The 242,240-nt window shown below is 39.6% G+C and overlaps 1 protein-coding gene across 3 annotated transcripts; it reads right to left on the bottom strand.

The window, feature by feature from the left end:
• Positions 1-41,969: 41,969 nt before the first annotated feature.
• Positions 41,970-241,128, bottom strand: DGKH (diacylglycerol kinase eta). Of its 3 annotated transcripts, XM_036249840.1 has the most exons (30): positions 240,922-241,113; positions 154,297-154,407; positions 152,148-152,228; positions 120,677-120,781; positions 120,280-120,412; positions 113,531-113,637; positions 112,533-112,658; positions 109,127-109,229; positions 107,448-107,607; positions 105,663-105,771; positions 105,408-105,547; positions 100,270-100,354; positions 92,731-92,816; positions 86,110-86,209; positions 84,420-84,678; positions 83,462-83,584; positions 80,685-80,810; positions 74,208-74,325; positions 73,120-73,230; positions 72,884-72,980; positions 64,637-64,744; positions 62,306-62,419; positions 61,925-62,059; positions 60,930-61,093; positions 56,950-57,055; positions 54,814-54,906; positions 51,927-52,046; positions 51,483-51,591; positions 49,765-49,895; positions 42,902-42,991 (listed from the first exon to the last, which is right to left on the bottom strand). In XM_036249840.1, the coding sequence occupies exons 1-30, from the start codon at positions 241,111-241,113 to the stop codon at positions 42,902-42,904; spliced, it is 3,642 nt and encodes a 1,213-aa protein (XP_036105733.1). The 3 variants fall into 3 exon arrangements, with proteins under 3 accessions (XP_036105731.1, XP_036105733.1, XP_036105732.1); XM_036249838.1 differs by lacking the exon at positions 49,765-49,895 and having other exon boundaries at positions 41,970-42,991; positions 240,922-241,128; XM_036249839.1 differs by lacking the exons at positions 42,902-42,991; positions 49,765-49,895; positions 51,483-51,591; positions 51,927-52,046; positions 240,922-241,113 and adding an exon at positions 160,822-160,940 and having other exon boundaries at positions 54,866-54,906; positions 56,936-57,055.
• Positions 241,129-242,240: the final 1,112 nt, after the last annotated feature.

Raw genomic sequence — 242,240 nt, 5'->3', positions numbered from 1 at the left:
TTCTCAGCATCTCTAGGGAGGACCACTCACCCGCACAGGGCCGGCAGCCCCATCCGAACCTCAGCAATTAGCATCCAGGAATGCCCGGGCCCTAGCGCTCACGCTGCCGCCTTCGCGCGGTCCGGAATCGGGAAGTAGAAGCACCGGTCACGGAGAAAGCAAGCCCGAAAAGCTAGTGGAGGATTATTTCCACTTAGACTCCGAAGGGCTAGTCCAGTCAAGTTGCAGTCTCCCTAAGGGCATCTGTCCCTCAAGGGTGGAAATACCAGATCGATGAGAAAGACATTTATAAGAGCTCATTAGGAGTTTCGTGCCCTGTTTGGGAGACAGAAATGAAAGAGTGCATTCATATGTGCATTTCTTCAACAAATGTTTGTTGAGCTGCAGGTGTTAGGCATTACTCCGGGCTGTCGGCTGTCGAATGAGCGCGATGAAGACAAGAAAGGCTCGAGTCTAGGGAGCTTACAGGGGAAGGAGAGAGGAAGAAATGAGAAAACAGTGTCTGTTGGTGTTAAGCTCTATACAAAGAGAATACCATAAATGATGTGATAGTGATTCAGGGGTGACCCTTTTGAGGAGGAGACACTTAAATAGTGATTTGTGTAACAAATACCAGAGGAAAGAATATTCCAGGCAAAGTAAACCACTAATTCAAAGGCCCTAAAGTGGGTTTGAGGAGAAAGTAAGAAGAAATAAACTTGGCGAAGTAAACAAACATGGACCAGATCCTGTAGCTTCTGTAAGCCAAGAAAGGAATGGGAAGTTATTCTAAGTACAGAGGAAAGCATTAGAGAATTTTAAATAAGGGAGAGACACTTGTGGTTTACTTCATTATTTTTTGTTATTAATCCTCACCCAAGGATATTTTTTCCATTGATTTTTAGAGAAAGTAGAGGGAAGGAAGGAAGGAAGGAAGGAAGGAAGGAAGGAAGGAAGGAAGGAAGGAAGGAGAGAGCGAGGGAGAGAGAAACATCAAATGTGTCCTTTGGATGCCTCCCGCAATGCCCAGGACAGGAGCTGGGGACTGAACCTGCCATCTAGGTACACTGGGAATCCAAATGAGACCCTTCAGCACACAGGCCAATTCTCTAACTGCTGAGCCACACGGGCCAGGCCCCTATGGTTTACTTTAAAAGAAAGAAAAAAAAATGGTGTTGCTCAGCACTTAGAGTGTTGGCTCCTGAACTGAAGGCTCATGGGTTTAATTCCCAGCCAAGAACACGTATCTGGGTTGCAGGTTCAATCCTGGTCCCAGTCGGGGTCCTGGAGGAAGCAACCAATCTATGTGTCTCTCTTTCCCTCCTTCCCTCCCTTCCACCCTATATTTAAAAATCAATGGCAAAAGATCCTTGGGTGAGGATTAACAGCAACAAAATAATAATAATAAGATTTTCCCGCAGAAAATGGATCTTAAGAAGGCCACAGAGAAAGCAAGGAGATTAGGTGATTTGTAGTCCATATGAGACACAATCCTGAAAGACTTAATGTCCTAGACATTCCTCTTCTAAAATCCATTAAGTCAAAGCCCTAGCCGTTTGCTGCCTTTTGTTAAAAACATCTGGACAAATTTTCAGTTACTGTTATTTAATTATAATAGGAGAAATAAATGGGATTTTGCTGTTATTATTTGGGAAAGCGAATGGCCCGAAAGAAAAGTCACTTTCGATTTCTTTTCACCTCTATTTGCACCACAGGTATAAGCACCTCTTCTATTCAGTGCTAAGAAAAAGCAATATAAAGTGATGTTCAATGAAGATATTTATTCTGAAGTATAAGACTTGAAAAGATAGAGGTTGAAGGCTGGAAAATGAGGATGTTTTACTAAAACAAATCAGGAGAGTTGAGTTCCAACTGGAAAACTTCTCAGTACCTGGTGAGGCATCCAAATCAAGGTACCTTATCATCCTTGAGTCTCAGCTTCCTCATACATAAAACAAGATGCAATTTAACCAGCCCACACCCAATTGGTTAAGCCTGAATTACACTTCAGCATACAGTCAGATGAAAGCCGGAAGGGGAAATGAAATGAATTTTTATAAAAACCTAAGAGTCAACAGCACAAGTCAAATGAAATTGAACACACACACCAGCTGAGAACTGTGAGACTGATTAATACAGATACCAGGAATGCTTCCCTAAGAAACCTTGGCCTCCTCAGAATGTGAAAGCAGAAGCATTGCCACCTGCTGAACCTCATATTCCATTTCCCTATAACTATTTTGAACCTATGATGTATTTAATAAATAATGATTCACATGTTCCTAATCAAGATAGAAAAAACAGAAAATAAATGTTTAAAAGGCAATATCTTAAAGGTTAGTGAGCAATTTTAATGAAAATAAGATTTTAATCCGAAGGGCATGGCTCAGTGGTTGAGCATCTACCCATGCACCCAGAGGTCACTGGTTCAGTTCCCGGTCAGGGCACATGCCCAGGTTGTGGGCCCAATCCCCAGTGGGGGGCATGCAGGAGGCAGACAATCGATGTTCTCTCTCATCGATGTTTGTATCTCTCTCCTCCGCTCTCTAAAATCAATAAAGAAAAATTAAAAATAAAATAAGATTTTAAGAAACCTTATAGGGTTAGTTTTTAAAAGGAAAGTGCTGAAAAAAGAAAGAAAAGATCTTATTTTAACAAATTAAGAGCATTCTTGTAAAATGCTTAAAGAATTGAGCACTCTGGTACCTTTTGCAGTCTTCATAATGATGAACTGGAACAGCTGCTTGGTACTGCTAATTTAGATGAACAATAGGCTCAACTCTACGATTCTAACATGTATTAATAGAGCCACAAATCCTCCCAAATCACCCTAGCAAGACAGTCATTGTGGTCTGGTCAATTATTTGGAGTACAACAAATATAAAGAGAGGAAATTTAGGATTGAGATCCATTTCTACATATATCCTTAGTTCTGATTCTTTTTTAAATTTTCTTTTTAAACAGCTTCATTAAAATATAATCAGATATGCAATTCATCCATTTAACGTATACTATTTATTTATCTAATTTTAGGACAGTTTTGCCCCTCCCCAAAAGAAATCCCATACCCGTTAGCAGCCCATCCCCTACCTAATCTCCAACCCTGAGCAACCACTAATCTATTTTATGTCTCTATAAATCTGCCTATACTGGACATTTCCAATAAGTGGAATTATACAATTTGTCATTGTCTGTATCTCACTTCATTCATTTAGTATAATGTTTTCAAGGGTTATCCATGGTGTAGCATGTATCAGTACTTCATTTCCTTTTATTACCAAATAATGTCGATGTATGGATGTATTACATTTTATTTATCAATTTATCAATTAATAGACATTTGGGTTGTATCCACTTTTTGGCTATTATAAATAATGCTCCTTGGAACATGTGTATACAATTTAGTATGGATGTTGCTTACTTTTTAATACTTTTAAAATAAAATGTATTGTCCAGCCGGTGTGGCTCAGTGGTTCAGCATTGACGCATGCACCAAGAGGTCGTGGGTTCAATTCCCAGTCAGGGCACATGCCCAGATTGTGGGCCAAATCCACAGCGGGGGACATGCAGGAGGTGGCCAATGGATGTTCTCTCTCATTGATGTTTCTATCTCTCTCTCCTCCCTTCCTCTCTCTCTAAAATCAATAAAAAGAAAAAAAAAATTTAAAAATAAAGTAAAACGTATCCAGTTTACAAAGTCCACATTTCTTTTCCTAGCACAGTTGCTTTGCTCCCAGCTTTGTCATTTTTGCCTGCTGTGTAAAGTATATGCACTCTATCCCCACAGGGTTGGCATTTCACATCTGACCATGCCACTCCCATTCAAAACCCTTCAGTGGCTTCTTATGGTTCTACCCATGATCTACCTAACTTTCTCCTCTGTTCTCTTATCATTCTTTCTCTCAGACAGTTCTCCTTTCAGTTCCTCAAAATAGGGCCAGGCCCTCCCAAAAAGCTATTCAGAGCCTTCCCAAAAGCTATTCCTGCAGTATCAAATGTTCTTTCTCTGTCCATCTTCCTTAGTCTCTGAAGGCCCATGAATTCCGTCAGCATTTAGCTCTACTCTCATTTCCTCAAGAACTCTTGTCCTAACTCCCCACAGTACGCTCCTCCTTATCTATGACTCTGTACTTTTACTTCAAAGATTTTTTTTATGATGATGATTTTAATAATGATTTTTATTTGAGCGATTATGTATGTCTGTCTCCTCTTCTAGACTGTAGTATCCATGAGCAGGAACCACATCTGTTTTTACTTATACATGTCTGACACATAGTGGGTATTATTAGTTATTCAATAACCATTGGAAGGAAGGAAGGAAGGAAGGAAGGAAGGAAGGAAGGAAGGAAGGAAGGAAGGAAGGAAGGAAGGGAAGGAATCTTTCTGTGTTTATTTTTCCCTCCCTTGCTCGTGTTGAAATAAATTTCTAGGCTCAAGAGGGAGCCACTCCTCCACAGGCATGTCAACAAATCAAAACTTGGATAACTTCTATGTCCCTCTGAATGTTCTGCTAGACCAGAAACGCAGTATGTCATCAGCTAATCCCCAAACAGTAAGCCAACTCTGGGTTCTATACTTATTTTCTTGTTCCTTTTCATCCCAAACAAGGTTGACCAGCCCTGGTCGGTTTGGCTCAGCAGTTAGAGCATCAGCCTGCGGTCCAGAGAGACCCGGGTTTGGTTCCCGCTAAGAGCACGCACCTCGGTTGCAGTTTGTTCCTGGCCCTGGTTGGTTGTGTGGGTGGCAGCCACTCGATGTGTCCCTTTCACGTCGATGGTTCTCTCTCTCTCTCTCTCCCCCACTCTATCTGAACAAAATATCGAAAAAAAAAACCAGGGTTGACCATGTGACTCCAGCCACTCAGCTATTTTCTATTTCTTTCTTCCTTTATCCAATAAAAGCTTCACAGTTCTTCGAATGGTGACTGTCCGCTTCATGAAGTGTTAAATAAAGTTTATTTGTATAACCTAAATTGTTTTTTTTTAATCATTTTTAACACTAGGAATCTTCAGTAAAGTCTTAATAAATGTTAGAAGCTCAATCTGTACTTTGGTAAGGGGAATTATGCAAGTTGATAAGGTATAGTAGGGGTTAACAAGTTTCCCCTGCCCACACTCCCCACAGAGCGGAGTGTGGCGAAGGGAAGGCCAGCCTTGTACTGAAGAACCATGTCAGTAGTGTGACAAGTCTGAAAACACAGGTTGTGTCTGAGCATACCTAAGATTGTGCCAAGGAAAGCCTCGCGTGTCCCCAGAGGACATTTCAGTTGTCTAGTTTCTATCAATGAAGTTAGTGGTGTCTTCTCCAAGAGAACTTTGCCATTTCATGGAAATGTTATTTTTATTTGTTTACATAGTCCAATGAAGCCACGCAAGACATTTGTAGTATATGTACATGAAAGAATTATGACCCAGCAAGGCTGAATGATTTGCTCTAGATCATGTGAGGGACTAAATGTCTTAGTTCAGACTAAAATTAGCTGGTTCCGGTCTACCTTTCAGTAAGCATTCTGCACAAAGCTAGCCTCTCAGCTTAATCCTCCTAATGAGCTCCTGACTACAAAGGCAGGCATCATCTTGCCCCAGGAGCTTTACACAGCAACCTCTGGCAGCCGAAGCAGATTCCAGGTCGCTTCCTGTTTGAAATCTTGAGTCTCCCTTTGGCCCACTTGCTGAATTCCTGTTTCCTGCCTGAGTGATGGCCCCAGCTGGCAGTTCACTTGTAAAAGAGAAACGCCAAGTCCTTTTCCATATTGCTCCATTTGGGGATTTTGTTTTTTGATGATGATGACTTAGTACACACTCATTATGTAAAATATTGGAAAACACAGGAAAAGATTATGGTGGCCACTTTACATGCATTTACTCTAATAATACTTAATAAACCAATGTAAAATATTCTGAAAGTGGAAAAATATGGACAGTACAATTTCATCAGTCACTTAAATATGTAAAAATGCTTTTTAAATTTAAAAGATGAAGTATCTTCTGCATGCCTTTGTTTTAAAAGCATGTATATTATACCATAGTCTGTTATACAATTTATAACTTATACACTTTCCTTTTTTGTAGTGATCTCTTGAAGGACAGAAACATGTCTCTACTATTCTTATAACATGATACCTATTAATGTGTTTATAAACCATAGGTATTCATTAAATGCTCAAAGACTTCTAAAATCATGACTATCATTAGTACAGACGATAGTTCATAAGTGCCACTCCAAATTAAAGACCTCTTGAATTAGCAGAATAAATTTTAATGCTAGTATATATCATACTCAAATATAATAATTCTTCTGATTTAAATCATCATAGTTAATTACTCACTTAATTTCTAATATGTGAAATACAGATGTACCATCTTTTAAGGAAATGTAATATATAAATGTCTGCAATTCAAAAACAAATAATCATGCCTAAATGTAAATACTTCATAACAGGTTTTTAAAATATCATTGCCTTCCTGATTTGAAATGGTTGGTATAGAGTCAATTATAAAAGATAAATCACAAAGTTTGTAAAAAGCTTATTACAAACATTTCTCATTCAAAGAAGCACAAATGTAATCAAGCATTTCAAAAGCATTTAGTATAAGTAAATGGAAAAACATTTTAATTTAAAAAATATATATTTATACAAAACTTTTCAAAAATGTCTTTTGTCAAAGGTGGAACTGTCTTCCTCTTCTGTGAGGCAATAGCGTACATGCTTCCTACTTTAAAACTATGTTAGATAACTGCCCTGGCCAGTTTGGCTCAGTGGTTAGAGTGTCAGTTCGTGGACCAGAGAGTCATAGTTTTGGATGTAGTCAAGGGCATGTACCTGAGCTGCGATTCAATCCCCAACCCTGATTGGGGTCGTGCAGGAGGCAACCAATCGATGTGTCTCTTTCACATCAATCTTTCTCTCTTTCTCTCTCTCTCTCTCTCCCACTCTGTCTGAGATTAAATAGAAAAATATCCTCCAATGAGAATTTTAGAAAATAAATAAATAACTATATTAGATAGCATCCCCTGGATTAGGTATCTAAAGGTCAATGGAAGTCTTTTGAATATTGTCATTACTTTATGACAAGATAAAACAGATCCTAGAACAATATTACTGGTCTATCATTCCTTATTGATCAGCTGCTTTGCTTTTCAAATGAAATGTGTTTTTTTAACACGGAGATAACTAATTATTCATTAGTTTATTCACATGAAATTCAACAGAAATATCCTTCTGTGATTAAATCTTTAAAAGTAGGTAATACTCTGGCCAGTTTGGCTCTGGTTAGAGAGTCAGCTTCTGAACCAAAGGGTCTTGGGTTTTATTCCTGGTCAAGGGCATGTACCTGCGTTGCAGGTTTGATCCCCGGCCATGGTAAGGGTCACGTGGGAAGCAACCAATTGATGTGTCTCTCATACATCAATGTTTCTCTCTCTCCCTCCCTCCCTTCCACTCTATCTAAAAAAATCAATGGAAAAATATCCTTGAATGAGAATTAACAGGTAAAAAAGTAGGTAATACTCATGCAAAGAATGGATATTGCATGCCTACTTCTGGCCCAGGAACCATTAAACACTGTGGTAAAAATCTAGGTTGAAAAGTAGCTGAATGTTTAAGCTACCTTGAATGATTCCTAGGCTTTAGGAAATCCCTATTCTAGTTGGAGTATCAAACTATTGAATTGTACCAGATATTTATTTGTTTTGGATTCCCTGAAGTCATCCTTGAATAGAATTGTTCCCTTCCCCATAAAGTAACTAATTAAATCAGCCAACATTCTGAAGAATAGATGAGGATTCCTTATAGCCAAATCCTCATAAAATCCCAAAGCAGCCTACCATATCTGGTTTGTTGGTTTACTGGCCTACATTGCTTCATGGTCAACAGAATCTTCTTCCTCTGAAGGATATGGCTACCAAAACACAGCAAATGCAACCTTACACCACATGAGTCTACTAGTATGATGCTCAGAAGAAAAGAGATGGGGTGGCCCTGTTCTAAGCTAGCCAGTCCACACCTGCATTAACCGAGTGAGATCTGACCAGATGTGAAGGGACTAGAAAATATGTCATATGTAAAATTTAGTCTGTCGGTATTTCACCTGAAGAAGTAAAGACTCACAGGGATATAATAAATTGAAATTGAAAATCTTAGACATCTATTATTCCAGAGGGAAAGAAGTGAATTTGGGTTCAAATAAAAGGGAAAAAAATAATTATCATTATCTTAAAATGGAATAGGTTACCTTTATAAACAACAAATGTCAACTTTCTTAGCATATATGCAATTTCTTTTTTTTTTTAATTAATTTTTGTTTTATTGATTTTTTAGAGAGAGAGGAAGGGAGAGGGGAGAAAGAGAGAGAGAGACATCTATGAGACAGAACATCAATTGGCCACCTCCTGTGGGGCCCACAACCTGGGCGTGTGTCCTGACTAGGAATCAAATCGGTGACCTCCTGGTGCATGGGGTCAATGCTCAACCACTGAGCCACACCGGCTGGGCTGTATGCAATTTCTTTAAAAAAATTTTTTTTTCTGCCTGGCTGGTGTGGCTCAGTGGTTGAGCATTTACCCATGCACCAAGAGGTCGCTGGATGTATTCCCGATCAGGACGCATGCCCAGATTGTGGGCCCAATCCCCAGTGGGGGGCGTGCAGGAGGCAGCCCATCGATGTTCTCTCTCATCAATGTTTCCTTCTCTCTGTCTCTCTCCCTACTTCTCTCTCTAAAATCAATAAAGAAAAAATTTAAAAAAAATTTTTTTTTTTTTTAATTTAGAGAGGGAGGAAAAGAGAGAAACATCAATGTGAAAGAGACATCAGTCAGGTGCCTCCCATATGTCCCCCGTTGAACCTGCAACCTAGGTATGTACTCTGACCAGGAATCGAATCGGTGACCTTCCAGTACACAAGAAAATGCTCTCACCAATTGCGCCACACCAGCCCGGGCTGCAATTTCTTTTTAAGATAGTCTTTTTAGGGCCCAAATTTATAAGGTCCTAATTACTTTCTTTGTCATATTCTGCTCTTATCTGTAAATTGATTTAAAACTCTTTTTAAAGTGTGTCTTCATTTCACATTTGATTATACAGGTTGCTGTACTTATCAGTTGCTGTAATAAGATTCTTACAAAGATCTTGTTATCTTGAAACATCATGCCTGTACACAGGGTATAATGAGTGTAACAAGATTCCTATGGAGCTCCTGTTTAACGGTTTAATGGCTTGTAATGTTCCTTCTCCTTCTCAGATGGTCAGTGGCTATTCTGAAGTTGCCAAATACATTTCTGATGAAAACAAGATGTTCTGTAAACCGAAGTCTAATTAAATACCACACTAATTTTTGTGTGTGCTTGAGGAAATGACATTCTTTTATGGGAAAGAGAAATCGACATTTTGCAAGATGCTGCTTGGGCTTTAGTGTCAAACCTAGTGTCCTTCAAATTTTAATATTAGTCGGTATTTTTTATAACTTAAAAAAATTATCATGAGCATAACTTGGTGGCTTTATTCTTTTAAAAAATATATGTTTTTACTGATTTTTGAGAGAGAAACATCGGCTGGCTGCCTCCTGCACGGCCCCTACTGGGAAGATTGAAACCCAGACATGTGACCTGACCAGGAATAGAACCGGGACCTGTCAGTCCATAGGATGATGCTCAATACACTGAGTCACACCGGCCAGGCACTGACTTTATTCTTTTTTTTAATTTTTTAATTTTTTTTTTACTGATTTTAGAGAGAGAGAAAGTGAGAGGGAGAGAGAGATAGAAACATCGATGAGAGAGAACATCGATTGGCTGCCTCCTGCATGCCCCCCACTGGAGATTGGGCCCAGAACCAGGGCATGTGCCCTGACCGGGAATCAAACCGCGACCTCTTGGTGCATGGGTCGACGCTCAACCACTGAGCCACATCGGTCAGGCACTGACTTTATTCTTAATGAAATTCTAAGAATTCTCAAATAAGTTCCAGGAGGAACTACAGTCCTCAATTGAAGTCTGTGGAAATGTACATTATTCTATTCAATTCCTGATCATTACCTCTCCATACCAGCATCTACTAAAGTGCATGCATTTCTACATATTCTCTACATGTAAGGTCAACACTGCTTTCTGCATCAGCATCCTTTATTAAAATATGGCCAGACAATGCCATTTTACAAACAGCTTTTTCTGCACAAATAACACTTGATTCTTATATAGCTTACAGATCTGTAGAGCCATCCTTTTTGTCAGGACATGGCAAAAACTTCCTCTCATTGTTTTTAATGATCTGATTTACCACCTCCCCTGGGGACAGGATTTAGTGACACCCCAGTGTTCCATCCTCTGACCAGGCTGTATGGACCTCTTGGCCTTCAACCTGAAATGGCAAAAATATGTGAGGAGACTTCTGTTTGCCCTCAGGGAATCCTCTCTCAAATCACCTGCATGGCATAGAAGATTGTCATGAATCCTGCCCTCTTTTTGTTCATTTTGGCCAACTTAAGGTTCTACTTTCTTTGACTCATTACTTGTGATAACCGAAGGTCAAAAGGTGAAAGTAATGGAATGGAATGATGGACAAGACCTACAAACACCTGCTGAGAGAAGCCAGTGCCCCCTGCCAAGCATTCCGTTTCCCTGGGCCACCTTCATAATGGATTTCCGCACTGGGTTCTGCCTCTCAGTAACATAACACCAACTTCATGGCTGTTCCAATAACAAGCTGCTCATTCCCACCTGTGCCAGGAGCCACCGGGATATTCATATTGGTCATCTTTTACCTCCACAAAACATCAACAAGATTGATCTGCTCTAAGGAACTCCCAGCATTTCTATTCGGGGTGACTTTACATCCTGTTTTTGCCTGGGACAACCATGTACAATCCTAGTACAATCACAGTTTTGCCTGTGGTTAGCACCTCTTTTCTTTTTAAAAAATATCTCCGTTTGGAATGTAAATCATAATGATATCCTATTTATATCCTGCTTTAAACAGAACTCCCTTTTTTTTACTTGTCAGGTCAAAATGGAACAGTCCCAGGTTACCACCTCAGACTGCTAGCCAGACAGAAATAACCAGACAAATCCTAAAGCTATATCTTCATCATTCTTCCCACTACCAAGATAACTAATTGGTCATTTTTCCCTTCTTCCCATCTCACTTGTTTATTTAAATGCCACCCACCCTTACCCCAGAATACCAAATGCGCATAAACTACCTTTTCTAACAAAAGTGCTTCTGGGACTTAATCCTTTTTGTCAGTGTTTGTAGGTGTAATACATGTTGAGAAATTCTAAGGTGCAAAGGATAACTAACAGGCGTTCTTTTTTAAAAAGATATTTTTCTTTATTGATTTTAGAGAGAGAGAGAGAGAGAAACATCAATGAGAGAAGATATCGATTGGCTGCCTCCTGCATGTCCCCCACTGGGGATTTGGCCCACAGCCTGGGCATGTGCCCTGACCAGGAATCAAACCAGCAACCTCCTGGTGCAGGGGTTGATGCGCAGTCACTGAGCCACACCGGCCGGGCCTAACAGGCGTTCTTAAGGAAACCAAAGTGACATTAAAATAATATATTAGCTGTGGGACAACCCCACCAAGCATGTTCCTTGTCTCCATAGCATTTTGGAAACTTCTGCCCCTACAACTTTCCACAAAGCTGCATGGCACCCTTCTCAGCTCCTCAGCATTATGGGCATCTTCATATTGTGACTTATAGTTACAGCTCCTGACTGCTCTCAAATTCTACAGCTCCCAAATTTATTAGCCTCCCCTTCATCCTGCCCAACTCAACTCCCGTGCTTCATACTGATAAAGTATGTTTAGGAATATGTAGTTCATGTCATACCAGAGCCTTAGATCTACTGGGGAAAAGTCCAGTACTTCCACAAGTGGGATACAAGCAGAAGGCCAGTGCTGAGAGCCTGCCATCTCATCTCTGCTGGTCATTTGTGGTCCTTGGCCATTACCCCGCAGGGATGATGTAGAGACCCATAATGCTGGGAATTCTACTGTCACCTGATCCCTAGAAAACTCTAGAGTCCACTTGGAGGAGGAGGAATCACTTTGTATCCCCAAGGATCTCACCTCCCTGAGAATTCCTGAAAACACAGTTGGCAGGAAGTCTCTATGGAATAAATGTCCCTAGCCTCTAACTCTGCCTTCACCCATTATCTTAGATTCTATACAACCAATTTGACTTCTGTGCCATTTCAAGGAAGGCAGGGACTGTGTCTTATTGGTCATTGATTCCCAAGGGTCTGTCATGGATTTAGGCCACGGGCATCAATTGGACAACAAATACATCTCTGCTCCTCTATAACTTTTAACTCTCTCTTCATATGTTTGCCTTAAGTGTTGGCCTATGCATGAGGACAAAATAGAAGTAGTCTGGGATCAGAGTCAGTAGCCTAGAAGATGATGAGTCCAGTTGCTAAAGAGGCTAAATCAAGCATGAGCTGTTGTCTCTAAAAGGGTGATAACAGAGGAGTCTTGGAGAAAAGCAAGAAACAAACCTAGTTTGGAGCCAGAGAGATATCTTCAGATAGTAAAGGTCCATGCTGTTTAAATGTAGACCTATTCAGGAAACCCAGGGCAAAGGGGTTGCTAACAGAGTTGCATTTCACAAAACAATTAGCTAGGGAGCTTGCCTGCCTTCCTGGGCATACACTTAAAGGACTCACAATGTTACAGTCATCTCTTAGACAGAGGGTTCTATTTCCAAGTACTTTATCTCTGGGACTGAGGAGAGAGGGAAGGTAAAGAGAGACAGCTGTGTCCTAATAAATGGGTTTCTATTTTGAGGCCCTGGATATCAAGAGTGTTTAATCTGATCAGTCTGACACAGGTTAGGAAGGAAGTCTGAAAGCTTAGCAAGTGCTGAGAGCTGTAAATTTTCATCAGTCTTAGCCGGAGCTATCTATTACATTCATCCAACTAGTGGGGACAGGTTTTAGGCAACAGAGCTAGGTGGAAATCCAGTCTGGAGTTCAGTTCTATATCCCAAAGATAGTTCATGAACACAGCGGGTGTCAAAGGATCTAACACCAATTGTAAGAGGCAATCCAAAAAGCAGACAAAATATAGCATAAAGGACTCTAGGTTTAAGACATATTTAGAAATCCAGACTGACAACTGGTAGGCGCTAAGAAAGTATATGAACAAGTAAAATGGCCTCAATCCGTATGGTGCAGGAGTGAGACACGAGTTGGGGAAAAGGCATGGTCAAAGCCAGGGAAGCTGCCCGTCCTCAATCAACTCCTCCAGGACCTCAGGCTTAACGAAGAACGAGGAATCAAGTTATTAGATGGCTGCCCGGCCAGTGTGGCTCAGTAGTTGAGCTTTGATCCATGCACCAAGAGGTCACTGGTTCAATTCCAGATTCCCCAGTGGGGGGCACGCAGGAGATGGCCAATCGATGTTCTCTCTCCTGAATGTTTCTATCTCTCTCCCTCTCCTTCCTCTCTCTCTAAAATCAATAAAGAAAAATAAAATTTTAAATATTTCTTCCAGTCTGTGGTCTGTCTTGTAACTTTTATATGTTGTTTATTACTAAACAGAACCTTAAAATTTTTATTTACTCAAATTTATTAATCTTTTCTTAAAATGGGCTACATTTTTGTACTTAATTTAAAATAATTCTTACTTACCTCAATGACATAAAAATATTCTCGTGTTTTATTCTAAGAAGTTTGATTCTTGCTTTTAACATGTATGTCTTTTATTTATTACAAATTTATTTTGAGTATGTTATGAGAGAGGCATCTAATATATTTTTACGTTCCCTTATGAATATCTAAATACATTACCTGGACAACTTTTTTCTCCTCCTTCATTTTTAAATATCAACTTTCCTTCTTAAAGTCTAGGAAACATGCCTGATACTGCCTAGATTTTTCTACCTTCATATTTTGTCTTCTAGAATAACATCACAGTTACAAGCCCACATCTTGTCATTTCTGAGAGAGAACATTGATAACAAATAAAGTGTTTATTATATGCTCTCTTTTAGAAGAAATCTCCTGGAAAATAACTAGAACTCAAAGTCTCCCCTCCAAGTTACTTTAAAAAATTATTATCCAGCCCTGGCCGGTTTGGTTCATCGGTTGGAGCATCGCCTGCGTTCCCGAGAGACCTGGGTTTGGTTCCCGCTAAGGGCACATACCTCGGTTGCAGTTTGTCCCCGGCCCTGGTTGGTCGTGTGGGTGGCAGCCACTCGGTGTGTCCCTTCACATCGATGTTTCTCTCTCTCTCTCTCTCCCTCCCACTCTACCTGGACAAAAAAATGGAAAAAATGTCCTCGGGTGAGGATAAAAAAAAATAAAAATAATAATAATTATTACCCAGTTAAATAAAATCTTCATGCTTTAAATACATAAACAAATGAATAAGTATTCTTTTTAAAATTTTTTCTTTATTGATTTTTAGATAGAGAAGGTAGAGGGAGAGAGAGATAGAAACATCAATGAGAATAAACATTGATTGGCCACCTCCTACATTTCCCCCACAGGGGTTCAGGCCCACAACCTGGGCATGTGCCCTGACCGGGAATTGAACCAGCGACCTCTTGGTGCATAGGTTGACGCTCAACCACTAAGCCACATTGGCCAGGCAAGTAGTCCACTAATATATATTGAGCATTCAAAATGTACAAAAAAACTAACCTAGTACTGTGATTAAAAACAGAAACATTTCCTAAATAATATTGCAGACTAGAATATTTAAACCAACAGAGTCTAAAACAAATTTAATCTAAGTTATGTATATTATTTTAAATTTCCTGGTAGCCACGTATAGAAAGTAAAGAGAAAAATGCAAAATTAATTCAATAATACATTTTTAACTCAATATATTCAAAATATTATCATTTCAATATTTAACCTATATAAAAATTATTATGGAGGCACTTTACATTCTTTTTTTCATACTAAGTTGCAAAATCTGATATGTATTCCTAAATTCAGACTAGCCTCATTTCAAGTGCTCAATACCCACATGTAGCTAGTGTCTACCATACTGGACAGTGCAAGAATGAGAAAAAAAGACAAAGATGAGAAAAAACAGCAATTCAAAGGAAAATTTGGAAGCTTTCCTTTTCTTTAGACTCAAAATACAGGGGAAAGAAATGACTTCAGTTATTACCTAAAAGACTCTGTAATTAAAGTTACTAGAAACTGCAGAACAAATATGAACAGATATAAAATAAATAAAAATTAACATTTAAGTTCATAGAGGTTTACAATTGAATTCACTAATTTTCATCTTCAATTTTTGCTTGTGCCTATTTTCACTCATTTTAATTGTTTCAATATATTGAAGTCCAGACATTAAGTCTGTACCAAGATCATTTCTGTCTTGACAAAAATAAAGACCAAATTTTACTTTTAAATTTAAAAACTAGTTCAGGGCAGAGAGGAAAATGGCGGTGGAGTGAATAGAAGCTACACAGACGATCTCCCAGGACCAAATAGGAATTACAACTAAAATAAAGACAAATCTTTGGGAAAAAGCAAGAGAAAAGTAGCAGGACAGGACCATATAACCAGGGATACTGGTAAGATCTTGCAGAGGCACAAGAGGGTGGCAGGCTGGGAGCCCACAGATAGCAGTGGTCCTAGCTGTGAGCAGTGCCCATGAGGATAAAATACTAAGCTTGCTCCACAGTGCAGAGTGCCGGAAAAGAGCACTGGATTGGCTACAGCCACTCACTCACCTGGGCTCCGGCAGAGAGAGAGCAGACTAGACTGGAACTCTGCAGGGACACCCGAGATTTGGAGGGCGCTCAGAGTTTCTGCTGAGTGGTGGCCACAAAGGACAGTTGCCAGCTTGCTCCTTCCCAGAGCTGTGGGGAAAAGCAGCAGCCTCTCCCTTGGAGATTCAGCCTTTTCCAGGTGAGGCAAAGAAATGCAAATTGAGGCTTATTACCAACAAGCATCTGTCCCACCCTCTGCAACTCCTCTTATGCAGAACACCAGGGCTACATTCCAAAGCACTACTAGCCTCCAGGCAAAAAGCTAGAGAATAACTGAACTTTTCCTGGGCTTGGAAATCTACCCAGGAAAGTAAGACTTGACAGTGGTGTTTAACATGGGTTCACCCAGGCTCATCCAAACCCAGTAGAGGGAGCCACAAACAACAGAATACCAATACCCACAAGGAAAACTTGGCAGGCTCCAAAACCCACTGAGATAACCAAAATGGTGGGGGGAAAAATCCCAAATAAAAGAACAAGAGAACTCTATCGAAGATGAGATAAATGAAATGCAGTTAAGCAAATTATCAGAGGTAGAGTCCAGAGCCATGATCTTCAGGAAGCTCAACAGCATGAGTAAGGACATCAGTGCCATGAGTAAAGATATAAAAACACTGAAAAACAACCAAGCGAAAATGAAGAGTGACATAGCAGAAATTAAGAACACATTGCAAGGACTAACCAGCAGAGTAGAGGAAGCTGAGGACCGGAACAGTGAATTTGAAGACAGGGTAGAAAAAAATCAACCAATCAGAACCAAAAAGAACAAACAATTAAAAAACAGGAAGATAGCTTAAGAGAACTGCGGGACAACTGGAAATGTAATAACATTTGCATCATAGGAGTCCCCGAAAAAGAAAAAATTGGCAAGGGTTAGAGATATATTAGAAGAAATACTGTAGTGACAGAAAACTTTCCTAACTTGGTGAAGGAAGAAGGCATTCAAGTTCAAGAAGCACAGAGAGCCCCAAGTAAGAAGAATCCAAACAGGCCCACACCAAGACACATAGTAATTAAAATGCCAAAAATTGATTTTATTAATAGAGGACTTCCGGTCAAGATGGCGGCGTAGGTAAACGGGTATCACGTCCTCCCACAACCACATCAAAGTTACAACTAAACTACAGAACAACCATCATTCAAAACCTCCTGAAATCAAGCTGAATGGAAGTCCTACAACTACGGAATTTAAAAAAGCAGCTACATCCAGACTGGTAGGAGGGGAGGCGGCGCGAGGGGCGGCGGCGCTGTGGCAGCGCGACGGGCTGGTCCCACACCCACGTGTGGCGGATAAAAATCAGGAGGCTCCTGCGGCTGGGAAGGTCCTTCCTGAGGACTGAGGGGTCCCCGTCCCACACCAGGTGCCCCGCTCAGGGATCCAGTGCCAGGAAGAGAATCCCCATTACTTCTGGCTGGAAAAACCAGCGGAAACTGAGGCTCAGGGAAGCTGAGGCGGCTGGAGCCCCAGGCAGCTCCCTAAAGGGCCCGCGCACGGACATATCGGACTCTCTCCCTCTAAGCTCGGAGGGGAGGCAGCTCGAGGGGCACCAGAGACAAACAGGGAAGAACTGAGCTGTTTGGCACTGGGGCGAGGGCTGGAGAGGGGGCTTTCTCGGGGACAAACGTGCTGTAAGAGGCCTTTGTTCCTTTGGTGAGCCCTTCCCTGGGGCGGCAGACAGTCTCCATATCTGGGACTCCAGCAACCTGGCTCACACTGGTAGCCCCGCCCTGTTGTCTCCCTGAGGCCCCGCCCCACCCAACTTTCAGGCCCACCCAAGCTGTTGCCACTTGCTTAACCATAGGATTGGCCTGTCTTGGATCCTGCTTCAGGTTTTTCCTAAATTCTTTCAAACGAGCAGCATCGGGTCTCAGCGAGCCCCATAACTCTCATTAAGTAATACACTGAAACAAACACAGGGAGGCAGCCAAAATGAGGAGACAAAGAAACAGGTCCCAAATGAAAAAACAGAACAAAACCCCAATAAAAGAACTAAGCGAAATGGAGATAAGCAACCTAACAGATACTGAGTTCAAAATACTGCTTATAAGGATGCTCAATGAACTTAGTGAGAACCTCAGTGAACTTAGGGAGGGCCTCAAGAACATAAGAAAGGACCAGTTAGAAATCATGGATACACAGTTAGAATTGAAGGAGGCATTAACTGAAATAAAGAATAATTTACACAGCTTCAATAATAGAGTACGTAAATCCAAGGAGCAAACCAGCGATTTGGAATATAAGGAAGCAAAAAATCCCCAATCAGAGCAGCAAAAAGAAAAAAGAATCCAAAACAATGAGGATAGTGTAAGGAGCCTCTGGGACAACTTCAAGCATACCAACATTCGCATCTTGGGGGTGCCGGAAGGAGAAGAGAGAGAACAAGAAATCGAAAACCTGTTTGAAACAATAATGGCAGAAAACTTCCCTAACTGGGTGAAGGAAACAGACATACAAGTCCAGGAAGCACAGAGAGTCTCAAACAAGATGAACCCCAAGAGGCCCACACCAAGACACATCATCATCAAAATGCAAAAGGTTCACGACAAAGAGAGAATCTTAAAAGCAACAAGAGAAAGGCAGCTAGTTACCTACAATGGAGTTCCCATTAGGCTGTCAGCTGATTTCTCAAAAGAAACTTTGCAGGCCAGAAGGGAGTGGCAAGAAATAGTCAGAGTGATGAAAACAAGAACCTACAACCAAAATTACTCTATCCTGCAAAGCTGTCACTTAGAATCGATGGACATATAAAAACTTTCCCAGACAAGAAAAAGTTAAAGGAGTTCATCACTACCAAACTGTTATTATATGAAATGATGAAGGGTCTTTTTGAAGAAAAAGATAAAAGGTATGAACAAACAAAATGGCAATGAATACATATCTATCAACAATGGAATCTACAAACAAACTGAATATGTAGAACAGAAACATTCTCATAGATACAGAGAACATTTTGTTGGTTGCCAGTTGGAAGCGGGGTTGGGGGAATGGGTGAAAAAGGTGAAGGGATTAAGAAGCACAAATTCATTGCTAGACTGACAAACCTCAAAGGGAAAGGAGCTGGGGGGGGGGGAGAAATAAACCAAAGAACTTATATGCATAACCAATGGACACAGACAAAAGTGTGGGAAAAAGTGGGAGGGGGGCGTGAGTGGGGAGGAGGGGGTCAATGGGGGAAAAATGTGGAACATATGTAATACATTTTACATCCAACAATAAAGATTTGAAATAAATAAATAAATAAAATGCCAAAAATTAAAGACAAAGAGAGAATCCTAAAGGCAGCAAGAGATAAACAACAGGTTATCTACAAAGGAACCCCCATAAGGCTCTCAGCTGACTTCTCAACAGAAACACTACAGGCCAGAAGGGAATGGCATGAAGTAATCAAGGTCATGAAAAACAAGGATCTGAATCCAAGACTACTCTACCCAGCAAGGCTGTCATTCAAAATAGAAGGTCAAATAAACAGCTTCCCAGACAAAAAAAAGGCTAAAGGAATATATAGCAACAAACCAGCACTGCATGATTACTAAAAAGACTGCTGTAATTAGTGGAAGAAATAGGAAAAAAAATATAACCACAGTAAACAAAAATGGCAATAAATAAGTATATATCAATAATCACCTTAAATGGAAATGGTTTGAGTGCTCTGATAAAAAGACACAAAGTAACTGACTGGATAAGAAAGCATGACTCATCTATATGTTGTTTACAAGAGACCCACTTCACAACAATAGACTCACATAGGTTGAAAGTGAAGGGATGGAAAAAAATCTTTCCAGCAAATTGAAAGAAAAAAAAAAGCTGGGGTAGCAATACTCATATCTGATCAAATAAATTTCAAAATGAACACCATAACTAGAGACAAAGAAGGCCACTACATAATGTCAAAAGGATCTATCCAAAAGGAAGATATAACCTTGATAAACATGTATGCACCCAATTTAGGAGCACCAACATATATTAAAAATCTTCTGAAGGACTCCAAAGGATAAATCAACAGCAATACAATCATAGCAGGGGACTTCAACACCCCACTGACATCACTGGATAGATCCTCTAGACAAAAAATTAATAAGGAAAAACAGACTCTAAATGAAGTGCTAGATCAAATGGATTTCATATATATCTACAGAGAATTACACCCCAAAACTGAAAAATTCACATTCTTCTTAATTGCACGTGGGACATTCTCAAAGATAGACCACATGTTAGGGCACAAACTAAGTCTCTACATGTTCAAGAAGATTGAAATCATATCTTGCATCTTCTCAGATCACAATGACTTGCAACTAGAAATGAATTGCAAGAAGAACATGCAAAGACATTTGAAAACATGGAGGCTAAATAGCATGTTATTGAACAATGAATGGGTTACCGAGGAGATCAAGGAAGAAATTTAAAACTTCCTGCAAACCAATGAAAATGAATACACAACAAAACAAAATCTATGGGACGCAGCGAAAGCAATTCTGAGAGGAAAGTTCATAGCACTACAGGCCTACCTCAAGAAGCAAGAAAAATTCCTAATAGACTACCTAACCTCACAATTTAAAGAACTAGAAAGCAAACAAAAGGAAAACCACAGAGCAAGTAGAAGGAAGTAAATAGTAGAGATCAGAGCAGAAATAAATGACATAGAAACAAACAAACAAACAAAAACAATTCAAAGGATCAATGAAACAAAGAGCTGGTTCTTTGAAAAGATAAACAACATTGATGCACCATTAGCTAGACTCACCAAGAAACAGAGAGAACCCAAATACACAAAATCAGAAATGAAAGATGAGAAATATAATTGACACCACAGAAATACAAAGAATTGTTAACAGATATTATGAACAATTATATGGCAACAAATTTGACAATCTAAGCAAAATGGACCAATTTCTAGAAACACATAGTCTCCCAAAACTGAACCGGGAAGAGATAGGAAACTTGAACAAACCAATAACAACAAAAGAAATTGAAGATATAATCAAGACTCTCCAGCAAACAAAAGCCCAGGCCTGGACGGCTTCACAGGGGAATTTTACTGAACATTCAAAGAAGAACTAATACCCATTCTCCTCAAACTATTTCAAAAAATTCAAGAAGAAGGAAGACTTCCAAACTCATTTCATAAGGCCAGCATAATTCTAATTCCAAAACCAGAAAAAGACACTACAAAAAAAGGAAACAACAGGTCAATATCCCTGATGAACATAGATGCCAAAATCCTGAACAAAATACTAGCAAATCGAATCTACCAATACATCAAGAAAATTATTCACCACGACCAAGTGGGATTCATCCCAGGGATGCAAGGCTGGTACAATATTTGCAAGTCAATAAATGTGATACACCACATAAACAAAATGAAAGATAAAAATCATGTGATCATATCAATAGACGCTGAAAAAGCATTCAACAAAATTCAGACAAATTTCTGATAAAAATGCTCAGCAATGTGAGAATAGAGAGATCATATCTTGACATAATAAAAGCCATATGTGAAAGACCTACAGCCAACATCATACTCAATGGGCAGAAACTAAAAGCATTTTCCTTAAGAACAGGAACAAGACAGGGATGCCCACTTTCGCCACTCTTATTTAATATAGTACTGGAATTCTTAGCCACAGCAATCAGACAGGAAGAAAAAATAAAAGGGATCCAAATTGGAAAGGAGGAAGTGAAACTGTCATTATTCGCAGATGACATGATACTATACGTAGAAAACCCCAAAGACTCCATCAAAAATTTACTAGACTTAAATAAATGAATTTGGAAAAGTACCAGGATACAAAATTAACGTCAAGAAATCGACGGCATTTTTATACACTAATGATGAACTCACAGAAAGAGAAACTAAAAGAAAATCCCATTTACCATCTCAGCAAAAAAATTAAGATACCTAGATATAAACTTAACCAAAGAAATAAAGGACCTATTCACAGAAAACTAAAGGACATTGAAAAAAGAAATAAAGGTAGATATAAAAAAGTAGAAGCACATACCTTGTTCATGGATTGGAAGAATTCACATAATTAAAATGTCCATACTACCCAAAGCAATCTGTAGATTCAATGCAATCCCCATCAAAATACCAACAACATTCCTCACAGAAGTAGAATAAATACTTCAAAACTTTATATGGAACCAAAAAAAAGACCCCAAATAACCACAGCAATCTTGAAAAAGAAGGACAAAGTAGGTAGGATCACAATACCGGATATCAAATTATACTATAAAGCTACTGTAATCAAAACGGCCTGGTACTGGCACAAGAACAGGCACATCGATCAATGAAACAGAATAGAGAGCCTAGAAATGGACCCCAAACATTATGCTCAATTAATATTTGACAGAGGTGGCAAGAGCATACAATGGTGTAAAGACAGCCTCTTTAATAAATGGTGTTGGGAAAATTGGACAGCTACAAGCAAAAAAAAATGAAACTAGACCATACACAAGAATAAACTCAAAATGAATAAAAAACTTAAATGTGACTCATGAATCCATAAAAATCTTAGAAGAAAATGTAGGCAACAAAATTTCAGACATCATACGCAGCAGAATTTTCACTGATACATCACCTAAGGCAACAGAAACAAAGGAAAAAAATGAACACATGGGACTACATCAAACTCAAAAGCTTCTGCACAGCAAATGAAACAACCACCAAAATGGAAAGGTAACCCACTGTATGGGAGAGCATAACTGCCAATGATACATCAGATAAGGGGTTAATTTTCAATATATATAGAGTGCTCATATAGCTCAACAAGAGGAAGACAAAGAACCCAAGTAAAAAAGGGGCAGAGGAACTAAATAGACACTTCTCCAAAAAGGACATACAAATGGCTAAGAGATATAGGAAGAAATGCTCAACATCACTAATCATCGGAGAGATGCAAATTAAAACAACAATGAGGTATCACCTCACACCTGTCAGAATGGCCACCATCAACAAATCATCAAACAACAAGTGTTGGCGAGGCTGTGGAGAAAAGGGGACTCTAGTACACTGCTGGTGGGAATGCAGACTGGTGCAGCCACTATGGAAAACAATATGGTGTTACCTCAAAAAATTACAAATTGAACTTCCATTTGACCCAGTCATCCCACTTCTAGGAATATACCTAAGAAGCCTGAAACACAAATCAGAAAGAATATATGTATCTCCCATGTTCATAGCAGCACTATTTACAATAGCTAAGATGTGGAAACAGCGCGAATGTCCATCAGTAGATAAAAGCTGTGGTACATGTACACAATGGAGTACTATGCAGCGGTAAGAAAGAAAGATCTCTAATCCTTTGAGACGACATGGAGGGACCTGGAAAGTGTCATCCTAAGCGAAACAAGCCAAACAGAGAAAGACAAGTATCATATGATCTCACTTATTTGTGGAATATAATGAACATAACAGTCTGAGGAATGGGGTAGTCCCAGGGACGTGGAAGTGGGGTACAGACTGAGAATCCCCATAAGAAGGGGTTGTGGGGGAAAAACCACAGAACTTATATGCATGTATGCATGGACAATGGACATGAACAACAAAGCTGGGGACAGAAAGGGGAGGGAGGAGGACGAGGGTGTCAATGGGCGAAAAAGGAGAAACATCTGTAACAGAAATAAATCAGAAATAAATAAATAACAATTAAAATAAAATGCCTTGGCCGGTTTGGCTCAGTTGTTAGAGCATCAGCCTGCTGTCCAGAGAGACCCGGGTTCGGTTCCCGCTAAGGGCACGTACCTCGGTTGCAGTTTGTCCCCGGCCCTGGTTGGGTCGTGCAGGTGGCAACCACTCGATGTGTCTCTTTCACGTCGGTGTTTCTCTCTCTCTCTCTCTCTCTCTCTCTCCTCCCCCCCCCTCTGTCTCCCTCCCACTCTACCTGAACAAAAAATGGAAAAATATCCTTGGGTGAGGATAAAAATAAAAAAACTAGTTCAGGGCAAAAAAGTAAAACATACTGCCAGCATGCTATAATCACTTTGAAATCAGCTGAAATGCTTTAATAATTTGATTTCCAGTTGAAATTGCATAGTTCACCAAATCATTAGCTAATTAGTGTTACACATTAGTGTTTCTTGTTGGTTGAAAAATTGTCATCATGGTGTAATGAGCTCTTAGACATTTATGCCTTTGGGCTAAACAGCCTGTTATAATAGCCTTGAGGTATTGAATGTTCTTACTGTCAGTTTAATGGGCTTTGGCTTCTGTCCTTTAATTGGTTATTATTTTTGCTGAATTTCTTCAGGGATATGTATTGAACAAATTATATGAGCTAAGTTTTATGTTCTGCTTCATAATTTTATTAATTTCCAATGTAGCCACTGTGGCAAGAGTCCTAGTTTGCATGACACAGGTTCTTTAAATTTGTTGACAGTTGGTTGGAGCCCAGAATTTAGCCTTTCAAGCTTCAGTTTATTTTCTTTAAAACGGGCTGGGATGAGTGATGTTGGATCAGATCAGTGATTCCTAATCCTGCTTGCAGCTAAGAACTGCCCCCCCCCGCCCCCCCGGCCCTGGCCGGTTGGCTCAGCGGTTAGAGCGTCCGCCTGTGGACAGGAGAGTCCTGGGTCTGGTTCCTGCAGGGGGCGCGTGCCTTGGTTGTGGTTTGTCCCCTGCCTGGGTCATGTGGGTGGCGGCCAGTTGATATCTCTCTCACAAGGAGGTTTCTCTCTCTTCCCCCCTCTCTCCCTCCCGCTAAAAATAAAAAAAGAATTGCCCACGGAGGGTGATCAGTGTGGCGGCCTTCAGCCCTCTGACAGACATTCTGGTTCTATAGGTCTTTTTTTTTAACATGCTTTCCAGAGGATTCTTGGGCTGTCTGCTGAGCATGAGAAACTGTTAAACTAGTGTTGCATTTTTAAAACTGTAAAACTGTGGGCTGTGACCTATTAGTGCAGAGGTCGGGCTGCTGTTTGTTTTTGTAAATAACATTTCGTTGGAACACAGCCATGCTCAGACCACATCTTGCAAAGCCAAAAATATTTACTATCTGGCTCTTGAGGGAAAAAAAAGTTTGCTGGGCCCTTTCATTAGTGGGTTATAAAATAATTTTAATATGTTGCAATCAGTATTTTAAAAAACAAAATAGAAAAAAAAATACTAAAGCACATTTCATGTATATAAGTGCAGTTTTATTACAACATGTTGCTATTTAAACATATTTATGTGTAGATGTATATATACATATTTCTGCATACTGGAGAAATGTATTTCTCACTGTGGGTAGCAGTCAAAAAAGCTTGGAAAAAGTAAACACTATTATTGGAGGTCCCTTTAATTTGTGGACTTTTTCTTATTGTTGGGTGCTGTGCAGCATGGATTTGGGTGGGAGGGAGGCCGGGGTGGGGGGAGATAGTGCAGAGAACTTACCTGACTCACACTGGTTCTTGGGGCTGCTTTGCACTTGGTGAGTAGTGTTACTCTTATGAGAAAGGGCAGTGCTCGATGTCCACATTTATCCAAAGTGTCGTTGCCAGGAGCGGAGCCAACTGGGGGTGTGCAGAAGGTGTGAAGATGTTTCAAATGGGGAAGACTAAACCTACGGGGTCGTTATGAGGATTAAATGTACATTCGGAGCCTCAACCTAAGAAGTACTATACAAAAAAAAAAAAAAAAGATAAGAAAAAGAAGTACAATGCTAAGATGCTACTGTTGTGGTGGTAGCTACCTCCCAGCCTTGCTTCGGGACAAGCTCCAGAATGTTACCACCTGCCTGTCACTGGCTGCACCACTGCTGGCACAGGGACCAGCAGACAAACACCAGGCCACAGCTAAGGAAGGAAGATGGGATTCAGATCCTTGCACTGTGGGGACGATTCTTATTTCCAAAATAATAACAATAAAAAAATAATAAACAGAAATATCTACTGTATTTTTTTAAAAGAATAACTTTATTTTATTGATTTTTAGAGAGAGAAGAAGGGAGAGAGAGAGATAGAAACATCGATGAGAGAGAACATCGATGGGCCGCCTCCTGCATGCCCCCCACTGGAGGTTTGGCCCACAACTTGGGCATGTGTCCTGACCGGAATCGAACTGGCAACCTCTTGGTGCATGGGTTGATGCTCAACCACTGAGCCACACCGGCCAGGCAAAAATCTACTGTATTTAGATGTCCTAAATGAAAATTAATTTTCTAGCACTATTATTTATAGTCTGAATGTTTGTGTTTCCCCCAAAATTCATGTTGAAAACCTAACCCCAGTGGTAGGAGGTTAGGCCTGTGAAGATGATTAAACCATGAGAGCAGGGTCCTCATGAATGGAATTAGTGTCCTTACAACAGAGACTCCAGAGAGCTCCCAAGTCCCTCCTACCATGTGAGGACACAGGGAGAAGGTGGCTGTCTGTGAACTAGGAAGTGGACTCGCCAGACACTGATTTTCAAGTACCTTGATCTTAGACTTCCCAGCCTCCGAAACTTAGGAAATAAGTGTATGTTCTTTGAGACCCACCCGGTCCATTGTATTCTGTAATAGTTGCCCAAAAGCACTGAGAGAGACTATAAGTTGTTAGTTGTCCGTGCTGCCATCGTTAGCTAGTTATAGAGAGAGAGCAAAGAGAAGTCAGAAATGGTTGGGCGTGGTCAGCTGGGAAGCTGAGGCCTGTCTGCTTCGCCATGAAGACCGAGTGGGCTCGGAGGGAATACGGAGCACACTGGACACTGGCCTTTGCCTTGGCTCTGCGGACGACATGGTTGGGTTTCTTCCATGGTGGGACGAAGTAAGATGGGACACTGGGAACCCAGAAGAGACATGCCTTTGATTTTACATCATGAATAAACCACCTTGCCACCTTACAACCTCCCGATCCCGTGGAAAAACCTGTTACCCACCGACAGCACCCAGATTGGGCACTTGTCCTTCTGATTAATCAAGAATGATCACTATGTAAACAAACTACTACTTTAAAAATATTAGTGTATAGCCCTGGCCTGTGTGGCTCAGTTGATTGAGCATCATCCTGTGCACTAAAAGGTGATTGGATCAATTCCCAGTCAAGGCACATACTCAGATTGTGGGTTTGATCCCCAGTAAGGGTGCGTATGGGCGGAGGCAACCAATCAGTGGGTCTATCACATCCATATCTGTCTCTCTCTAAAATCAATAAAAACATTAAAAAATATATTAGTATATAATAAAATATAATTTGCATTTAAAAGTAAAACAAGTCAATATGATGATACAGAAAGCCCTTCAGAATCAGGGAGTGTTTCAGAATGGACATGCATAAAAAGTTTAGTTGATAGTGACCAACTTTCATTATATTTATTTTAAATATTTATTTATTTTTGTTACAGATGTTCCTCCTTTTTTCCCCATTGACCCTTTCCTCCCAATACTGCCAACCGCCCCCCGCCCCCCCCCATTATTGTCTATGTTCTTGTTACACATACATGCACATAAATTCTGTGGTTTCTCTCTCCCCCTCGCCCACATCCACCTCTTCTGAGGTTTGTCCATCTGCACCCCACTTCCATGTCTCTGAGTCTATTTTGTTTCTCAGCTTGTTTTGTTCATTATATTCCACAAATAAATGAGATCATGTGGTATTTGTCTTTCTCTGATTGGCTTGTTTCACTTAGGATAATACTCCCCGGGTCCTTCCATGTCGTCTCAAAGGATAAGAGATCTTTCTTTTCTTTCTTTCTTACAGCTGCATAGTATTCCATTGTGTATATGTACCACAGCTTTTTTTTTTAACCTCCTTTATTGATTTTCGAGAGAGAAGAAGAGGGAGAGAGAGAGAGAAACACTGATGAGAGAGAACAAGGATCGGCCACCTCCTGCACACCTCCCACTGGGGATCGGGCCCATAACCTGGGTATGTGTCCTGACTGGGAATCTGGGGCATGGGTTGACGCTCAACCACTGAGCCACACTGTCCGGACATACCCAGCTTTTTTATCCATTCATCTACTGATGGACACTTGGGCTCTTTCCAGATCTTAGCAATTGTACATAGTGCTGTGATGAACATGGGGTGCATATATTCTTTCTGATGGGTGTTTCAGGCTTCTTAGGGTATATTCCTAGAAGTGGGATCACTCGATCAATGGCAGTTCCATGTTTACGTTTTTGAGGAAACACCAGTTGGATGACACAGAAAGCCCTTCAGAATCAGGCAGTTATCAGAATTATGGACATGCATGAAAAGTTTGCTTGATAGTCACCAACTTTTGAAAAGAAATGCTGACTTACAAGATTTTTGGAGTTTAAACTTGGGTTCATTTGTTTCCTAATTTAGTTAGGAGTCTGCATATTTTTCCTTTATAGATAATCAACTGCAGGATTGAAAGGGAGCCCAACGTGCTATGGTCTTCTGATCTGATGCCTGAGTTACTTCTGACTTAGCTAACAAATAGATATTGCGCACATACCATGTGCCCAGCACTGTCCCATACACTGGAATACTCTTGTGAAAAATTGTTCTTCCCACATGGAGTCCACATTCTCTCGGCCTCTGCTTGAACCCCTCTCAAAGGGGAACTCATTCTATGAGACAGCCCAGTGCATCTGTAGACGTGACTGGTTTTCTTGTCAATTCCCCTCCTTTATCTCATTTAGAACTAATGCAGGCCCAGTTCCTCAAGACAGCCCCTCGGATATTGGAAGACAGTTCCTAAGGTCCGATCTCACCTCTGCCTTTACCGCCACTCCTCACTCCTGGTTTTTCCTCTTCTCAAGCTAAAAGTCCTCTATTCCCTCAACTATCCCTCCTGGGGCAGCTTCCTGCCCTTCTCCGCTGCATGATAACAATCTTATGTTCTTAAAGAAGAGTGCTTTGTTAGACTTAATGGCCACTTACTGGAATGTTACCTCTCAGCTCCAAATACACCCTTGGATACTCTGCTTTGCGAAGCTGCGTGGGGCTCTGCTAATCTGCCTGCTGGTTTCGGGCCCTTTCTGCCACCGGGGCACCAGAGGGCAACTGGAAGGCAGGAGAAGGGCTTACTCTTCCTGTTTGCTCACTGCTGCTGCTGGTGTTGCCTGGACGCCAGTTCTCACACCGGCAGAGGCCGTTGGCAGCTTCTTCCTCTGCCCTTCCAGAACCAGCTTCACTGCACCCATTCCCAGACGCACCATCTGGACAGCACCCTTTACTCCAGGCCTGAGTCTCAGCTCTGTGGGGCCCTCTTTTCTGAGGGTAGATCTCTCAGTAAAACATTATCTTCTCTAATGGCCTGAAGCCACCTGATGAGATCTCCCCGATCTGTGTGTGCTTCCATGCCCCTCTCCAACATTGTCATGTATCCTACAGACGTTCTACAGTGACCTCAGACCCATGATGCCCGAATCTGAGTCTGACCTTGGTACTTCCCTTTCCAGTTGGTAGAAACCTGGAATTCTCCTCTGCCCCTCCATCTACAGCAAGTCTCCATGCGCAGGCCATTCACACCTCAGTCTCTCTCAGATGTTTCCTCTTTTCCATCTCCACGAAAACTGCCCTAGAGAGATCCCCCACCATCTCTTGCTTAGACCTTTTCAACAACCTCAAGCTGACCTCCCTGTCCCCAGCCCTCTGCAAGTCACTCCTAAAGCAGAGGTTACTGATCGGTCCAGGGCTCAAATCTGACTGCACTGAGCTGCCTTCACTGCTCACATTACATCCTGTCTCTGGCTGGACTCCCCTTGTTTGAGCAGCACCCAGCTGCACCCACCACGCTGTTCTGTAATCCTCCCTCTTCCCTTGCACGGTCACCTCTGCATCTCACACGCATACTGTGCCTGACAAACTGCTTTGAAACTCATTCAATGTTGCCTATTCAGGAAGGTGCCCCTAAACCTCCTCGACACCTGCCCTTCCTTGGTGTTCCCATGTCCCGATGTACCTGGTGGCATGTTTATCAATACACACAACACTCTGCACTACTTCAAGGACTCATTACTATTAGAATAAACTAAGTTATGTTTTACCAGCAAGAATTCCCCAGAACATTACTCAGCAATAAACAGAACTGAATTCTTGATACATGCAACTTTGTAATTTTGTTAATACTCACTGGAGGGTATCTTTTCCATTGATTTTTAGAGAGCGTGGAAGTGGGGGTGGCGAGAAGGGACAGAGAGACATCAATGTGAGACAGACACATTAATTGGTTGTCTCCATACGCACTCCGATCGGGGTCAGGAATCATTCCTGCAACCCAGGTGTGTGCCCTTGACTGGGAATCAAACTTGCAACCTTTGGTGTGAGGACAGATGCTCTAACCACTGAGCAATACTGGCCGGGGCTACATGCAACATTTTAGATGAAATCTTCCAGGGAGTTAAGATAAGTGAAAAGAAAAAGTCACAAACATAATAAACGTTAATAAAATATTCTTAAAAATGCAAACTTTACGAAAGTGAAGCTCCCCTGGTGGGAGGGAAGTAGGTGCGGCTGTAGGACGGGACGAGAGATCCTTGCTGGGGGTCCTTGTGGCGAGAGAACTGGTCAGTATCCCAACGGTGTCAACGTCAATATCCTGCTTGTGAAAAATGGGTGAAGGGCACACAAGATCTCTCTCTGTATTATTTCTTACAACTGTATGCGACTCTGCAGGGATCTCAACATAAAAAGTTTAATACAAAAAGATTTCTCACCAGAAAGAATGTAGGCTTCACACATTGTCCAAATGCATTATTTTTATTTGAGAAGAACAATCTCAAGGCAGTGCCCTTTGGGAAAGGTATCTCTCATCATGTACATGGAGATCAACCGTTACTCTCATCCAAGTACAAAAATACATGTATCAGTGACTCCCGTACAATAAATACATAATCATGCATCCCACAATCAAAGGCACGGAAATCTGGTCACTTAGTAGTCATAAAAATTGCTAGCTACATTATTAACAAAGCCACCCAAATTATCTGTATAAGGAACTGTAACAATATATTCCAAAGGTGAAAACACATAAAACATCTTTAAAATAGTATGCAATAAATATCTCAATTGTCGTATATATTTAAAAATTATGCCATTGTAAACAGCATGTAAACAAACAAAACTCACGTTTTCTTACCATTATTAAAAGTAATTAGAGCCAAAGTTATAACCTCTGCTCCATCAGGTATATTTCACCAGCAAGTGTGCTAAGCAGTTAAAAGTTCTACTCCTTTCTGCAGCAAACAGAGCCCATTGTGTAATAAATAGATATGACCTGCATCTTTCAGATCCAGTGCAATTTCAAAACGGACTACCAAAATGTAGTAAACTCTTAACTATAAATAATTAGCAAAGACTAAATTAAGACTATCTTTTCCAATGGAAGGGTCAAAAGAACTCTACTGTTGTTTTTTCAATATAAGCAGAAGGCAAACAGTTACTGAGTATCTTTATCAAACCAATATGCTGAAGGGTAAAGTGTCATCTACCTAGCCTTCTGAGTGTCCTTTTGTGGACCTTTTATAACGTCCAACAAAGAGTCAAGTTGTATCAAACTAAGAGTTTTCTTTTGCTAGCAAACATTGAAATGAGTGATACTTAATGCTGATGGGAGAGAGTGACTTCAAAATATGCCTATCAAAATGAAAATATACATACAAGTAAGGTTTTTTCATACTTACTGACAATAAAGAGAAGGACAGCTCTTACCCTCTCACAAAGGAACCCTGTTGCCTAACCATCAATAAATATTTAGAGAAGCTCATTGCTGTAATTCAAAAATGTTTGTTTTGTTTCATCTATACATCAGTGCATTGTGGCACACAAGTACACTTAGCATATTTACTCTATGCTTAGATAAGTATGCTACTTGTTAAATATTACTCCCTACTCTCTAATAAAAATAATTGAGGTGGAAACATCAACCCCTACGTTCAAGTGGAGCCTTTTATACCAGGAAGCACTGCTGTATGTTTCCCTCTACTGTGGGCTCACAGTGCACACTGCGTCTACTCAGTGTATGTGTCATTATCAGGGACGTGTGCCTTTCTAAAATGAACTTGAAGTTTAACTCATGTTCAACACATCTATTAGTCTCCTGGATCACACACAGCACCTACGATTGTGGAAATGGGGTCTACAGGTTTGATGAAAGATGTTCTTGACAAGCAATGGGCAAAATTATTTCTGGCTGACCTGAAAATACAAAAAACAAAACAAACAAACAAACAAAAAACCCAACCACTGTAGGCATAAAAATGAGATTACTTCTTTATGACACAATTTGGTGTGGAAGAAGACCACTTCTCTGAAATACCCTGAGAAATACGTGGCTAAAAAAAAAAATGTCTTCCCAATTTCTCAAATGGACTCTAGGAAAATAATTATGAAAACAAACAAACTCTACCAGATAAGAGCTAAGTTATTTTATTTGTACCCCCAGGATCTAATCAGATGCCAAGAACAGAGCATGTAGAAAAATGTCTATTAAATGGGCGAAGGAAAGGGCATTTAATTTCATTACACTCATTGTGGACTACTATTTAATTTTAGAAATTATTAACTTTACAGAGCTTTTCTGTTAACCGTCACCATGATTTGGAGACATGGTCGTGAGGCTTTATAGAATCACAAAGAACAGACCAGTGGTTGTTTGGAGTCAGTGTAGAAAAAATACTACTAAATCTTTGAAGATTTTAGAAGTGAGTTTTTAGTCTCTCCTAAAATGAATGTGAACCTGTAGTACACAGGTAATAGTTTTTAGTCTTTATGTTCTATAAGGGGTGAAACTCCCAAACAAGCCTTCTTACATTTGCAGCAGAAAAAGTGAAATAGACATTCGCTATAAATGAGCTGAAATCATACAAATTCAGTCAACATCTCTGAGTGAACATTATATTAAAGAAAAATTCACCTTTATTACTGTATCTTATTATTTCTGAAGTCTCATTATTTTGTGTAGGCAATCAGTGTATGTGTTTATATAGACTGTATACATCAAATGTCTACAAAAGACAAAGAATCTTTATTGCATATTTATGAATTACAAATAAGAATTGTCAGTTATGTGAAATTTGATAAGCCTCATGTTTAGAAGAAAGAACTCAGAGTTGATAAACATTTCTGATGAACAGCTAACAAAGGACTGTCCTTCACAAAGCGAGTGCTCTTCTCGCTGTTCATCTTGCACTGGTTGCCCAGGGGAGCATGCGTGCTCATGAGTACTCACATCTCATGTGGACTCGGTGCAGTCTGTTTTCATTTGTGAAAGTATAAAACTATAGAAAAGTTTGGGTTCTATATTTCCTTCATTCATCCAAAAACTTATTAAGAGACTACAAAGAGAGAGAGAGAAATTTGGGGGTGAGGGAGGCAGGCATATAATATATAAAATTGTTGAAATGTGATGTTATTTTAACAGAAAAAGTTTCAAGATTCTTTTCTGTAATCTTGGATGAAACGTGTAATCTAGTTAGAGGGATCTGAATGGAGCCTTGAATGAATTGCATGGCATGTGATTATGCCGAGGCACTGAATTGTGGGTAGTTCCAGATTCCGGGATTACAAAACTTCTCTAGAGGGAATGGTGGGTGAACATGCTTAAAAAAAAAAAAAAGAAAAAAGAAACGAACAAACAAAAAAACCCCCAAAAGGTGGAAAGTGGTAGGTGGGATGCTAAAACCTCAAGGTCATAGAAATCCTTACTCATCATGCTGAAGTGTTAGGTTGCTATGCTGTAAAGAAAAGAGAGCATATTTAAGAACTTTTAGCAAAGAGATGCAAAGCAAATTTGTAATTTAGAAAGACCACGCCGTCGACCATGCAGAAGATGGACTAGAGGTGAGAGGATGAGAGTAGGAAAATGGGTTACTGGAAAACAGAAAAAACACAGGAAAATGGTGAAAGACGATATTGACAAAAGCAATGGAATTATTGCCTTACTGCAACTAATTAGAAATAGAACATAAAATGCTAATTTAATTTTTGAGATGGACAAAAAGTGACATATGCAACTGCATAAATACTGAAAACACTTTGATATATAAAATGCTTTTTTTTTTTTTACACAATCCCAAAACAAGATTAGGATTAAGCATTTGTTTTGTTCCATATTTTAGTTAATGAGTTTCCTGGAAGAACATAATCACATAAAGTCAACGATCAGATAGTGACTGAATTCAAATATCAGGCAAAAATAAAAGCAATATATTCATTTCCCCTCATCTATATTTAATGATTTTAACTAGGTTATTTCAATTTATTTAACTTAATTGTACTCAGATTTCCATTGTGGTAGTAATTATGGCAACCTCTAGTTTCGTCTCTTTATAGGAAATTTGAAGGTAATTTGCATTAGGAAGTTACATTCCACAGCCAGAGAATGTAGCCAGTGATCTGTGCTTGGGACCAAACACCAAGGAAACCATTCAGCATTCACATAGTATAGGGAGTAAGCGATGTCCCAAGGTAAGGAAGTCCTGTATTCCATGTTTTTTTCTTTTTTTTAATCCTCACGCAAGGATATTTTTCCACTGCTTTTTAGATAGAGTTGAAGGGAGACTGGGAGAGAGAGAGAAACATCAGTGTGAGAGACACATCAACTGGTTGCCTCCCTCATGACCCTCACCAGGGCCAGGGATCAAACCTGCAACACAGGTACATGCCCTTGACCCGGAGTTGAACCCGAGACCCTTTGGTCTGCAGGCCGACGCTCTAACCACTTAGCCAAACCGGCCAGGACATGTTCCATGTTTTTTTAAAACATAGATTTAAAGTAACATTTTCTAAAAAAAGAAGGAAGGGAGGGAGGGAAAGAGGGAAGAAGAAAGAAACATTTTTCTCTTTGGGGAGTTGTTAATATAAGAAAAAATGCAAAGGTCTTAATTAAAAAATATTCACTGCTTTAAAATGGTTGTTTGCTGTAGGTGTAGGAAAAAAAGACTAAATTTTAGAAGTGAGTTTTTAGTCTATCCTAAAATGAATAATATGAACCTGTAGTACATAGATGAAAATACCCATAACCTACTCTGGTACAGATAGTACTAATGTAATTTCACTCTCATTTCTAAACTACACATCAAGGGATATTAATTTGGAATTTTCATTTTCAAGCTATAGTCTTGGAAGCTTTTCTTTGTATCTCAGATGACAGTGGGAAAGAAATGGTAAATTTAGGTATGATTCATGCTTATGTTAATTCCTTTTGCAGGAGAAAAATTCCCAAGTACTTTTAATTGATAATATTGTATGCCAACATCTCTAATTGGGGAAACGGGGGCACCAAACCACATGGTTTGTAGGAAGGACACAGCGAGCCAGTGCCAAAGTCAGTTATGGAACCCAGTACACCAAAACCATGTTCACTTCTCAAGAATCACAGAAGTCGCCCTGGCTGGTTTGGCTCAGCGGTTAGAGCGTCGGCCTGCGGTCCGGAAAGACCCGGGTTCGGTTCCCGCTAAGGGCACGTACTTCTTCGGTTGCAGTTTGTCCCCGGCCCTGGTTGGTCGTGCAGGTGGCAGCCACTCGATGTGTCCCTTCACGTCGATGTCTCTCTCTCTCTCTCCCTCTCTCTCCCTCCCACTCTGCCTGTACAAAAAATGGAAAAATATCCTCGGGTGAGGATTAAAAAAAAAAAAAAAAAAAAAAAAGAATCACAGAAGTCAGCTATGTGTAATGTCAGAAATTTCAGTAACTTTTTTGTTGTCTCAAATGAAAGAAAAATCTATCATGGGCAAAAATCTGAAGGCTGAGCAAGTTCGTGGAAATGTCCTTAGTCCGAATGCTGTGGTCTGACCTGACTGACCAGCGCTCTTGACAGGAGCCTGCCGGGCCCTGCAGGCTCCTTCCCCCTGGACTGATCACCAGGTTGAGAAATGTCAGTGCATTTGCCTCGCGGAGGAAATACAGATGGTTAGCTCATCCAACCTGCTCTACTGGCTTCTAAATCGCAACAGAACGGCCCCTGAATTCACTGCTTATTTTGATAAGACACAGGCATAGTCTCACAGACTTCCCCAGGGTAACATCTTTTTGTTGTTTTTTTTGTGGTACTGTGCTTACCACACATGTCACATATGTTTTGTGCTTCTATAATATAAGGTAAAAGATATCTAAAGTCAAACTATTTCCAAATAGTTCCCAAAGAACTCAAGCTTCTTTTTCTTTTAATATCTGTATGACGTTTCTCATATATTTTCTTTTTTTCCTGCCTTCAGTAACTGCTTGTACAACAGTAAAATTCATATAAAACTCTGTCTTTAAAATGATAGTAAATTAATTCTTGATCTCCTATTACCATTCTTAAATAGTTTACAATTTATCTACTGCTTACACTAGAAAACAGTCGAATTTTAGGTCTTGTTACAGTGATTTCTTTGGTATATAACACTGACTCACATTAAGTCAGAACAGTTTTTTTTCTTTTTTGAAAATGTGATTTTATTCTGTGTGGTATGTTGTGCCATTATGTTTTCGATTTTTAGTTTTTTAAATAGTTGAATAGAGAATATTTTTAAACAAAAATAATTCGGAACTCAATTAAAATCCCATTGACTTAATTGACAAAAACAAACATTATCCACCGTGGTCACTATTTGTAAAGTAGCCCAGATTCAAATGCAATCATGTTAAAAATATACACCCTGGAGCCTAGAGCTGGCCGCTGGAGGTATGTGATATTTTTTGGGTTCAAGTTTCTTAATGTGCATTTGAATGTCAGACTGGCAGTATAATCACTGAGATTTCTTTTACAAAAAAGAAATCAAAGAAAAAAGTTCTGACTTGAAGATAAATTATACACATATTGGCAAAAAATAGCAGAATAAATCCCTTGGCTACATTAAATCCTTAATAGTGGTGATTCCGTTTTGGCTTGATGCCTTTTTCCATATTTAAACATGAAAAGTATTTTTTAACAAAGTCCTTATTACTATTCAGTTATCTATGATAGAGAATAACTTTTTTTTTACAAGGAAAAAAATTGGGCATCTGTTTGACAGAAATGAGTACTTCAAGTATGCAAGTAAATCATTAACAGAGCTATTACATTTTAAGCAACAGCAGTAAGAAGAAGAGCTAGAATATGCATTTTGTATAAAGATTAAATTTCACAACATAATAAATAAAATGCATTGATTTATACAACCTGTGAAAATCTTCTGATGATGACAAGTAATACTATCTATATAGTTGACTTTGCTGATAACAGCACGCCTCAGAGATTCAAAGGTAAAGTTCCTGCCCCCAAAGCCACAAAATATACAAAGCTGGCTTGTTATTAAATATTTTGTCTGCTAAAAGTCCAGCAAACTAAAATACATCTTGGCAATTTGAATAACCAGCATGATAATTATTTTGGTACAAAAAGATAAGAAAAATTTTAATATGAAAATTAATAAAACCATTAAAAGAAGAAACCTTTTGTTGTATAAATAGACATTTTAACAAAAGTAAGACTTTTATCTCATTTAAGAGGAAGAAAAGAATTTATACAACTCACTTAAAGATTTGAAAATAATTACCATATTTCCCAGCTCTAGTCAAATATATTACTTCAATTTTAGTCATCTTCAATATACAATCTGTAACTCACAAAGCTGGGAATGTGACAATACCAAACCTTTCACAGCACTAGTTACCAGTTACCAGAACTGTTACGAAATCTTTAGTTACATGTCAGCTTAATACTTAGAATATAGAAATAGACATGGCTAAGCTGTGGTAAACAATAGTGCAATCAAACAGTAAGGACCACAAAATAGATTCTCTTTCCTTTTCAGCTTGTGTATCTAACTGCATTATCTACTTCAATGGCATCACTGAGTATAAAACTTATTTTAATACATTTTAAAGTAACTCTATATTCCTTTAAGTTTAGCTATTTTACTCTTGAAATGCAGTTCCTATGAAATACCCAGACTATTAATAAATTCCTATACAATGAATAACTTGTAGCTAAAATGAAATATTTAATGTAAAGTTTTCAGAACTTTTAAGTAGTGGCTTGATTTCTATTTTTCCAACTAAAACTTGGAAGTGCATAAAAAATTAAGAGAGGATATAAATAAATGTAAATAGAATATCTTAGGTACATAAAGGCAATTAATTTGTTCACCTATATTAGTAATAGGATTTTTAAAAACTTCATTTCTGAGTTTACTGCAGTCTCAGTTACTCTGTTAAACTTCTTTTCCTGAAAATAAAAGAAAGTATACAAATAGGTACAGTCCAGCTGTGTCTTATCTCACTGTTCTTCGTAATAATAAACCTTTACAGTTTTTTATTCTAACAGAAATATGTCAACAACACTTAGAGAAAATAGTAGAGAGAAAACAACAATGAAGATTAAAATTTAGTGCTTTGCTTATTATAAAACCAATAATCATTGCCTTTTTAAAGTTTTGGTTGTTTCTTTAGGAAGGCATCCTATCGTAAAGGCAGCATGTTACCCCTGTGACACAGAGATGCTGTACAGAAGTCACAGGGGGATGCCACCGTAGACAGACAAGTCCCAGGCCCCACTGCACTTGGCACTGGGTGGGGAGCGGAGAGGGAGAGGCACGGCCCCAGGCACGCGGGGCCCGCTGGGAAGCTAACAGTATCGGAGGGATCTTCACTGTTTCAGCTGCTTTGCAGAACTTGGTATTTTAAAACTGCCACTTGTGTCACCAGTCTCGAAACCCACTGTCTCATCCACATTTCATCTGAAAAATGCAGGGTGAGTTTATTTTGGGGGTGGAGAGAAGGTCAGGAGAAATCCTAGGTATCAGGGTTGAGAGAAGTTATGCTTTTATAGCTTAATGAAAAGCTACACCCTTAAAGAATTCACATCTGTAAAACACAGAAGTGCGATATGTTGTCAGCCCAGTTGGAGACAATAGATGTTTTACTTCAGAAAGATGTGTAGAAGTTCCCACTATAATTTTCTAAGTCGTGGCTTTGCATGAATATTTCCTTCCTCAATTCCTATTAAAAATTACTTTCGTGAAGATTAAAATAGTGCCCTCTTTATTCATGAAAGATAGATAAAGAATCTCTAGGCAGTAATGTTTTGGTAAATTATATCAATATGTAAACATTAAGTGAAGGATTATTAGCAATAGGTCACCCAGAAAGATCTTATCGTAGAATTAAATAATATGTATTTTGAGGGTCAAGAATATGATATAATATTTTTGAGGTACTATTTTTAAAAAATTACTAGCTATCTGAAAATCAAGGTAAGTTAGCATAATAAGAAAAACAGATTTAGTGTAGCAAACTTTATTTGCCTTCTTTTGGGGTTTCATACCTAATGATTCATTTAATGTGCGTGTGCTGCTGTGTCCCCAACCATGAACTATGTCAACAGGATAATCTACTGATAAGGAAAAGTGAAACTGAACAGGTTGTAAGAGACTGGCCCAGTCTTGACTTATCTCAGTACATATTCTTCTGAAAGATTTCCTGTGCCTTAAGTTGTGAACAAATGAAAATGCCACATGAGCAACACACTGAGTGAATGTACAATGTCAGGGACCAAAATATAATCACTGGGTGGGTAGGGCTCATCTGGAACCAGAATTAGGACTGTGGGTTGAGAAGAAAACTCGGGTAGGGTGATAAACGAGTTTCAAAGGATTGCTAGGATTAGCTGGAGAAGCAATATGAAACAGTGTGTTGGAAAGCGAGCTGTTCTGAGGGCCTTTTGAAGACCTCAGATCCCTAACAGCCAGGAGGGAGAAAACATATTTAGGTCAGTGCTAACTACCTGATGAATCCTGTTAAAAGGTTCTGATACAGTAGGTCTGGAATAAACCTAAGAATTTGCATTTCTATAAGTTCCCAGGTATGAGGGATGCTGCTGGCCATGGACCACATGTGGGTAGCAATGCTGCAGACCACTGTTATCCAGGACAGTTGTTCAACATCTGTACTGTCTTGCGCACTTGAAATGTGCTAGTGCCAATGAGAAACTCCATTTCTACATAAATTAATTTAGATTTAAACCGCCAGATGTGGCTAGTGGCTATGACATCAAACAGCACAGATTTAGACATTCACAGGTCACCTCTCCTGTCACAACAATGTACATCACGATCCCCAAATTATCTAATCCATCAATTCACTTAGATTGGCAAATTTCCTTTTATAAAATACAAACTGTAAAATTAGTTTTTTAAAATTGTCTTCTTCCTCAAACTCTGCTGGATGACCCACAGTGAGTGCCAAGGTGGGGAGAGATGACAGGAGCCACTGTGAGCAGGCCGCCGATGAGGAAAGGGTATACACAGCATGAGAACCGGAGCCACCGTCCCTGTACTGGGCACCGGGAACGTGAAGCCAGAAGGAGGAAAAGCCGAAATTTTCCTTAGGCCTGACTCTGTCCCTCTCCTTCTTGAAAAGCCAGTTCTTCCTCAGGAAAATGAGACTTAAGGGAAGCAGATGTTGGCTGTGATTCCTCTCTACCCCTCCCCAATTCCCTGCACGTGCAAGAGCCCAGCAGGAGGACAAGTGGCAATCAGAGTCCTGGGCTGCTCACTCAGTTTATGGGCCAAGACACAGAGGCCTCACCACGCCCCCCGAGTGGTGATCAGTAGAGAAGCTCTTCCTACTCTTTTCTTTGTAACTCCACCTATTATAGGAAACTGGGTCCTTGTGATCCTGACAGGGGCCTAAGGAGGCTCTGAGGGCACCGCCCTGATAAACAGGTGTGAGTGAAGTCACTCGGGTCCTACACAGCCACACATGACAAAGTGTACAGGAAAATTTGCTCTCATTTAATAAAAAGTGTCATTTTAAAGGATTGCCCTCATCCAAGAGCCACTTGCAGGAAAATTCTACCTAACTCAAGACTCTACTAACTGAGCTTTTACAGTAAATGTAAGAGATGGTATCTAAGAGTGAAAGATCAACATCAAACAAAAAAATCCAGTCAATTACATGTTCCTCTTACATTCTGAAAAGTAACAGCTTGAGAATCTTTCTGGTGGCAAAGGGTATATTGGGGGAGTGAAAATCAATGAAGATTTTTATGTTAATTCATTCTTTTCTAGAGTTCCACACCTCCTTACCCCTATCTTTCCTTTCTGGTACAGCTGGGCAGGGATCTGGGAACTCAGAGGAGCTCTGAGAGCCTGGCATCTCCTGGGCAGGGATCTGTGACCTCAGCAGGGCTGTGAGAGCCTGGCATCTCCTGGGCAGGGATCTGGGAACTCAGAGGAGCTCTGAGAGCCTGGCATCTCCTGGGCAGGGATGTGTGACTTCAGCAGGGCTGTGAGAGCCTGGCATCTCCTGGGCAGGGATCTGTGATCTCAGCAGGGCTGTGAGAGCCTGGCATCTCCTGGGCAGGGATTTGTGACTTCAGCAGGGCTGTGAGAGCCTGGCATCTCCTGCTTTGATTTCAGAGGGAAGTGCCTGGAAGAGCAGGACACCTGCAGGGTGAGGGGACTACAGAAGGGACTGGAAAAGAAGACCTGTGACTCCTTAGGTGTGGATGCCCTTAACATTTTAAGTGAATAGCTTTTTACTCCGTTAAGCTACATGATATGCTCTCGGGAAAATTTCCATTTATTCACAACTTAAGTAAAAAATATATATGCCAGACAGACTTGGGCAGGAACCCATCAGCTTCATTTCTTTTTAAGATAACCAATTTTTAAAAAGTTCTACTTGTAATTAAATTCTCAAGTTATAAATAAGAATAAAGTATAAAATATTTAAACTCCTTTGATATAATTAAATTGTCTGATAATAGCTCATTTTAATGCTTTCCCATCAATATTTCTCTTTAAGCATTCAGCAAATAGTTGTCTAAAAAATATCAATGAGTACATTTTGTGATTATGTGTGAATATACATATATATGTGTATATGTATATATGGGTGTGTATGCATTGCTATTGAGCATCTATCTAGAAGGCTACTTTATGAAAACTGTCACTACTGGGTCAGTACAGTACCCTGCTTGCTTCTTATATATAGAAGATTTTTAAGTATTATAATTGATTTTTGGCATATATCTAAAAAAGCTTATTTGGAGATATTTGTGTGACTTTTTGATATGCATGCCTTTGGCTTTCAAAGATTTGGTCATTGTAATGTTGACTCCTCCTACTGAGCTACACTATAGTATGGTGGTTTAGGAAAAGGAAAATAACATCTGCCAGATAAGATATAAGAATTGCATGAGATAATAATAGTAATAATGTAAAGGCCTTTTAAAAAATGTAAATTTCTTTTGTTGGGAGGAAGTTCATGTCAGGAGTAACTTTAGTTAGTGGGTGGGTCTGGGTGACTGATCTGTATATAAATCGCAGTTGAGACGTTGAAGAAATTCCTGGATGTCAACAGTCTACTACTGTAGTATAAATGCAAACACAGTGGTAAAGAACTATTAAATTGACATGGAAAAATAAGAACAAATGTGGAAATTCTGGTTTGGAAAGCATAGTGTTGTTAGACAACAAAACATGTAATTTTGCGAAAACGTCCAGAGAATTTTCTTAATGTGCACACCTAGTGTTTATGACAGGTTGACAAAATTGGCTTGCCTAAGATGTATATCATTTGTTGACTATGGCACAGACACATGTTCACAAATTCTCAGATACAGAGTATATATGCAAAGTCTACATCAAAGAACAGAAAAGTGCCCTTAGCTAACAAAATGGTACTCAGGTAGTAATAAATTAATTCCATTAAAACTGACATTAACACTGAGTGTTACAATATTAGATGTGACATGCAAGAAAAAGACAATTCAGGCAGCAACCTCGTGCATTAAGTTTTGCATTCAGTCATAGTATTTGAGGGATTTTAACCATATTCTTTGACCACAGAGCAAGAGGAATCTGAAGTGATACGAATCTGACATTCCAAACACACCTTAATACATCTTAGTCCTCTAACCAGTGATTTTAAGGAAGAAGCCAATGCTGCCAATAACTCGACCTAAGAAGTTTTAGCCATAAACCGTCGACGCGGTTGCACAGTGAGAACATTCCACCCGACCAAGTTTAAGGAAAGCAAACATTTTGCAATTTCATCTTTACGACAATGCAGTTGTTTCAGATTCTTCCTTTCTTTTTTTTACTATTATGAGCAAATATGAACATGTCAGGTTTGCACAATAAGAAAATGGCTTTGTGGAATGTATTTTTTGGCACAAAAATATTTTCGGATACCTCAAATCAAAATGTTCACCAATGGCAAAATATCAAGCCACAGAGGTGCTTCAGTGGTGCTTACTTATCTTGGCAGAAAACTACAAGAACAGTTGACTGCTTCCAAAGACTTTGTATTAAGTAGCAATTACTTCCCTTCCAAGGAATAGCACCAATATGATTACACCTCAGACTGGGGAGTGCTCCTTCCAAGCTCTTTAATTCCCTGGAGAATTCGCTTCATATGACCCACTTTCGATATCCCCAGATCCTAAAAAAAAAGAAAAAAGGTAGAAAGAAAGAAGGAAGGAAGGGAAAGAAGTTTATTGACAAGAGAAAATTGGGGATTAAATATTTAACTTATCATTAGCATTCACTTCATTTATTTTAGTTTATATTCAATGATGCAGGGAGTGAAAGCTAGAAAATAAGTTTATAAAACAAAAATAACCTGACACTGAAAAATTACCAACCTGTAAAATAATCACATCCTACACAACTCTAAAATGTAACATTCTCATAAGTTATATATGATGGTAGTTTTTCAAGAGTTTAAATTCATTTGCCTTTTTCCTTCTTTTTTTAAAGAAACAATCTTGATAAGAGAAACTTAAAAGGGAGCCTAACCCCCCAGGAAGATACCAGTGCCCACTGCCTACATTGGGAACACAATACATTTGCAGTTGCATTCAGTTTTTGATTTCAGAGGAATATTTAAATCTTTTTTTGCACTTTGTAATGTGTAAGTGTAAAAAACTTCTTGAACATAGGTATCTGTGGGTTGAAGCTTTTCCTCAACCTCTTTTGGCTCCTTTCCCTCTGAACTCTTCTTGTTTTTTAAAGAACTATTTTCTATAAAGAACCAGGAATTCCAGTTAACTTTCAGAAACAGATGCCTGCAGGGTATGCAGCACAGAGAAGGCAGTGGGCAAACAAATACCTGTTGCAGGAGTGAATGAACCATCCAAGGTAGCCACAAAATTCACTATCTGAAAAACTAAATGAAAGGGTGGGTGATGGTCTCCAAACAGGACAGCCTTCTTTTGGTGTAAGAGGCATAATATGTGAAGTGGAATAACTTGACCATACAAAACAAAGTTTTAAAATATTTGAAAATTAGTGAAACAATTACTTCCAAAGCAGCCTAGAAAAATAGAATTATAGCCCTGGTAGATGTTGCTCAGTGGTTACAGCATCAACCTGTGCACCAAAGGGTCTTGGATTCAATTCCTGGTCAAGGGCACATACCTGGGTTGCAGGTTCGATCCCTGGCCCAATTGGGGCTCGTGTGGGAGGCAACTAATGGAAGTGTCTCCCTCACATCGATGTCTATTTCACTCTCTCCCTCCCTCCTCCCCTTTCACTCTCTAAAACTCAAGGGGGGAAAATATCCTCAGTTGAAGATTAACACAAAAAGAAAAAGGAAAGAAGAAAATAGAATTATAAGATACCATAAGATTCTTTCAGAGAAAATAAAAATTTCAAATATCCACTCTGTTTTGTACACTAAGAGCATCATTTATTTTTAAACTTTTAAATGAAGCAGATCAAACTGTTTTTACACACACACACACACACACACACACGTGCAGTTTCTCTCTCGCATATCAGTTTATGAGTAATTTGAATTCAGACTCTGAATCCTTCTGGAAATACACTTCTGATAGCCAGTGCTCTCTTCAAGCTTGAGATAATTTCAGGGTAAATTTTTTACAACATTAACTGACCCTGAAAAATATTTTCTTACATGACACTAGGTCATCCATAATTAGTTTGAAGGCAACTATACATTTCCCGAGTGTGGGCTAAAATAACAAAATCAAGGCCAAATCCTAGAGGAAGACTCAATACCAGTTCCTGCTGCCTACATTTGAAACATAAATGCATTTACAGTTGTATTCAGATTCTTTGATTTGAGCGGAATGTTAAATATTCTTTATACTTTGTGATAACATAGTTATCTGGGGAAGCAACCCAAGTGTCCATCAATAGATGAGTGGGTAAAAAAGCTGTGGTACATAAATACAAGGAAGTATTACTCAGCCATAAAAATAATGAAATCTTACCATATGCAAAAGCATAGATGGACCTAGAGAGTATTGCGCTGAGTGAAATAAGTCAGAAGAGCAAGACAAATGCCATATGATTTCATTTATATGTGGAATCTGAAGAACAAAATTAATGAACAAACAAAACTGAAACAGACTCAGAGATGTAGAGAACAGACTGATGGTTGCCAGATGGCAGGGGGTTAAGATATGGGAGAAAAAGGTGAAGAGATTAAGATGTGCAAATTGGTAGTTACAAACTAGTCACAGTGATGTAAAGTACAGCACAGGGAATATAGTCAGTAACACTGTAATAACTATGTATACTGCCAGGTGGGTCCTGGAAATAACAGGGGTGCACTCTGTGAAGTGTAATTGTCTGATCACCACACTGTACACCTAAAACTAATACAAAATAATATTGAATGTAAACTGTAATAAAAATTTTTTAAATACTACATTTTGAAAAATATATATATTTAACACCAAATATTTTATTTTAGGCCATAAGTACATTGTATTCTCGAGAATAAAAACGTCTTTGGGAGGGATAGATTTGATTCAAAATGACTACTGAAGTATAATGGAATGAATGTTTTCCATAGACTACATTAACTTGTTAGCTATATTTTCTTTAGTTTGAGTTAGTACTTTCATGTCTTCTACGACTTAGGCTGTGATAAAGTTATGCTGATATTAGTTATATGCTTTTTTTTTTTTCTTTATTAATTTGTTTTTGTTACAGATATTTCTCATTTTTCCCCCACTGACACCCTCCTCCCCTTCCCCACCCACCCCGTCCTCAGTTTTGTTGTCTATGTTCATTGGTCATGCATACATGCATGTAAGTTCTGTGGTTTATCTCTTCCACCCCGCCACACCCCCCTCCTCTGAGGCTTGTCAGTCTGTACCCCACCTCTATGTCTCTGAGTTAATTTTGTTCATCACTTTGTTTAGTTCATTATATTCCACAAATAAGTGAGATCATATGATATTTGTCTTTCTCTGCTTGGCTTGTTTCGCTTAGCATAATACTGTCCAGGTCCTTCCAAGCCATCTTAAAGGAAAAATGCTCAATGTCACTAATCATCAGAGAGATGCAAATTAAAACAACAATGAGGTATCACCTCACACCTGTCAGAATGGCCACCATCAACAAATCAAACAAGTGCTGGTGAGGGTGTGGAGTAAAGGGAACTCTAGTACACTGCTGGTGGGAATGCAGACTGGTGCAGCCACTATGGAAAACAATATGGTGTTACCTCAAAAAGTTAAAAATTGAACTGCCATTTGACCCAGTGGTCCCACTTCTAGGAATATACCCTAAGAAACATGAAACACTAATCAGAAAGAATATATGTACCCCTATGTTCATAACAGCACTATTTACAATAGCTAAGATCTGGAAACAACCCACGTGTCCATCAGTAGATGAGTGGATAAAAAAGCTGTGGTACATGTACACAATGGAATACTATGCAGCTGTAAGAAAGTTACATGTTTCTTCATTTATTTTTCATATTCTTTATCATTGGCTTTTGCTTTCTTTGGATGAATAGGCCTAATTTTTCAGAAGCATGCTTTGTAGTTACTCAGCTATCCTTCTAGACACACACACACACACACACACACACACACACATACACACAACTTACCAAATGAACCCCCCCGCCCCCGAAAAAAAAACCCAACCAAACAAAAACTACTGTGTCTTTATCACTTTTTGGGGGTGTCCATCAGTTTTTCCTACTGTCTGCTAAGGAGAAAAATAATGCAATCAGTTTATTTGTCCACTAGAGCACAATAGAATATTCTCCCTTTGTCACTTTTATAAATTTATTTATTGATTGATTGATTTTAGAGACAGAGGAAGGGAGAGGGAGAGAGAGATAGAAACATCGATGAGAGAGAACATTGATTGGCCACCTCCTGCATGTCCCCCACTGGGAATCAGTCCCACAACCTGGGCATGTGCCCTGACCGGAAATTGAACCGGTGACCTCTTGGTGCTTGGGCCACTGAGCCACACCGGCTGGGCCACCTTTGTCACTTTTAGACTGTCACATCGCTATCTCTAGTTGTTTTGGTGACAAGGAAGTAATACCTGAGCCAAGATCCGAGCAGGAATTAGCCAGGTGAGGGGTGGGGGAGAATCCAACTACCAGAGGGTACACTCCTAAGGTGAGAAAGAGTTTATTATTTTTAAGCAAATGAAATAAGGCCAAGGTAGATAAGGTTATAGCCCAGCAAGGGGCCAGTGACTCCAGAGCAGGTTGAATAAATAGGCAGAACCTATTGGCCTCACCAAGATGTCAGTCTCTATTCTAACAGAGACAAGAAACCGCTGGAAGGTTTTAAGCTGAAAAGTGACATGCCTGATGTTGGAATTATCACTCTGGTGGCAATGCGGACAGTGGGCTGGAGAGAGCAAGCGCCGCAGGAGAGGGCCAGTCAGCAAGCCACTAGCCTCACACAGGCAGAGGTCACAGTCCCATGGAGATGGACAAGGAAAGGAGAAAGCAACCTGACTTTGTGAAGGGCTTAGGGTAAGGGGCACAACGATAAGGAAGAGGAAGGTGCCAAGTATGACCCTGGTTTCCCTGGCTCAAGCACCTGAAGGAAGAGAGGGGTGATTTTCTAAGATGTAGACCACTGGACAGGGGCAGAATGGGAATGGGAGAGGAGATCAAAAGTTTGGTTTTGGCCCTGGCCAGTGTGGTTCAGTGGTTAGATCATTGGCCCGTGACCTGAAGGGTGTTGGGTTCGATTCATGGTCAAGGGCACCTACCTGGGTTGCAGGTTCATCCCCAGCCCCGGTCGGGATGAGTGCAGGAGGCAACCAATCAATGTGTCTCTCTCACATCGATGTTTTCCTCTCTCTCTCTCCCCCCCTATTCCCTCACTCCCCTCCACTATCTTTAAAAAAGTCAATTCAAAAAAAGATTCTCAGGCAAGGATTAACAACAACAACAAAATGCTTTGTTTTACACATGTTAAGATTGGCATCCCTTGATATCTGCTTGATAGCCAGGTATCAAGTAGAACCGGTGACATACTCCTAAAATTCACAAATGAGGTCAGGGCTGGCAGCAGACTCGGGAACCACCGACTGGTGCACTCACAGACAGTGCAGGCCATCCTTCACGTTCGGAGACGTGATTCACGTGCCTCCTTCTGGAGCCACGGCCACAGAGACCAGGGCAACGCCCTCTCTGCCTTGACGTTTTGTTCTACAGAAGGCTCTTCCCAAAAATTATTTTTCTCTTTCCATTTCCCCATACTCTGTTTTAGAACCAAAAGCATTAAAAAAGACTATCAATACAAATTTCTAGAAGAAAAATGTTAAGAAAGAATGTTATTTGTATCAAAAATAAAAACAAAACAGAAACAAAAGTCCTATGAAAGGTAAAGAGAAAGTTTATTAAAATAATTCTTTACCATCTACTTTTTACTCTCTTTTTTTCCAGCCAGGTCCTTCCACTCTGACTTAGTATATACTATTTTTTTCATTCTGCAAATATTTGCTTCATTCATTGTGTGTAAATTTGCATGTTTATGTTTGTATGTATGCACAAGTTACACACACACACACAGTCTTTCTCTTGAGAGTGTGCTTATTCATGGCAAATGAGATGCAATCTTCTGGAGGCACATACCACCTAGGGAAGCTGGCATAATACGTTACTCAGTAGCTGTTCAAGAAACATTGCTGCCTGCTGAGGATATCAGAAGCTACATATACACAATGGAAATAATGACCCCTCACGTCTGTTTTAGTGTGTGCATTCATTTCAAGTTTTGAAGTCAACTTTTACCTTATGAACTCGAACACTGAAACTTTTGCTGTGTTCTAGATCTGGGACTCTCAACAAAGGTAATTAATTAATCTATTATTTTATTATTATTCTGGGCTAAAAATGTTCTAGTATAAATGTTTAGCACTTTTGATGTGCTAAAACTGTATGACTCTGCATGCTAAATATCTATACATTAACCCTTATCTGTTAAGAAATGTTTGCTAACACACTTAGAGAGGAAAGACACAGACAGTTCATGAATTTGTTAGGAATGCACTGGATCAAGCATTTTAGCACTTGGTCTACAGGAAAGGGATCACTCCAATAAATATCAAAGGCTTTGCCACTTGTTTGGTAAGCACCTTGGAGTTTAAAAATGGCAGCATGTGCTAAAAATATAACATGACAAATCCTACTCCTAACTCTGGGCTTAAAGAGGCTACTTTGGCCTTTTCTACAATTGAGTCTCCACTGAAAGAATGAAAGGGAATGCAGACCATGAAGTCATAATTTTCCTTCTCTGTCATAATTGACAAAAAGGCTCGGAGCTGCTTTCTAGCAACAGCAAGGCATAATTTTTACTTCATTTACCAAAGAAAATAATAAATTTATTTTTGAAAATAACACAATGTTAACAATAAGTCATGGAAAGGAATTTGAATTTACTGGCCTAGTTGTTACTCTGACATCTTTCTGAAAGGTCAATTTGGAAACAAAATCACAGGACCGCTCTCAATTTCCTCAATGCCACCCCAACTACACAGTATATAGTAAGTCTCTCACCTACTTCCATATATTAGAAAGATTTGGCTATTGGTATTTCGAATTAATTTTTAGTTGTTAGCCTTATATTAGATTTTTAAAGTCAATTTCAGCAACAATCACCTTTCATGCTAATCCAATAGAATGAGCAGATGGAAACATCATCCATTAAAAAAATATTAGCACACAGAGACAGCCATACCGATGAATGCAGAGATTACTCAAGTCATGCTGAGCTTTAGCTACAACAGCCAGAGGATGATTTTGACATTTTTGTTTAAAAAGCATACAAGGAATTCAGACCACATGTCTGTTAGATTACTGCATGTTGCATCACATAAGCCAAGCTATAAGCACAAAACAGAAAAGGGACAGGAGAAGGAGTCTCTTTTGCAAGAAAAAAATGTCAAGAGCAAAGAGTAGCACAAAGGAAATACCTTAAGATCTCGCCTTTCCAGATGCAAAAGTTCAGCCCCTCTGATGTCATGACGGATGAAGATTTCTTTGTACTCTCCCAAATTGATCAGATCCAGCCAAGCAGCAACTTCCTCTGTGCCCCATCTCTGAACTACCAAAGTTAAGAGCAAAACCCCCTTAATTTCTACATGCTCAGTGCATTACAAAGCAAAGGTTGGCCAAAGAAGATGCAAACAGAGTACAGCGGCAGTGCTAGCAAAGGGAAAGGTTAAAGGTGTTTCAACAAAACTCCAGTTCCATTTTTTTCCATGCAGGTCAACACAAGGAACACAAAGACATTCACTGCAGTACACCTGTGCCCTTAGCTTTAGTTCAATTTCCTCCTCAATGCCACCCCAATTACACAGTGTATATAAAAAATGTATTTCTCTGTCCGGCTGGTGTAGCTCAGTGGTTGAGCATCGACCCATGCACCAAGAGGTTGCTGGTTTGATTCCTGGTCACGGCACATGCCCAGGATGTGGGCCAAATCCCCAGTGGGGGGGGGGGGCATGCAGGAGGTGGCCAATCGATGTTTCTATCTCTCTCTCCCTCTCTTTCTAAAATCAATAAAGAAAAAATAAAGATGTATTTCTCATGATTAGGATCAGTAGTACAAGGTCTAAATAAGTTCTAATGATTTCCTTAAAACTACATATAAAACCAGTTATAGTTTAATTAGCTACAAATGCTAACTAAAATTTAAAATCTAACACAGGGTACTCGGTTTTACACAAATTTCTGCTTTAGGTCTTGCTGACTTCAAGTGCTGCCTTTGTTGATTCTATTACTACTGATAATTATGAAAATAAATGTCCTGTTAAATTGATTTAACATCCTCTAAAAATGGCCAACTCTACTCTCTGAGATAAATTGGATTATTTTTCATTCTTTTATACCTTTTATTCAGTGTTGATTAGTTGAGAAAAAGCCTACGTATTTGCCACATTTGGTTTTAAAATGCCCTTCAACAGCGCTCTATGATTGTCAAAGATCAGGTTATATGTCACTTTTGGAAAGGTGACAGCTAACCCAGAGAAGTCAGAATCTGATCTGATTGTGAAAGGCACCTACCATCACATTTCACAGAACCTGACGGTGCTCCAGCCCCTGGTACAGCACTAAATGGAAGCTCTAGGGAAAGGTGGGAGGGAACTGGGAAGACAACTCTCTGCTCGAGAGCGCGAATGTCACAGCAGACTGCCATGCTGAGGGGCTGGAAGGGGGCCGTGAGTCCTTACAACAGGAGAAAGTATAGAACTTTAGGCAGGAAATACATTTAGCCACCAAAAGTAATATATAAATGTTTCTAGGTTCCATTTATCGAATTTTGAACTCTGAAGAGGAGAAACAAGTTAGATGCCAATGCCTAGAACTGCTGTTGAGCGAGACAAAGAACCACCTACACAGATGCTTCGACAGCCGCCAAACCAAGGAAGTCAGCAGCCCCCTCGTTTTCTTGTGTTTCATAACTACTGATTCCTACTGACATTCGGACATATTTAGGTAAGATATAATTTTTTATTATGGTAAAATGAGCATTAAATAAAACTCACCATTTTATAGTGGCAGTTGGTACATTCGTCAAGTTGAACAATGACTGCCACCGTCTAGAACATTTCCATCGCCTCAGGGCTATCACTTTAATAAGTTATTTTTCCGTAATGCTACACTTTCCCTCCTCCTGGGGACCACCTACCGTGCTGTGAACTGGTCTTCTGCTTCTGAGCCTTTTCCTTTTTAAATTTTGGCACTATACGGAACACGGTGCTTCTGCTGTTTCTCTTGGCACAATCCATCGGAGGCTCCTGCTCCAGTGAAGCAAGAAGAGAATTTTCTCAGGATGGTAAGAGAAGAAAACCATTCTCATACTAGAGATAACACAGGACTAGCTTATAAACACAAAAGACATCGAAGTGATCACGTCTCCAAAAATGGTCACGATGTCATATACTTGAAAATGTACTGATTCCCATATTTCCTTGGTTCACACAAAAGCCTTTTCTTGTTTGTTTATGAACAGTACATGTGAAAGTAATATTCAACATTTAGTTTCCCCTGAATGTCCTTTTACAAAGGATGAGTTCAAGTTCTATCATCATAAAGTCTACATGTATATAGAAACAGGCTGAACTCTACATACCTCATCCTCATTCGGGTGGAGGATGTAATAAAGCCAGGGGATCTCGGTTAGTTTCTGTAGCTCCACCTCCACGGAGTGTAAGGCATTGGATACCCGCTCCTCGTGTGGAGACTCCAGCTGCTAGTTCCCAGCAGATTAAAAACAAACCAAACAAGGCTCAGTGCCCAACCTCAAACAGAGTTTATTTGATTATGAACACTATCATCACTTATTAGGCTAGGCTGGGTTGTTGTTATTGTTGTAGTTGTTTTTAATATAAAGGAGTATTAGAAAATAACAAATTATCTTATATGAGATTCACCGAAAAAAATCTGGAAAGATTTATCCTTACTTCCTATGATATAAGTAGCTAGTGTGACTTTTGCTCTAGTGAGTAATCTCATTACTTTACTTACTTGTGGCAAAATCCTTCTGATTTACATAGGGCACTATGTGAACAAACAGTAATATTTTTTTAATTGGTCAAAAATATATCATATAAAAAGAACCACTTGGCACAAAAACCTCCTCCTGGAGAATGAAAATAGTAAGTTAAGGGGAAAAAAAATACCCCACAAATCTCACAAAAAATTGTGATGAAAAGCTGCTGTAAAAATCAGGGCAAAGCAAAAAGCTAAATGGCTTAATTCTGGAAGAAGGTTTGGAAACTTCAAAAAGAATTTAACCAGTCCCCAATTATCCACCTATTTGAAGCAGTTATTATTAGAAAACACTTATAAATTCAATAAATGAATAAAGGTGAAATAAACACTGTTATGTGTAGAACTGGAAGGGAGGTGACTGATTTCTAGTCCTGGACTTGTTACTAACTTTGCAACCAAGGGAAGGTTAATTGCCTTCAGGAGTCTTAGTTGCCTTCTCAATAAACAGTAGAATATGACTAGATTATTTCTAAGATCTCTTCCAGCTAATCAGTACTTTTATAAATTACTTTAAAATTGTAGAGTACTACATATAGGTTCACCAAATTTTAATCTGGAAGTTCAGAAAGAATGCTACTGTTATTTATTACGAACATTATTGTCCCCCCTCCGTTATTTAAGGTCTATCGTTTCTAGTAATTAATAAAAAGATGGAGGGCCCTGGCTAGGTAGCTCAGTTGGTTAGAGTATCGTCCTGATATACCAAGGTTTTAGGTTCAATCCCCTGTGAGGGCACATACAAGAATCAATCAATGAATACATAAATAAGTGGAATAACAAATCAATGTTTCTCTCTCAAAAAATAAAATAAAATAAAAATATGGAGATTCTCCATCCTGTCACATAAAATTTACCACTTTCCTTTTAGTCTAAGAATGTATCTTTTATAAAATTGATAATATAGTGATTGTACATTCATTGAAGAATCAAAATAGAGAGTAAGCCTTAGTTGCTCTCACATATGACAGAATCTTCATTGTGATATCAACATTGTCTAAGGTAAATTTGATAAAATTTAGTGCTATACATTTTAAACCAAACATCCATTTTTGACAATGATAGAAGAATTGAAAGTGAGGGGCATCCTTCTATATTAAAGTGATATAATTGATAAATATTAACCAAATAACACTCAATGAATACATTCGGTGTAGAGAACTAAAATACAGAATAAGTTATGCTTCTGATTCTTATCAATTAGAAATTACCTTAACTGTACTTCAAATAACATAAAAAATACATGTCCTCCATCCATATATTGGGACCAAAGTTGCAGCTCACTGGATTTCCTATAGACTAATTTTAGAAGAGCAGCAAGAAGATTCTGGTTAATAATAGAAGCACTAAAAATAGCCAAGAAGATTCCCACTGGTTTTAGCAAAAGATATAACCAATGTTTCTTCCTAAAAGTTCTCCTTCATGGCCATAGCAGAGGCAGCCAACTCTTGCCTTGAGGAAGCTACATTCGTTTGTCTCCTCTGGAAGTAGGCGAGAGCAATGGACTACTGCAGCCTTTTAGCTTCTCTTCTCAGAGTAAAGGGTGCTCTGTGGGCATCACTCTTCTGGACCCCAGTCAAACAGGAATTCCAACTACAGTCACGTGTCAGTTAGCTAGGCTATGTGACACACCTCCCGTTTTCCCACCGTGCCAGACACTATGACTTTTACTTGCACTTTTAATTAAGTGTATATTTTCCAAGACAAGAGAGAACATTACAGTCAGGAGAAATATTTTAAGATCATCACCTATCAATTACTCAGAATTAGGCTTTCTACACAGTTAGAACAGCATGTGTGAATGACCCACAATCGAACACTAGGTGGTGAAAAGACCCAACATGCTAGAACATTTTTAAATGGTGAGGAAACAAAGGCTGACAAGGCAAGGATTCTGGGCGAACCAGACAGGACACCTAAGGTCTTCCAGCACTTATGCTTGAGGTCAGTGAACTGTCGTCAGATTCAGATTTGGCCTAACGTGATGTCCAGCACCAGTGTGGGTTACTCTAGGAATATGTCTAGTTCTTGAGATTTAGCTTTTGAAACACTGGGTCTAGAAAATGCTGTCATTTAAGTGAATCTAGAAAACTATACTAATTATATTTTAATATTAATTTTGAGAACAAATCTATGATTTCCTCTACTTTTCTGCAACAATGAGTTCATGACACCTGGGGAACGACGGACTGCCCACTTTAATACTTGTCTCTCATGACTGATCGGGAGAGCAGGACGGCACAGAAGCACGCTGGCATATGTGAGGGCGAATCTCGTGAGCCGGATTCCTAACTCCCAGGTTTAGCCCTGTATCCTCTGGAAGGCAAAAGCTAGGTAAAAAGGAAATTCTAAGGATGGAGGCCAGAAGGCTGCTTTTGCATTAGAATCTGATAAATGCATGCTCCCTAGTGAAGGTAAGACCCACACATTTATCATCATTCTTGTGATCAGTCATTCCTCTTCCTTACCAAAGGAACTCTGCCAACCAGTAAAGATTCCGTTTCATTATACAGCGCCTTCACATTCATGGCTATTTCAGTGGCAGTGTCTCTCGTAAGACCCTGGTGGGGAAATCAAACACAAGCAGTTCTGTATTAAATTGGAATTTAATTATCGGCAAATACTTTCAATTTTATTCTCCCAATTTAAATTTACATCACAAGTATTTTTTAAAAGCTACCAAAATTCTATTATAATCATACAATGTCACAGCCATGTTTATTAGCATAATTATTCTTCTAATTCTTGTATGTACCTACTTTAATGAATACGCTTGGGACCACGTCTCCTATGTAAAAATATGTATATGCTGGCAACAATGTATATATATTTCCTTAAAAAAGTTAAGTCAGAGAAAATCATGTTTTAAAGGGGTATTATCTCCCTGGCCGGTTTTGCTCAGTGGTTAGAGCATCAGCCTGCGGTCCAGAGAGACCCGGGTTCGATTCCCGCTAAGGGCGCGTACCTCAGTTGCAGTTTGTCCCCAGCCCTGGTTGGTCGTGCAGGTGGCAGACACTCGATGTGTCCCTTTAACGTCGATGTTTCTCTCTCTCTCTTCCCCTCTCTCCCTCCCACTATATCTGAACAACAACAAAAAAAATGGAAGAATGTCCTCAGGTGAGGATTAAAAAAAAGGGGTATTATCTACCCTGGCCAGTTTGGCTTAGCAGTTGGAGCATCGGCTTGAGGACCAGAGAGTCCTGGGTTCGTTTCCCGCTAGGGGCACGTACCAAAAAAATAAATAAATAAAAATAAAAAGTCGTTGCTTTTAAATTACATGGAATAATTTTCTTTTCTTTTTTTTTTTTTTATGAATTTTTATTTATTTTTTTGTTACAGATATTTTACCTTTTTACCCCATTGGCACCCCCCACCCCACCCCCCTTCCACCCTGTCCCCAGCTTATTTGTCCATGTCCATTGGTCATGCATACATGCATATAAGTTCTGTGGTTTATCTCTTCCCACCCCCCCACCCCCCATCCCCTCTTCTGAGGGATGTCAGTCTGTGCCTTACTTCCATGTGTCTGGGTCTACTGTATTCCTCAGACTGTTATGTTCATTATATTCCGTATATAAGTGATGGAATAATTTTCAAAAAAATAAAAATAAAGGGGTATCATCTGATCATAATTAGTTCCACCCATGACATTCACTCTCAGTAGTTCCAATCAGATTGCTTTCTAGACTTCAACCTGAAGGACTAGCACTTATTTTTATATTAACTTCAAATGAATAACTGAATAATTTAAATAATAAAATAATGCTATCCATTCTCTATACACTATAGTCTTTTATAATACATCACACTTCAAGGGAATTATATCCATTCTATTATTAATATCTACATTTAAAAACTGGAAAAAAAAACAACAGAAGTTAAAATATTTTAATTTCTACATTAAAAATTTACTAATTTAGTAAAACAAAATAAAGTAAACATAATTTCAGTGCACAACTTCTAAAATGAATGAACATCTTTAATAAAATACACGATATCTAGGTTTGCTCTCTATCTAGGTGCAGGGGACTAGGTGAAGAGGAACTAAGCCCTGACCAGTGTGGCTCACTTGGTTGGGCATCATCCTGTGCACCGAAAGGTTGCTGGCCGGATTCCCAGTCAGGGCACATGCCCAGTTTCGGGTTTGATCCCTGGTAGGGGGTGTGTAGAAGGCAGCCGATCGATGTTTCTCTCTTGAATCGATGTTTCTCTCTCTCTCTCTCTCTTTCTCTCTCTCCCTCCCCCCTTCTCTTGTTCTATGAATCAATAAAAACATATTAAAATTTAAAATTAAAATAAAAAAGAAAGTAAGGAGGAATGGTAATAGCTAAAGGGACAAAGAGCAGCAGGAAGACTGCAAGGTGACAAGTGATGGGAAGTGAAATAGAAACTATGAAAAGAATGTAAGAACTGGAATGGGAAAATGGCAGGAATAAGAAAATAAAGAAAATTTGGCCACAAATTTACCACAAGCTTCGGCAAAGATTCATACAAACTACATAATGTTCTTTCAAAGGGCATGACACATTTTATAGTATAAAAATATATATGTATCACCAAAAAAAAAAATTCTGTGGAATGAGAATTTACCATTAGCTCCTCACCTCTGGGAAGCGAGGGTTGGCTTTATTCAGGGCATGGGAGCAAGCATTCACAGCGTGGGCCAGTTCTTGCTCCAAAAGACAGTGGATCGTGGCTGCATCACAAATCCTGAAAGCAAAAATAAAACAAATGAACAAAAAACATTTTTGAGCATTGCTGATTTTTCTGAAGCATGGAAGTGGCATATTAAAACAAGGTTAAAAAAAAAAAAAAAAACTAATGAAGGTTATTAAGGAAATTAGAAGAAGAAAAAAGACTATTCAATTATGAATGGCACAGAGTAGATTTACAAAATCCAAACCCCTTTGCCACAAAGAATACTAAAACCAAAAATTTTTACATAAAAGTTAGGCTCAGAATCAGAGACAACTATATTGAAGTATCATTGTACAGTATTTCTGCACAATCTACTACATCATTGGCAAGTGAGAGAGGTCCCTAATGTAGAGAGTAGAAACTTATCTTTTATTCATTGAAACTTCAACCGGGAACAAAAACAACAGATTAGGGGAAGATAATTGCCATATTTATTATCTATATGCTATGTGCTTTAATGATTTCATTTAATATTCACAAGTGAAAAGGTAGCTGTGATTAATTTTCTCCACTTTATGAAAACACTGAGGGTCAGAGAGATTTAGTATGAATACAAAGCTAATAAGTGATAGAATCGGGACTTGAATCTATGTCTGTCCAATTCCAAAGACTGTTGTACCACCATTCTCTGGAATTGAAACCTTCAAGAATAGTCCTAGAAAGATAAAATCTCGGAGGGCACCAAGGCCAAAGAACAGACTAGAAGAAAAGTTCCAACTGCTAAAAAGTGGTGCAATGTTTGCAGATGAGCAAGAAAGCAAGACTATTCAAACCCTTTTTGCTTCTTACATCTTCAAGGAGAATGATCCTCAATCTGTAAAGAGTAGAACAAAGAAAGAGACAGAAGTCCTACACAGTTGAATCAAGAGTAAAGGGAAAGAGTTTAATCCTTAGGATCATACAATCGATACTCAAGGCCTAAAGAAACTTGCAAATGTCACCTCAGCATTCTTACCAATAACCTTGAGAAATCATGAACAACAGGTTGTTTATTAGAATAGAGATGGGTAAATGTTACTCTGATTTTCAAAGAGAAAGAGGTAACTTCAGATCAACTTTCCCAACTGCTAACTGAATCTCCTCCTAGATATTCCTAATGTAGTTGAAATTCTCAGTGTCTAACATGGAACCCACCTATCAAAATCGGCTCCTCTTCCTGAATACTATGGCTTTATCAAAGGCAACACAATCCATCCACTCTTTCCCTAGAAACCTTAGAGTCATTCTGTCTCCTAATTCACACTCATATATCACTTTTAGATCCTAACCTATCTTAAATCTCTCTATGCCTGTCCATCTCCCCTGCCTCAATCCCTCGTTTCCTAAGCAAGGACCATTCTGACAGCGTTCACCCTGCCTCAGTTTTGCTATCCTGCAGACAAAAATGCTCCATGTTGCTTCCAGAAATGCCCTGAAAAAGATCTGACCCCTTCTCAGCTCCCCAAACTCCCTGAGGTTTCCTGAAAGCACCAGGCACTCATACCTCTCTGGGACTTTGCCCAGGCTGGCTCCCGGCTTAGCTTACTCTTCTCTTCCTCTTCTGTGGAGACCCGGGTGAGTGGTCACTTCCTTCAGGCAGCCTCCCTCAGGGCCTCCTCTGTGTGACCAGTGTGACACTTCAGCACACTTCCCCTTCTACTGCTCTGCCAGCAAATTAAGAGGGACTGCGACAGTCACCTGGGCATTCCCAGTGACTAACCTGGTGACCACCCAGAAGAGGCTCAAAATATTTGTTGACTATTGAATGAATAAATTCTGAAAACAGATGAGTGAGCCTGATTTTCACTTTTTGCAAAATTTTAAAAAACAGATGGGAAACCAAATTAAGTTGATCAAAAACACGCCTGGCCAACCTATACTTCCTTTTTTTGTTTAATCCTCATCCAAGGATATTTTTCTATTTATCTTCGGATAGAAGGGAGAGAGAGAGAGAGAGAGACATTGACGTGTTGCCTCCCACAAGGACCCCGGTGGGCCGGGGATGAACCGCAACTGAGGTACATGCCCTTGACTGGAATCGAACCTGCAACTCATTGGTCCGTGGGCTGACACTCTAATCGCTGAGCCAAACCAGCCAGGGCTGTACTTCCTTTTTTAGTAAGGTTATTTGGTTAGTTGACAGGATGATAATATAGGAAGTATATTTTGGTTTCAAGGGAGCATATTTTGGTTTTAAGAAAATGATGTAGTTCTATTTTTAATTTTTTTAGGAACCTCCATCCTGTTTTCCATAATGTATTAATTAGCTTGATTGTGGTAACCATTTCACAGTGTATTACATATATCAAATTATCACATTGTATACCTTAAATATATATAATGGTTTTGGAAGAGATAATCAATAGTCACAGACAATAGTGTGGGGAAGGCAGGGGCAGGGTGGGGGAGGAGGAGGTCAGTGGGGGGAAAAAGGGGAACATCTGTAATACTTCAACAATAAAGATACATGTTAAAAAAGGTGAAAAGGAAAAAATAATAAGAAATATATATTTAATTTTTATGTTAATTATACCTCAATAAATTGGGAGTGGGCTGTAAACTGGAGTCCACAGACATTGTCTATAGAATCTAAAAAGAGAAGTATTTACTCTAAAATAAATATGTTTGTGGCTAGGAAGCTAAGATGTACAACAATGTAGTTATGTGAGTTTAGCTGACTAAATATTCATTTTCCCTATATTTTTTCTAAACTACTCAGTATCTGGCAGTTACCATACTTTATTCTAATTTTGAACGTTGGTCTCCAGCAACAGGGAGTATGTATCTATTTTTAGCATCTCTAACATCTAGTACACTCTAGGCATCTAACTAATATTTAAAGAGGAGAATGAGGAATGAGGGGGGAACAGACAGGGGGTGGGAGGGAGGGAAAGGGAGCCCCTAGTACCGAACTTTGTTTTCCTTCTTTTCTTTTTCAACATTTTAATCAATGACCAGAGGAAGGTGTGGGAAGGCTATAACAGCTACCATTCAGAGAACACAAAATGTGCCAGAAATGATGTGTTAATAAGCCCTGTACATAGTGGGTCTCATTAACAATCACAGTGACCTGGGAAAGAGACTTTTAATTATCCCCACTGTCCATGGTCCCTCCTCCTTCTGAAGGTTACTGCTGGTCATAGTGATTTTTATCTGTTTTACACTCATAGAACTTGTTATTTTTATCTCTTCCCTTTCTGTCTACTAAAATTAATTTCTGTGTGGTCTCCCAATTTCAGGGTATGTCTGTTTGAAACGGATTCTTGGACTCTTCCTATCTCTTCCACCCTCCGACTCTCCTTGGGAGCAATATTTGTATTTCCTTCTACACCGGCAGTTCTCAACCTGTGGGTCACGGCCCCTTTGGGGGTCAAACGACCCTTTCACAGGGGTCGCCTAAGACCATGGGAAAACACATATTTCCCATGGTCTTAGGAACTGAGACACCGCTCCTCTATCCGTCTCCAGGCGGGTCTGCCCACGTGCAGATACGCCCACATACAACATGAGGAACGGTATTAAAGGGTCACGGCATTAGGAAGGTTGAGAACCACTGTTCTACATTCTATCAACATTTAATTAATAATCGATTATAAGGCAATAAATACGTCAGTAGAGACTGCATATAAACTGGGGAAATCCACAGTGGCAGAAAAATACCATGTGGCGGGGCACACCAGGCAAGCTCTCCACGTGCTGCCAGAGTCCAGATGCGTCCTGGAGCGCACACAGGTGCGAGCGCAGGTGCTGGAGGGATCTGCTGAAGGACAGCAGCAAGCGCTGAGGCAGCAGATGAGAGTTAATGCATCTCCTTTAGGTGCCCCAAACATATGATGCATTAAAATTAATAAAACAAAATTTGCCAAGACCAGTTTTCATAGCCCAAAAGCCAGCAGGACCCCCACACCTCGTAATGAGCTCCTCCGCAGCCTGGGAGCACAGCTGCATCTGCGACACCTCCTCCGTTGCCAAGTCAACAGCATGTTGGATGTACAAGTGGGTTCGAAGAACTGGTTTACCGGAATCACACTTCTGTTTATCTTCCCAAGATTTTAGAGTGCTTTCGAAGGCCTATTTAAAATCAATATTACAATGAACTGTTGGTTTAGAACTCTGAGGCCCAAATAAATGTGTATGTAGATATATGAACAACTTTGAAACTTCTGTTGCTTTTTTCCCTAATCTAACACATTAAATAATTCATAAGTACAAAAAACACACTTTGTTTTCTAGCATATCACAATAAATAAAAAGGTAATGTAATCAATAGTGACGAATTACATAGTGCTAAAATGTGAAAAGGAGACAGCTTCAGTCTTTGCTATCATATGTATAATAGGATAAACACTGGCAGTCTTATTTGTTATGTGTGTGATATTAATTAAACACGCATATTCTGGAAAAGGCAAAACTACAGATAGAGTGTAAAGATAGGTGGCTGCCAGGGCTGGGACAGAGGGGGAGGCAGGGCTAGGTGGAGAGCAAGGAGGTAGTGACTGCACATTGGTCAAAGCCCTCGGAATGAACAGCAAACAGTAGTGTAAACTATGGATTGAGTTAATCATCAGGTATCAGTATTGGCACAACAACTGTAATAAGTGTGCTAATACAAGATGCTACTAATTGGGGAATTTATGTGCTTGTCAAAGTGATGAGGTATGTGAACAGAATTAGATTTCTCTACACTTTCTGTTCAATTTTTCTGTGCACCTAAAAAAATAAACTCTATTCATTTTTCTTTAAAAACTAAAACATTTGTTCATATTTAAAACCACAATGACTTAAATATCAGATTTAAAAGACAATTTATATATTTTCCCTTGATTTCTAATTTTTTATGAAAATTTAAGATTTTTTTAGAAGGCTTCATAAAATTCTAGAAGAATGTTGTTGGTTACATACCCGGTCCCTTGTGAGCATCTGAGCTCTGTTTTTGTGCACAATTTTGATGATCCCTGGAGGCTGAACCCATGCTTCGCCATCCACCTGCACGGGGACTCCCTCATCACCGAATATAGTGATTTTTACTGTGCGGCACTGAAATAAAACAAATCATTTTAGAATAGAAAGCATCCTGAGAAACTGACACAGTCTGCATTCAAGCTTGGCCCTTCAGTCCATACTATGGAACTGATGTTACGCTTTCCACTTATGATGACATAGTAATAACTAACATAACAAGAAAGTCAGTATTTTATAGATGAATATACAGGGTAGGAGTCATCTGAAATAGCTTCCCCAGTGTCCCAGGTAGTGAAGCCAGGTTAGACGAGAAAAACAAACCTGGGCTATTCGATGATGCTGTAGTTTAATGACCCTTGAAACTGCCATTTGCACGCTGTCAAATATTGCAACAACTTCCAGGATCTTGTCATCAAATGATGGTGCAGCAAATATCTGAAAGGAAAGAGTACATTACACTTCCACCCATAAAATTGAGGTTTAAGTGAAGTGGCACAGCAAGCAAAGCAGACTCTGTAATACACAGCGTTTTTAAAAATCATAAAAATACTAGGCAGATAAGTAAGTAAATATTAGCAGGAAGTGATAACCCAAGGACAAAAATATCACTGAAGATGGCTTAAAACAAACATAATACAGTTTTAAGACCCACATGACATAAAAATACTCATCCCTCTCATAATTCATCTTGGTAAAAAACGTATTAAACATCTGTTCATACGTAACTCAGATGTCTTGACAAAATGATGCATACAATTTTAAGAAACATAAAAAATCCTGAAAGGTGATATAGATTTCACAAGGTTGAAGCAAATGAACATGCAGATTATGATCTAGCTCAGTTGGTATGCTTAAAGGCAGATCTTTCAAGATGTTACAAACATGTATGCCATATATGAGCTTTATATCTATATACAACCATTTTTTTAGGGCATTTGAGAATATGGACATAGAAAATTCAGGGGATAAAAATCATGGAGCTTACTTTGCTTTGATGTTAACTGTATTTTCACAAAATCAATTTAACTTAAAAATTTCAATTTCACCTGAATTACTATGTCCCTTTTACTCTTTCTTTTACTATATCATAATTATGCCTCTGAAAAAAATGTTCAGTATAAAACAGTATCCTAATGAAAACTTTCACTGAAACTATCAGGACACAAATTTGCAAACACTGATATCATCATTTTTGTAATCAGACTGTCAAGTTTTAAACCCTGTCTCTGATGCTTATTAACTGTGTAAACTTAGTGTTAGTTTCTTCACTGACAAAATTTAGATGAAAATTGTAGGTATTAAATAATAAATGTGTAGCATTCAGAACACTGTCTACTTGGAAGGTGTTAAAAAAATGTTAGTTTTATCCACCTTAATCTCACTGATCTCTTCCCTTTCAAACATTTTTTTTTCTTTCTTTATTTTTTTAGAGAGAGCAAGTGAGGGGGAGAGAAAGAGAAACATCGATGAGAGAGAACATCGATTGGCTGCCTCCTATAATGCCTCCCACTGGGGACCTGGCCCACAACCTGGGCATGTGCCCTGACTGGTAATCGAACTGGTGACCTCTTGGTGCATGGGTCGACGCTCAGCCACTGAGTCACACCAGCTGGGCTTCTCTTTCAATCATTTAAGAGGAGTGACAGGCTAACGATAAACTGACTAATGTTAGTTTGTATACTTCAATAGGATGGGAATATATTCCTATCATAAAAATTACAAATACTTTCCAATTTATTGCATACTTTAATTCCCGCCTGCTTATTTAACAGCTCTGAGAAAACAGGTCAGGGAATGTTGTATCATACGCCTCAAAGCAGAGGGCCTATCACTGAATATACATGACTCTTCAAACCAAGATCGCGATAACACTTCTTATTTTTATGTTAAATATACTTTAATAATTGTACCCTCTCTTTTTTAAAGTTATTTTTAGTACAATTATCGTTGTTAGGTTGTATCTTTTTTCTTTTTTCAATATAGAAAACTATGAAAAAAAGAAAACAAAAATAGCACTCAACCTCAATAACCAAATGAACCCTGTTGACATTTCTAAAAACAAAAAAGATAGTATCACATAAATTTAGAAAACTAAAAGTACAGAAAGGTATTTTGGTAGGTAGAATAATGCCACCTCCTCCTACCCCAAAAATGTCTTAAATCCTGGAACATGTGAAAGGTACATCACATGGCAAAAGAGACTATGCAGATTATCCTGGATGACATGGGTGAGCCCATTGTAATTACAAAGGTCATTGAAAGTAGAAGAGGATGCCCTGGCTGGTCTGACTCAGCAGTTGCGTCATCCCATGGACCAATGAGTCTCGGGTTCGATTCCGGCCAAGGGCACATACCTCCGTTGTGGTTCATCCTTGGCCCTGGTCAGGGTCATGCGGGAGGAAACCAGTCAATGCGTCCCTCTAATGTCGATGTCTCTCTCTCTCTCCCACTCTACCTGAAGATAAATAGAAAAATATCTTCTGGTGAGGATTAAAAAAAAAAAAAAAAAACTAGAAGAGGGAGACAGATGAGGAGATCAGAAAGATGCAGCATGAGAAAGACTTAAGTTGCTGTTGTCTCTGAAGATAGGAAGAAGCCGCAAGCCAAGGAATGTGGGCAGCTCTAGACTCTGGAAAGCAAGGAAATACTTACATCGTCCTCTTTAGTTCCACCCCAAAAGTTAGTGCCTCCGGCATAGCTGGGAATGTTCAATACAGCTATTCCTTGCAGACTGGGGAGAGGAATATACTGTCCATCACACTGCAAGGTAAAAAACTTAGAAGTTAGATAAAAAAGCAAAATCACTAGTTTGGAAGACACTAGCTTACCAAAGACAAAGGAAGATGACGCAAAGTGTGTTGGTAATGTTTGTTTTCCTGTAAATATATCCCTAACATTACTTTTGTATTATTTGATATTCTTATTAATTAATTAATTTTTATTACAGATGTTTCTCCTTTTCCCCCCATTGACACGCTCTTCCCGGCTCCCGTCCCCGAACCTTAACAGTATTGTTGTCTATGTTCACTGATTATGCATATATGCATAAAAGTTCTTTGGTCGATCTCTTCCTGCCCTTCTCCCCTTTCTCTGAGGATTGTCAGTCTGATCCCTACTTCTATGTCTCTGGGTCTATTTTGTTCATCAGCTTATTTTGTTCATTATATTTCGCAAATAAGTGAGATCATGTGATATTTGTCTTTCTCTGATTTGGCTTATTTCACTTAGCATAATACTCTCCAAAAATTTTAAAGTGTAAATAACTAAATCAGAAGGTTTTACAGAAAACCAAACTAAACAAAAAAAGGTTTTACCTGTTCTTTCAACCAAAATCATGCAGTACGTTTCTTGAGTTTTTTTGTTCAGGTCAGTTATGATATTCTCAATTATGATCATCACTGTATTAATTTTAAGCATTGCTTTGAAAGTGGCTGCTATGAGGGTGGGCCTTGGATCCTAACCAGCTCACCTAGCACCTCTCACAACTCCTGTTATTTTGCCGGTGCTCTGTAACTAACTCGTGACTGGTTAAACTCAAAACTAAGTTTTTAGGTAGTCAGAACCAAAACAAACAAACAAGAAATATATATATATATATGTCAAGAAGTGTCATACTCCATGCTTTCTAAGTAATTACTAACATGAAAATTAAATTACCACTTAAATAAGAAAAAAATTTCAATTATACATGCCATAAACAAATTCTTACTGAATAGAAGGCTTAAGCTTTTGTTTAAAAAGGGAAGAGCTCGGTCCTGGCCAGTCTACCTCTGTGGTTAGAGCATCAGCCCAAGCAACGAAGAATTGCAGGTTCAGTTCCCAGTCAAGGGCACATACTGGGGTTGCAGGTTCAAGCCCTACTCCCATCGGGGTTGTGCGGGAAGCAACCAATCAATGTGTCTCTCTCATATCAAAATTTATCTCCTCCCCCCTGACCTTCCACTCTATCTAAAAAAATCAATGGAAAAATATCCTTGGGTGAGGATTAACAAAAATAATAAATGAATAAAATAAAAATAGCAAAAAGAGAAGAGTTTGCAATGTCATACATAATATACATGCTATATTTTCATTATATAATTATGTTAACAGTAAAAATAATTAACATAAGTTGACAAAAAATGCATTTTAAAGTACAATCAAAATTATCCGTGCTCGCTACAACAAATGAGAATCCAGTGAACCCATATTAACCATTGTAAATAACTGAGAATATGTTATAATTGATTTACCCCCACAGGCATTTTTTACAATTCCTTTCTTGACTTCTGCATGAAACATTCAAAGGCCCAGCGCCTAGGGCCATTTCTGGCACCACAGCTGATGCTCAGTGTGCATTTGTTAAACGAAGGAACATTAAATAATTAGCAGAATAATAACTTTCTCTGAACCCAACATTCTGAACCAGGTATCTTTGCGTACTTTATTTTATTTTTAATTATTTTTTCTTTATTGATTTTTAGAGCGAGAGGAAAGGAGAGAAGAGATAGAAACATCGATGAGAGAGAACATTGATTGGCCGCCTCCTGCACGCCCCTGACTGGGGATTTGGCCCACAACCTGGGCATGTGACCTGACCAAGAATAAAACTTGTGACCTCCTGGTGCAACCACTGAGCCACACTGGCTGGTTCCTTGCATTCTTTAGAAAGTTATTTAAATTACATAAAACTCCAAGGAGATGAAAAACCTAACACTGTAAATACAAAAGAAGTATTTAAAAAAACAATTCAGAGAAATCTTAAAGATTTTATAATAAAGGCCATATATTACAAACCCACAGCTCAAATTACACTCCATAGTAAAAAGCTTTCCCTCTAAGATCAGGAACAAGACAAGGGTGTCCACTCTTACACGCTTTTATTCAACACAGTATTAGCTGTTCTAGCCAGAGAAATGAGGCAAGAGAAAGAAATAAAGGGCAACCAAATTGGAAAGGAAGAGATAAAACTGTCCCTCTTTGAAGATTAAATGATATTATGTATAGAAAATTCTGAAGACTCTATCAAAAAACTGTTGGAACTAATAAACAATTTTGATAAAGTTACAGGATACAAAATGAATATACAAAATCTGTTGCATTTTTTACATACTAATAATGAACTATAAGAAAGAGAAATTAAGAAAAATTTCCACTTATGATAGCATCAAAATGAATAAAATACTTCAAAGTGAATTTAACCAAGGAGGTGAGAGTCCTGTATATTGAAAACTAGAAGACTTTAACGAAGGAAGCTGAAGAAGACACAAACAGATGGAACATATCAAATACTCATGAGTTAAAAGAATTAATATTGTTAAAATGTCCACACTACCCAAAACAATCTACAATTCAAATGCAATCTCTATCAAAATTCCAAAGTATTTTTCACAGAACTAGAACAAATAATCCTAAAATCTATATGTAACCTTGGAAGACCCCAAATAGCCAAAGCAATCTTGGGAAAGAAGAAGGCTAGAGACATCACACTCCCTGTAATTAACAGTATGGTATCGGCATAAAGAAACACATAGATCAATGGAACAGAATAAAGAACCCAGAAATAAACCCATAAATATATGGTCAATTAATTCACAAAAAAGGAGCCAAGAATTCAATGGGAAAAGAACAGTCTCTTCAATAAATGGTGTTGGGAAAATTGGACAGCCACATGCAAAAGAATGAAACTATTTTACACCACACACAAAAACTAACTCAAGATAAATTAAAGATTTGAACATAAGACCTGAAACCATAAAACTCCTAGAAGAAAACATAGGTGGTAAGCTCCTAGACATAGGTATTATTGATAATTTTTTATTATTGATGATTTTTAAAATCTGACACCAAACGGCAAAGCAATAAAAGCAAAAAAAAAGATTAAAATAAAACAATAAAAACAAACAAGTAGTACTATATCAAACTGAAAAGTTCTGCACAGAAAAAGAAATCATCAACAAAATGAAAAGGCAAACTACTAAATGGGAGAAAATAATGCAAATCATAGGTTTGATAAGAGACTAATATCCAAAATATATCAAGAACTCACACAACTCAATAGCAAAACAATCTGATTTAAAAATGAGCAGAAGCCCTGGCCAGTTTGGCTCAGTGGTTTGAGCGTCGGCCTGCGGTCCAGAGAGACCTGGGTTCGGTTCCCGCTAAGAGCGTGTACCTCAGTTGCAGTTTGTCCCTGGACCTGTTTGGGTTGTGTGGGTGGCAGCCACTGAATGTGTCCCTTTCACGTCGATGTTTCTCTCTCCCTCCCACTCCATCTGAACAAAAAATGGAAAAATGTCCTCAGGTAAGGATTAAAAAAAAAAAAAAAATGAGCAGAAGAGCCTGGCCGGTGGGTACCAGTGGTTGAGCATGGACCCATGCACCAAAAGGTCGCTGGTTCAATTCCTGGTCAGGGCACATGCCCAGGTTGTGGGCCAGGTCCCCAGGCGGTGGGCATGCTGGAGGCAGCCAATCGATGTTCTCTCTCTTCAATGTTTCTCTCTCTCTCTCTCTCTCCCTCTCCCTTCCTCTCTCTCTAAAGATCAATAAAAGAAAATGGGCAGAAGATCTGAATAGACATTTTTCCTAAAAGACATAAAGGTGGCCAACAGGTACATAAAAAGATTTCTACATCATTAATCATCAGGGAAATGCAAATCAAAACCACAATGAGATATCATCTCACACCTGTTAGAATGGCTATTATCAAAAAATCAGAAACAATGTTGGAAAGAATGTGGAGAAAAGGGAACCCTTGTGCACTGCTAGTGGAAATGTAAATTGGTACAGCCAATATAATAAACAGTATAGAGGTTCCTAAAAAAATGAAACATAAAACAATCATATGACCCAGCAATTCCACTTCTGGGCACTTATCTGAAGAAAATTAAAAGACTCTTTTGAAAACATATATGCATGTTCACCATAGCATTATTCACAATAGCCAAGATATGAAACAAACCAAGTGTCCATCCATGAATAAATGGATAAAGACAATGCAGTGTGCCTGGCTCGTGTGGCTCAGTGGATTAAGCGCCATCCCATGGACTGAGAGATCCCGGTTTGATTCCCGGTCAGGGCACATGCCCAGATTTCAGGCTCGACACCCAGTAGGAGGCATGCAGGAGGCAGCTGATCTGTGTTTCTCTTTCACACTGATGTTTCTATCTCTCTCTACAAAAAATTCAATAAAAAAATATTTTTTTAAAAAGAAGAAAATGTGGTATTTCTATAACATGGACTATCACTCAGCTATTGACAACAAATTCCTTGAGGGCATTTTGCTAGGTAAATAAGTCAGAGTAAGACAATTACCATATAATTTCTCTTAGATATGGAATCTAAAAAAATAAAAAAGTAAAAATCAAAGGGGATAGAAGATATGGGTGAACTGGGTTGGTTTTTTGTTGTTGTTGTTTAAATAAATTAAATTAAATTTAAATAAAAATTTAAAGTTTAAAAACTCAGAGCAGTCTTAAAGATCTATAAACAGATGCACTTTACTTGAAAGCAAGGTATGAAAAAAGAGAACATCTTTAGAAGGACGTTCTATCTAAATCACTTAACAGTCTCTAATAGTTTAAAAATATTTTGTAAATTTATTTCAATATTACTGGTTTCTCTTTTAAGTCTATTTTATATAATGCATTTAAAAACAATATTCTGAGAGGAGGTCCATGGTTTCAACAGCATGCTACAGCTCAAAAAAAAAGGGTTAAAACCCATGTTAAATGGGGAGTTAAATACAGCTATGTAAGTTAGTCTTGTCCTAAATTTGGACCATCAGTATAAAAGGTTAGAAACACTACTTCTGAAGAGCAAAAGGAATTAAGACAATCCAGCCATTCTGATTCCAGGTAGTCCACAGTACTTACCAAATCATGGTACAATGATTATTTACCTCCGTTTCTTGCTCAAGACAGAGCCAGGAATTGTGCAAACAGTGGGGATAACAAAGATGACTACAACTTCCTACCTGTCCTTAAAGAGTGTGTGGCCAACTAGAGGACTTGGATAAGAAAACAAATGACCCCAGTACAATGCTGAGAGAGATGACCCAGGGATGGGCTGTCAGGGACAGCGTTAACTAGTGTGAGCCTTACAGATTAAGCACCATTTCAGCAAGTAACATCTATCTTAACGTAAACAAGCAGTGACGTTAGCTGATCAAATAGTCAGTGCTCTAGAGTGGAAAGTGTAAGATACTTATCTTTACTATAACATTTAGTCAATAAGAATTGAGCCAGGCACCTCGTTAGTCCACATTCCAATGTTAAGATATCACCTACATGTATTAATTATTTTCCCTTTGTTTCTGTTGCCTTAGGCGTTGTATCAGTGAAAATTCTGCCATATGTGATGTCTAAAATTTTGTTGCCTACATTTTCTTCTAGGATTTTTATGGATTCGTGAGTCACATTTAAGTCTTTTATCCATTTTGAGTTTATTCTTGTGTATGGTGTAAGGTGGTGGTCTAGTTTCATTTTTTTGCATGTAGCTGTCCAATTCTCCCAGTACCATTTATTAAAGAGGCTGTTTTACTCCATTGTATGCACTTGCCACCTTTATCAAATATTAATTGAGCATAATGTCTTGGGTCAATTTCTGGGCTCTCTGTTCTGTTTATTGATTTATCTGCCTGTTCTTGTGCCAGTATCAAGCTGTTTTGATTACAATGGTTTTGTAGTATAAATTGATATCTGGTATGGTGATCCCTCCTACTTTGTTCTTCTTTTTCAAGATTGCTGTGGCTATTCGGGCTCTTTTCTGGTTCCCTATAAACTTTTGAAGTATTTGTTCTAGATCTGTTCAATGTCCTATAGTTTTCTGTGAACAGGTCCTTTACTTCTTTGGTTAAGTTTATTCCTAGGTATCTAATTTTTTTGTTGCAATTGTAAAAGGAATGTTTTTTAAGTTTCTCTGTGTGTTCATTATTGGTTTATAAAAATGTCAATGATTCCTGGATGTTGATTTTGTATCCTGCTACTTTTCCAAATTCAATTATTAAATCTAGTAGTTTTTTGATGGAATCTTTAGGGTTTTCTATGTACAATATCATGTCATCTGTGAATAATGACAGTTTCACTTTTTCCTTTCCAGTTTGGATCCCTTTTATTTTTTCTTGTCTGATTACTGTGGCTAAGACTACCAACACTATGTTAAATAAGAGCAGTGAAAATGGACATCCCTGTCTTGTTCCTGTTCTTACGGGAAATGCTTTTAATTTTTGCCCATTGAGTATGTTGTTGGCTATAGGTTTGTCATAAATGGCCTTTATTATGCTGAGATATGATCCTTCTATTCCCACCCTGCTGAGAGTTTTTATGAAAAATGAATGCTGGATTTTGTTAAATGCTTTTTCAGCATCTACTGATATGATCACATGATTTTTATCTTTCATTTTGTTTATGTGATGTATCACATTTATTGATTTGTGAATACTGCACTATCCTTGCATCCCTGGGATAAATCCTACTTGATCGTGGTGTATAATCTACATCAAGCTAAAAATCTTCTGCACAGCAAAAGAAACAACCAACAAAATGGAAAGGAAACTCACTATATGGAAGAGTATAACTGTCAACTACAGATATGGGGTTAATATTCAAATATATAGAGTACTCATACAACTCAACAAAAGGAAGGCAAAACACTCAACTAAAAAATGGGCAGAGGAACCAGACACCTCTCCAAACAGACATACAAATGGCCCAGAGACATGAAAAACGCTCAACATTACTAATCATCAGAGAGATGAAAATTAACACAACAATGAGGTATCACTTCACACCTGCCAGAATGGTTGCCATCAACAAATTATCAAACAAGTGTTGGTGAGGGTGTGGAGAAAAGGGGACTCTAGTACACTGCTGGTGGGAATGCAGACTGGTGCAGCCACTATAGAAAACAATATGGTGTTTCAAAAAATGTAAAAAAGGAACTGCCATTTGACCCAGTGATCCCACTTATAGAAATATATCCTAAGAAGCCAGAAACACCAATTAGAAAGAATATATGTACCCCTATGTTCATAGCAGCAGTATTTACAATGGCTAAGATCTGGAAACAGCCCAAGTGTCCATCAATATAGATGAGTGGATAAAAAAGCTGTAGTACATATATACAATGGAACACTAATCAGTTATAAGAAAGAAAGACCTCTTATTCTTTGAGATGACATGAAGGGACCTGGAGAGTATTATGCTAAGTGAAATAAGCTAGTCAGAGAAAGACAAGTATCACATTATCTCACTTAGTTGTGGAATATAATGAACAAAATAAGGTGATGAACAAAACAGACCCAGAGACATAGAAGTAGGGTTCAGACCAAAAAACTTCATAGGAGGGGGTGGAGGGAGGAAAGAGATAAACAACAGAACTTATGCACATAAGCATAACCAACAGAAATTAGACTTTTCAGAGCCATGACCCCAACCTTCTTTTTCCTGTTATTGGAGGAGATTAAATAACTTTTGCTGTTCTTACTTTCCTATTCAAATTACTAAAAAATACTAATAGACTTAAATGCTTAAAATCTCTTTTCTTTTACTAAACTTGTTAGACATAATTGGAACAAAAATACATTTACATTAAAATATTCTATTTATGATATATGTTGTTTTCAGAGATCTGTGAAACTTCAGGCATTTTAGAATTGTGTTAGAATTTGGAAATTTAAATGAGAAAACACACATAAAATGCTATCCTAAAAATATACTCCCATGTCTCCAGCTTCTCATACAAATGTCAGGAGCTAATGATTATGATAATTCAGTGTGTCACTCATATTATTCAGTGTCTATACCTTCTTTAGTAGAAAGTAGGTAACTGCTTCCACATTTTTCCCCTTGAGGGTTCAATAACCAAGAGGACTCTAGGCCAAATGCACTCTACAAATAAGATAACCTGAAATGTCTTTACCTCAAGTTGAACCCTCTGTTCTAAATTCTTGTATGATCTCTGTAGTAACTCCCGGGTTCCAAGGACTCCATACCACATCAAGTTTTTAGTTCGGCTCCTGAAAATAAATGTTGGCAGGCAATTTCAATAACTATTATTTATTTAGTCTTTAAGGCAGAGCAAGCAAAGGAGATCATAAATGAAATTAAAGTAAAATTGCCTTCATGTAAAAACATTATTACCATTATCAAAATTACCTGCATTTTTCAGGGTGCTCCTCTCTCTTATTATTAAATTCTAATGAAATTTTTGCATCTAATCCAATCCCAAAGTAATTGTTCATGACACATTTTTCTGAATATCCATCTCTATGATAATAAGGAAAAGTACATGAAAGTCAATTTCAGGTTCATAACAATTACAATTTATACACATCATTTAAAATTATTAAATCTTCCATTCCTGAGAGTAAAGCTAAGCAGAAACCACCCCCTGTTCACATGTAATATGCATGACTCCAGTACGTGTGTAAATGTTGGTAACATAAAGGGATGGTGGGAAGACAAAGTGAAGAAAGAGTCATGGAAATGCTTTTCTATCTGTAACCAAATCTTAGCTCTCTCCAACTTGAGCCACCACTACACACAGATGGGAGGGCCCTGCAGTCAGGGGCTAATACTCCTCTCTTTCATCATTAGAAAGTCTCCTCCACTTCTACTCTTATCAACGGACAAATACTGAGCAAAAAACTACTAGATCTATTCCATTCTTCTAGGTGTTTTGGAAAGTACAAAGTTTAAAATATGGTACTGTCGTTGAGGGCTGTTATCAGAGAAATGAGACATAATAAAGGCAAAATTAAATATGGACGTAAAAGGAAGTATATATTGAACTGCCAAAAAATGTTTTAAGAATTTAAGAAGGGAAGAGATCAATGTCGGCCAAAAACTTCCTAAAATGTTAACCCAGAAGCTGGATGTGGAAAGATGGTGACAGATTTGGCAAGACCAAGAAGAAAGGAGGCAAAGGGAATAGCACGAATATGGATACGCAGGAGTCAACGCAGAAAGCACTCCCAGGAAAAGTGAGTAGGGTGGTGTCTCGATTCACCAGAGACTTGTTACCTGAGACAAAAGGCGGGAAGGACCTACCTCAGGAATAGGTTATAACAACCACTGTATTTCACATGGGTCAATGTGCCCATCATTACCAACTTGTGAAACTTTCTGATCATTCTTTTTGTACATGGAACCATATTTATTGTAATACACTTACAATGTCCCGATTAATATAAAACAGCAATAAGAAAAGCCAAAACCAAATATCTGTGAAAGTATTTGCTTACAGTGAATCTGGATCTGGGTCAATAAATGGTGTTGCACCGAAAGGATCAATATTTGCTAGTAACATTTTGTTGATAATAGAACTCCCAGCAATTGAGGCAGCTAATCCTGCTCTTAAGCCTGGACAGGGAAAAATAAATATATACAGAGTCACAACTTAAGAAAGAAAAAAACAACCCAGAAAAATCCAGTCCGCTGTTTTCAGGCCTAATCTCAAGTATCTTGCTCCCTAAGCACGGTTTTTAGTGCCTGCTTTTCTCATTATTAAAAATTAAGAATTATGACCTTGGCAGGGACAAGGCTTTTCATGCTTCTTAGGACCAATACGTTGCTATAAAAAAAAGAAATAAAGAAGATGAGTACCTAAATAGGAGTCTCTTGGTGACAGTTTCTCATTTACCATCCCAATGTTTCTCTAACTCCAACAAATATTACTTTCTGTTACAGCAAATAAAATATTAAGACTATAAGAAATTGACAATAAAGCCTGAATTACCCAAAATGCCATGGAGTTAGCAATTCCATACTCACACAACATAGATAATAATACTCAATTTAAAATGTTAACAGACGGCCTTGCCGGTTTGGCTTTGCGGCTGGAGCGTTAGCCTGCGGTCTGGAGAGACCCGGGTTCGGTTTCTGCTAAGGGCGTGTACCTCAGTTGCAGTTTGTCCCCGGCCCTGGTTGGTAATGCGGGTGGCAGCCACTCGATTTGTCCCTTTCACATTGATGTTTCTCTCTCTCTCTCTCCCTCCCACTCTATATGAACAAAATATTGAAAAAATGTCCTCGGGTGAGGATAAAAAAAAAAAGAAAAAGTTAACAGACAAACTAAGATGTAAACACGTTGGTGTCAACAATAAGTAGTAAAATATTAAATGTACGTATTAGTAAATTTGAGACAAATACAGTATTGAACATAAAAAATTGAAACATTTATTTTATCTCAAAATATGCAAAACTTCAAATTTATTTCAATATGCTTTCTAATAACTAGTTATGTGCAGGGGTGGGGAACATCCAGCTCGTGGGTCATATACGACCCAAGAAATCAATACCCCACCTCTCATCACATGTGTCACCAAAGTAGCAGGACCAACTATAGCAGGCTAATTTAATCATTTGGCCATTTCTGCCAAATGGCCCTTGGAAGAAAAAAAGTTCCCCACCCCTGACTGTTATGGTATTTCAAAGCTAATGAATTTTATTATCTACTCAATCCAATATTAAGGTTAGAAGCACTAAAGTCTTGGAGAGAAGACAATGTAATAAGGGCTTAAGGGAACAAACAAACAAAAAGGAAAACTAATGAAGAAAAATATGTCACACAATTGAGAAATATTAGGAAATTAGGACAAAAAGTCCTTTCTTAAGCAAGCATTTCTATCCCAATAGGTACCCTTCTTAGATTATTATTCATTGTTTTAGCTAGTAAAATTGAGCTGATTATCAAATAATCAAGACGAATTTCATTTCATAGTTTGAATATGCTATAGCATATTTTACTATGCCAATTTCCTTTATGTCTAAGTATATAAACGAACAAAACAATTGTTCTGATGAGAGGACAGACCAGTTTAGAGGTAAAGAGCCATACTTCAACTGCCCCACAGGAAAGTATAATATTTTCTAAAATGTTTTGAGGTTAGCCAGATTTACAGCTTCAACCCAGAAAGGTCCTCCAGGTTTGAATAGAGATATGACCTTTAGACATGAAGGCCATTCTAGAATCAAGTAAGTTCTGGATTTATCTTTTATTATTTTAATATTTTCATTGAGTTATAATTCATATACCATAAATTTCACACTTTAAAAATATTTCATTCAGTTGTTTATAGCATACACACCAAGTTGTGTAATGATCATCATCTAATTCTAGAACTTTTTTTTTATTACCCCCAAAAGAATCCTACCTCATAGCTATGAGCGGTTGTTTTCCATTCCTCTCTGCCCCCAGATCCTGAAAACCACTAAACCACTTTCAGACTCTATGGACTGACTATTCTGGACATTTCATATGAATGGAATCAAGTAATATGTGGCTTTTTGGGTAAAGCTTCTTTTACTTGGCATAATGTTTTCAAGGGTAGACATGTCATACAATGTATCTGTGTTTCATTCTTTTTAAATAGTTGAATAATATTCCATTGTAGATACTTTTCAATTCTCGTGGGTATGTCTATATTTGAATTTCTGGGTTGTATGTTAATTCTATCATTAACTTTTTGAGGAACTGCAAAACTCTTTCAAAATGGCTCCACCATTTTACATTCTAATCACTGATGTATGACAGTTCCAATTTCTCTCTGCCCTTGCCAATATTTGTTATTATCTATCTTTTTTGATCATAGCCATCCTGGGGGTGGTGTGTGTGGGGGTAGTATCTCACTGCAGTTTTGAATTGCATTTCTCTGATGACTAATAACATGAGCATCTTTTCATATGCTTATTGGCCGTCTCTATATCATTTTGGGAAAATGACTACCAAAAGATCCTTTGCCCATTTTTAAACTGGGATATTTTTCTTTTTATTTTTGAATTTTGAGTTCTTTATATATTCTGGATACTAGTCCTTTATCAGATAGCTTATTTGTAAATGTCTTCTCCTATCCTGTGTACTATCATCTCACTTTCTTGGTAGTGTACTTTGGATCAAACTATCTACTTAATTCGTTGTGTATATCTAGTTGTCCCAGTGCCAGTGAGTGAAAAAACTATTTTTCCCCCATTGAATAACTGTCTTAGCACATTCTCAGATTCCATAGATCTATAAGACTACTATTATGCCAGTCCCATGCAGTCTTGAACACTGGAGCTTTGTAGTAAGGGCAGAAATCAGGAAGTAATGTCCTTCAACTTTCTTCTTCCTTCACAATATTGTTTTAACTCTTCTGGGTCCTTTGTATTTCCATGTGAAATTTAAGATCCGCTTATCAATTTCTGCATAACAGACAGTTGGGATTTTGGTAGGGATTGTGTGGAGTCTGTAATCAATTTGAGATGAGCTGCCCTCATCTTAATAATATGCCTTCCAATCCATGAACACAGATGATGTCTTTACATTTAGTTAGATCTTCTTTAATTGCTTTCAGCAATGTTTTATAGTTTTCAGTATTCAAATCTTTCACCATCTTAGTTAAATTTATTCCTAAGTTTCTGTTATTTTTGATGCCATTGTAAATAAAATTATTTTAATTTCCTGTTAAGATTGTTCATGACTAGTGTAGAGAAATACAATTACTTTTTGTATATTGACCTTGTATCCTGCAACCCTGTTGTACTTATTTATTATCTATTTATTTTTATAAATATATTTATATTATAATTATATTACATTATATTTATATTATAATTTATATTATAAATATATTTATATTTATAAAAATATTATATATTTATATGTTTATTAAAAATTATATATTTATTATTATTTATAGTGTGTATGTGTACTGCTTAGGATTTTCTATGTGTAACATAAAATCATGAAGACATACAGTTTTATTTCCTCTTTCCAATTTGGATGCCTTTAATTCTTTTAATTTTTCCTAATTTCCCAAGCTAAAACCTCCATTACAATGTTGACTAGAAGTAGTAAGCGTGAACATCCTTGTCTTGTTCCTGATCTTAGAGAGAAACTGTCAACCTTTCACCATTAAGCATGGTGTCAGCTGCAGCTTTATCAGGTTGAAGAAGTTCCTTTCTATTCCTGTTGTGTGTTTTTACCATCAGAGAGTGTTGAATTTTTTTAAATGCTCTTTCTGTATCTACTGAGATGATTATGTAATTTTTGTCCTTTATTTCATTCATATAGTATACCACATTGATTGGTTTTCATTATGTTGAATCAACCTTACATCTCTGGGATAATACTGGTAATGCTGTATAATTGTTAACAAGTTGTTGGATTCAATTAGCTAGTATTTTGTTGAGGATTTTTATGTTGCTATTCATAAAGAATATTGATGTGTAGTTTTCTTGTGATGTCTTTGACTAGTTTTGGTATCAGGGCAATACTGACCTCAAAGTGTTTTTTCTTCTCACAGTTTTTAAAAGAGTGTGTGAAGGATTTGTGCTAAGTCTTCTTTAAACTTCACCAGTGAAGCAATTTGGGCCTGGGCTTTTTTTTTTATTGAAAGTTTTTGATTATTAATTCATTCTCTTTACTTGTTTAAGGTCTAATCAAATTTTCTATATTTCTTGAAGCAGTTTTGGTAGTTTGTGTGTTTCTAAAAGTTTGTCCATTTCATCTAGGTTAATTTGTTGACACGCAATATTTTATAGTTTCCCCCCTTACAATCCTTTCTATTTCTGTAAGGTCCATAGTGATGTCTCATCTTTAATTCCTGGAAACAGTCATTTGAATCTTCTTTCTTATTTTCTTGGTCCATGTAAAGTTTGTCTGTTTTGTTAATCTGTTCACAGAACAACTTTTGGTTTCATTGTTTTCTATACTCAGTTTCATTTATTGCCACTCTAATTTTTATTGATTTCTTTCCTATTGTTGCTTTGAATTTAGTTTGCTGTCTTTTTTTTAGTTTTTTAAGTTGGAGAATTAGGTTTTTGAGATTTTTCTACCTTTTTTTAAAATCCTCACCCAAGGACACTTTTTTCCATTTATTTTCAGATACAGTGGGAGGGATGGAGGGAGGGAGGGAGAGAGAGAGAGAAACATCGATGCGAGAGAGACACATTGATTGATTGCCTCCTGCACGGCCCCAACCCCAACCAGGGCCAGGGACCAAACTGCAACCAAAGTATGTGCCCCTGACCGGACTTGAACCCTAGACTCTCTGGTCTGCGGGCTGATGCTCTAACTGCTGAGTCAAACTGGCCAGTGCTACTTTTTTAATACAGTCATTTAAAGCTACAAATTTCACTCTAAGCACTTCTTTAGTAGCATCAAATGAGTTCTGGTATATAATATATTGTGTTTTTATTCACATCAAAGTGTATTTTAATTACTCTTGTGATATTCTTTGATCCACATATTTGTACACTTCCCAAATTTTCTTATGGCACTGGTTTCTAATGTCATTCCAATTGTGGTCAGAGAATGTACTTTTTATTATTTCAATCCTTATAAATTGTTTTATGGCCTAATATATGGTATATCCTGAAGAATGTTCCATATATAGAACAATATATAGAAGAATGCATACTGTTGTTGGGTAGAGTATTCTGTAAACATCTGTTATGTCTACTTGTTTTATGTGTTTTTCAAGTCTCCCATTTCCTTGTTGATCTCTATCTAGTTGTTCTATCCACTCCTGAAAGAGGAGTACTAAAGTTTCCAACTATTATTATTGAATTGTGATTCACCTTTAAAAATAACTTGTAGAAGAGACAAATGTGTGTTATATTTCAGGGTGTAATTTGGATTCCTATCTATTCTGGAATGAATCTGGAGAGTTTTCACTAATTCAATAGTTGGTACTTAAGAAGGCCTCTGAGATGTCTATATTTTCCTACCTCCTCTGCTACACAAGTTCTTTGGTTTCCACTAGTACAAACCTAATTCTAAGATTAATTCATCTTGTCATCTGAAATAGATTTCTCAGAAGTTCCAAAATGAAACAATATTTTAGTGTAAAAATAACTGCAGAAAGACTGTGGCTTAAAACTAAAAGGAAAGCTGTGAAGATATGTAAAGGGTAGTAGACTATAAGATTGGATTTACCTTGGGAACTTAATAAATGCAGATTCCTGGGTTCCACTCTAGAACTACTCATACCAAATTTCTCAGGGCAGAGACCATAAACATATATTTTAATACTTTCTCTGCAATTCTTACACAAAAGTTTAAGGATCTAGATTATGGTTGATAAGTATACCAAGCACATTCTCCTGATGGGATATTTATCTTTAAGAATACATTAGAATACTTTTCAGCCCTGGCCGGTTTGGCTCAGCGGTTAGAGCGTTGGCCTGTGGTCCGGAGAGACCCGGGTTCGGTTCCCGCTAAGGGCATGTACCTCGGTTGCAGTTTGTCCCCGGCCCTGGTTGGTCGTGCGGGTGGCAGCCACTCGATGTGTCCCTTTCACGTCAATGTTTCTCTCTCTCTCTCTTCCTTTCTCTCCCTCCCACTCTATCTGTGCAAAAAATGGAAAAAAAAAAAAAAAGAATACATTAGAATACTTTTCAGCCCTGGCCAGTTTGGCTCAGCAGTTAGAGCACTGGCCTGCGGACCAAAGAGTTGCAGGTTTGATTCTGGTCAAGGGCACATACCTTGGTTACAGTTTGGTCCCTAGACCTGGTTGGGGTCGTGCAGGAGGCAGCCAATCAATATGTCTCTCTCACATCGATGTTTCTTTCTCTCCCTCCCTACCTCCCTCCCACTACATCTGAAGATAAATGGAAAAATATCCTCGGGTGAGGGAAAAAAAAAAAAAAGAATACAGTTCAATAGTTCATAGAAATGAGTAACTATAAATTTTCACAGAAATACTTAAAAATATACCATGTTTCAGAATATGTACTACCTGGGCAGATTATTCGGGTATTGAGCACAGGGAGGTTTTCTTTGCTGGCTGCCACAGTTGAACCAGGGCCCAGGTCAGTCTGGGAACGACTTGCCCGACCATCTGGAGACCGAGGTGCAGTTTTAACTGTTGGCAAAAGGTCCAGATTAAAACGAGGAAATGATAAAGTTACAGTAATAAGTGAGCCCCTATAAATTCAAGACATAAAATAATTTATACATGTTTAAATCAATCTGTGGAAATAAAGATGTTATACTGTGCTTACCTAGTTTACCATTTGTTTTCATTGTCTTGAGAGTTACTATATGGAGAAACTCTGCCACAGCTACAAATCTTGATCTCTCATTTCAAATAGATGGAGATCATTAGAAAAGAGATGCCTACCATAATTAAAGGTCAGTAATACTCCTAATTTGAATGTAATCACCTCAAATGTAAAGATAAAAAGAACTTTTGAAACCTGATAATTAAAAAAAATAAAACATATGTGTTATGATATTATCAATGTAATCCTTTTTTATAAATGTTCGGTGAATGATTAAATTTAATTAATGGATTTCTCAGAGCTATTATATTAACCACGAGTTAACATTTTCTTCTATAAATGAAAGGAAAAATAGTATATTTTTTCAAATGTAAGCAATATACTTTTCCTGCACTTCTCAATTAGTTACTTATTCAAAACAAAGATTTGCTCCAAACAGTCCTATCATGTTTTGTAAAAGTGCAATACATTTAAAAATTGTTCCAAAAGAGAATTACTTTCAAAGTCCACAACAAAAAGAGAGATTTAATTCTACCTAAACTAGAGCATTTTAATGGAGAGCAAATATATCTTTAACTAATTTAGGAGCTTTTAGAAGGTGTTTAAAAAAACAGTAATCCTAAAACTCAATTTAATACTCTAAAATGTAATTACCTTTACTCTTCCTAAGACTAATTACAAACTAACTATATTAATCTTACACTAAAGAAAACTAACAGAACACTAGTTTTTTTTTTTTTTGGACAGATGAAAGCCCTGAGGCTAATTTCTAGTGAAAACAACCTTTTGATATTCATCTCTGATAACAAGCAGAAAGCATCCTAATGGCTAAGATTGATGATCCATTGCAGGTAAATAAATTAATGTTTCATGGCTCTTAAATGTCTCATTTATCATATTAATATATTGTATTTTGTACATCTCACAGACATATGAATTGTTACACAAAATAATGATAATGCAATGAGTGTGTTTAAAAAAAAGTGATTGCCTAATACTAAAACCCTTTTATTGATGATTCTGACTAAACTGGATTACTCACCAAGTAATAAGATCAAATACTGCATCGTTGAAGACACATACCTGTCTATTTCGATATCAGTATCTACTGTATCTGTATTTTTTAGTTTCCTTTGCCAACTACAGTGGAAATGTTAGGTTCATGTGTGCGGGAATAGGTATATGGGAAGTCTGAAAGGACTGAGATTGTAGAATATGCAAGCATTGCTACATGCCAGACATATAAGGTCTATAAGGTCTAATTTTGAAGTCTCTTAGGTGTTTTAAATACAATTAAGGAATATTATCTCAAAGTTAATGTAATTAGTAGCAGTGGCAATAGTAGCAATAATAATGATAGTGTCAGCAAACACTCTTAAACAGACAGCACTATGTATGAGTCACTATTCTAGGCACTTTATATATATTAACTTATTTAACCTTCACAACAAGTAGCTATGGTATAAAACAGGTACATTATTATCCCCATTTTACAGATGAGGAAGCCAGAGTAGTAATCTGCTCAACTTTATATGTAATGAAAGTAAAAATGTAATGACTGCAAACAGCTCTAATATAAGTATTGATTTTATATTAGTACTATGTAATTATTTTCATATTATCCTCTCAGTTTTATTAACATTTTAATTTCTGCTTTGTCCTATTCTAGTACATTAATTTTTCCCTTATACAATATGATATATTATAAGTATAAATCCATCCTCATTTTTAACTTAAAAGGTAGAGAAATAATTAACATTCTTTAAGCAACTATATATTCATTTATTGGCAAAATTAATTTCAGTAGTGAAAAGATTATAAATAGATATCCTATTATTATTAAAGCTTAATTTAGCAATAAAGATTATCAACCATCTACACGCTGATCAATGGAACTCAAGGAACTGATGAGTTATTTAAATGCCAAATTTTATGCATGTGGGGCCTTCAGCTTTCATATACTTCTCAAAGGAATAAGTTAAAATCTGGTGACTTAGGTGTTTTGTCTCTTCTCTATTTCTTCAGGAAAACTGACATATGTAGGCATGTTTGGTCCTATAATCCTTAATTTACTATGATAACCTGTACATTATATGATTAAAAGGAGATGTGCGAGAACTTAATAGTCTAAATAATGTCACCTCTATTATTTTAGTATTCATGAACAGCTAAGTTTTAAATTTTGAAAAGCCTTGTTGAAAATAAAAATACAGCCCGGCTGATGTGGCTCAGTGGTTGAGAATCGATCCATGCACCAGAGGTTGTGGGTTCAATTCCCAGTCAAGGCACATGCCCAAACTGTGGCCTGATCCCCAGGAGGCAGCCGATCAATGTTCTCTCTCAGTGATGTTCCTATCCCTCCCTCTCCCTTCCTCTCTCTCTAAAATCAACAAAGAAAAAATATTCTTAAGAAAAGAAAAACAGTTTATTTCAAACTGATAAGCCTCTTGAAAACTAAAAGCACAATTGTCTTTTATTTAATTTCAAAATAATTTCATCTTAGTTTTCTTACCAGTTAATGACTCTTTTGCATCGTCATCTTTAGATTCTTCTTTAGATTCATCTGTTTCTGTACTATCATAATCGAAGGACTGATTGACTGCCTCACAAGGGTGAACTGTCTGTTCATCGATAGCTTTAAGTAATAAGAAGATAAACATGTTTAAACAAGAAAAAATAAAATCTATGAATATCAATATATGCTTAGGGAAAAAAAAACTGAAACGTAAGCCAAAAGGAAGTTTCTAGTCATACACAAACACTGCCTGGCAATAAACTTCGGGGTAATGTTTATAAGTGCTAGAGATTATAAAGTTAAATTGCCAAAATTATATTTTTATTAGAAGAAAAAATAAAATATAAGAATTTAAGAGAATAAAATATAAGTCCAATTACAAGTTACAACCTGTAAAGGATTGGGGATATTTATTATCTAGATTAAAATCAACTTTTAGTCTACTACAAAAGTTCTATGATCATATACATTACAGTAACATAAAAATTAAAATATAGGCAGAACTTTTAGAAACTCTTACAAAAGCAATGTAAACATTTAGGAAATACATATTAAGGGAATATTTTCAAAATAGTATATAGGTTTGACTTTCGTTTAGAATTCAAAGATTCTAATTAAGTAAAAAATATTTTAAATCTTCGAATATTATTTAAAGTACTATAATTTTCAATTTTATTTTAATGTTTCCAGTGTACTTTGTTTCTGAGATTTTAAGTATCATTACTATGCTGATCCATACTACTGAAACAATAACTAGGACTATTTACTAGTACAAATTTCACTTTAATGGATTTATCTTTTATTTTGTCTTGCAAACAAAACCAAAACACACACACACACACACACACACACACACACACTCTAAGTGTGTCCAGCCTGACCAATATGAAAACTTCCCCGTGCTTGCAACGAGAATGTTGCTAACCCTTCCAAGGCCCACTTCGTTCCTGTGTACCTTTTCCGGCTTCTTCGATGACTTGCCTCACTGCTTTCTTTAAACTATTAGCCCGCAACATGATTTCATTTGGCTTGACTGCTTTCTGGGAGGAAGATCTGGCAGAGTCCCCCAAGAGCTGCTCCTTGCTTTCACACAAGGACTCTTCGCTGGAAGATTCCACGGTGTCTTCTTCGACGAGGGGGAGCACCGGGGCGGCCGGGGAGTCCGTGTGCAGAGCCTGGAGCAGCTGCTCCAGCTTCTCGTTGAGGACCGAACACTGAGGAGACAAGAGTGCCGAGGGAGGCCTCATTTAGCGGAGATAAAAAATGATAATTTACATGAATGATTTCTGATTTTACAGGAAACATATATACTGATGTTTATTGGTAATTGGCTATTATACATTATACTTTAGACAGCCTGTGGACTAAATAATTTATAATTTTAAAAACAGCACAATTCTTATGTAAATTTATTTATACTTCCAGGACCATTCAGACTCCATTTCATGGGTGAAAATATTTACAATCGTCGTATACTATTTTTCACTCAAACAACAATAACAACAACAAACGCTTTACAATAAAATGACACATTACACAAAAAATGTAAACATTTTACAAAATTTGCTGCTCAGTATATAAAACACCACATTAACACTGTTTAAAGGACATGAACTTATGGCAGCATTCTGAGCATTTCAAACTGCAGGTCTGGCTACGTCTTGATAAGCTGACCTTCTAAGGTTTGGTTTGCAAAGGAGTGAACAGTGCCTTAAGGAATTACTGGCTCAGAGAAAGAGAAAAAAAAAAAACCATAGGCACTCAATCCTTGTTTCTTTCTGCTTTTCTTGAATTACTAGGGGGAAAGAAACATTTCGGACTGAATTTCCAATTCTTTCCTTCTCCACTTATTTGTCTTTGTTAACATGCCAAGACAGTTACAGCAGAAAGAGTTAAAAGAAAGAAGTGTCGGTAGAAAGGGTTTCTGTTTCCTGCAGCTCTCCAGAGTAGAAAAACAAGAGAAAAAGACGGAAAACTTCAACGTATCTTTATTTATATTTTCTTTTCCTTCTACTCAAATAAACCACCATCTACATCATGAAGCTGGGAGAGATCATTTCTTTGCAAACCCAAGAGAGCCAAGCCTTTTGTGAACATGCCTTGCCATGAACACATGAAAGCAGACAGTGGCTCTTAAGGTTCAGTAGACTACTCTTACTTTAGCCTCCAAAGCTCTCAAAGTGGTAACAATCTATAAAGAAAAAGGCAAGAAAGAGAACCTGAAAGGTACAGAGGACTGTAAGTCTAGGGAATCTGAGGAGCGGTGCTGGGAGGCACCTGACTGGCCAAAGTGTGCCTGGAAATGGAGAGCCATCCCCCCTGCACCGGAACCCTGGCCCCCAGCTTTCTCCCCGGGGACCTGACTGTCATGCAGTTCTCCCTCGAGATGCTGATCAGTGGGAACAGGTAGTTGCATTATAAAATTCGGTGTGTTGGATGGTCTTCAGCAATGCAGTTTTCCTACATCTTAAGGGGTAACCATAAAAGAGAATGTTTTTAAACAGTCATATATGATTCAAAAGTAACTTTTCTCTTGACTTAGGATGTTTTGGCAGGAAAAACACTTAATCACTTTAGCTGTAAAACAAGCTGAATGTTAACATTGTCAGTAAAAAATCTTTCTTGCCCTCATTGTGTGTTCTTACTTTATTCGCCACAGCATCGGCTACAACAGCATTTTCCAATGTTTTCTCATTTGCCTTCTCGACTTTGGCAACGAAGTCCTTTACAGTTTCACATAGTATCCTTTGAAGAAATGAAATTGTGCAATTTAGTAAACTAAGTAGGCTGATTTTTCCCCATTTATAAATATATTAAAAATAAGCACAACTAAGCAACCTCTCAAAATATTGGGGTCATTTGTATATAAATGCATAATTTTATCTGCTGTTTGACACGTCCTAGATAAGCGCAAGACATTCTAAGTGATGAACAGACACATTAATAAACCGTGCTCTACATAATTTAAATAAAAGTGATTGTAAGGTAATAACAAGCTTTTGTCAAGTATTCAAATTATATCTTGATAAAAGTAGTTTTAGATTCTATTTTAAAAAGCATTATCTCCTAAAAATTATATAATTTCATAATAACAGGGCTTGTAGCGTTGATCAAACAAGGATAAATTGTCACTGTCACTGGACTATTCATTCTGGTGGGATCTTGATAATACATTGTTCCTGAAGAGAGAAGAGGTTGTGTATTATGCTAGAAACCAGCCCGTCACTTGAATTGAGTTATAGTTTCTGTAAATTCATTCATTTTTTTTCACCTTAAGATAACAGGCAAGGTTTATTTAATTTAGGTCTTGTTAGTGTCAGAAGTATATGGTTTACTTGTTTGTTTCTTTAAATTACATTTGGCTTCTTTGTAACAGAAATAGCCTAAAAGAAAAAATGATCTGAAATACTAACCAAATCTGTTTTTCAAAAGTCTTTGGAGCTGGTGTTGAATTAAAAACAACAACCAACAGAAAGTTGCTATATAACCAGCTTTTTGTAGCAAAGGCTAATTAGTAATTCTGAAAACAGAATCAGCCTATTTAAAAATAATATTTCTCTTTATCTATCTATGGTATAGACTGAGGAATTTGAAGAAGGGAGAAAAAACAGGTTCTAGCAGTTACATTTTCTGTTCTACCCACATTTTGTCCAGGATGTGGGAGACATAATGGTTAAGTTTCAGATGCTTAAGTTTATGAAACTGAATCATTGAATAGCTGACATGCTCGCTCGCTCTCTAAACCTTCACTTTTATCATCAAGGAAATCAATGCATCGCTCCTAACAATTTTTGTTTTGTTCATTGTTTTTTGGTCAACCATTTCTAGATTTCACTTGGACAAAATGTAGTATTTCCTAACCCTCAACATTTCTGATCGGCCTTTTAAACTGAAATTTCTACAGAGAATTTAGTTTACTATTTTATTAGAGATGCATTCATATGCTTCTATCGAGTTGTGTCTTCTTTGTTCATGTATAACACTTTTATTATGACTTTCTTAAAATAATAAGGCAGGCTATCAAGGAATTTCTTCTATGGGCCTAATAGTTTCTCTAAGTTGTCCCACCTCCAGGGCGAGGAGACAAGACATTCCCTTCTCTTTCTTTATGTAACTCCAAAATTGAGGTTTTTTTCTGGCCATGATTACAATACTGCGGTGACGTAATTTTCTCTTGGATTTGTGAAATTGCATGTGCTATAACATGATGATAGCTACATTTGCTGGTAGTTTACTGTTCCTAGGGGCAGAACCTGTTGATTCATCCACTAGGAATGAAAGGGGCATCAGAGGTGCCCTTCCTCAGTTGTGCCATGCTGCTGAGGCAGATGAAGGCTAGAGGACAGAGGACGATTCTGTGTTAGGAGAATGCTTGCCACATGCATTGTGGGAAGAGTCACAAGAAATGGTCTATCTTATGGTCCATTAAGTTCCGTATTCCAGAAGACATAATATATTTACATTCTGAACATATGAATTAACTTTTTATTATACCTATGTAGTAAATGTAGAATTTTTAAAATAGAAATAAATATATTTTAAAATAGCACAATTTCTAAGTCACACCAACTGGAAACTTACAGATTGGAGGAAAGAAAATGTTAAGATGTATTTGCTATAGAAACACAAAAGACATTCTCCAACTGATACATAGTTTCCTACTTTAATACATAAACACTTACAGAAAATATGTGCAAAAATCAAATAAATAAAAGTGGAACATGGATTTTCCCAAACGCTAAAGAAACCTAAATCCCTAATTACATCTTTAAGTAACGTTAAGACATCATTTTGACAAGCTAGTTCCAGTATTTCGTCTTTGCATACTCCGTGGAGGCAGATAGTCAATGGTGTGCACCAGTACACGGCTGAAGCTGACGCAGTCCACATACAGCCTGCTCGATGACTTTCACCACCATCTCAACTACATGTGATCTATACTTGCCACTCCTAGCAGTGCCTTCGTTTATCAGTTTGTCTGTTTTTCAATCGGGGCAGATGACAATAAAACATGCAAACACTACTCTAAGATAAACTCAGAGTGGCAGGCATCCTATGAGAACCTATAAATTTCATTTTTCATGTAATATAAAAAGTGTAAGCCAGAAATTAAAGGTGATGTAAGAGTATCCATGCCTACCATATAAACAAACTCTAGCTTTCGGTGAGCTCTATGGAAAGATTTAACAGCTACATACCTTCCCTCGTCTACTCAATGAGAGGGTTGCTGAAATTCTCTCTAAGGTAGATTCCAAAACTAAAATTCTCTGGTTCTATGACAATAGTTCCAATGCTATTTTTTTTCCCGCCAATGATCCCATTTTGAAAAGTTCTATCCATAGAACAAACTGCATTTATTTGATAACTTTGCTTTTCATTTTTATTCATGACCCCCGATTGCTAATAAGCACTTTTGAGTCTTAGCGCTTCTAATTCTCAGAAGATAACTCACGTTACCACACTGAACTGACACAATTCCTGCAAAAAAAATGTTGGCATTATATTGGTTAACCTATATTAACGACATTAGGTTACCTACATATTACCTATGCTAATAAAATGCAACTTTCCATTATCATTTTCAACATCTTAAAAATAGTTAAAAGCAGCCCTGGACTGTTTGGCTTGGTGGTTGGAACTTCAGCCATGGCCCAGAGAGACCGGGGTTCAGTTCCCGCTAAGGGCACGTACCTCGGTTGCAGTGTGTTGCCGGCCCTGATTGGGTCGGGTGGGAGGCAGCCACTCGATGTGTCCCTTTCACATCGATGTTTCTCTCTCTCCCTCCCACTCTACCTGAACAAAAAATGGAAGAATGTCCTCAGGTGAGAAAAAAAAAAAAGTTTAAAACAGGTTAGGCTACTGGGAATCATGGTAAATAAAAGCATGTTTTAAGAGCATTAAAACAGTCTGCCTTAATATTTTATCATTCAAATGGCAATGATAAAATAAGGGAGTTCTATACTGGTGGAGTTCTACAAGGATGTGAATGTGTGTGGGTTACTTTTCTAATTACTAAGTTGTATCCTTATGATTTGGGCACTTACTGTATATGACACCTTAATAACAAAAGCTTTTTTGTTTATTGATTTTAGAGAGAGAGGAAGGGAGAGGAAGAGAGAGATAGAAACATTGAGAGAACATCAATTGGCTGCCTCCTGCATGCCCTCCACTGGGGATCAGGCCCACAACCTGGGCATGTGCCCTGACGAAGAATTGAACCAGTGACCTCTTGGAGCATGGGTCGATGCTCAACCATTGAACACCAGCTGGGTACAAAACTGTTTTAAAGCAGTGGAAAACTATTATAGATTTTACAGGTCTTAAAGAGACATGTCACCCAAATGCAATATGTGAACCTTGTTTGGATTTTGATTTCAACAAATCTACTGGGGAGAAATGGACTGATTAATATAGAATTATTTTTTTTAAAGATTATTAGATATGTGTACTACAAGTGGAATAAAACAATTTCTGAGATTTGCTTAGAGATACTGTAGCAAAATAAAGTGGGAGTATATGACTAAACATCGATAAATACTACAGCAGAATGGCAAGTACAGTGTGAAATCATTACAGCCGTCTTTCTACTTATGTTTGAAAATGGCCAAAAAAAAAAAAACTAAATTAAAAATAAACTGTACTATGGGTACAAAGTTATGACATGTTATCCTCTCTTTTCCATCTTGAATCTCTTTAAAATTTTAATCTGGGATTGTAAGGACAAGGCAGCCAGGCAAGCCTAGGAGTGCAGATGAGTGATGAGAGGAACCACGGTTGGAATAAAATCTGCTTAAAGGCAAATGAGCTCGTCAGGGAGAAATCCAAAGCTAATGCTGAGAGCACAGCCTAGCCTAGACAAGGAGCTAGGTCAAAGTGAAAAAAAAAAATTCTAAATATAATTGGGGAAAACATGAGGTGATGATTTAATGATTGAACACAGCACTCTAGTTTATAAGCTCTATTTACTTTATTACTAAACTTAGTTCTCCTGACCGTTCCATGAGGGAGGAAGGATAGGCATTCTTTCCATTCTTGAACCTGATAAACAGACATAGGTCACAAGGCCAGCAAATGGCTGAGTCTCAACGAGGACCTCAGATTTACTCCTACAGTACTTAGCAAAACTGTGACTTACTCCAGTGATTTCAGGCTGTTTTGCAAAACTATTTCAAAGATTCCACAAATGCTTGATTTAAATTTATTTGAAAATATAGAATATAAGTTTTTAATGCTCAAATAACCACTAGAGATATTAGAGACAAATATGTTAACTTTTACTTTAGAGTTCACTAGATTTGTGCAAAACTTGGACTAAAGCATCTTCTATTTTTACTTAATTGAAGGTAATTTCTTTATACCTAAACAAAACAAAACACAGAAATGACTTGAAACTGCAATAAACATAAAATTCTGTTATCTAGAACTATATTGCTTAATGTTTTCTCATAAATGTCCAATAATTTAATCCTATCCAATTTATTAATGGTAACAAAATATAATTTTAACTTAATATTGGGATTCTACATAAGTTTTTATTTGAAAAAAAATTCCCTCTGCTAAAAATGTTATACTTCACAGGTATTAAGTTTAAGAAAAATAGGGAGAAAAAGGGTTTGTTGCAGTAATGATCCCATTGCCATCTGTCAAAATTTCCTAACATTAATTCCATTTAATTAAAAATATGAAATCTTGGAAGTTCACATCACAAGAAAAAAAAAATGTAACTACATGAGGTGATGAATGTTAATTCATTGTGGTGATAGTTTCACAATGTATATTATAATGTACAGCTAAAACTAATGTTATGTCAATTATATCTCAATTAAGAAATTTAAAATATATATACAGAATGTGTAGGAGTCAGTAATCAAACACATCACAAATGAAGGCCAACAGTAAGGCTTTGCTAACCTCCAAGCTATGAAATGTGACCAGATAAAATATTCACTTAAATGTATTAAAGGATACTTCTTTTATGACTTGATATACCCTAAGAAAGGTTCCATTTCAACTTTCCATCTCTTCTATCAATGTCCTCTAAAATGCCCTAAAAAGATGCATTTGATTCATAGGGCAAGCAAGGGTGGCAAACATTACATGTCTTCCTTGAGGAAGTAATTTAGGAAGTAACTAAGGAAGTAACTTAAGTATATGAATTTGGTCCAAGATGAGAAAGACAATAGGGAATGCTGGGGCCTGGGACAAACTAAAGATTTGCACATTTCACCATAAAGCTATATAATTCACTAAAAAAGACCCAACAAAACAACAACATGAAAACCACTAGCAGCACCACCCATCAAAGAGCGTCTGTAGCCCACCTGTTTGGACAACCATTGTGTTTCCCTTGAGAGTCATTCAACTCTCTTCCTATTGCTCAGTCCTGTTTCCTATTCGTGGGGGGTTACAGCATCGAAACCAATTGTCACTACATTTGTACTTTTGTCACAAGCAAATTTATTTATACTGATTTGTCTTACCTGGGTTTTTGCAAATTAAATATATACTATACTAAAGTTTGTGTATTTTTTTCCTTCTACCACTTCCCCACTCCCTTTCTTTCCTCCTTCCCCTTCTCACTGAATAATAGTAATGTACCCTTGCTAAGCCAGAGTCCTAAGGCATTCTTTTACTTTTGCTTATCAGTGAAAATTTCAGTTCATTTCATCCTTTCTTCTAGTTGACTTTCCAGTCTTTATAGCTTCAGTTAAGGACACCTTAAAACGGAATTCTAAATTCCAGCCAGCCAACATTTGGAATCAAGTAACTTTGCTTCCAAGTACAGAATCAACTTAACTAAAATCTGGTAACTTTAAATTAAACTACAATTATGCAATTTAAACTTGCTAAGAAAAGTCATTTTGAAAAATATCTCATCACTGTTTTCCTTTCCCAATATAAACAGTTCCTAAATAGCAGTGTTTATGGAAATAATAAATTATAATGATCTGTGTTTTCTATAACAATCATAAATACTTCTTTGAACAGGAACTTTGTGTAAACTCTAAACACAAATTTCGCCATTTTCACACACAAAAAAATCTTTCAAATTAAGCATTAAAAAATACCCTCTAAATATTCTCCACTGCAAATAAGATGCTACACTGATTTTTTTTTAAATGGAAATTTAGTTTATCTAATTCTATAAGCTACTACAAAGATATTTTTGGGAAAATAAGTCACAAGGAAATCAAGTAAATGGTAGGAACCAGCTTTCCTTTCATTCCCACCAGATAACTATTTCATGACTTCACTCTGTAACTCACTTGGCAGATGATATGACCACTGCATGTTCATCAGAATTAAGGATTTTTGAAAGATGAGCAGCAACTGAGTCTTCGTAGATTGTCATCTGAAACAAAACAAAACAACTGCCTTTTTTGTTACTGTTGCTAGCAATTAGACAACTCTGTTATTACTGCTTCAAAGATGGGACCATCTGTGACACAAGGCAATGGCTACAATGAATATGTAATAGTCATTATATAAAATATATCAATATATCCTTTCTGTGAAAGGCTTTTAGTTTATGGAATTTAATGTATATACTCTTAGAAAAATCCATAAGAACCCTTAACAAATTTCTAAATGTCAAAAGGCTGAAAATATAAAGTCTTCAAAAATGCCAGACAATCTAATAAGCAAGGGCCAAAGACTAAAAATTTAACAAGGAAGATATCCAAATGGTCCATAAATAGATGAAAAGGTGTTCAACCTTATAAGCCATCAGGCAAACGTAAAATAAAGCTGCAATGTGATACCACTATATATCTGTCAGAATAGCTAAAATGAAAACCACCACCACCAGGAAATGTCAAGTATTGGCAAGAGCAATAGAACTCTCATACACTGCTGGTGGGAGAGCAAACTGATGCACACACTCTACAAAACTGTTGGGTAGTATCTGTTCACGTTGAACATATGCATAATACTGTAGGACCCAGCAATTCATCATCCAGGTATATGCCCAAAAGAAATGAAGGTGTATGTTCAGCAAAAAACATGTACTACAATGTTCACAACAGCATTCACTCCATGGTAGAATGGGTAACAAACTGTAGTATATTTGTGCAATGGAAAACTATAGGGCAATTAGAATACATGATTTACAACTGAGCCGCAATATAGGTGAATCTCACAGACCAAATGTTGCATGAAAGAAACAAAAGAGCACATACAGCCCGGTTGGTGTGGCTCAGCGGTTGAGTGTCGACCCATGCACCAAGAAGTCGCTGGTTCGATTCCTGGTCAGGACACATACCCAGGTTGTGGGCCAGATCCCCAGTGGGGGGCACGCAGGAGGCGGCCAATCAATGTTCTCTCAAATCGATGTTTTTCTATCTCTCTCTCCCTCTCCCTTCCTCTCTCTCTAAAATCAATAAAGAAAAAATATTTTAAAAAGAGCACATACAAATGATTCTACTTCATAAAGTACAAAAACAGACAAAACTAATCTATGCTGTCAGAAGTAAGGAGACTTGTCTTGGGGTGGGAGATGGGGTGGTGAATAAAGGGGGCATAAGGGGCCTCTGGTGGTGCTGTTAACATTGCCGTGTGATCTGGGCATTGATTACGTGGGTTCACTTAGCTTGTGGAAACTTACCAACATGTACATTTACGATATGTGCACTTTTCTGTATGCATAATCCAATACAGTTTTTAAAAAAATGCTGACGCAGCCCTGGCCAGTTTGGCTCAGTGGTTAGAGTGTCGGCCTGTGGTCCTGAGAGACCCACAGTTCCCGCTAAGGGCACGAACCTTGGTTGCAGTTTGTCCCCGGCTCTGGTTGGGTCATGCGGGTGGCAACCACTCAACGTGTCCCTTTCACGTCGATGTTTCTCTCTCTCTCTCTCTCTTCCTCTCTCTCCCTCCCACTCTATCTGAATAAAATAAATGGAAAAATGGCCTTGGGTGAGGATTAAATAAATAAATAAATAAATAAATAAATAAAAAATGCTGATGCACTGTCATACAAGCATGTAAATAATTATTTCTCTCAAATAATGAAATAATCAAATGCTAAAGGATTCCTATGTCTGTTTCTATTTGACTCAAATTTGAACATTCTATTGAAAGAACACACTTTTCTAATATATGAAAATGTGCACAATATTCAGTTTCATATTAAGAGCCTTCCATCAGATTTTTGCTTCAAATATAGTCTATGTCACATGGCTCAAAACATTCCATTATGAACCATCCGTTCTGTTCAGGCCGCCTCCTATGCCCTGCTGCCTGACTCAGATATCCCTTCGCTGCCTCTTAACCCTCAGCTTCAGATTATTCAGACTTAAAGGAAGATTCAATTACCCACTCCCCCCATCAAGCCTTCCTGGCTAGCCTCTTCCCAAAGGGACCTCATCAATTCATGATTAACATCCAGTTCCACCAGTGGCTAATCAGTATGTTGTGACATTTAAATTTCTATCTTACTTTTTTCAAAGGCAGACCATATATAGAAAAAAAAAAAAAATACATGAAAGAAAGTTGAGGAAAAGTTTGACACAGTATTTTATTGACTTACAAATCCACTTTATTGAGCTCCTGGTCTAAACATTTACAAATGCATCTTTACAGTTACGATCAGGAAAATGAAAGAACATCTACTAAAAAGTGAAGGAAGAAAATATTTTGTCAAAAATATTAGTTTTATTTCTTTTCCCTACAGGGTAGATTGTCATTAAGCCTAAGAAGGTAGAAAGAGGTATTAAAAACTACCATTGATTCCATTTGACTTAACATTTAAAAACCCAAGTTTCTGTCCATTAACTATAAACAAAGGCAAAGAAATACAATCTCTTCTAGGGAAAAATGAAATAAACCCTCTATGTTCAAGGATAAAATTATTGATATCACTTATTAACCTATTACGTAGTAATTTAGCAGAATCACAAAGGTAAGATAATAATAATACTTAACACTTTTATTGTGCACCAGGCACTGTGAAGCACTTTGCATGTATCTGTCCCATTAGGTGTCCTGTTTCACCGTCAAGGCATGTGAGGCTCAGGTGAACTGAGTGGTTTGCCCAAGACCCACAGCTGATGAGGGGCAGACGAGCTAGGGGTCAGGCCTGAGGAAGTTGGGGTTTTTCCACCACACTGTCCTCCCCACCCCACCCCAGCACCCCAGCAAGTCCTGGTCTTTGCTCAATAATATTTGTTAAATACAAATTTTATTGTTTCTCACGTGTATTATAACAGCCTCCTTGTTGGAATTCCTGCCTCTCTCCTGCTCCTTTGTAAACCATTCTCTACTTTACAACACAGTGTTTAAAAAAACACAAATGTGGCCCTGGCCAGTGTGCTCAGTTGGTTGGAGCATCATCCATACACTGACAACTCTCACGTTCAATTCCCAGTTAGGGAACATACCCAGGTTGCCGTTGGATCCCCATTCTAGGCGGGTGTGGGAGGTAACCAACAGATGTTTCACACTGATGTTTTTCTCTCTCTCAAATCAATAAAATCATGTCCTCGGATAAAGATTAAAGGGGAAAAAAAAAAAAGAAAACCCACAAATCTGATCATACCACCCTGCTTAACCATGTCTGAGTGGATCCCTCCCACTTGCCGGATAATGTCAAAACCCTTCAGCTAACAAGGAAGACCTGTCATAATTCCCAAGACCCTGCATAATCTGACCCTCCTTTCCTTTTCTGTCCTGTCTTTTTTAAAAATATATGTTTTTATTGATTTTTTTAGAGCGAGAAGGGAAAGAGAGAAACATCGATCAGCTGACTCCTGCATGCCCCCTCCTGGGGATCAACCCCACAACCCCGGTACGTGTCCTGACTGGGAATCAAACCAGGACCTCTCAGTCAGTCCATGGGATGACACTCAATTTACCAAGCCACACCAACTGGCTGTCCTGTCTTTTGATGCTCTTTCCTTACACTGCATATTCTAACTCTACAGATGTAATTCCCCACATTTACCATCATACTTATTATCATGCTCTATGTAATGCTTTTTTAAAAAAACATTTTTAATGATTTTAGAGAGAGGAGGGGGAGATGGAGAGAGAGAGAGAAACATTGAGAGGCTGCCTCCTGTTCGCCCCTACTGGGGATCAAGCCGGCAACGTAGGCATGTGCCGATTGGGAATGGTACTGGCAACCTCGATGCATGAAACGATGCTCATGTAATGCTCTTTTTCTTTCTTTTTTATCCTCACCTGAGGACATTTTTCCATTTTTTGTAGAGTGGGAGGGAGAGAGAAAAACGTCGATGTGAAAGGGACACATCGAGTGGCTACCACCCGCATGACCAACCAGGGCCAGGGACAAACTGCAACCGAGGTACATGCCCTTAGCGGGAACTGAACCCGGTCTCTCTGGACCGCAGGCCGACGCTCTTACCGCTGAGCCAAACCGGCCAGGGCTGTGATGCTCTTTTTCAACTGGCTGATCCCTACGTCTCTTCTTTTGTCCTAAAACCAAGTTGAGGCCTAACTACCTCTGTAAAGACTTCACTGAACTTGCCAGGCCAAGAACCCTCTCTTCTGTGCAACCATTACTCCCTGGAAATAACCTACACATTACTAATCATTTCCTTGTCTGTCCCTCCCACTAGAACAGAGATTTCCAAAATTCCTGACTTCAAGGCATCCTTAACGTCTTAACAATTTTGCCATAATGCCCTGAGGCCAAAACAAGTACCTAACATTAGTAAACGCTAAACAACTTAATGAATATTTATGTTCTAACAACTTAATAACCATATGAAAAAATAATGTACTTTAAAAGAAAAAAAATCGTATTTCATTCTTAAATCGCTAGTTGTAAGCCTCTTGGCTTCATATACACGTGACTCCCTGGACTCAGACTGGACAGTGACACCCTCACTTGCTACCACACAAAGAGCTTTGTGTGGTGTTCGCTTCGTACCCCAGCAACTAATGGAAACCAGCTTCACAAAACATGACGTCATCCAAAGGACTGCAGTGCAGCCTATACACTGTGCACTACCTCCAGCTATCAGTTTGCACAACGTCCAACAGATGTTGAGTTTTCTTCTAACTTAAAAATACCTCACGGTAGCCCTCTGAGGTCACCACGGTGCCCTGAGGTGCCCTGGCACACAGCATGGGAACCACTACTTTCGGCTGAAGCTAGAGGGTCAGTTTTTATTTCCAGGTGTGGGTGCCAACAGACACTAAATGGATGAGAAGGAGTATAAAGTTACATTCTTAGCGTGCTATTACCAAGTATCTAGAAAACCCACAGAATTGAGGGGAGAGATCCCTTAGTATTCTATCAGAGTACATTTGAAAAGAAGCTACTAGGAAGGAATTTGTTTCCAGAGATTGCAGGCCACTCTTCCCCGTTCTCAGGGAGGGGACGGAGGCAGGGCACTGCTCCCTTTCCCTGGTTACCTCGGCATCAGCGAACAGGCGTCTGGTGACTTAGTAGACTTAAGTGATTGGGACACAAGGCAGAAGAGACCAAAACCAGGATTCCTGCATCAATAAGCTCTTAATCAAACTGGAAAGCAGTAGGGACCTGGCTCCTAAGAAACAGGCAAGGACAGAGGGCTTGGATGCCAAGATGCCCGTTGTTCCAAAAGGGTTTGGTCTTTAGATCAAAATTTAACAAGAAGAATTTGTTAATCTGCTAGTCATAGTGCCAGATGACAATATAATGGTGAGTGAATAATAACACACACTGCCTGATCTTTACAGTGCGATAATCCAAGGTAACGCAAGGGGAAGGGCTATGGAACTCCTGAGGAATAACGGTGCCAGGACTTGAGAGAGAGGGGTGGCTGCTTGGAGCAAGTGACACCTAAGCTGAGACCCACCGTGGTAACAGGAGTGAACTAATAAGTTGATGCTAATGGAGAGATACAAATTTGTTTGCAGAGTTAGAGGAAATAGATGGTGGGTATGGGGATTGTACGTTAAGTGTAAACAGTAAATTTTCTAACAGTGAGTATTAAATAACAGAATCACTATTACTGAAGGAAATCATGAAACCACTATTTTTATACTGTTTAACAGCAAACAGAATTACTTAGTTGTGGCCATAAGGAATTAATCAATGGAACTGTCACAAGCCCTTTAGCTCTGTGATTCTACGAGGCCAGCAGAATGCTGTAAGATAATTGGGAAGCTCAACCACCTTTTGCGTCCTTTAGGAAAATTAAAACAAGTTCACAATCATGCATAAAAAAAAAATCCAAAATGAATGTTTTCTTTTTTAAAAAATTTAAGCTGAAAAACTAGGTCAAGCCTACAAAGAAAGGTTCAGCTTACTTTTATTGCAGTTTTCAAGGCAAAAAAGTCAGAGTGACGCCGAACTTGACTTGTAATCTTCAGGCATTCTGCTGCCTTGCTGTGAGATGTTTTCATCCAAAACCAAAGCAAACAAAAGTCCATTCAAAACCCTTCTAATTTTGTTTTAAAAGAGGTTTCTTCCATGCAGCTACAATTGTACCTCATATTTAGTGACCATAATATGCGACAAAAGTAAACTATCTCTTTTCTTCTTCCACTTTTTTTATTGTTGAAAGTATTACAGATGTCCCCTCTTTCCCCATTGACCCCCTCCTTCCCAAACTATCTTATTTTTAATGCTAAGGAAATAGACATCTCTGAAGTAAGCAGAGCAAAAAAGTTCCCCACTTTGTCTCTTTGGTGAAAAAATAACATTTACAAAAATACTATTAAGAAAAGAGACTGGTTCCTATAGAACATGTATTATGTTTTCAGTTGGATAAAAAACATTGTAAATAAAAATGCTGCTAGAAATAAAATAGTAAATATTAATCTGTAATAGTAATTATCTCTGGGTGGCAGGACTATTCGTTTTTTATTATCTTTTGAATATATTTTCATATTATCAAGATTTTTAGAAGCAATTTTTGCTACCTTTATATCAAAAAAATTTCAAAATCCAATCACCTTCTTTAAGGAAGAGTCCTATGTTTCTGGTTCTTTCCTTAGTTTTGACAAGATCATAATTTTCTTAATGACAAAACAAAGATTTCAACTGTAAAATAAGCAGATAAATTTTCCTCGAGGGAATAATAAGCTATTATAGAGCAAGTGGTCTTGGTGAGTCAGAGAATAATCCTTTGAAAATTTGGTTCTGTTTTAAATCTCTAGTGCTTTGAGGTTTAATCAGAATGCGGAATCGTGAAGAACGTCTAAAATCCGTTGTTATTAATGATCTATGGCAGGGATGGAATAAAGTGCATGTTTTTTTCTTCGTTTTATCTTGATCAACAGGCTTAACCTGTAGACCTGTTCTGATGCACCCTCACCAAAGCAGGCACAGCAGGAAGAGAGAAATTATATGGTATTTAGCCATGAGTACAGGCGTGTTTGGAGATTGTTTAAGGGAGCCGGGGTATAATCTTCTGCTCATGGCTGAAGGAGAAGAGTAAGCACTAAGAGAAACTGGTCATCAGCGGCCTTTCCTGGGACCCTGCTGGTAAGAGGAAGCAGGCAGGTGGAATGTTCAGGGAGAAGTGATTGAAGGGGAATTTGCACACACACACTCATCACCTCATTTAATCCTCACAACATGGTAGTCTCACGCTAAAGAGAAGTCAGAGCAGGTGAAGGTAAGTGATGTGGCTGAATCCACACTCCCGGTGTGGGTGTTCACAGAAGGACTCCATCTAGATCGGCAGGGTATCTTCCTCTAGCGAGAGGGCTGTAAGCAGTCAATGAGGCCATGCCCAAAACAATGAAACATAAAATAAAGTAAACATGCTACCGTATCTCATAAGCTTTCTTATTTGTTTAAGATATTCACCCTCATTTTCAAATAATAAGTAGGTAAAGGGTTCAAGTCTTACATAAATGTCTTCAGGTGCCCCTGGAGGTTCTGGAAGTAGAGAAGCCTTTGGTGGCAATTTGAGTTCATAGGTCATTATACTCCACCTGCAGGGAGAAAAATCTTTGGTCTAAAGTTCCTTTAAAATTTAATAAACTGTGTTCTTAACCTCATAAACAAAAACATGCACATGTATTTATGGACTACAGTTTATTGTATCTAAAATAACTAAATACAATTGAATGTAAACTGTACCTGAAAAATTTAAAAAGTAAAACAAGCAAATATGGGAAAAGAAATGAAATTTTGGTAATTTCATAAAATGCTCAATTCATAAATCATGATTTCCATATCTTATCAATTTTCTGTGTATTAGTAACTTCCAAACTTTTTTTTTTTTTTATCCTCACCCGAGGACATTTTTTTCATTTTTTGTTCAGATAAAGTGGGAGGGAGAGAGAGGAAGAGACAGAGAGAGAAACATCGACGCGAAAGGGACACATCGAATGGTTGCCACCACACGACCCAACCAGGGCCAGGGACAAACTGCAACCGAGGTATGTGCCCTTAGCAGGAACTGAACCTGGGTCTCTCCAGACCACAGGCCAATGCTCTAACTGCTGAGCCAAACCGGCCAGGGCGTAACTTCCAAACTTGTTAAGACCATCACCCAAAGGAAGAAATGTGCATATCTAACACTTTCCCTTCTTCCCCAGATGTAATGCTTTGACTCTTCTATTGTTGTCTGTTTCACTTTTAAATTGATGCTGGCTGTAATTTACTAACTAGATTATGCAAGTTACTAAAGAATCACAACCCAGAGTTCTACAACAATGTCTATAATAAATAAATGCATACTACCTATAAAAAATAAACCATTCTCCATGTCATAATCAGTCATGCCAAGTCAGCTTATACATACATGAAATGAAAATCAGCTCTTATCCCTTCTTTTATTTATTTATTTATTTATTTATTTATTTATTTATTTATTTATTTTTTCCTCACCCGAGGACATTTTTCCATTTTTTGTTCAGGTAGAGTGGGGGGCGGGGAGAGGAACAGAGAGAGAGAGAAACATCGATGTGAAAGGGACACATCGAGTGGCTGCCACCCGCATGACCAACCAGGGCCGGGGACAAACTGCAACCGAGGCACGTGCCCTTAGCGGGAACCGAACCCGGGTCTCTCAGGACCGCAGGCCAACGCTCTAACCGCTGAGCCAAACCGGCCAGGGCCCTTCTTAAAAATATTAATAGAAATAATCAAAGTAAATTTATTTTAGTTAGTTGTAAATATTCATTTCAAATCAAACACTGAATCATTTGGTGTTAAAGATCAACTCCAGATAAATCAAGTCATGTATCTAAAATAATAATTTCAAAATTTGGAAAGAACGATTAGGTATATTATCAATAACAAGATGTAAAATAAAGATTTTAGAAAGACACAAAGTGTAATAAAAGCAGTACTGTAATACATAAATTTTAAGAAAAGCAATTCACAGCTGAAGTCAGTGACAGAACCTACAGGAAAATTCCAGGAATAGCATCAGTATTTAAACAGAGCCTAGCCCTGGCTGGTTTGGCTCAACAGAGTGTCGGCCTGTGGTCCAGAGAGACCCGGGTTCAGTTCCCGCTAAGGGCACGTACCTCAGTTGCAGTTTGTCCCCGGCCCTGGTTGGGTCGTACAGGAGGCAGCCACTCGATGTGTCCCTTTCATGTCGATGTTTCTCTCTCTCTCTCTCTCTCTCTCTCTCTCTCTCTCTCTCTTTCTCCTTCCCACTCTATCTGAACAAAAAATGGAAAAATGTCCTCAGATGAGGATTAAAAAATAAATAAATAAATAAATACACAGAGCCTAGTGCATCATCCAAACTAATAAGTCTTTGCATAAAAAATCCAAATTCCCAGAAAATATCCTAAAAGACATGTGTTATATGTTAAGATGTATAAACTGAATAGTTACTTATAGGTACTATTCAACTCTTGATATGAATATACTGTAAAGAAACATATTTGAGCACAAAAAGCCATTCATTCATTCGTTAATTCGTTCATCCATCTATCCATTCATCCATCTATCCATTCATCCATCTATCCGTCCATCCATGCAAGAGATACTCAACATTTCAAAATGACAGACAGTATTCAGGATCTGGAAATAAAACAGTGAGTAACACTTCCCTAATGAAGCTTATATTCTAGTGCAGAAAGCAAATATAACACAAGCAACCCATAAAATAATTAAACTGTGTAAACATCCAAATAGAGAGAACCACAGCTTTCATGGAAACATGAAAGTCAAGTTCCTCATAGCTGGAAATACTTCTCTGGTCAAAGGACAGTTAAAGAAAGGGGAAATAAATTCACCCAAATGTCTTAAATTCCTTGGACCTTCCATGCTGCACCTCCTCCCTCGACAGGAAATGACGGGCCGAAGAAACAGGAGACAGTGGCGGCAGGAATCAGGAAAGGGTGCTGGTGCCAGCCAAGCAGTCAGAGGCCAGCAGGCAGGACCCCTCTGGTTCACGCGTGCGTCAGGGAGGACAGAGTGCATGCTGAGGACAGACTGGGGAGCTGGGTCTGGATTTTGGTTTAGAATGCCAGTTGTACCACTTAGTTATGTGACAATGATCAAACACCTCCTGAGTTTTGTTTACCTGTAAGATGGACAGTATAACAGTAGCTATCCTGAGGTGTACAGCCATGATTAATGAGACGATACTCTGTCTAGTAAAGCAACTAGAAGTGGCAGGCAGACAGAAATACGTGTCTTTCTTACTCTTAGTGTCTCCACACACCTCAGTTTTCATTTTTGCAAGAAGGTTATAATAATGCTTTTATTAGCCATTCCACAGTGTTATTTAGAGGATCAAGTCAACTGATACACATAAAAAAGTTTACATAATTTGGAATATTATTAAACAGCGATACTTTTCGTACTTTTTTATTCCTCACCCAAGGATACTTTTCTACTTACATTCAGATAGAGTAGGAGGGAGAGAGGGAAGGAGAGACAGAGAGAAACACTGACATGACAGAGTTACATCGACTGGTTGCCTCCCTCACGACCAGAATAGGACTGGGCACAAACTGCAACCGAGGTACGTGCCCTTGACCAGAATTGAACCCGCAACTCATTGGTCCTCGGGCCGACGCTATAACCACTGAGCCAAACCGGCCAGGGCTGGTCTTTTCATTCTTAAGTTAGTAATGAAAAGCCAGGAACATCTTCTGTCCCCATATATTTGACCCCCTTTACCCTTACGGTGACGGAAGATGATCTGACTTCAGGTGGTGGGCACACAATGCAATATACAGATCATGTATCATAGAAATGTACATTTGAAACATATACAATCTTATTAACCAACGTCACCTCAATAAACTTAAAAAAAAATCAAATCAGTTACAAAATATATTTTTTTAAAAGCTAGAAACAAAAGAGTCTTATGTTTCTAACAATGGCCTTTTTTTAGGTTAAAAAAAAATCTAATAGGTTTTTTTAACCCACTTTTATTTATTTATTTTTTCTTATTTTTTTGCAGGTCTGCATCAAGGAATTTCACCATGGAGGCACTATTTCTCTGCTAACCACCTGGAGAAGTTACTATTTCTAACACCAAGAAGAAAGCACACAGGGTAGAGGAAATGCCTAGCAGCATTTCCCGGGATAAACTGAGAGTGCGGTATTTAAATTTGCAACAAAAAGCCCTTTAAAATACCCTGTGTGGTTTGGTGAGCACAGGATTGGGCAGCTGTCTGAGAAATCACCTCCAGGTTGAAGACTGAAGGCTGAATCTACTTTATGCACCCAAACGACAAGCAAGGGTAATCCTCTCACTTCTTAAGTTATATAAATGTCTAACCACTATGCGGTACACTTGAAACTAATATAATACTGAAAGGTCAACCACAAATTTAATGTAAAACATTTTTTAAAAAGAGTATTTGGGATAAACACAGATAAATGTTTCACAGCCTAAGCTCTCTTTTTAAATATTCTGTTGGCAAAAGAATCAACCATTTCAACATTACCTTATGACAGGCAAGGTTACAATTAATTAGGTTATAGCTCATTTGAGAGTAATTACATTTTAGATTGGTGGCTCCCTGATGTGATTTTGTTATTTTCGGGAAGAGTTCCACAGATGGCTAATCCTATCAGAGTTGCTTTAATTCATGCTAACTGAAGTTTATAACGATATGTGACATTTGTCTTCTACTTATGGGGGTGGTAAGGTGGAGATGGGGAGGTTACCACTTATTGAGTCCTTTAGCTCCCTATGCCCAAATTCTAAACACCTCCTCCACGATGCTCAGGGCACACGCACTGCAACTGCTTGCCCACAGGCGGAGCGTGGAGAGAGAACACAGGGCAGAGACGTGCTCAAGGGGACTAGAGACGCAGTGACAGTGCCTTCAGACAGCTGTCCTCCTTATACCTCCCTGTCTCTGGGAAAGGATTCTATTTTTTAATATTTAGTTCTTTGTTGGTTTAATTCATTGGTATAATTAAGAAGAGATGTTCTAACAAATCTAAAGTTTATAGGTCTCTTTCCGCTTTAATGAAACCACAAGATACTGAACAAAAACTCCCCTTCCCCAAATTAACTAGTTAAAGCTTTCTTCTGACCTGAACAGCAATGAAAAGGAATTCCTATCAATATAGCCCTCTATCTTTAAAATAATTGGTTCAGCCTTGGCTGGACCAGCAGTTAGAGTGTCAGCCTACAGTCCAGAGAGACCCGGGTTCGGTTCCCGCGAGGGACACATACCTCAGTTGCAGTTTGTCCCCGGCCCTGATTGGGGTTGTGCAGGAGGCAGCCACTCGATGTGTCCTTTTCACGTCGATGTTTCTCTCTCTCTCTCTCCCCTTCCCTCCCTCTCTATCTGAACAAAAATGGAAAAATGTCTTTGGGTGAGGATAAAAAAAAAAAATTTTTTTTAAATAAATAAATAAAATAATGGGTTCATTAGACTAGTTTTCTCAGTTTTTGCTATAACTCACTCCCTGCTGGGCACTGTTCTAGACCTCAGGGGTAAGAGTAGACAGCCTCTGTCCTCCAGGGGCTTATAGCCAGAACAATTTTAGCTGTCAGAAAACGATTTCGGGATGCCCTTTTCAAACTAGGTTTAGAGGAGAAGTCACTTTTACCTGTCCAGCATTTTGGTACTGGCTCGTTCCAGCTTCTCTAGTATCTGGGGAAGTTGGGTGTCATCATCGTATGAACCTCCCCAGCCAAGAACCCGGGCAAGGTCATTTCCAGTCCCCAGAGGCAACACTCCCAGCTGACACTAGAAGAGAGCAAACAAGGCGACCTCAGAGGAGGTGAGCAACGGGCCCTACAGCCCTCGTCAGCCAGCCAGCATCCGTTCACGACAGCCAGCAATGAAAGGGATGAGGACTTGCCTGTTTATTCAAGTTGAGCTTATCAATTTCTGACAAAACCCAACCTACACTTCCATCTCCTCCGCAAACAAGAATCCGGAAATTGTCAAACTTCTGGAACAATCTTAAACTGAAAGTAAAAAAAAGTGTTTTGTTTTAATATAAATAAATGAAATTCTTTGTCATTCTGCATTTATTAGTATTCATGTTCAAATTAAATATAAGGACTCTTACATATTAATTATATTATCAAGTTCATTTAGGTACAATGTTAACTCAAGAAAACCTCTTAACCATAAAGAGGAAGGGGTTTATAAGTAGAAATGGAGGTAAAATTAGAAAGAAGGGGAAGGAAGAAATGAGAAAACACGGGAGAAGCAGAACCCAGGAAAGTGAATGACAGGTAAGTGATACGAGGTGGTAAAAGTAGCGATTTTTCTCTTCCCATTACAGGGCTATGTTATTTCCTTAAACGTAGCAGATTACAAGCCAGGGGTGGGAATCTAGGGCACTGTTGCTGGTGAGAGAGCCCAATCCTTGTCCGTGGGTCACTTCTGTACTCCCTGTCTGCTTGCTCTCCTCCTCGTCTCCTGTCTCAGCTGTGTCTTTTTACTTATCTTCTTTCCTGTCAACTTCCGACACACCCCACCTCCTGAAGGTACCCCTGTATACCTCAAGTACAGGGGAACTCCAAAAAGTATGTTATAGAGACAATCTCAAGAAGTTTTAAAGAAAGGGAGTTCCCTGAGTGGGAAAAATGAATGTCAAGAATATATGGGAGTCGGAGGACTACGAAACAACGTACTAGAAAAGGAGACAAAGCTAACCAGCAGGGGGAGACCAAGGGGAGAAGAGCGGCCAGAGGAGGAAATGCCAGGACCCACACAAGGGAAGCAAGGGATGTCCAAGTGGTAAGAAAGGACATGGGTAACATAAAAAAGACCAATACCACGTGATCAGAAGCGCCTGAACTTAGCAAGAAAAAGGCAATGGAAATAAGAAGGAAGACTCTGAAGGGACACACATGAAAAGAGGCACAAAAGGAGACTGAGGAGAGAAATTCAGAAGCCAGGACAGTCTGAAAACTTTCCTGTTCGTGTGTTAAGGTGATGGTGGAGCTCCAGAGAGAAGCGGACTGGGCGTAAGTGAATCACATAGAGACTGCTGGGCGCTGGTTCCCATGACACAACGCCGACACAACGCCAACTCAACAGAAGTCCTACACACACTAAAAATGTCCTGGGAGCACCTCAGGGCAGATTATTTATTTGAAAATATGATTTCCTTTTTTCAGATTTTATATTAAATGACATTTCAGAAAGCAGATACAATCAAGAAAAGTATTTCTTTGCTATTTGCATGAAGTGAATCTGAAATCCTTGAGGAAATGACCTAGGGACCCACGAGAGTGTCTGTGCTTTAATTTATATGTAATACAATAATTGACTGTACTACATATAAATTAATACTAGCCTTCCATGAAAATCATTATTTAACATTGCATTGCTATATTTACACGTTTATCTTTCTTAGAGCTAAGCACAATGTGAATGGCTTGTTTGATGTAAGATATAGTCTAAAACATGTTCTAAACAAATTTTGGAATTTTTAGCACATAAAGAGGTTATATAAATATCAAAAAGGTTGTGTTAAATTTATAATTAAATTTAACTTTTAAAAAAGGGAGGAGTGGGAAGATCAACACAGATGTCTAGATGAATCTACAATTTTCATGAACTGAAAAGTGAGACATATTTCATGCTCAGTACTACATTTCATTTAAAAGAGACATCAATAATCAATTACCCTAAATAAGGACCTCCATTCATTAAATCAAACACCTGAGCCGGATTTAGTAACTGCTTAAACCGTCGAAGGAACTTTACTCCCTGATTATCTCCACTCTTAGAGTTGACAAAAACCAGAAGAGGACTAACACAAAATGAAAATGTTGCTCTACAGAAACCTGTAAAAAAACACAGGACAAGATCAATATGTACAGTTTCCTATCTTAAACTGTTAACAAAAATTCAGAGAAAATAGAAATTCATAAAAGTAAAGAACCAGGATCATTAGTTTAACAACAAGTTATAAATTAGCCACCAAAATGGAGATAAGTTTATTATTTACATACTAAGAATATAGAAGTTATCTTTCAAAATATGCTCTATAATGAATAATCATAACAGAGATGGTTGAAAGTATTAATCAGAGATAATTTGAGACATATGACCTGCCTTAACAATAATAATAAAAATAAAAATAAAACAATGGAACTGCCATTTGATACAGTGATCCCACTGCTAGGAAATATAGCCTAAGAATCCTGAAACACCAATCAGAAAGAATATATGCACCCTTATGTTCATGGCAGTGCTATTTACAATAGCTAAGATCTGGAAACTGCTCAAGTGTTCATCAGTAGATGAGTAGATAAAAAACTGTGGTACATCTACACAATAATTTGAGAAACAAAATAGATCCAGAGACATGGAAGCGGGGAACAGAATGATAAACCTCAAAGGGAAGGGGGTGGTGGGAAGAGATAAACTAAAGAACTTATATGCATAACCAATGGACACAGACAATGGTGTGGTGAAGGTGGAGGTGGGGGTGGGAGTGGGGAGGAGGGTGTCAATGGGGGAATGAAGGGAGGACATCTATAATACTTTCAATCATAAAGATAAATTTTAAAAACATTTTATATATACATATCAAATCACAGCCTAGGTATTTGTATTCAGTATTATAAAATATTTTAACTGCTACTTGATGAGGCCTGAGCAAATACTTCAACATTTATAATAAACAACAGAACCTTGATATATCAGGGTTTGAGGAGGGAAGGCTTTAATAGCACAGGGTTTTTTTTGTTTGTTTATTTTTAATCACATCTTTTGATGCTTATACCCTTATATCTATAAGATCTATTGGCATAATTTATATAAAAAGTTTGGAAATCATAATGAACTTTATCAATGCAAAATATTAATGGTATGTGGTAAAAGCCTTTCACAAGATGGTCTGCTTAGCAGAAAGTTATTCATATGCTATTCCAAAACCAGCACTGCAAACAGGCTCCTCAGCACTTACAAAGTTGTAAGATTCTGGAAAAGGTAAATAAACTTATAAATAATAAGTTCCTGCAATGAAATTATAAAAAAAAAAAAAAAATTCTAAATAAGAGATATGCTAATGGGCAGTTTCAATGAATGGAAATTAACCTTGTCAGATTATATTTGGGTACAGAATAATGATCTTATTTTATTTACTAAAATATAAAATCTAAAAGCCTTAAACGCAGAAATTTCACCAATATGTTAATAGCTATGTTAAACTTTAAATTTTAAAATGTTCAATTTAAATAGAATTATCATATAAAAACTGGTAAGAATAACCAGTTACAATTCTACTTATTCTAGGAAAATAAATGTACATATCAACTTTCAATATACCAGGAACATACATACACTGCGGCTACATACCATCAGAATCAGTGCTGTTTAGTGCAATTGGAGGTATGATAGACACTTTACATTGGCCAAGTGGACATACAGAATGGTATACGTCTTTGCAGGCAGTGTGTACCTAAAAACAAACAAACAAACTTTTGAGAATCATAAAAGCAAATCAATATTCAGTTATATTATAACTTACATCGAAGAAACTGATCATTTGAACATCAATTACATCACAAAATGTTCAGTAATTCATAAATTACTAATGGCACAATATTTATGCTTCTAAGGAAGGTGCTAATTATTTTAGAGATGGGAATTTGATTTCATCTCCATAGCTTATTTTCATGATTGTCTCGGGCAGTAGTATATGGTAATATAGTAAGTGCCTGTGAAGGCAAGGAGAGGGGAAGAGAAGAGAAAGGAATGCAGAGGAATGGAAGGAAAGAGAGACGCTAACAAGTCTGCATTAGTATCATTGTCCATTTAAAAAACTGATGACATCCTACCTTATAAAATGTAATCAAAGTAAATGAAATCTGTTATATGTCCACTCTTTCTGTAATGATTCTACAACTTTTAAAAAACAATGTTTTCTTAATTGATTTTAGAGACAAAGAAAGGGAAACAGAGATAGAGAGAGAAAAACATCGATCAGCTGCCTCCTGCGCCCCCCACCCCCCCCAATGGGGACCAAGCCTGCGACCTGGGCACGTGCCCTGAGAAACCAATGGAACTGATTTCATTGGGAATCAAACCGGTGACAAGACAATGTTCAACCAACCGAACCCCACAGGCCAAGGTTAATCCTATAACTTTCTATTCACACCTATTTTATAACATTTTCGTGTTATTATAGTTACAGGTATATCCACGACTATTTTCTCAGCTACACTTCTGGGCTTGCAAGGAAAAGAAAAGGCTCCTATTATTATACACTCATCTTGAAAAGTGATGTACATCAGACACTCTCAATAAATGTAGAAACAAAGTTTCAAGGTCACTCAAGATACTAATAAGAACAAAAAACACAGAGCTAACTTATTAAGCAGGACCTAGGCAACTCAGAATACTTTATATACTCCGCTCCAGAGCCTTTAAATGTTTTAACCAGTAAAAGCAGACACTTCATAAAACACTTACTTAATGTGGCATTATTTCATCAATCCTTTTGGAAAACTACTATATTAATTCAACATGTATTTACCCTAACTTTGGGGAAAATAACTGAAATTTAATAGTAATTCTTGTTCTGCTGATGACCTAATTTTGGAGTTTCCCAATATGATTTAAAATAATTAACAATCCAAGTCGATTTTAGAAAAACAAGCATACATAGTTTTAAAAGGAATAAAAAATATATAAAAATAGAGCAAAACTGAAAAAAATATAACAATGTTAAATGAGAAAAGTTACCTTGATTATTTTTACAGGAAATGTAAAATTGTGTCCAGAGACTGGACAACAGGTGGAAAAATTAAGAGCTGACTCATTAGGGTTATGGAACTATGGCTTGGTTTTCAACTAGACAATTTTGTTTAGACACTAAATACTCTGCTTTTATAAACTCATATTTTACAGGCAAAGTGATACATAAACAGATAATGAGAGTGTTTAGACAGGGCAGACTGAGGGGCGCAACCACGGCGAACTCAGAAGCCAGCAGGTCTAACTCACAGAGCGGGGCAGGAATGACTTCACGATACAGTGGTGTTTAAATTTGCCAGGAAAAAGCAGAGGGAAAAGACACTGCAGAATGCCCCCTTCTATAATAATCTGCAACAATACAATTCGTGAAATCTCTCAAAGGTGGGAGTGCACAGAGCGAGCCAACAGAAACCCTAATTCGCTCCTACTGTCAGTCAAGTTTAAAAACTCCTGACTCAATACAAATAGAAACCTACAGACTGCAGGTAAAGACAATTTACATAATACTTTTAAAAAGATACTTCATCACATGTGGTCTTTCTTCTTAAAACGTTAGGAAAAAACAGTCGATGTTCTTGAAGTAGAGAATTAGACCACAAGTGTACGTGTTACAGGTCCTCCCCCCCTAGAAAGAGATCTGAGGTGAAATGAAAATTGTACACCTTGTTTAGGGAGCACTCCTTTAAAATAAGGAATGGCAAAAGGGGTTCGGGGTTGGGGTGGAATGACAACTACAGAGAGAGAGAATCTGCATTTAGTCTATATTATATTAAGTGGGATAAGAGAAATAGAAAGTAACACCTATGGCTAACAAAAGAGGCACCTGGGTCCAGCCGGGTGGCTCAGTTGGTTGGAGCATCATCCTGGACACCAAATTGGCCGTGGGTTTGATTCCTGGTCAGGGCACATGCCTAGGTTGCAAGTTTGCTGCCGGGCTGGGGCACATACGGGAGGCAACTGATCAATGTTCCTGTCTCACGTCAATGCCCCCCCTTCCTCTCTCACTAAAATAATGAACACATCCTCTGGTGAGAATTTTTTTAAAAAGAGGCCACTGATGAAGAATAACAAAAACATGAGGACAAAGAGAATCATGTTTGATTTAAAAATAAAACAGGTTACCTATTAGGCTTGACTAAAATATTATAGGAATTATTTTCCTCTGTGGCCTATGGAACTGATTTCATGATGAAATCAACATGTCACACTCACACCTGTAACATCTGCTGATCTACCCCATACTTGTTCAAAGCAACGGTTTTTCCACCATTTCAGGGGGTGTGGGGGAGCTGACTTCCAAGACTCAAAACAAGACGAACACATCAGCCCCGATGCAAGGCGGTCACTGTCATGGTTGGACGGCACGCCCAGTCCTGAGATAAGCACTCACCGCGGTTGGCACCGCCCTGTCACCTTTTAGCCCCCTTCGCCCCCCCACCCCCCATGGCCGGTCCCAAGCGCCTGCTGACGCCACATGCAGTGTGCAGGCCCAGTCACGCAGCCCAGCACGGAGGACCCTCCCAGTGGCTCCACGTCACGCTGGCTGCGCTTCCTTCCTTGTTCTTGCACGTTCAAGAAAAATTTTAAATATTTAATTAAATGCCGAGTTCAACACATGGCCTCAGCATTATGTCAGAGAACATTCACAGGACTGTAGCAAAATTACATTTTGTATATCAGGCAACATTTGGTGGCTTTCTGTATGCAACACATAGTAAAACAGGCCTGAAAATAGCACACCACTGAGTACGACTAAAGCATAATGAAAAGCAATAAAACTGGGGAAAGAGGTCTTCAGACAAAGCAAACAAATATGTAACAAGAATGAGTATTACAAAAAGGATATTTGAAAAAGCAACCAGCCTGGAATGAATATGCCTTGAAGAACATGAACATCACAGTGGGTATATGTGCGCTACCAGGCTCTGCTGTGCCAGACATTCTTCGCCTATAATCACACACACGTAAAAGTCATGAAAAGAAGTGAATTAAAAAGGACTCTCACCATGGTTTTACACCAAAGGCATTTCCAATCTTGCAGACGAAGCACACTGCCACACGTTTTGTCACAGACCGCACATTTGGCACTCACAGGCAAGTTACCCTCTAGCCACTGGTGAGGCATCGCGACCTGTGCAGCAGGAATAAAGGACAGTCAAAGACTGCGGAGGACACCATTCTCACCCCAGGAGGATACGCAATGAACTCCCACTCTGTGAAGTCAACACTGTAACACGCATCATCCATGGCGTACATTCATCTACCTCACATGTATTGAGCATGTACTGTGCCCCAAGCACTACAGAGGTACAAAGATAATTAAGACCAAATCCCTGGACTTCAGGATTTATAGTCTAGTTAAGGGAAAGGCATGTAAAAGGCATTATCATAGTGGTCACAAAGTGCTAGCAGATATTTGTATGCGAGGTACAATGGAGGCAAGATTCTGAAGGTGGGGGCACTGTTGAGAGGTGGTCCCAAAGTCTGAGGAGTCAAGATCCGAGTCAACAGCTGAGCTAAGCCTTACACAGTCTCTGAATCGGTCAGGTGAGGGTCGACACCACCAGCCCAGCACAACCACCACTCCTGAGCCCTCTTCACATTTCCCTCAAAACTTAAGAGCGGAAGGAACCGATGAAGGCAGGCTCTAATTGAAAATAAACACTCATGCCCAGCCCGTGTGGCTCAGTGGTTGAGCACCAAGAGGCCACCGGTTCGATTCCCGATCAGGGCACATGTCCAGGTTGTGGGCCAAATCCCCAGTGGGAGGCATGCAGGAGGCAGCCAATCGATGTTCCTACGTCTCCCTCTCCCTTCCTCTCTCTCTAAATAAAAAAAATCAATAAAGGAAAAAATTTTTTTTAAATAAACACTCATAATTAACCAAATTCTTCCACTTAATAATAATAGTAAACACTCCCACTTAACTCTGTTATTTCCCACTGGGCAGCAAATAAAAGAGAAGAGGAACTGGGAAGGGAGCAGAGACACAGCAGGGCTTACTCCGTCCTCGTCCTCGATGATGTCCTTCCCGACGGAGGCCAGGGTCGTCCATTTGCAGTTATTTGTTGCCCTCACTGCACACCTTTTGTGAGCCTTGAATTTACATACTAAGAAAACAAAGAAAACCACTTCTAAATGAGTGTGTACTTTTGAGCCAATGATTAAAGGAAATCACAGCATGAAATTTTAAAGGGGTGAGGAGATAGAAGGAAACTGGTATTTTAAAAAGTTTAAATGACTCTTCAAGCACAGTAATAGTATTCTACAAAGCAAATACGGCCACGTATATATGAAGCACTTTGAGCAAGCTATGAATTGCTACTTAGATTCCATTTAGCAATAAAAGAAAAAGAGAGAGGAAATAAATAAAAAGAATTAGCTCTTAAGGAGAAAGGAAACACCATACACACATACACAGAACTAAAAAATTCAGTAGTACATGGGTACTAGTAACATCCCATTTCTTATTCTGAGTGTTAATTACAGAAGTGTGTTCAGTTTGTGCAAAATCCACCAGCTGTACACTTCTGATACTTAAAACAAAAAGTGTGAAAATATCATTAAGACAAATAACAAGATAATTCAAAGGAGTTTTAAATTGCAAGTATGTCAAGAAACTATCCAGGCATCATGGGAAACAGGCTGATAAGGGTCACAAAGATGGCGTGTCTTTGAAAGTATTGCTGGAATGACTACATTATAATGTAGAGAAAAGAAATGATGAGTGACGTTCCCACCACATGCATCGCTAATTCCCCCAGCCAAATTACTAAAAAGGAGCCTCTAAAAAAACTAAGCGACACTGAATACTACACAACATGGATGAAGAAACTGAAGAAAACACAAATAAATGAAGATATTCTGTGCTCATGGATCGCAAGATTTAATATTGTTAAAAATGTCCATGCTACCCATACCAAAGCAATCTATAGATTCAGTGCAATCCCTATGAAAATTCTAAGGGCATTTGTCACAAAACTAGAACAAACAATTCTAACATTTATATGAAGCCACAAAGACCCCGAACAGCCAGAGCAATCTGGAGGGAAAAAAGGAGAAAGCTGGAGGCATCACGCTCCCTGATTTCAAACTACAAGGTGGGCAAAATTAGGTTTCTAGTTGTTCGTATGGAAAATAATATAATAATTAATAAATAATAATACAAGAATAAACTCTGTGTTTCACGTACTCACATCTGTAAACCTACTTTTACCCCATCCTGTCTATTACAGAGCTGTAGTAGTCAAAACAGTATTGTATTGGCATAGAAATAGACACATAGATCAATGGAACAGAATAGAGACCCCAGAAATAAACCCACACATATATGGCCAAATAATTTATGACAAAGGAGCCAAGAATATACACTACGGAAGAGACAGTCTCTTCAATAAATCGTGTTTAAACAGCCACATGCAAAATAATAAAACATGTACAAAAATTAACTCGAAACTGCCAGAAGAAAGTACAGGGTGTAAGCTCCAAGAGGGACTACATCAAACCATAAAGTTTCTACACAGCAAAGGAAACCATCAACAAAACGAAAATGGCAACCTACTGAATGGAGAAAGTAAATGCAATATATTTGGTAAACGTTTAATATACAATATATATAAAGAACTCATATAACACAATAGCAAAACTACAAATAATCCAATTTTAAAATGGGCGGAGGAATTCTTCAGTGACATTTTTCCAGGTATGACACATAGATGGCCAAGAGGTACATGAAAAGTTTCTCAGCATCACTAATCATCAGGAAAATGCAAAATAAAAACCACAATAAAATATCACCTCACTTGCTAGAATGGCAAAAAGACAAAAAATTACAAGTGTTAGCAAGGATGTGGAGAAAAGAAATCCCTTGTGCACTATTCACAGGAATGTAAATTGGTGCAGTCACTATGAAAAAACAGTAGGCAGGTTCCTCAAATTTTAAAAAATAGAACTACCATATGATACAGCAATTCCACTTCTTGTATTTATGTGAAGAAAATGAAAATACTAACTCGAAAAAATGCCTGCACTTCCATGTTCACTGCATTATTTACAATATCCAAGATAATGAAAATAACTTCAGTTTCCGCTGATGTATGAATAGATAAAAAAAAAAAGTGTGAGATATACATATATATGGAATATTATTCAGTCATAAAAAAGAATAAAATCTTGCCATATGAGACAATAAGCTAAGTAAAATAACTCAGACAGAAAAAGACAAATACCATATCATCTCACTTATATGTGGAATCTAAAAAAAAAACAATAAGGTGGGAGATAGGCAATATGGGTGAAGGGAGTAAAAATGTACAAATTTCCAGTTATAAAATAAATAAGTCGTGCGATCTAATGTACAGCATGGTGACTATAGTTAATAATACTGCATTGCATATATGAAAGTTGCTAAGAGAATAAATCTTAAAAGTTCTCTCAACAGGCAAAGCAATTTCTGTAACTATGTTGGTGATGTAGTTACTGTAACTAGACTTATTCTGGTAATCATTTTGCAATATGTACAAATACTGAATAAAGAGAGAGAGAGAGAGAGAGAGAGAGAGAGAGAGAGAGAGAGAGAAACAACCAGGAAAGAAGCAGTATAAATATGAAAAACAAGTAAACCACAGATTCTTTGAAAAATAATCTGCTTATGAAAATCAGTACATGACTACTATTAAATTTATCCTTCTAAGGACACAAACTGTCTGTTAGGGGATACTGATGTTATATAAGTTTCTGACTTTTCAGATAAATATTTAAAAGTAGAGATTACTTCAGTGAAAATATAATACGGTAACTATTGCTAAATTCTAAATGCAAGGTGTCTCCTTTTCACATGATTTTGAATTTCTAACAATAAGCTATTAATAAACTAGAAATGATGGGTTATATACCATTTTTAAAAACAATCCTAACTTAATGTAACATGAAAACAAACAGATCAGATAAAATAACTAAGATGTCTATAGTCAAGTGTTCGAATGCTTTAGGTATCATAAATAGCCAACATATAAATGGTCACTTACACTAAGCTGGTTTCTCCTAGTCTATAGACACTGGACATGTTTCATTTACATGCTCTTTTGTGTACGACAAAATCTTTCCTGGAAATCATACTATTTTTGTGAAAAATTACTTTGTGGCTACAGCACAGACTTCATGTAGAATACAACAGTTATTCAATTGAATTGTATTGCTGATAAACAGTAGTGTGAAAAAGAACACTATAGCCAGTGGATTGAGCATCATCCCATGGACAGAGAGGTCCTGGTTCGAGTCCCGGTCAGGGCACATGACCCAGTTGTGGGCTCGACCCCCAGCAGGGGTGTGCAGGAGGCAGCCAATTGATATTTCTCTCTCATCGATGTTTCTCTCTCTCCCTCCCTTCCCCTCTCTATGAAAAACCAATAAAAACATTTAAAATTTAAAAAAAAGAACACTATAAAAAGTAAGCTTAGTTTGAAAATTAATTCCAGCATTTTGCTCCAATACAAGTGACTGTTTGAAAACTAAGTTCGTATCTCTAGGCCTTTTCATCTGTTATGGTATTGCTCAAAAGTGTGGTCCTGGTTTTAGTTTTATCTACAACATAATCCCAGCCTGCCTTTTAAGTACAAGCAAGTACTTGACATTAATGGTCATTAATGTTTTCTAAGAGTCAAAGAAGGAAGTAAAAGAGGGCAACAGGGTATACTTTCATGACTTTTGATAATTTTGCTATTAAAACTTAAACAGCAGATTAAAAATAAAAATCACAAGGTAGGGGGTGTGGGAGGGGGTCAGTGGAGGGATAAAAGGGGACACATCTGTAATACTTTCAACAACACAGATACATTTTTAAAAAGGAGTGAAAACTCTAACTGAAAAAAAAGGTGCATCATAAAATGATTATCAAGAATCACAAAGTTGCTTAACAAATAATAATAATAGTACAAACCAGACTGTAATTATGGTCACTAAGAAATGGAAATGATTAATAGGCACCTTAATTTTGTTAGGTAACAATTAAATTTCTCCAAACAAGTTATTCTGAAATAAAGAACTTTTCCCTGACCTGTAAAGGCATTATTTTAAAACTCCAAGACTTATAAAATATACTAATATGTAACAAAATTATGATTTTAATTGACATATTTACTCAGTCTTTACTACACTTTACCTTTATGTGTTCAACCATGGTTAAGATAAAAAATCATAAGTTGATAGATTTGATACTATTGATTTAAAAAATCACCACTTAATTTTCTTGGTTAAATTCCTATAAAATAATTATGTTTTTAAATTATAATTAACATTCCCAATTGATTTAGGGGATTATTTATCAAAAGTCTTTTGTCTCCTATTTTTCACATGTTTTATATATGCAAGACTTTAAAATAATAATTTTAGCTATTATTCAACACAAACCTAGAAGAAAAACCAGCACAGCCTTGTGTTATTGAGAAAAGCGAGAACAGAAAGATTAGGTAAATGTAGTATAGCTTTGCACACCGGAACCAGGAGTCCATCCTAACACAATGTCATTCATTATCACTGCTGAACACATTTTCTTGTATTTGCATCTCTGTTCTAACTTTTAAAGCTTATTGTATCCTGTGACTTTAGTTTTACTAAGCAGGTAGTTATTCAGATTGGGGGGTGGGGGGGGGGTTCTTAAGTTTAACTTTGATTACAGTAAAAATATCCTAAATAATCACCTTCTCATAAAATAAAAAGGCAACTTTTTTATAAGTTCATAAAACACTTGGGATTTTTAAAACCTCTGCGACAGTTCTGAAAATACTAATGGGCAAAATGCTGTAGATTTAAAATTTTTATAAGCAGAGAAAATAAATACTAACATATATGCCTCTAAAAATATAATTTAAAAATACAATAATTGATACTTTTAAAAAAGACTTTGTTATTAACAAAATAATGTAACAACAAATTTATTTAAAAATTAAAGTTTCTCACCAGCTGATGTAATTTTTATTTTTCTTTAAAAATGCTTAGAAAAATATTGTCATACCACTGTCAATCTCAATTTCTTTTTTTTTTTTTTATCCTCACCCGAGGACATTTTTCCATTTTTCGTTCAGATAGAGCAGGAGGGAGAGAGAGGAACAGAGAGAGAGAGAGAAACATCGATGTGAAAGGAACACATCGAGTGGCTGCCACCCGCATGACCAACCAGGGCCGGGGACAAACTGCAACCGAGGTACGTGCCCTTAGCGGGAACCGAACCCAGGACTCTCTGTACCGTAGGTCAACGCTCTAACCGCTGAGCCAAACCGGCCAGGGCTAATCTCAATTTCTAAACAAATATATTTAATAATGTCTAACTCCCAAATCAGAAGGGTACCACAGAGTAGCTCAGATCTCAAATCATTTTTAGCATTTTCTGGGTAAGAAACCAGAAGGCAATAAAAACACCCTGCAAAGTAATGCCACATAGTATCACAGACCTGGCAGGAGTTGTTCAGAGCTACAGGGATCCTTTCAGATTATTACAGGCAAAAGAGCCAATTATATTTTTGTTTGCAAACATTCTTTAAATCTAAAAAAAAAAAAGTTCAATGCCTCTTCCAAATGTTCATTTTTATGAATTTTAATGCTTCAGGCCACAATGCAATCTGTATTTTTTTTACTTGATAAATTTCTTATGGAGCACAGTTAGAATGTCTATAATTTACTTGACTGGAAAAGTAGTTTTATTACATGTATTCTCTCTCACTGAATTTCCATAATGTTTTATGAGCTATAAATGACTATTACCCCCATTTTACAAATGAGGAAATATAAGTCTGAAAGAGTCCAGCTATTTCTTTCCACTGGTCACAATTTGAAATGTTGAAGTGAAACTGGTACCCAGAGGGTCTAAGTGCCGTGCTCTATTCTCAACCACTCTGCTGTATCATATTAAATAGCTGAATTAATGACCTATTGCAGATCTTACTTAAAATTATTTAAAATGGTGATTCTATTTATGTTTCATTATTTAATTATAATAAAGTTATAATCAAAATCACTTCATAATTTTTTGTATTAGAGAAAAAAGTTAGTATTATAGATAGTTCAAAAAGTGGTACATAATGATGTGATCACTGAGATAAAAAATTGAATCTAAAAAAGTTATGAGTTTTCTCTTGGTGATTATTAATGTATTTCCTTTAAGTGGTCACTGCTCTTAAATTTAAAAATAATCCACCAATCCTGTAATGAAAACAACATAGACCTTATTTTTAGAAAACTTGAAGGAAATTAGAAAGATGGCATCAACTTAAATTGAACATACATGAAACAAATCAAAACAGCATTTAAAACAATGCAATATAAGTAACAATCAGAAATTCTGCCAAAGAGTTTATATTGTCCTCACTGAAAGTTTGGTTCTCCATAATCAATCAGAACAGAAAAAGGATACTGGAAAACTGGAATGACACACACAGTCTAAAAAATTTGTTTTAAATCAGTAGTTACTAGTTCCTCAGGAGTGAAATGCTACATTTTGATCTATACTTCCTTTCAAATAATTTTATGTTACCCTTTCCTGAGCCAAACATTTCCCAAGACAGTCCTATGTGTGCAGAGCTCTCCTGTAAGCCGCCGTAAACCTTAAACACTGTTCCTGCGGAGCTGCTCCCAGCTACTGCTCAGGGGAAAAGTATTCCCGTGGTGACTCTTCTCCGTTCACACCTCAGAAGTCGCAATGGCAGTATGGTCAGTGCATGGTCAGCGCTGAGGGACAACACATGCTGGATGTACAGTACCTTCGCAGGACAGGCCGTGGGAGGTGACTCCAGAAAGACTCTCTCGGCACACGTTGCAGAAGGTGGGTCGGGCGTGGGAACAGGCGTACCAGTTATGCATCCCTGAGAAATGTTCCACGTTAAACTGGGCCACCTAGAAATGAGACGTTAACACAGATTTGCCGAACAAGAGAACAAGACTACAGATACGTCACAATTGGAATGTGTATAGTTACGATTAAAATTTCAAATCCCTGTTTTAAAAATTAAACACTTTGCTTTAAGTAAAAATAATGCAATATCAGGTTTAAACAAGTTGCTGAGCGAATATCCACGTACTTATTTTTGCAGAACATACGTTAGCTCTTCAGTGAACGTTCTCTAAGCACACGAGATGCCAGAGGAGCTGCTACTCTACCTCGTAAGGTTCCCTGGTCTGTACAGACTTCAGTGAGCTGATCCAATCCTCCATCTCCTTTCTGTTCTCAGCACACAGCATTAGTCTTCTGAATGGAGTGATAATCTGAAAGGAATAATTCAATCTAGTGACTGTTCATAACCAATAAGAGGGATAACTGCAGAACCTAACATCTTACAAGGTATTTCCAGTTCTAATTGAGTCCTTCCTTCCTTGATGAAAGTAAAGTAAATGAGTTTAGTTCTCCCAGCAAGATGCAACCTGGTCTAGGAAAGAAAAATTAGAAGGAACATTTTCTTGACTTTGATCTCATCGCTAGGTCTTTATCTGGGTTTTTAGCCCCTTACCAAAGGCAATGAACCCAAATAAACAATGCATTCTCATTTCATAAAATATATTTTGAAAATTAATTTTAAATATACTTCAAAATAATTCACGGTAAGCTTAGAATTAATGTATAGTTACTAATTTTTTTAATTGAAAATCAAAGAAATTAAATGGTTTTATAATTGGCTTACAATAGTATCAAGAATATCCTGTTATGATGTGGGTTTACAAATTCCGATTGCCTATTCTAATATGATTTACATGAAGGATTTTTTCCCCAATTTGTAGAACTCCACTGTACTACTTTTTCATGGGGGGGGGGGGGAGTTAGCATAAAAGTATTTTAGATGGTTTTAAAGAAAAATAATAATTGTGACTTCCATCTTTTTTTCTGCATGTCACTAAAGAAGGCACATTCATTATATTAAGAATCTTAAAGCAAGCAAAATGAAAACTTCATGCTGTTATAGCACCAAAAGTGATTCAAAGTAGGATTCTGAAATGACTTGAAAGAGACCCTAGTTGTGGGTGAAAACAATATTTAATCTCCAAGTTGCTAAACCCTAAGCATTTACTGCAAATAAGGGAGCATTTATTTACTCATGGAACAGGAGCAAATTGTTACATTCCTACCCAGAAACCATTTCCAAATAATAAATTATCTACTTCTTTATATAGCAAATACATTTTCTCAGGTTAAAAGCCATTTGATCAGGTGATAATCTATCTACATATGGCATTATAGAGCAGATTTCTCGAGTCAAAAGCAATAATCATCTTTAAAAACAAAAGGAAACCTTCCCAAAAGGAATAAACTAACAAGCCTCAATCACTACTGTTCATCTTAGAAAATAAGTCCATTATTTAAAACCATGAAGGTCAGCCCAGTCTTATCTACTCACCAGTCATTGCTTCCTCTCATCTGCCATTAGTTCAGGCGACACAATCCTTCCTTAAACCACGAGGCCTTGAGTGCATCTGACAGGCACTCCCACTCACATACAGCTGGCCGGACTCACAGGAAGAGCAGCACCAACTGTAGCTTTGGGTACTGGGGAATTGCATATGAAATGAACAGAACCTCCCCTTTGCATTTTCTTCCGTTTTCCACTACCCTCTCTGGATAAAGCTTATTAGAGGTTGGTCACTTCTCTTCTTGAATAAATAGTTAATGCAAAGAGCAATGCCTCCCTCATTACTTAGGAGCCAAATGGATGCTTTATTGCTTCAAATGCTTTTCTGGGCCAGCTCATCAAAAGCAGCAGAGCGTTAGCATTAAATCATAACACCCTCCTGGCTCTGACGGCTGGCACAGTACTCTTGAAATCTCAGAGCGTCGCTGGACTGAACACATCTGACATTTACCTGAACATATCACCTCTAGCATTTTATTTATTTAGCTATACTATATAATGTAACCACAAAGATTTCCCTGTCTTTCATTATGATGTTACAGGGAGATAACCATCATTCAGATAAATAAACCAGGTTTGCTATTTAATTCTTTAAATTTGTTTTTGTTTAATTCTAAGTCAAGCAGGATGTCTGAGTTTAACTATCTTTAATGCCTTTCTATTCTCTAGGAGTCACTGTGAGTTCAACACAAAAGGAGAATAAGAAAGAAATAGCTTCTCATTTTTCCTGTCACTTTGGGAACCACACAATGACTCAATTCTAAAAGATTTCAGCAATATAAATTATGCATGTATCTTATACTGATGACCTAAAGTGTCAGTAAAATCTCCTTTTTAATAAAAATGTGTTTAAAATGGACAATCATAAGCAAGGAAAGGTTATAACACATTTTTAAAATAATAATTACATTTTTAAGAACCAAAAAATTGTAAATAATTGTGACTTAAGAAATCTACCGATTATAAAGTTCCACTAAAAGAAGTGGGCAGGAAACAGAAAACCTTTCATAAATGATGCGAGGCAGAGGTGCCTGGTTTTTGCGGCTGCACCACCAAAAGTAGGCACCTCAGCAAACAGCCCAGAGTTGTCTGGGTCCACCTGAAGACACAGCTGCCAGCAAACCTGTAACAGGGACCCCTTCCTCTAGAGGGTCAGCCCTCATTAGCCTTAAGTGCTCTGAGACCCTCCACCCCAACCTCTTATTTAAAGGGAATGACAGTTGTTAACTGGCAGGCTCTGGTGTATCCTAACTGAACCCCATTACACTGCAGTGGTTTCTCATCCAAATCTTCAATAGGACAGTATTTGGGGAGCAGGAAACTCCAAACATTTTTTGGTAGTTACTCTGAAAGTATATCTGAATCAGTCTTTTGATTCTGACAAATTAGTAGGGTGATGAAATGGAAGGGTAGAGGAGATGGGGGGAGGAGGTTATTCCCAGGGAAGACTGAGTGAGCCTTTTGGGGGCCAAGGCCAGGATATTTCTGGATCTACAGGACTTTCCACATTTCTTGAAGAATCTGCGGCTTACCTATCCTAAAGGGTCCCTTAGCCACTTCCTCATCTCAACCCTATTCTTATCCTCTTCCTACTATTCCACCATTCCCAAATAGTTTTTTTCAGGCACATCTGAACTTACTTGAGTAATTAGTTTTTTCAAGCTATAGCCACCACTCACACCTCAGATCCCGGAACACACCTGTGTGCCTGTTCACACACCCCAGCGCTCACTGGGTGTGAATGCATGCCACAGCCCGGGGGTTCGAACCACCTGGGCTTTGCCTTAGAAAGGCAGGCACGGAAGCAAACCGAGGTTACTTTTCTGAAGAAGTGCTGTATAAGCCAGGGTACAACAGAGAGACATCCAACTGGTTCATCTCATTAACACCGCCTCAAATAACATACAAATTCTCCATGAATAGAGACATTACTCCACTTCGAGAGTTACTGGCCTATATGAGTTAATCAACAATACTACTATATGTGCATAAGAATCAAGAATTTCTCAGTCTGGCAAAGCATGTGACTATATAAGAGAGATAGAAGGCAGTATGGCCTTAAGTATATAAAATTCTACAGAAGAGTAACAATACAGTTAAGGCTTTAAATACACAAACATCCACAAAATAAAAAAGTACATAGTCAAATCCTATGCTGGTTATTGTTCAGTGACTGAATCACAAATAATTTTCATTGGTTTGTCTGTAGTGTCTAAAGTAAATATATAGTACTTCTATAATAAAAATATTATTATTATTATCTTTTTACTGACTAATAGAAATTTAGAATTTAACATTCTGCATTGTTCCAGAGCAGGAGTTCTCAAACTCCACTGCACATTAGAATCATCTGGGAGATATTTAAAGATCCCAATGTCCAGGTCACACTCCATACAAATGAACTCAGAACATGGGAGGGTGGGACAGAGCTATCAGGTTTTATTTGTGTTATTTTTTTAACTTCCAAGTAACTTTAAAATGTAGCCAAGTTCGATAGCAAGTGCTCTAAAGATATCTTATGGTTCCCAAAACACTGCTAGAGCTTTGGAAATGAGGGAAGTTTCTGTAGAAGGGAATTACAGAGAATCGCTAATCTGCAAATTCCCAGCTGGAAACCACTGATGTCACAGCAGTGAGTCAGCGCCTGGACTCCGGAGTCAGACTGACCCAGACTGAATGCCAGCAGCATCCTTTCCTATCTGTGTGGCTGTGGACCCGTTTCCGGGGCTCTCTGAGCCTCTCACCTCTGCTCAGTGGGGACAGAGCAGTAACTCTCCACTCTGCAGACTGGTGGGACTTAGTGAAGCAACTCAAGAAGTCAGCAGTGGCTGTTTCAAAGCCAAACAGTAAATGTTAGCATCACAACTCTTCTTAGTGCTGACAAATTAAGTACAGGGGTTGGGAAAAGTAGGTTTACAGTTGTGAGTACATGAGTTTATTCTTGTATTATTAATTGTTGTATGATTTATTGGCATTACAACTATGAACCTACTTTTGCCCACCTCTGTATAAGTTTATAGATTTCTTCTGTAATAAACGTATTTTTGTGTCTAAGTGTGACCCACAGACAGAAGTAACATAGGTTAAGTCAGAAATGGAGGCATTTTGCCAACAAGACAGTCACTGACTTAGCAAACCACCAAAATAGGAATAATGATAATGACCTCCTTCTTACAAGATACTAGGAAAATATGAACAAATTAGGGAGGAAATGTCCCCCCTTAATTGCACTGTGCCTAGCCTCACCCAAAGCAGGAATGTAAGATGATAAAAAGGCTTACCAGAGTTAAAAGCATCAGATCCCAGTAGGTATCATGCCTAACTATTCAAGACAAATGGTTCCTCATTTAACTCAGATTTTTGATTCTGCAATGAAGGAAACTCTGCAGCCTTCTCTGGTCATTTTAAATGTCCAACAACTTGTTCTGTTAGGCAATTCTTCTTTCTAATCTAAAATTCTTTACAACAAACTGGCCACATGGGCCCTACTACAGCAATCACTGTATCGTAGTGATTAATCCTGAACTGCCACAAATGAAATAAAAATTCATATGCAGTGAGCAGCCTTTCTTGGAAAGCAGGACAAACGGAAAGTTTAGTTGTGCTATAACAATTTTTCACTGTCTGTATTTATTATAACCTAAGGATATATCTTGTCTTTTGTTAAAAGCTGAATCAGGTATAATTACATGTCTCTTTAATACTGGGTTTGCTGTAACTAGTTGCCAACTGCTCTGTCTTAATATAACCTCTTCCATCCTTCCTCGTAAAACCTATATCCAACTCTTAAATTATGTATGTTGCTTTTTTTCATTCTTCCTTTATGGAATGAAATAAATCACTTTGACAACTAAAATGTGCCAAACTGCAATACAGTCATGCATCTTAAGGGACTATTTTGAGAGCAGAGATAACCTCCACGCATATTTCAGAGAGTAAACTGGGGACCTCTCTATCCAAGAGCACAGGTCCTCAACTATGCACTGCACGTGAATGGGCCAAGTTTTTGTTTTTAAAACATACTCAACCATGCTCCATACCAGATGAGGTGAATCAAAATCTCATTTCGGAGGCAGGGGTAAATCATTTCAGATGTCATCTGTAGTTTGGCAGAGCTACACAGGTGACTCTGATACACACCCCTGTTTATCAACCATGGAAGGTAGAAGCATCCAACTTTCCCATTAGTAAAGGCAGGATCTCCTCTGAATAATGTAAAGAAAATGCTCTTATCTTTATGTCTCCCTATCTCCCTTGTCTGCACCCTCTGCTCTCAAACTTCCAGTGTCCACACCTGCTTCTAATAGTATTCCTTTGTTTTGTGTGGGACCAGTCTGAACTAGCTCACCACCTACAGCACCCCACATGATGTAAGAGGTCCCAAAATGATGAACCTGAAATGTTGTGTTATAAAACAACAAAAGTAAAATCTATCATATTAGACAGGTAACTGCTCACTGGCAGTACAAGCAGTTTAAACCACTTCATACCCGTGGGCCCTGGAGGCATTTGAAATCACAAGTCCTATATTTACTGACTCCTTCACCTTCTGGGGTCAGTACTCCCTTATTTCATTATCCAGTTGTCTCAAGTTCCATGTGTTTCCTAAGATCACAACTACTGACTTAAAAGGTCTTTTTTTTCCCTGAGGAGTTAATAGATGACAATAGTTTAATGCATCTTTTCTCCCAAAGGTGTTTGAATTTTAACAGATAATACAACTATACAAAAAATGTATTTCTGGTACCAAAATCAAAGAAAGTAACATAGGTATCTTCTACACAGTATAATTTAAAGGTTTCTTAAAAATATTTTTTATTGATTTTTAGAGAGAGAGGAAGGGAGAATGAGAAAAAGATGGAAACATCGATGAGAGAACATGGATTGGCCTTCTCCTGCACGCCCCCCACTGGGGATCAGGTCCACAACCTGGGCATGTGCCCTGACCAGGAAACTGAACCAGCAACCTCTTGGTGCATGGGACGGAGGATGCTCAACCCACAAGCCACACTGGCCAGGGCTCAACATAGTATAATTTAAATCAGCAACACCACAAACATTCATTTTATAGCTGTAAACGCTGTGGAATCATTAAGTGCTCACGAAGAAAGAATAGTTCCATAAAATCCTGAAACACAATTTCACAATATTTAAAATAACGTAAAGAAATCTTATAAAGATGTAATGGACTGGACTTTGGGTCAAGATGGCGGCGTAGGTAAACACGGTATCGTGTCCTCCCATAACCACATCAAAGTTACAACTAAACTACAGAACAACCATCATTCAAAACCACCTGAAATCAAGCTGAATGGAAGTCCTACAACTACGGAATTAAAGCAGCAGCCACATCCAGACTGGTAGGAGGGGCCGAGGCTGGTCCCACACCCACGTGTGGCGGATAAAAATCAGGAGGACACCTGGGCTGGGAAGGTCCTTCTTGAGGACTGAAGGGTCCCTGTCCCACACCAGGCACCCCACTCAGGGTTCCAGTGCCAGGAAGAGAAGTCCCCATAACTTCTGGCTGGAAAAACCAGCGGGAACTGAGGCTCAGGGAGGCTGATGCAGCTGGAGCCCCAGGCAGCTCCTTAAAGGGCCCGCGCACGGACTTATCGGACTCTCTCCCTCTAAACTTGGAGGGGAGGCAGCTCGAGGGGCGCCAGAGACAAACAGGAAGAACTGAGCTGTTTGGCATTGGAGTAAAGCCTGGAAAGAAGGCTCTCTCCAGGACAAACGTCCTGTCAGAGGCCTTTGTTCCTTTGGTGAGCCCTTCCCTGGGGCGGCAGACAGCAGCCATATCTGGGACTCCAGCAACATGGCTCACACTGGTAGCCCCGCCCTGCTGACTCCCTGAGGCCCCGCCCCACCCAACTTTCAGGCCCACCCAAGCTGTTGCCAGTTGCTTTACCATAGGATTGGCCTGTCTTAGATCCTGCTTCAGGTTTTCCTAAATTCTTTCAAACAAGCAGCATCTGGTCTCAGCTAGCCTCATACCTCTCGTTAAGTAATACATAGAAACTAACACAGGGAGGCAGCCAAAATGAGGAGACAAAGAAACAGGTCTCAAATGAAAGAACGGAACAAAACCCCAGGAAAAGAACTAAGCGAAATGGAGATAAGCAACCTAACAGATTCTGAGTTCAAAATACTGCTTATAAGGATGCTCAATAACTTAGTGAGAACTTCAGTGAACTTAGTGAGGGCCTCAAGAGCATAAAATAGGACCAGTCAGAAATGATGGATGCACAATCAGAAATGAAGGAGGCACTAATTGAAATAAAGAATAATTTACACAGATTCAATAGTACAGTAGGTAAAGCCAAGAAGCAACCCATCGATTTGGAATATAAGGAATGAAAAACACCCAATCAGAACAGCAAAAAAGAATCCAAAAAAATGAGGATAGTGTAAGGAGCCTCTGGAACAACTTTAAGCATGCCAACATTCGCATCTTGGGGGTGCCAGAAGGAGAAGAGCAAGAACAAGAAATTGAAAACCTGTTTGAAACAATAATGGCACAAAACTTCCCTAACTTGGTGAAGGAAACAGACATACAAGTCCAGCAAGCACAGAGAGTCCCAAACAAGATGAACCCCAAGAGGCCCACACCAAGACACATCATCATCAAAATGCAAAAGGTTCAAGACAAAGAGAGAATCTTAAAAGCAGCAAAAGAAAGGCAGCTAATTACCTACAAGGGAGTTCCCGTGAGGCTGTCAGCTGATTTCTCAAAAGAAACTTTGCAGGCCAGAAGGGAGTGGCAAGAAATATTCAGAGTGATGAAAAGCAAGAACCTACAACCAAGATTACTCTATCCTGCAAAGCTGTCATTTAGAATCGATGGCCATATAAAGAGTTTTTCAGACAAGAAAAAGTTAAAGGAGTTCATCACCACCCAACCGTTATTATATGAAATGTTGAAGGGTCTTTTTGAAGAAAAAGATAAAATATATGAACAAACAAAACGGCAATGAATACATATCTATCAACAATGGAATCTACAAACAAAATGAACAGGTAGAACAGAAACATTCTCATAGATACAGAGAACATTTTGTTGGTTGCCAGATGGGAGGGGAGTTGGGGGTATGGGTGAAAAAGGTGAAGGAATTAAGAAGTACAAATTGGTTGCTAGACTGACAAACCTCAAAGGGAAGGGGATTGGGCGGGGGGGATAAACCAAACAACTTATATGCATATGTGCATAACCAATGGACACAGACAATAGTGTGGGAAAAGGCAGGAGGGGGGCGGGAATGGGGAGGAGGGGGTCAATGGGGGAAAAATGAGGAACATCCATAATACATTCAACAATAAAGTTTAAAAAAAAATGGAAAAAAAATTAATTAAAAAATAAAAAAAGGTGTAATGGACTAATGATAAGACTGAAGTTGACAGGTAATTCACACACATGCAAGAACCTCATTATTAACCCACAGGTTAAATTTACAAAGAAATTCTGCTATTCAGACAGTGTACTATGTAAATAGGATCTTAAGTCATTTTGCTTGGTAGCATTTCCTTTTGGAATAATCTAAAAATCTCCTCAGATGTCTTTCTAGAACCATAATTAGATTTATACACAAACACAAGAGGATCTTTGAAAGTCATTCCCCACTTTTGGTTTTGGCTGACTGATCATCCTTCTAACTGATGAGTCATTTTAGCTGAATAACAACTTACTGATCTTAGTGGGCATTCCCGTAACGTAGACTAGGAAGTATCAAACATCCCCATAGGCTCTCAAAATGAAGAGAGAGGCTTCATTCACAAATATGAGGAAGTCTGCCCCAGTGCTGTTTATTTTCCTATGTAAGGAGAAGTATCATTTGCATATGGTTTTACTTCCAAAATAAAAATCAAGTAATTGCCTATATATTGACATAAAGAATTGATTGAGAATTGTGTAGCATAAATATGCAACATTACTCACTTGGGACAAGATTCTACAACAGTGCAATAACTGAAAGAATTTCTAGTGGAAACTTTGTAAATATGTAACAGAATTATTCTGAGAAATCAACCAATTATAGAAAGAAGAAAAGACCTCCGGATGAGGGCAGAAGATCTCTGCCAACAGTATGTCTGTTTTATCTACAGGAAGACTTTACTACAAACTTATGGCAAAAAGGCAGTATTTTACTGATTCTCCAGTCATCTCTTTAAGTATGAAGTAAATTCTGTTACAACATATTGAAGAGAAAAAATAAATGTAGAAGCTAAATGAGTTGTCCACAGTTAATAAATATAATCCTTATACGAAGAGTATATGTGCATAACCGATGGACACAGACAATAGTTTGGGGAAAATGGGAAGACGGTGGGAGCGGGGAGGAGGGGTCAGTGGGGAAAAAAGGGATGGACATGGGTAATACTTGTGACAAAGATTTTTTTAAAAGTGATAGCGACTTCCGGTCAAGATGGCGGCGTAGGTAAACGCGGTATCGCGTCCTCCCACAACCACATCAAAGTTACAACTAAACTACAGAACAACCATCATTCAAAACCACCTGAAATCAAGCTGAATGGAAGTCCTACAACTACGGAATTAAAGCAGCAGCCACATCCAGACTGGTAGGAGGGGCGGCGGCGCTGCGGTAGCGCGACGGGCCGGTCCCACACCCACGTGTGGCGGATAAAAATCAGGAGGCTCCCACAGCTGGGAAGGTCCTTCCTGAGGACTGAGGGGTCCCAGTCCCACACCAGGTGCCCCGCTCAGGGTTCCAGTACCAGGAAGAAAAGTCCCCATAACTTCTGGCTGGAAAAACCAGCGGGAACTGAGGCTCAGGGAGGCTGAAGCGGCTGGAGCCCCAGGCAGCTCCTTAAAGGGCCCGCGCACGGACTTATCGGACTCTCCCTCTAAGCTCGGAGGGGAGGCAGCTCGAGGGGCGCCAGGGAAACACAGGGAAGAACTGAGCTGTTTGGCACTGGAGCGAGGGCTGGAGAGGGGGCTTTCTCAGGGATAAACGTGCTGTAAGAGGCCTTTGTTCCTTTGGTGAGCCCTTCCCTGGGGCGGCAGACAGTCTCCATATCTAGGACTCCAGCAACCTGGCTCACACTGGTAGCCCCGCCCTGGTGACTCCTTGAGGCCCGGCCCCTCCCCACCCAACTTTCAGGCCCACCCAAGCTGTTGCCACTTGCTTAACCATAGGATTGGCCGGTCTTGGATCCTGCTTCAGGTTTTTCCTAAATTCTTTCAAACGAGCAGCATCTGGTCTCAGCGAGCCCTATACCTCTCGTTAAGTAATACACTGAAACAAACACAGGGAGGCAGCCAAAATGAGGAGACAAAGAAACAGGTCCCAAATGAAAGAACAGACAAAACCCCAAGAAAAAACTAAGTGAAATGGAGATAAGCAACCTAACAGATACTGAGTTCAAAATACTGCTTCTAAGGATGCTCAATGAACTTAGTGAGAACCTCAGTGAACTTAGGGAGGGCCTCAAGAGCATTAAAAAGGACCAGTTAGAAATCATGGATACACAGTTAGAATTGAAGGAGGCATTAACTGAAATAAAGAATAATTTACACAGCTTCAATAGTAGAGTATGTAAATCCAAGGAGCAAACCATCGATTTGGAATATAAGGAAGCAAAAAATGCCCAATCAGAACAGCAAAAAGAAAAAAGAATCCAAAAAATGAGGACAGTGTAAGGAGCTTCTGGGAAAACTTCAAGCGTGCCAACATTCGCATCTTGGGGTGCCAGAAGGAGAAGAGAGAGAACAAGAAATCGAAAACCTGTTTGAAACAATAATGGCACAAAACTTCCCTAACTTGGTGAAGGAAACAGACATACAAGTCCAGCAAGCATAGAGAGTCTCAAACAAGATGAACCCCAAGAGGCCCACACCAAGACACATCATCATCAAAATGCAAAAGGTTCAAGACAAAGAGAGAATTTTAAAAGCAGCAAGAGAAAGGCAGCTAGTTACCTACAAGGGAGTTCCCATTAGGCTGTCAGCTGATTTCTCAAAAGAAACTTTGCATGCCAGAAGGGAGTGGCAAGAAATAGTCAGAGGGATGAAAACCAAGAACCTACAACCACAATTACTCTATCCTGCAAAGCTGTCATTTAGAATCGATAGACATATAAAGAGTTTCTCAGACAAGAAAAAGTTAAAGGAGTTCATCACCACCAAACCGTTATTATATGAAATGATGAAGGGTCTTTTTGAAGAAAAAGATAAAAGGTATGAACAAACAAAATGGCAATGAATACATATCTATCAACAATGGAATCTACAAACAAAATGAACAGGTAGAACAGAAACATTCTCATAGATACAGAGAACATTTTGTTGGTTGCCAGTTGGGAGGGGGGTTGGGGGAATGGGTGAAAAAGGTGAAGGGATTAAGAAGCACAAATTCATTGCTAGACTGACAAACTTCAATGGGAAAGGGGTTGGGGGGGTGGGAAGAAATAAACCAAAGAACTTATATGCATAACCAATGGACACAGACAATAGTGTGGGAAAAGGTGGGAGGGGGGCGGGAGTGGGGAGGAGGGAGTCAATGGGGGAAAAATGTGTAACATCTGTAATACATTTTACATCCAACAATAAAGATTTGAGAAAAAAAAAAAGTGATAGCATTGTCATAATAAGTTAACAAAAAAAGATGATTTCTTCACTGTAAAATTGAATTGAGTTACTAAGGTCAACCCAGTAAATGTTTTTCCTTCAAGCTTCTGTATACCCAGGCTGTGTTTGAGAAGAAAGGTAGAAAAGAGGCAGAGTTACAATTAGACAACCATATTTTTAGGAGTGTATACTGAAGAATGTGGGGTCAGGTAAGAGGATAGCAAAGATTTGCTTTAAAACACTTAAGACAGTCCGGCCGGTGTGACTCATTGGTAGTGCATCAACCCATGCACCAAGCAGTCGCCGGTTCGATTCCTGATTAGGACACATGCCCAGGTTGTGGGCCCGATCCCCAGTGTGGGGCATGCAGGAGGCGGCCAATCGATGTTCTCTCCCATTGATGTTTCTATCTCTCCCCCCCTCTCTAAAATCAATAAAGGAAAAAATTATTTTTTAAAACACTTAAGATAAAATAGGAAGAAGGGAGAATCGATGATGCAAGTGTGGCAACATCTAAATAACAGGAGCTGGGCACTGAGGAAGTGGAGGTTCATCACTGTTATCCTGAGGTTGGGTTTATTTGAAAATTTTAATAATTAAATTAAAATGTACTCAAGCATTTGAGAACCCCAAGCAAAGTTCTTCAAGGATCTAAAAATGCGAGGAACCTGGATGTCTTAGTCTTATATGCGTATCAACGCTATTCAACTGTTGGCCCTGAAATTAGCTTGCAGATCCAAGTCTCTCACCTCTTACCTCCTTCCCAACATATTCAAATTAAATGAGTAATTTGGTTCCCTTGCTCAAGTGATCTAAAATTCCCACAGAAACTAATGAATTAAGAATTCTGATCACTGGTGCCGATGGGGTGGGATGGACTGAACTGAGGAGAGCTATGCTAATCTTACTTCCAAAATTCTTGAGCCTCAATGACTCTACTTAAGGTTTGGTCAGCAGATCACAGACCCTTTTTGGCAAAGGAATCATGACCTCAGAACAGGTCATTTTCTATGTTAATGTCATTTCTCTATATAACCTAATGTTGTGATCTTATAGTATCAAATATAAATAAAATATGAATTCTGATACCTGTTTCCATGAAACTCCCTCACATATTTTAGATGTATTAGTACCAACATTTTTATTATATACACAGTATTTCCAAAGGATCTCACATTCTAAAAAGCAAATTTTTCCTTTATATAAATTTTAAAATCCAAAATAATCTAAAATCACAATTTTATTGAATAGCATTTGATAAAATATTATTAAATATCAATATTAATAAGGGTGTTTATTAATATAAAATAAAGGCATATAAGAAAGAAGACTCCAGTCTGGCTGGTGTAGCTCAGTGGTTGAGCATCAACCCGTGCACTAGGAGGTCACAGGTTCAATTCCCGGTCAGGACACACACCCAGGTTGTGGGCCAGATCCCCAGTGGGGGGAATGCAGGAGGCGGCCAATCGATGTTCTCTCTCATCGATGTTTCTATCTCTCCTTCTCACTTCCTCTCTCTCTAAAATCAGTAAAGAAAAAGGAAGGGAGGAAGGAAGGAAGGAAGGAAGGCAGGCTCCAAACACGTTTCTTTTTTTGGTACGTGCCCCTAGCGGGAACCGAACCCGGGACTCTCTGGTCCACAGGCCGATGCTGCAACCGCTGAGCCAAACTGGCCAGGGCCCAAACGCTTTCCAAATCAGCAACTAATTTAACATTATGTAATTTATATAGTCTTAGAAGCTATTAAAAATGTAAAAGCAGTCTATTCAACATCTTCCTGGGACTACCTAGTCTTACAGCTTTGCTTCAGAGCACCAGTCCTAATTGTCATTTCCCAGGAGCCTCCAATTCCACAGAGACAAAGGTAAACACACAGTGAGACGTGGGGGTGGAGACGTCCCTCTCTGCATGTTGTGCCCCTTGCCCTGCGCTCCCTGGAAACTCAGCAAAGGCCTCAGGAAAACTACCTGGAAAGGCTTCGTGTCACCTGTTGGAGATTTCTGTCATATATATATATATATACACACACACATATATATGTGTTACATATATAATAATAAATCACAGTTTCTTTGAAGATGAATCAAGTTTGGATTCCAGTCAGTATTAAAAGTATTAAAGCCCCTGAATAGAGTATTAAACATCTCTGAGAATTCAAACAAACTAGTCAATAATGTTTAGTTATTCCTCATTGTATTAGTTTCTATTGCTGCTATAGCAAATCATGCTACTACAGTGGTGATGGTGAGAAGTTAAAAATCGAGGTGTCTGGAGGGCTGTATGCCTTCTGGAGGTTTCAGGGGAGAGTCCCCTCCCTGCCTTTCCAGCTTCTAGGGGCCACAGGTATTACTTGGCCCACGGCCCCTTCTAACCTTCCACAGTCACACCTTCTCTGACTCTAATGTATCTCTCTCTTATAGGGACTCCTGAGATTACCCTGGGCCCACTGCAGATATTCTAAGATAATTTCATCTCAATATCCTCAATGTGATCACAGCAATAAAGTTCTTTTGCCATATAAAATGACATTCACAGGTTACAGGGATTAGGACATGAACATCTTTGGGGTGTTCAGCCTACCACACCCAGAAAAAAAAATAATACATAATTAAAACTTTTGATATTATAATAATGAACTGGTAAATCAATGACATTTGTAATCTATTTTCTTATTATATCATAATTTCGATGAACATGCATGGACACAATTTTCTTCAAAGGAACGAATACTTAAGTTCACTAAACACAGGATACTTACGGGGCTCCACAGTTCATAAACAGAATGAGTATGTCCTATGCACCTTACATTTCCAAAGTGCTTTGCTGTCAATAGGGCCACATACATTAGCTCATTTAATCTTTCATGTAACTGGCCTGCCTGATAGGTAAAAAGAAATTAACTGGTTTAAAATTGCAAACTCAGGTCCAGACGGCGTGGCTCAGTGGTTGAGCATCGACACATGCACCAAGAGGTTGCCGGTTCAATCCCCGGTCAGGGCTCATGCCCAGGTTGTCGGCCAAATTCCTAGTCGGGGGCACGCAGGAGGCAGCCAGTTGATGTTCTCTCATCGATGTTTTTGTCTCTCTCTCCCTCTCTCTATAAAATCGATAAAGAAAAAAAAATTTCTATAAAACTACAAATTCGGTAAGTAGGGGAATCAGAGGGTACATTAAATCTTCCAGCTTCAAATCCCAGCCTCTCTTCCCTGCTATCCCAGACAAGTGGGGCCTGGTTTGCAGCTGCCTTTCCATAGGACCACAGACCCGGCCCAAAGTACATCCATTGTGTTTAACTGTGTGTATGTAGCTCTAAGAAATCAGCTGTTATCAAAACAATTGTTAACAGAAAACAGAAGAATTAAGATCTGGAAAGTTTCAATTAGCAATAACAAAATAGTATTTCCTGTACAATTTTTCAAAATAATTAACCTATAACTTCATTTACTATATAATAATAGCTGAAACGGTATCTTATTGCTTAAAATAGACTTGGTTCACAAAAATTGTTTTAAAAAATCTAAAAATAACTGATCAGCACCCTAAGATCAGACCAAACTCAATGAACGTTTAGACTGACAATACAAAGCAAGCATATTTCACAACAACAAAGATAAATAAATAAATAAAATTCAAAACTGAAAGGCAGGCCATACAAATGAGCTGCATAACTCCATATAGTTTGCTTAATGTTTACAAACTGACATCCTCCTAGAGAACAGGTGGGAAAACGTTGCACGTACTGCTTTCTCTCTCCTTGAAAGTAATCAGGGCTACTGCAGTTATGTCTCAATCCTATACATACTTGCACACTCTTTAAAGATAAGCGAGGTAGGAAATACAGAGGAGCTGCTAAAATTAGTAATAGTAATAATCATAATAATTTAACTTACTAATTTAGACCAGTCTCTGCAAACCAGGCACCTTTAGATAACAAAATATTGACCAATGTTGTAATCACATATAGCATTGTATTTGAAGTATTACACTGTACATGGGTAACAGCGGTTTTTTTAGTATTAATTGTAATAACAAGAATCAGTGATTTCAGAAATTATTTATGGAGGCTGTCACATACACTTCCACTGTAAATTAGCAGTGAGTATTAGTTAATGGACGCATTTAAAAATTCTATTCAGTTCGTAGTTTCAGACTGTACCAGATTGGGAACAATGCATTAGCCTCATTCCCCTGGCACAAGCTCTTTTGTTTTATAACAGTAAATTGATTTGTACAGGGCATATATGAAATGGGGCATTTCAAAACAAAATAATTATCTTGTTTGTACTAAAGCATTGCTAAAACCTGATTTTTCCATTACACCATACTCATACTAGGGAATAGAGAGGATATCTGAGTATGCTGAAACTTTGAAAGAACCATGAAAATGATACTAAAAAAGTACTTTAGGCCCTTTAATAGTTTTTAAAGCATCTCTCTCAATTGCCTGCAGACATCACCAGGACACTTTATCATCATTTCAAATTCACAATGTCTTCATTTCAGTCCCTACAAACCTACTATTTTTTTTTGTTTTGTTTTCTACCCTTAATTAAGAGCATCATTTATATACCAATCCTTCCAATTTCAACGACTCTATGTTAGTTTCCTCCCTGCTCCCTTCCCTTTGACTACAGCTCTGCATTATTCCCCACAGATCTATCATCCATCCTACCCCCACCCCCTACAGACCTGATCTGCATGTGCCCTTGTCACGGTTTCCTTGGACATTGAAGCAGGTCCAAGGTGGGCAAATCTGCTCCTGTCAAATGCATCTGATAGGAAGCTGCTGGAAAGAGCTCCTACAAAGCATTAAATATCTTCTGAATAGGTGATACATATTTGTAATATCAGATCCTAAACGTATTTATGATGAAAAGTATGTCTCTCTTCTAAGCCTGTCCACAGCTACTGAGTTCCCTTTCTGAGGCAAATAAGTATTTGTCAGCTTCTGTGTATCTCCCCAGATATTTTGTAGCTCTCTGCATATACAACAAATATATGGTATTTTAGATTAAAACACACAGAGAGAGTAACATTTTATACAAACATACTGTTCAACATCTGGCTTTTCCCACTGATTTGGAGTTCACTGCATGTTGTTATCTAGAGAGCTGATGCATTCTTTTTCGTGGCTGCATAATATTCCACTGGGTGACAAATTTCACAATTCATTTCAACCAGTCCCTAAATTATACATTTGGGCTGTTTCCATCTTTTGTTATTACAATGCACACTAAATATCCTTATACATATGTCTTTGTACACATACAGAGTACATTTCACTAGCCTTCCTAATTCCGGATGATGTAGGCAGTAAAGTCATTGATAAATCTAAAGACCCAAAAGAATTTTCTTTACAAACCTATCCTGAAAAGTGTATATCTTAATTATATTGTGTTAAACCTCAGGTTAAAATCTTTTAGAAGTTTTTCAACAATCATTTTGAGGATGGTCATGTCAGTCCTTGCTGGTGGGCATACTTCTCCCTATCCTGAAAAGAAATACAATCTAAAATATATTCACATGAACAACACTCTCCCATACACAAACATATACACACACTCACACACACACACAGACACAGACACACACCTCCAAATTCTTAGAAAGGTACTCAAAGGGACAGAGTTTGGCTGCTTTATCCAGACTGTTTTGCTAACATTATGAGCCTAACAATTAGAGCAGCTCTAACAATACTGTTGAGCAACTATGAGAAATTAATTATTATCAATATCCTTTATGGATGGAATTCTGAAAATGCACCTGGCCAAGGTTTGTGCAGAAATCAGGTCATAGAGGCGAATCCAATGAACATAAGATAACATAGAGCATGCATACATACAACACATAGAATACTGACCCTCTTCCCGCTCGAAGACTAGTGGCAGGCCTGTGTGACCATGTGACTTCTGGTTATGACCCCAGCAATTCCCACTGGCTGATGTTCATACTAAATAGTGTTGTGCTAAATTATAACAAAGCACTAGTGAAGTGTGTAAAAGCAACCCATTTGCAGAGATAAGAAATCCCACCAACTGATCCGGACAGACTCATCACTAGGCCATACCTAGTGTCTAACTCAATGGAAGATATCACTCAACCTTGCTGGAAGGGGCCTAATGAAGTTCTGATGCTAAAGGCCATGATTTCATGTAGCCACACCTTCTACTCTAAGATGTCGGCTCTGTTTAACAGCTTCTTGCTACTAATCTGGTTTTCTCCAAGATTTAAAGACCATTCTCTGCCTTGAGTTCCATACCAATGGGTGCAGCTCACCAGAAGGCCCTGAAATCATCTTAAGACAGCTGTCTGACCCTTCATAGACCCTGATGAGCTAACACAATTTGAGTGCCAATACTGTGCAGAAGCCTACGGATCTGCTCAGCAAGTCCTGCGACAATGAACAACACAAAAAAGAAAGAAAACTCCAACTGGATAGCATTCAACCTACCTGTTATCAATAAAACGAGCTTGCTTCTGACTTCACCTGTCTGTTGCTAACTAGACAGTGAATTGTTTCCCATAACCACAAACCTACCTTTGCCTTTATGTACTAAGATTTGGTCTTGACAAAGTTTAAACAGGGTCCAGAGACCACAGAAATGTTTAAGGCAGAAACCACAAAACTGAAAATCTCCTTTTAAACCACTTTCTTGCCAGAAATTAAATTCTCATCTGAGACTTGTCACAGTGCAGGTGGCGATCAACTCTGTATCCTGTCTCTGCCATTAGACATAATTAGCCTGATGACTACCACAGAACTGACACTGTGTGACAAGTCAGTGCTCCAGTCATTGCAAGCTGGTACACTGTCCCACATAAACTTTCTTCTCCCTTGTAACGTAATGAGGATTCACTAGGAATGGCCCAATTGAACTACATCCTCTTAAAAATGGTATTATTGTACTAATAATTATAGGGGCCTGAAAAGTCCAACATGCTATGCGTTCTCGTGGAATGAGCGCAGGCTTTATATATTAATTATGCTACTTGTTAACTATATAAATTTACAAAATTATGTTCTCTGAACCCTACTTCTTCATCTGTTGAAGAGAAGGAAGAATAATTATTTCATGGGCTTCATGAGATAATGAAGTGAAATAAAAATTAAAAGGCCCAGCCGATGTGGCTCAGTGGATGGAGCATTGTCCCATGAACAGAGGGCCCCGTTCGACTCCCGGTCAGGGCACATGCCCAGGTTGCAGCTCGGTCCCCAGTAGGGGGCGTGCAGGAGGCAGCAGATGGATGTTTCTCTCACATCAATGTTTCTATCTCTCCCTTCCTCTCTCTCTAAAAAAAAAGATAAAAAGGTTTTAAAAAATAAATAATCATTTATTTTCCTCATCTATATTACAAACAACTTAAATTTTTAAAATCTAGTAGAATAGGTTTTCCTTAGTACTGTTTTAATATTTTATTAACATTCAAAGCAAACAAAATTAATTTGATTTTTTGTAATTAAGAGGTTTTAAATTGTCCAGTGAAGCCAAAATCTGAGAGGTGTAACGTGTTCTCGTTTTTAGAGCATTTCCTGCTGGTGGCAGGCCTCATTGGGAGCCACCAGCAACTCCAGGTGTGAAGGACAGGTGCCTGTCTGCGAGAACTCGACACCTGGGCTCTGTCACGGTGGTCCCAGAGGCCAGCAAACTCAGACGACTCGTACCGCACCGGGCTCACACATCTCGAGACTCCCTGGACAGCCTGAGCACCGCGGCTCTCCACCGTTCCCAACGCCGCACAGGGCGCCACCGAGTCTGCCCCGAGAGACCCGGACCATCAACCTTCTTAGCAAACAAGACTCCACCCAGCTCGCCCGGCGCAGAACTCCCAAGATACTAAAACTCTTCAGGGTTCTGGTGCTCCAACCAATGTCCATGGGCTAAGAGGCTCTCTTGAGCTGACATACAGATATTTATAGTGTGTGTTTTTTTAATTTTAATGCCAGTAGTTTATTTTCCCATGTAGGCTCCAATTCCAGGTAGTGTCAATGAGAGAGAATGTCATCTTTGGCAGGTTTTGAGGCTTCATTCTGTACCACAAATGGGTATCAGATGTCAGTGTACATAAATAAGTGTGTGACTAAAGAACTAAGCACTTCAGCCCTGTGAAGACCACAATGAAACCCAAGAATCTCGCAAGCCCTTCTTCAGAAAGGGCACCAGTGGAGCAGCGGGGCTGGCAGGGGAGAAGCAACCGTCTGCGGAAGTCCACACAGCTCAGAAGCCTCTGCGTAGCTGAGTCACTCGTCGGTGGGACTGGGGCTGCTAGTTCAAAACGAGAGTCCTTGCAAGTTTTCATGAAGAATCTCGCAGGAGAGAAGACGGGATCTAGGAGCCCAGTTCCACGTAGCTACAGCTCCTGCCTCCAGGATCAGAGACAGTGACCGCATCAGCTCAAGGCCATCTCACTGGACCTACGGAAGGCCTAGTAATACACGGAGCATAAGAGTGGAATTTAGATTTATAATGACAACAGAGGCTGTGCAGCATGTGGCCAGTCACTGGGGGCTACAGTACAGAAGGGACACTATGAAAGTCACTTCTCCAAGACACAAGGTTAAAATGGGCCAGACTGTACATCTGGATGTACAAGGCACCTGTGTCAAGTCCTCCTAGGGAACCAGTTTCAAAAAATACTGGTGTCTAGAGTCAGGGAGAAGCAATCCTCCACAGCAGCTGGCGGATGTTGGCCTCAGAAAGGCCGGCGTAAGGGGCAGGTTGGATGAAGCAGTCCCGGAGGATTTTGTCTGTGGAATCCTGAATGGTGTGGGCCTCAAGCTCTAAGGGGATATGCAATCCCCTCTCTTTCCTATAACCTGTGATGGGACGGTTTCCAACATCTATTAGGAGTCAGTGCCTTATATTTTGTATCCCAATAATCCTATTCCAGGGCCACATACTTTAAAGACAGGGAGCTATCCACAGAGGCTTTAAAACTTTTTAAAAATTTAGCCCTGGCCAGTTTGGCTCGGCAGTTGGAGTGTCAGCCTGTGGACCAGAGAGTCCTGGGTTCGGTTCCCGCTAGGGGCATGTACCAAAAAAATAAATAAATAAATAAAACTTTTTTAAAATTTGGTACCTAATGGCCAATTCTTTTTATTGCCACTGCATATCCAGAATCTAGCAGAGACTGATACATATAGCAAGCTCTCAATAAACATCTGCTGAATGAATGAATGAATGAATGAATGAATGAATGAATGAATATCTAAGGGCAGTCCCAAGAGGAAGGATGGGGTAGGAAGTGGGCTGCTGCATAACAGCTTGCAGGAAACAAAAAGTACTAGCGGCAGCAGGCTGAAGGTTACTGACCTGGAGAACCACATTCTCCCTGAGTCATGGATCTTCAGCAAGACCAGGACAGGAAAGGGGAACATGCTCATGCAAAGCATAGCAACCTTACATGGCACCCTGCCTGAACCTCCAGGGACACAGTTCTTTAGACGATAAATCCTCTTTCTGAAACTAGTGACAGTGTCCTTTCACACCCTGACAGACACTTTGATGAAACTGGCCCATGTGCTAGGATTCCCAAGGTCTGATTATGCAAACAAGCCCAGGTTCCCAGAGCTCAAGTGGCCAGAATACTCAAGGACACTGGTTCTTGACTACTTTAGAAAGTCCATTTTAAAGATTTATGGAAGACCACTAGTGAAGGCGGAAACAAAGGCACAGTTCCTCCATCCATACCTTATGTCCACACCACGCTGTGAGTCTAGCTAAAAACGACCAATGGTTTCTTACCTGTTAGGATTTGATCTGAGAAATTTCATAAGAGCTTCAAAAGGTATTTCTTTGGGTTATACTCTTAGAAAAGATAATATATTACTAAATGAAAAGATAAGTATGGTACACCCACAGAAACAATGATCATATATTTCATTTCCAAAACTGATGTCTAAATTATACAAAAAGGAATACAAATTTCAAACTTAACATCAACTATCAGCTTTCATAGTATAAAACCATCCCAACTATATACGTCAATTTTAAAAAGAAATAAAAAAGCCACCCTAATTGCCTTAATGTGGTATCATTTTAGAGTGCTATAAAGTATTTTAAAACAACTTGGATTGTAAAAAATATTAGCTTCTCTGCCTGGCCAGCGTAGCTCAGTGGAATGAGTGTTATCCCATGGACTGAGAGGTCCCGGTTCAATTTCCAGTCAGGGCATATGCCTGGGTTGCAGGCTCAATCCCCAGCAGGGGCATGTGGGAGGCAGCCGATCGATGTTTCTCTCTCATATCGATATTTCTAACTCTCTCTCCCTCTTTCTCTAATAAAATCAACACAAACATAGTTTTTAAAAAATTAGTTTTTCCACCGTGAGACATCTAATAGTTATGTGGACCACTGAAGTAATTAATAATAGGCAAGAATCATGTCTATAAGACTTGTTTTTGTTTTTTTAAAATAATTTTATTGGATTTTTAGAAAGACAGAAAGGGAGAGAGATGGGGTAGAAACATCCATGTGAGAGAGAATCATCAATCGGCTGCCTCCTGCACACCCCCCACTGGAGATCAAGCCTGCAACCTGGGCAACTGCCCTGACCGGGAATTGAACCAGGACCTCTCAGACCATGGGACAACACTCAATCTACTGAGCCACACCAGCTGGGCAGACTTCTTTTTGATATGAAAACAGTCTGGGTCATGATATAAGGATTGTAACAAGGATGCCAGTATTTATAGGTATGTTACAATCCAACAATATGGGGGGATTAGAAAACTGTTCTCTAAACTAAACGCTTGAAATTACATTTTTCTCTCAAAGAAAAACTAGAGTTTACAAATATTATTCATTCATTCATTTATTCATTCAAGAAGACACATTCTTCCTTCATTCATTCAATATTTATTGTCTTTCCCTCTATGCCAGGCTCTGTGTGAGCACTGGGGATTCAGTGGTGAAGAAGACAGTTTTTGTACCTGCAAGGAAACTTCGGTCCCCACCATGTCCCCTCACACCCTCCCCCAAACGCACACCATGCGAAGATCTCTCCAGGGACACTCTTCAAGGACGGGCACTTAGCTTGCTGTCTGCTGTATTGAGACAGTGTGTTTAAAGGGTCCAGCACAGTGCCCAGTCATCTCTGAGTCCACTCCTCCGTGCCCATCCCCAGCAAACCTCAAAGAGCGGGAAGCCTCAAATTCTGAGCTGTGCACAGCTATAGGCCACCCGGCCTCGAATCTGAACTTGAATCCGCTGTGAGAACTCTCTTCTGGAAGGCCCCTTTCCGTTCACAGGGAATGAGGTGGCTGGGTTCTAATACTGGGCAGAGCCATTACCTCACAAGGGACGTGTTCCATCAGATGACTCAAGTCAGAAAGTTCTTTTTGCCTAGAGCTGAAATTGACCCTCGGTAAATTCAATCACAGGTCTCTGTCCTACACAATGCAGTCACATAAAACCTGTCTACTGCCTCTTTTACATGATAATCCGTCAAATAGTAAAAAGACATGTCAAATGTTCCCAGATTTTTTTTAATTTTTAAAATATGTTTTTATTGAATTTTTAGGGAGAGAGATAGAAACATCAACGTGAGAAACTTTGATAGGCTGCCTCCTGCACACCCCCTACTGGGGACCAAACCCGATACCCGGGCATGTGCCCTGACTGGGAATCGAATTGGGACCTCTCCATCCATAGGATGATGCTCAATCCACTGATCCACACCAGCCGGGACTGTTCCCAAATCTTTAAAATAAAAAGTACCCTTTAGCCCTGGCCAATTTGGCTCAGCGATCAGAGCCATCAACCGGTGGACTGAACGGCCTCGGGTTCAATTACCAGTTAAGGGCACATACTTTGGTTGCAGATTCCATCCCTGTCCCCTATTGGGGTTGTGTGGGAGCCAAACAATTGATGTGTCTCTCTCACACTGATGTTTCTCTCGCCCCCCACCCCCTTTCCCTCCCTTCCACTCTATCTAAAAATTAATAGAAAAATATCCTTGGGTGAGGATCAACAACAACAGCAAAAGTGGCCTTTCCTGCCAGTCAATCCCATGATTCCCAGATCTTTCTTAATATTATTACCTTCTTCTGTGAGCTTCTAGCCAACACGTCTATTTCAAAATATAATGTAATATCCTAGGTTTGTAGTATGACCAGCAAGTGTAAAAGACTCTGGTGATGCAACATGAGACTCCATGATTGAATTGGAGTAGATAAGACAACTGAACATGTGAAAACCAATTAGACAAACGCTACCTGAACCACATTCATTTAAAACTCCACAAGAGGCAGGACAGCAGAGTGGTCGAGAGCACACACTGTTGCCAGATGACCGAGGTGGGTTCAGAGTCTAGCTATTTCCATGTGTTAGATGTTAACTCGCTTTCAGGGCCCTATATGTGGAGCATAATAGTTGCTACTTTATAGGATTGATATAAAGAATTAAATGAGTTACTAGACATAAAGCATTTAGAAGACGCACACAGTAGTTATAGTAAATAGTATCAAATAAAGGAGGCAACTGTTTTACCCAGTGATTACTGGTTTAGGGGACTGTCTAATAACCATTGTGAGATGCACAGTCACAAATGATATGAAAAAAAATACCTTTTAGTTACTGCATTTGCAACAAAATATAGGTACTAATAGACAAAGGTAAACTGACACTTCTTAGGTTCAAAGGATGTGATATATCTCTTAAAAGAAGTGGAATAAACTATATTCATGGAGGGGAAGTGAAGGCCAAAACAAAAAGTAAACATTAAAACCCAAAACAAAAAGTAAACATTAAAACACAGCCTGCTCATTTGAATTATACTATAAAACTATAATTTTCAGCATTTTCTATGCTGTAAGAAGATGCTCTCTTTGTTTATTGGTTTGTTTTATGCGTACTTTTAAAGACCTCATCAGGGTGTTACCTCAAAAAATTAAAAATTGAATTGCCATTTGACCCAGTGATTCCACTTCTAGGAATATACCCTAAGAAGCCTGAAACACCAATCAGGAAGAACATATGTACCCCTATGTTCATAGCAGCACTATTTACAGTAGCTAAGATCTGGAAACAGCCCAAGTGTCCATCAGTAGACGAATGGATAAAAAAGCTGTGGTACATATACACAATGGAGTACTATGCAGCTGTAAGAAAGAAAGAGCTCTTATCCTTTGAGACAACATGGAGGGGCCTGGAAAGTATTATCCTAAGCGAAACAAGCCAAGCAGAGAAAGACAAATATCACATGATCTCACTTATTTGTGGAATATAATGAACATAACAGTCTGAGAAACAGGGTAGACCCAGAGATGTGGAAGTAGGGTACAGACTGACAATCCTCAGAGGAGGGGGTTAGGGGGGAGGGAAGAGATAAACTACAGAACTTAAGTGCATGTACGTATAACCGATGGACATGGACAACAAAGCTGGGGATGGGGTGGGAGGGATGGGGAGGAGGGTGTCAATGGGGAAAAAAAGAAGAAACATCTGTAACAAGAAAGAAAGAAAGAAAGAAAGAAAGAAAGAAAGAAAGGAGGGAGGGAGGGAGGGAGGGAGGGAGGGAGGGAGGGAGGGAGGGAGGGAGGGAGGGAGGGAGGGAGGGAATAAAGACCTCATCAGAAAAATAATAACCTACTACTAATCAACTTCCAGTCATATCTGCTGTGGCAAGTGACCCCTGAACTAAAACAACTCTTTGTTTCAGCGCTCATCAATTTCCCAAAACAACTGCTACCACACGGTATCCGTGTTTCACACAACTGAGTGTACTAGCATGGATGTGCAATGAGCGTGGGATTCCACACATGCTGCACATAGCTCAGCTTACCAGAAACGTTAAGGGTGATTAAATAAACCAAATAAATTGCCTCTGTATTTCTTCCTAGTTAAAAAAAATTTGCTACTTTCTTTACAAACCTTCATTGGGAATTTTATCAATCAGTATAATAATTTCTTTTTTTTTAAAGAGAGAGGGAGAAGGAGAGAGAGAGAGATAAAAACATTGATGTGAGAAACATCGATTGGCTGCCTCCTGCACGCCCCCTACTGCGGATCTAGCCCGCAACCCGGGCATGTGCCCTGACCGGGAATCAAACCCAGGACCTCTCAGTCCATGGGACAATGCTCAATGCACTGAGCCACACCAGCCGGATGGTACAATAATTTCATTAAAATAATGACACATTTGTTTGATGACACATACAGCATGTGATTGTGATGACACTCAAATCATTTTTTTTAATTTTTTTTCTTTATTGGTATATTAGAGACAGAGGAAGGGAGAGGGAGAGAGAGATAGAAACATCAATGACAGAGAACATTGACTGGCCAACTCCTGCATGTCCCCACCTGGGGATTGGGCTCACAACCTGGGTATGTGACCTGACCGGGAATCGAACCAGCGACCTCTTAGTGCATGGGTCGATGCTCAACCACTTAGCCACACCGACAGGGTGACTCTCAAATCATTAAAAACCTCTTCTTTGGCAAATAACTTTTACCTGAGAAGGAAAGTTTGTAATTCATTTATTACAGAATGGCTGCTTTTCCTAATGACACTTATTAATATGCGTTAAAATGGAAATAAATGTTCACTACACCTCTGAAAGATAGACATGATGAAATATTTTCTTAAGACAAAGCTCGCCCACATTCTCCTTGAAAATCTCCAAACTTTGAGGACTTTATAACATACTGTCAACAGAATACCATGTGACAGGCAAGAGTCCTGGGTCAAACATCAGGAGGGCCCAGAGTGACCAAGGAGAAGTTCACTGTTTCCTGCACTCTAATACAAGAACACACTCACCTACAGCACAGAGGTATGTCAACGATAAAAATGTTAAGTGAAAATAAAACTAAAAACACCATGCAGATATCAATAAAATGAAACAGAAAATGAATAACTAAAAGATGAACAAAAAGCCCTGGCCAGTTTGGCTCAGCGGTTAGAGTGTTGGCCTGTGGTTGGGAGAGACCCAGGTTCGGTTCCCGCTGAGGGCACGTACCTCGGTTGCAGTTTGTCCCCGGCCCTGGTTGGGTTGTGTGGGTGGCAGCCACTCCATGTGTCCCTTTCAAATCGATGTTTCTCTCTCTCTGTCTCTTCCTCTCTCTCCCTCCCACTCTATCTAAACAAAAAATGGAAAAATGTCCTCAGGTGAGGATTAAAAAAAAAAAAGATGAACAAAAAAATTAAGAAATTATTCTATATTTCACAATCATAGAAAATGCATGGCAGAAATTAAACTACAAACAAATGAATGATGACCATTAACCTAAAAGTTTATAAAATGCCAATAAGACTGTCCGGGACGGTCCTTTTCCACTGCTATTACATCACTGTCCCCTCATATCCGGAGGGGACAGTGATGTGATAGTTGTTGTCATGGCTGTTGCCTATTGCAGAAGACACTTGCAAAATCATAAACTCCAATCGTGGTCAAAATCAGCCCAATTTATATTTCAACATTGTGAGACCTGGAACAGAGGAACCTCACTGTTCTGTGTGACCCACAGAAACTGTAAGACAGCCCTGGCCAGGCAACTCAGTTGGTTGGAGCGTCCTCCTGCACACGAAAAGGTTTCCGATTCAATTCCCAGCCAAGGCACATACCTAGGTTGCAGGTTCGATCCCCATTCGGGGAGGCAACCGAGCAATGTTTCCTTCTCACATCATTCTCTCTCTCTCTCTCTCTCTCTCTCTGTCTCTTCCTCCCTCCCTCTCTCTTAAAAAAAAAAAAAAAAAAAAAAATCAATAAAGACATATCCTTGGTGAGGATTTAAAAAAGGAAAATGGTAAGATAATAAATGGGCAGTGGTTTAAGCCATGAAGTTTGTGGTCATTTAATACAAAGCAACAGAAAACTAATACAATACTTGAGGTGATTTAGACAACCAAAGTAAAAAACAAGACAGCTATTAACTCCAGGGAGGGAGCATTGGACTGTGCAAGGAAGGAAAAGTAATGACCATGGAGGCAGGTTTTCACCACGTCAGCAAATCCTTTGACAGGACGCTCGTGTGTGTAATGTCCCCCGCCCCGGGGAGCTAGCCACGGTGACTCGCTCATGACCTACAGAATGCAGCGGAAACAACGCTGAGTGATTTCCCAGGGTAAGTCCGTTTCTGTCTGGCTCCCTACAACTCCGGCTCTAGAACACATTTTACTGGAGTGTTGGTATTGGGTTTTCAGGGGAAGCACAGCCTTTCCACTTTTTATTTACTAATTACAGGTTTTCCATTGACTACTGCCCCTTGTTACGATATCATCCTCGGGGACCTCGAAGAGAAGAGACACAGCGTGTGTCCATTCCTAGATTCCGCAGCCATCACTCCACCAAACTTCACCATTAACCTCTGACATGAACCAGCCAAAATAACAGCCTCAACGCAGTCTCTGTAACCCAGTAAAGTGGAATATTTAAATATCTAAAGATAGGCAGGCTTGTCAATTACTGATGGAAAACACATCTCTTGTTCCTTTTTATACCCTGGAAAATTCTACCAAATTGATTTGCTGTAAAACTCTAAGCAATCTAACATTTTAGTTTTCACATTTCTAATCCAAACCAACTTCAGAAATAATGTCTGAGTGAAGAACTTTCTGGAAAACATTTTAACAAAAAGTCTCCTCGTGTCTAAAAGATACTTTCATCTTCTTAATTAAATCAACAAATACTATGAATCAGATAGTACGAGGTAAAAAAGATATGACACAGTCCCTGGTCTCAGGGAGGTTATAATAGACATAGTGAGTATGTAACTAAATACAAGGCAGTATACAGTAAGCTCTGTAAGAGAAGTACAACAGGAGAGGCTGCATGCAGCTGGAGGCCCAAGAAAGAGCTGAAAAAGGATTTGAATAACCTCTCCCAAGCCCAAGCTTCTCAGTCCCCTTTACCCTTATCTCCTCAATGCCCTACACCTTGTCTTCACCTGAAATTACTCTAACCTTCAAAACTTAAATGGTGGAACCCTCTTTCAGACTAAACTCTAGATCCCTGTTTGGAGGAAACCCTTATCCCCCCTCCCCCAAGAGTCTCCATGGGGGGGGGGGGGAGAGGACTACTATTCACTCCCCAGGCAAGTCAAGTGGCTAATCTGATTGGTTGATCACCCTACCCCACCTTCACTTGGGAGAAAAGAAGAATAAGCAACATCTTGGCCTTAGGTTTCCAATAATTTCTCAGAATCTCTGTATTCAGTGGTCACTGGAACCTGTTCAGCCATTCCTAAGTTGTCCCTTACCCCTTGTATTTCATTCTCAAAATCTGAGAACTCAGAGAGGGCGGATAAATGAGCTATTCATCCCCAAATATCCAACAATCCTTTTCTCGTTCTGTCTGGCATTCCCTACAACCCATCAACCCTAGATCAATTTAGCTATCCTCTAGCCCATCTTAAAGCAAATGCCATAGGCCTAAGACTTAAGAACACCTCTAAATTTGATCTTCAACCTTTCGCAGCCACTATTTACTACCTATTAAATATTCTACAGGTCCCTATTTAGTTTCAATTCTCGTTTTCTACAAACTCTCCTAAACCCTCACAGATGACCTTGTCTTCAATTTCACTGAGAAAATAGTATTTGGATTTATAATATATGAACTTTCTGCCAACACCTACTTTCATACACTTTCTGTTTCCTGTTCAAGGCTAAGCTCTCACCCTCTGTCCTGGTCCCCTTGCTCTTGGGCTTACGCAGTAATCAGGCTCCATCAGTTATTTCCTCTCTCCTGAAGCTTCAACTTTTCATTCGAACAATTCTTTCCTCTCTTCATACATACACACTCAAAACCCATTTGAAAACAAGGCAAAAGAACAACGAAACCCAAACTCTCTCTGCAAGGCTGACGGTTAGTCTGGCTATCCTCGTTCGCCTTTAAGAGCCGAGTTTTCAGGAAATGCAACCTACCCTGGCTCCCTCTGCCTTTCCACTCTGCATTCTCAGGGAGCCTGCTGCCTGCCAGCCTCCAGTGACGCTATCCACATCAATGACCAATGACCTCCAAGCCAACAAATTCAACAAACGGTTTTCATTTCTTCTTGACTTGACCTCTCGACAGTATTTGATGTTTAGCAACTTCTGCCATGAAAACTCTCTTCCACTGGCTTTTTATAACATCACTGCCTCCTGACGCTTCTTCTATACTTCCGAATGCTCTCTCTTTGTCTTTATTGGTCAAACCTTAAATTTTAACATTTTTCCCAGGATTCTATTCTTGGCTTTCCTCTTCTCAAACTACGCTCTCTCTAGGGATGGGGGGTTGGGGAAAGGGAAGGAATATTTACACCATTAGTTATTCCACATACCCATAAATCAATAAGACTAAATCTGAACTCATTTGCTTCCTCCCCCACCCCCATCCCCACCCTTCCAGTGCTTACCCCTGTCATGGCCCTGCTGCATTTGTTTATCTGTCTGTCCCCCTGCCCTGGCAGGCCTGGAGGATGGACATGACACACGGCTGTCCACAGTGCTGGCTCCCTAGAGCGAGGCTGGGAGTGTGGGCGGGGCCACTACGCAGCAAGGGCAGTGCATCTTGGAGGACCTAAGGGGTATGTCGTTACAAAAAGAACCCCAGCCCTGGCCGGTTTGGCTCAGCGGTTAGAGCGTCCGCCTGCGGTCCGGAGAGACCTGGGTTCGGTTCCCGCTAAGGGCATGTACCTCGGTTGCAGTTTGTCCCCGGCCCTGGTTGGTCGTGCGGGTGGCAGCCACTCGATGTGTCCCTTTCACATCGATGTTTCCCTCTCTCTCTCTTCCTCTCTCTCCCTCCCACTCTATCTGTACAAAAAATGGAAAAATGTCCTCGGGTGAGGATAAAAAAAAAAAAAACAACAACAAAAAAAACAAAACAAAAAGAACCCCAGATAAACTCCGCTGCACTATATCGTGAGTATCTTAAAGGAAAATGGTATTTATTTATTTATTTATCCATCCATCCATCTCGGAATCTCTTATGCTTGTTAGCACAAGAGCCTGGCACATAGTACTCAATCCATATTTTTTTGAATCAAAGAAGTAGAAAAAGAATGAATGGGATAGCTGAGATTAGCTTTGAAGGACTGGTGGTATTTCCAGAGGCATAGATGGAGGAGGAACCACTGAAGTCAGAGGGAACAGGACAATAACGCATGGACAATAACGCTGGACGGGGAGGGCGCACACTAATTACCACTCACATGAGAGGCCGAGGCAGGACTGGACAGTTCGGGAGGGAGCTGGAGATGCAGCCTCACAGGCAACGGCAGGCCAGTGAAGTGTTTTAAGCAATGGGAAGTGAGACCGGAAAGAAAAAGAATTACATGGACAGAGGACACGTCCTAACTAGCTGCCAAATGAACCACCTAAGTGAGAAGAAATGAAGGCCTGAACCACATACAGCAATTAGAGTAGAAGAAAAGGGGAAAACATTATTATTGAAATTGAAGGTAAAAACCAAATTTTTTGAATATTCACGAAGGATGGAATTAGTTGAAGTATTACATTTAAAGGAGGTAGAAAATGTAAACATCACAATCATGAACGGTGTTGGGTGCTAGAGTACACGATGTGCTCCTGAAGTTTCCTGTGCTGGGGAAGAGCTCCACCTGGCACAGGCCGACTCGGAGCTGGTCACTGAAGAGGGCGCTCTCTGCGTGTGAGGGACGGGCACTCTACGACCCGAGGAGGGAGTCGGTGACTATAACCGTACCGTGAAGCTGTTGTTAGCGTTTTTTGTGCTGGCTTCAGCTACGCTGGCATCCGAGAGGTCAACTTCATCAAATATCAGAGACTGTTAATGAAAAAGAACACAAACATATTAAATGAAACCCTAACTCAATGCCCCTCAATAAGCTTTTTACTATCAGGTCATGACTATGAGGCTACATCAGGAATTAGGAATAGAAAACAAGGAAAAATTTAAGTTAGCGATACTTTGTGAGTAAAACCACAAAGTACAACTCACACATAAATCCCAAACTGAAAAGGACTTTAAAAAACTCCAGAACACTCTCTGTACACTCTGGGAGCACAGTTCACAGGGAGTCTACTAAGTGCGACACACCGCCAAGGCGAAGGCAACACCGTTTCCACATCTGCTGAGAGAAATGGAAAGGACTAGACCTGGCTCAGATCATGGTGAGTTATTAACTTCCTGAACCTTATTTTCTTCATCTATAAATGTGTTGAAATGAAATGATGAATCTTCTCTGCAAATATAAGATGATGTTTCTTTTATATGCCTAAAAGCGGTTTTAAGTTTTAAAGTTTCAGTGACAAAAACTCCCTAGAAGCGAAATCTTTAAAAATTTACAATTTAGCCCAGGTTGGGTGGCTCAGTTGGCTGGAGCGTCGTCCCATACATTGGAAGGTCACAGGTTTGATTCCCCATCAGGGCACATACCTAGGTTTTGGGTTCAATCTCTGGTTGGGCACATGCCTAGGTTGTGGGTTCGATATCTGGTCAGGGTGTGTATAGGAGGTAACCAATTGATGTTTTCTCTCATATTGATGGTTTTTTCCTCTCTCCCTCCCTTCCCTCTTTCTCCAATCCATAAAAACATATCTTTAAGTGAGGAATTTTAAAAATGTACAATTTAGAAATTCAGAAATTACAGGAAATAAATGTATCCTTCCCACTTTTAGTCATTTGCTCACTGTTCATACTCATTCCATTAAAATAAAATAAGATTGTTTTATTTGGTTATTACTTCTACAGCTGCATAAACTAAGATTTAGGTTTTGTTTGTTTATTTGTTTTTACTCCCTGGTATAAAAGTCTACTAATTACATCAGGAACATACATCCATTAATATAAAAATTACCAATTATTCAGTTAGCACAGTAGTAAGAGATCTTAATGTTTATTAATTTATTTTTTTCTTCATTGATTTCAGAGAGAGAGGAAGGGAGAGGGAGACAGAGATAGAAGCATTGATGAAAGAGAACACTGATTGGCCGCCTCCTGCATGCTACCCACTGGGGATCTGGCCCACAGCCTGGGCATGTGCCCTGGCCAGGAATCCAAATGGCAACCTCTTGGTGCATGGGTCGATGCTCAATCACTGAGTGTGTGCACACTGGCCAGGCTTAATGTTTATTTTTTAAAGAATCCTAAAATATCAGATTTAAATGGAAACTAATCATTACAATTTTTCTTCCAAAACGATATCATTCTTGTTTTATTCAACCGTTATATAAAAATTATTTAAAGCCTTAACTTTATTTCACTATATTTTTATTCTTAACCACTAGCTTAACAAGTGATTATTCTGTGTGGCAGGCACTTTGTAAGTACCTCATGTCTATTCTCTCATTTCAGCCTCCTCCCGTGGTCACAGGCGTCCACAGCCTGGCACTGGAGTGTGCTGGACCTGGGACAGCGACTGGTCTGAACCCAGAGCACTGATTCCTAACAAGTACAGCAATTCTCTCACGCAGGGTCAGGAAAATATTTATAATGTAAAAAAGTAGCAAGAAAGGGGAGAAAACCCCAAATTTTTAGTTTATTATATTTGATAAGGTTACATTTAATATTTCATTTTAATGGGAAGGAAGGAAGGAAGGAAGGGAGGGAGGGAGGGAGGGAGGGAGGGAGGAAGGAAGGAAGGAAGGAAGGAAGGAAGGAAGGAAGGAAGGAAGGGAGGAAGGAAGGAAGGAAACTTCCTATTCTATTGTCCTTAGGGGGCAGGCCATGAGACTGACTCAGGCTCCCTTGGGATTTGGTCCAAGGTGGATCACATTTATATTGAATTCATATAGGAGCAGAAAGGCTGTAGTGAGCCCCAAGACAAAATCAGTTTAGAGAACCAAACGTTTAAATCCATCCAGTGCTTGCATCTGGCATTCTCTCCAATTACCTTCGAGTCCTTTGCATAGTAAAGTGTACGGCCTCTGAGCTTGAAGTATCGCTTTTTCCACCTTTGAAAAGAACTGGTTTGCTTCAACAGCTGGCCCTCTTTAATACTGGTCTGTGGAGAAGGAGAAACACAACGACATGATTTAAATGAAATTCAAAACCAAACAAAATTCAGAATTAATGACACACCATCATTAATATTTTGAGTACTGTTTCCCATGTCCTACAAATTACATGAGAGAATATTTTCTTCTTCCTTGTGTTCAACCAAGGAAGTACATGTACAAAGTCCCAAAGAGCAAAGGTAAACTTAACACGGTGCCCTGACCTTCAAGTCGTCACAAAGAGTATGAAAGGTACATCCACTGAAACTCACACTCACAACACAGAGTGACGCCCACGATGACTTGTACACAGTGAGTATCTAATAAATGGTGAAATGCTATCATTTAAAAGGTTTGGGCTTTACATCCCTATGACTGTTTTAAAAACTGACAGTTTGTACTTCCTTCACCTTCCCACCCATCCCTCTCCCCACCTCCCATCTGGCAACCACCATGAACATAGTCAGTAATATTGCAATAACTACTACGGTGTCTTATGGGTACTGGACTGATCAGAGTGATCACCTCGTAAGGAACAGAACTGTCTGATCACGGTGTTGCACACCTGAAGCTAATACAATGTTGCAGGCCAACTGTAACTGAAAAATAAATTTAAAAAAGTAAAGCATGGGCTCTGAAGCCATAAACCTTGCATTCAACTCCTGGGTCCACCACTTGGTAGCAGGATGATCTTAAACAAATTACTGAACTTCCTTATGCCTTCATTATTCATCTGTAAATGGGATCACAACTTAGAGGGTTGTTGTGAGGAGTAAATAAAAACACAGAATCATGCTGCGACTCCTGGTCAAGATGGCAGCGTAGGTAAACACAGTGTCGCCTCCTCCCACACCCACATCAAAATGACAACTAAACTACAGCACAACCATTCTTCAGAACCGCCTGACCTCGAGCTGGATGGAAGTCCTACAACTACGGAATTAAAGCAGCAGCCACACTGAGACTGGTAGGAGGGGCGGAGGCGGACGGGCTGGTCCCACAACCACGTGTGGCGGATAAAAATCAGGAGGACACCTCGGCTGGGAAGGTCCTCCCTGAGGAGGGAGGGGTCCGCGTCACACACCAGGCGCCCAGCTGAGGGTTCCAGTGCCAGGAAGAGAATCCCCATCACTTCTGGCTGTAAAACCAGCGGGAACTGAGGCTCAGAGAGGCTGAGGCTGCGGGAACCACAAGCAGCTCCTCTTAAAGGGCCCGCGCACGGACTTACTCGGACCCACTCCCTCTGAGCTCCAGCCAAGAGGGGAAGCAGCTTGAAAGGCACCAGAGACATACAGGGAAGAACTGAGTTGTTTGGCATTGAGGCGAGGGCTGGAGAGGCAGCTTTCTCCTGGACAGATGTGCTGGTGGAGACCACTGTTCCTTTGGTGAGCCCCTCCCCACAGGGTAATCAGAGGTGTACCATATCTGGGACTCCAGCAACCTGGCTCACATTGGTTGCCCCACCCTAGTGATTCCCTGAGGCCCCACTTCACCCAAATTTCAGGCCCACCCAAGCTGTTTCCAGTGGCTTTACCATAGGATTGGCCTGTCTTAGATCCTGCTTCAGATTTTCCTAAATTCTCTCAAACAAGAGCATCTGGCCACAGCGAGCCCCATACCTCTCGCTAAGTGGCCCCAGGCCTGGCACTAGAAGCAGCCAGCCTTGGTTCACAGCTTGGCTTCGCCTGGGCACCTCCAAGCCCAGCACAAGAAGCAGCCATCTGCAGATCACTTTGTAGCTTATGTCGGGTGACCCCAGGTAGAACACAAGCAGTGGCTAACCTTGCCCCAGAGCCAGCACACCCAGTGGACAGCTTCAGACCACATCAAAGCACCACCACCCAACCACCCTCACAAGTGACACACTAAAAGAATGGACTCAGAGGGTAACAGAACACTGCTGAAGTAAGTCTTGCTCTGTGTGGTGGGCCCCTGCACAGCTGATCCTCCAAGGTAGTCAGAGGTCAGTGGTCAGTGGGCACAGCTAGTCCTTGCAACTGATCAGCCTGAGTAAAACCCTCCCATTGACGTGTCAACAGCAATCAAGAATCAATTACAACAGAAGGGTGTAAAGTCTACACAAGGGGTGCACCTCGAGGGCCCAGCTGGGGTGATCAGGGAGGCTGTGCCACTGGACCCTACAGGACACCTACTACAACAGGTCACCTTGGGAAGTAAAGGGGACATGGCAACTCTACCTAATACATAGAAACAAACACAGGGAGGCAGCCAAAATGAGGAGACAAAGAAACATGTCCCAAATGAAAGAACAGAACAAAACTGCAGGAAAAAATGTAAATAAGCAATCTAACAGATGCGGAGTTCAAACCATTGCTTATAAGGACTCTCAATGAACTTAGTGAGGGCCTCAAGAGCATAACAAAGGACCAGTCAGAAATGAAGGATGCACTAACTGACATAAAGAAAAATTTACAGGGAATCAATAGTAGAGTAGGTGAAGCCAAGAAGCAAACCATTGATTTGGAATATAAGAAACAAAAAACACCCAATCGGAAAAGCAAAAAGAAAAAAGATTACAAAAAAAAAAAAAATGAGGATAGTATAAGGAGCCTGTGGGACAACTTCAAGCATACCAACATTCACATCATGGAGGTGCCAGAAGGAGAAGAGAGAGGTCAAGAAATAGAAAACGTATTTGAAAAAGTAATGACACAAAACTTCCCTAACTTGGTGAAGGAAACAGACATACAAGTCCCGGAAGCACAGAGAGTCCCAAACAAGATGAACCCGAAGAGGTCCACACCAACACATATCATCATCAAAATGCAAAAGGTTAAAGATAAAGAGAGAAACTTAAAAGCAGCAAGAGAAAAGCAGTTAGTTACCTACAAGGAGCTCCCATAAGGCCAGGAGGGAGTGGCAAGAGATATTTAAAGTGATAAAAAAGCAAGGACCTACAACTAAAATTACTCTATCCTGCAAAGCTGTCATTTAGAATCAATGGACATATAAAGAGTTGCCCAGACAAGAAAAAGCTAAAGGAGCTCATCACCACCAAACCAGTATTATATGAAATGTTGTTGAGTCTTCTTAAAGAAGAAGATAAAAAAATATGAACAATAAAATGGCAATAAATACATATCTATCAACAATCGAATCTACAAACAAAATGAGCAAGCAGAACAGAAACAGTCTCAAAGATACAGAGAACTTTTTGTTGATTGCCAGATGGGAAGGGAGTTGAGTGAAAAAGATGAAGGGATTAAGAAGTACGGATTGGTTGTTGGACTGATGAACCTCAAAGGGAAGTGGGGGAGGGGTGGGAAGAGAGAAACCGAAGAACTTCTATGCGTATATGCATAACCAATAGGCACAGACAATCGTGTGGGGAAGGGTGGAGTGGGGGCGAGATTGAGAGGAGGGGGTCAAGAGGGAGAAAAAAGAGGGACAACTGTAATACATTCAACAATAAAGATACGTTTTAAAAACAAAAAACACATAAAGAACTTTCTGCAGGGCCACAGTAAGTGGTCATTAACTAACACAGGGCTAGTGACGCCTGTTATTGTAACACACATCTTCGAAGCACTGGGCATGGCAGAAGGAAGCTCCAGCTCTGCTCCAGAGGGATCAAAAAAGTCCCCCCAGGGGAGAGCCCAGGTGGGTCTTGAAGGAGCTTATCAGCATGACAATGGGTGAGGAAGGGTATTTTCTTCTTCAGTAGGAAGATGGAAAACAGCATGGCTACTTGGGGAATCTTCAAAAGCTTTCATTACCGATGCAGGACAGGGTTTGCAAGGGGAAGCAGGAGGTGTGGCTGGAAGAGGTGGGCAGGGGCGCTATGACCCGGGCCAGACCCTGTGCTAGGGCTGTATGTATTCCAGTTCACTTCATCTTCATCGACAGAATCCTCGGCCCCCTCCGACCTCATCTAGTATCTCTCCCGCACTTGGTCCCTCTGTCCATAAAGGTGCTTTGCTTGGAGGTGGGCACGCATTCTCCTCCCCTAGGTCTTGATAGCACCTGGTCCCTCTCCCTGGACTGCCTTCCCTCAGCTATCCATCTGCCGGCTCCTTCACCTTCGAGTCTCTGGCCGTCCCATGAGACCCGCCTCACTGACCACCTACTTAGCACAGCAACTGTGCTGTCTGTATCTCCCCCATCTTGGTCTTACTCCCCCACACAAAGTCCTCTCTATCTTCTAATGTAGAATGTAATTTACATATTTATTATGTTTATTGTGCTATCCCTATTAGAATACAAGGTCCTTGAGTTTATGATATATCATAAAATTAAATTTAATGTTACATTTTAATTGGAAGTAAAGAAGAAACTACACTTATAGCAAAATAAATTTACAGCCTTGCTATGAGATTATCCTTAGGAGATGCTACAGGACCGACTCAACTAGATCCCCTTGGGATGGGGTCTGAGATGGATCACATTAACACTTAATTCACAGAAAAGCAGTAAGGATATAATGAGCTTCTAAGACAAAAACAACTTATAGAACCAAAATCTTAAATCCACCTCACTGGACTGCACACTGACATATCTCAAGTGCCAAGAGCATTCCCAGCAGATACAATACTGAGATCTACATGAATTTATGGCAGGTGCCAATATTAAACCCCTATCTATTTGAGTGCAGAGCTTATTCTCAACATTTACACTACACTGTCTTTTATCATCAACAAGACTTAAAATACTGAGAACAGTTTGTCGTCACCAATGAGGCAGTTAAGTTACATTAACGTTTACTTTCGATTTCAATGAGAGATTTCTCTAGAGCTTGCTCTAAGACGGTCCTGCCGGGCATTGCTGAGAGATCACTAAAATTCAATGATAACAAAAGACTTTCGAAACTTTAGTAACTAGGAGCTTGATTTGGAGGCAGACAAACTTCAAGACAGGCTCTGCCACACACTACAATATAAACCTGGGCAAGTTACACCAGCTCTCTGTGCCCCGGCTTCCGCTCCTAAAATATGGGAATAATAATACCAACTTCACAAGCTTGTTGCATCTTATTTAATGACAAGATAGTGCCCAGAGAACTCTGTCTGAGTTACAAAAAAACATTCAATAAACGGCAGAAAGTGTTATTATTGTGATATCATTATGCTATCAACTTCAGAGAGCATCTGTCAGGCACCAAATAATAAGAGCTTCTGGAAGAAGAGAACAGTGTTCAAAGGCCACTGTAAGGGCAAAGAACAGCTGGAGGAGGAGGAGAGTGTCAAGAGATGAAGCTTGGGGAGACAAGAGCCGGGAGCTGCTGAGATTCTAAGTGCAAAAAGCTAGTGAAATGTTCGCAGCAGGAGAGTGCGAACGGGGAAATGGTGAGAAAGGCAGAGTGGGCCGGTGAGGAGGCTGCTGCAGTGGTCCAAGGGAGAGATCCCAGAACCAAGTTCGAGCGTCGCTGACATGCAGAGAGGTAGAGCAATCCCAGATGTTATTTGGAGGCAGAATCTCCTGCCGTTACTGATAGGCACGAAGGACAAGAGAGAAAGAAACAAGGAAACTCAGCATCTGGCTTGGGCAAGTATGCAAAAGACCGAGAGCCAGGAACTGGGGTTTCTGTGTGGGCATCACCGCTGCACGGCCGTAGCACCGAACGCCACGTCACCCTGGGCAAGAGGGTCTGCGATCCGAAATCCAAACACAACCCACTGAAACGCTGTAAAAATATAACTCACCCAAAGATCAAATCATCTGATGATTTGAATTACAGCCCTGGTCTGTTGGGCTCAGTCGTTAGAACATCGGCCCAAGGACCAAAGAGCTGCAGGTTGGATTCCGGCCAAGGGCACGTACCTTGGTTGTGGTTCAGTCCCTGGCCCTGGTCGGGGTTCTGCGGGAGGCAAACAACGGACGTGTCTCTCTCACATCGATGTTTCTCTCTCTCTCTCTCTATTTCCCTTCTTCCCTCCCATTCTACCTGAAGATAAATGAAAAAGTATCTTCAGGTTAGGATTTAAAAAGAAAAAATATTTGAATTTCAGAAGCAAGTGCATTGTGCTTTTTATAAAATTCTGTTTAAGGCAATGAGGAAGAAAATTTAATGTTGGGTCTAGCTGTGTTCTATAAACACTGTTTTAAGAAAGCATAAATAACCTACTTCATTCTCTACATGGTTATTAGAGTGATTTTCTAAAATGAAAACCCGATTATTATACCACAGCATAAAGTCCAAACTTCTGTATGTACCACGGAAGAGCCCAGCGTGAGGCGCTCCAGCCTCATCTCGGGTCCCTTCCCAAGCTCCTCCCTCTGCCCGAAACCTTCTCTCCTCAATCTGCCTGTCTTGAAAGTTCCCATTCATTTTAACTCGGACCCAGTGCCACTGCCCCTGTGAAGGCTTCTTTGACCCCTAGGAAGAAGTGACCACACCCACCTGTCTCTCTAAGGTGCCCTCACCCTATCCGTGCAGCACCACCTCTGACACGCGATGACATTACCTGTTTGCCGTCCCACCACGCAGTGACAATCATCCCAGCCAAGGCTGCATCCTAGGCATCTTAACAACGTCACCCTCTAACACATCAGCTGACTCCTTCGGGCCTCCATAAATGTTGAAATGAACAACTTTCTGTTACAGTGTAAAATGGCATGTAAGGTAACTTCGTATTTCGAAAGAATGAAAGAATTGGCAAACAGGAAGCAGTGGCTGGAAACTTATGTTATGGTCTCTAGCATTCAGCAGGTCTGAGCCGACAGAGGCACAGAGACGTATGTGACTCTGGGTGAGGGGCAGAGACGGAGGCAGTGACAGGAAATATCTATCCTGATTTTAAGAATATTGCTAAGTTTGAGATGATCCTTATATAATCACTTTCAAAGCAGATTATTTATTTGTTTTATATATAACTTCACGGTCTTTCAATCTTGCATAAGTATGGCGAAATCTGCAATGTGCGAGGCTGTAAGGAATACAAAGATATGTAAGATAAAGTCTTTCTCTTCATGAATTTACAAACGTCTTTATGTTGTAATATACAAAGAGCTCATTTTAAATTCTCAAAGAAAAAAAATACTCTGAGGCTGGCTTGTTTTCCTCTAAGTAATTTAAAAGATTTAAAAAGGAGGCAGTTACTTGAAGGAAAGTTAATCCTCAAAATAAACTTCTGTTTATATATGGCTATTTAAACAAACACTTCTTATAAAAGAAGGGCCATAACAAAAAATGATCACTTTGCGACAGCTTCAGCAAATATAATAAGTGTGATTCACAGAAAAACATGTGGCTCCCAAAAATTCTCAAAATCACGAGTATACTAAGTGACAAGACAAAGAATCATTCTCTAAAATCATAGCATTTATTACATTCACTATTAATGTTCAATTAGAATAACAAATTGAAGTTAGTAACATATAAGAAAGTCATTATCAGAGTTATAATTATAAATCTATTAAAATTAAATATTAGATTTATAGATTTATTAATTCTATTTTGTTCACAAGCTCTGGGCTTAGAAACATTTACATTTAACTGTCACTTGGTCATGTAACGTGGCTAGCTGGCTCTTAGGGAAATCAGTTAAGCCATATAGACTTCAATGGAACCTGATAACCCAGTTTCCAAATAGTAAAAACAAAAACTTAAATGAACTTGGCTTTGAAAAAGTGATTTCAATAAAATACGGTTTCAGCCAAAAGATTACTTATGCAGCTGGCTTTCTGGGACTGTTTTCAGTCCAATGTCTTAGACTTAAAGCCATGGAGTTGCCCATTTCACACCCTTGCTTAGAATAAACAAAAGTAATTTCTCTTCTACATTAAACACACATGGATGCTCTGGGATTTCACTTAAAATTTCAGAAACACTTCTCTGTCACAGGTTAAAGTCACTTGGATGGAATACTATACTGTCCTGAGGACAGCGCACCTTTACCAACAACAGCCAGTCACTGAGGCTTTCTGTAAAGCTAAGAATCTGAAAAATCAGTAACTGCCTGATTTACCTGATAAATGTGCATTTTTATATGTTGGCTATTTTTGGCCATCAAATAGGTATGGTAAGAAGCTTGATACGATGATGTGGAAATGTCAGTGATGACTCATCTTTTACAAGTGCCTTTGAAACTTCCAGAAGAATCTCTCATTTGCCCTCGTATTGTCCCGGCGTGACCCTTACCTTCTCGTCCAGGGAACAGAGACAGAATCTGTTGTGATGGGAGAAATGAGAGCTGCGGACTGACTGTGTGTGTTCACTCACAACTGAAAACCTAGCCCTGGCCAGGAGGCTCAGTTGAACAGAGCGTTATCCCATACACCAAAAGGTTGCGGGTTCGGACCAAGTCAGGGCGCAGAGGAAAGGCAACAGATCAATGTTTTGCTCTCCATTCCCCTCTTCCCCAAATCAATAAACCTATCCTCAGGTGAGAATTTTAAAAGAAAGAAAGAAAGCCTAAACCCCAGTTTGATGATTCGAGGAGGCAGGGCCTTTGGGAGGTGATTGGGTCATGAGGAGGAGCCCTCCTGCCCTCCTGCACAGAACTACTGCCCTGATAGGAGAGACCCAGAGAATGTCCCTGCCCCTTCCATCACCTGAGAACACAGCGAGAGGACGGCTCTCTATGAACCAGGAAGCGAGTCCTCACCAGACACCAAGCCTGCCTTGATCTTGGACTTCACAGCCTCCCAAACTATGAGAAATAAACGTTTGTTGTCTCAGCCACCCAGTTTAGGGCATTTTTGTCAGAGCCGCCTGCACAGACTAAGACATGGGCCAGGGGTTTTCACCACTCTCTATTTCGTGTGTAATCACTTCTTTCCGGTCTCTTTTAACTACTGTCTGCTCCATCCGATCAAACAGAATTTCTCTTTGCCACAAACATTTCATAATCCATCTTGTCATATACGCTCCAGTACAGCTGTCTATGCCTCCCTGGGTATCTATAACAAAAACTATAACATCCTGAGTCTACTTCACGTTCTTGAATGGTAAGCCTCTTATGTTTTACAGACTCAAATGAACCTGTATTATCGCTATGTTAAGATGTATGAGACACAGATATAAAAAAAAAAAATACATAATATTTTCAAAATGTGGGATGACAAGGTATTATCATCAACATTCATTCCATAATAAGCATTATTTATTATTTAGAGGGTTCTAGCCCGGCCAGTGTGGCTCAGTGGTTGAGTGTCGACCCACGCACAAGAGGTCCCAGTTAGATTCCCCGTCAGGGCACATGCCCAGGTTGTGGGCCCCATCCCCAGTGGGGGGCATGCAGGAGGCAGCCAATCAATGTTCTCTCTCGTCATTGTTTCTATCTCTCTCTTCTTCTCCCTTCCTCTCTCTCTCTAAAAATCAATAAAGAAAAAACATTTTTTGAAAGAACAAAATTGAGCTTAACTCCAGAAGCAATGGGTTTATCGTGCCCACCCTCTGCAGCCACTAACCAGGACTGATGTAGATCAATCTGCCTTCAATTTAAAAAATAAATAAATAAAACAAACGGTTTTATCTCTACAATCCATCTCTTTCCACTCCTCCTGAAGCTGCCTTAGTTCAAGTTCCTCTAACTCCCTTGAACTCAAGAGTTCCCTGAACTTTCTCCACGCTGTCAATTTTTCCCACCACTAGTCCATTCTTCCCACTATGGACAGAATTTTCCTGAGAAACAGAGCTGATCCCCCCAGATTCTGGTTTAATGTGCTCAGTGGTCTACCGTCACCCACAGTGTAATTCCAGACTCGTTAGTTGGCTCACAGGCTCTTCCTTCCCTCCACCTTCTGTAACAGCTTCATCTTCAGTGGTCCTCCTAAATTCACCCAACAGCAGAGTAAAAAAGAAGTACTTGCTGATCCCCAAGTCCTCCAGGCTTCCTTCCCTATGTCCAAGCTTTTCATGAGCTCGTCCTTCTACTCACAATACTGCCCTCTGCTTCTTCTTGTAACTCCCCCTTCCCGTCCCAACCTGCTTCAAGGGTCAGGCCACCAACACATGTTTCATGCACACACGGCACTATGCTCACACATGACTTATAGCATGAATCATGTTGTATAGGAATTCTTAAAAATTTGTATCTCTCTCTCCTGTGTTTTATTTTCACAAGCTAAAGATGGTGAGGTACCTGACACTAAAAAATAATAAATACATGCTAATTGATTTGTTGAATAGTCAAAACAAAAAGAATTAAAACATTTGTTTTTTCTTTGACTGGGAAGAATTTGAAGAATTTAATGGAGAAAGATATTCCAATGTTTCTTTCCAGCAAGTCACAATAGCGGCAGAAAGTGTAAAAGAATTAGACCAGACTCATACAAAGAGCCGGGTTGGGTTCTATAGTTGCCTCCACAACTTACCAGCTTTGTGACTTCAAACAAATTAAAATGGCCCTGGCCGGTTTTGCTCAGTGGTTAGAGCATCAGCCTGCGGTCCCGAGAGACCCGGGTTCGGTTCCCGCTAAGGGCATGTACCTCGGTTGCAGTTTGTCCCCGGCCCTGGTTGGGTTGTGCGGGTGGCAGCCACTCGATGTGTCCCTTTCACGTCGATGTTTCTCTCTCTCTCCCTCCCACTCTATCTGAACAAAATATCAAGAAAAGAAAAGTGTCCTCGGGTGAGGATAAAAAAAAACAAAAAACAAATTAAAACGTATATAAACCTTAGTTTTCCCACCTGTAAGGTGAGGATAAGTATCACCTGCCCTGTATTCCTCAGAGTCATTAGTATGAAACAAAATATGTGTAAATATCTTTCACAAACTCCCCAATGCCATGTAAATAGGAAGGACCATAAGTAAGAGACTCTTTTAGCAGGTCATACTTTGGAGAGAAGGTTTAAATGGGATAGACACAAGTTAAAAAAAGAGACAACATTCCCGAACAATGGCCTAATGTTTACATTTAGAGAAACTGACCGTGCATAACCACATAACGTATACAGTCCCAAAATGTGTCAAGCAGGTTTTCTAAACATTAAACACAGAAGAGAAATCAATCATAAAATTGTATTTGATATAATAATGGAGCAGAGTTTGCAACTGCTATATATTATTATTTTACTCCTTAGACTATCATCTTGTTTAGCAGTGGGAATTAGAAAATAATAACACCACTGGGAGGCCACTGGCACTTCAAAACTCAATCTGCCCAAAACTGATTGACCTATTCCCCAGCTGGTCTGCACACTCAGTGGGAACATGGCCAAGCCCACCTTCTTCATCACGCAGCCCCGGCACTTATCACAGTTCCTAGCTCACAGACTAGCTCTTAGTAACTATCCACTGCACAAATGAATGAATGACGTGAAGACTGACATTCCAATACAGCAGTTAAAATGTCTTGGGGGGAATCTTGAACTGTACGTGAACGACCTTAAGGGCCCGGGCGGGAAACACAACAGCATTCACAGAACTGGGCTCAGAGCAGCTTATTTGCAAATGCCCCTGCATAAAACACAAGCATTTCGTTGTTGACCATTCTGCTTTTTTTCTCTAAATGGAAAGCCATTCTGCTTTTATCCACTAGCATTTCATCATTATTAAGGGAGGCTGTCTATCTCGTCAGCATTAATATTGTATTGGGGCAGTATATAAGGCAGATATATCTATAAAATGTGTAAATCAACTACTATATATAACAGATTTTTTTTTATTTTTCCATATTTTACCCAATAGTTGAACTCGCATAATGTGCTTGAAAGGCGGTCAAACACAAACCCCTGAGATCCATATTCAACCTATCTTCATCACTAGTTTGCACTTTAATGTACTGTCTCCCTGTTACAACAGTGCTTTTTTAAAAACTTAACTTTTCTATATATTTTTTGTGTCATTATAAAATAAAAACCATTTCTCTCCACAAACACACCAGCATTTGTAGGAATAATCATTGCCCTTCATCTTATGGCTTTGAACGGATAGGACATTTGATCTCATTCTGATTCAGTCTATCAACCTCTTTTTTTTCATATGTTTTTACTGATATACATACACACACACACACACACACACACACACATATATGTATATATACATATATACATATATATATTTTAGAGAGAGAGAGAGAGGGGAAGGGCAAGAGAGACAAAAACATCAATGTGAGAGAGAGACATCGATGGGCTGCCTCCTGCATGCCCCCTACTGGGAATCCAGCCTGCAGCCCAGGCATGTGCCCTGACTGGGAGTCGAACCGGGACCCCTCAGTCCATGGGACACTCCATCCACTGAGCCACAATGAACCAGCAGTCTATCAACTTCTTTTATCAACCTGACTTTTATTTATCAAATGACTTCAAACCTGGCTTTTCTTTCAGCCTCCAAAATTTCCCATCAGTTCCTCCTGATTCCAGGCCCTTTGGCTTTTTGTGCCTTGTATCCTTCTTTCCCTCTGAATTTCGTCCCACCATACGTTTCTTAAAATCAAATTTGAGTTCTTCATTGAAATGAATACATATATCACATTAAGCCTTATTAAACACACCAGTTGTTCTATATTTGGCTAGTCATCCGAACCACATGGAAAACTTTATGGACATTAACAGTCTCAGGTTATCGTGGGAGTTTTGATTCAACACATCTAGTGTAGGGCACAGGACCTGCACATACTAACATCTCTTTTAGTGATTGTAACTGTCATTCAAGCTTAATAAACACTCTCATAAACAACAGTAAGTATAATCATTTGTATAAATCCTCTAAAAACATAATTAAGGCCTTGGACAGTTTGGCTCAGCAGTTAGAGCATTGGCCCGTGTATCAAAGGGTCTTGGGTTCGATTCTGGTCAAGGGGTCATACTTGGGTTGCAGGTTCGACCCCTGGCCCTATCGGGGTCGTGTGGGATCAGTGTGTCTCACATCGATGTGTCTCTCTCTCTCCCTTCCACTCTCTAAAGAGCAATGGAAAAATATCTTTGGGTGAGGATCAGCCAAAAAAATAGAAGACGATTCAGCACTATTGTGTTTTTTTTCCTTCCATTCACCTTTAATTGGTATAAATCAGCCTAGCCATTTGCTCTTATCTTTGAGTATTAAAAAAATTTGTACGATCTTCCTAAAACACATCTTTAGGGAGGCACTGTATCACTACAAACTCAAAACATTTCTCCCTGTATGTGGAACCCCACTAATCCACCACTCTCACCCTCTTTGCACGCCCACTGGCTCTTCGGGGAGGGGCAGCAATCCAGGTGCCCACAGGAAACCAGGCTATTCTCAACTATCACTCAGACAGAAAACATGTGATTTGCAGAAGACTAGAATAAGACTTGTGAATGAGGGAAGGAAGACCTAGGGTTTGTACCAAACACTACCGCGTACCAGAAAATTCGAAGAGGGGGTTAGATAAAAAGCCGTGGCCCTAGCCATTGCTTCTTCCCCTCCCTTAGCATGTCTCCAGGCCGAATCACTACGCAAAGCCTGAGGGGGACCGGCCTGACCCAGCCAAGACAGGGAATGCTGGCGGAGGAGATCTCCTCGGGCGACGGAGGGTGATGAGGGTGATGCAGGCAGGAGCCAGAGCACGGGCATGTCCCAGCTGACTGCGGAATGCAGATCGGATGTTTCTGGAGTCAGTTTTAATAGCAATGCAGTGAAGTGATCCAGGTGCTTTGTCATTCACAACACCACAAAACATTTCCCCTTTCGCAAACTGCCCCTATGAAGAAGCTCTGCGTCAGAATAATCAGAGGCCACAGGTCAAGGCACTTTCAAAATGTGATCCGGGACCTGGCCAGCGGAGCCTCCCATTCCGAGTACCCCTAAGGAATTCCTCAGCTGCATGAAATACTGTCCGAGAACTATACAGCAATATTCTAGATGTTTGTGAAATAGTTCTGTTTTTATTCATATAAAACCACTATTGTTTTGTCAAAAAAAATTCTTCGGAAATAATTGTTTACTTTTACATGCAATACACACACACACACACACACACACTACTCAGGTTGGCGGCAGCGATGCACATGCTGCGAGGAAAAAGCAGTCTGGTCTTCTCTTCTGCCCAAGAGCACACACCCTCTGGTGCTGTGCACACCGTGGTGCTACCAAGTCAAGTGCAGCATAATACTCTGAAAATGGGTCTGTGATTCTGCCATCCTGCCATGTTCCACCCAATGACAAAAGGCTTTCCACAACTCCTAGGTCCTTTCCCCTGTCCAAAGAGGAAAAGATTCAACCTGCTGAACAACCCCCAACTATGCTGCAGGAGCACGCACAACCCTCAGCCGATCAGGGCTGCCCTCAAGAAACCCAGGGAAGACAGGCGTCAGGTGACAATGAAGAAGCTGTGCTTTCCCAGGCCCAGTGAAGTACTCTGAAACCTCTGAATATGTTCAAAATAATCTCAGCAGCCCAACTGCTGTGGTTCAGTGGTTGAGCATAGACCCATGCACCAAGAAGTCGCTGGTTCGATTCCCGGTCAGAGCACATGACCAGGTTGTGGGCCAAATCCCCAGGGGGAGGCATGCAGGAGGCCAATCGATGTTCTCTCTCATTGATGTTTCTATCTCTCTCTCCCTCTCCATTCTTCTCTCTCTAAAATCAATAAAGAAAAAAAATTTAAGAATCAAAATAACTTCATCATTTTGTTTGCAATACCGTAGACTCTGATATTTGGAACACATATTTAAATACAAATTAATGCATTCTAAAGCAAAATCATGGAGATTATCTTATTCTAATTGTCCTCTAAATCAATAAGCAATCTAATGATTGCTAAAGGACTTGTTCCCTTATACTGGTTTGTAATTCTCTTGAGAAAAGCTATAGATTTAATTGCTTTCCTGAGACTGTAATTGTTTTGTGAAATTTTAATTTGTTAATTCTTAAAATTAAGCTCTCTCTCCATGTTTCCTTTTTTCCACCCTCACCTAAAGGATATGCTTTTTACTGATTTGAGAGAGAGGAATATTGATGTGAGAAACATCAACTGGTTACCTCCCATACTCACTCCGACCAGAGATTGAACCTGAAACCTAGGCATGTGCCCTGACCAGGAATCAAACCCACCACCTTTCAGTGCACAGGACCGCGCTCTAACCAACAGAGCCACTCAGCCAGGGCTCTCTCCATTTTTAATATGTTCCTTCTTTAGGAGTTTCTAAATGTATTTTTCTAATAGGTAAATTAAAGAGATAAAAACTTAATTACAATTTTATAACATGCTATTTACTCTTAAAGGAGAAGATACAAAGTGTGCATGCTGTACACACATCAGACATACTATTTTTTTCCATAGACTACAATGAACTACAACAAATTACCACAGGGTGGCAGTGGTGGCATGCCCAATGCTCAGGGTCCTCTTTCAGAGCCAGGAACTCAGGTGGGCCTTGAGTGAGTTAGAGGAACCCTGGCTGATCCTGCTGAGGCTCCCAGTAACTCCATTGGAAAGGGGTAAAAAACCCTATCTGTCTAATTGTGAACTTACTTCTTGTATTAAACACCCTCACGCACTTCCAAGAATAATCCCTTTGCCCACACAGCCACAATGACACAATTATTTTGACGAAGGGGCATTTTTAAGTGGCCTAAAATAAGCCACTAAGCATTACATTTACTTTTTTAAACTAGAAACTAATGTGCAAAACAGACAACCCCTGCCATGCCTAAGTCTCACACTACTGCTGCTTTCAAGCCCAGGCTGTGGTCTGGGCTGAGGGAGGAGCTGGGCATTACAGGGAGGTGTGGCCAAGGCCAAGGGGATGGATGAGCTCAGGACTTGCAGACAAACCACATATAACCGGGAGTCATATACTTACCACATATTTATCTCAGAAGGGCTCTTAACCATTCTATGCAACATATCTGCTTATTTTCTGGAATTTAAATTGTACGCTCAGTAATCTGCCTCTCAAATTATCTGGTCCCCCCCCCCCCGAGATTGATTATCTGGGTCCTAAATGCACAGGACATTCTTGGTGAGATTTCTGCCAATTCATAGGTAGACCCTGATGTTGTTATATTTAATATCACAAACTGCACTCCAATGATGGTTTTGATGGGCAGGACTGGTACCCCTAAAAGGATAACCCATTTCTAGCAGATTTTTTTTCTCATCTTAATTGTTCACATGTGTAAATGAGTACAATCAAATGTGAGTATCCTCTGTGATTAGGACAGGGCAGAGAAAAGGTCAGAGAGGAAGGCTGTGCCAATTACTAAGTGAAACAGTAATGCATACACGCACACCTTGTACCAATGCAGGTTCTACACTTCGGTCACGATGGTACGTTCCTTCAACTGGGTCCACCCATCATCTTCTTAGTCCTGAGGTCCCTTGCCCTACGCTCTCTCTCCCCTGCCCGAACAGCAGAACCCCTCCCTCCTTCATGCTACTGCTGTACATTCTTCACACTTCTCTTTGCACGGTAGTCCAGTCACCTGCGGTAGTCCAGTCACCTGCTTACGTGATGTGGAGGTGTAGAGGTGCGGAGCTGCAGCCCAGGGGCAAGCTGCGGCTCACGGTGACCCGTGTTGAAGGCCTTGGGCAAGTTACTTAACCTCTCTTGCATGTGGATAACAATGATGATAACTAACTCGTGGGGTGTTGTGAGGACTAAATGAGTCAACGCATGTGAAGTACTAACAGTTCCCAACGTGAAATGCTCAGTATGTGTTAGCTGTTTCTGTGTTCCTCTTGTCCCTGCCCATTATCAGGCAGTGAACTCCCCACAGGCAGGACCAGGGTGACTTCATCTCCGTATCCCTGCTACGTGGCGCCACGCCCACCACCTCAGTGCGACTCATCATTTGTTTGTTAAACTAAACTGAACTTTTCCCTCTGTCTTCACCTCCAATTGTTCCCTCTCTGCCCAGTCTTTCCTCTGGGCATGTCTGATCCTAAAAAGGAAACACTTTTTTCACTTCTTGATGAAGTCCCAGGTCATCATCTATGCCTTCTTCTCCATGACTATACGACTCCTTTAAAGAAATTAGAATATTCTTGCTGTCTCCTCTGCAGCCTCACTGCTCCACTTTCTCTTTTTCTTCAAAAAACAGCCCCTTGGCTATTTCCAATTATATCTCCGCGTCAAATTGCTCTGGGGGAACTTATCCTTCACATTGCTCCAATTACGTCCTCTAAATATACACATAGCTCCTTTAAAAACTCTATTATTATTCTCAATTTTTTTCACTCCGGCCCCATTTACAACTGCTTATTTGACATCTCCACATCCACCTGAAACTCAGCAAGTACATTTTATTTCATGTAATAAATGTCTTAGTATACTACAAAAAAAACATTGATTGGGTTCAGGAAACTCAGATTCAAGTTCTGACACTTCGGGTAAAGAACTACCCAACACTGAGCAGAAGTCAGTCTATATGAAATCGGCATGTGCTCGGCACCCTCCTGCTGCTACACTGACCCTTTTCCTGGGCCCGCTCTGCTACCAGCAGCTTCGTGTTCCAAGGCACACAATACACAAACTTCCAAACTATTTTTTATTCTTCTTTGCCGCTAAATCCTTTAGTCTTCCATTAGAATGTTTTCAAAACCTCATCTTCCTTTCTGCTTCTACTGCCAGTGCCCCAATTCTAGTAACTTCGTTATTTCTCACCTGAACTTCGCTAATTACCTCCCATGAGAGAAATGAAGCCGAGCCCTGGAGGAGGAACCCCGCTGCAGACAGGAGCCGGGGCAGCTGGCCCGACTGCCACCAGGGTTCACTGCATTGGAAAGTTACCGCTTCCTCCTTAACTTTGGCCCAAGGAGGAAACCTGCTCTTACAATTCCACAATAAAGTAGGAGCAAACAGAACACTCAAACAAGTCTTTACCAAAAGTCAGCAAGCACAAAAGGGATGAAACACAGAGGACCATACTGGACATGTGAACAAAATACCTCTTGTCTTCCAGGCCCACGGCCCAAAGAGGGGCCACAGGACGTTTCTTCCTGGCTCCCCAGCAGTGCACCAGGTGTTCTGCGACCACCAAGCAGCACAAGCTCAGAGAAACGCCACACTCCGGGTCTCCAACCCAACAACACAAACCAAGAAGCCAGACCCTCCTGTTAGCCTGTGTGAGGTCTGTCCTCACAGCTGTTCCCCTGTGCACAGGGATGAGGGCCTGGGGGGGCAGGCCTCGCCTGTACCTCGTTCCCTGCGCTTCATAAAAGAAAATCATGTGGTCCGTCCAGCGTGGCTCAGTGGTTGAGCATCAGCCCATGCACCAAGAGGTCACTGGTTTGATTCCCGGTCAGGGCACACGCCCAAGGCTCTGGGCCCCATCCCCAGTGGGGGGCATGCAGGAGGCAGCCAGTCGATGTTCTCTCTCATCTACCCAACACTATCTCTCTCCCTCTCACATCCTCTCTCTTTAAAATCAATAAAGGGGAAAAAAAATACTTATGTTAAAAGAAAAATCACATGGACCTAAGCATGAAAGACACGTACACCCAACTGATGAATTCTCTACACTCTCTCCTTCCCGAAGTATTTCCTTCCAGTACAGATCTCATCCTATCATTTCCCTGTTCAAAATCTTTGTTCTTTCTTCTTTTAATCAATCAGAGAACTGAACAAAGTAACTGCCTGTCTGGCCCTTGACTGTCAACACCTTTCCTGCTGCTTCAGCCCCTCTGGGGATGCGGCTTTGCCCCCACACTGCCCACAGCTTTGCTCCCGGCATACTGGTCTACCTGTCAGTCACGGCGAACAAAACACACATCCTCCTATCTTTTGGCCTTTGTGTCAGTGGCTTTCCACAGGCCCAGAGGCTCTCCCCGGGACCTTCCCCCCAGACACCCTCCTCTCCAAAGGCATCACCCCGAGGAGAGCTCACTCCTCTGCAATTCCACATGCTGTCTTCCCAGAGCCCTGTTTGTACAGGTGATGGATCGAGAAGACGGCAACGAGCTGAGATGATGTTTACTCTAAAGAGCTTGTCGCTCTCCTTTTCAGTCCTGTCAGTGGTATACGGATTCTGAAAACTTTATTACAGGATAAGGGTAAAATAAATCATAAACAGGTCAAGTTACCCACTCAGTCTTTAGAAGATTGTTTAATCCTTTCTTCCTAACCCCTGAAAATCAAAGTATTTTCTTTCTTCCTTGTCCTACTCAAACTCCAATCCACTTGAAAAAAGCTGTCTTCAAGAAAGTGGATGTGCCCTGGCTGGTTTGGCTCAGCGGTTAGAGCATCGGCCGGCGGTCCAGAGAGACCCAGGTTCGGTTCCTGCTGGGGGCATGTACTTCGGTTACGGTTTGTCCCCAGCACTGGTTGGGTCGTGTGGGTGGCAACCGCTCAATGTGTCCCTTTCACGTCGATGTTTCTCTCTCTCCCTCCCACGCTATCTGAATAAAAAATGGAAAAATGTCCTCGGGTGAGGATTAAAAAAAAAAAAAGAAAGAAAGTGGATGTTTGTGTTGGTGCTGGGATGAATGGAACACTTCCCGTCCCTCTCTCCAGTTCACACATCCCTGCACCGGGGACCCCTATATTAGCCCCATCATGTATGTGGGCCCTTATTCCACCTGATCCCCTGCGTGCACACACATGCGACTGCTGGGGTTACAGAGCCACGAAAGACTCCTGCTTGCTGCACTTTCTCCAGGAAGGTGAGGCAAATCCTGACTCCTGCACTCAGGTGCCTAAGAAATAAAAGTTCCTTAAGTGAAGAGGTAAAAATGATGCCCTGGCTGGTTCAGCTCAGTGGTTAGAATGTCAACCTACAGCTCAAAGGGTCGTGGGTTCAATTCCTGGTGAAGGGCATGTACCTGGGTTGCAGGTTTGATCCTCAGCCCCAGTCAGGGTCATGCAGGAGGCAACCAATCGATGTGTCTCTCTCACATCGATGTCTCTCTCTTTCCTTCCTCTCTCCCTCCCACTCTATCTAAAAATCAATGAAAAAATATCCCGAGTGAGGATTAACCAAAGAGAAAAAAAGGTAAAAATGAGGTTCGGTAATTCACATGTAAAATAGATCGTATTTTACACCTTTTCATTCATTTAACACATATTTATTGAGTGTTTACATGTCACAAACTATTCTAAGCAATGGAGAGAAAGCAGTAAATAAAAACAGATAAAAATGCGTACCTCTATGGAGCTAATAAGATCAGACTTAAGGTTCTAGAAGGATTTTTAACAATATCCAATTTCATTTTAATTTACCCACATATAAAAGGTGTGCAAACGCTATTCAGCTACTTATAAACCCTAAAAACCAGTCTGTATGACCCAAGGATATCTGAAAGTAGCACGTAAAACCGTTAAGCATAAGTTTGGGACAATGTCCTGTGATCACTCCAAGAGCAGAGAAAGCCAGCGGCCACGGTAGTGCAGCAGAATCAAAGTCCACTCAGCTTTGGGAAGAGAACTGACCGCTCCCTTCCCAAAAGATGCCCATTGTTTGCTTTTATCAAATGCATAACCGTAGGTTACAAAACTTTAAAACTACACACACACACACACACACACACACACACAACTACACAAATGGTTTTAGAAGGCCACGATTATGTATATCTTTTATAAACAGCATCTTGGGTAGTTTATAAACTTTAATATTGAATTTTTTTTATCACTTTAATACTGCTTTACTACTAATATCAGAAGTAACCAAAGTCAGAAGTGTTATGAGTGACTCTTGGCCTTAGGCATTAAATAGAACTTCACTTAATGAATAAGTGGACTCCAGACAGAGAGATCCTATGCAGAGCAGAAAAAACAAAACAAACAAACCAAAAAAAGCCAGCTAACAGTCTACCATAATCCATTTGTCCCTTCTCCCAATACTTGGCCTTCCAGCTACAAATTCCATTTCCGGGCCTGCCGGGCATGTGGCCCTGTGAGTAAGTGCAGGCGAACAGGACGTGAGTGGAGTGATGGGTATAACCTAAGCACCATCTCCTTATAGACATGTGGCCGGGGTTTGTACGCTTTCTTTCCCACTTTCTGCTGGCTGGTGATGGTGATGACTTGAGTGACCATAGAAGCTGCCCAGTGACACTATATTGTCCAGGTATGATAGCCAGTACTTGTGTCTCCCCAAAATTCTTATGTTGCAGCCTAACCTCCAGTGTGGTGGTTTGGGAGGGGATTAGGTCATAAGGGCAGAGCCCTCATGAATGGAAGTAGTGCCCTTAAAAGAGACTTGAGAGAGCTCCCTCGCCCCCTCTACATGTGGGGACACAGCAAGAAGACGGCCACCTGTGAGCCAGGGAGACGGCCCTCACCCGACAGTAACTGTGCCGGTGCCTTGATCTTGGACTTCCCAGCTTCCAGAACTGAGAGGAATAAATGTTTGCTGTGGATAAGCTGCCCTGTCTATGTTGGTCAGAGCAGCCTGAACAGACACGGCACGAGGCTTTTTGCAGTTGGGTGTCCCCCTGTGGCCAAGGCCTTGCCAATAGAATGTGAGCAGAGGTAACATGTCACTTTGGTCGAGGCCTTTATACAGGGCCCACCTACTCCGTGTTCTCCAGCACTGTCCGCGTGGAGCCTGGAGATGGTGACGTAGCTTTGACCACACAGGTAGCGACAATCTGCTGGGGCGGCAGCAAAGAAACACCGAGGGAGGAACCGGGCCCCTGAAGGGCCCCTGGCCGGCCCCACGCAGCAGAGACACTCTCTCATCTCAGAAGCTTTCCTGGACTCTGATGTACGAGAAAGGCTTCTTTGTTCTCAAAGTCTCTGAATTAGGGGGATTTCTTAGTTATTATAACTTGGCAACATTAATATTCAAGTTAGGTTGAAACCACCCCACCCGCTCTGGACCGCATGCCTCTAAACTGTTAGTGGGAGAGAAACAGACGTGCACATTATTTAAACTACTCTATTTTGGGTTTTGTCACAGCAGGTTCATCAGCATACACTATGTTCCTACCATTTGGTCTGTAATGACTCAGTCCAGGAACAGGTGAAGGAACCTACTCAACATCCACTTCCCTTCTCCTCCTTCCCCCCAGAACCCAGCTCTGGTCAGATGTCCACTCCTGCTCGGCAAGTCTGCGCTTAGGAGATGCTGGCTGACTCTGGTCCTAGTCTGAGCAAGTGCACAGTAACTAGTTTAATACACTGCTATGAGGATTCCTTTCCCCTTGCCATCAGTAATTAGTTCGGAGGTTGGACATGACCCATTTACGGCCAATGAGATGTGAAGGAGGTCTCGGCGGGGGGGGGGGGAACGACACACACTCTGGATGTGATACCTGGAACTGATTCAGGCCCTTTGCTAGGGACACAGCTAGCACAGTGAGGAGGGCTGAGCCTCGAAAATCACGGAGAAGTGAGTCTGAGCCTCACTTCTCCAGGTGCTTAAGCCAATATGATTGGTGGCATTTGTTACCAGCAGCTGATGGCATCCTAGCTGACAACGTGTAGGAGTCCCCGTGGAGTACACGTAATAAAGACCAATCCTGGAAATGAAACAGAAGTATATACCACCCCACCCAATCACGAACTGAAAGAGACACACCAGTGCCATCACCAGTGGCATCAAAGGGCACCTGAAACCACCACCAACAGGAGAAAACGCAGCTGTGTTAAACAGGTTCTTTACTGACTCTCACTTCAAAATGACAACCCACAACACTTTAAGGCTTAAAATTACCAAAACTATAAACCGAATGAAATGTCAGTCTCCCTGTGATGCAGACTACGTACGAGTGGGCCCAGAAAGAGAGGCCAAACCTCACCTGCCTGAGCCCTTGGCTCCTGCTGTTTCTCTGCCACCTGGCAGATGAAGGTTTTCTTTTTTTTTTTTTTTTTTTTATGAATTTTTATTTATTTTTTTGTTACAGATATTTTACCTTTTTACCCCATTGGCACCCCCCACCCTACCCCCCCCCCACCCTGTCCCCGGCTTAGTTGTCCATGTCCATTGGTCATGCATACCTGCATATAAGTTCTGTGGTTTACCTCTTCCCACCCCCCCACCCCCCATCCCCTCTTCTGAGGGATGTCAGTCTGTGCCCTACTTCCATGTGTCTGGGTCTACTGTATTCCGGATGAAGGTTTTCTTTTCGCTGACGTATTACTAATTCTCCACACAATCTTTTTGAGGCTTTTCTAAACATTCTGTATTCTTATCAAACTCCAAATCACTATAGCCATTGCCCCAAATAAAGCTCCAAAGGGTACAACCAGCAGAAGCTGTATTGTTTCTCCGCTGCCCTTTCATCCATTCAGAAGCCTGTTCATTCCCTGTCGTGGATCAAATCTGTTCCGATGCTTTTCCAGTCATTCATAAGAATTTAAAGTCCTTTGGTCACAAAACCAACTTTATTTCAGGAGGTAAAATGTCCAGCCCAAACTCCAAACTCTCTCCAAGGTTAAAGTTTCTCCCCTCTGCCAGGCACAGTAGGATCTGTCAGCTCCTTCCTTCAAGTCTGACTCCTCGTGGGTTCTGCAGAGATTTTCCCCCTGGAAACATCCTTCTGCATCTCCCAGGGCTCAAGCAAAGCCTCTCCTGCAGGCGACCACTCAGAATGCCCACACCTCTCCCCACCAGCCTCTGTCTAAGGGGCACACCTCCAGCCGCTACTGCACAGGTCACACTGTCTCGCAGGGAAGGCTGTCGGGTGGGGCCACTCATGAAAAAACCACCAGGTCTTCTCCCGGTTGTCCGGGTCGACAGAAAGTAGATCCCACTGCCTTGTTATTAGTGAAAACACAGCTGCCTCCCAGGGCAGCCACCTCTGCCTGTCCTGCAGCCAGCCAGGCAGGTATAGCTCCAACATCTGACCTCTAAACGTTTCTAGTCCGGGTTCAGTGTCCCACAGCCTCCCGACGACACAGATCATGTCCTAAGAACCAGGCACTCTCTTTCCCGCCCCCACCCAGCTCGAGGTGAGAGGAGGCATCGCTGTCCTTCCTGCCCTCCCAGCCCGCCTGGGCTTCTCCACGCTGCATGACACCTTCCAGGTGGCGGGCTGAGGGAACAACCTGACTTAGGAATGTGGATGTCATCGCCACCAATTGTTCTGCTTGCAACCTTTTGGGGCCTCGGCCAAAACTGAAACAGAACAAAACCCCTGTCAACATCCTGTTTTGCTTGTTTTTCCCAGTATCCAATACGTCTACCTCTTCCTACTGACTCTTCCTCCTGCATCTCGAACAGACTCGGTCCTTCCGTTTTCACAAACGTTTTTCCCTATGTCTCTCCCTCTTGCCACTACCACGCCTCTAAAATCACCTGTCTAACTAAACTCATCACCTCTGTCCTCCATCAAACACTTCCTCTGGCCATCTGCAAAGCTGTTTCTCCCCTGGCAACCCCTGACACGGACTGTCGCGGGCCATGAGCGCGCGTTGTCCCTCAGGTCCTTCTGCAGTGGTGGACGTGCTCTGCATCCGCGCTGACCAGAGTGGGCACCAGCCACCTGTGCCTGTTGAGCACTTGAACTGTCCATGTGAGACTGAAAAACTAAATTTTAACTGGGCTTTAATTAACTTTATTTTAAGTAGCCACACACGGCAAGAGGCTCCCGTACTGGACAGCACAGTTCTCGACAAATCAAATGGCTTGTGTCCAGTTCTCAATCTACCTTAGCACTCCACCGTCTGGTACGGCCAGCGTTCTTCCAGGAACTCTCCTTTATCCATTAGTTCCAGGAGGCGACTTTTAAAGAAGGCGCAGAATTTAAATCAATGGGCTAAAGACAGAGGACAGTCTGGGCTGGGGAAATAGCATGAATATATGCAGAAATTAATTAGTCAGCAAATGGTGTGTGCACGGAGGAAGGGAGGCAGGAGCGAGGAGAAGGAGCAGACAAGAGCAGAGGACAACGGTAGGGACTCGTGGGAGGGAAAGAAGTGGGTGGGTAAGCTAGAGATGGACCTAGAGACAGCTGACAGCTGGGGAATAAATCATGAAGTAAAGTTTAGAGCAGAGAAGATACAGATGAGAACACACAGATTTGCTTAAGGTCCCAGGGCATTTTGTGGCACAGCCCCAGCTAATATCTAGGTTTACTTTCCCCCACAGTAGGGTTTGAGTTTAAAGCATTTAATTAAAAGTGTAATTAACTCTGGTAATGGTTCGCGAGACAGATTAGAGAGAGAGAGTCTGAAGGTGCTGAAGGCAGCTATAATAATTCAAGAGTGAGGCACATTGAATTCTACAAGGTGGTTTTCAAATAATTTTAGCAGTGAATTCTCAACATATAAAATATACAAGTGATACGTTTTATTAAAGTAAAGTCAAGTTTAGGTTTAAGTGGGTAAAACTGTGTACAGTCATAACTCAGATCCTGTGGGTTCAGGTCCAGAGCACTGCAATGAAGTGTATCAGTAGAGTGAGCCACACATTTTTTGCCTTCCCAGTTCATAGAAAAGTTATGTTTACACTACACTATAGTCTATTAAGAATACAGCAGCATTATGTCTAAGAAAACTAAGTACATACCCCAATTTAAAAGTAGTTTATTGCTGCCATGGAGTGTCATCGTGTGCACCAAAGGGTCAGAGGTTCGATTCCTGGCCAGAGCACATGCCAGGTTGTGGGCTCCATCCCCAGTCAGGGCACATATGGGAGGCACCTGATTGATGTCTCTCTCTCACATCGATATTTCTCTCTCTTTGTCTCTCCCTTTCTCTCTCTCTAAAATCAATGAAAAAAACATATCCTCAGGTAAGGATTAAAGAAAAAAGTACTTTATTGCTAAAAATTCTAGCCATCATCTGAGCCTTCACAAGTTGTAATCCTTTTGCTGGTGGAGGGTCTTGACTAGATGTTGATGGCTACTGACTGATCAGGGTGATGCGTGTTGAAGGCTTGGGGTGGCTGTGGCAATTTCTTAAAGTAAGATAACAATAAAGTGTGCTGAAGCAGTTGACTCTTCCTTTCATGGGTGATTTCTCTGTCGTGTGCTACGCTGTTCGAAAGCATTTTACCCACAGAACGTCTTTCAAAATTGGAGCCAATCCTCTCAAACCCTGCTGCGGCTTTATCAACTAAGTTTATGTGATGGTCTAAATCTTTGTTGTCCTTTCAACAATCTTCACAGCATCCTCTCCAGGACCATATTACATCGCAAAAAAAACTGTAAGAAGCAAGTTCTCATCTGTCAAGTTTGATCACGAGATTGCAGCAATTCACTCACATCTGCAGGCTCTACTGATGAGTCTAGCTCTCTTATTGTTTCCACATCTGCCGTCACTTTTCCCACTGAAGTCTTTTTATTTTCCTTTATTGATTTTAGAGAGAGAGGAAGTGAGAGGGAGAAAGAGAGAGAAACATCGATGAGAGAGAACATCAACTGGCCGCCTCCTGCATGCCCCGCACTGGGGATTTGGCCCACAACCTGGGCATTTGCCCCGATCAGGAATCAAACCAGCAACCTCTTGGTGCATGGGTCAATGCTCATCCACTGAGCCACACTGGCCAGACAAATTAGCATAGTTCTTAAGGGCCCCAGGATTTTCAGATGGAAAATGAGCACTGGCTTCAACTTAAAATGACAGTTGCATTAGCCCTTTACAGAGAGTCAACCTGTCCTTTGAAACCAGGTACAGATTTCTCCTTTCTATCTATGAAAGTCCTAGATGGCATCTTCTTCCAGTAGAAGGCTGTTTCATCTACACTGAAAAACTGTTGTTTAGCATAGCCACCTTCATGAAATATCTTATTTGCTCTTCTGGAAAATTTGCTGCCACTTCTACATCAGCACTTGCTGCTACACCTCGAACATTCATGTTATGAAGATGCTTTCTGTCCTTCAACCTAATGAACCATTCTCTGCTAGCTTCAAACTTTTCTTCTGCAGCTTCCTCACCTCTCAGTCTTCATAGATTGAAGAGAGTTGGGGCCTTGCTCTGGATTAGGCTTTGGCTCAAGAGAATGTTGTGGCTGGTTTGATCTATCCAGACCAGGAAATCTTTCTCCGGATCAGCCATAAGGCTGTTTTGCTGTCTTGTCATTTGTGCATTCACTGGAGTAACACTTTTAATTTCCTTCAGGAACTTTTCCTTTGCATTCACAACTTGGCTAACTCTCTGATGCAAGAAGTCTAGCTTTCGGCCTATTTCAGCTTGCCTTTCTCACCAAGCTTAATAATTTCTAGCTTTTGATTTGAAGTGAGAGACATGCGATTCTTCCTTTCACTTGAACACTTACAGATGACTGTAGGGTTATTAACTGTCTTAATTTCAATACTGGTGTGTCTCAGGGAGAAGAGAGGCCCGAGGGGAAGGAGAGAGAGGGGGGAAAAGCCTGGTCAGTGGAGCAGTCAGAACACAAACATTAATCGATTAAATTCACCATCTTACATAAACATGGTTCAAAACATCAAACATCACTGATCACAGATCACCACAGCAAATATAATAATGAAAATATTTCAAATATTGTGAAAATTACCAAAATGTGATACGGAGATACAAAGTGAGCACAAGCTGTTGGGAAATGGAGCCAGCAGCCTTGGGAAGGCAGGGCCGTCCCAAGCTCCAATCTGTAAGAAAGGCGTCATCTGTGAAGCGCAACAAAGCAAAGTCCAGTAAAAAAATGTAGCAGGTGTTATAAAGTCAATTAATATGAACCAAACTGTCATGAAATCCAGGCCTTTTTCCAACATGAGCACCAGTTAATGCTTTGGTGGTATCTACTGCATAAAGCTTTGTACATAATGTATTTGTTTGCCTGTGCTGTTTCTCGTTGCTGTTTCTGCAGTGTTTTAAAAATATTAAAAAACAGCCTAGCTGGTGTGTCTCCGTGGTTGAATGTTGACCCATGCACCAAGAGGTCACCAGTTTGATTCCCAGTCAGGGCACATGCCCAGGTTGTGGGCCAGATGCCCAGTGGGGGGTGTGCAGGAGGCGGCCAATCGATGTTCTCTCTCATCGATGTTTCTATCTTTTTCTCCCTCTCCCTTCCTCTCCCTCTAAAATCAATAAAGGAAAAAAAGTTTTTTTTTATCCTCACTCGAGGACTTTTTTCCATTTTTTGTTCAGATAGAGTGGGAGGGAGAGAGAAGGAGCGAGAGAGAGAGAGACATCGATGTGAAAGGGACACATCGAGTGGCTGCCTCCTGCACAACCCAACCAGGGCCGGGGACAAACTGCAACCGAGGTACGTGCCCTTAGCAGGAACCAAACCCAGGTCTCTCTGGACCACAGGCTGAGGCTCTAACCACTGAGCCAAACCCGCCAGGGCAAAAAAAATTTCTTAAAGTATAAAACATATTAAAAAATAAAATTCAGAACAAATGCTTCCTGAGCCCGTGAAGCACTCTGCATCCTTAGGTTTCCGTGAGCCCGCGAGATTCGTGCAGCCACAGGTCCACAGTCCCCATCTCCCTCACCCTGCTCTACTGCTTTCCCTCGAGTTATCACCTTCAAATACCCTGCATAGTCTACTTACTTGTTACACTTAAGCTTTGAAAAAATTTTTTTCTTTATTAAATTTTTAGAGAAAGAGGAAGGGAGAGGAGAGAGAGAGAGAGAGAAACATCGATGAGAGAGAACATTGATTGGCTGCCTCCTGCACACCCCCCACTGGGGATTTGGCCCACAACCTGGGCATGTGCCCTGACTGGGAATCGAACCAGTGACCTCTTGGTGCAGGGTCGACACTCAACCACTGAGCCACACTGGCCAGGCCACTTAGGCTTTTTATATGATTCTATGGCATTTACGATTCTCTGACACTGTTTGTTCTGTTCACTGCTGCATTCGGTTGTAAAACAGTTGCCTGGCACACAGTTGGCACTCAATAAACATAGAGTGTCCCAAAAAATGTATACACACTTTGAATAATTATAAAGACAGTGTTTATTTAAACACATTTCATTTTCAAAGTGAATCTATAGACACCCTGTGTTTGTTAAACAACAAAGTATCTCTCAAGCCGTCACCCTTGGTTACAGTGCTCCTCACCTGCAGGGAGAACAGCCTCAGCACCTTTTACTCCCAACAGCCAACTATGTCCAAGTATCCTCCTGTCTCAGGCCTTCTCCCCCAGCAGATTTAGCATCATCCCTCCATGCCATCAGTAGGACCCTATGCAACACACTCTCCTAACACACCCCACGTTTTCCCTAAAATTTTCAATGTCCATGTCTGCTGCACCCATGAAGGGGTATCGGCTTTTTGGAGGCCCTGATTCAGGTCCAACAATTTGCATACTTCCTGGCACATATCCGGTGCTTAAATAAATATGCTGAGATGCTATGACTGAACGGGCAAACTGGAGACACACTGCAAAGGAAGAAGTAACAAGACTTGACAATGTGGGACAGAGCGGGTGAAGAAGAGAGACAGGGATGGACAAATCGTACTGCCACTGCCAGAAGGAGACACTCAAAGGGCTGCCCAAGCAATGCGATGTCCACGCAGAGGCAGGACGAGCACCTAGTGGGGAGGCTGTGGGCTGTAGTGACCAGGAAAGAGGCGGTGAACTGGCTAGCTTTACGGTTACTCACAAACCTTCCGTGACTCTATGAGTCAGTGTGGATGAGGAGCTCACTCTCAAACACGTATGCGTGAGAAGGACATCCAAGCCGAGAGGAAGCATCCTTATGTTACTCGGGCCCATGCCGATCTCTCCATTGCGACCTTCTCTAACACTTAACTGTAATATTAAATTTGGCATTTAATCATGTTTCCTGTGAATTTGTAACTTCCCAACAAGAAAACTTTTTGCTTATTCCTTATGTTCTTAGATATACTCCTGGAATGCGTCCTTTCATATTAAAAAGTGTTCTCGAGTAACAGTAACTCTGAAGCGTTGACTTTAGCTTAAGCGTACATCTCACATAGCACTACGCAAGTATACACTCAAATATTTACTTAATGGGTTTTTTAAATGTAATTCACTTGACAAATATAGGGTGTCCCCCCAAAATGTACACACATTTTGAATGATTATACAGTCAGTGTTTATTAACACACAGTTCATTTTCAAAAGTTAAAAGAATCTACAGAAAGGAGTAATTTTTTTGTCAATGCCTGTTTTCAAACTGATGCCTGTCTGGTCCAGGCACTGCTGGTAACGGGAAGCAATGGAACAGCGAACATCAGGAATCATTTTGATCAAGAGCTGTGTGCCCTCAATTCGCCAACTGTTGCCGGCTTTGTGCGGGAAACGCTGTCTTTTATGTATCCCCATACAGAAAGTCTAGTGGCAATTTAGGATACAGTTTCTTGTTCAAAGCTTAGCCTGTCTTCACCCATTATTTCAAATAAGTTAATCCTGAAAAGGAGTGAAAAGTAAGTTACCTGTGTCCTATCCACACTTTGAATAATGATAGAGGCAGTGTACTTCCACTGCGTTTTAAACCTCCACTAGCATTTTAGGATGAATTTCCTCTGTTCAGAGCTTAATCTGGCTGAAAAGAAAGAAACATCAATTGAGCTATCAAGCTGTTAAAGTGTGTACACATTTGGGGGGGAGGGGACACCCTGTATATACTACTAGAAAATCTAAGAGTAAATTATTTATACTTCTGAAGTATTCTTTGCATCATTAGGTCACAAAGAGAATAACATTACACTAAAAATGTAAAGAAAATGAAGACATGAGGAATCATATACTAAAGAGTCTTCTGATTTCTTCTGGGATTGTTATTAAAAGGGATAGCTCTTAAAATACGGTCCAACTGCCACTACACACCATCATGCCTTTCGATATTACTTTTTAAATTACAACATTAATTCATTTACCACCTGTATGAAGTTTTAATTTCCCAAATTCCCAATTAAAATGGGCTAATTGGTCGTGTGCTTTTGGTTCTACTCATTCCCAATACTTCAAAATTCCAGTAAAGAGATTTCTTAAAAGGCAGAAAACTGCAAGGATAAACAAAATGGGAGTGAAGATAAGAGCTGAAAATGTTGTAAGTTATAAAGCAGATGGATGAGTGTGAATGGACTTAGCACAACCATAAGACAGCGATGGGGAAAAGTTGAGAGCCAACCCACTTGGACAAACAATCCCCAAATGACCAAATAAGTGGCAGCATCCAGGACCTTTATGTCAGGATAAAGGTGAAACGAAAAGGAATTGGTTAAAAATGCATTCTCGAACCCCTAAGCACCCCTTCTTTTCCTTTCCCTGCCAACTCTACCCTCAATTTCTTCAACTCCATATAGCCTAGCAACCGCCCATCCCCGCCCTGGGACAGACTGCGCTTTCTCCCGGAGAGAGTCACAGAGGAGGTCTGGAACAGAAGGCCCAGATATAACTGACAGGGGGACTATAATATCAGAAACAGGAGAATTACAAAACTGTACATGCTGAATACTGAGAGCTCCCCAGACTCTCTTCCCAACAGGATTTCCAGATCCTGCAGCCAGACTCCCACAGTGCACTGGCAGTCTTCTCTGGGGGATCTAACAATGCGGAAAGAAAAAACAAAGACAGTGATACCAAGGGCTACCAACCAAATGGCCAGCCCGGCCACACAGTGAAGTCCACAGCGACAAGCCCCCACTGCACACACACCGCGTCCAGTCAGCTTCATGGGCGCCCTTGTTCCCTATCTATCTATACCCCCCCACACACACAAAAACACTTACATACATATATACATGTATGTGTATATATATCTAAAGAAATGAAAATTTAATAGAAGAATTGGAAAATAAAGTTGAGAAAACCTTCCGGAAAACAGAATGAAAAGACAAAAAAGATGTAAAATGGGAGAGGTGAGGAGAACAGAAAAATGAATGATGAGCGGTGAAAGTCCAAATCCACATAATAACGATTCCAAAAAAGAACAGAGAAAACAGAAGAGATCATCCAAGCCAATTACCCAGAACTGAAGACTGAAAAGGCATACAAAAGCCCACACAATGGAAGAAAATAAACCTACGCGAATATCACAGCAACACTGCAAATCACCAAAGAAAACAGAAGATCCTGCAAGCTTACAAAGAAAAGGGGGAAGGGTATAAAAAGCATCAAAGGTCCAGATTACAAAGGATTTCTCATTTCTGGAAATTCAAAGACAGGAACACCATGTCTCCAATGTCCTGAAGGAAAAATGCTTTCCAAACTATTCTAAACCCAGCCAAACCATAAATCTTGTGTGGTAGAAAAAACAATCAACTTCAAACATGGAAACTCAACTGTGCAGGACTCTCTGCTCCTATATGCTCAACTCATCATTAGACCTTGAATAATCCTTACACATTTTTCTTTGTCATGTGGTTTCCTCCACTCCACCTAAGTGACACCTGCCCCTTGAAACAATCCTAGGTCAGGTAACAGGAACATCCTCTCCCAGTAGGACAGCAATTTCATTCATTTTCGCAAATCCCACTAAGCACAGCCGAATGTGCCATGCATTACATGACTGACTAGAAATAACAGAAATTCATCGATGGGATAGAATAGGCAAGACTGGAATGATTGTGATGCGCTTACCACATAAATGGGATCTGAACTGAATTTGAAGTCTCTGAAAAACTACTTGTCTTTGACCTAAAACCAGTGAATTTACCCAAGTTAATACAGAATTATTCATAAAATTAAAACATTTTAAAACTCTATCAAAAAATAACAAACAACAACATAGAAATGAAACAATGTTTAAATAAACAAATATTTACAAGTACTCTGTTCTCCAAACTTAAGGGATTTGGGCAAATCAAACAATGTTTTTAAACCAGAATACCAACAATGCATAGTTACTTGTCAATTAGTGAAATAAATCAGGTCATAACATTAAACTGTGTTAATTATGACAATATTAAGCTAATAGTTATTCATGGGTAATAAAGAAAATTCTGTTTTATAGTAGTTGGATATATGATAAATATATATTCATATGTAGATACTCAGAGACATCATAAAATTTTAAAATTATTATAAGTAAAACAGAATTGGCTTCTTCAACTTTCCTCTGAAGATGAAAGAATATAGAAGAAAATTGGAGGATATAAAAAGTTACTAATCATCAATGTCTAACAATTCAAGTTAAACAGTGGGTGAACACTGTGAAAAACACAATTCTTTTTTTTTTAAATATTTTTAAATGATTTTTTAGAGAGAAAGGGAGAAACAGAAACATTGATGTGAGAGAGAAATCTTGATCAGCTGCCTCCTTCACGCCCCCTACTGGGGATCTAGCCTGCAACCAGGGCATGTGCCCTGACCGAGAGTCGAACCAGGACCTCTCAGTCCATGGCGCAAGACTCAATCCACTGAGCCACACCAGCTGGGCTAAAAACACTATTCTTAAGTCCCAACATTAAATTTGTTCTTCCTCCAGGTATTACACACATTAAAAGTAGTCAACATTTATTGAGCAGCTGCTATATGTAAGAGAGTACTGTAGCAATATTTTCCACAGTCAAAATAGAACAAAATTGTGAAGTAGGAAAAATGTCGTAGGACAACCGACTTGTACTTCCATGCCCCCTTTCTACCTTTCAATAATCTCTTGCTCTCCAGCTCCCCGTCCTCTTCCTACTTTATCAAGTTTATTGCTTTTCTAATCAGGAAACTAGCTGACACGTTTCATACTTCCCATTTGTTTTCTGCTACCTTGCTATGGGTTCTCTTTGAAATCAAAATCACTAAAATCCTGGAAGGAAATATATGAGATACATACCAGGGCAAATCCAAATTTTATTTCCCCAAACCCAACTCAATTTATGGCTAGAAAAAGATATATTTAAAGGTAAATATTGTACTACAAATTTGCATCAAAGTCTGCTTCTTAAAGCTGCTTGAAATCTAGAAGTATAACCAAATCAGATAAATTTTTTTTCTACCACTATTTTAACAATCCCCTTCATATAGTTTTCTGTAAGCTTTTTTTAAAAAAATTGTGGTAAAATACGCAGAGCACAAAATTTACCATCTTAACCATTTTTAAGTATGTAGTTCAATAATGTTAATTATACTCACATCATTGTGCAACCAATCTCCAGAACTCTTTCTTCTTGCAAAACTGAAACTATATCCATTGAATAAAACTCCCCAGTCTCTTCTACCCACAATCCCCAGTAACTACTACTCCACTTTCTGACTCTATGACTTTACTTTAGATACTTTATATAAGTGGAATCATATGATATTTGTCCTTTTGCAACTGGCTTATTTCAGTTAGCATAATGTCCTCAAAGTTATCCACGTTTGTAACATGGGTCAGAATTTCCTTCCTTTTTATGTCTAAATTATATATATGTATACACACACACACACACACATCTAAAAAAAAATTTTTCTTTATTGGTTTTAGAGAGAGAGGAAGAAAGAGGGAGAGACAGAAACATCGATGAGAGAGATGATGCCTCCTGAATGCCTCTCTCCCTGGGGATCAGGCCCACAACCTGGGTATGCACCCTGACTGGGAATCGGACCGGCGACCTCTTGATGCATTGGTCCATGTTGAACCACTGAGCCGCACTGGCTGGGCTATAGCATTTTTTTCCTTATCCATTCATTCATTGACTGACAGTTGGAAAGGTTCTACCATTTGACTATTGTGAATAACACTGTTATAAACATGGGTGTACAAACATCTTTTTTAGACCCTGCTTTCAATTCTTGTGGGTATATACCACAAAATGGAATTACTGGATCATATAGTAATTGTTTTTAACTTTCTGAGGAATCACAATACTGTTTTCCATAGTGGTTAGACCCCTTTTACATTCTCACCATCAGTGAACAAGGATTTTAATTTCTTTACATCATCACCAACACTTGTTATCTCTTGCCTTGTTGATAACAGCCATTCTAACAGGTGTGAGGTAATATCTCATTATGGTTTCAATTTGCATTTACATGATAATTAGTGATGTTGAGCACCTATTCATGTACCAGTTGGACATCTTTATGCTTTCTTTGGGAAAATCTCTACTCAGTTCCTCTACCCATTTTGTAATCAAATTGTTTGGGGTTTTTCCACTGAGTTGTATGAGTTTGTTATATATTTTGGATTTTTTTTTTTTAATCCTCACCCGAGGACATTTCTGCCTCTATCCTCAGATAGGGTGGAAGGGAGAGGGAGAGAGAAACATTGATGTGAGAGAGAGTGGTTGCTGCCCACACAACCTCAACCAGGGCCAGGGACAAACTGCAACTGAGGTACGTGCCCTTAGCGGGAACAGAACCAGGGACACCCCAGTCTGTGGTGATGCTCCAACTGCTGAGCCAAACCATCCAGGGCTATATTTTGGATATTAAGCCCTTATCACATATATAATCTGTAAATATTTTCCCCCATTCAGTAGGATGCCTTTTCCTTTTGTTGATATTTTCCTTTGCTGTGCAGAACTTGTTTAGTTTGATGTAGTCTTACTTGTTTCTTTTTGCTTTTGTTGCCTTTGCTATTGGTTTCAAATCCAAAATATTATAGCCAAGGCTGATATCAAGGAGCTTACCACCTGTTTCCTTCTAGGAGTTTTATGGTTTCAAGTCTTACATTCGAGTTTTTAATTCATTTTGAGTTTATTTTTGTGTATAAAACTACTTTTTAAATAATTTATAATAATTGAAGTTTACAGAATGCTTTCTGCATTTACCTTTAACACTTAAACTTTATGAGGTAGTTATTCTCATTCTTCTTTTTTTGTTTTATAAATATTTTTTTGACTTCAGAGAGAGGAAGGGAGAGGGAGATAGAAACATTAATGAGAGAGAAACATCTATTGGCTGCCTCCTGCACACCCCCTTCTGGGAATTGAACTGGCAATCCCCTCGTGCATAGGACAATGCTCAACCAACTGAGCCACACCAGCCAGGCAATTATTATCATTCTTTATGAGGCAGGAATTACCATTCAGTTCAAAGGAGTGAAGTCAATAGTCCAAGATCAAACAATTGACACCTGAAAAAGCCAAAATTTCAACTCTAGTGCTTTCTTACCATAAAACATTAAATATGTAAATTATGATGGAAGAAATTTACTGATGTCCAACTATGTCTTAGGTCAGCGGTTCTCAACCTATGGGTCGCAACCCCTTTGCGGGTCAAATGACCCTTTCACAGGGGTCACCTGAGACCATTGGACAACATATATTTCCAATGGTCTTAGGAACTGAGACACCACTCCTGTATCTGTCTCCAGGCAGGTCCATCCACATGCAGATATGCCCACATACAGATACCAGCATGGTGAGTAACCAGCATGGTGACATCATCGTGCCAACCAGCATGGTGACATATGAGTAACCAGCATGGTGACATCATCGTGCCAACCCCATCACATACACCCCATATAAATACAGGTGTATGTGACAGGGGTGGAGCCATAATGTATTTATGCAGACCAGTCACACATATGTAAAGAGCAGCTACCGTGTAGAAAGCAGCTACTCTGTTAAAAGTAGCTACTGTGTTGAAAGCAGCAGTATTGGAGGTAAAACAACACTTCATGAATTATAATTACTGGGTAAATGTAAAATCATGTACTGTAAAATCATCAACTACTGCAAAAATATATATATATCTGTACTATAGGAACTTAATCTGGATGCTGAAGGATCTTCTTATATTCAACTGTGATGTGAATACTGCCCCCTTGTGATAGTAACAGGTATGTAAATAAAACAACACAGAATAGTAAATCATAGGAAACTTTAATGAACTGTATTGACTAAACTATGCCATCTATCATCTTTTGTATTATTAAAGCTATTGTTATATATTACTTTCATTAGCAAACCATCCCATGACAATGGGCCGTGTAGGGAAAAATGTTAAGAAAAGAAAATATAGTGAGGATTTTTTACAGTCTGGTTTTACCTCAATAATTACAGCAGGAATTAAGAAACCGCAATGTGTTATTTGTTGTGAAGTTCTATCAGCTGAATCTATGAAGACGAACAAACTAAAATGCCATTTTGATGGCAAGCACCCAAGCTTTGCCAGCAAGGATACCAACTATTTTAGAAGCAAAGCTGATGGACTTAAGAAAGCCAGACTTGACACAAATGGCAAGTACCACAAACAAAACATAGCAGCCATTGAAGCTTCATATTTGGTGGCACTCAGAATTGCCAGAGCTATGAAACCTCACACCATTGCTGAGGATTTACTATTGCCAGCAGCCAAAGACACTGTTTGAGTTATGATCGGAGACAAATCTGTTATGAAATTGAGTGCAATTTCCTTATCTAAAGACACTGTCCGCAGAAGAATAGATGACATGTCTGCTGATATTCTTGATTAAGTAACCCAGGAAATTAAATCTGCTCCACTTCCAATATTTAGCATCCAGCTTGATGAATCTACAGACATTGCAAACTGTTCACAGTTACTGGTTTACATGAGGTATATTAATGATGACAACTTTAAAGATGAGTTTCTTTTTTGCCAACCTCTTGAAACAACAATACTGCACATGATATGTTTGACACAGTTGGTTCATTTCTGAAAGAGCATAAGATCTCTTGGGAAAAGGTTTGTGGTGTTTGCACAGATGGTGCTCTAGGGTGTCGATCTGGATTTCAACTTTGGTACTGAATGAGTCACCAAAAGTCATCAGAACTCACTGTATGATTCATCGGCAAATATTAGCAACAAAGACACTGCCACAAGAGTTACAAGAAGTAATGAAAAGCGGCATAAGTTCTGTCAATTTTATAAAGGCGAGCACTTTAACAGTCGACTGTTTTTGCAACTGTGCAACAAGTTGGATGTGCAGAACAATGCTCTGCTATTTCAAACTGAAGTGAGATGGTTGTCAACATGAAAAGTTTTAAAACATGTTTTTGAGCTTCGTGATGAACTCAAAACGTTTTTAATCAGAAAGCAAGACTGCAGTTCAAAGCACTTTTCAGTGACAAAAGTAAACTGCAGAAAATAGCTTACGTGGTTGACATCTTTGCCATCTTGAATGAGTTAAATTTATCACTGCAAGGACCAAATGCAACATGCCTCAATTTGCCTGAAAAGATTCGATCATTCCAAATGAAACTTCAGCTTTGGGAAAAAAAAAAAAAATTGGATGAAAATAAAATTTACATGGTGGCTATCTTATCTGCTTTCTTTGAGGAACACAACACTGAACCAGACAAAAGGATTACGATGATAATTTCTGTGAAAGAACACTTGCACATGCTTGCAGATGAAATTTCATCATACTTTCCAAATCTACCTAACACCCCATTTGCACTTGCCAGAAGCCCATTCACAGTCAAAGTTGAAAATGTTCCTCAGACAGCACAAGAGGAGTTCATTGAACTTGTTAACAGCGATGCAGCAAGAACTGACTTCTCTACAATGCCAGTTACAAAATTCTGGATCAAGCATTTGCAATCATATCCTGTTCTGTTTGAGACTGTGTTGCGCCTTCTTCTTCCATTTCCAAGAACTTATCTTTGTGAAACAGGGTTTTCCAGCTTGTTGGTTATCAAGTCTAAATACAGAAGTAGACTTGTTGTGGAAGATGATCTTTGTTGTGCTCTTGCAAGGACTGCCCCAAGAATTTCTGATCTGGTGAGAAAGAAGCAATCTCAACCTTCACACTGATGTTGGCTTTTTACGCATACTGTCACAAAGTGTAGCAATGTAGTTTACTGTTGTTATATTTAGACTGTTACCCATGCTACACCATGCTTCAAGATAAAATTTCATTTATTTGTAATTAGAAATAAATATTTCACAATATATAATTACAAATTGTTTTTATGATTAATCACTATGCTTTAATTCTGTTCAATTTTTAACAATGAAAATGCATCCTGCATATCAGATATGCAATTATAATTCATAACAGTAGCAAAATTATAATTATGAAGTAACAACAAAAATAATTTTATGGTTGGGAGTCACCACAACAAGAGGAACTGTATTAAAGGGTCGCAGCATTAGGAAGCTTGAGAATCACTGTCTTAGGTGCTTTCCTGTGCCTTACCTTACTGGTCACACTATGGTCTAGACATTATTAGCCCATTTTACAAATGAGCAAAATGAAGGTCTGAAAGTTTAAGGGACTTGTCCAATAATAAGTGACAGAATTCAAAACAAGCCCACTGTCTTGTTTTGCATTGCCTAGGGCAAACAGCAAAGAAAGCCAATACCAATCAGAATACACACACACACACACACACACACACACACACACACACATACATACATATGTATGTATGTATGTAGAAATGCAATTTTGTAAGCATTTTGCAATATCAGGAACCAAAAATGGAAATATGAGAAGACAGAGATTATAAGAGAATCTAACACTCCTGAAGTTTTTCCTGAACATAAGAGAAACAATTGAGTAAGATAATCTTAATTTATTGAATCTGTATTGCTGAGATTTTTCCTATAAAAGTCTGTAAAATAAATATTAAGGACTTAAATCTGAATGTTTTGCTAATTAAATATACAAGGTGGGACAAAAGGAGGTTTAGAGTTATGAGTATTTGAAACACAGTCTATTATTGTATTATATAATTATTTTATTATTTTCCATATGAACAACTATAATCCTACTTTTGCCCCATCCTTGTATGTTAATTCAGTAATATACTTGGCACTTCCTTCTGAAAATGTTCATCTTTTCCATACTATGCTTGCAAATAAAGTATATGTATCTGTTTATAAAATCTTCAAAGACTGCCCTAAATTGGTTTTTTAAAATATTCCTTTTGTATTTACAGAGATAGCATTTTTTTCCATTTCCTTTAAGTTAGTCATATGATTTAAAACAACTTTTCCTAAACCACACAAAGATATCTGTGCAATTTATTGGGTTCAGGAAAAGTTTATTATTCTACTAAATACTTAATGTTCATTCATTTAACAAATACACATTGAGCACCAGCTATGTTCCAGGAATGGCCTTAGGTGCTATGATTCAGTGTGGAATTTTGAATGTGTTTCCATAAAAGAGAAAAGAAACTAAAAAATACCTGTGACAGTGAATCAAGTATATTTTCACTTATTTAAAACAACTAAAAAATGAATTCAAACTGGCTTATTTTTTCTAAAAGTTGAAGATAACTTTGAGCATAAAAACATAATTTTTATAAAGTTATGTTAATTTTTTAATTTAAAAATTATTTTACAAAAATAGCATCTGCATTAAGTATGACATCTTCAAGCTCTTCTCTTGTAAAGGTTTAAACCTTCTACTCAGTAAGCATTTATTCACATATCATATAATTATTCCATCAGCCCATATGAAGAGTCTGTTGTTTTTTTCATTTGAGTTTACTCTCATTATTTCTACTCAACATCATACTGGAGGTCTTAGCCAATGCAATGAGCTAAGAAAAAGAAATAAAAAGAATACAGTTTGAAAAGAAAGCAGCAAAACTACCTTTATTCAGAAATAGCATTATCTATGAAGAAAATGTGAACGAATCTATAAAATTGTTACTAGAATTGGTATATATGTTTAACAATATCTTTGAATACAAGGTTAATATACAAAAATCAACTATATTTATATATGTTAGTAATAACATATAGTTTGAGATTTGTTGCTAAGCTTGATTTGGATCACTGTTACACTGGTTTGTTTAAGCACATGGACAATGTCGATGGGTAGTTCCAGCCTCAACAGCCATACACCCCAAGGCTCCTAGGGCCAAAGAAGAAGGAAATTAAAATTCATATCAGGCAGACCGAGACAAAGTTGTCCCAGACTGTGCATTTGTCAATGTATGAGTGGGTCCATGTTCTAGAGCTTGGGGTGATGGCCTCAAGCACAGCTAAACAGTTCTAGAATGTGCATGTCCACATAAGTTTTTCTGATTTCATAGCATGTGAATAGAAATGACAAACCCTACAGCAAGTCAGAGAGCCAGGGGCAGCTGCTACTTGATTTAGTGGGTCATGATTGTTTTTCCAGGTTGTGGTGTGAAAAGAGAATTAACTCCCCTTTCCCCCTCCTTAACCCCTGGAGTCTAAAGTCTTCCTTCCTTAGGAGCCAGGACTGTTGCTTTACAAAATCAGTGCATTCCATTCCAGTAGACATGTCTTCACCTTTTTTCTAATCAATTTCTACAGGATTTTCCCCTGCAGTTCCAAATATCTTGTAATTGACCCATGCATTCTTTAGATATGTGTTGTTTAGTTTCCAAATATTTGAAGATTTTTTGAAATACCATTTTGTTATTTTTTTCTATTTGAATTCCCTTGTGTTCAGAAAATGCACCTGACATGATCTCAATCATTTTAAATGTAGTAGGCAGAACAATGCTCCCCTCCAAAGATGTCTATGTCCTAATCCTCTGAACCTGTGAATATGTTACTTTTTGTGGCCAAGAAAAATTAAGGGCCCATATGGAATTAAGTTTGTTAACAGCTGACCTTGAGATGGGGAAACTATTCTGAATTACTCAGGTAGGTCTGATATGTTCACAAGGGTCCTTTTAAGTGGAAGGGGGAAGCAAAAGGGAGAAAACTAATGAGATGGTGGTATGAGGAAAAACTCAGCCAAACATTGCTACCATTGTGGGTGCCTCTAGCAAAGGGAAAAGATAAGGAAATGAATTCTCTCCTAGAACCTCTAAAAGGAACACAGCCTCACAAACACCTTAATTTTAACCCAGTGACCCATTCTAAACTTCAGACCTCCAAAACTATAACATAATAAATCTCTATTGTTTCAAGCCACTATGTTTTCAGTAATTTGTTACAGCAGCCAAAACTAAGACATTACATTTATTGTGACTTAATTAATACCTAGGCCCTGGCTGGTTTGACTCAGCGGTTAGAGCGTCGGCGTGCAGTCCAGAGAGACCCGGGTTCGGTTCCCACTAAGGGCACGTACCTCAGTTGCAGTTTGTCCCCGGCCCTGATTGGGTCATGCAGGTGGCAACCACTTGATGTGTCCCTTTCACGTCGGTGTTTCTCTCTCTTTCTCTCTCCCTCTCGCCCTCCCACTCTATCTGAACAAAAAATGGAAAAATGTCCTCAGGTGAGGATAAAGAAAAAACCCTAGAATATCGTCTATTTTGGGAAATAAACTTGAAAAGAATGTGTATTCTAATGTCACTGGATCAGGTTGGTTAACAGTGATAATCAAATTTCAGATCCTTAATGATTTTCTGTCTACTACTTCTATCAGTTATTCGAAAAGAGGTGTTGAAATTTCTAAATGTAACTGTAAATGTGGCCATTCCTTCATTCATCTATCAGTTTGCATTTAATATATTTTAAAGCAGTTAGTTACACACACATTTAAGTTTTACAGGTTTTCATGATTAATTCACCACTTTATCACATATAATGTCCCTCTTCATCCCTGATAATAGTCCTTATTCTAAAGTCTAGTTTGCCTGGTATAAATATAATAACTCTAGCTTTCTTTATCTTAATATTTGCATAGTATATCTTCTACCATTCTTTTATATTTTAAAAATCTGTATCTTTATGCTTAAAGCAGGTTTCTCATGAGAGCAAATAATTGGGTCATACATATTTATCCACTCTAGCAATTTATTCAATGGGAGTATTTATAACATGGACATTTAATGTGATTTTCAATATAATTAAGGTTAAATCTACCATCTTGCTATTTGTTTTATATTAAACTCATCTGTTCTTTATTATTCTTCCCCCTTTTATTCGTGCCTCCTTTGGTACCAAATGAGTATTTTTTAGGAGTCAATTTAATCTCCATTATTGGCTTATTAGTTATATGTCTGCTTTCAATTTTCTGAAGTGGTTTCTCTATGGTTTACCATATACATATTTTATTTACCATAGTATGCACTCAGATATTACTTTCTTTTCATGTACAGTGAAAGAACCTTACAATGGTAAACATCCATTCCCTCCAACCCCCTCTCCTTTTGATATTGCTATCTTATATTTTATTTCACATATGTTATAAGCCCCACATTAGTTTTGTTTATAAAAGTCCATCATCTTCTACGTTTTTGAAAATAATATCAGAAAAAAAATCTTATGTATTTACCTACACACTATTTCTGATGTTTTTCATTTCTCTCTGTACTTCTAAGTTTTCATCTGGTATAATTTTTCTTTTGCTGAGAGAGCTTCCTTTAATATTTCTTTCAGTGTAGGTCTCTTGGTAATGAATCTTCTCAGCTTTTGTTTGTCTGAAAGTCTTCATTTTACCTTCATTTTTGAAAGGTATTTCTTATTAACTATATAATTCTAGGTTGACAAGTTTTTGTCTTCAAGCAATTTAAAGCTGTCATTCTATTGCCTTCTGGCTGGCATGGTTTCTCCTAAAGTCTGCAGTAATTCTTATCCTTGTTCTATAGATCATTTATCTTTTTTCGTCTGGCTGCTTTTAGGATTTTCTCTTTGCCACTAGTTTTCAGCAATTTGGTTTTGATGTGCTTTGGTGTCATTTTCTTCATCATTCTTCTGCTTGGGGTTGATTGAGCTCCTTGGATCTGTGCATTTATAGTTCTCATCAAATTAGAAAAAAATATGTGGGCCAGTCGGGGTGGCTCAGTGGTTGAGCATCGACCCATTCACCAAGAGGTCGCTGGTTTGATTCCCAGTCAGGGCACATGCCCAGGTGGTGGGCCTGATCCCCTGTGGGGGACATGCAAGAGGTGGCCAATCAATGTTCTCTCTCATCAATGTTTCTATTTCTCTCTCCCACTTTCTTCCCCTCTCTCTAATACCAATAAAGAAAAAAAAAAAATGTTTTTAATGTGGCCATTATTTTTCCAAATACGTTTTCTGTCTCTCTTCTCCTTTTGGGATTTCAATTATATATGTGTTTGGAGTGTGATATTGCCCTACAGCTAATTGGAGAAAATGAGTAAAGCATTAACTTCACTGTGATTTATATTAAATATTGAAGTGTAGGTCTTTAAATTCACTATGTCACAAATTCACAGACTCTAATCTGTTTTAATCCCATTCAGAGTATTTTTTTCATCTCAGATATTATACTTCTCATCAGAAGATGAGCGAGATCTGCCCTGGCCAGTTTGGCTCAGCGGTTAGAGCGTCGGCCTGTGGTCCGGAGACACCCGGGTTCGGTTCCCGCTAAGGGCGCGTACCTCGGTTGCAGTTTGTCCCCGGCCCTGGTTGGTCGTGCGGGTGGCAACCACTTGATGTGTCCCTTCACGTCGATGTTTCTCTCTCTCTCTCTTCCTCTCTCTCCCTCCCGCTCTGTCTGAACAAAAAATGCAAAAATGTCCTCGGGTGAGGATTAAAAAAAAAAAAAAAAAAGAAGATGAGCGAGATCTTTTTTGTACTTTGCATTTCTCTTCTCATAATGTCCATGTTTTTCTCTATTTCCTTAAATAAATGAACTATACTTATAGTAGTTGTTTTAAATAACCTTGTTGGCCAATTCTGTTTCTCTTTCATTTGTAATTCAGTTTTTATTCTACTTTTTCTCCTGTTTATAAGTGGAATTTTTCTGCTTTTATATACTTGGTAACTTTTTTTTTTATTCTCACTCAAGGACATTTTTCCACTTTTTGTTCAGATAGAGTAGGAAGGAGAGAGAGGAAGAGAGAGAGAAACAACGTGAAAGGGACACATCGAGTGACTGCCACCCGCACAACCAACCAGGACCAGGGACAAACTGCAATGGAGGCACGCGCCCCCAGCATGAACTAAACATGGGTCTCTCTGGACCGCAGGCCGACATTCTAACCGCTGAGCTAAACCAGCCAGGGCTACTTGGTAATTTTTATTAGATGTTGGAGATCATAAATTTTATGTTGCTGGGGTCTAGAATTTTTGTATTCATTTAAATATTATATGACTGTCATGGGATACAGTTAAATTAATTTGAGGTTTACTTATAATCTTCATATGGCATATCTGGAGTAGCCTTTAGGCAAGGGCTAATCAGTCCCCACTACTGAGGTAATGCCCTTCTGAGGATTCTACCTAATGACCTGCGAATTGGTAAGATCTTTCCATTCTCTGCAGTGAGAAAATGGCCATTTCCAGCTATGTATGCGCTTTAAGAGTTGTTTTGCCTACTTCTTCCTGCTGATTTTTTTTCCTCAAATAATTTTCTCCTGTGCACGTACTGATTGATTCTTGGCTGAAGACTCCAGAGGAAGCAGCATATCTCTACAGCTTTCTCTCTGTGCAGCTCCCACCACTCGAATATCTCCCTCAACAAGTTCTAATTCGTCCTCAAGTTCTGAACACTACTTCTTCAGCTAAGCAAGACCAAAGGTCATTCTTTGAGTTCCTCCTCCAGCATGTGACCTAGAAACTTTCTCTAGGCAGTAAGTTGGCATCATGCCTTTGCTTCGACACATGCCATCCCTTCGCTAAGGGGATCACTGTCATGTGCTGTGTACTGTCTGAAAACCATGCTTAGTACAGGTACGTTTAAGGCAAGAAGACTCTGTTACTTCATTATGGCCAAAGGTGAACTGTTTTCTTATTATTGCTTTTTTCATTTTTCTAAACATTTATTTGTATCAAATCAATTTAAAAGGACCATTCTAAAACTAATGTTTGCTTGAGGAAAAAATTATAGTTGGAAGGATACATATTGGAGTAACTTTTCCCTCAGTGGCTATAAACATTAAAAAGTGTTTAAAAACCAACAACAAACAACCTTCTGATGGACGGTGTAACAATAAAGGTATTGTAATTTTCAGGCTTATCCTTATATTTAAATATTGTAGAAACTACAAAAAGAAATAGCAAGGAGATTTACCTACTTATGCATTCATTAATAAACACATTGACTATCTGATTATATCTAAGACAATGTTTTAGGCACTAATGTTGATAAGGGCACGTGCCTCGGTTGCGGTTTGTTCCCGGCCCTGGTTGGGTCGTGTGGGTGGCAACCACTGATGTGTCCCTTTCACGCCGACCTCTTTCTCTCTCCCTCCCGCCTACTCTATCTGAACAAAATATCAAAAAAATGTCCTCGGGTGAGGATTAAAAAAATTTTAAAAAGAAAAAAAAGAAACTTAAAGTCTAATAGGTGAGATAAAAATATAGACATCACACATACACATCATTATGTAGTAAATACATCTGGAAAGGTGCTTCTTAAGTGTTACAATTCACAGACAAAAGACAGATATCAGATTACAAGCTTTAAATATACCTTAATTTTCCAAGAATTAAAATAATTTTTTAAAAGCCATTATTTCAACTTAAAAACTCTGCTGCCTACACTAGTCTCAAAAAAGAAAAAGCCATAGGACTAAATTGCAGAGTCTTAAATCCTGGCATTGTTTTGCTTTCTTTGAAAATGTTGATTCTACTTTACACTCCCCCATCCCCACTCCCATCCCGAACAAGCCATTCCATCCTCATTAAGGGCTCTCTGTTCCCAACCTTTTGTTTTCAATCACTTGTTCAACAAATCGAGACTCTGCTGCATTACAGCACCTCATTGCTTCTATTTTGAGAACTGTCAGAGCTTCCAAACTACTGATTGCCACAAACTCCAAATCACAATCACCATACTTTTCCCAGTTTATCGACGCATCTCCACGTGTATTCCATGAAGCCAAGGTCACGCCGGGCAGTTTATGGAGGCAGGACGGCCATTATTTGGAGACAGGGTGATGGAAGAGGGGAATCCTTGAAACAATTTTGTTCATATACATTTTACAAATATGAAATATAATACTATGATTTATAAATAGTTATTATATTCTCAAAAGTTCCAGCCCTGGCGAGTTTGGCCCTCGGTCTAAAGGGTCATGTGTTCAACTACTGGTCAAGGGCATGTATTTGGGGTGCAGGTTCAATCCCGGCCTTGGTCAGGGTTGTGCGGGAGGCAGCCAATCAATGTGTCTCTCTCACATCAATGTCTGTGTGTGTGTGTGTGTGTGTGTGTGTGTGTGTGTGTGTCTCCTTCTCCCTCCCTTCCACTCTATCTAAAAATCAATAAAAAAATATCCTCAGGTGAGGATTAACAAAGAAAAAAAATAGTTCCATATGCCCTATAAATGTAGTGTTAGTCAGTACACCAGAGCTATTATTCAGTTAATAACCCAGCGTGTCTCAGCTAATATTTTTATCCTATCATTTTACATTAATATAACCTAAATTTGCATTTTTTTCTTATTTTATATCATATGTCCAATTCATAAAATGGATCAGTCAAAATGGATGAATGCTAGATTTAACATTAGAATTAATAACAGCAACATAGCCCGGCTGGTGTGCTCAGTGGACTGGGCCTCATCCCATGGACTGAGAGGTCCCAGTTCAATTCCTGGTCAGGGCACATGCCCAGGTTTCCGGCTCGATCCCCAGAAGAGGGAATGCAGGACGCAGCCAATTGATGTTTCTCTCACACATCTATGTTTCTATCTCTTTCTCCCTCCCTCTCTTTGTAAAAAAAAAAAAAAATCAATAATTAAAAAAAAATTTTTTTAAGCAACATAATGTACCATGAGCAAAAATAGAAAACAAAAATCTAGGGTGCATACACAATATCCATTTACGGGATTAAATGTTATTTTACACTAACAAAGAACAAGCATTATGAAAACATTCACTGGGTTAATAAAGTAGAATTTGACTACTAACTTCTATTTCACAAATTTGCTATACTACTCAGGCACTTACAAATTCCTTGTCATTTTGCCAGAAACCTGTCAACCCAAATTATCATAGGTACATTGCAGGAAACAGAAATCTGCATGTTTAAACTACCCAGTCTTGTGGGGAAAACATCTAATCATGACCTACCCCTCCACAGCCTACACAGGCTATAGGTAACTATAAAATTAAATTATAAGACTATATTACTTGCACCAAACATAACCACATAGTTTATTTAGTATTTGTTCAGAACGAAAAGAATATAGGCAATGCCGTACTGTGCTAAAGCTCAAGTATATTATCATACATTTTTTTAGGTAACTGCATCTTATTATGTTTGTATAAAGTTAACCTTGGTATCAATTTTTTTAAATAGTAAAACTCTTTCAGATGAATGAGGCCATTGTGAATAACTTCCTGAAAAAATCCTGGCAGTTTTAAATATTTACACCTAAGCTAAAAACACACAAGCACTCTTATATACAACACTGACTAGCAGATGGGATCATTTCCTAGGATGTGGTAGCAAGAAGAAAGAACAGATTGTACTATTTCTGTTTGGACAGCAGTAAGATGAACAGCAAAGAACTTCTAAGAGATACCCGTGAATAAACAATTAAAATTTTTTCTTAAATCACTTTATGGTGCCAACATTGATAAACACATAAAGTACACATATGTATACACATCTATGTTGTCCTTTATATTAAATATTTACATAAAGATGGGTAACTTCTATGACCATGAAAACATTACTAAAATTTGATTACCAGTTTCTATATTGGTTTCACCTTAATTTGCTTTCATGTTTGGTTCTGTCAAAATAAGAAACATTTCAAACCTATAGAGAATTTTTGTGAGTTTATTTGAGCCAAATTGCCAAGAAGCAAAATCTCAACACACTGAGGTAATGCTCTGGAGAATGGCAGTTTTGTACCTTATTTTATACGTTACAATCAAAAGAGAAGACACAAGTGAGTTACATGAAATCCACTGGTGATAGATTAGGGGGGTGGGAGAAAGCAAAGCGGGGAAACTTCTGGGATTGGATGAAAAGTAAAATGATGGCAACACACATCTTTTACATAGCTGGGTAGAGGAGAGGTAACAGTCAGCAATTAACTCAATAACAGTGAGGGGACTTGTGGTCTCTGCGGAGTGGTGCCTATGCTTTGACGGGTCCAGAAAAAGGTAAAATTACTTTGACATTCCAAAGATATGTTATCATAGATGCAAAAAGACCAAAAAGGCTCAGTTAAGGTTAAGATTGACCTTTGTCAGGGAAGATGCTGGCCTAGGACATGACTCCCTGCCATAAACTGCTTTTAGTTCAAAAGCCCCTTGGCGGTAACTTGAGGTCTCTGAGTGTGCAAGGCTGCCATGCAGGCCTCCCCTGAGCTGTCAGGTGAGCATGTGGCCCCTTTTCGTCCCCAGTTCTCTGCTGGGCTCACTGCTTCTCCCTGGAACACCCAGGCTGCTCCTCTCCTGTCCCTCCTGCTTCTTAAAATTAGGTATAACACCAACTCCACTTCTCTTACTTTGTAGACTCCTTGAGAAAATATGGTGGGTTTTTCTGGAGTGTTTTCTCCCTCTCTGAATAGTTTCAGTGACCCCCCCGTTTCAAATGCTGCTACTTGCTGGTTTCACAGCCCCTTCCAGACGCCCCCACCCCCATTTAAGATGCAAGCTCCTTGAAGCAAAAAACAAACCTATTTTTGGCTTCTCAAACATTTTCAAATGCTGACACCAGCAGCATATTTACTAAGAGTGCCATCTTTAAACACACTTACTTAAATTAATTCATTTTTCTAAAGTTCCATGATCCTAACAGTTATGTTTTTATAGGACCAGAGTCCTGAAATACTACATAATTTCAGGTAATTTACTTGTATTACTCTAGTTACAGCTGGAATTTCTAGGCTTTTCTCCTAAACCAAAATTAGGACGAGAGTCTGGACAGAGCCTCAAACATAAACCCTCTCAACTTTCCCGTCTCTCAGAGACCTAGAACTGATTCTTGTTTTCACACTCTTCGGTTTACGTCAAAAAATTTTCAACAAAGCCCTATGCTGGTCCCTGGGGATACTTAAACCAACCAAGCAAAGTCTGGGGGCTTTAGTAGGAAAACAAATATAAATCAATAGTACAATTTGTTAGTGTAAAGTGAAGAGGACCGCAGACTACTATTGGTGCCCATAGAAGGGACAGCTAACCCCTCTCAGAGATATTAATATGGAGTGTCCTTCTCTTAACAAATTCAACAGACAGCATTCTAGAACCGAGTGAAATGATTGGAAACATTCGTGTGACTTCCAGGAGTAAGCTGGCATTATTTTACACACATCAATTCCACAGCAGAACAAGCACTGAGATCCAACTCCATGGCATCAAACGGAAACACTGTACCACAAAGTTTAAAGAACTGGGCCTCGGCTTTAGAAATGTCTTAGCGCCCTGGCCGGTTTGGCTCAGCGGTTAGAGCGTCGGCCTGCGGTCCGGAGGGACCCGGGTTCGGTTCCCGCTAAGGGCACGTACCTCCGTTGCAGTTTGTCCCCGGCCCTGGTTGGTTGTGTGGGTGGCAGCCACTCGATGTGTCCCTTTCACGTCGATGTTTCTCTCTCTCTCTCTCCCTCTCTCTCCCTCCCACTCTATCTGTACAAAAATTGGAAAAATGTCCTCGGGTGAGGATAAAAAAAAAAAAAAGAAATGTCTTAGCATTGGGGGGAAATGAATAATAATAAAATAGAAATTGATGGCTGGACATAATTTGAGATAGTAAGGCAAACAATACAAGAAAAATATTAAGGAATATGAAAGTCCTAAGAACATAGCACAGGTCATTAAAAAATACAGTTGGAAGGTCTAGAAAAATATTTTTAAAAGTAGCTTAATTTGTGCTATTATTGCTGCTAATAAAAATATAATGTTTTTCTTTTCTCCTTGAATAACTCAGTCCAAAAGCTAATTAGGTGGGGCTGAGCAAGGCGGCAAGAGTGCGGTCATGAAGAGGTGATGGAGCAGGGTGATGAGGTCTGTCTCCACACAGCCTTGGGCAGAGCATCAGAGCCTAAGCAGGTGATGGAGCAGGGTGATGAGGTCTGTCTCCACACAGCCTTGGGCGGAGCATCAGAGCCTAAGCAGGTGATGGAGCAGGGTGATGAGGTCTGTCTCCACACAGCCTTGGGCGGAGCATCAGAGCCTAAGCAGGTGATGGAGCAGGGTGATGAGGTCTGTCTCCACACAGCCTTGGGCGAGCATCAGAGCCTAAGCAGAGCAGGAGGTATGGGTGACGCCCAGCCAGCATGAGTTAATGCAGCCTGAGTGAGGTTAGGACAGCAACCATGAGGGAGATGGGATAGAAGCATGTAAAGACCAGTTACCTACAAGGGGGGTTCATTTGATAAGTAAATATATTGAAGATAATAAGAACCAGGTTTCTCACTATCTGAGAAGGGAGAAAAGTTAAACAAACCTTGTAGTATTGGGTTGACATTAAGGGTACCCATATGATATCATAGTTTTCAGTATGAATAAATACAGAAATGAATATAGATGTAAATGTGTATGATGTAGTTCTAGCCACTGAGGGAAGCCAGGAACAATGTCACTGCAATAGCAATGAGCACACATAACACTCAGATCTTGGTTTCTAAATACTCTTTTCCATTTAAAGGAACAGGGCTCCTTGGGAAAAGGGCTTACTTCAAAGCGAGAGAAAGGAAGGAACATGATGAACCTGGAATATCTCATTATGCCGGAAAGTAAAGAACTGCATAAGAATGATGGGGATATATCAGAAGAACACAGAAACTAGCTTAAAAGGGTACCTACTGGGTGATTTAAGATCATTCCGGTATTAAAATAAATAACAGCGATGGCATAAAACCCATTGAGTAAAATAGGAAGTTATAAGGCCACACTGATATAAAGAAAAATAAACTTAAAAGTAATTGGAAAGCCATGGCTGGTGTGGCTCAGTTGGTTGGAGCATCATCTAGTATACCAAAAGGTAGCAGGTTCAATTCCCAGTCAGGGCACATACCCAGGTTGTGGAGTCCATCTCAGGTCAGGGTACATGAGGGACGCAACCAATGTTTCTCTCCTCCCTCCCTCCTTCCTTCTTTTTCTATCTCCCTTCCTCTCTCTAAAATCAATAAAAATAAATAAACAAATAAATACATAAATAAAGAGAGAGAAGAGAAAACGTTTCCTTAGTAGAATGGCAACTAATAAAAACACAGTGGGGCTTCTAGTTCTGAGCATATTAGTATATATGAAAGTTTATTTTTATATTATTTATTAATTATTGCATTATTTTTCCATATGAACAATTGTAAACTGACTTTTGCCCCACCCTGTAGAGAAAGAATGATGAAATTAGAAAATCCATTTGGGAAATACCACAGTCCTTACCCCTAAAAAAAGTTATCTCTACAACTTTTAAATATGTATGTATACATTCTGGGTGAGGAGGGACTTGAGCTTTTGGTTCCCACTGTGTGGCTACAAGAACATAAAAAATTAGGAGTTAAACTGTGACTCACAGGCTGTGCCTAATTCTTAGCTACTTCTCTGATTCTTACTTTCCTCATCTGTAAAAGGATATAAACTAGATTCATGGCTCAAAACTGTTAAATTCAAGAAAGCCCCTTTCCCCCCCAAATAAAATCTTACATGAAGCCACATATATAAAATTCAGATAAATAACTTGCGAATAAAATTTTCCAAGGAAAATAACTAAAATGGGTACACTTCAGGCCCTGGCCAAGTGGTTCAATTGGCTGGAGTGTGGTCCGGTATACTAAAAGGTTGCAGGTTCGATTCCTGGTCAGGACACATACCTAGGTCGTGGGTTCAGTCCTTCGTTGGTTACATGTGGGAAGCAAACGATCGATGTTTCTCTCTTTCTCTCTCTCCTTTCCTCTCTCTAAAAATAATAAACATTTCAGGTGAGGATAAAAAAATAAAATGTGTAGACTTAGTGGAAAATGCTCAGAAATCTGGAGCTTTCAGACTTAAAAAAAAAAAAAATGCAGGGCAAGAAAAAAATATCATAAAGGATTCTGTTATAACTTACTATTGCAGACCTGACCTTTACAATAGTCCATTTTAGTAGCTTTCCCAGAATCTAAAACTCTTACAGGAAAGTTTCTGAAAGACGAGTTGAGTCAGAAATTAGTCAGAAATTAAAAGATTATCAAAAACTGAACTAGTCCATTCATTTTTATTACAGCAAACATAATTACCAAAGAATTTCACCAAAATACTGTCTAATTAGATGGGCTGATACTGGAAGTCACAAAATATTAATTAAGAAATACCCGAGCGAGGAGGGAACTTAGAGGTCACATACCCCAGTCTTCTACCCCAGAGGACAGAAATGCATCTCCTCCACCTGGATGGTAGGAAACACTGCATCTCATAAGGTACATTGTAAATCTGCAACTTAAAAGTTAAATGCCTTCTTTATACCCCTACATTTAGTCTGAGAAACACTAGTTATTATATGGAATGCACTCTGTCAAAAAGCATAAACAAAAAAAATACCAACAGGTGAGGATAAAATGATCTAAATTACAGTGTTAAATAGAAATTTAATTTTTCTATTTGGGTAGAGTAAAAATTCAGCCATTACTTAACTTCAAGAATAAAGGAATAATTATTCAAGCACCCAGATAGAAAAAGCAATGTGGGAAAATCAGCCTGTTCTCAGATTTTTCCCAAATAAAAAATTAAGAGCACAAGAGAACAAAATGTGGAGGGAAGGAAAATGGGACTTGAGATTATATTCAGCTGAATTTTTCACATAAAAAGACAACAGGCAGGCATTCTCTAACCTGACAGAACTGAAGGAATGCCCATGAGCCCTTCCTGGGAGTTCCTGTGGGTGTGAAACACAGACAGCGGCCTCACAGGCCTTTGGTAACGGAGCCGCCTCCTGCCGCCCCCTGGATGGCACCTGAACACACAGGCCAGTGGTGGCTTTTGATGTTTACTCCCCCACCTCTCAGAAAAATTTTAAGGACCCAATTCCCTGAATTAAAACCCTTTCTTCCTAAAATACCTACAGTGTTTTATTTCCTGCACTGAAACCTTGCTGATACAGTGCTTTACTGCATTTATTTTGACTCTTTCCAATTGCTGGTATCGCAAAAGCAATACAGTGATTTTAGTTCAAGCAATTAAAAAAAAGAAAAGAAAAGGAAGCACGACAAGATATTCATGCTGTTTAACTCCACACGATGGGGATATGAAAGGCTATTATTATCTTTTACTTTTTAAATTCATATTCCCCAAAACATTTCTCTGTTAAAGAGATAAATAGTTTGCTTCAGCTGCAGAGAGAGGATTAGAGGAAAGCAAGCTGGAATCAGGAAAAACACTTAGAATGGTGATGCAATAATCCTGAACTACCCTTGCAGCCCACATTCTAACTAGATATTTTTATCCTAATTCTATTTGGTTGAAATGGAAGTTGACAACATTTAAATGTGTGGATGGTCAGCAGTCCCCTTCTATTTTCTTAAGCCAGAAGAGCAGATGAATGCCTTAAACCCAAAGTCAAACTAGTCTTATGATGTTTCTAAATAGACGGACCTAAATCACCCTAACATTTCCATAGAACAAATAAATGTTCAAAGACAGTGAAAGTTTCCAATTTCAATTCCGTTTCAGAGGAACAATATTCAGAAACTTGTACTTATCATTCCTTACATGAATACATTAGTACTTTTATTTCTTGGGTAAACAACTTGATTCTTTTGGTATTGCAACAGTCGGCCAAGTGCCGCCAGTGATAACCAACAGTAAAGTTTCAAATGAGCTTTCAAGGCCCTGATAACAGACTTTCCCTAATGATGTATTTCTACTGCGAAGTTTGCAACATCATCCTTTTAAGTATTAATGAAATGGTGAGCTAAACCACCAGAAAAAGATAGTCTGTTATTTTTAGAAGTGTTAAATCCATATTATGGGCAGAATAATGAAGCAGCGTATATACTATCCAGATTCTCAAAGGCCGTGCTACAGAATTTATTAAATGATCAAGTGGAGGGATTATTACAAATATAAGCAAAGTTAAAAGCACCAGGAACAATGTCTGAACTGAACTGCCAAAAGAGAGTGAATAAACATTGCAGAGAAATAGAAAGTGGTGTGTAATTCTATACTTTATAATGAAGAAAAAACTTTAGAGACTCTTTTTTAAGAGGATAAAAGTCTCAGCTACAAACCACCAAAACAAAAACCTACATATACATACATTTTAAAAAATGAAAAACATTCTGACAACCTTTAACTTCTTTCTTAATTATTTAATTAGCAGACCCTTGAATAAATTTTACTGTCACATCTGAATGGTACATTTTTAAAATCAATATTCTATTGCTTACTTACATATTCTTGGAAAAAAGCCATAAATGACTTATGATAAAATCATCAAACTCTCTACATTATATGTTAAAACTATGGTCACAGGAAATAGAAGCAAAATTAAAATAGAATCAACTGTAGAGAAAGTATGGTTAACCTCAATGTGAATAGCAGTATGATTTCTAGAAATGGCTAGTAAAAACAGGTTATAGCCCCAGCCGGTGGCTCAGTTGGTTGGAGCATTGTCCTGTGCACCAAAAAGGTTGCAGGTTCAATTCCTGGTCAGGGTGAGGACAGGAGGCAATTGATCGATGTTTCTTTCTCTCTCTCTCTCTCTCTCTTCCTCTCTCTCTCTCTCTCTCTCTCTCTCTCTCTGTTTAAAAATTAGTAAATATATCCACAAGTGAGGATCTAAAAATAAAGATTATGCTTTCTTACAAAACCCTTTACTGATATAAAGATATAAATATGTTGGAGGTTAATTTTTCTCTTCTTTCTTTAGTTAGCCATTATCCAAAAGGCTAGTGCAGAAAGTTACCATGACAGGCAATAGAAAATAAATTAGTATGTTAGCACAGATTATACATCCAAATATACCACACATTAAATTCTTTTTCATAAAGCCCAGCCGGTGTGGCTCAGTGGCTGAGTGTCGACCCATGCACCAGGAGGTTGCTGGTTCAACTCCTGGTCAAGGCACATGCCCAGGTTGTGGGTCAAATCCCCAATGGAAGGCATGCAGGAGGCAGCCAATCAACATTCTCTCTCATCGATATTTCTATCTCTCTCTCCCTTTCCCTTCCTCTCTAAAATCAATAAAGAGAAAAAATTAAAATTATTTTTCATATGTAATAATTGTCTTAGTCTGATACTGTACACTGAGTGGTTTATAAACAACAGAAATGTATTTCACAGTTCCAGAGTATAGGAAGTCTAAGATCAAGGTACCAGCAGCTTTGGTGTCTGGTGAGGGCCGGCTTCCTAGTTAATAGATGGCTATCTTTGCACTGTGTCCTCTTCTGCTGGAAGGGACAAGGGAGCTTTCTGGTGTCCCTCTTATAAGGGTACTGATCCCATTCATAAGGGCTTTTATGCTCATAACCAATCACCTCCCAAAGACCTCACCTCCTAATACCATCATAATGGGGGTTAGGAAGGAATACAAACATTCAGTCTATAGCAATAACACGTTTATTCTGTAGGACAATGAAGAATTGAGCCATTTCCTTTCCAACACAGCAGTCTGTCACACAGGCTATAAACCACATGAATAACAATTTTTACCAGTCAAGTAATTTTTTTAACTTATTTTAAGTTAGTGACTTGGAGACTAGAGACTTGGGTTGTTGTTTCTTAAGTCACAGACTACATGTTGAGAAATTTCTTTATAAAAACCATTTATACAAATATTGTCCAATATTTACAAACACCATCTCCAATTTCCAGAAAAAGGTTCTAAGAGGATTATATGCAATGATCCAAAATAGAAAGTGGAATCACACTGAAAGGGGCTCATATTAAAAGGATAAAGCTATTATTGTATGAGATTGAAAGCTTACTATATTCTACGTTGTTTAAAATTGCTCAAGAGATTTAGAACTTTCAAATATAAAAATAGGAAGGTTCAATTAGGAGCACAGAAAGCAAGGATGGAAGCAGCTAATGCTGGTGGAAATGAGGATACAATGAGTTTGTGAATTGTAGATACCAGTCTGAAAATAGGAAGGAGTAGGAGGAAGCTGCTGAGACAGGTAGCAGCAGTACTTAGCTGGTAACCACGACAACCGGCTGAGCATCCATCATTCACTGCACCAAGCCTAGGAGAGTCCCCACTTTCACCCTCCTTAAATGTCAGTTGGTGGCTCCAGCAACCCATAGACATTAATAAGTAACATTGAAGTAGTCTAAACAAATGAGCAGAAGCAATGGGGACTAGCTAACAAATCTTTTAAGGGCTAAACTTCAAAGGGACTTCTGAAGATTTGCAAATTAATGGAACAGAATGACAGTATTTTATTTATATATTAACAATAGTGCAAAAATAATGATAGTGGAAGTTGAGCCAAGTCCTTACTGCACTTTTACACTTAGATCTCATATTCATTGATGTCCTTAGTCCCAAGAGACACACTTTCACGATTAAGTAAATATTTTAGTTATAAAGTTCTTTCACTTTAGAACAGTGAGAAACAATGCAGCAACACTACCGCCACAAATCTGTCAGCCGAAAATTAATATTCTACACGCATTGTCAAACTGGAGGGATGATTATGCTTTGAAACAGCGCTAGTAAATTTAAATGTGACTTAAATTACAGAATATGACTTAAAGCAGAAAAATGTAGAAAAACAGAAAGCAAGTTTGAAGTGCACTTTTTCATTTCTCATCTCATTTAATCCTCATAACCACCCAAGAAGGTGAAAATAATTATCTCAATTTTAAAATTAGGAGCTGCCTGGCCAGTGTGGCTCAGTGGATTGTGTGTCACCCCATGGACTGAGAGGTCCCTGTTTGATTCCTGGTCAGGGCACATGCACAGGTTGTGGGCTCGATCCCCAGTGGGAGGCATGAGGAAAGGAGCCAATCTGTCTCTCTTACTTGAGTGTTTCACTCTGTCTAAAAAAAAAAAAAAAAAAAAAAAAAAAAAAAAAATAAAAAAAAATATATTTAAAAAAAGCAATAAAATAAATTAAATAAAATTAGGAGCCTGAAAAATTTTAAAAATAAATAAAATTAGGAATTTGAGGCTTCATCTACTATTATACAACTAGTAAGTATAAGAGGCAGAAGGACCCAATGTGCCTCAAAAGCTCCACCTGATCCATTACCAGGCATCGCCGCTCTAATGCTCAACGTGAAACAAAGCACTACCAGGTACTACTAATTTCAAGAGTGGCATATACTTTCAAATATGCAATTCTATTTTTCCAAAAGTTGTTCTGTTCAATCAAACTATGCATTTATTACAAGTTTTGAAGTATTATTTGACATAAGAAAGGCACACCAGCTAAAATATAGATGTGTTCTATTAATCTGTGCAATTCCGGCGCATAAATGGTACCTATTTCTAGATGTTAGGGGTAAGTGGATGGATGGATACTTCACAGTAATCTGTTTTGAAACATTATCTGAGTTAAGAGATATACCGATGTATTATAGCCCTTATGTGAAGGTAGGACAAAATGTCACTTATGAATAAAAAGTTTACAAACATTTACTTTGTTTAATTTATTCAAAGGAGGAAGGAAAAATAAAATCTAGTGCTTTTCACAACTTATTTTTGAGTGAGACACCCAAACTCCTATCATCCTCAGAATAGAGATTTTGCTGCATGTGGTGACCTTACAGAAGACATGTAAGAATAACAGGGTTTAAAATGGCAACAATCAAATTCTGAGGAATTACTTTGTTTAACTTATTAAAAGGAGGAAGAGAAGCCCTGGCGGGTGTGGCTCAATCTGTTGGAGCATCATCCCATAGACTGAAATGTTTCTGGTCCGATTCCTGGTCAGGGCACACACACAGGTTGCAGGCTGGTCCCTGGTTGGAGTGTGTACGGGAGGCAGCTGACTGATGTTTCTTTCACATCAGTGTGTCTCTCTCTCTCTTTCTCTCTCTCTCTCTCTCTCTAATCAATAAAAACATATCTTCAGGTGAAAATTAATTTTTTTTTTAAAAAAAAAGAGGGAATCAGTGGGGGAAAAGGAGAAACATCTATAACAAAAATAATTAGTTTAAAAAATTTAATAAATAAAAAGGAGGAAGAGAAAATGAAATTTAGCACTTCTTACAGCTAGCTCATTTTTGAGATAGCCAAACTTTTCTCATCCTCGGGATACAGATTAGGTATATGTGGTGAACTTACAGAAGACATGAAACTACAAGAATAACAGGATTTAAAATGGCGAAAATCATGTTCTAAAAAAATTACTTACTGTGCCTAAATTACTCTTTAAAAAATACACATACCCTCGGTAATAATTCTCTATGTCCAAAACACAAAGATGCAAACAAAAATTAGCATCCTTTAACTGTTACAGTTTTCTTGCATGTTCCTTAAAACCATAACGACAACAATGAAAAAAAAAATCTTTAATTCAAGAACATATTTGAGATCATACTAAGGATATAAAAAGAACTTAATAAATTTTCTAACTAGTGTAGACAGTCTAACAAAAACACCATGGCGAGTTCTTCTGTGAGAACCCCTGAAAAAGGTCCATGAATTCAGTGGACTAAAGAAATGTTTTAGGCTGAAGGTAACAGAGCACTCAGAGCAGAGTACAGGAGGAAAGCCACTGTGCGGCTCAGCATGGCTGGAACGCCTTTCTTTCTGGTGCCTGCTTCTGTTCCTTACTCTTCACGACAGCTCAAGACAGCCTCCTCTGCAAGCCGCCCGCATCGGCAGGCCGCCCGCATGGGCAGGCCGCCCGCATGGGCAGGCCGCCCGCATGGGCAGGTCGCCCGCATCGGCAGGCCGCCCGCATCGGCAGGCCGCCCGCATCGGCAGGCCGCCCGCATCGGCAGGCCGCCCGCATCGGCAGGCCGTCGGCATGGGCAGGCCGCCCGCATCGGCAGGCCGCCCGCATCGGCAGGCCGCCCGCATCGGCAGGCCGCCCGCATGGGCAGGCCGTCGGCATGGGCAGGCCGCCCGCATCGGCAGGCCGCCCGCATCTGCCCCCAAGTGCCTCGGTGTCTGCGCCGTTACAGTGTACATCCTTTACCATATATATTTGTACACACGCTGTCTCCCTGCTACAAAATGACTGCATTCCACTCATTTTATATCCCCAGCACAGAATAAAGCCTCAACGAACAGCAAAGAAAAAAAAAGGTATTAATACAGCGTGGGATAAAAGTGGGTTTACAGCTGTTCAGATGAAAAATAATACAATAATTAATAAATAGTAATACAAGGATACACTGTGTTTTGCATACTCACAACTGTAAGCCCACGTGTGCCCACCCTGTACTCTGCATACCCACTATCAAACCTGAGAGCATCTATCAGGCCGGATACTGATCTAAAATTGGGTTACTATTACCACACCACACAGATACCAAAACGAAGGCTGAATAGTACCACAGCAAAAACAATACACAAAAGAATTTCTCAAAATAAGAACTGTTCCCTTATTAATCAAAAAATACTTTTCAGGCAAATATGATGGGACAGGCAATGTTCCAGGCGCTGGAGATAGAGATAGAGCAGGGAGCAAACAGACCAGTACCCCTTCCCCCGTAGAGGTTTTATTCTAGTGTGAGAAGATGGACAACAGAGAAAATAAATCAGTATTCCATACAGGTATTAGATGGTGATCAATGATCAGTGATCAGGGGACAGGAAGTTGGAGCATGCCGGCTCCGGATCGCGATACAATTTTGGATAGCACAACCAGGGGGCAGGTCTCACTGAGAGGGTGGCATCTGAGGGGAGGGAGCGGGGAAGGAAGGGAGTCTTATTATCTGAAGATACTTTTTCCTTTATTTAAAAACTCCTGGTTAAAAACATTCTATTCTGTTAAATTATTGATTATAAAAAAAAAATTGCACAAGACAGTGCTCTGTCTAGGCTTTCTTAAGGCGATTTCACAGTCTAGTAAATTTAGAAAATGTTTAAAACAGAATTATTAGGATCCCACTGTCTGATGACAATGGGCAGATCTATATAATTTCTGCAAGGTAAACATTTTTTTTTCTTTATTATCACTTAAGTTTGTTTGCTTTTATTTTCAACATCAAACATGCCATGGTACATTATCTATATTCTTTTAATATTAATCTAATAACTGACCTCTATTAAATACCAATTATGTTCTAGCCACTGTTCTAAATACTTGTATTATCTTATTTATATCTTCACAACGACTCTCTGAAGTAGGTACTATTATTATCCCAACTTTACAGGTGAGACTTGGCTTAGAGAGATTAAGTAACTTTCCAAAAGTCACTTACAGACGGTAAGTAGGACAACTGGGACCATACCTTTCTCAAAAATAAAGTCCATAACCTTAAAACACAGCACTACTGCCTTAGCTGTAACAGCAGTTGTGTTACATAGCATTTCAATATACCTACTTATTAGCTGTTCAAATACAAGCTTAATAAGAAAAGAGACCTCATAACAAACATTTTCTGTGTAATTCAGACATTAAGCAATATGAACCCTCAGAAGCAAAATAAAGCCCCTATTTTTAAAGACCACCTTAGGAATCTATTACATAAACACAGTGAATAGTGATCCCAGAAGGGTCATTATTCCAGGGGAAAGAATATAAAATGTAACTAAGAAAAACAAAAGTAAACTACATCCTTCTGTCTCTAAGAACATCTCTAGTCTCAGTGTTGATCCTTTTAAATTAAACCAATGTAGAAGCAATAAATAAATATATTATCAATTGCTAGATCATTATAGGAATACCTAGCTAACAGCAACAATTAATGATTAAACTCAAAGGTTAAGAACTAATGTAAAGTGCTGGTGTTAGCACATACAATATCTATTTGTCATTTCAAGCTTTCATGATCTTTCTAGAATAAAAGCCATTTTATATGACACAAAAAAGATTATGTCAAATATGTGCTTAATGTAAAGAAAAATTAGTCATCTTAGTGAAATGAGTAATTCTGTATTCATTCTTCAAAATTCTTTTTTTTTTTAGTGTGTTCAAAATTAAAACAAAAATTAATTTCTATTCTGACAAAACATTTTTTTCTGTTCTGATTTGACAGGTTCTGAAGTTATGGATTCCAACTCAAATATCATCTCTGCTTTGCACTGGCTGGGTGGCTCAGTTAGTTGGACTGTCATCCCATACACCAAAAGGTTGCAGGTTTGATTCTCTGTCAAGGCACGTACCCAGGTTCCAGGTTCGATCCCTGGTCAGGGCGCATATGGGAGGCAACTGACCAACGTTTCTCTCTCTCATCAATGTCTCTCTCCCTTCTCTCTTTAAAAAACAATAAAAACGAACCCTTGGGTGTCCAGCTGGTGTGGCTCAGTGGTTAAGCATCAACCCATGCACCAAGAGGTCACCAGTTCAATTCCCAGTCAAGGTATATACATGTCCAGGTCGTGGGCCCAATCCCCATTGTGGGACATGCAGGAGGTGGCCAACTGATGTTCTCCTCTCTCATTGATGTTTCTCTCTGTCTCCCTCTCCCTTCCTCTCTAAAAATCAGTAAAACAAAAAAATTAAAAGGGTGAGGATTACAAATATATATAGCCCTGGCTGGTGAGGTTCAGTGGTGAGCGTCACCACAATTGAGTCGCAGATTCAATTCCCAGCCCAGTTTGGGGTTGTGCAGGAGGCAACCAATCAATGTGTCTCTCACACACCGATGTTTCTCTCTCTCCCCCTCCCCACTTCCACTCTATCTAAAAAGTAATGGAAAAATATCCTCAGGTGAGGACTAACAACAACAATAAATATTAAACCAAGAAACATAAGCCAGTAAGAGGACAAGTATCACATGATCTCACTTATATGTGGAATCTAATGAACAAAATAAACTGATGAACAAAACACATCCAGAGACATGGAAGCATGAAACCGACTAAGGAATCTCAGAAGGAAGGGGGTGGGGGGATAGGAAGAGATTAACCAAAGAATTTATATGCATATATGTATAACTATGTATAACCCATGGACTCAGACAATAGTACGGTGAAGGCATGGGGGAGGGAGGGGATGTGATGGGAGTGGGGTGGAAGGGGGTCAATGGGAGAAAAAAAGGGGGGACATCTGTAATTCTGTCAACAATAAAGAATTTTTTAAAATACAACTACCATATGACCCAGTAATTTCATTTCAGGGTATTTATCTGAAGAAAGCAAAAACACTAACTAAAAAGATATATACAGTATTATTTACAATAGCCAAGATATGGAAATAACCTAAATGTCCATCAATGGATGAATGGATAAAGAAAGTGTGGTACATAATACAATGGAAAGTTATTCCGTCATAAAAAATAAAATAAAATCTTGCCATTTGTGAAAACATGGATGGACCTTGAGGGCATTATGCTAAATGAAATAAGTCAGACACAGAAAGACAAATGCCAGGTGATCTAATTTATATATGGAATCTAAAAACAAACAAACAAAACATGCTCATAGATACAGAGGAGAGATTGGTGGTTTGTGTGTGTGTGTGGGGGGGGGGGGTGATATGGGCGAAGGGGGTCAAAAGGTACAAACTTCCAGTTATAAAATAAATAAGTCATGGGATCTAATGTACAGCATAGTTACTATAGTTAATAATATTGCATTGCATATTTGAAAGTTGAGTTGCTAAGAAAGTAAATCTTAAAAGTCCTCATCACAAGAAGAAAAATGTATAGCCCATGTTAACTAGACTTATTGTAGTCACGTTTAAAAATATATACAACTATTAAATCATTATATTGTACACCTGAAACTAATATATGTTAATTATGCTTCAACAGGAAAGTTTTTAAGAATTAAAACTGCCCTGGCTGGTGTGCTAAGTGGTTAGAGCCTCAGCCCACACACCAAAGGGTTGCAGATTTGATGCCCAGTCAAGGGCACATACCTGGTTGTAGGTCTGAGCTCTGGCCCCAGTGGTGGCGTGTGCAGGAGGCAACCAATGGATGTGTCTCTCTCATGTCGCTCTCTCTTTCCTCCTCCTCGTCCTCCTTCCCTTCCTTCCACTCTTGCTTAAAAAATCCTCAGGTGAAGATTAACACCACCAATAACAAAAAAGTTTAAAAAAAAACTAAAAACTGGATTGAACAACAACAAAAAAGGTGTATTTCAAAACTAAAAAACAAAAACATCCCTCTGAACACTGAATTGGTGACTGGTAGCCATAGCTCCTAGGGGAAATGCAGGGTTAAGTTCCTATGTGCTTTTCCATCAACTGGTCAATACGTAACCTCGCTTCATGTATTTGTGTTTACTATATATTGTTGATCCATTAACACTGAACTTATGGCCAACAGCACTGTAACTCACACCTGAAGGAAGCTTAGCTAACACATGATTTTCCTAGAAGGCACATCTCAGCCTTCTTGTTTTTAGGAACTCTAGACAGCATTTAAGCTTGGGGCCAATTTCAAACACTGAGACCACCAACAGATAACACAAAAATGTGAAAAATGTCTCACTACATAGATCACAAAAAGGACACTTGTTTACTATATGGGAAGGCAGGTTGTCACCTGGTTCAATCTCAGCTGGAGATATGCACATGTAGCAACTCAAATTTTCTGCACTCTGTGTCCACCAATGACAAAAGCACCACAAGTATTGATTTTGAAGTTACAAACAACCTTAAGTGAGTAGGCAAGTTAGCAAATTAGAATCCACAAATAATGAGGATCTACTATATAAAATGTTAAGTTTGTGCATGTAGTACTAGTATTTGAAAAACTATGCTTAATGTGCTATGTTACACAATGTCAGCAAATTGAACTAAAGGTTGCCAAACACCTGAAGGTATGACTTCTGACCTCACAGTGATGCAAAGGCAAATGGCATTCCACTAACATTTGTCATTTGATGTGTGTCATCCCTGACCCTGAGTCACATATTCTGTTTTATAATGTCAAAATAAATGTCAATGGTTTCTGCATACAAAGCACTGCTAGTAGGCATGTTTATACTGTTTCAGGGGCTGGAAGGGAATTTTTCACAAAACAGGTACATTTTATCAAACAAGATCCTATCAGTGTTCAGTCAATACATTATAATATGCTAAGTATTTTTTGTTCAAATAAGTTTCAGTAATGCTATCAACAGCCAAACCTTTTTATTATCAAAAATTTTGAGTTAATATTTAATTTATTAAAGAAACTAATTAAAAATCTAGGTTAGTTTAAGGTAAATTCAGCGTACAAGCCATATTATTCTATTTACAAAGCTAGCAAATTTTAACAACCATTTTAGGGGCTATTGATTTTACTATCAATATTTAACCCTTTGTTTATAATAAATATGAGGCTATACAGACTTCCAGCTTCTAACATCTCAATATCTTTATATTAATCATGTTTATAAGTAAGGATGATACCTATAAGGATATTATTTTGTTTTTGCTTTTACAGAAATGGTAAATTATTAAATTGTTCCTTTATATAGAAACAGAGCAATTAATGCATGCTTTAGGTGAATAATGTTATCTATGTTTTTGTTGTTGCTGTTAATCCTCACCTGAGGATATTTTTTACATGGATTTTTTAGATAAGAGTGGGAGGGAGCTGGGGGTGGGGAGAGAGAGAAAAAAAACATCGATGTGAGAGAGACACATGGACTGGTTGCCTCCTGCACACACCCTAACTAAGGCAGGGATCAAACATCCAACCCAGGTACATGCCCTTGATCAGGAAGTGAACCCCCAGCCCTTTGGTGTGCTGGCTGATGCTCTAACCACTGAGTAACACCAGCCAGGGCCCATCTATCTTTGATTATTCCTAGAGAAATGTTTATCCATCTTCAGAAACATGAAGTATGCCATCTATTCATTAGATACATTTCATTAAAACAAACTGAAAGGTGTTTGAATTCCCTTGGTGTATGAGAACTCAAAACTTTTATTTGCATTTTTCTGTAATGAGTTACATCCACATTTAAAAACTAAATTTAAAGGTTTTATTATTACAAAGAAAACATATAACCTGTAAAAAAAAAAAAAAAAACTTAAAGTAGAAATAAAGGGAAAAATAAACACCCATAATTCCATATTACAGTGAGAAACCACTACAGCTGTTACCTCCTTCCAAGAGATTCAGAGACTATACATGGTGTTATAATTTCTTTTTTCTACCCAATACATTGTGAATATCTTCTATGTTAACATGAGGGAAATTCATTTGTTTATTTTTTCACTTATCTACTCAGTACCTACTGAATATCTTTTGCCTGCCAGGCACTGTGTAGTGATACAACAGTGATTTTTTTATATAGATATAGAATATGCATTTAACCTATACTTTATTATTGAACAGTGTATCATAAATAGGGAAGAAGAAATCATCTTTCTAGCTACACATTCAACTAGTTGGGAAAACTGTCTGCCTTGTAAACTGGTTCACGACGAATTTCTATTGTCATGATTCAATAAGCTGTTTTGTTCTGGTTTCTTCTTTAGTGTTACATTTTAAAATTCCCTCCAACCCTGAAACTATGCAATTACTCACCTAAATTTTTCTAGTACTTTTATGATTTACTTAGTATAAATTTGATCTTTAACCCATCTGGAAACTGGAAACTACGTAGTCCATAATGCGAGGTAGAGATTGGGCTTCCAATTTATATATATATATATATATAATATATATAAAATATAAATATATATAAATAAAATAATTTATTTTTTACTTTATTGATTTTAGAGAGAGAGGAAGGAAGAGGGAGAGAGAGATAGAAACATGGATGAGCGAGATCATCCACTGGCCACCTCCTGCATGGTGAGCCAGTTGCCTCAAGAGGAATTACTGAGTAATCCCTATTTTCCCCAGTGACTTAAAACATTCTCTTTATTGGGAAATAAATTCTTAAATATTAATGGGAAAGTTTCTAGACTTTATATCTATTCCACTAATCTTTCATTTATTCCCATTTCAAAACCACCTTCTTTTGTAGTTCAGTACTAAGTTTAATTACATCTTATTGGTTAAGGCCCTCTTTCTTATTCTTCCTTTTCAATATGTAACCAGATATTATTTTATAACCTTTCAGATCATCTTAGTAAATTAGCCAAAATTACAATAGCAAATGTATTTGTAATTGTGAGCAATTTACAGATAAACTGCGTAAAACTTTTAGCCTTCATTCAAATACTTTCTGTCCCTCAGCAAAGTTTCATGGTCCTCTTAATGTTTTCATAGTTTTCTTGATTTTTTTGCATATTCCTCAAATTTTTCACTTTTATCTCACTAAAGAATTATTGTAATATTATTATTTGAGTGTATATTGGGCCATTCCTATGAAGCTTTATTTTTTTTTCTTTTTAAACTTATCTTTATTATCCCATGTATTACAGATGTCGTCCCTTTTTTCCCCATTGATCCCCTCTTCCCCACTCCCGAACCCCTCCTGCCTTCTCCACACTATTGTCTGTGTCTATTAGTTATGCATATAAACATATAAGTTCTTTGGTTTATCTCTTCCTGCCCTCCCTTCCCCCTTCCCTGTGAGGTTCCTCAGTCTAAGATCCAATTTGTACTTCTTGATCCCCTCACCTTTTTCACCCATCCTCCCAGCCCCTCCCATCTGTGTCGCAAACAACCAACAAAAAGTTCTCTGTATCTATGAGTCTGTTTCTGTTCTGCTTGCTCATTTTGTTTATAGATTCAATTATTGAAAGATATCTACTATTGTTATTTTATTGTTCATATCTTTGTTCTTCAAGAAGATCTGTCAACATTTCTTAAAACACTGGTTTCGTGGTGATGACTCCTTCAGCTTTTTCTTGTCTGGGAAACTCTATATGTCCATCAATTCAAAATGATAGCTTTGTGGGAGACAGAAATCTTGGTTGTAGGTTGCTGCTTTCATCACTTTGAATATCTCTTGCCACTCCTTTCTGGCCTGCAAAGTTACTTTTGAGAAATCAGCTGACAGTATTTTTTTAGTCCTCACCTAAGGATATTTTCCCATTTTTCTTCAAAGAGAGTGGGATGGAGGGAGAGAGGAGTAGAGAGAGAAACATCAATGTGAAAGACACACTGACTAGTTGCCTCCTGCACAACCCTAACCAGGGCCAGGACAAACCACAACCGAGGCACATGCCCCTGACTGGAATCAAACCAGCGACTCACTGGTCTGCAGGCTGATTCTTTAACCACTGAGAAAAACCAGCCAGGGCTCAACTAACAGTCTTATGGGAGCTCCCTTGTAGGTTACTAACTGATTTTTTCTTGCTGCTTTTAAGATTCTCTCTTTGTTTTAACCTTCTGCATTTTGATGATGATGTGTCTTGGTGTGGATCACTTTGGGTTCATCTCCTTTGGAACTCTCTGTGTTTCCTAGACTTGTATGTTTCCTTCACTAAGTTAGGAAAGTTTTCTGTCATTATTTCTTCAAATAGGTTTTCAATTTCTTACTTTCTTCTCCTTCTGGCACCCCTATGATGCAAATGTTGGCATGCTTGAAGTTGCCCTACAGGTTCCTTACACTATCCTCATTTTTTTGGTTTCTTTTATCTTTTTCCTGTTCTGATTGGGTGTTTTTTGCTTCCTTATATTCCAAATCAATGGTTTGCTTCTTGGCTTCACCTACTCCACTATTGGTTCCCTGCAAATTATTCTTTATTTCAGTTAGTGCATCCTTCATTTCTGACTGGTCCTATTTTACATTCTTGAGGTCCTCACTACATTCCTTGACATTCCCACTAAGTTTCTTGAAATGCTCACTAAGTTCACTGAGCATCCTTGTAATCAGTGTTTTGAACTTGGCATCTGTTAGATTGCTTATCTCTGCTTCGTTTAGCTCTTTACCTGGAGTTTTGTTCTGTTCTTTCATTTGGGACATGTTTCTTTGTCTCCTCATTTTGGCTGCCTCTTTGTGGTTGTTTCTTTGTATTAGGTAGAGTCACTATGTCTCCTAGACCTCTAAAGGTGGCCGCCACCCACACGACCCAACCAGTGCCAGGGACAAACTGCAACTGAGGTATGTGCCCTTTGCGGGAACCAAACCCAGGTCTCTCTGGACCGCAGGCCAACATTCTAACCACTGAGCCAAACCAGCCAGGGTCCATTCTACTTTTTGTCTCTGAATTGACTACTCTAGGTCCCTCATACAGTATTTGTCCTTTTGTAACTGGCTTATGTCATGTAGCATAACATTTTCAAGGTTCATCCATGTTGTAGCTCACATCAGAACTCCTGTTCTTTTTAAAGCTGAATGATATCCCAGTGTGTGTGTGTGTGTGTGTGTGTGTGTGTGTGTGTACCACATTTTGTTTATCCATTAAACCATCAATGGAAACTAGAGTTGTTTCTTCCTTTTGGCTCTAGTGGATAATGCTATGAACATGGGTATACAACTGCTTGATAATTTAAACATTTTATATATTATGTGCTCAGATTGTACTTTAGATGGTTATTTAAAGTGGACATCATTTCCCAGGCTTCATCAGCCTGTAGGTATACATGAGGTCACAATGATGACAATAATCCATACTTTACTGTTTCTCTGACTTGTTCACATAGGACCCCCGTCCTCCTCCTTCACCTAAATATTTCCCAGGAAGTGTCTCGGGTAGTATGCTCACAGTTTGCCTTGACATTGAAGGCAAACCCATGTAACTACCCCTGTTCATTCCAGCCTCTCAATTCCATCACATACACCACACCTTTAAGGTAATAATGCTGTAGAGTGATTTCTTTCCCCTGTCCTTTCACTATGTCCATTCCCCTACTCCAGATAAAGGAGAATGAAGGAGCTGATCCAACAGGCTAGAGTGCCTCTTCCTGAAAAAGAGGAGGGGAGCCCTGGCCGGTTTGGCTCTGCGGTTAGAGTACTGGCCCGCAGAGCAAAGAGTCATGGGTTCAATTCTGGTCAAGGGCACAGACCTCAGTTTTGGTTCAGTCCCTGGTACTAGTAGGGGTTGTGTGGGTGGCAACCAGTCGATGTGTCTCTCTCACATTGATGTTTCTCCCTCTTTCCTTCCCTCCCTCCCTATCTCCCTCACACTCTGTCCGAAGATAAATGGAAAAATATCCTCAGGTGAGGAGTTTAGAAAAAAAGAAGAGGATGAGGAGGGGAAAGACAGTGAATACTCAAATGGCAACAATTGAGAGCTGTGACATGTAAGAATGATGATAAGGTAGAAGTGTTTCCAGGAAAAAGCTGAATCTCCATCAACATTCTTCCTTTCTTACACAGAATCTTCGCTACATTTACGATAAAGTCTCCTTCCACTTCCCAACCTACCAAACGGTTTACAATCAAACAGCTCTGATCTCTGGCCTGCCGAAGGCTGAACAAGCATAGGAACTATGTCACTGTGACCAGCGATTTCACTAGCACCTCACTCATTTGCAAACTTGTACGCAGAAAGACACTTTCTGGAAAAAGTGCCATTCACGTCAAGATTCTGGAATATGTTACTAACAACTTCTAGCATTGCCCATCAGGCATGGAGCTAAAGATTTTATTTCTTTAATCCTCACAAGAGCCTTAAGGCAGTGTTCTTATGAGGAAACTAAGGCTAGGACAGGTTTTGTGATCTAACCAACAGGAGCTGGAACTGTTACTCATGAGGTACTTACGCACATTAGGGTTTCATTTGTGTTTTTTAAAATTCAAAACCAGATCTATCTACGCCTTTGAGGAACTTTCTTTGTCATGTTGTAAGTAAAACATTCTTTGCATTTCACTGACAGAGGGGCACCAGCTATGCACACATGATCTAGAAATTTCCCCAGCAAAACCTAGTATTAATGCATCTGTAAAGCATATTTAAAACAATTAAAACCATAGAGCTCCTTTTGGTAGTGTTTCTTTTATTTTATTTATTCTTCTTTTTTCATTTGAATAACTAAAGTTTACTTCTACGCAATGATATTCTCTTCCACCCTTTTTAACTGCTTGGTTCCGTGCTCACCTCCTACCATCTGTCTCAAGCGTTCAGTCTATTCAATATAAATTCCAGAACTCCCATTCTAATCTCTCCTTTGTATCCACCCTCAATTGCCCTGTCCCTTCTGGTTCTGCCATACTTAATTACGAACCCCACAACCTGGTTCTCCACTTACTCTGTGCCTTCACCCAAAGCAAGTGGACGTGGATGGCCCCATGGCCTGGTTGACATGCTCACCTCGAATTTCTGGTCACTCACGCATGTGTGCCCTAAATTCCACTTGATATCCATACTTCTCATCTCTATTCTCTTTTCTACTCTTGTATTCAAGTATTTCACACCTTTCCCTCGCTCCTCAGATTTCTAACATTTTCTGTTTATTCTCAGCTGACCTAGCTTCTTGTTCCACCAAGAGAACCAAAAATCAGAAAAGAACTTCTGGAAGCACCTACCTAACCAGCATCTACTGCATACTGTGCCTCAACTGTCCCACTCCCAGCGCAGGCCAGCTGCTCAGAAGACACTTCCTGCCTTACGCATTTAAGAACATCGTTTCAGTAATTTTCCTCCCTTTTCTACATCATCTAATCTTCCTTCTCAACTGCATTATTCTTCTCATACCATAAACATACCCTCTTCCTCAAAAAAAAAAAACTTATTTCACTTCAAAAAAAACCCCATTTTCCCTGGCCGGTTTGGCTCAGCGGTTGGAGCATTGGCCTGCGGACCAGAGAGTCCCGGGTTTAGTTCCCGCTAGCGGCACGTAGCAAAAAAAAACAAACCCTCATTTGACCCCCAAGTCCCTCTCTAGTTATTGCTTCATTTCTCTCCTATCTTCTAAAAAGTGTGTTTTAGATGCTGATTTTATTTTAAATATCAAGCTAGCTCTGGAATAGCAATTGCATTCCTTTAATATTACTATAACTAGCATCTATTAAGTGCTAATTACATGCCAGCTACTGTGTAAAAAATGTGTTATTATCTCATAGAAATCATCACAACAACCTACATGCTGTCCCCCTGAAGTCCCTGGCATTTTTCCTGCTACTTATTCCCCCTTTCCTTAGTTTGCTCCACCCACTCTTACATCCTAACATTTTTGGACTGCATCTAGCACTTTCACTTCAGGGCCTTTGCACTTGCTTTGCCCTCTGCTTGCTCTGCTCATCCTCCGGAAACCCTCCCAGCTCTCTCCCCAAAGAAAAATAGCTCCAGGCACACCACGCAATCACAGCAGTTGTCCAAGTGTCCCCAAGATCTTTTCAGAAGTCCATGTCAACACTTTCCGTAACGTCCTAAAATGTACACATCTTTCTAATATTCTACAATGTGCTCATAAAATACTGCACAGATATTTCCTAAAAACCTTCTTGTGAACCATTTTACTAGAGATCTGAAGTTGAGAGCCACCGAGAAACATCGGATTTTCCTTTCCACATTAGCTAAGAACATACCCTTCAATCCTCTCATCAACTGCACCCAAACAAATAAATAAGAACAGCAGGTCATCTGAGATTCTGATACTTTGAAAGTATTTCAGCAGATGCCCATTTTAACAAGAGGACTGTCTGAAGTACATGACATTTATTCAGGCCTCAAAACGAGTTTGGATTTTATGATTGGATTTTGCCGTAACTACAAGGGCCTGACTGAACCCCCTACAGAAACACCGTCATGAAGCTGCAGTCAGGATTACACCCGGCCTCACACGGAGACAGTGAAGGCCACTGCCCGTGTCCTTGTTATGAACTGAGTGAGGGGAGCATCTCCACCCCTAGGTGACTCCCATGTGGAAGACTGACAGAACACATTCTTGGGGACCTAGGAAAACTTTTTCCTGCGAAAATCTAGAGGGCTTTTTCACCACTGACAATAAAAATTTTGTAAATAAGCTGGTTACTTTGCTTGCCAGGAAACTTGGGGCCAAATTTATAACTTATCTTTAATAAAATCTATAAGACCAGAGAAAGTGCAGAGACGACCCGCGATGCACTGACCCACCAACCTTCCTCTTGGTCTCACAGTCCTATCCATGTTGTACCTAAGCTTGGTACACAGTACTGAGTGGGAACCCCTTCGAACATTTCAGAAACGTGGGGAAATAATCGCATATAAAAATAAATCAGACAGAGAGACAGGAAAGAGGTGGCATTCCAGGCCTGTGAAGTAACATGTGTAAACACTTGGAGGTAGGACAGTACCTGCCTTACCTTGGGAACAGAGAAGAGCTGGACATTACTGGCCACAGGATGACAATGACAGAAAACAACTGGAAGACCCCGGCACTGACTGTGCCTGGTACTCTGACACCAGATACCTGCATGGCTCAGATCTCTGTTTAATTAGTACCTCATCAAAAAGAGTCCTTCCTGGTCCTGGCCAGTTTGGCTCAGCGGTTTGAGCGTCAGCCCACAGACCAAAGAGTCACGGGTTCGATTCCAGCCAAGAGCACGTATCTCAGTTCCGATTTGGTCCCTGGCCCTGGTCAAGGTTATGCAGGTGGCAACCAATCAATCGATGTGTCTCTCTCACATTGATGTTTCTGTTTCTGTTTCTCTCCCCACCCCCCCACTCTATCTGAAGATAAAATGAAAAAATATCCTTGGGTGAGGATTAAAAAAAAAAAAATTCTTCCTGGACCAACCAAAATACTACATACACCACTCCATCACTCCCTCCCCCTTGACCTGTTTTATTTTCCTTCATTATGCTTATGAACATCTGATATAGTATACATGTGTTTATATGTTTAATAATTTATCTCTCAATGCAATATAAGCTCTCATAAGCAGGGTTTTGTCTTTTTATTCTTGTTTTGGATATTCTTATTATTTTGCCATTATAGCACCTACAGCATACTAAAATATTGGTCAAATGAACAGACAGGTAATTTAGTATCATATTGAGAGAGACCTGCTAAGCCATGCTAAGAAAGTCAGACTTTATCTAGCTAGTAATGGGCAATATCCAAGAATTTATGCAAAATGTATTATGACCATCCTTCCTTTTTTTTTATCCTTACCAGAGGACATTTCTACACTTGTCCTCAGACAGAGCGGGAGGGAGAGAGGGAGAAAGAGAGAGAGAAACATCGATGTGAGAGAGACACATCAAGTGGTTGCCACTCACACAACCCCAACCGGGGCTGGGGACAAACTGCAAACAAGGTACGTGCCCTAAACGGGAACTGAACTTCGGTCTCACTGGTCCGCGGGCCGATGTTCCAACCGCAGAGCCAAACCGGCCAGGACTGATCATGTTTCTTCTTTATAAAGATAACACGAGGCCCGGCTGGTGTGGCTCAGTGGTTGAGCGTCGACCCATACACCAAGAGGTTGCTGGTTCGATTCTTGGTCAGGGCACATGTCCAGGTTGTGGGCCCAGTCCCCAGGTGGGGATATGTATGTAGGAGGCGGCCAATCAATGTTCTTTCTCATCTATGGTTCTCTCTCCCTCACCCTTCCTTTCTCTCTAAAAATCAGCAAAGAAAAAAAAAGATAACACTAAAAAGGAACAGAGAATGACCAGAGAGGAAATCCGCGGCAAAAATCCGAATGATAAATAAGGGTTAGGTGAAGGTTAGGGTAAGCAGCAATAGAAAGAGAAAGAGAAAGGAAAGGATGAATTCACAAGAGGTACTTGCAGTAAACAAAGGAAGAGTGTACCATAATAACATTTAAGTCAGGCAACACAACAAACAAATCACCTGACCTTGGGCAGGTTATCTAGTCCTTGGTTTCCTTGTTTCTAAACTAACTGTACCTACCCACTTCTTCATTTTATTCTGAGGATTAAATGAGATGATGTAAGAAAATACAGAATTGACCAAACTTGTTGAATACTGACTGAGGTCCAAGAGAAAAGGGACCATCTGCTTTGTACACTGCGTCATCCCCAGGCCCCGGCACTCTGCCTACCCAGCATAGGCACTGAGTGCATATTTGCTGAAAGCAAATGAGTTTAGGAAGATGATATGCAAGACAAAAGGTCAAGGTTAACTACAAGGCAAATCCTTCCATAAGATATAAAAGTAGTGAAGCAAAATTTGGCCAAGAGGTGGGGACACTGTACACAGCTACTCAGTTTGAGAACGCTGAGGCTGAGACGGCCTTGGGACCCACTACAGTAAGTGTGTAGCAGGCAGAGACATCGGCCCACACTTCAGGAGCCGTGCAGGCCAGAGAGAGACCGGTACACTCTTCTGGTACTCGAAGCCTAATCTAACCTATCAGATCATGGAAGGAAAACAAATCAAATGAGCAGAAGAATCCTCGGAAACAGAAACATTCAGCATTAGCAAAAGGAATGAGGGATTGGGGGTGAAAAGGTGGTAAGAATGATAATAGAAATTTAAACCTTTAAAGGAAAAGGGGAAGATATGAGGGGAAAAGAGGGGGTCAACAGTGTCAAAATGGGCAAGAAATAAAATTAAGTGAAAGAGTCCACTGGAATTTAGCAATTAGATCATTAGCTACCTTGCAAAAGTTTTCATGAAGAGGTTGGGGCAAAGCCAGACTGTGTGGACTGAGGAGAAAATAAGAGTTGAGGAAGACTGGGAAATATAAGGAAGATCATTTCAAGGTAAAGATTTGGCCATGGAAGCACCTAAAAGCTTACCTAGCCAATTATTTCCACTACCACCTTCAAGTGGTCATTCATTGACCCTTGTAACATACATTACTCCAGAAACAAGGTTGGCCCTAATTAAAATCACCAACAGAGTGAGCCTATCTTCACTGCACCTGCAGTATTGGGTTTTCATATGTCCAAAGGGCATTTCATGGTAGCCAAGATATTTTTGTTAATTATAAAATATTGGTGTGTAAAAATACAATAGTTTTTTTTTTCCAATATTTTATGATGAGTATTTTCAAACACAAAATGTTGAATGAGTTATATAGTGGGCACTCATATACCCAGCACCTCGATTCCACAATTAGCACTTTTCTATATTTGATTTACCACATATCTATCCATTTGTCCATCCCTGTATCATTCATCCAACTAATGGTACATGTTCCTCTGGCCTTTACTGCCTGCAAATTGGCAGATGGATCCAGTGGCTTAATCAGATTCGGGTTTGATCTCTTCGTCGAGATAAGGTAGTGGTGTGTTGTTTCATCATGAGGCATATGGTATCTCTTTTTTTAAATAGATTTCTTATTTAGATCAGGTTTTAATAGTTTTATCAAGTCTTTTAAATAGTCAAGAAAGGATGGAGGTCTGTATATCCTATTGATTAATTTATTTAGAAGACACATGATTCAGGAATAACTGAGTTATCAGGAGTTTATACCAATTTTTAAAAATAATTCTAATAATCAGAGATACAAAAGCATACTGTGTATTTCTTTAATCCTCATTACCACCAGCAAGATAGGAGTCACTATATCCATTTTGCAAATGAGAAATTTGGAGTTCAGAGAGATGAAGTGTATTGGTCAGAGTATGCTAACTGCTGTTAGCAAAGGACGTTCAAAGCTCAAGGGCTGAATACAATAAAGGGTTCTATTTCCATGCTGTGTCACAATCCAATGTGGTTTGGGGGCAGGAGCATAGAGGCTCTGCTCCCAGAAGTCAGTCAGGGTTCCAAACTCCTTCCACTGGATAATCCACACCTAGCTGGCAGGTGAGGGAAGAGACAGAGCATGAACAACCCCAAATACGGCTTTAGAGGTCAAACAGTACACATCACTCCTACTCATAGTCCACTGGCCTGAACTCAGGTTCATACCCCCACCTATCTGCAAGGGGGGAATGAAGTCTAAAGGTAGACCAGGAAGAACAGAAGAGACAGATACCAATGGGCACCGCATTTTCTGTAACAGTAAGGAACTTGACTAAGGCCACCTAATAGCACGTGAAAGGGCTGAGAAGCAAACCCAACACTTCCTAACTATTCCAAGGAACCCTGCTACTCTGTGCTGCTTCTATTCCCTTTCACTGAACCCAAGCCTCAATTTTAGCATTTCTCAAAATGACAATGAATGGTTATTGTGTGTGTGTGTGTTTTTCATCTATCCTTTATTGTCTGTCCTGCAATACCCCTTTCCAAATCAGTGATTTTGTCTTCTGAGGTGCATACACATATATATAAAATCGGGGGAACCCTCTGAACCCTATCCATGCTATGAAACGCATGAACCCATGCTAAGAAGTCTTCTCTATAATACTTGACAATTAACTTACTCCCCACCTTCTACCTGCTCCACCTACACCCACTTCACCCCTAATGACTTCCTCCTTGTTGTAGCTTCTGTCTCTTGGTCTTTGCAGATGCTATTCCTTCTGCCAAAAGGTCTGTGTGGCTCATTCCCTCAAAATCATGCTCAGATGCCACCTTCTCAGAAAGACCTTCCCCTTCCCACCTCTCCACTCCCACTCACGCTTTCTTTTTCCCGGTAGCACTTCTCACCTTCTAACACAGTATGTGTGCTTTACATATTTCTGAGTTTATAAATTCCTCTTGCATTAAAATGTGAGCTATATGACAGCAGAGGTTTTCGTTGTGTTTTGTTTTTTATAGCTCTACCTTTGGCACCTATGACAGTGCTTGGAACACCATAAATATCTTTTTGAATAAACTGAAGGGCAACAAAGGCGAAAAAAGAAAAGAAGCAGGTGGGTAAATATATGGTACTGGGAGTGTTCTGGTTCGGAAGCTGATTCATGGGGGCTCGCTGTGCTTCACAAATTACGGAGACATTATATATTCACGTGTATAAAAATATCGTAACGTAACTTTATTATATACATTTGTACAGACAATCCAACTCAAGATAGTATGCCTGCTCAGGTATTCACCTTGGCGCCTTTTCTTATCTAAATAAAAGTGAGATGCAGAAAGCTGAGCCCCAAAATGTCATTTTCATCCCTTAGCTAATTTTACACATATTTTTTTTCTTCAACTATGCCTTAATAAGCCAAATGGAAAATTACTTTATATAATTCTTTTTAACACTTTTAAATATCACGACCTTTTAAAAATAGCATCTTACCTTATGGAAGTGAAACTAACAGTTTTCTTTGAAAACCTATATGAAGAGTTCATAACCTAGAAGGATTTCTTTTAAATGCGTACTAAACATACGTGTTTTCCAAGAATTTCATGATGTTCCTAACGGTAATTAAAATTAATGTAAATTTCAGCTGAAATTTTTAATTACAAAATTCACTTTTCAAACATATACTCTTATTAAATGTCACACACAAAAAAACATGGGATTCAGCCCTGGCCGGTTTGGCTCAGCGGTTAGAGCGTCGGCCTGCGGTCCGGAGGGACCCGGGTTCAGTTCCCGCTAAGGGCATGTACCTCGGTTGCAGTTTGTCCCCGGCCCTGGTTGGTCGTGCGGGTGGCAGCCACTTGATGTGTCCCTTCACATCGATGTTTCTCTCTCTCTCTGTCCCTCCTGCTCTATCTGAACAAAGAATGAAAAAGTGTCCTCAGGTGAGGATAAAAAAATAAATAAAATAAAATAAAAAAACATGGGATTCAACTGCAAAAAGGCATTAAACATAGGTGAGACACATGCTCACAGATTTAGAAAGTTACTGAAGAGCAGGGCAGCAAAGAGAAGAAGGGAAGGGAGAGGAGAGAATGAAGTGAGTGAGAGAAGGAGGGCAAGGGGAAGGGCAAGGAGAGGTCAGGAGGCTGCACGCATCCACACTTGTACTCTGTAGAGGTCAAGTTTCAAAACCCCGGAAGCTTAAGGGACGACTGAAAGAAGGCACTTGGAAGCCAGCCACTGTGCCAAGGGATAAGAGCACAGTAGTTAGAAGTCCTGCTTCTGAGTTCCAGCCCTGCCATTTACTCAGCAGATAGTCAAACTCAGTCACAGTTTTATCATTTGTAAAATTCAGATAATTTCACACCACTGTTAGAAAGGATCCCGTATGTAAAACTGCCGTGTAATCAATAAAATGCTAAGTAGAAAGGTATTTTAAAATTTCTGACATAAATGCTCCAAGCTGATATAAAAAAAGATTTATTATACTACATTATATTCTGCTGGTTTGAAAATGTCCCGATATTCAAAATATTCTAAATAGCAGAGTGAGAAGATTAGAGATTCCAGCTCCACACATGATAAAATTAATCTTATTTCTTTAGTATAAAATAAGAGCCCAACAGTGGTTCGAATATTCTCATAACAGAAAGCACGGGGGAGAAAATTATTACCATATATGTTCAATTGAAAAAGTAAGCAACTATCTAAAATAGAAACAAAGTACACTGAATCTGAAATTAAGGCTACCAATAGCTATCAATAATGGTTATTGATAAAGGTAAGCCACTTAACCAAATCAAAAATACAAATGTGTTTTTCAAGTAACTAAATTATTCACAGTGAAAACTACTTCGTACCCAACAAGACAAAACAAATTTGCCAAGGGAAAATGCAATGTTCTAACATGTTATGGTCTTTTTTAAATATCTATTTTTAGACATAAAACAAACTCTCTTTAATTAAAACCTTTGCTTATAAACACATTTCCTGAGTAAGTAAAGCCTAACAAATCCAATATGAGTGAAGCACGGCACCCTGGAAACAGAAAGGAGCCCCGAGTCATTTACAATAGTAGTTTTATATAACCTTTCATCAACTTCCACCACAATAGCAAACCGAAACCTTAAACTAAGTGAAAGCTTTCTAAATTTAGATACTTTCAAATAATGCATCTTAAGTTATATGTAAATGTTTAGTAAATTATTTATTATGTCTCTTATCTTTAATAATGGGATATCATGTTTAACAGGCAATCAAAATGGAAAGAAAGCTGTTATACCATATATTACTGCACCAAGACTCAAAGTTTCCAGTCTATATTTAGTTCACATTAAAAGACGCAAACCTAGCTAAAAATAAAATGTTCTACAAAGACGAGATTTTTAAATGGATTGAAATCTAGCTTTATTTGGTCCCTTAAATGCTAATCGTATTTAGCAGCACCTTAGCTTCGCAGGGCTTTGCAAACCTAGTTTTCCATCCTCTAGCACAGGGGTCAGCAACCTCCCATAAGCCAAATCTATGGGCCTAGCCTTCTGGCACCTAATTTTGTACAGCCACAAGCTAAGAAGGTTTTTAAATATCAGAATATCTTTATTTTTTTTTTTTTTAAAGAATATTTCTTAACACATGAAAGTGTTGTGAACTCAGATTTCAGTGCCCCTACCGGTTCACGGGAGCAAGCCACCCCCAGTCACAGGCAGGGCCATTGGCTGCTTTCCCCACCGCGGCCGCGCTGAACAGTTTCCGCACAGGCTTTGTGGCCCACGACGCCGCACATGTTTCCGATCTGGCCCTTTGCAGAAAGAGTTAGCTGACTTCTGTTCTGGATGAATGTTAATTATTCTTTTTTTTTAATCCTCACGGGAGGATATTTTTCTGTTTATCATCAGATAGAGTGAGAGGGAGGGAGAGAGACACATCGACTGGCTGCCTCCCACGACCGGACCAGGGCCAGGGACTAACCGCAACCAAGGTACATGTGCCCTTGACCAGAATAGACACTGCCACTCTTGATCCATGGGCCTATGCTCTGATCATTGAGCAACCAGCCAGGGCAAATATTAATTATTATTTTTCAAGATTATCTTCCTGCTCGTCACCTATCAAAATGTAAAAGTTCCTACTTGCCTCTAATATCATATTCAGTTTCTGAACAATTAACTTGTCAATATTCCTTTACTTGCATTTCTTAACAATCTTCTAGCCATGTCTCAGTTTCTCATCTTATTTTGATCACTACCCAATCCAATGATTCCACTCAGAACTGTGGGTTAAAGTTTAAAATAATATTTTCTAATCTATGCTGTTTTTGTTTTAAATGTTGGATAAGACCCACTAACGGCCTGCCACCTACAATTTAAAAAATGCTAAACAAGTTTTCTCTGGTCCACTTTACCTCCAGTTATTATAAAAGATAATGCTTTCATTTTCATAAGTTGCATCTCATAAAGCAGTGAAAAATACAAGTCAATATCTCCATATACTACTGCCTTACCACAAAGGTACAAGAGCTTATTCATATATCCTTCATGTTAAATTAAAACCAAGGTACTACCCTGGCCATTTTGGCTCCATGGTTAGAGCATCAGCCCAAGAACTGAAAGGTCTCGGGTTCCATTCCCAGTCAAGGGCACATCCCCGGGTTACAGGTTCGATTCCTGGTGCTGGTGGTAATGCTGGAGGCTACCAATTGAGTCTCTCTCACATCAGTGTTTCTCTCTCTGTCTCTTTCTCTCCCTCCCCCTCTCCTTCTCTCCCACCCTTCCACTCTAAGAATTAGTGGAAAAATATCCTCAGGTGAAGATTAAAAACAACAATAAAAACCAAGGTACTAATTGAAAAACGTGGTGATTATTCTTTTGTTTTTTATTTTTTTGAGAGTACATGTATTAAAGCTAGGGACTGTGAAATAAGGAAGGGCCTAGGATAGAAGAAGCAACAGGAGGGCCTGGGCAAGGCTGCTGTCAGCTCACTGGAGGGTCAGAGAAAAGGGGACCTTGGCGACAGGTTCAGGGGTCAGCCCAGGATGAGCTGTCACTGCCCATTGCTCCCCTGGTGGCAACTCTCCGGGGTCCCTTACAGTTTAGGAGATGCAAGCCTCTGGGGGAAGGAGAGAGGGAAGGAGGGGGGAAGGGACACTATGCCAATTAGTCTTTTCCTAATAAGCTTAAAAAGATGTCTCCATCCAGGTATAATGTTGCAAAGTTCTGAAGAGCTTTCCAGTGTTTAGATAAGTTTTACCTAAATTTAGACTCATTTAATGGACATTCAAAATTAATTGTAGGAAGACATATAAATGTCAAAAAATAAATCAGACCATAATAAACCTAATTAGGATGTATATTTGATACATGAAGCTTCAAAACATTGGCAGACATTGAGTTAATGTCAGAAAATGTCATTGAGTGGTTCCCACTTGTTTATATTCAGTTTAGGATGGGTGAACAATCCTAGTCCATAAACCCAGCCAAGGTTCCTTCAGCCATTCCCTGCAAAATGAAAGGCTACAGCATTCATGGGTGAACAAAAAGCAAACAAAACCTCCTTCACACTCATGTTCACAATCAAGCTAGCTTGAGTCTGTATTAGTATTGTTTCAGAATGTCTCATTCTCAGGAAATACCTATGAAATTCTTTACAACCAAAAAGTCAGAACGTAAAAATCTACCACCTCAGGACAGGATTAAGACTTTAGAAATAACAGCCACGGGTAAAGACAGAGAAAGACATATGATGATTTACAGCTCCCTTTGGCTTCACATCAGCACTATTTCCATTTTTGTATATGTGATTATTTTTTTCCTTTGGGGAAACAGAGGATGATTTACAGCTCCCTTTGGCTTCACATCAGCACTATTTCCATTTTTGTATATGTGATTATTTTTTTCCTTTGGGGAAACAGAGGCAGCTATAAAATGATCTAGTGTTTAGCACTTGGGTAGCTAGAGGAGACTACCTGCAATTCCACCAAGCTGATATAGAGAAAGAAATCAAGTGAAAAACAGAGAAAGATAAAAAATCATAAAAAGGACATCAAAGACAAAGAAACCAGGGGGTAAATGGAAAATTAAGAGATATATAATAATGGGATGTGAGGAGGGTACTAGAAAGTACATGAGGATCTTATTAAGCCAAACTAATTTTAAAAGCATGCCAGTCTGCCTGGCAGGTGTGGCTCAGTGGTTGAGCATAGACCCACGCACCAAGAGGTCGCTGGTTCGATTCCCAGTCAGGGCACATGGCCAGGTTGTGGGCCTGATCCCCATTGGGGGGGGCATGCAGGAGGCAGCCAATCGATGTTCTCTCTCATCAACGTTTCTATCTCTCTCTCCCTCTCCCTTCCTTTCTCTCTAAAAATCAATAATGAAAAACAATTTTTTTAAAAAATCATGCCAATCTTATTATTTACTTAAAAAATCATCATATCCGCTGCAAAAAAAAAAAAAAACTACCAAAAAATAAACCCTAAAATTAGTATTGCCTAAAATAACTTCTATTTCTATCCATAGAGCAATGGGTAATTAAATGATACACCATGTTGGGTTGAATCATATGAAGTTTCCCATTTTTGATCATTTTTCCAGCTTTATTGAGAAATAATTGACAAATAAAATTATATATACCTAAAGTACACAATGTAATAAATTGATAGACATACACATTGTGAATTCTCATAATTAAGTTAATTAACATATTCATCACCTCACATAGTTACCTTTTTTGTGTGTGATGAGAATGCTTAAGATCTATTCTCTTAGCAAATTTCAAGTATACAATACAGTACCATTAACTATAGTCACTATGCTGTACCACAGATCCCCAGAACTTAATCATCTAATAACTGAAAGTTTGTACCCTTTAACAGACACCTCTCCCTCAATCATTATTCTACTTTTGACCATTTTTAGCCTACTGACATAGCAACTGCACTTAGTTCAACCTAATACAATTGAATACTTTGCCATCATTAAAAAGAAATTATCTCTATATTAGATTGCCAAACAAACAAGACACAGCATGTGTATAGAATGTTCCCATTAGTCATTTTTAAAGTACACCAAGAAAATGGCCTCTGAGACAGACCATCACCAAGTATCTTCTCACACCGTTTGAATGTCTTATTACATGCATAAATTACTGTTTCAACTAAGAAAAGTCTGGACACTTTTCAAATGCCACATTAAATTAAGCTTCTTTATTGACATTCAAGTTACTTAAAACATTAACCAGTATTTACAGCAACAAAACACTTCAAATAAGGTAATTACTTAAAGTTAGTGGCCTTTTTTTACTTCAAACCTAAGCTAGATACCAAAGAGTTTTATTACCCTAAGGATCTTAAAGGCAACTAAAATAAGCCCTATATTTTAACATGCACTATGTTTTTCTTTTCTTTTTATTTTTTGTTTTGTTTTGTTTTTTATTACTCCTCACCTGAGGGTATTTTTTTCATTGATTTTTAGAGAGAGTGGAATGGAGAGAGGGAGAGAGAGAAATATTAATGTGCTCATATCGATTGCTTGCCTCCCACACATCACCAGGCCAGGATCAAATCTATGACCCTTCAGTGCCTGGGATGATGCTCTAACCACTGAGCAACACCGGCCAGGGCGCAAGCACTGTTTTAACATCTATTTATATAAAGCATTTATATGTAATATGTACAGTCATTCATGCAACAAGTTTTTAAATCTCTATCTGTAACTTACTCTGCTGTAGATCCTCTGTACCTCTATGCACAAGTGTTTCATAAAGAGCATATTTATGCATACATATATAAGCCTGTGTATATGTGTGCAGCTATGTGCACATGTGCCACACACACCATCCTGGGCAGCTACTCAATCAGGATCAAAGATGTGACTAGTAATCACAACCTTTCAGATCTGGTGGTCCCTCAGTCTACCTTCAGGATATTGGGAGAAAGAACTGCTACTGCTGTCTTAAAAACCACTAGGCCATGGAATAGTCCTAGGGCCTCTCCTCCAGGATATACCAATCTTACATATCCGTGGAGGGGATCAAGCCAGTTTGTCTTTTTCTTTTTTTTCTTTTTTATTTTTATTTATCCTCATCTGAGGACATTTTTCGATATTTTGTTCAGACAGAGTGGGAGGGAGAGAGAGAGAGAGAGAAACATCGACGTGAAAGGGACACATCGAGTGGCTGCCACCCACACAACCCAACCAGGGCCGGGGACAAACTGCAACCGAGGTACATGCCCTTAGCGGGAACGGAACCTGGGTCTCTCTAGACCGCAGGCCAACGCTCTAACCGCTGAGCCAAACCGGCCAGGGCCAGTTTGTCTTTTTCTAAATATCTTTTCCATTAACTATTATCTGGATCATGATTGAAGACTGGGAACCAATATGAAATTTAGCAGTTCTCATTCTATGAATTCCCTCACTGCCTTCACCCTCTTCCCTGAGAATCAGTATATGTGCTAAAGAAATGTAACTTATGAGATCTGTAACATATATGAACAGTATGGGTTGGGGGATGGGACAGGCAGGGAGGCTGAGCTCACTGGTCTCAGCAGGTTTAGGCCCTGATCTCAGATGTTTGTACATGGAAATGCTGATTAACTTACAGGCATTTATACAAGCTAGAATAAAATGCAGAATTTCTGAAATTATATACATCTTGGGAAATTTAAGAAACATTTCATTTAATGGTCACTAATGATCTATATTCATGGCAAAATGTATGTGCTCAATAGTTTTATCAGAAAAGTAAATGAGAAATAGCCCTGGCCGGTTTGGCTCAGCGGTTAGAGCGTCGGCCTGCGGTCCGGAGAGATCCAGGTTCGGTTCCCACTAAGGGCACGGACTTCAGTTGCAGTTTGTCCTCGGCCCTGGTTGGTCGTGCGGGTGGCAGCCACTCGATGTGTCCCTTTCACATCGATGTTTCTCTCTCTCTCTCTCTTCCTCTCTCTCCCTCCCACTCTATCGGTACCAAAAATGGAAAAATGTCCTCGGGTGAGGATTAAAAAAAAAAAAAAAAGAAAAGTAAATGAAAAATAACAATAAATATGCTTTTTAAAAAATGTATAGTCTTAATAAACATACTTTACCACAATATCAAATTTAAATAATACAATCTTAGCTATTACCATGAGTTCATAAACACTACAAATTTGTTGTTTGATTTTAATCAATTCAAATTAGAGCTGTCTCTAAATTTTCTTTCAAACTGTTTCAATTTACTGGATAATCTTGATATAAGCATGCATGAAATTTAAGTATATAAAATACACTATTTTTTAAAACTTGCCATTTTGACCATTATTAAGTTTTATGAACTTTTTAAAAATTAAGATTTCAAATGTTAAAGGTATTGTTAAGAAAGTTCCTGTCTTGTTTAGCCTTAACCTTCTAAAAATATATTAAACCCCACATCCTGAATTTATCACCAATGATATAAAATTCAAATGTCACTATTAAAAGAAATTACAAGATATGCTCTGAAGAAATGACTAAAGCAATCCTTTACTTTTTACTAACCACCAGGTTAACAGTTGTGTGTGTGCTTATACATATTTTATTTTATTTACTTATTTATTTTCATCTTTATTGTTGAAAGTACTACAGATGTCCCTCCTATCTTCCCCCAATGATCCCCTCCTCTCCACTCTCACCCTCCTCCTGCCTTCCCCACGCTATTGTCTGTGTCCACTAGTTATGCATATACGCATATCAGTTCTTCGGTTTATCTCTTCCCACCCTGCCCCTTTCCCTCTGTATTTATTTTAGGAAAAAAAGGAGGCAGGCCAATATAAACATGAGTCCATAGGCATATAATAAAAGTTATATTTTCATATAGGGGTCTACTGACCTTAGAAAACAAATTCTCATAAAAATATGAGATGATAAATTTTTCAAATTTATTTTTAAAGAACACAGATCCAATGATTTTATTATTTCATTTTTCAAATTCCTCATTAACGTCTCCCACTAATAACAAACTTTCCACGTGATGGTTTTAAAACTATAATGAAAATTAGAATATATAAATAATCCTTCAGTCGTCAACATTTGCTTTGTATATGTTCACGATCAAAGGAAAATTCAACTTGGAGCTCGCACAGATCAATAGTACCTGCTACATAAGAGTTAACACAGCATGCTAATCTCATATAATACAAAGAGGTTATTAATAATTATGCGTATGTTGGTAAAATTTGAGCTGTGCACTTCGCGGGAAGCTACAACGCAAAAGCCTGGCCTGCTGCTGTTCGAGCCACGGAGGGTGCGGATAACCTCGAGCATCATTTACTAGTGGAGTCGCGTGAGGCCTCTCCCTTCCAAACTGCAGCAGGAGACAAAGGGGCTTTCGGGTGTCACCTGCCCAGCACCCTCTGAGAGTGGGCCAGGGAAGCGGCAGGCTGCTGCCCTGGAAGGGAAGGTGGCGGGGCACTGCAGCCCTGGCTCATCGGCCTGTACTCTCACAGAGAAACGCACACACTCTACAGAACCTTTGCTCACCAGGGAGGGCAAAAAATAAAACATTCCTTTTAAGTTCCCGGAGTGGGAAGTCAACAGCTCCTTTGCTTTTCCCACGCTCCCGTCGAGAGGCTACTTCGCGTCTCCTCCACCTCCTCTGCTGCGGAGCTCCCCAGGAACCCTCCCAGCGGGCGCCCTCGTGGGGCCCCGGAATCCCTGACAGGGCTCTGCGGTCCAACTCCCCTGGCCCCGCCCCAGCCCCGCCCCCCGCCCCGCCCCGCCCCGCCCCGCCCCACCGATCCCCACGCTCCGGGATCTCCGGGCGCGCTCCCTGCGCCCCAGGCGCCCTCTCTCCTCCACTCCCCGCCCCGGCGCGTCCTGCCCACGCTCCCCTCCGGCCCGCCTCACCTTGGTCCGGATCTGCCCCGAGGTGGACACTTTGCGGATCAGTTTCTGGGGTCCCTCTTGTTCTGCTTCGCTGTCGGACGAATCCTCTCCGGGCCCCGCCGAGGCAGCTGCGGGGGTGACCACGGCGCCGGCCCCAGCAGGCGCTCCTCCGGCAGCCCCCGGAGGGTGGTGCTGGCCGCTGGCCCCGGCCATCCTCTCCGACTCCTGCGGGGACACAGCACCGCCCGGCGGGGGCGGCGGCAGTCAGTGGGTGGGCTGTGCCGGAGCCGGCGGAGCCCTGCACCCAGCTGCCGCCGCCATCTTCCGCTCCCCCAGAGGCGGCCTCGGGGGAAGGGTCTGCGGGGTCAGGCGCCCTCCCGCCGGGGCGCGGGGCCGGCTCCGGCCCGCCTGGGACGCCTGCACACCCAGCCTCGGGAAGGTATAGGAGTCCTGACCCAGAGTACGACCAGCGCGGGTAGTGAGGGTGGTAGTGACAGAGGGAACGGGACAGCCTCCCCGTTCCCCCAGGGTCTGTTGTCCCCAGGATGGGCGAGCGAGCGCGGGGAGGACGAGAAACCTCCGCAGCCGACCGGCCGAAGGCCAGCCGTGGCGATACTCGCGGCTTCGGTTCCTGGGCTGTGGAAGCAAGAACGGCCCATGGAGTAAAGAGGGAACCCGGAGTTTCCTCCGGACTCCCTGGGGTGCACCCCGCCACCTCCTGGACCCAGAATCTCCCCAGAGAGACTGGGGCCTTCTCCACACAGTCCCCGCTAAACAAAAGTCCCCTACGCCGGCGAGGTGCTTGGTGCTGCCCCGCGTCTGTGTCAGGAGCCCCCCAGCCTTTCTCCAGCGAACCACACCTCTCCCGCCTCTGCGCTTCAGGTCCTTCCTTTCAGCCTCCCGACAGTGGCGTTCAGTTTCGGGCCCACCCCCACTCCCATCCGGCGCACACGGAAGAGAAGAGCATTTTCCGGGAGGTTCCACTCCGCTCTGAGAACTTTTCGTACAGAAAGAGCAATCCCTTTGGCTAACAGGAAACTGGCAAGGACGGAGAGGGAGCGCAGAACCGAGAGTACACGATGCCCAAGACGAAAGAATGTAAAGTTCTAAGTTGAAGCGCTGCCCGAGACTGCCTGTTAAACAATGCACTGGAGCCCTGTGAATACCAGTGCCCGAGCATGAAAACAGTGGAAGTCCTGGGAGAGCCACTCCCTAGCCCGAGCTACATCAGGAGGAAATGGGATCAACAGGCTGCAGCCACCGCTCACAACTCGTCCCAAGGGAGCTGCTTAAGCCGACACTTGGGAATGGCAGCCTCAGGGTGGGTTGTGCATGCACAT

This window comes from Molossus molossus, unplaced genomic scaffold (genome assembly GCF_014108415.1).
Source record: "Molossus molossus isolate mMolMol1 unplaced genomic scaffold, mMolMol1.p scaffold_m16_p_9, whole genome shotgun sequence".
Classification (NCBI taxonomy): Eukaryota; Metazoa; Chordata; class Mammalia; order Chiroptera; family Molossidae; genus Molossus; species Molossus molossus.
The sequence above is the reverse complement of the archived record's forward strand: the minus strand, read 5'-3'. Positions and strand labels throughout refer to the sequence as shown.

What these genes read in the sequence shown, in the direction of transcription:
- DGKH (XM_036249840.1), bottom strand. Translation starts at nt 241,113, where the DNA reads ATGGCCGGGGCCAGCGGCCAGCACCACCCTCCGGGGGCTGCCGGAGGA. An exon ending in GGGCACCTGAAGACATTTAT is followed by an intron (nt 92,817 to 100,269) that starts GTAAGACTTGAA and finishes GTTTTGTTTCAG; the next exon opens with ATGACAATCTACGAAGACTC. An exon ending in TGGTTGGCAGAGTTCCTTTG is followed by an intron (nt 52,047 to 54,813) that starts GTAAGGAAGAGG and finishes GCTGGGAACTAG; the next exon opens with CAGCTGGAGTCTCCACACGA.